Source organism: Alnus glutinosa, chromosome 9 (genome assembly GCF_958979055.1).
Source record: "Alnus glutinosa chromosome 9, dhAlnGlut1.1, whole genome shotgun sequence".
NCBI lineage: Eukaryota > Viridiplantae > Streptophyta > Magnoliopsida > Fagales > Betulaceae > Alnus > Alnus glutinosa.
Window position 1 is genome coordinate 2,444,486 of NC_084894.1, and position 287,562 is coordinate 2,732,047.

Genomic DNA, 287,562 nt, shown 5'->3' on the forward strand with positions numbered 1-287,562 from the left:
TGGATCACATTTTTGTTTTTCATTTTTGATTTGCCTTCTTCACGTGTTTCAAACCATTGATGATCATGGGAAACTTAGAAAATTGAAATTAAAAAAATAATTCAACAACGAAATTAATGGTATCTAAATCTTTATTTTAATTCTTAATTACTTATAGTTGCAAATGCTTATTTGTTCAGATTCATTCCCACTAAAAGCATTTCCAGCAAGAGTAGCTAAAATAATTATCAAAAAAGTATAAATTTCTATTTTAGCTTCTCATTTTCTATACACACTTTAATAGATTCTCTATTATACTCTCTATTTTCTTTAAATATTATTTTGTGTGGAAAAAAATGCAAAAAAAATAAAAAGAAAGAAGAAAATGGAGAGAAAAAATAATAAAAAACTCTTTGTAGTGTGACTAGTAAATAGACAAAAAAACTATTTATTATTCACACTAGAAGGAAGAAGAAAAAAATTATATATTCTACCTGAGATAAGAAATGGCTCATAATAGTTAAATTTGACTGTTATGAGCCATTTGTTTATTCTGATAGATTTGCTTTAAGAAGAACAAAAGAATATAATAATTTGGATCTAATAATTTTTTAAAAAAATTAGTTTAAAGAAGATGAGGAATAGTAGTGAATATATAAGACCAGTTGTGTATTTACTTAAATTAATGTACTGTAATTTCTAAAATTCTATAAATTCAACATCGACAGGAATATGACAACAACAAAAAAGACGGTATAAATATGTTCCATACATCTCCCGAGCATCATTTTGGATGTGTAAAGGCGTCTCATCTCCAGATTGCAGAAATATTTGCATTCAACCTACAAAAAGCCGCAGAGATGTGAGGCATAATGCATGCCCACCCAAATAAACACAAAAGAAGATAACATGCTTCAAGAGAACTTCTATCAACGTTATAGCATTGGCAAGTGCTTTATATATATATATATATATATATATATATATCAACCTACAAAAACATTGATTCATTCAAGGCACATTTAAAGGGTATGAAAATACATAACTTCAATCTGTTAAAAAGACTGCATATTGGTTTGGATGTCAGAATTGGAGACTCCAAACTCAGAAATTCAAAGGTTTTCGCTTTTAAGAATTAAGTTGAAATTTTTGAACCAGTTCTGACTACATTGAAAGATTTGTCATTTCGAAATTCCAGATCAGTCACAAAAGATAACAAATTAAATGCTGAAATCAAATTTGAAAGCTTGTTGTAGTGGCATCATTAAGAACAATTCCAGAAAAATTGCTTGTCACTTACTAAATCCATCTCTTTTGAGGAGTTGCATCCTTGGATCCAGTTAGATGTCGCCTTCTACTCTTTCTTGAAGAATCTCCAACAATTAACTGCTTTTGCCTCGAAGAAGAAATTGAATCGGATTTCCGATTTGTAGATATTTCTTTAAGTGGACTTCCTGATCGAGATTTTGAGCTCCAATCTGTTGGTCTCACAAAAGAACCTGGCGGTTTTGCTGGCGCTGACATCTGGTTTCTTGTAGAAGTAGAGTAGTTATTCTCAACAGAAATTTCCTCCATTTTAGCAACAGGAGCATGTGGTTGATTCGAAGGGGAAGAGTCTGAATCAGAAGATGAAGGACTGGTAGTACTATCCATATCATATAGGAGATTTTCTGTCATGTGTGGACGCTGCTCACTGTTTAAGTTTGAGTCTGAGAGAGGGAAGGAGGATCTCCGAAGCCTAGTGAAGTGCACCACCTGCTTTTAATTATACTATTAGTAACAAAATTCTGAACATGACGACCAAATTCTTTTAGACACAACATTAATTACATGGACATTCTTCAAGTAAACATAAGCACATGCTTCTTTTTTCTAAAATGCAAAGTTTTTCCACATTGAATTTCAGATGTGTAGAAGGAATTCATATCCTTTAATAAGTCCATTAGAATTGATGGACCTTTTTACATTATAAGCAGTCATTCCATCATTTCATGTGAAAGGCCGATGCATAATATGACTAAATCATTATACACAACAAAAGCCTAGAAATGGAACAGTTAAGAAGGGAATGGAGGGAGATTGCAAATACTGCTTTTACTTTCTTCAATGAACTCCCCAAACTCTACAACCACTAGATTCCTGCCACGTGCTTCTTACCTTTTGTTCTAGGACAACCATGTCCTTCTTTAGTCTTGTAATTATCGTGTTTTTCCTACGTATAATGTCTTCCAACTCTGCAATCCTCTGTTATAAGGGATACTGATTAATCAAAGGAAAAAATGTGGTTAAGGACGAAATTCAAAGGGAAAATAACAAGAACATTACCTTTGAACCAGCAAAATCAGATGAGTGGAGTAGAGTGGTTAACTCCTTTATAGTGGCATCTTTCTCCTCATTGTCCTTCTTGAAGTTGTAAATGTCTTGTTCAATTGCAGAGGTGTTCATCTGATAAAAATGCACCATGACAATCCAATATACAAAATGTATATAGTTACACCTCAATTATCTTTTTAACCAGCTCTTGTTGGTTGACCATCACCACAATGAAGCTTGATAATTGAGGCATGTTGGCAGAACCCTTCCGAGTAAATGAAATGCATGAACAAGAAACGCAAGAATGCATGCAATTACTACCATTTACAAACCCGATCGACATGTAATATGAGATTATATTGTAAAATGGAAATCCAGAATTAGTAATAATGCTCTTGAACCTCCCATTACCTGGATGTCAGCAGAAGATGTGACACTTGAAGCCCAATCTGACAAATCAGACATGCGGCGCTCCTCTGGTTCTGCTTCGTTTGAGATAGCAAATTTATATTGGAGCATCTCGTCCCCACTGGAGGCTTTCCTAACAGAGCTGCCCTGCAACCAAACTTAAAAGATTCAATAAGGAAAATTCAAGCAATTTAGCAAGGACATTCACTAACTGCAATTTAATAGTACATTCACAAATTGTTAGAAATAAATTATTACCGGCAACCCATTATACAGGACACGATGTTGATCACAAAACCAACAACCACAATCAACGAATGTGACATTATCAGAACCAAAAGCGTCATTACATGATGACTCCAAATTCTTGGTGAATGCCATCTCGCCCCTACCACTCGAGTAATCCCTAACATAATTCACCTGCTGGAACAGACTGTCAAGCTTCTGTTGCATGCTTGACAGCACCTGATCCTGAAGCAAAATTCGCAAACCAGAGCTTAAACCACATAACCCATTGCAACTTTCTTAACACACTGACAGATGAAAAGAATTGAGGTATCACAGGATTAGAAAAATTAGGCAAATTTTCTATCAATTTGGATTGAAAAAGAAAAAAAAATAAAAAAAAATAATAAAAAATAATAAAAAAAAAAAGCATTAAATAGAATTTAATATTCTCAAAAGAACACAAATATATTACAGAATACAGATAGATGCAAAGGGGAAAAAAATAATTTAATGATAATAAGTTTGTTGCTTATTATTATAATAATAAATAAATAAATAAATAATTTTTTTTAAAAAGAAAGAAGAGAATGAGAATCAATGGTTTAGATTATATATATATTGCTGCCCTTGAACTGGTAATTACTGCGATATCTAATTAGCCCTAAAAACTCTATAAATCATGCATTAAACCAACAATTAACATAACTACACGGCAAACTACAGCGTACACAATTTAATGCCTTGAATTAATCCTTATGAGTGATTAAAAACTCTAATTACTAACCCTAAGCTCCACAGATTTCGTGAGCCGCAAAATGAGTCGGTTTTTCTTCGACTCCGCTGCGGCAACGCCGATCACCGCCACGATGAGGAACCTCTGGACCGGGCTGAATAGCTCCCAAGCTATAGCCTCGTCGCGGCTCAAGCCGCCACCGACAGACCTAACCGAGCTCGCCTCTTCGGCGTTGATGAGCCGCCCCTGTAGGGACACCCAGGCCATCCGCTTTGGTGGCACGGGGGCGGGGTAGCTCGCCTGCGCGAAGCCGCCGGTTGAGAGCCGGCGCGGGGACGGCGAAGAGAACGGCGCGAGAGATACCAGAGCTGGAGGCAAAGCCGCGTGAGCCCCGCAATCTAAGCCGAGATACTGGTCGGCGGCTTCCTCCATGAATGAAGCGAGTGAGAAAGAGAGAGAGAGATCAGGAGGAGCGTGATTAAAGCGACCGTTTCATTGAATTTCAAAGCTCGTTTTTGGGGATTAGTGTTTTGCGCTGTGCTTTCAAGTTTTTTGAACTGAGATTTGAGAGGGAAAGCACAGAACATGGAAGGTGAACGTTGGCTACTTCAACACGTGTCAGTATTCTATTTTTATTTAATTCTTTATATAAAAATTAACACTCTAAAAAGTATTCCATCACAGAGAATTACTCTGTATTTTTTTATTTTTTTTTTTTGGGGGGGGGAATTACTCTGTAAAATACAGAGTATCTCTTCCTTATTTGAAATTTTGAATGTATCTCTTTGCTAACATTGTAATTTGGCAAGTCTATTAATGCCGGCATATTATGAATAGAAAGTTGGTTTGAATTCCAACTCGGATGGACTAATAAATGCAATAAACCTTTATTAAGGTTATTGAATTTTTTTAAACAAAATCATAAAATAGTATTAGAACTTAAATTCATGTTTTTTTGCTTGATGGTTAAACATTGCATTTGCCATGTTTAAACCATCACGCGGGGTGGTCGGACTACTCAATCTAGTAGTAGCAGCCACCAAATCCGAGTTATATGGTGGTTGCAACCACCAAATAAAAATAACAAATGGTTTTTTAGAATATTATTTTTAGAGCTATTTCATTTTTGAGGTAATTTTTATCCCTAATATTTTTAGAAGAATAATTATTCTTCATTTTAGGGAAATAGTTATTTCTAGTAATGGTAACACAACTAATACTCCGTTTGTTTTGGCGTAAAATGTTTTTGTCGTAAAATATTTTCAACGAAATTCTTTTTAAAAAAAAAAATGATTTTCCTGAAAATATTTTTCAACGTTTAGCTCGTACGAAAAAATCACCAACAACGAAAAATTACTGGTGATGAGATTTCGTATTGGCCGATAGGATTTCGGCTACTGTTGCCGAATTCCGGTGATGGAGGCCAAAATTCGGCAGCAATGGCCAGATTCTAGCCACCTTCGCCGGAATCCGACACAAATGGCCTAATTCCGGTCAATTTAGGCGGAATTTAGCCACCGTCATCGAATTCTCGACGCAAATTGCTAGAGTTCGTTTCAAAAAATTAAAGAAGCTTGTATGATCAAACTGAAAATAATTTCCGTTGACTATCATTTTTAGTTGCACTAAACACCATAAACTACAAAAAATATTTTTCATAAAATATTTTATGCCCAAACAAACGGAACATAAATAATGAACTAGTTATTCTATAAGAATATCTATTCGATTCTTGAGTCTATTCATCTGTACCAAATGTGGCTTCATTGTTCTCATGAGATAGCTCAATCGATTATGGACCACACATCATGAAGCGGATGTCATTAGTTTGAATCCTCCCTCTTGTGTGGACATGTCAAACAAAAAAAAACAAAAATATGGCTTCATTTCTCCACCTTTGTTGAGAGAGGTTTTAGATCTTGGTAGGGCTTAATTTGGGATATGGGCATTCCATTGGGCCAACTAAGTATGAGATAAGTTTAATGGCTTAACTTTTTGCCTTCCGTCAACTCTAAAGCTTTTGGCATATTGCTTAAGCACCTAAAATTAGTATTTAAGCAAGCACCACATCACATATTCAAACCTCGAAGAGGCAACTTCTGAAAAATGTTATCTAGTGCCTGAGTAAAACCGCCACAAAAGTAGAAAGAGGAATGCTAGGCATCCAAACACTTGTTTCCAGAATTTAGTTCCAAACTGATGCGTCACAATCACATGAGATCCATCATTTTGGAAAATGTGTCACAAACTCATAGGATTGTGACACATCAGTTTGGAACCAAATTTTGAAAAAAAGTGCTGGGATGTCTAGCATTTCTCAAGTAGAAAATGCTACTAGATTCATAGTGAAAAACCGACATAAAGTAGGTCGCGTGGACGTCAACACGGAAGCATAGTGAATTGTTTTGTTTTGATCCTAGCGGATCCCAATTTAAATATAAGCGTTGAACTTAATATGAAATAAATTTAAAAGCCTAACTATTCACTTTCAATTAACTCTAAAACTTTTGAGTTAATTGGTAGATGCCTAACATTATCCAGGATCATAACATAATTGCTTTAATGCTTTTACCGAAGGTTAAAAACAAAATTTGGTCGATTTTTGGTACTTTTTTGCGGACACTTTTCGCAGTGACACACCCCAGACATGTTTTGGGCCTATGCTCCGTTTTCCTTATGGGCCTTTTCAGAATGGCGGGCCACAGCCCAAGCAACAAGGCTTCCAGCTCAAGTCCAATCTTTTCTGATACACTTCACTTGAGCAAAGCAAATGCTTTCTTTCGGCCTAGCTCAAATGCTCAATCCATAAAAAGTCCAGATCAGTAAAAAAAAAAAATAATAGATAAATAAAAAACCCAATGACTACGTGACAATCTCAATCTATAGGAATAAAAAATGCTACACGCTTTCACTTCCACTCTTAAATTAAAAATCACCATTAGATTTCAGATAGATTATTATTAGATTTTGAATATAATGATGATTTTCAGTGTCATGTCAGAGAGTTTATTTAAGTGTGTAAGTGGAAATGTGTGTAACATTTCTCATTCGAAAGAGATCTGCTGCTATATGTACATTTTCGATACATTTTTTTTTAAAAAAAATAAAAAATAAATAATTATTGAATTTGTATGACCCACATATGACATATGAGTAGTCGTCAAGACAAAAAAATAAAAAATAAAAATTTTCTAAATACAAAACGCTAGGTAAAAACACAAAAATAGTTACAATATTCAATTTTCAAACAAAACAGGTTAACTACCATAGCTAATCTTTTTCCTTGGACTCATTTAAAAGAAGGATAATGACGACAGCTATCACATGGTATTTATTTCCATTAATAAATTAGGCTAATAGTAACAGGGATAGTGACTTGTCATTTGCAGCCACATATCCCCACCCCATGTCCCCATCTACCTTCACCAACACATTTCTTAGTAGAACCACCTCAATATTTCTGTCTTTTTGCTTTCACTTTTCCCTTTCTAAAACTTATCAAGCCTACTTTGCAACAAAAACATGTAACCTAGGAACATCAATGACTAAGATGGAGTGGTTCTTTTAGGCCACTAACCATGGCAATAACCAATTTTGATAAACAAGCCAACCCCGTTAAAAAAGGGTATAGAAAAATTATGTGAACGAGCATAATGCGAGTCACATCACATTAGACCTATAAAAATTCTTTGCAAGTACTATAATTTTTATTGCAACTTTTTTACAAATTCAAGTGGGTGTCCGTTCTTCATAGCATGTGCAAATTAATTATTGAGAAAGTAGGTGCCTTCATTGTCGATGTACGTTGTAGGAGAATAGTACAATGTTGAGTGTGGGAGAAGTTTGGTAATCTCCACCCTGATTCATAAAATGATGATTATGGAATTCAATAAGTCAGCGGCCATTTAAATATAGGGTGAAAGTACGAACTTCCTCAAGTGTTTACAAATGGACTTAAAACAAATAGAATGGCTATAGTAGTCCATCTAAAATGAATAAATACAATAATAGACTATACGTGCCATGCGAACTATTAGGTGACAGTTCACATTTTAGTAACCGATCTATTAAGTGTCATGTGAACTGTCACACTAATTTATAAGACACTTGCAGTAAAAGTTGTAGTACTCTTAACGAAACTAATTAATATCGCTCAAAACCATTCCGAGAATATAAAAGGCATATAAAACGCATCGTATTAAGTCCCAAAAGGGAAACAAAAAAAATGACATTTTAACCAGGTTGAGCTTCGGTGTTGGTTCATTCATCACTCCTGCCAAATATGTCAAAAAAAGGCGAAACACCCACGTTTCCCATGCTAGATAGCCATTGATGGCATCCCTCTTTACTTTCAAGAAAGGAGAATGTCCTTTGGAGTTAAATCCTTATCTCTCTCTCTCTCTCTCTCTCGCTAGAAGAGAATTTTTATTGTTTGGTTGAGCTCTGCAACTAAAAACACATTGCGTGCACTAGAAAATTAACTGTACAGATTTGCTCTCTATAATGGCATCAATAGGTTTGGATCTTTTACAGTTAACTATCAGCAGCCTTTTTACCCTTTACACCCACACAATCTCATAGTTAACTACAATGCTACTTTTTCAGTGCAAAACAGAACCGGAGAACCCAGCTAAGCTTAACTTTCTATCTTCTTTACACATTCTCATGGTTTGTTGTGTACAAAAGCAAGTCAGACACACGGACAGACAGGCCTTTTGTGTTATTGCTGCTGCTTGTTTGAACACATACACCTTGCACGGCTATCGGAAAGTGTCTGACAAGATATCAACAAAATAAAAAGAAACAATTAGTTTAACATAAGATTAAATTTTGAGAGGATTCAGTTCATATTCATGCAAGAGTTTTTGTAGTCTACCTGGACATGTTTTTGAAGGTCTTTAATGTACTCAACCGCTAAATCTAGCATGTCTGATGTGTTTGTTTGCTGCAAAGAAGGAAGCGAAATATATGAGCCCCCACAAAAAGGAATCTACAAGGGACAAATGCAAGAGAAGCTTCTACCTTGTCCATGTTGGGCACAAGATCTTGTAGCTTCCTCATCCTTTCACTGATTCGGGTTCTTCTAACCTGAAAATTTTGACAAGAAAATGAATATGTAAAGGGTTGAACCATTGATGATCAACAAGTTCAGTCAATGGCCAAACAATAAAGAGATGAAAGTGATGGGACCACACCTAAGTGCACTCACATTTGGCTAGCCGGGTAACAAAAAAATTCTCAAAAAAGCTCTACATCCGATCCGGTTAGCCAAAATAGTTAAGGATTTGTTGAACTTCTACAATGCTCATCAAATTTGCCGAGCATTGTTGATATATTTTAGAATCGTGAAATTAAATAAAAAATAATAATAATATTTTAAATGGAATAGCGAAAGTTTTGATCGCTAAAATGTTGAGAATGCTTTGAAAAAATGGGTAGTTAATATAGAAAACGTGTTCTTCAGCTAAATTTTAACTAAACATTTACTGAGCTGGATGTGAATGCTCTTACCCTCTCGGCAATGCTTCGTGGGTGAGTGGCACAGCCCCGCTTAGCTCGAATCTTACAAGGTACAGAATCTTGGAGCTGCAAAAACTTTTCAATGGCAGCCATCTCTGCTGCAGTTTTTGGCAAACTCATGTGATGAGACAAAACAGTAGGAGGGCGAGTTCCAGAGTCCATATTCTGATTAACAGCAAAAGCTCTGATCAGATAATAGGATTTTAGAAAGCAAAACACAATGGATCACATATATACTACCTGAGTTTCGGACACGTTTATGTTGGAAAATGGCTTTTCATCATCATCATCTACAAGGGTTTTAAGACCAGCGATATTGTCTGAAATCATTGCAGTGTCATCCCAAGAACCGATTGGGAAACCTGTGACATAGTTGTCATCACGGCCTTCACCAAATCCTCCAGTGTCTGGATGGTTTGCTGCCATGTTTTTGTCCTCGATTTCCGCTATTGGACTCATTACCCCTGCTGAAGAAGGAGGTCCTGCTGAGTAATTCTTCATCCTGCTTGCAGAAGAAAAAGATGCTTCTTCCTTGGTGCTCTTACCGGCTCCAAAATTTCCCATGCCTCTCATTGCAGCATAGCCTGCCATTTGCTAAGAATTGTTTAGCATCATTCCAAATTTGTAACCATTAGTAAAATAAAATCAAGAACCAAAACTGCTCATTTTTGCATCTAATATCGTAGCTTAAGCAACTTTATATATTACTCAATTAATTCACACGAAACGTTTAGAAGTTAGAACCAAAATCTATCTAAATCTTTTCAAGAAACCCAAAAGCAAAATCCGCACTAAATTGTGTTCTGCAGCTGAAAAATAAAAAGGAGGAGGAAAATACAATAGGCACGTACTGTTTTCAACATTGATGTGGGAGAACAATCCGGCGGGCGAGCTACTATGCCGAATAAGGCTGGAACTATTACCACCTCCGCCGGTCTTCATCTGCGTCAATGGATCCATCCCCATTGAATTCAAGCCCTGATTCGGCAAAGGTAGTCTCGATGGGCTTTGGTAAAAACTCTGAGAAGTAGAGCCATAGTTGCTCTGCTGCTGAAGAACCACCCTTGCTGCTTCGTCATTTATTGATTGCATAAACTGCGTTTGCTGGATATTACCCTCTTTAGTACCCACTTCTGATGCATCGTCTGTGCCTCCACCACCACCAGCACCGCCGCTGCCGCCACCGGACATAAACCGAGCGAAGATTTGTTCTGTTTCGGGGCTCGAAGGCCGGCTGAAGAATTGTTCGCTGAATTCTCTGTCAAGGATTGTTGAAAAGTACGAACTTGGGGCCGACCGGTACCGCGTCAAGCCGGAGTTCATCTGGTTTTGCTGATGTTGGGCTTGATGGTCGTTGAAATTATGATGATGTCGTTGAAGATCTGACTCCATTTCCTTTTCTCTGCTTTTCTTCAATTATCTTCCATAAAAGCTTTAAGTGTTGAAGAACGAAGATTGCTTTTAGAATATTTCCTTTTAAGCCTTTTGATGAAATCAAACTCAAAGGCTTAGGAAATCAGAAAAGCTCTCGGAAACCGCCAACAAGAACAGAGTTTGTCTTTGCTTTCTTTCTAAGATAAAGTAGTTCCCAAAAAAGAAAATTATGGAGAAGTTTCAGCTGATTCATGTGGATCTAACGCTAAATACTAGACCCAATTTTTTTCTACTTGGACTGAGAATACACAGCAATTAAAAAAGTCTTAGAAGCAGAGGAAACAGAGGAAGACAGGGACTCAGAATACAGAGTTGTTTTTTGGGCTAAGTACAGAATAACAAAGTTACCACAACTTTTTCCTCATGAACACAAATAACCATCAAGTCTGTTGACAAAAACCCAGTTCCCCACTTGTGAATCTGAACCACCCAGCTGAAGAAGATAACAACAACAAAATGAGTGAAACAATAATTGAAAAAAAAATAAATAAAGAATATCAGACTGGAAACTCAGAACAAGAAGAAAAGCCAAGTCTCTCTCTAAAATCTGTCTCTGTCTCTCCCTCTATTAGTGCTGCAGGGAGTGGAGGAGGAGGTGGTGGTGGTGATGCCAGTGAGTGAAGAGAGAGAAAGTGAAACCCACATAAAACATTTTTCTTTCCTCTTCCATGATTCAGCCAATGAGAAGTGAACAGAGGACAGAAATCTAGGTCTCTCAGATTTTGTTATTCTTTTACAATAATGTCCTTTGTAGTTGAATATTTTCTCTGAATACCCATTGTTTTGGAGAAGCGCCTGGGTAATTCACACCTCAGCTTTCATCTGAATTGATTGCGTGCTTGAACATTAGATTAATCCTATTTTTAGAAGTAAAGTTAGGTTTGGTGAGAATGACCAAAACATCCTTGTTGCCTGTTGGACCACATATGTGAATTATTTTCCGACAAGAACAGACATTTGTATACATTGTTTTTTTTTTGTTTTTTTTTTTTAATTTAATTTATTAAATTGATATTTGTCTTTAAAACGTGTGATTCATACATACATTTTTAATAGCATTAACGAAGCATGTGAAAATCGTATGCTCTAAGAACAGATGTCAACAATTTTCTCTGACATAATTTAGATAAAAACTTTTGCCTTTTTTTGCACCCGTTTGTTTTTTTTTTGTTGGTGCATTGATTATTTTCAATTTGGCCCCATGAGTACCTATACAAGAAATTGCATGTGTCTCAATGATAGAAAGAAATTCAAAAGGGTTTGAAGCCCAATATAAGAAAAGGTAGGCAATGGATCTTGTTAGTGCAAAAGGGTTCTCTATAAGTTTTGGATTCTCCTAGCCAGTGATTAGAAAAAGCAATAGACACAAAAAGTACTTGGTCAATACCAAAATAATTCACCTTCACTAATGGTTCCTCCTGATGATTATGGCCGAAAAACAAAGAAGCAAAAAGGAGGACAGTAGTACAATCAAAATTTGTTTACTATTGTTCAATCAAAATTCCTACCCAAAGGATTTTGTTTCTCCAAAAATCTTTTACAATATGCATATAGAGATGGGGGGGGGAGTGTGGGGGCAACTGAGGATTTGGTGCTGATGGAATCAGAAGAGTTCTGAATGCAACTGCCACTTCTGAAGCAAGAGGAATAGAGCTAGCTGAAGTGATGTTTAAACTGTGACATCCTTTTGAGATATGAATAATGTCGTCCTTGTGCAGGACCATGCTAACGAGAGTTACCGTACGTTTAAAATTGCGATTTCATAAACAAAAATTATGATTTTAAACTAAATTATAAAAAATGAATTGTTTAAAAATTGCGTTTTTGAAAAATTACGATTTGAAAATGCATAAAATTATCGCAGGTAATTGGGTGCTTTTTTGAAATCGCAAAATTTTAAAGACTAAACTGTGATTTTATCAAACGATTAACTACATTTTTTAAAAATCACTTTTTCAAATCGCACATTTTATAATCACTGTTTTTAAATCGTACATTTTAAAATCGCAAACCCAAACGGACCCTTAGGCGCCATTAGCCACGGAAGACCGTCATAGCAAATTCGCACTAATTATATGATTAACGTTAATGAGCATGAGTTTATATACTAAAAATGATGAACAATGTTGCTATTAGTTTATACAGTTTCTTTATATTAATAATGGTGTACAAAGTGGAACTGTGATTTTCAGTAATGGGGCAAAACTTAAATAATAAAAAAAAAAAAAAAAAAAAAAAAAAAAAATTTAAAAGGGTAAAATGTTAATTTTAAAAGAGTTATCCCATAAAAATATATAACGTTTTGGGGATTTTAATTTTTAATTTTTTTTATTGGAAAGGGGCCTACCACCCCCAAGGTTTGTGATAGTTTCATCCCCTCGGAAGCAGGGATCTCCAGCCCATTTGGTTAGCCTAAACAGACCCATTTCTGATAAGTCCTATGGATCGATCGAATCCAGCCAGGCTAAGATGGACGGACGCACAAATAATAGAGAGTTTGTATGCACAATATCCAGACCACTGTCATCTGAACTATTCTCAAGGGTTGAGAAACATTTGCATAAGAGAATGGGGGGGCACATAATCAAACTATTTATTCCATAGATCCCCTCCCTAACCAATGAAACGCGGGGAAAAAAACTCCATAATGAAAGGGAAAATGGATCACTAAGAAGGTATGCACCATTCTAGCCAAACACTATTCTTCTACAATTTCCTTTAGCTTATTACCTTATCCAATAAATTCTGAGTTAAGCATTGAAGTGTCCAATAGAACACTTTGTGTTTATTCTTCCTTCTCTATGCATATCCTCTGGATTCAAAACTTGGTGAGCAATTCTTCAAAAAATAATAATTCATAATGTCTTTTTTCTTTTTAACCAAATAAGAAAACAAGAGGGACTAGGAGATGAGGAGGATCATGACCTTTGGAAAAGGGGGAAAGGTAGAGGGAAATGATCAGGAGGGGAATAGGAATGCTTCTATAATTATTCCTAAAGGCATCCCATTTAGTCAGACTGTGCCCTCATTGAGGAGCTACCACTGTTGTGGATTTTAGCTTTGTAGAGGAAATTGAAAGGCAAATGTCAAAGATGCAGAATTGCTTGGATGATTTCAGGCGACTCTCTTTCAATACCAAAGAAGAAGCTTATTTGGTTGCAACTTATAGACAATACATGAATTATTTTCATTAAAATGAGATATAAATTTTGGGAACAATGTTTGAATTAAGAATTTTTGTTATAATATCACGTTAAATTACTATTAATTCTAAAAATTTAAATTAATAAAAAAAATGATGAATTTAACCATTTAAACTATATTTACCACTAATAATGATGGACTGTCCTTCCAAAAAATAAAAATAAAAACATTGCTATAACCAAACTCAACCAAAGATCTGAGGGAGGGGGAGTCAAGGACTATGCTTCTAGAGAAAGGAATAGAAGTTACCCCATTTCGATAAAAATTTTTATTCTAGTGTGAATAGAAGAAGAGCTTATTCACTATTCACACTCCAAACCGTTTTTTATCTCTCTATTCCTTTCCTTCTTTTACTCTCTCTCTCTCTCTCTCTCTCTCTTCTACACTCTCTTATACACAAAATAATATTTAAAGAAAATTAAAAGTAGAATAAAGAATTTGCTGGAAAGTATAGAAAAAACAGTAACTAAAGTAGAGAGTTGAACTTTTTTAATAGTTACTTTAACTATTATTGTTGTAGATGCTCTTAGAGTTGGCCATTGTCTAAGTACAACCGTAACCGAGTTTGTATTAACTTTTGTACACCCACCTTCCATTGTAAACTGATTTTTAGAAAAAGTACTACCTGAAGTTTGTACGAGACCGAATAAAAAAATAATAATAATAATTAAAAAAAATAAAAAATTAAGAGCTTCTTATAAAAAAAGATTATATGCTAAGATTTGGAAAGTCTTGATTATTACACTTGAAAGACAGATAGACGTGGAAGATGAATTGTATATGAACTACAACATACTTTGGCTTTAACTTTAAGCATCATCAAATAAATCAAACAATAATTAATACGTGGGATAAAGTGGACTTTCATCACCCTTCCTCCCCCCCCCCCCCCCCAAAAAAAAAAAAAAAAAGTCTCCATCACTTTTGGAGATAGATAGAGGACAAAAATAATAATATATTTTATTGGATTTATAACTTTTGAGAAATTATTTTTTGCTCCAATTACAAAGTGCTACATGTGGTAGGGATTTAAGACATTGTTTATTTTGCCACCTAGTGAGGGGACCTTTTGGTGCACGCGGCGGTTGATAAGCATTAATTTCTGCATTACTATATCTTTTTGGGCCCCTAGGCATTGAAAATTATGATAATAAAGTGGACACACACCTCTGCTAAAGACCAAAAACTACCCCTTTCTTAATTATTATTATTAATTATGTAATGTTAAGGGTCAATTTGTTTTGTTGTTATCAATAATTTATGCATTATATCATATTATAAGAAAAAAAGAAAAGCCCATAACTTCTCCACCAACAAAAGTATGTTGGGTAAGTGTATAAGGCATTTTAATAAATTATTGCCGCATAAATATAGATACGTACAATAATTTTCTCTAAATTGAGAGAGAGAAATTTCCTCTAATCGAGTTTAGAGGAAAGTTTTGTCATTAAGTTCATATCTCTTAAAATATTATACTGAAGAACAAGTCCTGCCATAGAGAATATTAATCTAAACAACCCAACTCAATGCAATCATTTGTCTTTTGTAATATTGTTATAGTAATGCAATACATACTCTTAATTGTTCACTCTATAACGTATCAATGAAAAGAGCCATTGGATTCTACAAGTACTTCTCGTATTATTAATTTTAAGAATACATTTACTTGTTTTGATTTATTTTATTGTTTAATTTAGCATATCAAAATATAAGAAAATTGACCCTTTTTTTTTTTTTTTTTTTTTTAACTATCTTATTCTCACAAAGTAAAATAATTGTCTACAAATTAACAAATATAAATTACTAATCTACCTTTTTTTTAGGACAGTTGTTGCCCATTTGATTTAGCGGCTTCAAAATGTATATTTGAAAAAAATAGTGCTTTCAAAATACAATTAATGAGATACGAGATTCTTTTTTTATTTATTTTTTAACGAAATATCTGATTATTTCATTGATCAAAGATCACGAGTATAAAGCTCATGTGACTATGATTTTACATAGTTATAAATATAAACAAAACTCTTACAATAAAGTATTATCTATGGCTTTCATCTTCCGCCAACCCATGTACAAAATAGTTAAAGAGCAAATCTGCTCCGAACAGAATAGATATAAGACAAAGGTAATCAAATATCCTAAAAATTTACTTAAACCTGCCATGAGAGATAACCTCTCACACCAAACTATCTAGGTCTTGAGAAACAATCTTTCACTACTAACTAACATCAATCTCATAAATCGCTAATGAGGGCAGATGTAAAGAAAATAAAACTCTTATTTAAAACAAAAACACAACCAGCAAACAGTAGTAGCGGTCAAAGAGGAGATGAATGGCATAACACAGAAATATGTGAACGGATACATAACGAAGATGCCAAAATTGCTAATCTGATCGGAGAACATCTACAACCAAAAGAAAAAACCAAAATGAGAGGGGGAGGGTAAGAGTGGGGAGTAGAAAGGAAAATGGTGAGGAGGAGGGAACAATACAATTTACGATTTCTAAAAATCCAATTAAGTAAAAATACGGTTCAACCTTTAAAACTACGTTTTATTAAAAATACATTGCTTTGCCTGTTACGCAAAAACATAAATTTTTTTAGGTTCTCAAAACTACTATTTCTTTTTCTTTTTCAAATGTACTCATAAACGGAACAAACGGTCACGTTTTTATTTTTAAATGCACGTTTGACATGCAAAATCGCAAAACCAAATAGACTATCAAACCTAAGTTTCTAATTAACCATTGCTTTGCATATATTTTATAGACCGACACAGAAAAAAATTTATTTATATATAGCTAAATGACAATATGCATGTGGGTTTAAGGACAAGGAAATGATGGAAACGTAGGCCGAATGAAAGTGGTACTCAAATCAATGTACTTTTCCCAAAATCTTCACTTGGAGCTTCCTTAAAAGTTATTTTTAGCTTAACACGTTAATGCACGTGTTATCACATTTAATTATGGCTTAAGTTGACCGTAAAATAGATCGAATGCCAGAAAACCAAACCAATTAGGATCTCCAAATGTGATTGGCACCTTAATCTACTGTGTTTTAGATCTTTGATTATTAATCAAATCACTAATTGACAAAGAACCCCATTGAGTGAAGGTTAAGCACCTTTTTCTCTCCATATATAAAAATTATTAGAGATTATGTCGTCTAATCAGGAGAGATTTGATTACTGTTGCTTACTTTATTCTTGCTGTGCCTTTCCTTGACATGTGATGAATTTGGGGCCCATTTTGGCATTTATTTTGAATAAACGTCATTGTCTTTTGCCTCTTTTGTCTACGATAATTAAATTTTCTTTGTTGGGTAAGATCGAGTTTTGGCAAAAGGTTGCAACAAAAGCAATTAGCAGTACATTTTTCTAGATTATGACTAATTAAATTTACCATTTCTTAGCCTAGTCAATGTGAACAAATTACCATGACACTAATCTAGGTAACTCTAAGGTAAGGGTACTCGACCGAAAAAATCCGAATATTTTATTCGGAAGGATTGAAGCATGTATTCATTCTTCGACTGTTTGATGTCTTTTTGTCCGATTTCTCATAAGGATTAGATATTTTTTATTTTCTTATTACCAGTCGTAGTGTTGATCGAATGATCGGTCTTAATTGTTGAAAAAGAGTTTTTGTCAGCGTAAAAGCGGGTGAAATAAAATATTAATTAAATTATTTTATTTCTCGTTATAACCCTACTTTTTTGGAGAAATAATAATTTACTAATTATTTTGTGGTTTTAGAAGCATATTGTTAATTTGAATAATATGTTACCTTTTCCCTTTGCCGCATACCCACTCCCTGAAAATGATTCCATTTGCAATTTCCGTTGTACTTTGTTCTTCAATGACTTTTTACACTTCCCCCCGTGCAATATAAGATTCTAAGACATGGATGAAAAGGAAAATTCCCACTCCAACCAAATAATAATAATAAATAATAAATTATATCAAATCACCGCGCATTTCAAATGTTTAATTAAGTGAATAAGAAATAATATATTTAATTATTTAATTAATATTTTTATACTCTTCCTTACACGTGAGCTTAAAGTCCCGCTCAACAAATGATGTCCAATATATAAAATATTTAATTAAAAATTAGATAAACTGTAAAATCAAAGTCTAATCAAACTCAACAGGATTAGCTAAGTCTAAAATATTTGCGTGAGAAGATGATAGCGCGCCAGAAATCGAAGGGAAAGAGGGAGTTGCTGAATTTGCAAAGTTCCGTTAACTATGGTGGTACTTCAGACTCCTCTAGACGCAGGAAAGGAAAGGGCCTCAAGTTGTAGGGTAGTGTTCTTTAGAGGGCTTTTGGGTTGTCTCTAGGTTTCTTTTGTGGGTTGTTTTGGGTTTTTTTTCGGGTTCTAGGGTTTTCCTTTTGGGGTTTTTGGTGGGTTTCGGGCTTGGTCCTCTTGGGGTTTTTTTTGGGTTTTTTTCTTTTTTTGTGCTGGCTTTGGCTTCTCGTGTATACCCCCGGTGTACTTAGGGGCGCCTTACGCTTTTTAATAAACTTACTTATCAAAAAAAAAAAAAACAGGATTAGCTAAGATTTCATATGTGATAACACTTCTTCTTTCTTTTTTTTCTTTTTTTAAAAAAAAATAAAAAATAAAAACATTAACAAACAATTCAAAACATAAAATATTAAAATATACTTTCACATTTACGTTGCATCAGAACAGTTGTTAATAGCAATTCCAAATATGGTAAATGGGCATCATCATCTTTATACTTAATTAATGAGACAAGAAATTTTTAAAGTTTGGGACCTAATTACCCCCCACACCATTGTTGTCAAACCCTCCACCTTTATAAAAACTAAGGCAGACTTTAGGGTTGAAGCATTCGAACTGTCCATTGTCTGATTGGGATTGACATGAAAGTGATGGAGGGTGGCCCTACGTGTATAATTATGTTAATTATAAACCACATATTTCTGAAATGTGAAGATTCAAGCTTTTAAAATGATGGCATATAGTTTTCAAAGAAAGATGCCTTCTTCTGAAGGTCATCACAGTAATTATGGCGAAAGTTTATCCAATTTTCTTGCCGCAATAAACAGCTATCTTATCCCATAAAAGTAGATGATATTGACATAGAGAAGATTTTCTCTTTGTTGGCTATCTGTATTGACTTTTGTGCGTGATTAGAAAGACCATTTAGGGGCTCAAAATAAAAATAAAAATAAAAAAGAAAGACCAGAAAGTGATGTAACTGATTTGGTTGTTTAAAGAATCAATAAGATAAATGTTATTTAGGGTGCGTTTTGAAAACGCACAATTTTAAAGGTTAAATTATGATTTTATTAAACGTTTAATTGCGTTTTTAAAAATTACGTTTTCAAATCGAACATTTTAAAATTACTATTTTTAAATCGCACCTTTTGAAATTGCATACACAAACGGACCTTAAGAGACAGTGAAAATCCTTAAAGACTGATATATATGCGACTGTCATGAAACATGAATTCACTGCCATATCATCACAGTTGTATGATTATTTAGATTTGATATTGAAATTTTTGGGTCCAAATAGTTAATTAATCGAAGGATGCAGCCAAGCAAATTAAAACATACTTTGATTCTACATTTCTTAGTATTTTTTTTTTTTTTTAATAAAAAAAAAAAAAGAAAGGATCGAATAAGAAAGATATGAGAAAAACGAATAGAATCAACTAAAAATAAAGTTATAACAAAAAGAAAAATCAATGCCTTACCATTTAATAATGATTCTTTCAATAACAAAGAAAAAACAATCGAAACAATCGTGTGTAACAGGTTTCTTGATTTAAAGAGTTTCCATATTATTTACATGAGAATTTGTAAGAATTCATTAACAAGAAATTAAAAAGAGAAAAACATATTTGTTTGAGGAATATGGAAGTTGAACTTCTAATCATTATTTTTAAATAAAATGACTGAAATTTTACCATCTAAATATTTACTGCATTTATTTATCTATTATTTTATCATATAGGATAATAATAAATGGACCAAGTTTTCTTTTTTAATTGGGTTGGAAGAATCTCTTCAACCTAGTTAGTATATTAAACTGACCCATGCCCTTAGAGCATACAATTTTTACATGAATTTTTAATATTAACTAATATTTGTCCTAAAAAAATGCATGTTTGAATCATTAACTTTAAGGACAAATATCAACTTTTTTTCTTTTTCTTTTCTTCTAATAGGACAAATATCAACTTAATAGACTATATTGAATGAACTTTCTCCAATTCTGTTTGGAGGATAAATTTTTCCATAATAAAATTAAGAAATTTTTTTTTTTTTTTTAAAAAAAAAAGTATTAAGATAGCAAAAAACTTGATTTATTAAAACGTGGCTGAGATTTAATTCTAATGAGAGAAGGTCTGGCTTTGGTCAAGCGAATCAGTTAGTTTTATGGGACACGTGTTCCAATAATTTCAACGGGTCTAATTCTAACTGGAACTGAACCCAAATTGAAGCTGAAAATGACCGTGCATCCTCATAAACAAGGAAACTAGGGACGGAAGCGTTAAATCCGCGTCCATTTTGGCCGGTAAGAGAATTTAGAATATACCATAAAATCTAGTGATAATATATACTATATATGCCTGTATCACCAGCCCTTTGCAAAGATAAGAGTGAGATTTAGTAGCCTTTCTTTTTATCACTAGTTCTCTGTGTGTTCAAAAAATGTAGGCCGGAACGAGGATTTTGTGCCAAGAGAAATGATTCGGAGGCCTCTGGTTTGCACATGTTGGGAGAGAATATATATATTCTAGTATTTTGTACAAAATAATATGAGAAAAAAAAAAAAAAAAAAAAGTACCCTTTTGAGTGTGTTCTATTCTGCCTTCCACGTCACCACCTTCCTCTCAAAACAAATCCAACCCCATGATTCCATTTTACCCATACCTTTCTGCCCACAGTTGCTCCATTTCCATCCATCCATGCACCACACCTTTTACTTCACGGACTTCTACGCAAAATTAGGGTTTTTGTCACGGGCCTCTCTCTGCCACTTTCATCTTTTCCTGATTGATTGGTTTTTCTTTACTATTTATATGCTTGTTGCCTTTCAACAATCTATATTTTATTGTCGTTTCTTTATGGAGAATTAGTATATAATTAATGTTAGGACATTTTTTTGGGTAAGATGGAGGAACGTATGGGGGGTATTCTTCACTTGGGCTACTTTTGGACGTTTTGGAGAACCGCTCAGAGGAGGTGTCCTTCACCTTTGAGATGTTAAACTTTTACGGGATTTCTCGGCTTGAGAGCAGTGTTCCTAAAAAATAAAGGAACGGTCGGAAAGTTTCTGGCCGGAACCAAAAGACACTTCGATGCCTAAGTTAGCATGTTTTAGGTTTGGAATGAAGAGATAAATATATACATAGTGTATGGTTTAGATGAACCTGATAAATAGTGGAAGAGACGGTGAGAGATAGAGAGACCAAGAAAGGAATAGAGAACCCCTTCCCTCTGCCTCATCCTCTCTTTTTATAGTGCCCCCCACTTAACATATCAAATCTTAAATATGTAGGCAAGAAGGTCTTAACCTTTTAGCGAGCAAACTTTTATGTTAATTTATATATATTAAATTTACCCTATGATAAAAATTATATATATTAAGACAAATGATTTGGGTGAGGGTGGTCGGCCACTCCCCTAATCAATAGAGGAGGTGAGAGGTGACCAAACCACTACCATGACCATAAGAGTGGTTTGGCCACCCGCTCTGGCCCGAATCATCCTCTTACGAATAAATTTGTAATTTCACAGTGACCTTGCCGGAAAAATAGCCGAAATTTGTATGGAAGGATTTATTTGCTACACAAACATCCTACGGGGAGTTATATTCATTTTTAAACCCCACAAAGTTATTTGTCACAAAGTTAAACCGTAGTATCCAATTTAACCATTTTGCCTAATCTATAATACAAAAGCAACCATATGAACAAAATATGCACACGAGATGCACAAGTAACATTTACTATTATTTACACCACTATATATTGAGAGTAACCTGTTATGGTCTCATCTTTTTAAATTATCCAAAACAACCCAATAAGTATAAGGAGAGAATATGTAGAGTATATACATGGGCACTAAAATAAAATACTTCAATTCCAAAAGATGTGTAAAAGAAGTGTACCCTACCCCCCCACCCAATCGAGGGGGGACCTTCATCTTATTCAATCTTAAGCAAATGAGTGATGTACAAGCGAGAGAGAGGATCTTTTCCAGTGTGGAACCAGAGATCCAGAAGAGAGAGAATCTATGAGACTAAGCAGAAATATGGAAACTCAAGCTAAGGAGTGCATTTTATTCTTCAAGGATGGAAATTCTTGGTAACAAAAGTCACATCTATTCATTTATCCTGTACAAACTTTAATCTAAACAACAGCAATACTAATTATTTCAATTTTCTATGGAAAAGGCCAAAAGCATTCACAACATGTATTGATCATTATAGATCATGGCAGAAAACTGATTGGTACTTGGGAAACTGTTCATTTTAATTGGGAGAATTTGACTGAAAGTTCTGTCATCAGTATTGAAAATAATACTCAACCAAAGAAAAAGGCATTGCAAATAAGCGCAGACAGAATATTCAACACTACCAAAAGCCTACTCTGCAAGATTATAGGTCATCAGAATTTTCATCATTATACCTTAGTGTCAGGACATTTCCTTGTAGATCGCTTACATAGTCTCTATACCAACTCTACTACACCTTTCCTAGTCAGTCAATGAATGACAGGCTTGAGAGGATGAGCTCTCAGCTTCGATAAATCAAGACTAGAATCAAGCTCTTCATCCAGCTCCCCCACAATGCTTCTGCAAGAATCAAGGGATATAGATTATATTACAGCACATAGTATGAAAATGTCAAATGAAGTCCTCACTTCCTCCCATCAGGAAGAGAGAAAAAAATTAAATAAATAAATAAATAAAAACCCTAGAAGGTATTACATGTTGTCGCCCCTTATTATGTACAAACCCAACACAAGTTGTTGAACACCTTCCTGCGAGTCAGAAGAAGCCAGAAGTCAAGTTATTGAAGGGAAAAAGGCCAAATTCAGTTAACTACACATAGTAATCTCAAGTTCAGCACAGAATCCGAAGCAAGATAACAAATAATGGGAAACTGCATTTACCCTCTTTAATTACCATCATTTTTGTAATGTCCCCCCAATCTACCATTAGGGTTGCAAAGTCCCCCTTTCGTGATCCAAAATGACAAAAATGCCCTCCATAAGATGAAAAAAATTCATAAAAAGGTTCTAAATTTTTTTTTTTATCTAATGAAGGATATTTTTGTCATTTTATTTTTTGGGAAAGGGGGTAAATGAACAAGCAATTGAATGGTTGTCAAGGTAAGGATACAAACCTTTGTGGAGTAGACACGTTCATGAGATTCATCAAGGATAATATTTGTAGCCTGGTCAAATCCTTTTAGGACTCCCTAAATGGAAAACCAAAACTGTTAATACTATCAATACCTCATTACTAAGATCTAGTTGGTGCATTGGACTAACAACAGGTAACATACCACTATATTGCGTCCATCATTTGTGATAACTGATATAGTTTCTGCACAAAGTGGAAATGACTTAAGAATAAAGTTAAAAGAGAGGGAAAAAAATAAGGCCCAAACCAACTAAGCCGAAAGTGCAACGCAGAAGGAACACTAAGAACTACACCCTGGAGTTAAAAACTACATTTTCCCCATCTTACACATAAAACGAAAGGCAAATAAAAATGAAAAACATAAAAACAGGGTTTTGAAAAGTTTCTAATGCTTGCTTTGAAACTCTCCTAAAGGGGAAAAGAGGGATTCATAAGACGCCTTGGGCCTTAGAAGTTTATATATGAGTCTCATTAGACATCACTTCCACAAGCCAAGGTACAGCAACTGTTATACCTTATATGCCTCGACTCTTGAGGCACACGCTAGCTGTAAGATTGTTAATCATGTTTCTTTTTGTTTCCTTCATATTTATCCCTTTTTTAACCAACTTTACTTGATTGTTTGTTTTGAATACTCTACTACATCTTTGAACTATCTCCATGTGATTTAAGTACTTTCATAACAAATCTAGTATGGTGCTATAATGCTTAGTCGCATTACTACAATTTAAACCAGACGTAATGATTTCTAATCAAGTATGTTTATATTTCTTCTGTTTAACTAATGTTCTTTTTTAATTAATAGCCAAGTTAATTGAACGATGTATGTTCTAAAAATCTGGTACATTTTTTTAGCAATCTCCATGTGATTTAAGTAGGGGTTGTCTTTGTTTTTCACATTACATCTTCTATCAGAGTAAAATGTTTAAATATCTTAACACAATTTAGAATTATACTCTTCTAATTTTCTCACCTCAACAAATTCTTACAAAAACAAATTCTGGATTTTATTTTTTTTGTTTAATCTATAATGTATACAGGTAAGGTATGCATATTGAAAACTCAGACTGCTCTATGCATCTTTTTTTCCAGGAGCTATTCTGACAAATTTTCTATGATATAGAGAAGTATATTTTTCAAACATAAATATTCACTGATTTAAAAGCTTACAACTCAACACACCCAGATTCATGCCTTCGCTAAAAGAAATCAAACGCCTTGCCTATAGGTTAACATATACATTAAACACATAAGAAATAAAAGGGTTTGTCAAAAATTTGCATACGATCTACAAGTGATTCAAGTCCAGGGCCAGTTGACATCTTGGAGCTTCCAAAATGGATATACAAGAGACCCTATGAAAGATTGGTTATGAACCAAATTTTCTGCCCAAAAAAAAAGAAAAAGAAAAGAAGACATGAGTTCTTCAAGAGACAATTTACATAAAGCGACAGAAAGAAGATATATGGTAAACATTATAGATATTTCCATCTTTATAACACCTTTAGGGACCGGGCGAGAGTAGGGATGAGATTCAAAAGGACATGATATTATCAAATTGGTTATAGATAAAAAAGCTTAAGATGTCATCAATCCATTGAAGCTATAACTCATGACATACTAAAATGGAGGAATATAATTTGTTAATTAGAAATTGTCAATGATTCTGAAGGTCATTACTAGCTGATGATTGTACAAGCTGAACGTAGCATCAGAAAATAAATTCACAAAAAGCCGAATGACACATGCTAAGAAAGAAATAGAGTGCCTAGCCATCCCTGAAGAAGGCTGATGCAATCAAATAATAAAAAGAAACAAAAGAAAATGATATGGGCTACTTCGAGAGAGCCGTAATCTCCAATGGCTACTTCAAGAGAGCCTTGATCTCCAAAACAATTCAAAAGGTCTAAGTTTTCATAATATTCAGCATGTTTATTCAATGAGTAGGATTACACTTAAATAGATGACGGCTAGGTCATAAGACATAACCATTAGGTCTAGCCGTCATAATACAATGCAGGAAAATAAACTAAGGAGGAAATAACTAATGGAAAATACATTCCTTATTAAACTAAATACTTAAGGAAATAAAATATGGAGAATTAAACTCCTTATTCTAGCCGGCTTGGGGTTGCTTGGTGGCTACGGTAGTGCCACCTAGTCCTAGGAAAATCTGAACGTATCAAAGGCTGTTCAGTTCAAGCACTTATCTGACATATACCGCAACTTAAAAGAGTGTGTGCAGAGATCAACCTACACCAATAATTCCTATGAGAAATGGCATAAAAGTGATGGAAACTTAGCCAGATCTTTACCAGTATAGCTAAATCATAGTAAAAACATGCGCGTGCACATCTTATTTTATTTTATATTTATATAAGTAATTCAATCTCAAAAAGCGCAGAGCGGTACAACCCAAGTATACAAGAAATATACAAGGGATGCCTAAAGAAGATCTTCCCTGATGTTGTCGTTCACACAAAAAACACAACTCTCGATGGAGCCCTAACCCTCCGAATGCTCTTCCAGGAAAATGGAGAGCCAATTGGAGTGTAGAGAGCATGATAGAAGGATATAACCTCGAACTTTTGCCTTTCGGAAGGGACCAATACATTTCATCCTCGCCACCTCGTCTTAATTTAAGAGTACAAAAGATCAAAGAACAAAGTGACCAAATCCACCTCCCAATCATGCATGGATCTGATAAAAGAAATATTCCACTGAAGGTGAACATGATCTGCCACCAAAGCCTCTCGATGGAGCCCTAACCCTCCGAATGCTCTTCCAGGAAAATGGAGAGCCGACTGGAGTGTAGAGAGCATGATAGAAGGATATAACCTTGAACTTTTGCCTTTCGGAAGGGACCAATACATTTCATCCTCGCCACCTCGTCTTAATTTAAGAGTACAAAAGATCAAAGAACAAAGTGACCAAATCCACCTCCCAATCATGCATGGATCTGATAAAAGAAATATTCCACTGAAGGTGCACATGATCTGCCACCAAAGCCTCTTCACAGCGGGCAACACTAAACAATTATGGAAAATAGGCCTTCAGGGAATGATCCCCACACCACAAATCAAGCCAAAACTTTATCTTGGATCCATCTCCCACCTCATATCTGACAAATCTATAAAACACCCCCACCCCCTCCTAATGTTTTCCCACACCCCCACCTTGAAAGGACCAACAACCTCCTTGAACACCATCCTCCCCTCATACTATCATATTTGGTTTCCATAACCGATCTCCACAACACTTCTCTTTCTATGGCAAAACATCATAACCACTTCCCCAAGAGAGCAAATTGAATTAGATTTCTAACCCTCAAACCACCAGAGCAAACTGGAGAACAAATTTTGGACCAACTTATTAGACATAACTTAAACTTGTCACCAACTCCACCCCACAGAAAATCCCTTCGAAGTTTTTCAATCCAATTGGCAACTCCTACAGGTATGTAAAAAAGGGATAGATAATGGGTTGGCAAATTGGAGATAGTGCTTTTAATCAAAGCCAGCCTACCACCATTCGATAAATAGAGCCTCTTCCAACATGCCAAACAACATTCCATTTTCTCAAGAATGCCATCCCAAATCAATTTAGCCTTATAAGAAGCCCCAGAGGAAGACTCAAATACTTCATAGGCAAAGAGGACACCCTACAACCAAAGATAAGAGCCAAACCTCCAAAATCATCTACTATGCCAACAACAACTAACTCTAATTTTTTTTTTGATAAGTAATGATAGTTTTATTAAAAGTGTAAGGCGCCCCTACGTACACTAGAAGTATACAACAGAAAACACCTAACTAGAAAGCGAAAAAGAAGCAAGAAATTCAACAAAGCTGATAGATAAAGGGTACAAATAAGCCATCGACCAGACATACAAGGTATGGAGAAACAACTCTAACACCTCTTCTAGGGAGCTCTCTAGATTCTCAAAACACCTAAGGTTTCTTTCTCTCCAAATACACCAAAAAAAGCACATAGGCACCATCTTCCAAGAAGTAGCGCTCCCAGATCTCCCAGACTTCCACCAACAAGCAACTAAGTCAAGCACACTCCTAGGCATGACCCACGAAAAACCAAAGCGGGAGAAAATGTTGTTCCATAGAGCTGAGGCCAGATCACAATGCAGAAGAATATGGTCCACTGATTCCCCATCCCGCTTGCAAAGACAGCATCTATCCACAATAAATTCAATAATTATGTTCCTCTTCCTAAGATTGTCCAAGGTAAGAATTCTGCCTAGAGCTGCTGACCAAGTGAAGAAAGCTGCCCTCGGGGGAGCCTGAGACCGTCACACACACTTCCATGGGAACCGAGTACCTCCAGCACACATCATAGAACCAAAATATGACTTCACCCTAAACACACCTTTCTTGGACGGGACCCATTTAAGACAATCTGCCCTCTCAAAATTCACCTTGGTAGAGCCCAGCACCTGGAAGAAAGAGGCAAAAACATCGACTTCCCAATCATGAGCCTCTCTAATAAAGCTCACGTTCCATTGAATGGACTCGCCCAAACTCTCCAAATTATCAGCCACTGACGCATCCTTCACCCGAGCAATGCCAAAGAGATCAGGAAACACTTCTTTCAGAATCGAATCTCCACACCACAAGTCATGCCAAAATCTAATCCTGCTCCCATCCCCCACCTCAAATCTAAGGAATTTGGAGAAATTCTCCCAACCTTTCCTTATAAACTTCCACAACCCTACTCCAAACGCCCCAGCAACCTCTCGGGAGCACCACCCACCCCACAAACTTCCATACTTGGAGTCCACCGCGACTCTCCACCAAGCATCTCTATCCATGCCAAATCGCCATAACCATTTACCTAGCAATGCGCGATTGAACTGAACCAACTTCCTAATGCCAAGCCCCCCATTCGAAATTGGAGTACAAACCTTCTCCCAATTCACCAAATGGAATTTAAAATCTTCACCCATTCCACCCCAAAGAAAATCGCGTTGCAACTTCTCAATGCGAGAAGCAACACTCACCGGTATAGGGAACAGAGACATGTAGTACGTAGGTAAGTTAGAGAGCGTACCCTTGATAAGGGTCACTCTCCCTCCCTTAGAGAGGTATAACCTTTTCCAACTAGCCAACCGTGTTTCAACCTTCTCAATAACTCCATCCCAAATACGAGTAGACTTGTAAGGAGCCCCCAATGGAAGACCCAGATACATCACAGGCAAATAAGCAACTTCACACTCTAAAAAGTCAGCTAACCTTCCCACATTAGCGACATTCCCCACTGGAATAATGCTGGATTTGGCCAAGTTAACCTTAAGACCCGATACAGCCTCAAATAAGAGCAAGAGACTTCGCAAAGACCAAATCTTGGAGGAGCTAGCATCACAGAAAATCAATGTGTCATCAGCGAACAAAAGGTGGGAAAAAGAAGCATCACCCACTTTGAAACCATCCAACACACCCCCACTCACTGCTGCAGTAATCATACGACTCAGCGCCTCCATAACAAACACAAACAAAAGGGGAGACAAAGGGTCTCCTTGCCTTAGGCCTCGAGAGCTGCTGAAAAAGCCGTATGGTGAGCCATTAACTAGCACCGAAAACTTTGCAGAAGAAATGCACCGAGCTATCCACGAACACCATTTTCCTCCAAAGCCGCATCTCCTCAACATATACAACAGAAACTCCCAATTAACGTGATCATAAGCTTTTTCTAAATCCATTTTGCAAACGACTCCCGGCTCCCTTGATTTAATACGACTATCAAGGCATTCATTCGCAATAAGGATTGGATCAAGAATCTGCCTCCCTTTAATGAAAGCACTCTGGGATTTGGAGATAACCTTGTCCATAACCGTCTTCAATCTGTTGGCCAAGACTTTAGCAATAATCTTATAGATACCTCCTACAAGGCTTATGGGCCGGAAATCTTTGAGAGACAAAGCTCCTGGAGTCTTAGGAATAAGAGAAATAAAAGAAGCGTTCAAACTTTTCTCAAAAACTTCTCTAGCATGAAACTCAGAAAAACCTCCATAATGTCCAAGCGCACCACCTCCCAACAAGCTTGGAAAAAAGCCATAGTGAAGCCATCCGGACCCGGCGCTTTGTCGCCATTAAAAGCAAACACTGCCTTTCTAACTTCCTCCTCCTCAAAGGCTCTCTCCAACCACCTTGCTTCTGACTCTAAAATGGCATCAAAGTAAAGATCATCCAACCAAGGCCTCCAACTGTGCTTCTCAGAGAAGAGATCTTGATAGAACTAAACCACATGCTCCCCTATCTCTGCCGGATTAGAAGAAATGGAATCTCCGATCAATAAGGAATCAATAGAGTTATACCTTCTGTTTGAATTGGCTATAGAATGGAAGAATTTTGTGCATTTATCTCCTTCTTTCAACCACGTCACCCTGGACTTTTGCCTCCAGCAGACCTCCTCCAACAGTGAGCATCTCTCTAACTCACTGACAACCTCCAGCTTCTTTTGAATTTCCCCCTCAACCAAAGCCCTACTGCCTTCCACTGTATCAATCGCCTGAAGCTCCTCAAGAAGCTTTCTCTTGTTCCTCTCCACATTACCAAAGGCCTCTACATTCCATGTCTTCAAATTAGATTTGAGGGCCTTTAGTTTACATGCAAGCACAAAGCTAGGAGAGCCATGAAAAGAGAATGAGTCCCACCAATGTTTCACCAACCCCACAAAACCATCCACCTTGAGCCACATATTCTCAAACTTGAACGGCCTACTTCTTGCAGAAGAGTGAGCACAATCGAGGAGAATAGGAAAGTGGTCAGAGAAAAGGCGGGGAAGCCTCTTCTGAGACGCCTCATGAAACCTTTCTTCCCAATCAGGAGAGACAAGAAAACGATCAATTCTGGACCAAACAGGAGGATCACAGGAGATCGACCACGTATAGGAACCTCCAACGAGTGGAAAATCCATAAGACCCTGGTCAGAGATAAAATCACAAAAGTCCCTCATTGCGGACACACTACCATCTCCAGATCTTTCGCTAGGGAACCTAGTAATATTGAAATCTCCCCCTATACACCAAGGCAAACTCCACCAACTCATAATCCCAGCCAGCTCATCCCAAAGACCCCTCCGATCAACCCTGCAATTCAGACCATACACGCCCACAAAACCCCACTCAACGTGATCATCAACATTCCTGAAAGAAACTGCAAGTGTGAAACTCCCCACGCACACATCTACCTTTTCCACCACCCTCTTATCCCACAATATAAGGATACCCCCTGAGGCCCCACAAGCATCCAAACAACACCAATCCACATAATTACACCCCCAAAGACTACGCACAAATTTCCTAGAAGGATCCTTAACTTTTGTTTCTTGGAGGCAAATAAGATCCACCTTCCAATCTCTGAGCAAATTGCAAATCCTTAAGCGTTTACGCCTATTATTCAGCCCCCTTACGTTCCAAGAAAGAATCTTCGGCTTCATGGCACTACTACTAGCCCCCTTGCCCTCCTCTTACCGCTACTCAATCCGGAACCTTTGGCATCATAGTTAATAGAGCTCTCCAAATTCTTAATCTCCCTCTTACCCTTCGTGCGTCCTTTACCCAAGCGACGCTCCTCTTTTCTCTCCTCTTCTATACAAGTCAGAAAAGCTAACAATTGCAATTTATGCCCCACGAACGTCATCCCAACAATGGGATAAATCTCGTTAGCACTCTGCATCACCCAGTCCGAGTACCCCATGCCACCCAAGTCTAGAGAGTAGGCATTGAGAGGAGAACCCACATCAACAGCCCCTCCCCCCTCCTTGAACTCTACCAAACCAGCAACCTCGGGAGCAATGCTTCTTGAGGCCTCACCCAACAATCCAACCTGTAGACCAGAGGACACTGAGTCCACCACTGGCCCCCCCATCCACTCACAACCTTCCCCTCCAGCACTGCCAAAGCATGGAACAATCTCCATATCCACCGTTTGATGCCCAAACACATTCCCTGTCAACTCCCGAGGCACACTCAGCATATCCACACTTCTCAACTGCGAAAGCGCCGAGTCCTTCACCCTCACTAGACCACCCTCTAAACACAAGACAGGGATATCACTACAATTCAACTGCTCCTGCTTCGAAAATAACTTATACCCTGCTGCACCGGACCCAACTATCAGCTCCCCCTCCCTCTGCTGACCCGGTTCCTCCATCTGCACCGCCTCTACCTCCACCTGCACCTCAGAGCTACAAAGGGGCGAGAAGCATCAACCCACGAGCCTGGACTGTCCTTGGAGCTGCCCAGCACCTACACCCGGAGATGGAGTCGAAGTCGGAGAGTCGGTGACTAGGCTCTGAGAACTGTTCTGAGAACCATTCCCCCGTGCGGCTGGATCTGTGCCTACCGAAACCAGCACAGATGACTCCCTCACCAGCGAACGAAGCTGGCCGTCGAGAGATGAGGAGGCGGCTACATGTCCCAGAGCCGGAGCCCACGTAGAGGAAGAGGCACCAGGCGTGAAGTTCCCGGCGTCCAAGCCCGGAGTCGAAACAGCCCCATGAAAATGCACCGAACTCGCTGGATCCACCTTAGTATCTTATGCATAAAAATTTTGCATCAATAAATTCCCTCGATGCCCTAGATCGGCGACTGCTCAATTTGGCAGTGCCAAACCCCACAGACTTCGCATATTCTTTGTAAAACATATATGCGGCTTCATGAGAATCAAATTCCATGTCATCACGAGGCTCTATAATTGTATTGTCCATGATGACATTAGAATCCATGATTGTTGTGGGAATATTCAGATCCACTTCACATCCACCTTGAGATCCATCTCCAAAACTGCTCAGAATTGGTCTAAAGTCATTCATACGATATTCCAGAAATATTGTACAGAATCACCTCCCATGGAAAGAATATAAATTTCCATCTCACTGATCCCATTATCAAGGCACTTGAAACAAAGGAACGACGTTCTTAGCAATTAGAATCAATGCAAAGAACAATTTACACTTTTATAAGCACATTATCATCCCAAACACACACATGCTGGTTTAAAATGCCTCCAAGAGCTCCATATATGAGGTTCAAATGTGCTTCTTTTCCCTGAACATCTACCCCGTTACCTTCTTAATTCGAATCACACACACACACAAAACACACGCACACACATACGCGCGCGAATACCCAAACATCCACAAAACACCACTCCCGGCCAACCATGTGAAAATATACCTCAAGGCACCATGAAACCAAATACTCGAGCCATACAACACCCCATCACCACTATCACCAACCCCCCCCCCCCCAAAAAAAAAAAAAACATATAACCCCCAAAGCGAAAGCCAAAAAAACCAATACACACAAAATCACTCCCACCCACCCACCATCTCATAGCCATAGGCTAAACACACCACACCAAAGACCACCACGCTCACAGCCTTAGCAAACCAAACCACACCCACGCCGTTGCCGGCCATCCGCCGGGTTCCAAACACAACCATCACACGCACACCGCACAACTCGGCTCAAATACCGTTCCAAACCCACAAACACACCCCACACAGAGCCAATCGGCTGCTACACAATTACAAATGAAGCGAAACTTGAAAACAGAAAAATGAAGGAAAAATTCAAAATTCAAAATTCCTCACCTTGGTACTGTCGGAGAGAAACAGAGCAAGAGGGCGACCACTAAACGGCGACAAACGGAGAGTTCGAAAACGGAGCAAGACTCGGCGGCGAAGGAGAATGAAAAACCCAAATGGTGGGGATGCCACCGTTTGCTTAGATTAAGGCCTGGGCGTGCTGCACAGCCTGTGCCAGGCCCACTACATTTCGTACTTTAATATGGACCCAATCCTTTTCTTTTTTTTTTTTTTTTAAAAAAATAATAATAATAAAAGAAAGAAAGATAAACTTTCCTTTAAAGGGTCCGAAGAATTTTCTCCAACTGAATTTATAAAAATGTCACGTATTTAATTGCATATGAGAAATACATAATTTTTTTAGAGAAAATTGTACCGTTAGTTCCTGACATTATTTTTCACTCTCCGTGGTTCAAATAGTTCATAAGAGGTCCTAATAATAGGCAATATTATAATTTATTTCACCTTTGTCTTTGCAATAAAACAAACATGTAATTCTCACGTGTAATATGTAAATTGGGTTGGAGAAAGTTCATCTAACACAATTTGAAGCAAATTTTTGTTAAAAAAAAAAAAAACCTCTATAGTGTCTATGTATTGAATTTAGGGGTTCCAAAAACAATGTCTAATTAGAGTATTAGCAGCAAATACCCAATCATTTTTCCTAAATTTATGAAACAAAATTACTTTTTGCTTCCTTATAAAAAAACATTTCACAATAAATTCTCTTATATTTTTCTATATTAATTAAATACTATTTCTTTATTCTTATTTTATTCTTTTTTTTACTTTCCTACTTTTTGTCATTTTTATCATTATATAATTCATTTGGTAGATACAATACTATCCAATGTATTGTATAATCAAACTTCCTCATCATTATATAATCAAACTTCCTTCAACCCAGAATCTCAACAAACTTCAACCAAACAATTTCAATTTATAGGATTTACCCAATTTCAGTTAAACCAACTAATGGCTATAACAAAAACAACAAATCATCAATTTAATCTCAATTCATTTCAGAACTCATTTGACCATTTGGGGCCAATTCGAGATGTACACAAAAAAAAAAAAAAAAAAATTGGTTCCCACCACGCACCACCATACCAAAAATTTTGTTCATCAATTAGGTATACTCATAGAAATCCCAAACTCGCAATAGCAAAACAGAAACCCAACCCTCTTTCAATGGGTTTATCATACGAACCATAAATTCCATGGGTAGTAATATAAATTGAAAATCAAGCAACTCTGTTATCACTTATTGATTTTTGAAGTATAAACATAGGAAGAAAATTTGAGAGAGAGAGAGAGAGAGTGTGACGAGAAAGGGATAGGTCGGCATATCCGTGAGAGAGAGAGAGAGAGAGAGAGAGACAAATACCTCAAATTTTTTCTGCTAATCGATCGTTATGCAAAAGGGGAGAGAGACGTGAGAGCTGAAGAATTTTTGGTTTCGAAATAACTTCTTAATGTGTGATGATGGGATACCAAGTTCAATTGAAAGTGCGCTCCCCACTTTTCTTAAACGGCATCAAATCAAAAGCCTTTAATGTCTAGTTGTTCAATTTTCTTCGAGTTTAAAACGGTGATGTTTAGGTTAATAAGATATTAAAACAATTATAACCATTCATCAAATTATAGAACTGACTTCAGAAAAAAAGAAAAAAGAAAAAATCAAATTACTGAACTTGTGTTGTACTTTTAAAGTACAGCACTGAGGCCGAATCCATAATTTGAATATGTTACAATGTTTTATGCCCAGAAATTTGCAACAAAATGTAAGTCTTTTGTGCAACATCTTGTGTTAACTACAAGTCACACAAATAATGATAAATTTCCATCATTTTATTTTGATCAAAAAATGTTTTCATAATTTTCTGAAGAACAAAAAAAAAGTGTTTGGAATTAGAAGTCTCTTATTTCCAATCAACTTGATTAAGTTATAAATCTTGTTTTACAAATCAATAAATTGTTTGATATGTTTTGTTACATGTTATTGTGATTGATTTTTCAAATAGAAAAAAGAGAAGCTTGATTTTAGAATATTCAAGGGTCAATGATCTTGAGCTTTAAGACTTGAGTTTTAACTTCTAACACTTAGAAATAATTAGCAATCTAGGTTCAAAAAAATAATGTCTAGGATTAAATTTAAATAATTTTAGAGCACTTGTAGCAGATACCTTATAGGTAGTTCCCTTCCTTAAATATATAAATTTTTTGAAAAAAGTCACAAAAAATACCAACATCAGTTTTCCTATATTTTTCCTAAACTCTTGAATAGTTACAGTGCTACCAAATACATTGGATAGTATTGTATCTACCAAATGAATTATATAATGATAAAAATGACAAAAAGTAGGAAAGTAAGAAAAAGAATAAAATAAGAATAAAGAAATAGTATTTAATTGATATAGAAAAATATAAGAGAATTTATTGTAAAATATTTGTTTATAAGGAAGCAAAAAGTAATTTTGTTTCATAAATTTAGGAAAAATGATTGGGTATTTGCTGCTAATACTTTAATTAGACATTGTTTTTGGAACCCCTAAATTCAATACATAGACACTATAGAGGTTTTTTTCTTTTTTTTTTTAAACAAAAATTTGCTTCAAATTGTGTTAGATGAACTTTCTCCAACCCAATTTACATATTACACGTGAGAATTACATGTTTGTTTTATTGCAGAGACAAAGGTGAAATAAATTATAATATTGCCTATTATTAGGACCTCTCATGAACTATTTGAACCACGGAGAGTGAAAAATAATGTCAGAAACTAACGGTACAATTTTCTCTAAAAAAATATGTATTTTTCACATGCAAATAAATACGTGACATTTTTATAAACTCAGTTGGAGAAAATTCTTCGGACCCTTTAAAGGAAACTTTATCTTTCTTTCTTTTATTTAAAAAAAAAAAAAAAAAATGGATTGGGTCCATATTAAAGTACGAAATGTAGTGGGCCTGGCACAGGCTGTGCAGCACGCCCAGGCCTTAATCTAAGCAAACGGTGGCATCCCCACCATTTGGGTTTTTCATTCTACTTCGCCGAGTCTTGCTCCGTTTTCGAACTCTCCGTTTGTCGCCGTTTAGTGGTCGCCCTCTTGCTCTGTTTCTCTCCGACAGTACCAAGGTGAGGAATTTTGAATTTTTCCTTCATTTTTCTGTTTTCAAGTTTCGCTTCATTTGTAATTGTGTAGCAGCCGATTGGCTCTGTGTGGGGTGTGTTTGTGGGTTTGGAACGGTATTTGAGCCGAGTTGTGCGGTGTGCGTGTGATGGCTGTGTTTGGAACCCGGCGGATGGCTGGCAACGGCGTGGGTGTGGTTTGGTTTGCTAAGGCTGTGAGCGTGGTGGTCATTGGTGTGGTTTGTTTAGCCTATGGCTATGAGATGGTGGGTGGGTGGGAGTGATTTTGTGTGTATTGGTTTTTTTGGCTTTCGCTTTGGGGGTTATATGCTTTTTTTTTTTTGGGGGGGGGGGGGGGGGTTTGGTGATAGTGGTGATGGGGTGTTGTATGGCTCGAGTATTTGGTTTCATGGTGCCTTGAGGTATATTTTCACATGGTTGGCCGGGAGTGGTGTTTTGTGGATGTTTGGGTATTCGCGCGCGTATGTGTGTGCGTGTGTTTTGTGTGTGTGTGTGATTCGAATTAAGAAGGTAACGGGGTAGATGTTCAGGGAAAAGAAGCACATTTGAACCTCATATATGGAGCTCTTGGAGGCATTTTAAACCAGCATGTGTGTGTTTGGGATGATAATGTGCTTATAAAAGTGTAAATTGTTCTTTGCATTGATTCTAATTGCTAATAACGTCGTTCCTTTGTTTCAAGTGCCTTGATAATGGGATCAGTGAGATGGAAATTTATATTCTTTCCATGGGAGGTGATTCTGTACAATATTTCTGGAATATCGTATGAATGACTTTAGACCAATTCTGAGCAGTTTTGGAGCTGGATCTCAAGGTGGATGTGAAGTGGATCTGAATATTCCCACAACAATCATGGATTCTAATGTCATCATGGACAATACAATTATAGAGCCTCGTGATGACATGGAATTTGATTCTCATGAAGCCGCATATATGTTTTACAAAGAATATGCGAAGTCTGTGGGGTTTGGCACTGCCAAATTGAGCAGTCGCCGGTCTAGGGCATCGAGGGAATTTATTGATGCAAAATTTTCATGCATAAGATACGGGAATAAGCAACAGTCTGATGATGCCATCAATCCACGACCTTCTCCGAAAATTGGTTGTAAAGCAAGCATGCATGTAAAAAGAAGACAAAATGGAAAGTGGTATATATATAGTTTTGTGAAGGAGCATAATCATGAGCTCTTGCCTTCTCAGGTGCATTTCTTTCGGAGTCACCGAAATGTTGATCCACTCAAGAGTGATGTCCGAGTACGAAGACGGAAGAATTTAGGTGCAGGGTCAAAGCTGTTCAGTGCCTATCAGAATGTTGATTGTTTAGAGAGTTATATGAGAAATCAGAATGATAAAGGACGGAGTTTGGTTTTAGAACCCGGGGATGCTCAAATACTACTGGAACATTTTATGCATATGCAGGAAGAGAATCCAAAATTCTTCTATGCAGTTGATTTAAATGAAGAGCATCGACTGAGAAATGTGTTTTGGGTGGATGCCAAAGGCATGGAAGATTATACAACCTTTTGTGATGTGGTTTCTTTTGACACCACATATTTCACAAACAAGTATAAAATGCCATTGGTTTTTTTTATTGGAGTCAACCATCATATTCAACCCACATTGCTTGGTTGTGCGCTGATTGCAGACGAGACATTTTATACTTTTGTTTGGTTAATGCAAACATGGTTTATAGCAATGGAGGAACGGGCTCCAAGGGTAATACTCACTGACCAAAACAATGCCATAAAAGCAGCTATTAAAGCAGTCTTTCCAGGTACACGTCATTGTTACTGTTTGTGGCATGTATTGGAAAAGATCCCTAGACAGCTTGAGTTTTTGTGCATGTGGAACAATAATTTTATGCTGAAATTTAATAAATGTATCAGTAAGTCATGGACAGAGGAAGAATTTGAAAAGAGATGGTGGAAATTGCTCGACAGATTCAATCTTAGAGAGATTGAATGGGTTCAAACCTTGTATGAGGATCGCAAACATTGGGTCCCTACTTTTATGAAAGACATCTCTTTTGCTGGGTTGGTTACAAATTTGCGCTCAGAAAGCTTAAGCTCTTGGTTTGACAAATATGTCCAAGGGGAGACTTCGTTGAGAGAGTTTATAGAACGATACAGGGTAATTCTTGAAGATAGGTTTGAAGAGGAAGCCAAAGTAAATTTTGATGCATGGCATGAAACGCCTGAGTTGAAGTCTCCATCACCCTTTGAAAAACAGATGTCACTAGTGTATACACATGAAATTTTCAAGAAATTCCAAGTTGAGGTTTTGGGAGTAGCTGCTTGTCATCTTAAGAAAGAAAATGAAGATGAGACAAAGACAACATATACTGTTAAAGACTTTGAAGATAATCAGAATTATATGGTGGAATGGAATGAATCAAAATCAGATATATATTGTTCATGCCGCTCATTTGAATATAAAGGTTATCTCTGCAGACATACTATTGTAGTTCTCCAAATGTCTGGTGTTTTCAGCATCCCGTCTAAATATGTATTGCAGAGATGGACTAATACTGCAAGAAGCAGGCATGCCATTGGCGAAAGATTGGATGAGGTGCAGTCTAAGGTCCGTCGTTACAATGATTTATGTCGACGAGCCATAATATTGGGTGAAGAAGGTTCACTGTCTCAAGAGAGTTACAATCTTGCTCTTTGTGCCATAAAAGAAGCTTTGAAGCAATGCACAACTGTGAATAACTCAGTAGAAAACGATTCGAGAACTATGACCTCAGCAACTCATCCTGTTTGTGGTGTTGAAGCGAATCAATCCAGCAATGTGACTACTGAGGTGGTGCCTGATCCTAAAGTGATCAATGCAAACAAGGCTCCTAGGAGAGCTGGAGCTGGGAAGGAAGTGGCAAGTAACAGAAATAGTTCAAGCAATAAAGGAAAGGTTAGTGAATGTGATGATTGATTTTTAACTTTTTAAATGTTTTGCCACTGGAAACTGTTTGAAAAGAAAATAAAAAATAAAAAATAAAAACTGATGTTTGCTTCATGTCTATAACAGTTACCCCAGACAGAAGCTGCGAGTCTGGGAATACAAGATGGCTTTCACCAAATGGTATGCAAATGCTCTCATCATTATACTAATTCAGCAAAACAGACATCATACTAATTCAGCAAAAAAGAAGAAAAAAAAGGACTATTTCTGTTTCAATTTCAATTAACGTTGTTCTCTATCAAATTTGATAAAGAATTTGCTCTATCTGAACATTTTTCGTATTTTAAGGGTTTGGGTTGAAACTTCTGACATGTTTAAATAAATGGGCTGGGAAAGATTCAGCTTTGCGATCCTTGATAAATGGACCAGGTCTGAGGTGCCTTCTTCAACTTTTACAACCCTTGTGTTTAACTTTTGTATATGGCCAGGGACATTGATCACACTGGGTTGCAGGGTAGTATTTTGATGCAAAATTAAATAATAAAATCACCCCCTAGGTCCGTTTCATCAGATGCCCCCATAGAATTTTTGGGTACACAAGAAACCACAAAAGCCCATGAAATTTGGCAGACTCTTTTTATGGTGTTCTCGTATTTGAAAGCACAAAGTTTTCCTTCAAACTAATATATTAAATTGGGTCAGAAGAATTTCGTCTAACCTAGTCTATTAAATTGATGTGTCCAAAATGCATATGAGTTAATTTTCACTTTGCATATTTGATACAGTATGTGATTTTTACATGTATTTTGGACATATGTCGGTTTAATAGATTGGATTGGGAGGAGGGGGAAAGCACAAAGTTTTCCTTCAAACCAGTCTATTAAATTGGGTCGAAGGAATTTTCTTTAACCTAGTCTGTCTAAAATGCATACAATTCTCACATGCATTTTTAATTTTCACTTACATTTTTATAGAGTATGTGATTCTCACATGTATTTTGAATATACGTTGGTTTAATAGACTGGATTAGAGGAAATTATTTTTCTAATCGAATTTGGAGAAAAACTTTGTCCAAGATGAAGATGGTCACCATAAACTGGTTATAGCTGTGACAAGTAGAATGTCTTTGTAAGATGTGTTCAGCTACATAGTTTTTACTTGGTTTTTGATGTTACCATATGTACTTGTGGCAGGAAATGCCTAACACGAGGCCCACACAGTTACATGGTCCGGTGCCAACGCCATTTCAAATCATGGTGCCAACAATGTTTCAAAATGTCACGTCAACACAGTTCAATAATGTTGCTGCAACAAATTTGCATGAGAATCATCTCCCTCGGTAGCTCCATTTTTACCTTCTGTTGTAAAGATTACCTATACATTAACTGCTTAAGGACTGTAACAAAAAGCACCTTTTTTCTTTCTTTCTTTCTTCTTCTTCTTTTTTTTCTTTTCTTTTCTTTCTTTCTTTTTTTTTTTTTTTTTTGCTGTTCCCAACCATGAAAAGTGTCTGTTTTCTGTTGTCCAATTGTTGTAAAGATTACGTACACATTAACTGCTCGATTTCTCTTATAATAAAACTACTAATACAAGGCAAGCCTTTGTCATGAATTATACATTTTGTTGGCTTGTTATATGCTATGCTTAGCTTAGATTCGATTTGATTTATTTATATTTATTCTCTTGTTTTAAGTTTGGTATTCATCCTTTTCAATAGGATTCTCTGGTAGACCTGGAAATCCTCCTCGGAACAGGATCTCCATTCTTAATGAAATAAAGAGAAGTCATTTTCATAGTTAGGATTTGATGTTGTTATATTTAATGGTATATTTAAATGATGTGGCAATTACTTACATTTAGATACAACAACATTAAGAGTAATGCTACACATCATCCCCTTGTCCTCCTTTTGTCCTCCCAAATGTGATGTGGCTCGTAAAATCACCATTGAATTTATGATAGATCATTATTGAATTTTGATCCAATGGTGATTTAAGAGCCACATCAATTTTGGGAGGATAAAAGGTGGACAAGAGGATGATGTGTAGCATTACTCCAACATTAAATCTTGACCATAAAATGGCTTCTTTCCATTTTAAGTGAAATTGAGATGTTCTTTGTTTATCCTCTTATACCTCTTGATTTTATTATGTTATAAGCAGATAAAGCTGCCAAAAATTCCTTTTTCTCCTTATTGTAATCACCCTCCCTCTCCTTGTTTTGGAGCTAGTGAGAACCAAACAAAAGTTTGGTATTGGACTTGCCTAGTTTTTCAACACTCAGCTGAAAGTGATAGCTGAAAAGAAAAGGCTAGAAAACCCCCTACATCATCATCAATTTGTGAGAGAGAGTGTTCAGGATAAAGTTTTCTGGCCATTGGTTTTTTTTTTTTTTTTTTTTTTTTGGGGTCAAAAGGGCTTGGGAGAGCTTGTGGGGACACAGTATAATTATTTTTAGCTACTGTTTTTATCTTAGAGAAATACTATTTTTCTATCTCCTTTCATCTTTTTTTCAAATCAATCATTGAATGTGAGTGATAGAGAAATAACATGTCTTTCTTATTGCTTGCTGTGAGAGGAAAATTAAATACTCAAGATAGATAGTTATTATGGCTTTCTTGGAGAGATGAGATTTTTTTCTGTGGAGAATATTGGCCACAAAACATGGCATTTCCTGAAGCTGTTGGCTATTGTAGATCTTTTCCTCATCAAAGCAAACACCCTTTTTAATCTACCACAAAAAACTTGTTTGATTACATGTTAATTAAAGACAAGGAAATGACAAAAAATTACTGAACCCCTTTTAAGACCCAACTGTTGGGAGCCTAGGTGATCTCAGCACATGTACTTGGATGGATGCTTAATCCCAACCATTTTGCTAAACAAAAAGCATGATAACAGTCTAGTCAATCACAATTATAAAATTAATCATTTCTCTCTGTATAGCCATTGCGACCATTTTAGGATTTTTATTTATTTTTAATCATTCCTTATTTTCACTCTCAATGTCACTATTTTTTTTTTAGTTTCACTTGCTGATTTTGTGATTGTAATTTCATTCATTATAGGTGCCATAATTTTACATGCCAACTCGTTGTCAGTTTTTGTGCAAATTTTAAGGAGAAATAAACAATTCATTTAGAAAAAGAAAAAAGAAAAAAGAAAAGAATAATCTAGATAAGGTTCTCGATCGATTAGAATTCTTTGAAAATTTTTGTTTAGATTTTACAGAATTTGAGCAGAGAATGAAGAAGTGAGATGCATGGCCGAGTGTTCCATGTAGGTGGGCTTTACATCCCAAATTGTCCGGAGGCACTTGAGATCGATCCTACCTCATTTTTTTTTTTTTTTTGTTTGCTTGAATTCTATGAAATTCGGATAAGAAATTTCACGAGCTTCCCCTCCTAAGGTCCTACTTTTTTTTTTTGGTAATGTGGTTATTGCAACATCAACTTGTGCGTACTGATTTGTCGGACATTTAATCTTTGATTAAATGAAAATTTGTGATTTTTTTGTCCAATAAATACTATTTTTATTTGGGTTTTGTTACCAACTTGCTTATCAAATGACATCCTTTTGCATGTTCCATGAGAATATGAGATCGTCAACTGACAAGTGCTGGATATATTCTTTTCCAAGTGTTTATCATTACAATAAAATCTCAATAATTCAATTGGAAAATAATAATTGGATTTTGATGAATTGTAAGTGTTAGAATAACATAGGAATTGAATTATAGAGAATTTTGATCGGGATTATTGTTCAAGTCCAAAAGTTTTTAGTATATATTACCCAACAACTGATATCTTTTATCGTATCATTATAATAAAGAAAAAGCAAAAAGCTCCAATCATATCATTGATCGTTCTAATAAAGAATGAAAAAGCAAGAAGCTTCAGTCTTATCATCATAAAGGGTAATGATTGGGCGACAATTTTACTGTTTTTCACAGTTTTCCTCAACGTGGGAAGATCTTGTTCATGATTTCTTATGCCCAGCAGGAGACTTTTTCGAACTACATTTTCAAAACAAATTAAAAAAAATAAAAATAAAAATTGATAACATATTTTTTTTCATTAAATTATACATTAACCCAAGAAAAATGTCCAAATTTTCTTGGGACAAAATTTTTCTCCAAATCTAATCTATTAATTTGATATCGGTCCTTAGAGAATGGGATGTGCACGTGAGAATCACATACTTTAAATACAAATATTAATTTATATTAAAAATACATATGAAAATTAAATGTTTTAAATATATATATATCAATTTAATAGACTAATAACTTCAAAGAGTTTACTCCAACTCAATTTGAAAAAAATAATAATTATCCATAGCTTGTTTTAACATGATTTTGATTAGCACAGATTTAGGATCCCTAATCCCTTTCACTTTCTACTCCCCGCTACTACCCTCTCCTTCTCATTCTGTTTTTTCTTCTGTTTGTATGTGTTCTTTGACCAGATAAGTATTTTTGGCCTCTCCGCTATGCATTTATCCATCAGCATCCGTGCCGTGCTGTGCCGTTCATCTTCTCCCTGTCCGCTGATGTTGTTTGTTGGTTGTGTTTTTCCTTTGAATAAGAATTTTCTTCTCTTTAAATCCGTCATCATAGGCGATATATGAGATGAAGGTTAGTTAGGTGTGATGAGTTATCTTTCACGACCTAGATAGTTCGGTGTGAAGGGTTATCTCTCACGGCCGATTTAAATAAATTTTTCTATGATATTTGGCCACCATTGTCTTAGATCTAGTATGCTCGGAGCATAACTGCTCTTAACTGTTTTTGTACATGGGTTAGCGGAAGATGAAAGTCATGGATAGTACTTTATTGTAAGAATTTTATTTGTATCTATGACTATGTAACCTTATACCATGTGTCTATAACTTTGCAAAGCTTTATATTAGTGATTTTTTATCAATGAAATACTCAGATCTTTCGTTGAAAAAAAAAAAAAAAAAGATTCAGGATCTCAAGAACTTATTCTCATGGATTCATAGACTTAGGGTGCGTTTGTGATTACGATTTCGTAAACAAAAAGTGCGATTTTAAACCAAATCGCAGAAAATGAACCGTTTGAGAATTACGTTTTTAAGGAATTGCGATTTAAAAATGCAGAAAACTGCATTTTCAAATAGCAGGTAATGAAGTGTTTTTTTGAAAATGTATAATTTTAAAGGCTAACCTGTGATTTTAAATGGCAAACTGCGATTTTGCTAAACGCTTAATTGCGTTTTTAAAAATCACTTTTCAAATCGCTATTTTAAATCACACTTTTTGAAATCATAAACCTAAACGGACCCTTAGTAGAAAAGCTATGAATTTTTTGAAATCATAAACCTAAACGGACCCTTAGTAGAAAAGCTATGAATAAGCAAAAATGCAAAAAAGACATTAATTAAAACAACATGCCAAAATTTGGTGCCATCTTTATTGGTCTTAGGGGATGAATAACACAAACTCTAGTGTTTGTCGCATCCATGGTGTTTGCTATAGAGCCATGTTTCCAAACGGATTACCACTCAAAAGTTCATTCCATTTGTTAATGTTTTTTAGGGGGTATTTTTTATTTTTTGTTTGAAAAAATATTTTTATATGACATAAATATGAAAATTGTTAAATCACTACTTATCTCAAAAGCTCAAGTTGATAGGAAGAGATAAATTTAATCATTTAATCTATATTCTAACATTCCTCCTCATAATGGATTCAAATTTTCCCTTAAGAGCATCCTCAATGGACTCTCTCTACTTCAAAAATTTCACCATTTTTTTATTTTTTATTTTTTTTAATATCCAAAGGCCTCCTTTTCTAAGAAACAAGAGGAGGAATATCAAAACTATTTCTCTAAAGTAAACCACCATGCCCAAGCTACCTCATCAGTGGGTCAGAAATCTCTTTTCTTTGGGACATGCACATGCAGCAGCAGCACAAGTTTCATTTCTCAGCCCCCCCAAAAAAAGGAAAAAAAAGAAGAAGAAGAAGCTCAAAGTGTCTTCAAATCTACTAGTCAATCTACAAAACATGGGTCCACGTGTCAAGCTTCATGGAATTTTCGTTATGTTCTTTGTCGCATTAGATCATTGCAGAACAGGAATTTCTTTTTTAGTAAAAAAGGACATTCCAGCATATGTTCTTTTCTTTGCCAATGTGCAAAATGAAAACACGTTGGGACTTACCCAAAAAAAAAAAAAAAAAAACACAAATTAAAACAAAACACGTTGGGGGCCAAAATCGTCAGAAAAAAAAAAAAAATGCTTGACGTGTGTGTATAGTATATATCAACGCACGCAGTCAGTTCCCATGCCCATGCTTGATCACAGTAGTACTCCATAGTCCCTTAACGTACTCGATCAGTTAAAAGAGCGAGAAAATCAAAATGATTGCGGTTTGGTACTTAATGCTGACACTACTTGCCGTTTGTTCGGCAGTTATTGAGGGCTGCTTTCCGTCAGACCGGGCGGCACTACTCGCTTTCAGGGCCGCCCTTCACGAGCCCTATATCGGCATCTTTAACTCGTGGACGGGTAGCGACTGTTGCCACAACTGGTACGGCGTAAACTGCGATCCAAACACCCAGCGAGTGGTTGATATCAACCTTTGGGGAGAGTCTGACGACCTGATGTTTAGGCAGGCTCACCGCTCCGGTTACATGGCCGGGAACCTCTCGCGCGCCATCTGCAGGCTCACGTACCTCTCCTCTATCACCATCACTGATTGGAAGGGGATCTCTGGCGAGATTCCCCGATGCATCTCATTCCTTCCTTTTCTCCGAATCTTGGATCTTACCGGAAACCGAATCTCGGGCGAGATTCCAGGCCATATCGGACGGCTCGGTTGGCTCACCGCTCTCAGCCTTGCCGATAACTTTATCTACGGGAGAATTCCACCGTCCATAACGAAGCTGACAAACTTGATGCACCTAGACCTCCGAAACAACCAACTCTCCGGTAGGATTCCTCGCAGTTTAGGGAGACTGAAGATGCTAAGTCGGGCTTTGCTTAGTCACAACCAGCTCTCCGGGTGGATCCCTCATTCGATATCCCAAATTTACCGGCTGGCGGATTTGGATCTTTCTTCGAACCAAATCTCGGGTGCAATCCCGGATTGGCTCGGTAGAATGGCAGTTCTCTCAACATTAAATCTGGACGGTAACAAAATAACAGGTACGATTCCAGCTAGTTTGTTGAACTCTAAGATTATTAGCTTAAACTTGAGCCGGAACGCGCTGAACGGTAACATACCGGATTCATTTGGGCGGAGTTCGTATTTCATAATGCTTGATTTATCGTACAATAATTTGGAGGGCTGGATACCAAAATCGTTGTCTTCGGCTTGGTATGTCGGAAACTTGGATTTGAGTCACAACCACATACGAGGGCATATATCGCCATTCGATCAACTCGAAGCATAGTCATAATTCTCATTAATTAATTAATTAATTTGCTTTTATAATTAATGATTGTCTTTGTGGCCGGGAAGCCGCTAAAATATGATGTAGTTTGTACGGAATATTGGTTACTCAAAATAAGATGTTGTTTTTGTCGGGATTGGTTAAACAATTCTTTCTACGTACGTACTCTGCAATTTGTTGGTGAAAGGCAACGATAAATATATAGAAAAGCATGTATCGATCGGGTGAATGAGGGATTAATCCCCTCATTTTCTCTTCATTGTTTGTGCTTTCCTTATCAATATATAATATATGTCATCTTTTTCCTCATGTTATATATGTGTACGGGCGGGTTATTAAAGCAGATGGGATATGGAGTCTTTGGATTTTTCTTTTCTTGTTGCAGAGATTCTTAGCACTTATTCACATGCAGTTGTCTAGCAAGCTAGTTCATAAATGGCTATGCCACGCACCAACACTGACTTAAGGACCAAACAACACAGATGAATGTTTGGCTCGTTTTCGTTTCTTTTTTTTAACACAATTTTCTAACACATGCAACACACCTATATGCTAGTCCCTTAAGAATCAAAATATTCAAACGTACAGTAAAAGCTAATATAAGATAAAGTAAAAAGAATGTGACAATAACAGTGCTTCATTACAAGGCAAGATGAAGCTTTTGAATGTGCGCATGATCCATGCACCCTTCATAAATGGTCGATATATGAAGTATATATTCAAAAGCTCGATTGATTGAACATTGATTAAAAAAAGAGAGAAAAAAGATCGATCGATTGATTGATTTTAATCCATTGATTTAATCTGGTATAAAATTGAATCAATTTGGTAAAAATATTTGCAAGTAAAAAAGAATAATTGGAAAAAATAATACATACTCAATCATCTCCTTAATTCGTTAATGAACTTGGTGCCCGGCCAATCCCTAGCTTCCACCAAACCTTCTGGCAGAATCTCAGTGACAGTGACTAGCTATAGAGCTCCTCCTCTGCAGCTTCCTCGATCACCAAATTGCAGCATTCAAAAGTTTTTTAAGTATTTTCCGATCGAAACCAAGCTAGCCCAACACCCGAATAATTCTCTTGCAGCTTAAAACTCAACCTTGATCTTAAACACACCTCTTAAATTAAACGAAAGGTTAGAAATTTATACGGCTTCATATCGAGTGTACTACAGACTAAGTAATTTAAGAGGAAGATAAAGACTAAAAATGGAACAAAAAAGTTCTCCAAATTAATGGAATTCAAAGCATCGAGGAGCGTATATATACAGTATACTCTCTGGTGACAAACCTCCTCTTTTCTTCCTATCCTCTGCTCGCCTTCTCCACCATGTTGCAGGCTTTGAAGCTCCGTCGCCGAAATAAACCCTAAACCCTAGTTAATGGAATTAAAACCCCTAGCTGACACTCCAATGAAGCCAAATATATGTAGTGGTCCAGTTGTGTCTAAAATGCTCTTAGGAACAGAGGATCCCTGCAATAGCCCCCTACCTAAATTTGTTGTGTAATTGTTTAATTATCATGGACTTCCCTCCTAGTCCCTGACCTACATTATTGAACTTGAATGTTGACGTAAATTAGGGGCCTGGGTGCCAATTTATAAGGTTCATGGGTTGAATTCGTGTCGTTTGATAGATATACAACTATCTAGGTTGACACGAACATAACCAATTTAATTAATTATGCTAAACTTCTTCCCATGACAATATTGCTTATTTAACTAAAGGGGTGACGTCACAACATTACTCATTTAATAAACATATCGTGTTAGATTGACACTAACACGACCCAGGCCATTTCAATTTGTTTACTATAAATGGGTTGAGTCAATAAAAATACTTAATCTGAATTGATTAATACAATTTCATATTTTACAAGCTTAAATAATGTCAATTATACACATTCACAACAAAATTAATGCCAAAATCAATTTGATAATCGTGTAATTTAATTAAATGATTTCATAAAATGTGGTTATATACTTAATGATTTTAAGGATAAAAAATGTGATTTATGGATTATATGGGTTAAGTACTGGCTTGATACGAATTTGAACCGGTTATTAATAGTGTCAAACCGGATCAACCCGTTTTGACCCGAATTTGTCATGTTAATTTATTCAAGTCTCTTCAACTTATGATGCGTAAAGGAGAAACCAACCGAATTTTTCCATATGAAATGATTCCATGTTTATGGGGGAAAGAAGAAAAAAAAAAACGAGGGAATTAATTTTTCCATTAGTTTCCCAAAACGGTGTCTCCAAATCTTGATCATACACGTAAGTTAAAATAAGGCCTGTTTTATGAATCTCTTCCCCAATTTTCTCAAGTCGGTCGCGGAATATGTTCCCAAAGTCGGTCATGTCACTCGCAAAATTCTTCCACAATTTCATCGAAGCTAGCTGGTCACAGAAGAGGCCAAACATTAATATTTCTCATCAAGATTAAGAAAAGAACAAGATCGAGACATGTACAACAACGTTAATTAACATAGCGTGATTTAAGGTTCGCCCAATTATTTGTAGCAATATTATATAAGAGAAAATTAATTAAAGAGATAATTAATGGTCCTTCTTCCGTGCCACGTCGCACGCACTGCACATGCATGCATTATCCTCTACCGATCGAGTTTCTGCAAAAAGAAAAACATGGGAAAAAAGAAAAAAAAGGAGGTTTTGACTCTTAGGCAATGTCAAATCGGTTGTGACATTATTTGATTAATAATTGTACTTTGGTTTGAATGACCAAATTATTGAACCCTTAATTTTCAAGGGAAAGACCCATCTGCTGGGATCCTCGGAGATGTACACCACATGCTTAATCCCAATCATCTTGCCACAGAAAAAGCACTAATAATAGTTTCTTCAATCAAAATTCAAAAAATCTTTTCCTCTTTAATCTTTATATATGTATGCCATATAGTCATTGCCAGCCACGATCATACACCAAGCAAACCCATTTTACATTTTACAATCATTATATTCCCTATTTTCGATAACAATTTTACTTTGTATATATATTAAATTGCGATTTTATTAAACGTTTAACGAAATTTTTAAAATTAAAAATTGATTTGTTGAGATTGTGACACGTATTTTAATCCCAACGAGTTCAATTTTAATTGAAACTTAATTAATCCAAACTGTATCCAGAATTTAACTTGAATTCAGTTTCAATTGAAACACATGCGTGCTCCAATCCTAATGGGTCCAGTCCCAATTGGAACTGATGAATCTTGAAGAAAGTCTTCAAATCTAGCTACATAATTTTTGAAAAGATATTGCATGATCGATTGTCCTGATCAATTGTTCAACTTTGCAAATTAATGGCCCACTTACATGATCTTCATACTGGCCTGGTGGGTCAGCTTTTAACAGCTATATATGATAGAGAAGTTAGATCAACCATGCAGATAATTCTTTTGGATAGATCTAGCATTAATTATTAGCACAAACAAGAAAAAATATATATGCAATTTTTTGCTCAATGAATTCTAATTTCTTTTTTTAACAAAAGATTTTATTATTTTATTGATAAAAAATTACGAGTATAAAACTCTTACATTACAAAGTATAAAGTTCTGCAAAATCATAGTCATATGCTATGAGGTTACATAGTTATAGACACAAACAAAATTCTTACGATAAAACGCTATCTATAACTTTCATCTTCCACTAACCCATGTACAAAAATAGTTAAAGAGCATATCTGCTCCGAATATACTAAATATAAAACAATGGTAGCCAAATATACTAGAAAAATTTATTTAAACCAGCCGTAAAGATAACCCTTCACATCTAACTAACATTTATCCCATTGATCGCCCATGATTGCAAATTTAAAGAGAAGAAGACTCTTATTCAAAGCAAAAACACAATCAGAAGAGTAGAAAAAGAAAATGAGAGCAGATCTATTTTCTGATGGGCAATTCCACACCTTCTTCAATGAATTATAATTACTAACCTATTTTGCAATTGAATTGCTTTTCTTTTGATTAAATTATCATATTATTAGACAATTGGAGATGATCATTGGGCGTTGAGAAATACACAATCGATCAATAATCTTGAGAAGGAGAAATGCTTATGCAACAATTTTGATATATATAGCTAAACTGCATATGCATATAAATATATGCACACGAATCGCAGATTTTGTTTTAAATTGTAAAATCAGTACTTTCACGAGATCGTGCAGTACTATTTAAAAGCTTTGGTAGATATATTTATGGCACTGCATGTTAGATCTTCAAACTGTAAAATTCATGTGAGAACCCCTGTGGGATAAAGGCCTTTCATGATTAAGACTAGTTCATCTTTTTTTTTTCTTTTTTTCTTTTTTTTTTTTTAAGGTAAATTAAAGATTGTTAAAAAAATAATACACTTGATCTATATGGTGTACGCTCTTTATTGAGACAAAAATTACAAGAACTCAATAGACAAGAGTTGCAAGATAGTTGTTTTTAATGTAAAAATATAAGAGCCTCAACGATTCCTGCAGTTTGTCTATCCGAATTACACGTCCTTTATTTGTGAGCAATTCGAACAACAAATTATAAAGAATTTTCATCCGAAAACAAGTATTTCCCTAGCAATTTTTTATTTTTTATTTTCCCAAAACAAAAGCTCTTATCGATCGCTAGGATGTCATGAAAGCACCTGAACAGTTGAAGATCTGCTTTAGGGACTGGATTCTTTTTTTTTTTATTGTTTTTGATATGCTGCCTTGAATTCAATCTTGATGCTCATCCCCACAAGATCAATGGCCAGAAGATGATGAGGGTCAGCTTCTACAGCGTGCTGATAGCTGGCTAAACTGGGCCATTCAGATTACTCGATCGTATCATGATCGCACCCCATTAGCAAATGGACAAATTGCCTTGATTGTGCAATAATTAAAAATAGACTAGTTCCGGAAGATCAATCGAGTGATACCGCTCAGGGAGACAAAGATTCAGGCACCGGTGGTGGTGGAGCCGAGAGAAAAATTGTACAATGACGTTTATTTTCTGGACCCAGTATATATAGCCGCCTAGGCTGCCTAGCCGGCCAGTACGTTTTGAGGTTATCATTCATGCATTTACTTTTACTCGAATATCCCTCGTTTGGTACAATTTTGCAATGGAGCCTACGGAGGTGTAGATCTTTCAAAAATGAAGACGATTGGGTGAAAAGCTTTTCTTTTTTTCTTTCTATTTTTTTCTTTTTTTTTTTTATTTAAATATTTTTTCTTTTATTTTATTTTCAAAGTTAAGATTTTCTTGTGGTCTTTATCCTCTTCTTTTCTAACAAATATTTTGGCATGATCACTTAAAGCCTTAATTGTATTAACCGTGGGTCAAACTCTCTTTCAATAAGCAAGATCCTAAGGCATGAAATATTAAATTAAAATAAAAAATAAATTCAAGAAACAAGGTTCTAATTCACTCAAAAAATTTGCTCCAATATATACCATAACCCCACTTATTTCAAAATTTAAGTTAATAAAAATAAATAAATTTAATATTTTAACACTTAAAAAAAACAATTCCCAATAGACCCACGAGCTATTCAGGACAGCTCATGAAAAAAATCAAAAAAATCAAAAAAATCAAAGGATATAAAACTGCCACGTGTGCAACACCCATGCCTCTCACCTAGCTTCTTCAAACTTCCCTCCCCAAAAGCTTATCCAGTACTACTCCACATGTTGAGCTGTTCTTCCTCAATTATTATTTTCTCTGACTCTCTCCCATATTCATTATCCATTATCCCTTTTAATTTAATTTTTGTTTCAACTAAAAATAGGATAATGTTCAAAGAAGCCTATACCGACATTTTGGGTTTTTATGGTGCGTTTGGGTATCGAATATTTCGAATATGAATAATATTCTGAATCTGATCACGGATTTCAAGGTAATGAAAATGTGTTTGGATGTTGAATATAATTTTAGATTCTTTTGAATATGTGTTTGGGTGTTGAATTTGAAAGATTGGAAAAAAGTGTTTTATAATAGTATAAAGTAATTGAAAATGATTGGATTGTATGAAAAGTTGTGTATAATGATTGGTATGGTAAAAAATTATAATAAAAAATATATGATGGGTTTTAAAAAAAGTGTTTTATAATAATATAAAATGATTGGAAATGATTGGATTGTATGAAAAATTGTGTATAATGATTGGTATGGTAAAGAATAATAATAAAAAATATATGATGGGTTTATTCAAACTATTCAAACTTTATTCAAGTGACCCATGGGTTTTATTCAACTTGGATCCGGGTATGAGTTTTTGAATAAAAACCCGGTTCAAATATTGAACAATGTTACGAACCAAACGCACTATAAAATATTCTGTCCAATTCGATTTACCATGTATAACAATTGCAGAAAATGTCTTAATCACTAGTCACTCATGTTACATCCATTGTAATTTAAGAAAAAAAAAATTCTAATTTCGTACAATAATTGATGTGGAAAATGAAACATATTTGTAGGCAATTTCTATGAAAAGCAACTTCTTTATAAACTAACGTGATTAGTATTTCCCATTTTAATAGCTTACGTAATAAATATTACGTAAATTATTATTTTAATATATAAATGTAGTAAATGTTATATACATAAGTATGTAACTGTGTGGACTATCACATTAAAAAAAATGAAAAATTAATTAATGTAGTTGACCTAAATTATAAATCGCTTTATGTTGTATCGAAGTAAATTTAGAGGTCCCTAAGATATGCCAAAAAAATAATTTAGTCACTGTAGTCAAATTCCGTTAACATTCTTAACAGATTTCGTTAAGTATCACGTCAACGTTAATAAAAGGACAACACATATCACTTTTAATAAAAAAATAAAATAAAATATTAAATATATACAACTAAAAAAATTATTTAAAAAAAATTGAAAAAAATAAAAGGGGTGGCTGTCAGTGGGTCGTTTTATTAGTGCTAATGTGACACCAAACAAAATTCGTTAAATATTTTAACAGAATTTAACTCTAAGGACTAAATTATTTTTTTTGGCCTATCCTAGTTAGGGGTGTGCAAAACCCGCAATCCCTGCAGCATCAGCCTCGCCTCGCAGAGGACCGGGTTTTCAGGTTTTTTGCGGGTTAGGGTCTTAATTTGAGAAATTTATGCGGGGCGGGGCGGGTTTAGCCTTTTAAAAAATGCGGGTCCCTGCCCCGCATCGCACAAAGGAGAAAAAAAGAAGAAAAGAAAAAATCATGTTTCTTAGAATTTTATCTATAATTAATAGAATTTTTAGTTTAGTTTACAAGGCTAATTCCATAGAAAATGTTCTTGTATGGAAATAGGAACGATTGAAAGATATGTGTCAACATGTCGAAGGACTAAATTTAAGGAGCTTTGAAGTTATAATTTTTTTCTTTAATGAAACAGAGTTGATTTCCTAAAAATTTGACTTTGCATTCATAAGATTCTGTGAAAAATTAATATTAATTTAATTTTTTTTATTAAAAAAACCAGTATTTTTTTTGAATTTTTATTTTTTACAAAATAAAAATAAAAATTACATAAATGTCACTCAAAATACCTGCCCCGCCCCGCGCGAACCCGCCCTACAGTGATCCGCCCCGCCGGTTAGTCTTTATCAAGTGTGGTTTGCGGGTTGGAAATTTCCAACCCGCAAAGGTGCGGGGCGGGGCCAAAAAAGGCGGAAACCCACACCGCCCCGCCCCATGCACACCCCTAATCCTAGTGACCTATGAATTCATTTTAATACAATAAAGAGCGATTTGTAATTTAGATTAATTACATAAACTGATTTTGCATTATTCTCTTAAAAAAGTATTGAAAATTAAACCAAAAGAAAAAAAAAAAAAAAAAAAAAATCCTTATCCAATTTACTTAACAGATTTTGTCGTGTACCGAGTTTTCCAACGATTCGACGAGGCAAAGAAAGTAGAAACATACTGAAAATTGAAAAAGGAAGCATGACACATGATCGTCAGAAAACCACGTTAGGGGCAAAATCGTCAGAAACATTACTTGACTTCTCTTTATATATAAACGTGTAGTTAGTCCACATGCCCATGCTTCACTCCCCAACGTAATCACTGCAAAAGTTCAAAGCTTTAAAAATGAGCATGGTTTGGTACTTAACGCTGACACTGCTTGCTGTTAGTCCGGCGGTTATTGAGGGATGCCCGCCCTCAGACCGGGCAGCGCTGCTGGCCTTCAAGGCTGCGCTCCACGAGCCCTACTTGGGCGTCTTCACCTCGTGGACGGGCAACGACTGTTGCCACAACTGGTACGGCGTTAGCTGCGACCCGGAGACCCACCGCGTCGCCGACATCACCCTCCGAGGAGAGTCCGAGGACCCGATATTCGAGCGGGCTCACCGCACCGGTTACATGACCGGATACATCTCACGCGCCATCTGCAGTCTCACGCGCCTCTCCTCGATCATTATCGCTGATTGGAAGGGCATCTCGGGCGAGATCCCCACGTGTGTCACCTCGCTTCCCTTTCTTCGAATCTTGGATCTGATTGGGAATAAGATCTCGGGCGAGATTCCGCACGATATCGGCCGGCTCCAGCGGCTCACCGTCCTCAACTTCGCCGATAATCTCATCTCCGGGAGTATCCCACCGTCCATCACGAACCTCACCAGCTTGATGCACCTGGACCTCCGAAACAACCGTCTCTCAGGCGGGCTTCCCCGAAATTTCGGTAGACTCGGGATGCTGAGTCGAGCTTTGCTGAGTCGCAACCAACTCTCCGGGCCGATCCCAGCTTCGCTTTCCCAAATTTACCGTCTCTCGGATCTGGATCTCTCTTTGAACCGGATCTCGGGTCCGATCCCGGACTCACTCGGCAGAATGGCGGTTCTCGCAACGTTAAATGTCGACGGCAATAGAATAACGGGTAAAATACCGGCTAGTCTGTTTAGCTCCGGGATTGGTAACTTAAATTTGAGCCAAAACGCACTTGACGGTTACATACCGGACGTTTTCGGGCCGAGATCGTACTTTACCGTGCTCGATTTAGCGTATAATAATTTGAAGGGTCCGATACCGAAATCTTTGTCTTCAGCTTCGTATATCGGACACATGGATTTGAGCCACAACCACCTATGTGGTAGAATACCGGCCGGTTCGCCGTTCGACCATCTCGAAGCGTCGTCGTTTGTTTACAACGATTGTCTTTGTGGGAAGCCGCTAAAAGCTTGCTAGACCAATGTTTCGGCCGAGATAGGATGGGGTTTGTCGGGGTTAGTAAACCGAAATATATATGATGAATATGTTTGTATTATGTGAGAGTAAATTAGTAGTCGTATAATTAAGTTTCTAATTAGTTCATTACATTTTGTGTTTTAAGTTACGTTGTAATGGAGATTAAGATTTCATGCACGTGATTTGCATGGATGGGATTTGGGAGTGGAAAATTAGTCATGGCCACGCACGCAAATGTGTTCATACTGAGATGACTCAAAAAGTGTATTAATATGATTTTGAAATAAAATACTTCATTATCTATAAAAAAAAATAAAATAAAAATAAAATTCTTCATTTTCTAATATTGTATTGGATATTAATTTAGTTTTATCTTCCTTTCGAAACTGGAATGCTTCAAAAGTAACTCATAGTGCATATTTTTTTAGCTAAATAGACCGTTTTCAATCATGTTTTTGGAAGCCAAGAACGGAGCCAAAAGCTCTTATGGGTAGAGGCCAGTGACTAAAAAAATTTATTGGCAGGAGCCAATAGGCTAAATTTTTAGTTTTTTACCTTCTATATTTTTTTTTTTTTTTTTTTTAAGAAATTATGGGAGAAAGTCTGTCTAGGTTCACTTGCTGTAACAGGTGAGTGGACTGTTCGAGATCTGTTCGGGCATATAAAAACTCTAATATTTATTATCCAAATTATTAGCAATTTAGAAAGCAAAATTGTTAGATCTCTATCCCTCAAGAAATTGGTGTAATCCATCAAAACAAGATATAGTAAGAACATAATTAAGTGGACTTTGTGTTGCAACAACTAATAAAAGTTCCTTCAAATGGAAGGAAAATGAAAATGTACAACTAAATTTAATTATTTAATAATTAATTAATGTGATAAACATTATGGAGATGGTCATATCAATTAGTAAGAAATTTACAATAAAAATTATAGTAATCTTTGAAAGAATTGGAAGAGATCGAAAATAGTATAGCTTGTCTTGTAATTAAGGGATGGGATGGATCGAGTATATGAATCGGAAGAGCTGAAACAGATCATCGTGAAAAGACCAAGGACGGTTGGTGGGGGACAAGGCCGTTAATCATATATGATGGAGGTGATAAGATTCCTCTGCCACATGATGAGATAATCATCGTCGGCGTTGCCGGAAGAGCAAAATCCCAGTGTCAACCTTTTCTCTGAAAGTCCACTTGAACCAACCAACAAAAGATACGCGGTTTAGATTTGGGATCGCTGTCTCTCAACAACAGCTAGCAGGACACAGCACACGTGAAGCTACGTAATACATTAAAGAAGAGGGGTCCAACGGTGGAGATCAAAGTTGCAACGGTGGATCCGGTTACGAAGATCCTCGCCACGTGCGGAAAATAACCATGTACGAAGTTTGAAAGCGCCGCTGTGAAACTAATAATGCTGTTTTGAGGAAGCAGGATAGCTCAACCCAACCCACCAAGCCCTCATTTCAATGTCATATTTATTTGACCTTTTGCTTTCTGTTTTTAAAATAAATACATTAACAAAAAAAATTATAAACACGAAACACTAATCAAAACTTTTTTTTTTTTTTTTCTTCTGTCAGATTAATTTTTTTTTTCTTTTAAATACCAAGCAATTTGCAATATTCTCAACTTTCAATTGTTGCAATGTCCTACGAAATAACCATTGAGCGCAATAAATAACAAAAATGATAAAAAATTTAGAAAAAAAAAAATCATTTTTCTAGAATTTGCTTCTTCTTTTTTTTTTTTTCCTGAAATTTTTGTTTTGTTTTGTTTTTTCTATTTCTAAATGATGTGGTCAAGAAACAATCAGAGAATAGGACCAAAAAAAAAGTACATTGGCTTACAATCCATTACATAAACTCACTGTTGCTCAAGTGTTAATCATCTAGAGTCCCAGACAATCCCGAAACATATCGAAAACTGGAAGTAAAACAGAAATGGAATAAATAAGTCACCAAATATCAGGCTACTATTCAATCATCTTCTTCGATCACCTTGGTGCTCAATCCCTTCAAACCTTCTGGTGGAATCTCAGTGACAGTGACTAGTGAATAGAGCTCCTCCTTTGCATCTTCCTCATCATTTCTTTTCCTGGCAATGCGTACTCGAATCCTCCTAGGCACACTTCGGATCCCACGGCTCCATATGAGCTTGTTCAGCTTCACATCCACCCTGACATCAGTTGTTCCCATAGCCTTCTGGGCAAACTTCCTAATCTCCTTTATGGCCTTTGGAGCCTTCTTTTTGAATGTGCTACAAACAAAAGAAATACACACACCACCTGTACTTCAATTTCTAACGTAATATTACAATCTCATGACATCAAATGAAAGCAAAAACACAAATGTAGTTGGAGAATTGCTGTCTCAATTCAGAGACAATGAGAAGGAGCTCACGGTTATGTATAATCCAAATCAAAGTATGAAAAACATCAGAACTTGAAATCACATAAAGTTATCAAAATGCCCGCAAGTAACATCATAAACAGCACTTGATGTCACAGAATGAAAAAACCTGGCGATTCTTCTCTCATTGTATTCAGTTAGAACGAATATCGCCATAGGATACATGAGGTAAGTATTAACACAAGGTCTATCATTAATTAATGTTGTACACTCCGACATCACAAGCTAAATCCATTTCAACAACACACAAGGGCACTCCAAATTTTTTTACAAAATCAAGGACATTCCTTCCATGTGTTTAGACGGAATTCAACCTATGATATTTGAAATTGTTATAAAAAAACATAGAATAAATTGGACAGCAATTAGAGAAGAGAAAATGAAATAAATTACAAACAGGAGATACAAAATTTGTGTGACTTGACACAAAAGCCTGCATCCAGGAGTGGAGACAATTAGAGAGAACTTTCAACAGCAAAAAAGCATCAGTATGATGATGGTGTGAAAACTCAAAAGCTGGTATCTAATACACCAAAAATCTCACTTCCTCACACATGACAAAAGAGAATTTTTTTTTCTTGCTCTAATCCTCCAGCTATAGCACTATTTCACGGATCTATAAACATATCCCTTGGAGAGGGAAATAAAAGCTCACCACTCGACATAGAAAAGTCAGTTGAAAAAGTTGACCAACTTGAAGAACACTTTTGATCTTTTGTGACAAAATTCAAGCCACATCAAGCCAAGATGGATAGTTGATCATGTCACTTGAACTCTGTCATGTGGATAACAGAAGGTGAGAAACACTCAAATGCTAACCCCTAATACACCAAAAATCTCACTCCCTCACACATGACAGAGAATGTTCTTGTTCTAATACTCCGTATATATAAATCTCACTAACAGACGTGGATACGCGATCACCAAGTTTTTGCAATGCATTTCAAATGCTTTGCATATAGCCACCATCAAGCACTATAGACACACAATGAAATTGAAATGCTCCATTTACGATAAAATAGAACTTAGAAAGCACAAATCCATCATTTAAAGGCCATTAAACAGAACTGCCGTGGTCAAACAATTTACTGTAACGGCCCCATTTACAACATAATGGGTTCCTTCAATTTTGATTTGGCTAATCTTCTCCAATATACAAGAACTAAATTGTAAAATGCAATTAAAAAAAATGAAAGATAGTTATACAACAACCAATACTCAGGATTTGACTTGAAAACATTGCCACATACAATCTTCGATAACCAACCAAATAAAAACAATCGGCCTAAACAAACCCATAAGCTGAAGTGTCAGCATAATTGCAGCATTGAAAACACCCAGCATATATACTACATACAACCATGAACATAGGCGAATTTGTTTAAGCAACCTAAGGTTTTTAGCTCAATACCGATCCCAAAGGTTTCGTTTTGGTCTCTGAAAAGCAAGAGATGGGAGAAATTTAAAACGCTTCAAAAAAAAATCATTTTAAGAACTTTCTGAGATCCAAACCAAGCCCAAATGAATCATTCTCTTGTAGCTTAAAATTCAACCTCAATCTTAAACCCGCCTCGTAAATTAAATGAAAGGTTCGAAATTTATACGGTTTCAAATGTGTTACAGATCCAAGTAATTTAAGAGGAAGATAAAGAGTAAAAATGGAGACAAAAGAATTCCAGAAGAAATTCAAAGCGTTGAGGAGCCTATGTACCATCCATGAAGGCGCTTGTGGAGATTGATGGTGTACTCTCTGGTGACAACCTCCTCCTTTCTTCCTCCGCTCGTCTTCTCCACCATTTTTGCAGGCTCTGAAACTCCGCCGCCGAAACAAACCCTAAACCCTAATTGATGGAATTACAAAGCCTAGCTGACACTGCAATGAAGCAAAATATAAATATAGCGATTGTGTTGTGTCTAAAATGCCCTTCAAGGAGAGAACCTTGGGTGAGCAATATGGGCTCGAGTTCAGTGGGCCGGTGCGATTGGGTCGGGCATGACTGTAGCCACAATATGGGAATTAGAAAGTTTGGTGCCAAGTTGCACAAATCCCAACATAGTTTCATATTTGGAAAAACTATACCTATCTTCCAATTTTATTTTATTTATTATTTATTTTTTTTAAATGACAAGGAACCCGTCCAAAGTAAGGCCACTTCGTGTACTCACCCTTGTCAGGTAAATCTCGAATTTGTGTAAAGCGCTCCCTTCACACGGATCGGGTAATACTTCAACTTCGTCAGTAAGCTCGCCCTAAGAAATTGTTTGCACCCAAAGAGATTCGAACCTTATATCTCATGGGACTACCACAATGACCAATGTCCTTTTGACACTCGATTTTTGTTCACCTATTAAATTTTAAGAAGTGACAATCTACTTCTTTATAAAATAATAATAATAATAATAATTATAGTCTTGATGAAACTATGTTTAAATCTCCTAAGTTCTTGTTAGTTTATGTTGTGAACTTGTGATGTGTTATGAGTTGCATGAGCCTATGATTTCATGGTGATTTCATACATATAAACATAATAAAGCTACTGATTTATTTGTTCATGATTTTGAATCATACGAACATGTTTTAAATTATACTCTACCGATAGTCATGCATAAACTAGAAGTGTTTTATAAAAAATTAGGAATAAATGCAAAATTAATCCCTATAGCTGGCCTAAATCACAATCCTTAAATTGCGTAGATGTTGTGTAAACTCTCTAATCTTAAAAAAGAATTTTAGAAACTGATTTTTTGGAACATTTCGGGAGTATATGGTATCATAAGGTTCATTAGTTAGGATGTTGCATATTATCTTCAACTTACGATTTTTTATTTATTTATTTTAATAAGGACGGATCCAAGGACCGATTAAAACTGTCATATCATTATTGTGAAATAGTTTTTGGATCAAAATTACTCGGAGGGAAAAACGTCATTCCGAGAATTATGACTGCTTCACCCAGAAAAATGGCTACTCTTGGTACACCCAGGAACCAAGTAGTAACAGAAGTCTCTCTTCTTATTAGCCGTTTTCTCTTTCGTAGCAAAAGATTACTACAAGTTTGGGACAGTCATGAATCCCATGAGGAACCATTGGCTATGATGAACATCTTCTCATAAACCCTATTGTTAAATCAACATTAGCTTAGGCCCATCTGTGTAGCTCAAAAGTCATTAAGAAATTTGAAGTACCAACTCTTGAGAGATCGAGGCAACAAGAAGACGAAATTTATTGGTGATAAATTTACATGTGGACTCCCCAGTCCCGTACATAAATTATTAATCATTAATTTTGAAATAAACGGTATAAGATTCATCCTTGAAGCTCAGTAATGGTGCAAGAAGGAAATTCCTCTTCACCCCTTTGGCTACAAAGCTGATAGGATGATACTCACTAATCCCCTTGTTCAACACAAAGCTAGCAGCCTGACTAAAATCATCATCTGATGCGTCTGATTTGCAGCTCAGCTTTATGCTTTTGCCTGAATTATAGTTCACACCACTATACACAAAGCAATCCTTGTCGCTTTCCGACTCCAACGATACTGTTTCAGCCTTTCCGTCCAATCCTGCAACCAACCGGAAAGAGGAAGAGCCAACACCACCAGGAGAGTCTGCAACTCCAAGGTTTTCATCCTTTCCTTGGTGTACTACAACCATTCCAGGAATATCGAATGGTTCTAGCATGACTGATTTGCCAATGGCATCTTTTATTGTTGAAAATTTTTCGGAAGATGAGTCATTTAAGATGAGTCTGAAAGTGGCATGAACAGAAGAATTGGTGCCAGATTCTGGAAACTTTTCCATTGTGATCGATTGGTTTGAGTTAGTTAAGGCAAAAGTTGAATCTCCAGACTCTTGGGACAAGGAAACCAGATAAGTATTATAAGCAGCAGGTATTGGACTTATCCAGTCTGAAAGAGAGTTGGCTGACCCACTTTTGATGTCCCAGTCACCACTGGTATGACCCGCTAGCAGATATGGGCCATGAAGTATTGCATGAATAGAAGCATACTCTGGCCGGTCATCTGAAGTTCATTAGGAAGACATTGTCAATAATATATCATCCATACCAATTCTTTTCCTGATCATTGAAATTATGCAGGGGTTCAGCATATGTACAAACTGCTAAAGTGGATTATCCCATGAAAATACCTTGAATGGCTTCTGTTCTCAAACCAATGGGCAGCTGAAGAGTTAATTTGTCACCAGATCTCCAGCTTCTAGGGACTGACAGGAAGTTACCTGCATCAGGATATGATTAATCAAGAAACTCTTATCTCTCTCTCTTAAGTAAATAACTACAGTTCCTTTTCAAGAAGCTCAATGGTTTGCACCAAAAGTGCCAGAGTAAGAGCCAAACGGCCTTTCAAAAGAGACTCAATACCATTGACCAATTGTGTGAAAACAAAAAAGGAAATACATGATGAAGGTGAAAAGGATCAAAATAGTTAAAAGATAAATACAATTCCCAAAAAAAAAAAGGGGGCTAAAATATGCTGGGTCCCTTTTTTCATCTTTTCAAGAAAAGCTAACATATAGTCTATAGAGAGAGGAAATTCACACCTGGAGCCGGTATTGGCAAACTCTGGCCATTTAGTAATGCCTTCGCACCGTCTGCAGACGTCCAACTTGGTATCCGCAAGTTCAAGTTAGATAATCGGCTTGCTCCCTGCATATCAGATACAGTATAAAAGCTATTCATACCCATGCTGAAACCAAATCAATACAGTGAGCACTAGCAGAAAGAGAAGCACACTAATACTAACAGTACTTGGACCAATGACCCCTCTCAACTGGAGATAAGACAAGAAACAGCACGTGCATATGCGTTGGGATATATGGCTGTGTGTTTGTAAGGGAGGGAGGGGGGGAAGAGACTATGAGCCAAAGTTGTTTAAGTACCAAGAAAAAATTATTCATAGGCAGCAGTTCTTTAAATGTCAAATCATGCAAAAGGAGTTTCATGGATATTATTATGACTGATACCAGCACGCTATCTTAAGGAAGTTTTAACATAATACAAAAAGTACGAGATGTGAACATTGAACACAAAGCCTATTTCCCAGACAGCACCCTCCAATTAGTAGGATCCATGTTTCCCTGAACTGCCTTCAGATCCATGTTTTACTTCCACTAAATCGAAGCTTTATCAATAGAGGGTAATTCCAAACTAGAAAAGTATTAGTATAGTGCAATATAAAGGGATCTGTGTACAATCATGATAATTAGCAATTATGTGTTCCTTGTCCAACTGACGTCACAGGGTAAATATTTTCAGCAGTGATTTCTTGGTTACTATAATCAAAGAGCAAAATTAACTTCTATGTGGCTTTTAAGAGAAATGTAATTTTAACCAGTACCTCCTTAGAAGAAAATGTCAATGTCACTTGAAGGAAAGGATCCCATGAACCAATAGGATCAACTTTCTGATTGAGCAAACTTTGTCCGGATTTCCAATCAAGCGAGCTTGATATATACTGGATGATGTAAAGACCAGGAACTTCTCCTTCCTCTTCAAAATAAATGGAATCTCCTAACTTTGAGAATGATTCAATTCCTACAGAAGTAGCATGAAAAAACACTTATCAGATGGATGGAGTGCTAAAGAGATGCAACATCAATGGTTACCACTCAGCATTTATAACAGAGATAACACTTAGAAAATTACATTAAATTGTTCAATCAAAACAACTATAACGTGAAAAGCAAATCTTCATATTCCATGAAATTAAGATTATGGTGAAATCAAAAAGAAAAAAAGCTCTGAACTTCCATTCTGTTAAATTATTAAATTCATCATTTCTTATCAGCTTATGCTCTTGGGATAAGCGGTGATTTAATATAGTATCAGAGCAGAGGTCTTAAGTTTGAACCCTGACTTCACAGTTGAGGGGGAGTTTGAACCCCCACACGTGAAGATGAATGTTAAAATATTAATTAAATAATTAAATTCACAATTTCCTATTAGCTTAACACATTCTAAAGCAATAAATTTGAAATTGACAATCAATTCACACCTGTGCCATAGCAACACCAAAATGACTGATCTGTTGTTCCCCATCCATGGAAGCTTGTGGCCTTGGAAACTCCACGACCTTGTGGGAGCATGTAAATCATCACTCCAGGATCCGTTCCTCTTTGAATGCTTAGCACACCATTTGTCAAGGCGCGCTCATAGTAATCCGCATATGCCATTTCCTTGGTCCATGTAAACAGGCGGCGAGAGACCTACAAAATCAGTGAGACATGGTAATATACTAAATTTCGAGTTGCCATAGTAATGTATCTTCAAAGAAAAGGAAGAAAGAAAGAAAAGAAAAAGGTCATACACACAAATCCGTGATATCCAACATATGACGCAATTATTTAGTTATGTTGATAACTATAAATCAATTTCCAACAAAAGGATCAATCGAAAACTCCATCATCACTATAGAGGGGAAAAGGAGAAGGCATACCTTCAGCATGTTATAAGTTGTACAAGATTCTTCATTCTCTGTCTGTAGAGTGCTTGCCAATCGCTTGGGGTCTGACCTGCCAGGTGCAAGGGGAGCAAAATGATACACATCAGAAAAGAGTGTGAAAGAAACTAACAAAAATCATATAAAAACTAAAATGCACATAGGATTTGAAATAACTGTTCTTATTCACTCAGTGTAGCATATAGAGATTCACATAAGAGTAAATGAATTGAAATATGAATTACTAATATTACCAGAACTCACTGACTGATGTGCCTCCTGTTGCATAGCTATGAGAAGAATTAACAATTTCCATGAAGAACATCCCCATTGCCTGGCACACCATAATCGAATGAACATTATAAACTATTGGAGATAAGTTCATGACCATATTTTTATCGCATGGACCTTCAGAAGAACAAAAACTAACCCTAAACGGCAATTAAAAGATCAAGTTCTTTTAACAACAAAGGTGCAAGACCAAATGAATAGGAAGAGCAATCTCAATAACAACTCATGGATATGGAGGGTAAAAAAGCATATCATAATTACACACGAGCACTAGAAGTGATGCCAGGCTTTGCTGGATATTGTTGTTCAGATGATCTATAATTTGTATAAAGCAATTTACCTTATAAAGTGGATCACCAGTGACTTCATACCGCATTTGAGATCCTATAACAATTGGGATATGTGTATTGGCGTGAAAACCAGATATGTCATCAGCCTACAAGTAAAAGAAAGAAAATTTTGTTAAATAATAGCAAGTATAAAAATCAGAATTTGCAGTAACTTGGAAACTTCAATATGAATCAATCCGGAAAAAGAGCTTGAAAACTGCATATGTACAGGTGATGTAACTTATAGAGAGAAGCATAAAATCAATGTGGTGTTCTGAGAGAAGAATAATGTGTCCAATAATTCATCAGTGAATTTACTACCATCATTTTGCATTTTAATTTATAGTAAGATATTAAAGATTACTACTTACATTCCTTGATAAGTTGAAGACACAAAATTGGACATTCTATGTGCTACTGATGTTGGTTATTAATTGGCTCCAGAAGTGAAATAAATGATAGGCCGGAAATTACAGAATATTTTCCACTGGTTAAGCTGGATTAGCCAGAGAGGGCTGATTCAATTTCTTTATGAAATAAAGTAGACAGGAAACCAACATGGACGACGCCTTGATCATATGAATTAGATGTCTAGAGTATCAATAAAATTGATTTTTCCTTCTTTTTTTCCCTATTTTTTTTAAACCATTAGTAAGCTATTGAGAAGATTTCAAGTAGAGGCCCTCTCTTTTTATAAATAAGGGTTGATAACTTCAAGAAACATGCTTTAAGTTAAAAGAGTACCTAGAACAAAAGGCGAAGAAACAGTACCATTGGACCACAAGGCCACTGATTATCACTCTAAATCTGAATCCTATATCCAATTCTTGCATTATGTGCATAATATTTGCAGCAGATTAGAGACCAGAATTGATTATATGCCAAAAGGTAGTAAGAAAAGAATCCACTAATTATAAATTCGAAGTTCAGAGTGTTCCTAATAGTGTTTCAGTACTAAAGTAACAGTTAGAGAGGTTTGGAACATTACTTCGTTTTCTCCAAAGGAGAACAGATTACTTGTTATTGTTTACTGTTTGCCAGAAGATCATTGAAAATCCAAAAAATCAACCGAGCATTAATGAACAGAAAATAATGGTTACCTGTACCGCAAGTAATCCTAGAAAGCATGGTTTGTCAAACAGGTGAGCCAACAATAAATGCTTCGGAACTTGCTGCACATACGGAGATGAAGGCTCATATCATAACCCAAATATACAATGATACGAGGACTTTGCAAACCTACAGTAACAACATGCTAAAAGGAACTTACTAAAGAAAATCTAATCAACCATAACAAGTCACAACTTACCCCCATTCACCACCGTTCACGACAGTTTTCATTTTCTTTATGACTAGCTATTAGATCTTTAAATTGACCAACTATTGGAGCATAACGTGAGGTTATTTTCATTCAATGCAGCAGTTACTGCAGGGTGCTATCATACCACAGATATCCAAACTTTCCATAATAATTGCAGATTCAAATAGTTTCTAAGATACATTTTCCAAAGTCCGGAAGAAACGCATGGCATGTGGTATGTGTGATTAAACAAGATTTCTGGAATAGCATTCTTAATAAAAGTTCGCAATGGCTTATCAATCTGGCCATTTCTGCATATACATATACCAACCAAATTCAAGAGACGGTTAATATCATGCAATTAAAGTGGAGTATCAGCCAGAGGATTTAACAGAACCATCTAGATAAGTTTACTTACCGATATGCTGTATAACTTGTAAAGGACATCATTCATGCCACCAGTTTCTTCATTAAGTGATAGATAGTGCCTTTCTACACTGTGCTTTGATATCACATTCTGAACACGGTTGTAAAAATACTCAACCATCCATGTCATCATTTTTAAAGCTTGAGCATTACCAGCAAATGTATATTGATCCAGTAGGCCTGCCAAGATCTGTCAAAATATACAAGTTGGAAGCTAATTGCATAACGTTTTTAAAGCCAAATAAATCAAATCCATCTTGTTAAAGAATTGAAATAGAATCTACCTTGTGAATGGTATAATACGGAGCCCAAACAGGTTTTATAGCTTCAAAACGATCAAATAGCTCGGGTGGAAAGGCAGAAAGGTATCCCGTGCCTATTTTCTTCTGACAGTCATATAAAGCAGATACTAGAGCTGACATTTTCTGTTTGAGAGTATCATTGTGAGTGCTAGCCCACATTAGTGCTGAAGCACTCAAGTAATGCCCTTCAAGATAACAAAAGCCAGCTATTCATTATAAAGCATAAATATTTAAATTTCAAGTACTAAAATTGCACTAAAACATCCTTTCCCTTTGTTGAAAGTAAAGGACTTGCCAACAGTGTCAGGCTAGAATATAGAGGAACTAAGCAAAAAGAAAAAGAAAAAGAAAAAACAAATATGGTCTAAATTTTTTAATGAAATTAATTCATATGTCAGATTCTCCCAACAAAAAGCAAAAATGAAACTAAATAGGGCGGCCTGAGCACTGTATGTGGAATTATTCCACTTCTTGAAGATTTTTTGGTTTCTTTCTTCAATTTCCTAGCACTTAGGTAGGCTAATGATTTTTCTCTACAGGAAAGAAATAGAATCTAAAAAAATACAATAAATTTGCATAGACATTGAGCAAAACAATAGATATAGTAGAAAAGCCATGATTAAGAAGATTTACAAGATAAACTAACCAACAAAATGACCCCGAAGCTCAATATTCGGGGCCTCCCAGCCCCCATATGCTTTGCCAGGTGTTGGCAAACCAGCCGTCTTCCTAAAGCTCCAAACCAACCTATCGACATCCAACAACAATAGATACTCCAAATTTGTTTGCTGCGCTCGCCCATGCAGTGAACTCAAATCCAATCTCACATCATGCAAAGACACCTCCTTAAGAAAATCTCCGGATAGTTTAAGCCCGCCCTTATTTTTCATTTGCCGATACATCATTTGCCAACTGTACTCATCTTCTTCCTTCAATACCTTTCTTGGTAGCAAATTCGCCCAAGCAGATTCATCAGTTGGTATTAAATGATAGTGTGAAAACATCTCTTCCTTCCACGTTTCATTTTTCGATGATAGGAGCTCGTATCGAAGAGAATGTGATGAGAGCTCAGTAGGAATGTTTGTACACTCCTTACCCATGGCACAACCACATAACACAAAGACTAAAAGCACGACCAACATTTGAAAGAACACAAACCCCTTCATCCTTATAAAATAAAAAATAAAAAATCTTCAGATTAAAATTGCCCCAAGAGCGAAGATCAAATAGACAATCTGAGTTCAAATTCAATTAAAGAGAATCCAACATACATTTTACCAAAAGTCAGAAAGCAAAAACATCAAACTTGGATGAATCCTATTGGAAACAAAGATGAAAACAGTAAAAACCAGGGCATTATGAGTTCAAAATCAACAAAAAGAAATCACGACATTCACTTTCAAACAAAAACCAGAACACAGAATTTTTAAATTCAGTGAACCCAGCGAGGAACAGACACACTTTGTGACTTCAAAGTTCAACTAAAATAGAATGAAAGCAGCCAGTGTATGAAAAACCCAGAACAGAAAACCTTTAAATTCAATGAACTAACAGAGTCCAAAACAAACCCACACCCCAAGATCGAATTCAATCCAAAAAGGATAAAGAATCACAGGCGAAGCTTGAACAGTGTAAAGCGCAATCGCATGTGAGGCTCTATATATAGCCCCGCGAAGCTATCAGGTCAGCTAGAGTCCAAGAATTCCAGCCATATCCCAAAAACATCTCGTGAAAGGTAAGGTGTCGTTTTCTGCGGATGTGGCTTTGACCGAAAGAGTCGCTTGCATAGTTGATGTTTCGAAGGCATCTATTTCTGAAAAAAGATAGCTTTTTTTTTTGAATTTGAACTGAGAGGCGTTTGTGAGAGCGAGAATTCTGAAGAAATCGCCATTTTCTCGCACCCGGATTGTTGGCTCTACCTGTCAGGACTACTATAAGCTTATCTCATCCCAACTTTAAACATTTGAGATAACGATTACCATAACCTGGAGCAGTGGAGCTCATCTAACTCTAAGTTTAGCACCCCCCGTACACATTTAGCAAAAACGCATGAACATCACTATAAATGAAATCGGGACAGCGATTTCTTCCGGTGATGAAAACCAAAAACGTCTTTCACAGCGGTAATTATTGTTTTTAGATTTTTTTTTTTTTTTTTTTTAATACGCGTATATGAAAGAAATTCTGTGGTTCTGGTCCTCCGGTGAGCTATCTTCGTCCGCTCTGTGTACGTTCTTCGCTTTATTAAAGGGGGTTACGACTTATGTGTAGTTTTCCGTAAATAACTTGTTCCAATTTAGTTCTCATTACAAAATTCAAATTATATATATTTATATATATATATATATATATAGATATATATTTATTTATTTATTTTACAGGAACATACCATGCAAAGCTATTCCTATAAGTTGGGGTGGCTTCAAGAAATTGTTTGCACTAAAAAAGGCAAACATTAGATCTGATATTTAATGAGGCACCAAGACCTAGTGATTTATCACTCGAGCCGACTCATTGTGGTTAATACTATTAAAAATGAAGTTATACGAGCTTATATGAATCGAATTGAGTTTATACGAATATGACTCGTTTAAAAATCGAGTTTAATTTTGTGTACGTGATTGGATCATTTATTAAATGAAACGAGACCGAGTCAAGCTTATCCGAGCCGAATTCAAGCATATTCGTGAGCAGCTTTGTTTGTTTACTGAAGTTGGACCTATTTGCTTAAGTTGCTTACCACATGGATGTGTCCTAGCAACTTTTTATGGGGAGGGAGCTATTTGTAAAATAATTATATGGACTAATTTTGAATTAATTTTTTTTTTTTTAAAAAAAAAAGAGTACTGTGGTGCCCAAAGAAGAAGAAAAAAGAAAAAGAAATAGAGCGTGGAAGCCCTATTTTGTTTTCTATCTTTTATGGTACGGAATTCAGAATGTAATTGGATGCCTTCTAAACCAGAAAATGACATACAAGTCCCTTTTTTTTTTGGGAGAAAGGACTCACTGAGACCTTTGTTTTGTTATTTGTTGTTTTTTGTTTTATCTCTAATTAAAGAAGTGGCCCTGATCAGTGATCATCACATGGTGATGGACTGATGGTGGAGTCTTTTGCTCAGCATGCACTCCTGATAAAGTGATCAGAAAAGTTCTCACTATACCCACCTCTCTTGTTTTTATGTGTTCTGTAAAAGTTTTAGTTCTTTATTGATATGATTATTAGCCCTAAATTGGGGTTAGGGGGTGTGACACATGGTCTTCTCCTTTGTATTCATGGTTATGGTTGCCATTTGTCTTGGTCAACATTTTGATAATTTAAAACTCCTTTTTAAACTCAATAAAATAGAGGAAGGGATATGATAGATAAATGTACCAAGCTAGTCAAAAGAAAAAAATGTGATTTGAATTTTGTTTTCTCTTTTCAAAACAAAAACATTGACAAACAATCCGCCAAATTAAACACAAAATTTTCAAAATTATTTTCACTTTTATGTTACATCTTATTTACCATGTACGAGGATCCCCGCTAAGCATTCATGGCTGAATGGACGACTTTGGACATGGCTAGCTCCCATAGTGTAAGGGGCGGTCATGTGTACAAGGCCTGAGAACGAATCTACCGCCGTATGTACATTTTTTCAAGCAAAAAATACAACCTAAAATGCATTAACAAGGTAGATTGTAAAACATGCTTGCTAGTCATTGGTGTAGATCTCTCTCTCTCTCTCACATATATACTTACCTTTACTCTTCAACTTTACTTGTATTGAAGTTAAGAAAGGAGACCTTACCAATTACCAACCCAAAAAGCATATTTATGTGCCAAACAACATCCAATTTATGACCCCACAAAATTTTCATCAGCTTTTTTCTAAAAGTTATATTCCAAGTTAAAGCGCATGCTGCTTAACCATATGAATTTCTTCCAGCTTGATATCTTTGCCTAGTTGAACAAAAGAAAGCTAGCTGCCAACAATTATGAACAAATTATTGACTTGGTTTGTCCACTGGTGGTTCAACACTCGGCCATACATATAGCCATAGGGTCCAACGCATAAAAGTGACAGCACCCCGCGACAATTTGATGGATCTGGATCTCTAGTAATTTGCTGTTCAGATTACTAGTAATACGGGTAGTAAATACGAGAGAATTCTTGTAAGGCCCAGGTAGGGATGTAATCAAGCCGAGTCCAGTTTTAAGATTTCAAGACTGGCTCGTTTATGAGTCAAACTTAAATAGTCGAGCTCAAATTCGAGCCGAGCTATAAAATGCGTGTTCAAGTTCGGCTAATTTAAAACTCGGGTGATCTCGAGCTCGTTGAAAATGACATTTGAGCCGAGCTAAGTTACTCGACAAGCTCGGCTAAACTAGAGCTCGAGGTAAGTTAGTTAATTACATTTACTTAGTATATGTTAATTAACTAGATAATATGTTAGTTTATGAACTAACTGGTTAGTATGTTAACTAATACACACACATATAAATACTAAGTAACATATATAACATATATTACTTAATTACTAATATACATGCTTAAATTTATATAACTCATTTTTACTAATATATATATATATATATAACTCATTTTTACTAACGAGCCGGTCAAGCTTAGTTTTGTCGAGAGAGTCAGGTATGTATCACTTATTAACCGAGCGGGTTTCTACAGTAACAAGCGAGTTATTACAGTATCAAGCTCGAGTTCGAATCGAACTAAACCGAACGGATTGTCGAACAAATTGATTTATTTACATTCCTAGGTTTTTGAACTCACATGGTGATGGAGGAGTCTTTTGCTCAGCATGCACTCCTAATAAAGTGATCAGAAAAGTTCTCACTATACCCACCTCTTTTGTTTTTATGTGTTCTGTAAAAGTTTTAGTACTTTATTGATATGATTATTAGCCCTAAATTGGGGTTAGGGCGTGTGGCACATGGTCTTCTCCTTTGTATTCATGGTTATGGTTGCCATTTGTCTTGGTCAATATTTTGATAATTTAAAACTCCTTTTTAAACTCAATAAAATAGAGGAAGGGATTCGATAGATGAATGCACTAAGTCAAAAGGAAAAAAGGTGATTTGAATTTTGTTTCCTCTTTTCAAAACAAAAACATTGACAAATAATTCAAATTAAATACAAAATTTTTAAAACTACTTTCACTTTTATGTCACATCTTATTCATCATGTACGAGGATCCCCGCTAAGCATCCATAGCTGAATGGACGACTTCGGGCATGGCCAACTCCCATAGTGTAATGGGCAATGATGTGTACTAGGCCTGAGAATGAATTCACCGCCGTATGTACATTTTTTCAAGCAAAAAATACAACCTAAAATGCATTAACAAGGTAGATTGTAAAACATGCTTGCTAGTCATTGGTGTAGATGTCTCTCTCTCTCTCACACACAGATATATATATATATATACCTTTACTCTTCAACTTTAGTTGTATTGAAGTTAAGAAAGGAGACCTTACCAATTACCAACCCAAAAAGCAAATTCATGTGCCATACAACATCCAATTTATGACCCCACAAAATTTTCGTCAGCTTTTTTCTAAAAGTTATATTCCAAGTTAAAGCGCATTCTGCTTAACCATCTGAATTTCTTCCAGTTTGATATCGTTGCCTGGTTGAACAAAAGAAAGCTAGCTGCCAACAATTATGAACAAATTATTGACCTAGTTTGTCCACTGGTGGTTCAACACTCGGCCATACATATAGCCATAGGGTCCAACGTGTCAGGCCAGCTCAACCATAAGGCGAGTTAGGCGGTTGCCTAAGGCTTTCAATGGAATAAAGCCCCAAAGACAAATTCTAAAAAAAAAAAAAAAAAGGCTCAAAACAAGTTTGTTTGAAATTTTTTTTTTAAAAAAAGTGAAACACATGAAAGTGACAGCACCCAGGAACAATTTGATGGATCTGGATCCTCAGTAATTTCTTGATCGGATTACTAATAATACAAGCAGCAAATATGAAACAATTCTTAGGAGGCCCGAGTGTCCGAGTAGAAGGGTGGACTGTTTGAGTCTTGGCCTCATATGACTGAATGGAAAATGCTATTTTTACAACACTAACACAAGATAGGCACAACAGTGGGCCTCACCCCATGTGAGGAGCTGTTGTGTCCATGTTATGAGGGTATAGTACAGCAATCGACTGGATTATTAACAAAATTGTCAAGATCTCTATTCCAATTTAATCCGCATTTTCTTCTCCAAATAGATCATTGCTGATTTTGCTGAAAATGACAGCTGAATTTCATGGTACCTTCTTCTTCCCTGCCCTCGTGGTGGGACAGTGTGTTGAAATTTTCTTTCTTCGTACTGGGGACAACTAGTGTGGAGCATTGTGTAGTGGCATCCAGACTGTGTGACCTTTCAATTAATGGAAATTGAAAGACAAGTTGCATCATAAAAATCTGTCATCTCAGAGAGAAAGAAAAGCTGTAAACTCAGCTAGGTATGGATAATACTTGCTTTAGGCTTGGCTACTGAGAAAATGATATGCAACTCAAAAGAAGAAAATGGGAGATAAAGAGTGGTATGCCTCAATTAAGATCAATTAGGAGTTAAACCTTTCAAATTTACCTTATTTTTGTGCTGGTAAAAGAGCAGAACCTAAACGAGGAAACAGTAAGCGGGTCTAAATGGCGGTTTTTGAAACCGATTCGGCTAGAGTCTAGTTTCAGTTGGAATTGAGACGTATGTCCTATATCTCAATCTCAACGATTCCAGTTCCGGTTCTGGTTCCGGTTCCGACTAAGGGCACAAATAAGGAAGAGAAATTTTATTCTTCTATTGCTTTGGTTGTCTTCATTGATGATTTTTAACCTGTATCACACAATGAGAAGGTTCACTTTTAAATGGAACAAGCAATAGAAGAATAAAATTTGTATCATCTGTTACATCTATCCATCCCATGATTCAGAATCAATGGACCCTATTTACTGAGACACATCAACTCTTTTTTTTATCAAGAAATAGTAGAAATAATTGTATCAAAATCAAATCCATTTCATACTTTGGAACCAACAACGACCAACTAACACTTTGTCTTTACTTCTACTCATTAGATTCAATAATTAATTGCACATAATTTATCGAATGAGAAGAAAAAAAAAGTATCACGGCTTTAAAGAAACTTTTTTGCTTTTTAGCAAAAAAACAAAAAACCGATAAAAAACAATTTCAAACACAACAAAATTATTTTTATATTTATATCAAATCAGAATATTCTTTCAACTAAAAAACAAAAGTATTATTTAAAAAGTTTTATCAAATGAGCTCATAGGCATTCCTTGTGGTTAAGGTAGATGGAAGAGAAAAGGCTCCTTAAACTTGTACTCATCTCATTTTATCTGATCCAAAGGAATAATACATTTTCTGGTAAACAATAATGCTAAAAACATATTTTTATCTCATAAAAAAAAAAAAAAAAAAAAATTAGATTAATTTGATTTGACTTTTCACTTTTTCCTGTCCCTCTGTCCCTACTCCCACCTAAAACTGATAGAAACTATTTTCTAAATTTCTTTTTTCTTTTGTCAACTATTTTAAGGAACCAAAAGAATACCAATTAATAATATACTTTCGTTCATCTTCTTCATGCCCTTTTCAACTTTTTTATATGGATTAGTTAAAGAACCTTTTTGAACCTTTTACTCATTCCTTGCTCACAAGAAACAGGGCTGCTGAGTCTTTTCCAAATCCTTTACTATTATTTTAGTTTTCTTATGTGCAAGTAAACATGGTTATGAAAGATACCATAGATTGTTATTAAATTTCAAAAATTATAAAATTTGCAATCAACTTCTTAAATAAATTTAAACCTCACGTTCTAAATCATTATGTCAATTGGATTGATAGAAATTGATTACGCATTTAGTTAACACTCGTTGATAATGCAGTTGATTGCACCGTCAGAGACACAAGGAACGGACACCTACAAAAGAGGCACTCTAAGAAAGAGAGCGCAAGGTTGTGTACAAGATTGGTCGTGCAACTGTATCTCAATGAGATAGAGAAATATATGCCCAATCTCATTCAATAATTGGCAATTGCCCCTTTGTTGGGCATTGATGGTTGTGACAATTATTGGTCCTACTCCTGTCCATCAAGGTGCATATTCCACCGTCCAGATTAAAGAAGAGAGGTTGATCAATTTCAGTAACTGCTAGTGACCACCAATATCATATGATAATGATGAGATTAGGACACCTTTAGAAAGATCTTCAACTTCCTGTTCAAATAAGGAATGAAATAATTGAAAACTTGATAAGAACAGGGAGAGATAATTTGGGTTGGTTTCTTTTTAGTTTTCACACGCATAAATAAGGGACCATGACCTTACGTGCAAGTGGGAATTCATGGCTGAGTCTGGGCAAATAGACAACACTTGCATAACAAAAGGGGAAAGCTGTCTTCCAAGACAGGTTAGATATGCTGAAAGTGATCAAACAAACTGCTCTGTTTTTCAAGTTTTAGCTTTCACTCCAAAATACATACAGTGGCCTACCATTCTTTTTGTCTTTATGTTTATGAACAAAGTAGCCATAATGGTGACATAAGAACATTGATAGAGATTATTATACAGTTGGAAGATGATGTATGGTTCAAATAGATGTGTTGGTCTTATATGAACGTCGGATGATGCTTTAGCATTAATGCAGGAAGAGTGGAAAGGTTGAAGTGGTACGCCAATACTACCGTGTAGAAGAGAACAGTCATCATCATCCTGTCATTTTCCTTCATTATTGTTCCGGCAAACTGAAAACAAACAGGACATCAGCCTCGGATTTGGATTCCCTCGGTTCCTTATCTAAAGTGGGCTGTGAGAGACGGCATCCTACCCGAACAAAAGCTCCTTTGTCCGAACTTTGTTCGGGCAAAATGGCCCCTTAAGGAGTTGGAGTTCCGCCCTGACCCGACATTGTATTTTATTTATTTATTTATTGATTGCTTAATTAAAATGGTGTCGTTTTAATCAGTAAAAAAAACATCGTTTTAGGTGCATATATATGCCTCGCATTCTCAACCCTAGTTCATTTTCATCATTTCATACTTTCACTTTCATGAAACCCTCATTCACATATTCTTATTCTCACTCACGCACGTCCTCAGTGGCTCAACCCTCTTTGACTCTCACTCTCAGAGTCTCACTCACAATGCCTTCACACTGCCGTTGTCCTACTTCTCCACGGTGGGCAGGGCAGTAGGAAAAAAATGCCTTTACCTACCCTGAGTTATCTGACTCCCACCCTTACAACTACAAGCAAGCATGCCCCCTGTTCGAACAAGAAGCTCCCTCTTACAAGCCTCTGGCTGAAGAAAATGGGATATGAGTAATAACAAGGAAATCCCGGTCCATCGGCCTGTATATGGTGGACAAAGATCCATCTTTTAACTTCAGTAATGTCAAAAGTGTAATTGTGTGGAAGAATCTTACTTTCAAATAGTAGGTGAAAGCTGGACCTGATAGTTCTCTGTTAAACAATTTGTTTCAAAACTAACTAGGTACTTTCTTATACATAGTAAACTATATCCCCTATAGGAAAGAACAATCCGAAAATCTGAATGCAATAATATTTTGGTGAGCAAAGGGAACAATCGACTAAACTACAGAAGATAAGGAAATGTTTTTGCTAATTTCATTTAAGCTGTCAACAAATCCTTATAATGCAGCTCCAAATAACACATTATGGGAAATTTTTAATGTTAAATTAAATAAAACAAATCTGAGTTGCTTTATGATTACAAGATGGCTGGCAAATTAGCCTTGTACAAAACAATAAAATGTAGTAGTCTGCAAAAGCAATTTATCCTGCTCAAATCGAATCCATAAACACCAGATAAAGTAATCCCATGGGCTAGCAGGAACCTCACTAAGGCATGATACCTGGTTCTTAACTGCATTACCCTATCACTGAAGTCCAGAAAGTCGAAGGTTTAAGAAAAATGAACAAATGCCATCATCTCAAACAGCAGAATGGAACCGTCAAAAATATACTTTATAAAAGACATTCTACCTCTATTTCAGCATTTCAGCTCAACTTAAAAAGTAACAGCAACCTTTTTGCATATTAAAATAGGGGAATTTGTAGAGAACTGGACAGTAAAACTACCGTGAATAAAATATTCAAGAGACGCGCGAAAATTGACAGTGCTCGAATGACATGATTATACAAATACCCCAAACACAAGTTTACAGTGGTGTTGTCTCTGGTGCAGCATAACACTCTTTTATTCTTTCCTCTTCCGCTTCCTACGTCTGTCATCCCTTTCACTCTCATCTGAACTTGATAAATCTGATTCAGTCTCAGAACTAGCTGTGTCTGTGTCCGAACTATCAGACTCATCATCTGATTCAGAGCCTGACACTGCTTGCTCTTGTTGCATAATTAGGCGTGGCATATTCTTCAAGTACTCACGTAAGTTTTCAGTGATGCCACCAAGCCCAATGGATGTGAAAAAGTTAATCGCAAACCGTGTGTTCTTGGGATTATCCCTCGGGAAGATAGATTCAAAGGAGTCCTGCATTGTGGGATCAGTAAGACGTTCATTCAACAGACGGATGCCCAGATGCTCCGACAATTCCTGCACCAGAGACAACACTACAGTAAACTTAACAGCTTCCAGAAAAAAATGGCAGCATACATTATTAACTCCCACAAATGATTTAAAATATCCAAAATCATAAATTTTTGACAAATGAGGAACTAGAGGTGAATTTATATTAGTTCAAGGACAGAGTGAGCAATAAACAGATGTGAACTGTAATAACCAGGATAAATCCCACTGGGTTACAATTTTAACAGAAAATATAGAACGGAATAACACAAAATAAGAGAACAGGTATGCATCTAACTTGCAGGTCATATATAAAGTCACAAGAAAATAACAAGGACTACATAAGCCAACATCACTCCATGAACCTGGACTCATAATCCTGATGATTGAGTTGTCATGAAACCATTAATCCCACTCATAAGCAAACTTCCCGGTTATCCTAATTTCCCTACACAACACCATTAGAATTTGCTTATCCTTAGTTTTGTTGTTCTTAAACTGCGTAGCACATGGATTGGTTCTCAGACCAATTGATGCCAACATGACCACAGGACGTTTTAAAACAGCACCTACTGGAAACAGAACTTCTCTTCTAAGATGACGATAATTATTTAAACCATCTCAATTTAGGCAAATGTTCGCGCTCTTCTTCAAATTGGTTTAGATTTCCATGTTTCAGAAGGGAAATAAGATTAGCAACATACTATAACAGGATGCCTAGGAAAAAAAACAGACTAGAGGGTGTAAAATATTGAAATATGTCTCTTTAGTTACCTGAAATAGAATCTTAATAAATATACGAGAAGAAGATGTGGTATCCTCCTCTGTTAAGCGTATATAGGCTAAGACAGGCCAAGGCAGAGCATCTGTGCCGAGTAAATGTGCAAAAAACTTTGCCACATTGCGCAGCTTATTCGTTTCAAGCCGGTGAATCATGGAATACTGCTGGACGAAGCACTTCTCAAAATTTTCCTGGTGTACTTTGTTGATCATGCAGAATCGCTGCCCCAAAAGACCGTAATACCGGAGGTATGTTCTCTCCTGACTGCAGCATTCCAAGAGCATAATGCACAACTCCATCTGAATAAGTCATCAAGACAATTATAACTCTGGAAGTATAGAACTAGGTCCTAAATTTTATTTTTTATTTTTTTTTTTTAAAAAAAAAAACTCAACTAGGAACTTAATTTACTTCTTGTACATTAAAGAGCAAATTATAGGTTAACATATAAGGCATTTCATAAAGGTAGATCACTCGACTCCAATTCAAGAGATTGATGATTTGCATGTTCTAACCTAGCAATAAAAGCGGGTCAGTCAGAGCTCATACTTTTGGATGAAGTTTATTTTAAGATACTTTAGTCCAAAGTTTTTAACAAAGATCATGAAAGATGGGACTTGTGTGGGTTTAATAAGCTAGAGCCACTCCCAAGCCTACTGACCACCATGCAAACCAAGCTTGAGCATCTCCTAATGTTCACATTGAAAATGAGCTGGTTTCAAGCCCTTGTAAGTGTCAATGAGCCAAGCCCAAGTCAAGCTGAGCCCAAGCAGCAATTAAGTACCCAAACACCAAATCAATTCAATTGGTTGAGGGGGCAGGGGTTACAAAATGAAAGCCAAGAATGATTACTTAATCATGATATGTAAAATATTTAGCAATTAGAAATGTTTGAAAAGCAAGTAAAGTGAATGTAATACATCTTGGTTAGTCATTCGTTATTCATTTATTCATTTGATCTGCAAGGGGGTGAAGGAAGGTGTTCAAACTGAAAAGGAAGACTCAAACCCAGCTCTTAATTTCTTCAACTTAATTGTGATTATTTTTGTCTAACTAGCCAAGTACTTCACTTGCAGAAATTCATCAATTGTAAACAAACATTCACTCTACATCTATTCTTTCCCTAACCATCATAAATAATGTGACTTTGTATATACAACAGGAAAATCTTGTACCACTTACCTCTTGACCTGGCTCCAGTTTAATTTTAAGCAGCTTATGTCCAGCCTCCTCGAAATCTACACTAGACATAATAGTGAGGTAGATGGTCCTCCGAAGATTGATAAGGTTCGTCTCGGTTTCATCCTTTATCTTCATCTCCTCCTCATCCTCTTCCTCGGATCCATCATCATCCTCCTCCTCCTCCTCCTCATCATCTGATGCTGCATCTGAAGCGTCTTCATCCTCAGACTCCTCACCTAAAAGCGTTTTCCTGAGCTCTTCGTATCTCTTCTCATTCTCAGGGAAGTTTGGATCCGCCTTGAATATATCTGAACAAGGAGGAAGGAAAAAACAAATAAAGTAATAGATTAGTATATAGGTAGACCAATCAAGATGCAAAAGACAACAGATAGCACAAGGCATACCAAGGGTAATCTCTGGATTTATTTCCTCTTGGAGAGAGATCTCATGGGTTAACTGATCTTCCTGCTCTACAAGATCCAGTTCTGGTCGAACAGCTGGGTACCCCTGCAAACAAATACATCACAAAGTGCGTCTTTATCCTGGCTACCCTTGGAACTAATATGTCATACCAAAACTCCAGAAACAAAAATAGTAACAATAATGATAACAACATAAAATAAAAAATACTTTACCTGAAACTTTGCTTTTCTTATTGCAAATAGCCCTTCAATCAGAAATTGAACCCGTTTGTCTATCTCCCCTTCATGAAGAATTCCACGAAAACGCTCAAATATTCCTGTTAAATTACAAACTGTGAGAACAGTAACTAAAACAATTCCCAGGAAACAAACAAAATAAAGAGGATAGGAACATTAGGATATCAAACCAGCGGCACTTGCTCATGCAAACATTGTTAAGCCATATAACATTAATGAGCCAACAGTTTGAGATAGCAGGTCGCTTAAATAAACCACAGAAACTCTCTAGTTGACTTTTGTATAGAAAAATTAGATGAGAACAAAAATATAAGGTACTCAGCAATATACTCACACTCTGCACCATATAATACCAGACCACCATCCAAAGTTAGATATATGCCACAGCCATGAGTGGCACTATTCCTGGAAGTACAAAATAATATCATGACATTGTTTCTTGATCTTCAGGACCATTGTTAACTTGGTATTGTCATGGATAACAAGGAATGGCAACTTCTCAGTCCAACCAAAGACACATGATCCCAGCCAATATTGATATTAAAATCATAGACAGGGATCAGACAAAGACAGATCTTTTTCTTATTAATAAACTATACACACGCACAAAAAATTTTGAACCCAAGACCCCAACTTCCACCACTTTTTTTTTTTTTTTTATGACGAGAAACCCCTCTAAGGAAAGGCCACTTTGTATACCCACCCCTGTCAGGTAAACCTTGGATCCGTGTAAAGCGTCCCCTCCACACGGATCGGGTAATACTCCAGCTTCACCGGCGGGCTGGCCTCAATGAATTGTTTGCACCCAAGGAAATTCGAACCTTAGACCTCATGGGACTACCACAAAGACCAATGCCCTTACCACTTGAGCCAACCCCTTGGAGTTAACTTCCACCCCATTCTTACAATAGAAGGAGATGCCATTTGAGCATTGACCAGACGTAGATTCAAAATTTAGGATAATAACATATCTCTGATACAAAATTCAATTTTTACACCTATTCTCATCTGTGCTTGCAAAGAATACTCCAATAAAAAGTAGGTTCATAGAAAATTTAGACATGATGACCCCATTTATGACCTGGAATTACTTTTTCTACCCACTATTACTAACATGACCTGACATATAAGATAAACTGACGGCAAAGAATTAGGGGCATTCCAATTGATTTTTTTTTTCCTTTTTCTCGCCCTGGTAAGCAATAACACAGCTCCTCCCACAATGCCATTTTATTGGAGAATACCATTGATCAATAAAGATAAATAAAGCTTTATAAAAAAATATACAGTTCATAATTCCAACAGCATACCCACCATGCAGGCCTTTGGGTGAGAGATCTTGCAAAATTGATCCACACTCTGTGACAAATCCAACAGCTACCTCAACACTGTCATCAGTTGGATTCTCAAGTAGCACAGTGAGCAACTCTAATGCAATAATTTCATGAGCCACTTGCTGATTCACGAGATGTGCAACAAATTTAACAGCAGCTAGTAATTGCGGCTGAACAGAAAGCAAATCAATAGAAAAAGACAATTAGGATGAAATCAAAGTGGAAAAAGCTCTGCATCAAGCAACTGTTAATCAAAATAAAAATTGCTGATACGCACCTTGTCGTTACGCTTATATGCTCTCTTGAGCTGCAAAATAATCCTTCTCAATAGAAGATCGCCCACCTCAGGAAACTTGGTGTTGACAACAGCAACCAGTGCAGCAAACACATCTGTGAAGCCTGGAGATGCCATCTGCGACTTCATACATGACCGGCAGAAAAGACCCCTTCCTCGGATTAGATTCTCTGAGAAGAGCTCGGGAATTATATTCTTTATATTAGCACCGTTGACTTTGTTCACAAGTCCATTTATACTCTTTCGAAGGGCATCCCATGTCAACCGCTGATATTCAATACTACTTTTGTCTTCAACCTCTTGCATCATTCGAGCCAACTTAAATGGGGGAATGTAAACTCCACCACTCTTTCCCAAATTCGATGAATCAGCAGTTACATTTCCTTCTTGCAATTTTGGCTGTCTCTGAGGTTTTGAACCATCAAGTACCTTGCCATCTCTATCCCTGTTCTTCCCAAAACTCTGGCCATCTTTTCGTTGTTCATTCACCTCCTTATCTATCCTATGCCGGTCCTTTTTTCTATCACCATCCTCACTGTCCCGCTGCCTATGCCCATGCCGATGTGATCTCTCTCTTTCTCGCTTGTCTCTCCCTCCTCGCCTATCATCTTCATCAGAACTTTGATGAGACTCTTTCACCTTATCAACATCCCCAGTTTCACGACGTCTATGCCTATCCTCATGTCGATGGGTTCTCTCCCTTTCTCTCTCTACCAATTCACCATCTTCTTCAGAACTTTGCCGAGATTCCCTTCGCTCAAGATGTTCGCTTCGCCTCCTTCCATCTCTATCCCTAACATCCTTCTCATTTGCTCTATCCCTGCCCTTATCATCACCACTAGGCTCATCTCGTCTCTCATGCCGCTTTCTGCTTCTTTTATCAGAGTCCAACAAATCCTTATCATGGTCTCTTTCTCTATCTCTACCATCACCAATAGGCTCATCTCGTCTCTCATGCTGCTTTCTACGTCTTTTATCAGAGTCCAACAAATCATTACCATTGCCTCTTTCTCTATCTCTATCATCACGTATACGCTCAATTCGCCGCTCATCACGTTTATGTCTAGTTCTTTTCTCAGAATCCGAGGAATCACTCTCATCACTACTGTACCTTCTAGCCATACCAATCTAAAATCTAATCCACTTCCCAATGCACACACTAATACTCCAACCTATATGTCTGCAATGCAAAAGAAAGAATACATTACACTGCCACAAATTAAACTGGATAGCAACCAAAGCCCTAAAACTAAAAACCCCACCAAAATTTCGTCAAAATTTATAACAATAATGAACCTAGAAACAGCCCAAACGAATTAGAAACGAGTACAGATTCGAATACGTCAAAAACACAAACCCTAGTTCATAATCTCATCAAGATCATCGACAATACTCCTAATCAAGCTAAACCCAAGATGAAAATTGAATCTTCAGGTTAGATTACATACCTCGAGCTAGGGTTCGTGAGGCCCCAAGTTGACACAAATCCAATTAGAGGGGAGAGAAAATGGTGCTTCGGCTTTGAGCGGAAACAAAAGGTATTTCTCCGATTCGACCCGAGAAGCAGCTCAGACTGGCCGAAGAGGTGGTTTCCGGTGAGGGTTGGCGACTATGACCAAAACCCACTAGAACTTCCTTTCTGCGCTGAATGCGTTGGTTCCGGTTAGGGATTTCGAAGATATTTCCTATAAACTTTGTCGGTTTCCCTCTATTTTATGATTTTTAACCCATATTTCGTTTAAAGCTTAATTTACAAAAAAAAAAAAACGTTTTACTTTATGCATACTTCTATTAAAAGTGTTGTTGACTGTCCATTTTGTTTAATTGTTTGGTTTTAAAAAATAGTTATTTTTTATCTCAAAAAAAAAAAGTTATTTTCAAATTGTAGTTAATAAAAATATAATTAAACATTTAGTAAAATTAACAGTTTGAAAAAATAATGTCTTAGGGCTTGTTTGGTAAGTAATTGTATTGTGGAATATTTGTGTGTTGTGTAGTAAGAAGTGATTGATGTGATATAAAATTTGAGAATGTTTTATAGAAAAGTGAAAAAATTTTGTTTTGTAGTGGGTTTTTTTATTTGAATAATAATAAAAAAATGATTGATGTGATATAAAAAGTGTAAAAAAGTTAGAATGTTTTTTTTGAGAGAAGTGAAAAAAAAATAGAGGGAGAGTTTGAGTGGTTTGCCAAACTAACCATTAAACTATATTTGAAATCATGCGTTTCTAAAAACGTACTCAATGTTTGTAGCTAATTTTTTATGGCTCTCAACAACAAACTTAAAACAAGAATCCAATGTTGGAAATTGGCCAAAAAATAGCATGGTTTTCTCGATCTTGGCCTAAAAAAGACCAATAAATGGCACCACGTAGCGGTGTTTGAAGTTGCTAAGAAATTGACTCGCTTGAAATTTACAACAATCATCGAAAGGAAGCTGTTGAAGAAGAGGCACTATCATTTTCTAATCACGAGCCATTGAAAAGGATGAACAGGTTCCAGTTGTATAAGTCTCCACAATTAAATCAAATCACAAAAGCTAAGAGCCACGCACAAGAGTGTGAGATCTATACATATGCGCGAGTAATTCATTCAATTATTCTAGCATGCGAAAGCAACTATTTTTCTTTATTGAATTCAATATTTATTTATAAAGTACGGCTTCTTCCTTAAAAGAATTATCTCGCTACATTTTATTTCTTTGGACACAATTATTGGCTTGGCTGTCGAAGGCTCCTTGTTAGCCCGAAGTCGACTCTATTTCAATAGGTCGCCTTTTGTTTTGCAATTTCGCAGTTAAGCGTTTGGCAAAATCGCAGTTTAGTTTTTAAAATCACAAGTTCGCCTTTTAAAATTATGCGTTTTCAAAAAAGTACCACATTACCCGCGATTTGAAAAAGCAGTTTTCTACGTTTTCGGGTTCGTTTGGGTTTGCGATTTCAAAAAGTGTGATTTAAAAATAACGATTTTAAAATGTGCGATTTGAAAAAATGATTTTTAAAAATGCAGTTTGGCCTTTAAAATCGCAGATTAGTTTTTTAAAATTCTGCGTTTTCAAAAAAGCACCACATTACCTACGATTTGAAAAATCAGTTTTTTGGGTTTTCAACTCGCAATCTTTTTAAAATGCAATTCTCAAACGGTTCATTGTCTGCGATTTGATTTAAAATTGCACTTTTTGTCTACGAAAATACAATTTGAAACGCACCCTAATCTGAAACAAAAACGTATTTTCCTGTTTTTATATCAATAAAATAGTTCAAAATAATTTATTTTTATTTTTGTATCAAAAATAATTTTTTAAAAACAACAAAATAAAAACATTTTACAACGAAGCCCCAAATAGTTTAAGTAGAAAGAAAAAAAAAAAAAAAAAACTCGGTTGTATTTTGAAAAAGCAATTTTTTTTAAAGAGTATGTTTAAAAAAAAAAAAAAAAAACTAAAAACCAAAAGAAAACATGTTATTTCAAAATAGTTGATTTTAAGAAAATTATTGCACCATCCTTTTTTTTTATTATTATTTTTTTATTTTTAATTTAAAACATTTTTGTTTTTGATACCTAGGAACTTTTCATAACAACTTTTCAAGACCTTCCTTCGCTCTTCTGAAGAAACGAAGGCGACGCAACAGTTTCCACTGACTACATTAAGGTATTTCTGTTATTCTCATGTGTGTGTTCCGTTTGGTTGCTGGGAAAACGAGGTAAAATGAAAGAAAATTAAAAACTTAAGGTTAATGTTGTTCCAATTTCCCAAAATGGGTATAATTCTAAACAGATTTTGTGTGGAAATCCAATGGCTTTTGGTAATGGTTACGCTATATTATGTTGTGTTAACGCTCAAATCAAGCCCTGTTTTTGTTTCGATGGGAACTTAACTTGGCATATAAGTCTCTGTTTCTTGGAAGTTGCGGTTTAATATTTAACATTCGAAGCTTCGGTATATTTGTTTATGGTAGATGAATAGTAAATAAAGAAACTATGAACCAATATCTTTAAGCTTAAAGAAAAGTTTTCACTGATATATTTTGCCTTTGAAAAAGAAATTATTCTTTTGATTTCATTTTTTTAATTTTTTTAACGGTAATGACTCTTTGAAAGGTTTTCTGTGAAAAATATGGAAGAAGATTTTCATTGGGAAGTTTGTACTTGATAAATGATTTATGGAAAATAATATGAACTTGAGTGATTCGTATATGAATTCAAGCTCAGTTCTGACTTTTAGTTAGAAATATCTAACTATGGATTTGAGTGCTTTGTTAGGTGCTTGGTGCTTGAGGATCGATGCGTTTTCAGTAAATTGTCTTATTACTTGGTCTTTTGTTGGTGGCTATTTGATTCGAGTCTTTTGCTTTGGAATCAATGGCTAGTGTCTGATTACTTGTTTTTGGTCACCTCATTGGACCGAAAGAGAGGGAAAAAAGGTTCCAGACTCTTACTATGTGTCTTTAAAAGTATGCTCCAATACCAATAGTGAAATTTTTTCCTACACCAACTCTGTGTTCTATCTCTATCAGTTACTAAATAGACTGAGGTGAATGTATTTTTTCGATGAAAAAAGAAAACACTGTAAAGAAAGTCATAAGACAAGTATTACTATGTCTTTGTAACATCCTACCAATCGTTGCAAATTAATCTGTTTTGATTTTGGTTCTTGCAGTCATAAAGTCATCCTTATTCTTAACTATGAAGTATTTCATTTATGTTGGTCATGCTTATTTCAAAACGGATTTGTGGTTACAGGTTTTGGACTGACTACTCTTGTCTTTAGCATTCAGCTCAACCAATTTTAGTCTCATTTACTGGAAGAATTAAGCGGAATTACTCAAAGAACATAGTATGGTAAGTTTTTATTTCAATGCCCTTCACTATTATCTTGTTAAACATGCTCATTTAGTCTGTGTGTGAAGTTTGAAAGTTTGAATCTATCCTTATGATTAAGATATTAATTGTGGTCAAGCATTAAGTTTAGACCCTTCTTCTGTATTATTAGATGGAGGGTGTAGGTGGGTGGTTCTCGGTATGTTTCTATCCTGGGATAGGTCTGAATCCACTATCATCTGCTATGTTGTGATCACTGCATGTCATCTGGGTTTGACCAATGGTGATAGGAGAGTTTGAAATTGAAAGCATAATGCATGTTCTTCAGTATTTTGTTGACATCAAGACCTGTAACAGATGATGTTAGTCTATAGCTTAGAAAGCAGTTGAGTGTTGTTCAAACAACTGATCCAGTTAGCAGCGGTGAAGAAAGCATGAAAGTTAATAATCACTTGAGCATAAAATGACAAAGCTTGTGAGTCATGATTCAATATCCAATGTGCAAATTTTAGACATTCTATGGTTATAAAGATCAGGCTAACAGAGGGTTGTTGCACTTTTGCCACTGGGCTCTAGTTCAAATGGGATCTCCTCCTCCTAAGAACAAAATGAAGGTGAAGTCGTGGGTTCAACACCTATTAGGTTCATGTATAAGATACCATTTTTTTTCAAAAGAAAAAAGTGTGAAGTTGCATTTCTTCCATGATTATGATAGATCCAGCACAGGATGAAAATTACATATTTGAACACGTCTGATTTTAGATTGGCAGATTGGAGCGATTAAGTGTTAAGATAGCATTGCTTAAGAGTGGGCTGGATTCAAAAATTTATACCAGGCTCTGGCATTGCTTACTGTTGTCCATTTGTAGATATCATAAATTTGAATATGACATTGAAACTCTAGAGATCACACAAACAGTCTAATAGTCATCCAAGCTGCAAACAATTATAGATATACTAATGTAGAGCTGAGCTTGTTTCGGTCTAAGACGTGCTCATCTATCTAAGCTTTAGCCTAGTCAATTCCTTAATGAGGCCCTTAAATCACTTCCATCTTGCCTTGTGAACCTATAAAGTGTGTTAAAAATTTGTACCTGTTTTTAATTGTATAAAAATTTATATCAGAATCCAGCCTACCTTATGGTACCTAACAGCTACCTATCCAAATAGTTATATATATGCTAATTAAAGGGTTGTTTTGGCTCATATGTGCTCATGTGTCTAAACTTCAGTAACCAAATTCTTTAATAAGGTCTTTAGATCATTACCATCTTCCCTTGGGACCCTGTAAAGTGGTTTCACAGTCAAGTTTTAAGCTATGTGTGTTTCAGTAGCTAATTTACCAGGAGAATCATTGCTAGCTCTACCATATGCACAAATTGAAAGTGGAAAGTGATGGTTTCTTCCATAGTGGCAGTGGCTGACGATGAAATGATAGAATTGAAACTTCACTGCAAATTGTGTTCACTTATTGCCTATCCTGTTGTTCTGAAAAACATGCTATATCTTTTTATTGCAGTCAGGACGCAAAGAAACGGTTTTGGATCTTGCCAAATTTGTTGATAAGGGTGTCCAAGTCAAGCTTACTGGTGGACGACAAGGTTAACTGTAATCTCTTTAGTTTATTACATTTAGATCTTCCAATTTGAGTTATTTTATTATGTTTTTTTACTAATTATTGGAAATGAGATTGAGGCTGAAATATTTTGTATGTTGTATTTTTTCATAGTATCTGGTTCAATGAATTTTCCTTCCAACTTGGAATCCCAAATTCTGCTATATTTTAATGCTCGTCAGGATTACAACTTCAGAATGTTAGAGAAGAAACTACTTGACTGGCCATGCATTCACTGACCCCCAAGGCTTGGTTGAGTTCCTGAAAATCAATATGAGCCTTATGAAATATAGATTCCAATGCCAGTAAAACTTAGAAGTTTTGTGTTCGAGTTGATGTTGGTATAAGCGAAATTGCAATTGACTCTGTGTTTGGAAAAATTATCATCAAAGTGTTGACTCCAGAATGTTCTGTGATATTGGAATTTATTGCAAACAAATACTATTCAGGTATACCACATATCCTCATGATGTATTCAACAGAAAAATTGACATTTGCATTTATGAGTTGTAGACTGTGCATATTACTGGGTTTTACTTAGAAAGCCAAAGTAGGGGCCCCTCATGAGCTCATTATCTGTTTTCAAGGTAAAGTGCTCCTCTTTAGATGGTTCCAACTAATGGTGCTCTGCCAAAGCATGGAATGGAAACTGGGGCAAGAAGAGGAAGAAGTTGAGGGAAATAATAAGTCTATCAATTGCTATTTAACAAATAGCAAACTTTTGTGCTATTGGGTGAGGTCTGAGATGGCGCGAGATATGAAATTTGAATTCCTCAGATAACCTAAATGATTACTATGGAATGTTTCTCGTAAGGATTTTAAATGAGAACACTTATCAAAAAAAGGATTTTAAATGAGAACTAGAATGAGGTCAAAGATTGAAAAATGGTTTTCCATTTTAAACTACTTGCTACTAATGGCTGTACACTTCTTTGTGATTCTTCATTTTATGTTAGACTGATTAAACTTTTATTAGATACAGTGAAAGTATTGGGCACAATTTTGTATGATGCTTCTGTTTCCAGCTCCACTCCTGTGTAATATGCTTCTAGGGGTTTGATTTGATAGGCTTAACTGGATATCACAGTTTCCTTCTTTCTGCTTTGGGATACACTTATAAAACTTTAAGATGGAAATATGCTCTGTTAACGTTGGAGCTTTAATCAAACTTTTATCTCTGTTTTTTTGTTTGGTATGTCTAAACCCTTCTGTGTGGAATAACTGTTATTTGTTTGTTTCAACTTATTATTTTTCTTCTTTTTTTTCTTTAATTTCACAAGCATCAATAACCCACTTTGCACGTATACATGTAAACAATTTTTCCTCACTGGTTTTCAAAATGAGATTGAATTTTTGTCCTCAAGTTTGTGAAGCTGGCTTCAAGCATTTATGCTACATATTTAATCTTTATTCCTGAAATATTTTTCCTACTTGACTTGTTTTGGGTGATATAGTCCCTGGGAAAATTGTCAAAAAGACTTTTTGTGAATGTTAATTGTTTCAGCAGATATACTCCATAAAGCTTGAGGAAAATATCTTTGTATCTTCAATTAGTTTTGGGGAAAAACATCTCTTCAACCCCCTCTTCCCCCCCTTTTTTTTTAAAAAAAAAAAGAAAAGAAAAAGAAATAAAAATCTGGAGACAAGCAGATTATCTTTCTGTTCCCTATATATGCTTCAAGTCTTCAATAATGTTATTTGCCCAGTGATGCAACAAGTTGTAGAGAAAAACTTTTTTTATCGTATTTTTGTTTAAAAAGTTGACATCTTTTAATCTGTTATATATTTTCGTGGACTTTTCTAGTAGTTATATGGTAATTATGTTCTTTTGGGTTCTCAATTTGACTATGTCTTCAAAATTATTTACCTGATTGAGCTATTTATATTTTCTTACAGTCACAGGGACCTTGAAAGGTTATGACCAGTTGCTGAACCTCGTCCTTGATGAAGCCATAGAATTCTTGAGAGGTATAAATTTCTTTCCACATTATTTCCAGTGGGTTTGCCTTCTGGCACATACAGCATACACTCCATTATCTACATTCAAATCTGCCATGCTGAAATTAAGTAATAGCACATAAAATTTTCAATTAAATATTGCAACTACATACTATGTATCAAAGAGGCCAAAAAGGGATGACAAAGTACAAAGAGCATCTACTTTCTAGGAAAATAGGTTATTTAGAGCCCATTTGTTATCACGTTTTTGCATTAAAAAGGCACACTTTTACCATGGATATATATTTGGGTCATATCCATGCCATATGTGTGTCGCATGAATAGTACTAGCGTTGTATCTGTTATGAAAATTAATTTTCTAATTTACAATTACTCATTTGATAACTATCCCATTGTTTATCCCAGCATTCTCATATTGAATATGTGTCAGATCCGGGTAGAACAACTATTTTAAAAGTATCCACGCTTCCTAGCTTATATTGTACTGGGCCTTGTATTCCATAAGAATAGGTGGCTTATTTTAAGATAAAAATACCTTGTAGTTTGTTTAATTCACAAGACATAATTGGATAGAGAAACTTTATGCACTTCAAGAAATGCGCAGAAAAGTTTAATATTTTTTCAATTCACAACAGCTTAGATATTGATGGTGGAAGTAATACTGATGTTGCATATTATGCAGCCTTGTTCTGGACGCAAAATAACTAAAAATTAATTATGAAACAGTATAAAAAAATAAAAATTGAAACTGATGTTATAGGATTGTTTAGTGACTAGAGGGCCTAACCCATTTCGATTCAAGTTCATCTATGTATTACTGTTTCTAAAGTTGTGAAAATGTAAATATTTCTTGAGCCTATTATTGGCAGTGGAATTATCTGTTATAATTACCACCATTTCCTAGAATTTAAATTCTCAGATGATTATGTTGCTACAACCATTATTGCACTTCTGTTGAGCTACTTGATAATGTTACTGTGTATATTACTGCAGATCCGGATGACCCTCTGAAGACGACCGATCAGACTAGACGCCTTGGCCTAATAGTATGTTTGCTTTTAACTTATTGTTCTCAAACAAATTTTGCAGAAACTTTTAATTACCTCCGAAGTTTTTAATAAAACAACTGTAACCACATTCAACTACAGCACTCCCTTTGATCCCTTTGTGGTCCTTGTTCTTTTGAAAGCGAATGTAGATAGGAACAACAAGTTTATGTACAAGAAATTACTTATTGATCTTGGGGAGGATGTCATTTTTTTTTTTTTTTTTTTTGCATGTTCTGCTATTGCAGGTATGCCGGGGTACTGCTGTGATGCTTGTTTCCCCAACTGATGGTACTGATGAGATTGCAAACCCCTTCCTTCAGGCAGATGGGGTGTAGTTAATGCCATTGTTATCTCTCAAAGTGATTGCTATATAAATGGATAATTCTATTTGGACTGCTTGCCTTTGAAACAGAAAATGCTCATCTCTCACATTTGTTTTTGGACTATACCTTTGTGTTCACGGGCAGCATGTGAAGACCATGAGAAAAATTCACTGTTGAATCTTTTACTATATCATGTAGTATGCAAAGAGTTGTCTATTTCTTAGAAGAGACATGCTAGTTTCCAATGCATGAATCTATTTTGTACACCTACTAAATGCTTGTCTGTGTCTGTTTTGGAGAGCATCGCCCTGCCCCATGCTTCCAAAACCTATATTCGGTAGTATTTGAACTTCCAATAAACCAAGACTAGCAGCTATGGATCTATACATGATTACAAACAATCCCACCATTCAAGGTCACAAGATATTTTTTTTTTTCTCTGTTTACTTTTTCTTGAGGTGAGCGCCATGAAAGCAGGTTCAACTGCTTTCTTGTCTGTCGCGGCATGTCCTGGTAAGGGCCTGCTTTCCAATGAGATGCAGATCAAAACCTGTACTCATATCTTTGGCAAATTTACATTAACCTTGACTACAAACTTTTACCTTCTCTTTTTAAGGTCGGAAAAGTCCTCGATGTCCCCTAGTCTCTGTTCTTGTCCTGATTATGCTAGGCATTGATTGTGAGTAATTACTAATGCATGTGGGTCGTTGTGTCTGCTTTTTTTAGTTAAAAAAGATGGACATTTAGAGGTTGGAAGAAATGCATTCCAATTAGCTAGTTTCCCCAAACTATAAATGTTATGGTTATGCCTTTGCAACCTCGAGCATCTTCAATGGCTTATCTAATATATATATATATTTAATCTAAAATAGGTACTTTTCAAAAACATCAAACATCCGCTTATCTAAATTCATTCTCTATTTTATTAAAATAATATTTTTAATAATAGGGCGAGAGAGAGAGAGTGTGTGTGTGAATAAAGAACGACAAGGAGAGAGAAATTAATTAAAAACTTATCCATAGAGCTACGGCGCTTCCTTCCCTACACTTGGGGAAAGCACCGTAGATGATATGCAAAATGTATGTATTTGGTTTAGAGAATCGGTTGGAGAATTTTTTAGGGGTTTGGTTAGCCATTTCACATAGATATCCAAAATGCATAACCCATTGTGGGTATTCTTATAAACTAGTTAACATGGCATTTTATGTAGCACTGTCACGTCAGTCACAATCAAATTTAATTATTTGGTTAGTGATTGACGTGATAAGTGTCACGTAGACTTACAAACTGATGTGACAATTTACGTGATACTGCTACATTTGTCACAATCGAATTTAATGATTTAGTGAATGATACGACAAGTGTCACGTTGACCGTGATCACATCGATTTTGTATGAGATTTATATGGTAAAAATTATAATAGCTTTAGTATTACTCAAATAGAAAAGGCCTACACTGAGAGAAATAAAGTAAACCTGAACAAATATATTTAATCTATAATATATATGATGAATGGGTCAAAACAATTATGGTGGCCAATATTGGAAGGTATCTTCAAAAGTTGCTTCAAACCCCGTCCACGTTTGGAACACCAAAGGGATATAATATATGATGATGGATTAGGTTTATAATTCATTAAAGCCTAATTTCCGCAGAGATAGCTCCTTTGACCATTAATGTCGTTAGACCATAAAACAGTGAAGAAAAGCCTAAGCTTCTTCATCGGTAAAGAAAAGATGCCACGTTGAACGTCCGTCGACCGTCAAAAATTGAAACAATTAAAACGGCATAATTATTAATTGCAAAGAAAAGAGAGGATTCCAATGCTCGGTCATGGTCAGAAGGAGGGACATATTCATCCTCAAAACCCGTCTTTCCTCTGTGATTTTGCTTAATGTGTAGTCCTGTCATGGAACGACCCCCCGTCAAAGGATATTATTGTCATTTTCAAAAATGACAAAGTTTTCCTCCTAGATAAATTGGGCGGAAAGGAATTCCACCAACACAGCCTATTAAACTAACATATGTGATTCGTACATGCATTTTTAATACGACTAACATCGGTTAAATTAGTATGGACAGAGTTTTCTCCAAACTAGGTCGGAGGAAAAGTCTACCAATTCAATCTATTAAACTGACATATGTATTAGAATATATTATGAGATTTGATTTCAGAAAGTTGTTTTAATTTATTGTAATATCCTATAATCAAATATTTGATGGTAACTTATCTATCCGGGCCAATACTTCTATAAATAGGAGTGTCATGTATTGTAAAAATAGCAAGTGAATAAGAGCAACTATACAGTCTTTTTAGGGCTTTATTCTGTGGACGTAGATCATAAACAGAACCACGTAAAATCTCCATGTTTATTTTATTAATTATCCTTTATATCTCTTTATTTCGCTTTTTTTTTTTTTTTTTTTTTATATATATTTTAAATTTTTCGTAACATTATATTTTCTTTCAATATGTACGTTCTTGGAGTAAGTGATTCCAAATGTATGTAAAAGTTGCATATTTTAAGGACACTCAATTTAATAGACTATATATATTAGAAATTTTTTCTCAACATATATAATTTAAAAAGAAAACCTTATCCTACTCAAAGTTGGATCGTTCTCAAATCGATCACCCATTCTAAGAAGACACCCCATTGAAGTTGAAACTTGAAACATAACGTAAAATTAAGTTGCATGCAAGGCATGCACTCGGCATTTGCACGTGCCCACAGCTTTCAAGGCATGCATCGCAACTTTACTCTCATTATCTGATCTCTTTTAGGGCATTTTGTTTGAACAAATTAAAGCTATATATCCAAATGGCCGGCCGGCTCGAGAGAGACCGACGTAAAGCGACCGACCCACATAGAGCACTTTTGGTCACTGCTGTAGTTTTGGGACACACAGATCATAAGGTAGTGAGTTTAGGGTTTCTTAGCGTGGAAGACTACAATAGATGTATAGCACATGCATGGTCGATCGTCATGGAACGTCCTTTTGTTGTTTCTTTAAGAAAGGGATGGAACTTGGAAGTAAGTGTCGGCCTCTCGATCGATCGCTTCCTATCTATCGTTCCAAACTCCAAAAGCAGACCAAGTTGATGATTCTCGATCTGTGAAGGGGGGCCCTAGTGTGCTTGTGAACTGCAATAAGCCAAGGCGTAGAGGAAGGAGACAAAGGTTGCACTTGGCTTATCCTAATCAGGCTGTCACGGGAAAAACATCGAACATGTACCTGGCCTTCAATTCCCCGACAAGTGGCATAATTAATCTGTTCATCTTATTGCCTGCTAGGGAACCATTTCCGTCTTCCCTAGCTTATTTTGAGCACCTGATTCCATCTGCACACTGGATTACTGGAACGTATGCAAGCTAGTGCATGCAATATATATATATATATATATATACATTAATTAATATTGTTGCCATGCATTAATATATACTTTATTAAAAAAAAACTCACAAGTCATAAAATATTAAAATGAATTATCTCAATTTTTTTTTTCCCATCAAAAGTCATGAAAGAGCCAATAATTTATTTTCTTTTGACAAGAAGTCATTATTGTTCATTAGGTAGAATTGCTTTAAGGATTTCTTTCTTCAAAAGGTACTTCAACACGTAATTAATCATGTCAATTAAAGTAACCTATAGACTGATACAGGCCAGGAGGATACCCTCTAGCTAGCATGATGCTTACTGATCATCAGCATAATCTTCTGTAATTCAATTCTGTTGAAAACAACTAAAAAAGTAAAACAACACAAACAATATATTAAGTATAATCTTAATTTGTTTCCTTTAATTATTCTTTTCTTTTTTCCTAATCTTGCTATATATCCTTGATTAAAGTAGGTCTTATTGCATGTTAGATTATTAATCAAATAATTAAATTTGTTATTATAGTTTTTTTTAAAAAAAAAAAAAAAAAGTGTTTCTGACCATACATGCAATATGGAGAAAAATGCAAGGCTTGCATGAATAATGTCATCATTCATGGATTTTATGTCGTTTGCAACCACTGTTTAAGACCTTTAGGTAAAAAATTATGAGGATTAAGATATTTTCAAATTCACTACTTCAATTATCATAAAGGGGAAGTGCGGGGCTTCCTTATTTAGGATATATGGTCTGAGATGCAGAATTCACTTCTTTGAAACAGATGAATCTCGTATTTGTTTTTTTTTTTTGTAAATACTGTCCGAATTACGTGTAATTCAAACAGTAAATTTAAAGGAATTTTGATCCCCACTATGAGGAGGATAACAAATGAAAAAAAATATTACCAAAAATAATTAAAACCAGAAGAAAATTAAACATCCGTGTTTATCCAAGTATTTGAAAGGTTTATGCATGTCTTTCTATCCACTTTGCCGTACGTAAAAGGTAATTAGTTGCCAAGGTTGATAATCTTTATGTCAAATCGTCTCAACCACGTGTTGATGCATGCTTCAACTTTCTCCTAATTAAATTCTCAAATTCTAATCAGTTGTATATATCCTTAATTTCAAGATTTTATTATTTTAAAATATTTAGATAAAGAAAAAAAAAATAGCTATATATATATAATTCTTGCTTCTTTTTAAGACAAAAACAAAGCATTGATTGATAAATGAAAAATAATTTTGCATCATGAAATTCGGGAAAAAGTTAATTAAGGTGGGCTTCCGAGCAGCTAGGGTGGTCCATAGAGGATCATGGTTTTGTGGCACTGAATATCATGATTAAAAATGAGGTTAATATACACCTTGACCTACCCGATATTTTCTCTTAATTAATTACATTAAAAGTTGAGCAAATTAGCAATTGTTATTTATGTGGCCGGAAAGCTGTACGTCATAATTTCGATCTGTGGCCGGAAAGATGAAAGTTATATGAATCGTTTTAGTAAATTAAAGTTGATAAATTAATTGGACCAATAACCTTCCATCATACCCCGTAATTTAAGAACACTTTGTCCCGTAATCATAAGAAGCTTATCTTTTTGTATCGAAATCTGTAATTAGTGAGACCATCAATGCTAATCTTTCAAAATTAATCTCCGACTGCCTTTCTCTCTTTCTTTCTTTTTTTTCTTTTTTATTTTAATGTTATGAAAAAAAATTAGTAGGAATCTGTCGTAGTTATTTGAACGGTTCACATAAAATTTGGGCATTTTAAACAAAACAGTATCGTGGGTAAAACGATTTTTTTTTTTTAAAAAAAATCTTGCTCATCTGTTTCTCTTCGATCTAATTTATTTTCTCTCTTCCTTTATCTCGGTTGTTCAAACAAAAACGAACCCCATTTCAAAACAGAAATTGAAAAAAAAAAAAAAAAATCAACCTATTTTATGGGATTTACTCCAAAATAATGCCGGCCCAAAAAAATTATTTGTCGCTATCTAATTAGAAAAACATACTTTAAGGATATATGTCCATTTAATAAGATTCGTAACTCAAAACCTCGTCAAATTAGAAGTTTTTGTTTAATTAAAATACATATAAATTATAAACTTCAGACAACTTGACAATTTCCAGCACATGTTTTGTCAAATCGTATAATTTTTTTTTTAAAATTTTTGGGCCGGCTACCTTTTCGATCTCCAAAATGAATAGACAATTAATTAAAGCTTAAAACTAGCAAGGGCACGTGTCATAGGACCACCAACTTTACCTTGTAATCACTTTAGTTAATAGCTAATTGATGTATTACCACTCTTCACGGATCAAGCAGTGTTATTATTAAGTATTATTATTATTATTATTATTATTATCTTTTACTGAGTAAATTAATTATTATTATTATCTTTTACCGACTAAAATGATGTTGAGTTTAAATTCTTGACCCTACCAATACCTTTTTCCTCAATGAAGATGTCTCTACCATGGCAGCCAACGCATCAAAGTCTACTTATATTATACCCAACAAATAAAAAGACATACCTACCAAAAAAACAAACAAAGTTTCCCCTGAATTGGTCTAAGGAAATTATTTTAATTCAGTGTATTAAAATTCTCTTTTATTAAAAAAAAATAAAAATTAAAGATCGATTTTTATTGTCACGTTATTTCAGTTGTATGACAGTTTACTAAATAATATTGCTCTTTTTAAAACCATATATGATTCTCACGTACTTTTTTTTTTACACATAACAGTTTAATAGACTGAGTTTGAATAAATTTCCGGAAATTTCTCCAAAAACAAAGTGATTACATTTTCTTTTCAACCAAGCAAGGATTTATTCAGTTAATTCTACAATAAATTGCATTGCAAGAAATGTAAGAATTCAATTAAGTCGTTGTAAACTCCAAGAAATATGCACAAATCCAAAGAGGCATAATTTTGTGTCCCAAGGAAAAGAAAAAATTGTATATCTCCTACGTACATTTCCTTGCAATTTCTATTCCAGCCAATAGCGGGGCGTAAAAGATACGCGCCAAACACGCGAAGAAACTCAGAAAGGTGTAACCGTATGAACAACTGTATAATACAACTCTAGCTAAATCATAGCTTAGCGCCAACTAATCTTCACTAACGCCGTCTTCCACGTTCTACCGTTATTTTATATATATACACAAAAATACAGAGCCGAAACGGAAAATTTAACTCTTACACGTGCGAGTCCCCACACGTGGGCGTACTAGAACTCTGATAAGGACACCGTCCTATGACGCTCGGATGACGGTGACGGCGGGATCGACGGCGGAGATCTCAATTTTTGGAAGTACTCCCTGATGTCGACCCCTCCGGTGGAAGCCGTTACGTTGTCAGTCGAGTCCTCGTCCTCGTCCTCCTCTCTGGACGGAATAAACGGCGGCCGTAAGACCTCCGTCAGTAGGTCCCACCTGACCCCGCGGAAGAACACGTGGTCCTTGATCTCGCTCGCGCCCCCGAGGTAGCCCAATCGCCTGGTGGGGTCCTTCTCCAGCAACCGTCCGATCAGGCCAGTGAGGGCTGTGCGCTCACCGATGAACTCGGGCGCTTTGAACAACACGTTCCGAAACGTCTCCTTGCGGTTCTTGCCCTTAAACGGCGTCGTCCCGTAGAGCATCTCGTAGGTGAGCACCCCCAGAGCCCACCAATCAACGGCGAACTCGTGGCCGTCCCCTCGAACCACCTCGGGCGCCACGTACTCCTCGGTCCCCACGAACGAGTGGGACCGCTCGCCGTTGGAGAAACTTGGTCTGCGTCGACTCACCGGGCTGACACGTGCTGACTTGGCCTTCTTCAACCCCTTCTTGTTATTATTCTTGTTGTTGTGCTTACTCTCGGGGACGATGGAAATCCAGCGTGGCAGGTGGCTCCGGTGTTTGCGTCGGAGCTCCGGGGGATCCTCAACCGCCTCGGGGGTGGAAATGACGGTTTTGACTGTGGAGGGGGCGAGGCTACGAGAGAGGTCGAAGTCCGTGAGGGTCACGTGGCCGGAGTGTTGGATGAGGACGTTCTCGGGCTTGAGGTCGCGGTAGGCGATGCCCATGCGGTGGAGATGGTCGAGAGCGCAGACGATCTCGGCCAAGTAGAAACGGATAACGGCGGGGGAGAAAACGCGGTCGTTTTGACGGTACCGGAGGACGTTGAGGTCGCCGCCGGGGCAGTAAGGGACGGCCCAGGCGAGGAATTCCGGAGAGTCGGAGGAGCCGAGTAGGGAGGGGAGGAAGGGATGGGCCGGGTCAGATAGTCTGGACAGGACCCTGATTTCCCACCGGGCCCGTCGCTCCGCGTCAAGCTTGGTGTGGAACGAGGCCTTCTCGACAACCTTCAGAGCGAAGGGGCAGCGGGCAGCGGGATCCGCTGTCCGATCGTGCACGAGGAAGACCGTGCCCATGGCGCCTTTACCCAGAACTTTGAGGGCTCTAAGGTTGTCCAGGTCTAGCTCCGGCGAAGGCTGTGCTGGTGGTAAATCCATTCCTAGAAAGGAAGAGATCGAACAATGACAGAGACAAGAGGTTTCAGATATAGAGAGGTGGTTTAGAGCGTTGGTTTTTGGTTTTTATAGGCCGCTTTCTCGTCTCTCTCACTCTTTGTTGTTGGTTTTTTTTTCGCGCAGTATGTGCGTTTTAAGTGTGACTGATTCTGATTGTTTTTGTCTTTTGTTTTTTCTTTTTAACACCTGGGATATTTGTGGTCGTTTTGATGAAAGTAGAAGGGTAATTTTGAAGATTCAAGTTTTATTTTTTTCCCTCGCTTGACTTGTTCCTTTCTTTCTTATATCTTCCTTTCTGTTCCTCTTTTCTTTTTCTTTTTGCCCTTTTTAGTTTTTGTTTTACTTTTCCAACTTGTCGGTTCAACCAACCCCAAAAAAATAGCAATTTTTAACTATTTTCTTCTCTGTTTTTATAAGCAGACAGTGGTCAAGAGATAATATTAGCACATAATTTTTATGTTTGAATTATGTGAGAAGCTGTCAACCTGACCGGAGTATTTGAATCAAGAAATGCTACACTTTTCTTTTCTAAAATGATAGATCACACGAGATTGTTATATATTATTTAAAAACCAAATTTTAGAGGAAATTTTTTAAAATTTGTAGCATTTCCCATTTGAATCATGCTTGATTATTATCCTTTAAAGTTGTAATTTCATTTCAATTTTGATTATAAGCCTATATAAGGATAATTTTTAACTAGTAGGCATAGGGACAAAGAAAAAAAAAAAAAAAAAAAAGAAGAAGAAGAAAAAAGAAAAGAAAAAGAGAGTGAATTTGTTCGAGTATTTGCTTTAATAATTGCAAGACTATGAAAAGAAACATAGAACTAGAAGAAATAAAGTCAAAAAGGTAAGGAAAAATCGAATAGAATTTGGGATATCACAATATATATTATCTAACAATGTCCAGTGCAAATCAATTAAGTAGGCCAATTGGACAATAACACTACCTGTGTCAGCAATGCAATTGTCCCTTGTGCCTGTACCATGACAAGCATGATTGAATTAGTCTATTTAGAGGTAGTGCCACCCATTTGGAGGTTGAAGTGTAATGATTCGGCTAAAGAATACCCTATTTTTCTACAAATGAAATAATGGCGATTCTTGTTCCCGTTATATCACCCATAACTCGATTCATTTAATTAATTGAGTCACATTCTTTAACCGTAACACATTAATTTTGTGTTTAGTTCGTTTCGGGTTCATTAATCATGTCAAAAATTATCATTCTTAAATGTTGCATTTTATATTCGGATAATGTAGAAGCATTAGTTTAAAATTATATAAGTCAATCTTAACCTGACCCATTTAATCAAACCAATCAAACCCTTTAACCTTAACACGTTAATTTCACGATTAATTTATTAAAAAAAAAATATTGGACATCAGTACTTATAACTCTTGTACCTTCATTTTGCTTAAAAGAAAAGAAAAAAATAATAGTGCACACGTGTAGGAGATAAAGAAAAGATAGCTTAGAGCCAAACAAAATGACAAATACAATTTCCTTGTACGGTTCATCACATGGGGGCTCCCATAATCTAAGGAGAATGCGAACGTGCACCTAGGGTTTGTTGTTGGAATGTTGCCAAATTTAATTCAATATATATAATATAACCAAACTTGATTTATTACATTAATTTTTTAAAATAAATTAATTTATATCTTTCAATTTTTAAAGTCTTCATGTGTAATGCACTTGTAACTAAAATAATATGTATATCAAAAAAATAAAATAATATGGTTTTGACTTTTAGTTAGCCCACTATAATCAATGATTAGTTTGCTTTAAGCAAGTTGATGAAATTCAGGGAAGTGTTTGGTTGAATTAGGTTTTGCATCATGGATTAAGGAACCAGCTTAATGCACCCAATATTATTTGCTAATATTTCTAATATATGAATTGCATTAAACAAATTGGGTCGGGCTTAGGTCAAGTTTTATTTGAAATTTGATTCGTTCTGATTAGCACATGTGTCCCATAACAAGACACAAAGAAATCCAAACAATTTAATTGTGAATTCATTGATACATGGAATACTAGTCTTAGATGTTCATGAAAATTGGTAAATTGCTTGATTGCTAGCATAATTTGGATTTAATTTCAGTTGGAACTGGACTCGTTAAGATTAAGAAAATAGTTATTAATTGCTAGAGTAATAGCATGCATATTTAACATGGAATTCTGCCAAAGTACCAAGTAATCATGATTTCAAAAATAATATAATGGTACCATATGGTAGTAATAATTTTTTTTTTAATGGGTAATCTCAATTATTATATATCATTGGAAATTGACTCTTGTTCTGCACATAGTACCGTTGCCGAAATATAACTTGGGTGTGACTCAAGCTAGATCGATCTGGTTGAAACGCTGAGAGACAGTCATTCTCGCAAGCTTATGCGTAGTTCCGTTTTCTTATCTGTTTACAAAAATGACGGCCGATGACGAAAATGATGCTAAGAAATTGCGGGCATATGCAATTAGACTTCACCATATGGTAGTAATTAGGGGATTCAATAATACACTAGTTTTTGTAGCATAGTCTTGCCTTTTTTACCTTTTGAAAGTTGAACTAATGAGTGTTGGGTATTGTTAAGAATTATTAGGATTTTACCATAAATATAAGCAGTTCAAGAAATTTTTAACCGTCCAAAATTGAGTACTTTTAACCATAATTTTTTTTTTTTCAGAAAAAAGTAAACGAGTAATCTTATGACACGTGTAGCAGACATAATAATTATTGTTTCCTCACCACATCAATTTAAGAAACAAATCTGGATTTCCAAATCTCCCACTTAAAATAATGACTTAAAGTGAAAATAGTAACGTGAAATTATTAGTCCTTAAAGTTTGACTATTTCCAAATATATTCAATTACTTGCACCTTGTAATAAGAGCTTGTTAATAACCAAACGTTATTTGTAGAAAATATTTATAAATAATATTGCTTTAAATTTATTTCTAAATCTAATTTTTGTATGCCACATAGGTGTCATGTTGACAAAACCCTTTCTTTCTTTCTTTCTTTCTTTTTTTTTTTTTTTTTTTTTTTTTTTTTTTTTTTTCTTCTTTTTTTTTTTTCTGTTGATTTTTATCTTTAAAAATGATTTAAATGATAACTAGGAATCTGATAAATAAAGTAAAAATGAAAAGAGATTAGATAGAAGAAGAAAAAGGAGATGGGAAAAAAAAGGGAAAGAAAACAATTTATTAGTTTGATTTTAAGGGTTTATTTGAATTTGTGATTTTAAAAAGTAACTTTTAAAAACGCAGTTAAGCGTTTGACAAAATTACAGTTTGACATTTAAAATCGTAAGTTAGCTTTTAAAATTTTGTTTTCATTTTTTTTTTTTTTTTTTTTTTTTTTAATAAAAAAAAAATATATCATTGATTGTGATTTGAAAAGGCAATTTTCTACGTTTTCAAATCGTAATTTTTTAAAAGCGCAATTCTCAAACAATTTATTTTTTACAATTTGATTTAAAATCGTATATTTTGTCTATGAAATCGCAATTTTAAACACACCTTAAATATTAAATCAGAAAAATAATTTCCACCTTTTTTTTTTTTTTTTTTTACTCTTCTATTCATAGAAAAAGAGAAGAATGATAAATTTCCTTAACAAACTGGGGCATCAATCCATTAGCGGTGAAATAATTAATTTAATTATGAAAAATGCTGAGAGTACGTACTTCAGAAATCATAGAAATTTACTGTTAAAGCGACTGGAGTTGACAACTAGGCGACTTTCCCCCAAAAAGGCATTTTGAGGTAATAAAGTTCTTATTAAGGCGTTATTTTTCGTTGCAATAGACGTTTGGGTAACGGTTCTGAAATACATTATTATGAAATTTTGAATTAATTAATTTTTTTTTGAAATGATTTTTTTTTAAAAAAAACTTTTCATCATTTTTTCCTTGACTGTCTCACGTGGCACAAAATGTGACCTAAGGGGGGGGGGGGGGGGGGGGGGGGGGGGGGGGGGGGTGTCCTTAGTTTTAGAAGAAGAAAAATATTATTTGCAAATAGGATTAGGTTAAGAAGAAAGAATTATAATAAATATTGGTGGATCGGATGCATGTTAGGTGGTGCTGGTGGATCAAACCGTTGGTAACTTTAGCTAAAGAAAAGGAATATATACATGGATGCCGATGCTCCACGCTATTCCTCGAGAGTATCTTATTCTTTTAATGCTTGTCCAATCTTTTCCTCTATTTTTTTTTTTTTTTTTTTTTTAAGTTTTATCAGATTCCTATTTTAGAGGACACCAAATCCAGTTTTTTAATTAGTTGCATCCATCTTTACAGATTTTCCACCAATTCTTAATTCAACAAAGTTTTCTTAGAAATTAGATTTTTGGGTACTGTTTTGTTTTTTTTTTTTTTGTTTTTTTTTTTTTTTGATTATGTTTGATTCGATTTTTTAAATTTAAATTCTACTCTGATTTTGTACAACGTGGTTTTAACCCGACTCAAAAAAATTCAATCCAAGTAAAAAAAAAAAATAAATAACCCAAGGCCTAGTGTGGTGGCTGAACCACTCCCAAGTGTCTGGAGGAGCCACCCCGAAAACCACCCCATTTTTTTTTTTTTTTCAATTTTCAATTTAATTCTTTTTTCACCCCCCCCCCCCCCCCCTCCGCCCAATTTATTCAATTCAATTCACATTTCCAAACAATTTTTTTCAATTTTGTTTCAGATTCTCTAAACCATCCAAACTTAATTTCAAATCAATTTTTTTCAGTATTCACAATTTTTAATATAGTAAATAATAATAGAATATAATATAAAAAATCACATACCCAAATGTACCCAATAATACACTAGTTTTTGTAGCACAGTCTTATATATATTACCAATGGGTGTTGGGTATTGTTAAGAATTATTAGGATTTTACCATAAATATAAGCAGCCCAAAAAAATTTTAACCATCCAAAAACTGAATACTTATAATTTTGAAAGAGATTTTAAAATTTTCGGAAGTTAGAGTGCAGTTCCGACCTTGGAGCAGGGGTTCTAAATTTAAATATTGACTCTACAATTTACTTCACATTTCAGTTAAATATTCTTCGTATTGATTAAACCTTACTTGTTGAGATCGATCGAGAGATCGAGTTTCACTATTTTATATAATCTCGAGCTTTTGGAATATTAATTAATGATTTAACAATTCCATAATAATTGGTTTTTAAAATCATATATCTCTCTGGAATGGGCAGATATATATATATAACTCAGATTTCTATATCACATGTAGCATTCAAGTGTTGATTGTTACCGTTCGCAAAGCATGGATGAAACTGTGGTCCTACTTGCAGAGCGGTTGTCGAATGATTCAAATGGCAATCGATCTTCAATCAATTCCAGAGTTTAATTAGTAGGATTACACAACAAATACACGAATCCGCACGGCATTCATGTGATTTGTCACGTGAGTTTGTAAGAAAATTATTATTTGATTGTGAAAGGAGCGTTTTATACGTACGGGTCTGCAATTTGTCCGATAAGATTGAATACACGAAATCATCTTATCTTAAAGGAATTTTTCTTTTCTTTTTTTTTTCTTTTTTTTTTTAAAAAAAAGGTTTGTTTGAGGTAAAAATGAATCTTCGTGATGAATGAGGGACTAATGGATATTGTTTGTTATAATTAAAATAAAATATAAACATTTGAATCTTCCGTTAACTTTACGTATAAAGATTTACTATTTACTATAAAAATACTCTCAGAAAACAAGAAGCTGTGACTTCTTAAACAAGTTTTTAAAATATTTATTTAAATAATTAAATATATTATTTTATATCAGTTTATTTAGCTTTTAGAACAATTCATAATTTAATATAGTATTAAAGTAAATGTCTCGATCGAGTTCAATTATTGTTTCCGCAATTCACCTTTCATTTTTAATTTATTGAATATTCAACGTGTTAGATTTCGGTCTCATCCATTGAAGAGAATATTAATTAAGCTTTAATAATTAATTTTTAATCGGGGTTAAAAATCGAGCTAGTGCTTCACAGCTCTTGGAAGAGACATCATACACGCTTGTTCATAGAATCTCTTGTGGTTGCATATTCTCTAATTAGCTTTTAAACTTTCCGCATGTGTAATTAAGGATGCTTATTGGATGGATTAAAGTGGAACAGGTAATTTCATGTTTGTTTAGAAGAAAGCCACCCAAATAGTCATGTGTGCTATACATAGACCATGTCATGGAAAACATAGTCATGGTACCACCATATATATATATATATATGTATGTTGTTTCACTTGTGTGTTAGGCCAGCCTCACCTAATATATACAAAGGATTCTTTGGAAAAGGATCCACCTACCTAAAACCCCATATAATCCAACTTTAGGTTACACAAAATCTTGCACACTATTTTCTTTTTGGCAATCTTTTGAGAGGCTATGTTGGGGACATGAAAACCCCACCAAGGATTTTTTTGAAAAACCCTTAATATTACTTTTGAAGTTTCATAAAATGTGTTCCTGTCGGCCATCATTAGGTGGGAGAAAAATGTAAGCTTCCACCTAAGATATCAAAGTAAAAGGAAAGGAGAAAAAACTACTAATTATATTCCTCCACCCATGTCAAAGTTTGGAACATATGTACTTTAAAGAAAAAGCTATGTATACTTTGATGATGCCCTTGTCGGCCATGATGCCACCCTCTAAAAGAAATCCTCTATTTCTACAAGGGGAACACTATTTCTATAAGAATAAGGAAAAGAGGAAAAGAGGGTCACTAGCTATGGGTGTGTCTATAGTGTAAATAGCTCTTAAAATTCATTATCTTGATCACATCTCCATAAAGAACTAATTAAAAAGATGCAGAAAAGATATCAATCTTAATGTTGGAATTTTTCAAAGATAGTTCAATTAATGCCATTATTGTAACACCTTGTAGTTCCATGTTGAAAATATAATTAACCCATATAAATTGAGTGCATTATAAAAGAGCTTATGTGTGCTAGGTCTTACATTATTTTTTATTATGTGAGATTATGCTATAAACGCTTTTAGGAATTAAGCTCTAGTTGTAACTTAACTAGTTTTTTGGAACTGATAGCGTATATGTGGCCAGTTAGCGCTTTTTCTGGATCATTACAAAAAGTATCGAAATAACTTAGTAACCCATGTGGTACTAGAGCACTACATAATGTGGCTGTGACGAGAACGTCAGGGATTTGATGAAAGATTATAACAATCCATGTCCCACATTGAGAAGATGATTAGCTCACACAGAGTAGGTTCATTATAAAGAAACTCATAGGTGTTAAGTTCCACATTTGTTTCTAATTATTACAAGATACTTGCTTTATAAGCGATTATAGCTAGAGAGCTCAAATTACAACTTGACTGACAATTTTTGAGTGATAGCACATATGTGGTTAGCACTTTCAATGAGTCGTTATAATTATAGTTTTGAATTTTACATCAAAATATCAGCTACAATATCAACTTAAAGATTTAGTCGATCACAATTAACTAAGTTGGGATGGGGATCGGGTGCAATGAACTGTCTATATTATATGTAATACAAACAATTTATGTGAGAAGGCACTCGGATCCTATCTAGTCGGGCAAACGGGTAAGCGTCTTCTCACATAAGCTGGATGTATTAATTGTATGTACGTAATACAAGTAGTTCATTGCACCCGACCCAATCAAGTTCATTGAATCCAATCTTGATAAACTATTACCTCCACATGCCTCCCAACCAATCAGGCATGCAATCACCAAGTAGACGCAACAGGCACATTCACCTCTTTGATTCAAAGCAACAATATTGGAGGCATTCTTGGTCAGAAAATTGAAGTGGGTGCCACCGTGCGTCATTTGGTGATTGTGCGGTAGAAAGAAAAGATAGATGGTGGAAACCAAAGGGAATTAAGCACAATCGTGCAGCTTTTACGTGTATACTCAAGATCAATCGCGCGCTCACACACACACACGCATGCAGAGATGGATGAATAATAACATGAACCCTAGCTAGCTCCCACCCATCCTTTCCTTAATTTGTCTTTAATGATCAAAAATAAATTGCAAATACATTCATCCATCATAGGGAAAAATTATTTTTCTATAATAACTTCTTTTGGATTACTTGGAGGCTCCTCCAATGATGGTTAAAGTAGGCATCACGCATTTACATTACTTTTTCTTTGTGCTCAAATTGGTGCACCATTTTTGTCAGCAGCACCAAGGGACCTACCACATACCTGTAAAATTCCCACTTACCTGCTTATTTGTAAGAAAATCATAACATATATTATTATTCATCATGTCTTTTTGGTTATAGGATAAAGTTTGGGGTGTCAATTCGTTTACGTGTAACGGGTTTGAATTGTGTCGAAGTACCGGTATAAGACTACATAAATCAGCCATAACTTGACGTACCCTTCAACCATAACCTGCTAATTTTTTATTGGGTCATATAAAAAATTGACAGCCTTAAATGTTGCGTGTCGAAGCATAGGTATAAGACTATATTGGTCAACCATAACCCAACCCATTTAATTAAACGGGTCAAACTACTTAATTGTAACTCGCTAATTTCATGTTATGTTCTGTCAGGTTCGCAGCTCGTGTCAAAAATTGCCGGCCTTAGATAAAGTTTTCCTCAAAATTAGCTAGATTTCAAGAAATTTGTTTGAAGTGACATGTTCTTAGAGCATGTGAGAAGTAAAAATGTATAAGAGAAACACATGCTCTAAGGATATGTGTCACTTTAATATACTGAATTGTCGGAATTCGCCTTGGTGTTATTTTTGGGAATTTTTTTTTTTTTGGTTCTTTCAAATTTAATTTCCTTTTTTATCTTTTGATGTTTTTATCATTGGCATCCTTTTATGGAGCCTTTTGAATTTTGATCACATTCTGGCTACTATCGGGGCCCGTTCTTGATGGATCACCAAAAATACTGACCTTAATAAAGGTTCTACATTTGTATCCACTACGGGAAAAGGGGGGTGGAATTTTTGCTTTTACTTTTATTTTATTTTATTTTCTTTTCAATTATTATTGTTGTTGTTTTGGGCATTGATTGCCCAAACGAATTCAAGTATAATATGATTACCAAGATTGCCAGTGGTTATGCATATAATGAGGCCATATGTATTCCTGTGATGGTATAATTACTATTACTTTAAATTCTATTATACCAACATAAAGCTATGATATTATTATTGTTGTTATTATTATTATCATCAAGAGATATGGGTTTTTTTGACATAATCTTGGAAGGCGATATCATGCAAATAGTCTCAACGATTTCTACGAATCTTCCCAACTGAAGCAGATTTAGACATTTCATAGAGGGAATCCAAGAACAATCACTTTTACTCTGGTTTTTTAGAGTATCTAACGTGAGAAGGGAAGCAAATTCGGCAGCACACATGCATGCTAAAGCCGCCTCCAGTACTCAAAGTGAGAGATACAGTTTGACACCTGTCTTTTTCCCAAATCCCATAAAATTCTCGCACGCTTCCTTTCTTTTGGATTTATCTGTGACTCAAATCCATGACTTGATAATATTTCACTTTTAATTAGTAGATGCATATGTGCATGTCAATTAACACTGCTTCCACTTTATGAATGTCATGGTAACTTCAAATTTTGTTAAGTTCTTTGTCAAGATTTACAATACTCGCTAAATTTGGAGTGCTTTTTAGAGCATCTCCAGCAAACTAAGTTAAACGTCCTTAATAGCTAAATTTAGCTAATATTGCCAATCTTTCACCTACAACAGATTAGCTAGATGCTAGCTAAAATACATTTGGTGTTACAATAAATAGTGATCTTTCGCTATTTAGTGTAGCACACTAGATATTTAAAATATATATATATATATATATATATATATATATATATATATATATATATATATTTTCTCTCTCCCTCTCCGAGAGAGAATATAATAAAAAAAAATATTTAAAGGAAAGTAGAGAAGAAACTAAATAATATGTTGGAGTTTGCATTGAAAAAAGAATATGTAAAATAAAAAAGAGTGCTTTTTGATTTGGTATTTTATATCTTATTGTTGGAGATGCCCTTATGTGCAAATACAATTAGATGTTAAATGGGCTAACAACAAGGCACATAAACTTCTTCAATGAGCTTCTACCTATAATGGAAAATGTTAGATTTACAACACCAATACAACAACTGTACAACAATCCCTCACATGAAGGTGGGTCCCACATGCTAGGGCCCACCCTCATGTGAGGAATTGTTGTACAGTTGTTGTATTAGTGTTGTACAAGAATCAAATCCCACATATAATTGATGTGGCTCCATCCCTACTTTTCCTTGATCCCTCGATTGTATATTTGGATGGTGAAAACCATGTTACCCTCTTATGTGTTAGAATATATAATTTGATTCCACATTAGTTTTATATGCTTTATCTTCTCACCATACGAATTTTGATTTGATTTGATTTTGAAATAAGAGCATAATGTACTAGTGCTATTGAACTCTTTTCTAAGGGTAGATGTAGATGCCTAACATCGAATCACCCGAGAATCTATCTCTATTTTCTCTTTCCTCTATCTTCTGCATTTTTATTTAATTTCCATTTCATTACGAGTTTCTTCATACTATCAAAGCCATCGGCTGATGCCAATCTTGGGCTCGAGGACTTCAAGTTTTGTTGCCTTCCATTTCATTACAAATTTCTTCATTATGCCCCAATATTTGTGTGAAAGAGAATTGGGGTTTGGTCAACGATAGCTCCATTTCATCTTACCATCTCAAGGGCTCATCCCAAAACCCCAATCAGCCAGGATAGACAGGACTTGATACTTCTTGTCAAAAGCTACATTCGGCCCCAAAAAAGAAGGCTTCCAAAGCACCTGATTATATATATACAATAGAAGAAAGTGGCCAAGCAAAAATGAATGAGGCTAAACTTGAAGCCCACCCAAGTTTGATCGGGTCAATAGGTCATGACCCTATTCTGTCTCTCTAAAAGTAATCTATATAAATTTAACGGTAAGTTTTAAAAGTTGCATCAATCTATTAAGGGTGGCAATAAGTTATTAACATAGGATCTCAACTCCTAAGACACAAACCAAACTGGGGTGTTGGTCGGTTTGATTTTTGATCCTTTGGTACTCAGAAATGTGTAAAATCTTGTTTAAGTTAAGCCATCAGCCCAAAAAAAGATCCTGACTAAATTTCACAGGAAACAACACAAGAAAGACTCTGGGCTCTAGGGTCTTGGGTATGGGCATATTAATCGATCATGCTCTTTCTTTGACTCAATTCCATACAAGAGGAGAGAAAACAAGGACTTGTGCTATGTTAGTGAGCTTATATAGGTGCTCTTGAACCAACCTCTTGCACTAGTTCAACCAGCATTTTAGTTTTGCTGAGTAAAGGTGCTTTTCCATATTCTCCTTAAAGTTTTGTCCTTCAAACTGTCAATCTAAATAATAATAAATTGACAGTTTGAATGGCCAAATTATGACACATGTCAATTTGTGGTGCTTTATGAAAAATGACCGTTAATTGATGGGGTTAAATAATTTTTAATCTCAAATTTTAATAAACGCTCAACTTTTTTGAAAATCATGTTTTCATTAATTACGCTTTAAAATATATATATATATATATTATTTTTTTCAAACCGCGCATTTTAAAACTGGTAAAACCAAACAAACACTTTGTTGAAATATACAAACAATGTATTATACATATTTGTAAAACTCACAGATTACATTTCGAATTGAAAATAATTCTTATGAAGCTTGATAGTGTTGCGAGGGGATTGGAAGTAATATATATAATCTACAATTTTTTCTTTTTCTTTTTTCCGCTCATAACAAAAAAATAAATAAAATGTTAACTACATTTATCTTCTCTACTTATCATTCTCTTAATGTTCTCAAATGTTTCAAATAAATCAATGTCTCTCTTCCGAGACTCAAAATGATAAATAAGAAATGTTTAATTTTCATTTTTTGTTTGGAGATGAATAATTTCACCATTAATTTTGTATTCAATGATAAATTTATAAAAATAATAAACAAAAGATGGGTAATAAATGAATACGTAGCTGCTCCCATTACAAAAATATTATGTATAAGAGAAATTAAAGGGAAAAAGGTTAATTGTCTGTTTGAATGCAAGTAGAAAACGTTTTTTACTTGCTACAATGTTTGTAAAAAAATAAATCATATTTTATTTAACTTTTTAAAAAATAAATTATATTTTATTTAACTTTTTTTAAACAAATCAGATTTAATTTAATTTTTTATAATTTTATCTCATAAGTCACAAAGTCAAACTTTAAAATTTACACACTAAATAAAAATTAAATTATAATTTCAAAAATCGAACACACCATTAATAATTACTAATTTTTAGTTGGGACAGATATATTTTAGCCCTCCAAACTACCACCCTTTCTTCGGATGGCCCCCCAAACTACCAATACTTAGATTCTGACCCCCAAACTACAACTTTATGATTTTTTAGCCCCATCCATCTATTTATGTTGTCAATTCTAAACAGAAATTCGAAAATACCCCTCCTACACTTTAAAATTTCCACGGTTAAGGGAAATGTATTTTCGGATTTTTAGCCAATTTCTGTTAGAATTGACGGCATAAGTAGACGGATGGGGTTAAAAAATTAGAAAGTGGTAGTTTGAGGGGTCATAATCTAAGTATTGGTAGTTTGTGGAGCTATTCAGAGAAAATGTGGTAGTTTGGGGGCTAAAATATATTTAACCCTTTTTAGTTTATATATGTGCAAAGTCCTCCTTTGACCTAATGTTCTCTGCCCCTCTTTACCATTCACACTTACTTTTCTCCTCAGCTCACTTGGCCCGCCACCAACGGAAGCCGCCTCTGCCGAAGGCCAAAACTGACCAGAAAAATCAACGGTTTCCTCTCTGGGTTCAGTTACTCTAAGAAAAAAGGTAAAAGTACTTTTATTTTTTCCCGATTTGAAGCTCGGATTCCATTATTATCATATTATTTGAGGTTTATAGATGAATTTGATCGAGTTATATTGATGTTTAAGGGCTGTTTATTGTGGGTTTTTTGTGTGTGTGGGGTTTGATGAAACCATTCAAGTTTTACTTTACCCTAGTGATCAATGTGTTAAAGGTGATATTTGACTCTTCATGCTTATCTTGTTTCCAATTTTTGGTTTTGGGTGCAAAGTTAGTGCGCATGATGGTTTACACTTGATCTCTGAACTTCAGGTAAGTTCATGTTGACAAGCACATCTACTGATGCTCTGTCTTTGCACATTTTTTTGTTTTTGTTTTGTTTAATACTTCTATGTTGATGTGTATGTATGTATGTATGTCTAAACATATGTATATGTTTATGTATTTATATATCTATATTCGTATGTATATGCATGTGTGTTCTATGGATAGAAGTGAAAACAAGATAAGAAAAATGGAGAAGGGAGGATAGAGATCATTTGTTTGAAGTCAGGAGTTTGGGTAATTTCTTTACATGTGCAGAGATTAGTAGAAAAGTGAACGATTCCTCATATATATTTTTTTTGTCTGGGTTAATTGTAGCAATCTACCCTAAGCCATAAGGTCATTTGCATTCAACACCATTGATTTGTAATGTCCACCCACCATCCGTATAAGTGAAAAAAATAACAAATTAATGTTGTGGATGGGGTGGACATTGATATTTAATATGCACTACTTCCTCCTACTCATCATCGCCCCCTCCCCTCTGGCATCAACCTTCCCCCTCCTGAGTTGTCACCTACTCTTGAGAAAAAGGATCTAAAGGGAAGAGACTTGAGGAAAAGCAGAGAGGGATTGGGAGATGAACTGAGACTCGGCGAGTAAGATAGTGGGTGAGTGGTGATGAGGATGACACAGCAGTGGTGATGGATGAGCACTACGACAAGTCTAAGGAAGGGTGTCAAATGGCCCATGTCAGCACTGGGGAGGAGAGCTACGTTAGGGTGCAGGGCATCAGAAATTGACATGGTTAGAGGAGCTTCTAGAACGATGAATTACCTCGAGCCTCGTGCTTGTTTGACTACTGTCCTCGAGCATTGACCTTTTGTTTGAAGAGAGAGAGAGAGAGAGACAAAAAGAGTCTCGAACAACGCAGGGAAGAGTCTTGAACGGTACAGTGGAGTAATTTAGGGTTTAAGGGGGGTTATATGGTTTAGGAGAAAGAGACAGTCTCAAACAGTGCAGGGAAGAGGGAGAGTTTTGAACGGCGCATGGGATAATTTAGGGTCTACAGGGGGTGTTTATAGGGTTTAAAAAACAACATTGTCCTTAAAAAAAATAAAATATTACTAAACATAAAACAACGTTTACTAAAAATATTAAAAAAATGAAGAGGAGTCGGAGTTAGAATTCCGTTGGACACAGAAATGAACCTCTGTCCCCGCTTCCGACTTTCATTGGAAACTAAAACTGGACTCTGCCTCCACCTTCGCTTGCCGTTAGAAGCTGACCACGCCGGTCGGAACCGGATCGGCTGTTAGAATCTCCTCCTCCTGCACAGCCCTGTTTTTATCTTATGCCAAATTCACCTGTGATAAAGAAGGCCATTAGAATAATAGAGAAAATTTTAGAGCTATCATCATGATGTTAAAAAAAATGTGAAGTAAGATTTCCAGTTTTTCCTAAATATCTTGCCTTCTTTTGGTCTCAGAGACTGCATTTCAGTTTACTTGTTGAGGTATTACAAACAAAAATTTTGTGGAATTTGTGGCTTGTGAAATATTTTTTTGATAGGTAATAAAAGAAATAGCATTAAAAAAGTGTAAAGGCGCCCCTAAGCATACAAGAAGGACACTAAAACAAAAGAACAACAGAAAACAAAGGAAGAACACCCGAAAAAACCCAAAAGATAGAAGAAAGGCTACATTAAACCCCCAACCTCTTGCCTCTAACCTGGCTAGAACCTACACCCCTAGCATCGAAATTGATCGAGCATATTCGTGGTTTGTGAAATATTATGATGTATATGTACCTTGTTCTTTTAATACACCAATTGTGGAAATATTTGGAGAGAAAAGGAAGTGAAATCCTGCGAAGGTACTATTGGTGAGACAAGTACATATAACATCTCTTTGTTTCATTCTAATTGGCTAACCAAATAGAAGAATGTGAGTTTCCCTCCATTTCTATTCTGTTATCTGAACACTTCCCTTAAAACGTTTTCTCTTTGATTACCTTTTCATCAAGCAATAATAATCTGTTTGATCAGAAGCCTTGTCTTGTGACAAACAACCGTTATTTATCTTCTGTTTGTTTTACCAAGCAGATAATAGAAATGCGTAAAAAGAAAAAGACCGATATATGTGGATAAAAGGGACATAGTAAAGTGGACAGAACGGTGGGAACGGCTTGTTTGGATTATCTTATGATAAACGACTATTGTTTATCTTCTATTCGTTTTAACATGCAGGTAATAGAAATGGGTAACAAAAAAAAGACCTGTGTGGATAAAAGGGACATAGTAAAGTGGACAGAACGTTGGGATGACTTGTTTGTTGATGCACTTGTGCGCCAACAAGCATGGGAAATAGAATAGATAAGGTTTTCACAACAAAAGCATACGATAATATTGTGAAGGAACTGCGTGAAAAGATTGGCAAGCCATTTGAAAGACATCGATCACTTAAAAGAATCGCATGAAAACTCTTAAACATAATTTCAAGGAATGTTACGAGCTTTTTCAAGGACATGAATGGTTTTACATGGAGTTGTGTGTGATTCTAGAGTTTGTTGGTATTAGAAATGCATTGTGTGCAGATCTACAGTATCTGTCTCTCTGGCAATTTTTGTTCCTGGGTATAATTTTTTCTCCTCTTTGATTCTTGTGGCTTATTTTGCTTTTTGGAATTAATCTTCAATATTTTGCAAATATGAGGCTATGATGATAAATTACATTTCTCGATTCTGAGATATGTTGTTCGATAGTGGACCAAGAGCAACTGCACGCACGCGTGCTGCTCTCTGATGACTGCGTTTGTGCGTGTCTGAGCCTTTTTGTGTGTATTTATTTGTTGGTATTAGAAATGCATTGTGTGCAGATCTACAATATGTCTCTCTGGCAATTTTTGTTCTTGGGTATAATTTTTTCTCCTCTTTGATTCTCGTGGCTTATTTTGCTTTTTGGAATTAATCTTTAATATTTTGACAAATACGAGGCTATGATGACAAATTACATTTCTCGATTCTGAGTTATGTTGTTCGATAGTGGACCAAGAGCAATTGCACGCACGCACGCGTGCTGCTCTCTGATGACTGCGTTTGTGCGTGTCTGAGCCTTTTTGAGTTTTGGTTACCTATCAAAAAAAGAAATGCATTGTGTTGAATTGATGTAATATTTAGCAGTATTGTAAGGGTAGTTATGTGTATATTTATTTGTTGTTAAATGTAGCTTGGTGCATTCTTAAGAGCTAACAATAGGCCACTCTCATTAGTTACTAATATCATTTGAGTTTTTCAATGAATTTTACATTATCTAGTATTATATATAGTGCTAACTCTGTTGGTATGGAGGGGGATGATGATGACGGCAGATTTTGATTGGAAAAAAATTATTTGTCATGGTTTTATCCCACTTCAAAACCTTTTTTTTTTTTTTTTTTTTGATTAGTCCCACTTCAAAACCTTTACTTCTCATTCATTATATATAAGAATAAAAACAGCCCCATTAACACTCCCTTTTCGCTTTTCAGGTATAGATATATGTGTGAAGTTCATTAATACATGTTTGTTTATTTATTAACTAGCATATAATTTTCTCTTAAATGTATCATAATGTGATGAATTTTGTTTTTAATGTAATTATTTGACTAAGGCAGATGTTGAAATGCTGCTGGCAGTTCGGCTTAGACAGAATATGAAAGTTGTATGCTATTCATGTTGAATTATGGACCACATGTTTTTTTTTTTTTTTTTTTGTTGGTAGGAGACTATAAATGAACTCCCTTATTTCTGTATTTTGAATTTCGCTACAAGTCATAACTATTTTGGTACAACATTTATAATAGACCACTTATTGTGATTGATCTTTGTGTATATGGATACGTCCTGAATATGGTTTGTGCATGGTTATAATTTTTTTGTAAGCAATTTTGTCCTTAAAATGCATAATATATATCAGGGTCTTAGATTTGGGTATATTGATAAATTGATTCCCCCAAATTTTAATTTTTGAAATGACAAATATAAAGAATAACATGAAAAAAAATTAATGTAGTTTAAGCACTTGAAGAGCACAGTTTTAATCCCAGATTAAGGTTCTGTTTCGTTTGCGGAATAGACTCTTGGAATGAAATGGTTATTCCTATATTCTTTAGTTTGGTAGGGGTCTATTCCATGGAATAACTATTCCCATTGGAATAGCTATTCTCTTACAAAGAGGACTACATATTCCTCAAAAACAATGAGAGGAATAGCTATTTCTTGGGGTAAAGACTGACATTTTTCCAAAAAAAAGGCTCATTTTTTATTTTCTTTCAATTCTTTTTTTTTTTTTTTTAAAAAGAAAAGAAAAAGAGAAGTAAAACTAAACCCCGAAGGATGGTCGACCAACCATTGTGGAGGGTTGCACCACCCCCGGAATGCCTTGGGGAGACCACTAAGGCGTTCCGGGGGTGGTCGCAGCAACTGGGGGTGGCTCAGTTCTCTTCCGATGAGCTTCGGGGATGGCCACGGCCATAACAGTTTATTTTAATTTATTTTTTTTTTTTGGTTTTTTTAGTTTGATATATTTTTTTTTTTTTTTAAAAAGTTAATAATGTAGGGTTTTTTAGTAGTTCTTTTTGAGTTTCGATTAAAATGTGTGAGTTATTACCAAACAAAAGAATAAAAATAGCTATTTAATTCCATCACTTTTTATTCTCAAGAATAGCTATTTATTTTTTTAATGAAATGGCTATTCTGCGAACTAAACGAGGCCTAAATGCCTTATTTAAGCTACTTTTATAGCGTCAGATATTGTGAACAAAATCTCATTCCTTAAAAAAGGATGTAATTTTGTTCAAGTCGTTTCTCAAACGAGTTGTTGCGTGTAGCTATATAGCAAAGGACGGAGTGTAGATCGATTGATTGGTTGGGGTTACCATCTTCCAGTTGAGAGCTCTTGGTTCAAGTTTTCACAGTAAGAAATCACGCGACTTACTTGATATTTAAGAGTAAAGAGCTGGAGTTCCCAAGGGGTAGCTTAATCGGCTGAGAACCACGCCTTATGAAGTGGATGTTACTAGCTCGAATCCCTCCTCCCCCATTTGTGTGGGCATGTCAAAAAAAAAAGAAAAAAAAGAAAAGAAAAAAGTAAAGAGCTGGAGTAATGCTACATATTACTCTTGTATTCGGTCATTTTGTTCTTTCAAAATTGATATAATTTTTAAAATCACTATTAAATTTATGACTGATGCAGGCATCCGGAGTTTACATCCGGTTGGTAAGCCATGCATATGACGTTCACCTCGTTATCAAAAGAAAAAAAAAAAAGTGCATTCAAAGTCTGAGAGTTAAGAGTAATTGTTTTAAAATTTGTGTAATAGATGCAAAACGGAAGGTTATATATATAATCATTTTCTCGCCCCTATTGGGTTTTAATGATTGTGGTCACTCGTTTGTATTATAAACAAATTATTTAGAAAAAAAAAAAAAAAAAGGATCAGAAGAAATCCTAGTGAATCAATCAATGAACAAAGTCAAATTTGAGAAAGATTTTTTGCTCCCTCCAATCTAGGATCCTTGGATGTCAATACCATTTCTAATGCATATATACTTCTTATTTTATGTTATATGCTTTGCAGAAAACAAGACAATGCCATGCACATGCCCTAAAGCTTTAATATCCTATTCTTTTAATAATAACACATATAATCGATCATTCATGTTCATTTTCTGTGAATCGAAATTGAGAAGCTCAATCCCCTTATCGATAGAGTTTCCAAGTGGCCGGTTGTCTAGATGAACACATTTTTCTTTCTTCTTCTTCTTCTCTCTCTCAAATCATAATAAATAATAATATTATTTATTATATATATATAATACCACTTGGTGTATAGTGGCAGACATTTTTTCTTCTTCTAGCTTCTTTATTAATGAAGGTATGGAGACGTGGCACCCAACATTAAGCACCAACAGGCCACATGCCTATCGACAATATTGTTGTTTGGAACTTTGGATGCTCTTGAACTAATATTCTTGATGGTTAGTTTTGGCCACCTGAATCAAAAACTCATTTAATTATTTACAAATTTAATTGAGTAATCATCGCAACATTTGTATCGAGATGAAAGCACCTATCGTTGTTGGTAATCATGAATTAAAGCTCACATCTAGATGAACTGCATGTACTTTGGATATAGACTTTTTATCTTATATATTATATTGTTGTATATATATATATATATCAATTATCTCTTTAATTTGTGGCCACTTGATATGAATTAAGTTATTTCATTACATTTGAGCAATGTATTAATTTGTGTATTTTAAGATCATGTTAAGTTGTTCTTCAAGCGATCGATTTGTTTGTTGCTTCATTTTTCATTTACTTTAAAGATTAATTGGGAAACTACACTTATTTCCTTCAATTTACCACCCAATTTATAATGTCTCTTACAATGTTTTAATTTTTGCAACGTATTCTACCAATTTATCACTCGATTTGCAATATTCCCCCTCCGGCCATTAGAATTCATTGAAATTACCAATTGGGTGCTAGATTGAAGAGAATTTTCCGAATCTCCTTAAAGATTTTACACTATGCATATGAAGGAGGTAAGAATATATATATATGATTTACTGTACGTCTTAGTGTCTTTAGAAATAATTAGTTTTAGTATATATCCCTACCAAAGGGGTCAATAATATGCATCGATCATTACAAGCCAGCGCTATTCATTCTCCTATCAAGCCAGCAAAACAAAAGGATGCAGTCTCCCTTCTCTTGCGCGCATGTATATATATATACTCGGTTTCTGTTTATTAAATACAAGTGTAATTAAAAAAGGGTAATTGGCAGCCTGTTGGGCTTCAAGATATATATATATATATATATATATATATATATATATATATATATATATATATATATATATATATATATATATATATATATATATATAGTTGAGGAGGTTCTTAGAATAAGAATGTCTAGATTCTAGTGATTTAGGGCAGTGCATGAATGGTTTTGAAGCTACCCGCCGGCAGTCTTGGCTATCTAAATGATCGATCAGTTGCAAGTTTTATTTATGAAGCGCAAACGATAGTGATTAGTGACATTAATTACCATATTGGGGTAGCCTCGTTTCAAGATGAGAGAATATATTGTGGAAAACATGAAACTTAATTATGACATTATTTATTTTCCTTAATTCATGTACGTATGTGAAGAATATATATATGGTTGGCAGATGGAAAAACGCGGTTTGGTTACTACCTGTTTTAAATTTTTGTTAACCAAAAATCCCTACAGTTAGAGGGAATTAAAAGAGATTGAAATATCGACCACCCACTTTGCAACGACTTTGTTTTGATAGTTTGAGTACGACATTACAAAAGTCATGACAGTTCTAGAGCCGGGTGGAAAGTGAAGTTTTTCCGATTTGTTACTTTCATCTCTTGGTTGGCTTTGGCTAGCAGGTGATCATAGTAGCTATATTTGAATGTCCAGTGCTTGGGTTCCTGTCCGTCTACATGCCTAGCTTTCAAAATGGTTAGCCTATGTTTGATGAACTGCTATACATTTGGCATAAGCTATACGATGGCATTGAAGATGAGCAATTTTCATCCCGGATGCTTCAAAAGCCACCCTGATAAACCAGCAACCTGTCAACGTACTTGTTGGGGGAAATCCTACTCCCCGACTCTCTGACTTAGGGAATAGAGCTCCTAATCGGAAAGTGGGTTGACCGGCCATGACGGATCATTAGGGCCGGGACACGTGGAAAAGCAACAAGTTAGACAAGTTAGTTCGAACGTCCTTGGGAACCCGTGGAATTTGGAACCTTGGATGTCAAGTCCGGGGTTAGAGGTTCGAGATTGCTGGTAAGGATGAGGAAGGGATAAAAGGAAAGGACATTAAATGCTCACGATTCCCCTTATTTATTAGTATCATAAGTATTTATTGTACTCTGTCCTTGATTAGTCAAAATAAGCTGTTGCACGGGAGAAATGTCTACCTCCCACGCTGACTTATCTCCTTTGAACCATGTCAAGGCTTAATAAGTACTATCTAGTCGCCGCCTTCATGATAATCAGCGCGTGCTAGCATTTAATAAAAAGATCCCACATATCTTGAGGCCTAGGAGAGACAGCACAACAGGGGGTATACCATATATAAAGAAAGCATTAACTCAAGTAAACTAACGTTTGCAATTTCATTTACTCCTCCATACCATTAAGATTCTTGCTGACTTGATTGTCGGAGGAGGCGCCACCGGCCAACCCTTGGCGATCCTTTGCTGTTTTGCAAATCGAGTTTTCCTCAATTAAAGACCCAATCAATGAACAACATGTTAGCACATCTGAAAACTTTCATCAACAATACTGTTACGTTGGTCCCGAGTGATCGATCACTCAACCGTACCAAACCATATTTATCCATACACCACTAAGGCACCAAGGGTGGTGCCGGCCGGCTGGTTCAGGTCCTTAGGCTTGTCCGATCCCCATGTAGTTTTGGCATGCAGGCACTAGCTAATTAAGACTTGTGTTCGATCAACTCATGGCACGCTCATGGTTTATTGGTGAAACACGGACTAATCAAGTCCTAATAATGTCTTGGTGGGACTGGGTCCAGTGGTAGAGACGGGAAGATGGATGAATTTGTAAGGTAATATGTAGGCTTGAGCACAAAGAGAAACAAAAATATAAAAAAAAAAAAAAATCTAAAATTGCAATCTATGTTATTTTAGAGAACTAAAATCATCGCATATCAAATATAAATTAAACTTCTCAGTAACTTTTCTTTTAAATATTTTGAATGAGGATAAATATGTTAAACTTGAAAAAAAGAAGAAGAAGAAGAAGAAGAAAAAAACATGAAGAGGTGATGCAATTAAGTATGTGAATTTCCAAATCGTCAAAGCCAATTCCACATACGACAAAGAAAAACTGCAAAATGGAAGCCAATGGTATTTCATTGCAAACGTGTCAAAAATAGTCTCTCTCTCTCTCTCTCTCTCTCTCTCTCTCTCTCTCTCTATATATATATATATATATATATATTGTGTGTGTGTATGTATAGATTCATTAGAAATATGTATTAAAGAAAAGTTCCTTTGGATTTGTATGCGATTTTAAAATGTGCGATTTGAAAACATAAGTTTTAAAAACGAAGTTAAATATTTGACAAAATTGTAATTTGACTTTTAAAATTGTAATTTCGCCTTTAAAAACATTCACTTGCCTGTGATTTTTTTGAAAACACAGATTTTTCTATGTTTTCAAATCGTAATTTTTAAAAAAAATGCAATTTCAAACGATCTATTTTACGCGATTTGGTTTAAAATCATACTTTTGGTATGCGAATTCGTAATGCAAAACACACTAGGCACTCATCTTACTTACAACCCTTAATTACCTTCTATATCATCACACATAATTATTTATTTATTTTTTATTTTGTATTTTTTTTTTTTTTTTTTGTGGAGGTCATGGCCCCATTGGTTCCTGTGGCTTTTTCATTGGTCGGATATCAAGTTATGACTCACCTTAATTCGTTTAGATATATTATACATTTACAACTTCTATACGTCTGGACAATTTCAACAATCTTTTTAAAATCAACAATTAGATATATAGGACCTACATGTAAAAAAAAGAGATCAAATAGTTAGTTTGAAAAAAAAGTTGTTAAAATTTTTAGGGTTAAATACTTCATTGGTACCTGAGTTTTAAGTGTTTTTAAATTTAATACCTCAGTTTTGTTTTGTATCATATGTGGTATCTAAATTATGGGTAAAAACTCATTTGGTACCTCTGTTAGATTTTATGTCCAAATTTTAACGGTTCGAGGTTGACATGAGGCACTATATATATATATAAAATCTATAAAAAATAATTAAAAATTGAAAAAAAATAAAAAAGAGAAAGAACAGCCACCATGGGGGTGGTTGAACCACCACCCATGGCAAAAAAAAAGAAAAAGGTTTTGGGCCCTTAGGGGTGGTTCAGCCACCTCTATGGGCAAACCCTCAAATTTTTTTAATGGGTTTTGGCCATTTGAGGTGGCCGAACCACTCCCGTAGCTCATGTGGGTGGTTCGTCCACTTCCAATGGTCAAAACCCATATATATATATATATATATTTATTCCTGTCATGGGGTGGCCGAACCACCACCCATCCACCCCCATGGTGGCCAAGGGGGTGGCTTAGCTTGGCCACCACTCTCTTTTTTTCTTTTTCTTTTTAATTTTTTTTTAATTTTTTTAATTTTTTTTAGATAGTGCCACATGTCAAACTCAGCCGTTCACACGTGGCAAGCTATTAAAATTTGGACGAAAAATCTAATAGAGATACCAAATGAGTTTTTATCCCTAATTCAGGTACTATCTATGATACAAAACAAAACTAAGGTGCTAAATTAAAAAATGCTTAAAACTCAAGTACCAATAGAGTATTTATTTTAAATTTTTATGCAAAATTTTTATAAAAGTTGTAAACTTATCGTTTCTAATTGGTTTAAGAGAGTATGGGAATTGGGATCTCCTGCTTTTGCAAGCTGTTTAAACCTCTCTGGTTAGAGTTTTAGCGAGTAAATATTACTATAATCTTCTTTTCGAAGTAGAGAAACAACTCTAATCACCCTTTTTACTAGAAAAGAAAAAGAAAAGAAAAGAAAAAGTAATCTGTCCGTACATATACTGATCAATAGTAGATAAATTCCAATTGAGATATGTTACATGCACATCATTTGTACATCTTTTGTAAATCACTTTTTTAAATCAACCATTGGATCTGTAGGACCAACATGTGCATCCTTGTAAGTCCTACGAATCCAATGATTAATTTAAAAACGTGATGTACAAAAGATGTACAATTAATGTGCAAAAATCATTTCTCATTCCAATTATATAGGATTAAAAAAAACTAAATAATATTATATATGCTGGCAATATTGTCTCTTTCTTAAAAAAAAAAAAAAAAAACAAAACAAAAAAAAAGGATTGTCTCTTCCTTGTTCGTATATATACAGAGGTTTTAGGTAGGCATTTATTTTTAGGGAAATGCTAAACCCACAAGGCCACAACCCTTTTCCTTATTTTTAACGTCTATCCACTAAATTAGCGTGTAGTATCCGGAATCCGTCAATGTCAATATTGCTGGCAGCTGATCCATAATGAACAAAAGTCAAGAGTGCCAGACAATGTTCCAATCTTTTTTACTGTATGTTTCCAAACAACCCTAAACTCTACTCAGACTACTCTAAACCATAACCCTAACCCTAACCCTAACCCTAGCTAACTAGGGTTTGTAGAAGAAAACAAGGGCTTCGCAGAAATACATTTTCCTTAATTTGCCTTTTCAAGTCCTTCATTTCGAGGCGACACGAGCACTTTCCCGGCGGTTCCTCCCACCTCCTGGAAACCCTCAATTTTTCTCTAGATTCTCGTGAACTCCTTTGCCCTAAAATACCCTCATTTCTTCATTGCATTTACACAATGACTTTCTCTCCTACTCTTCTTATATATCGTCGTTTCCTTTTTCCTTTTTTCTTCTGGACAAGTTGATCTGATGATGTTACATATATGTATAGTAGCCAAACAATAGCTAGGAAGGAAACATGGAATATTGGACGATACGATTAATTGTTGAAGTCTTATATATATGTTTATCAATATTCATATATGATATTCTAAATGAAAAATAGTTGAGGTATTATACGGTCGATCTATTACAATTTTCTTACGAGTTTACGGAATTTCTAGATGGGTGTCACATGGATGGTCATGTGCCTGGTTGATATGATATATGTCATGCACGTAAACTGACACAATCAATTTATAAATGTTACAAATGTCACAAAGACTATCTCATGATGGTTAACATAATACACGCCATATAAACTATCACGTTAATTTGTAATTAACAACTTGTAGCAAAACTTATAATACCGCTAACAACACTGAATCTAAATTCATGGTCTTTATCTTGATTAAAGACTGTCTTCTTTGTACAATATATCTTCTTCACTCCAGAAACAACCTAATTACCAAAGGCAATATCAGTAAATAAGGGTTTTTGTGTGGTTTTTTTTTTTTTTAATAAGAGTTTAATTAAGGAGACAGAGGGCAATATACTAATAAGACTTAATACCATTAATTAATTGGCTTCATGGTCATAGTATGGTCAAAGTTCATTTCTTGGTTGTGTTTCTTTGTGGAAGCATGCAAACCGGATAATTGGTCCGCCTGGCAGCAGCTTTCAAGCCAAAAGCCGGAAAGGAACTGACACGTGTCAGTCACATTCCTCCGAATTTGGTCTCTGAACCTGAAACGACGTGAGTTCTCTTATTAAATGATCTCTTACCGCAAATGGCCGGTGGCGAATCCCCACGCACAACCCCTGCAAATGCATTTTCGTCTTTCAAGAACAAAATTTTGTGTGTGTGAGAGAGACTGAGAGAGAGATCCATGGTTTCTCGGTACAGATTTTTTTTTTCTTATTCTTTTTTCGTAACTGCTAGGGTTTGCACAGTCAAATATTATATTTTGTTTTAACTTCTTTATCAGTTTTTGTTACTTGCAGTGTTTGTAATTTTTTATTTATTTATTTATTTCGTTTTCGACAAGTTATGGGGTTTCTGCTTCTTCTTCTTCTTCTTCTTCTTCTTCTTCTTCTTCTTATTTGTGTATAGTTCTTCTAGGGTTCTGATTGTTTAGAGGTTTTGCAGTTGAAAAGGTTAAAGAAAGCGAGAGACGTGGGTTGTGCCTCCTTAATGTGGTGCAGTTTAGTCAACGTAGCCTTTTATTAATGTTCAAGAATTTGGCGGGAACTATGCCATGCATATATTTATATAATGACACAGGTGATTTGATTTGTTTCTTTTGTTTCTTTTTTTGTAATTAACTGTTTTGTTTATTCATTTGTGTTCAGATTCTTAGTTTTGGTTCCCTAGTAAGTACATATATAGTCTGAAAACCCTGACGAGTTCATTTTGAAAATGATGAAACAAAGATCCATTGCCCGAAAAGAAAAAGAAAAAGAAAAAAAAAAATTGATCTGAGTCATGTGTAAAATTCACAAATCCAAAACCCCTGAAAAAGAATAAATTCTTTTGCGGCAGCCTTACTCCCCCTCTCTCTCTGATCACCAGTAGAAGAAAGAAATTTTAAAGTAGTATCATGGATGCATGCGGGTGGTATTATTTTGTATTTGCTACTGCTTTATATATATATATATATATATATATCTCTGTGTGTGTGTGTGTGATGAGACAATTGTGGGTGTTTATTATATACATATATAACACACATGCCAATAAAGACACATGCAACTGAGATATATACTTTCTGTAGAGCAAACAAAAGTTTCAGATGAATGAAAGCAGCAATTTTATGAGAATTGGATCAATAGATCGAGTATTTAATTGCTAGAAATGATCTAGACTAAGATCATTTCAACGATATGCTCTTGTCTATATCAAAATATGCGTAATTAGCAAGCAATAGTTGATTATATATGTAAATTGACTTGTATAATTTCTCTGGGATAGACTATAAGACATGCCATTGTACATGTAAAAGGTGTATGTGCATGGCTAGTGAAAGTTGGATAGTATACTAGCCACATAAACTAGTGAAAGTTAGATAGTATATATATTCATCCAAAAAAAAAAAGTTGGATAGTATAGCAGGATAACTTTTTTAATGGTGGGTTAAGTTGGAGTCATTTTTGTTGGTTAGGTTTTTCAATATTTTCAGGCTTGTTGGACTAACTGGATGACAGAAAGCATTATACAAGTTTCTAGTGTAATGGACAGGAGATATAAAACATTATTTTTATAGATGAATAAGTTATACAGGCATTTTTTAAATTAATTTTAATTTGCTTTCACCTTTTGACGGGTGCGAAAATCGATTAGCTGGTCAACAGATTTCTACTTGGGGGAACCAAACGAAATCCTTCAATCTTTCTTAATCTCTTTTCGTATTCTTTTTTTATATTGGACAGAGTTGGTGTTATTTGAACAGGAGTCGTTCTTACTCTTTCTCCAGTACTTTAATTATTTAATATGTCGGATTTTTCGTATATAATATTGCATGTCCGTACACATTCATCTTTAACACATGCAGGACTCGGGGATCCACAAATTGGGTTCTTTGGTGAGCACCCATTTGAGAGATCTTCTGTGGTTAGTGGGTTTGATCGTCTGCTACCATCTAGCTGCTCTGAACTTGAAGATAAGATAGAGAAATTAAGAAAGAAAGAGGTCGGTAACTTTACGTAGAGTGTCAATATTTGAGCCTGAGATGATTTGCAGAGTGTGGGAATGCTGGGCATTGGGGGGTCATTTATTGCAGAGAACGAGGACGAGGGTTCCAATAAACCAAGTGGGTAGAGAGAGAGAGAGGGGTGGGGTTGGATTTTTCCAGTTGGAATTGTGGGTCTGTCTCAGTACAAAGACTGAAGAAAGTTCAACTTATAGTTTAGTATGACACTCGTGTACTTCATATTATTGTTTGAATAATAATATTTACAACCAGTAATATTACTGCTATAAGATTGAGATGGTATAATAATATGTAAAAACTGGTTTTTAAATTTTTTGTTATCTTTTTTACAAATGCTTATCAGGCTAATAATATTTTTATTTTCACTATTATATCAATAATCATATATAAATCGTTTAACAATTTGCTAAATTACATTTATTTCTTCACAATTATCCTAATAGAATATGACATTGTTTGAAGCGTTGGGATATAGTGAAGAGAGTTAGACCGCCCAAAAGAGACCTTTGCAAAAGGGGTTAGAAAGGAGCAGCTAACCCATTTGGGCAATTTAAGTACTATGTACCTTACTCAAGGTTTTCTCTTTTCAGCCTCCTCTTCTCCTCCTTTCTCTTAAGCATAGAGTTGAGAGAGAGTGAGAGAGAGAGGGTCTTGAGCACTGCTGCAAACCCTAGTCTTGGTCAGACGCATAAGAGTTCTTCCTCTTACTGCTGTCTTTCTTTTCCCCAAGTATTTATTGCTCCATGTCTATTCTAATTCTATTTTGTTACTTGCAGGAGATTCTTGATTTGCTGAATTAAGAACAAACATAGTGATCAAAGAATATGGGATCCATGAATTCAAACAACTGGCTTTCCTTTCCTCTTTCGCCCACTCACTCTTCCTTACCTCCACATCTCCAAACAACTCAGTCTCATCAATTTTCTCTAGGGTTAGTGAATGATCATAATATGGTCAACCCATTCCATAGCCAAGGTACGTTTCTCTTTCCTCTTCTCTCTCTCTCTCTCTCTCTCTCTCTCTCTCTCTCTCTCTCTCTCTCTCTCTCTCTCTCTCTCTCTTATTTTGTAAATATGCAGAGTGGAATCTGATCAATACCCACGGCAGCAGTGAAGTTCCGAAGGTGGCTGATTTTCTAGGCGTGAGCAAATCTGAGAATCAGTCAGATCTTGTTGCCCTCAATGAAATTCAGGCAAATGATTCTGATTATCTATTCCAAAACAACAGTCTAGTGCCAGTGGAAAACACTCTGGTAGCCACCTCTAATAATTATGAATTTCAAGAGAATGCGAATAATTTGCAGTCGTTGACATTGTCTATGGGGAGTGGTAAAGGGTCGAGTACTTGTGAAACAAGTGGCGATAATAGTGCAAATACTGTTGAAGCAGCCCCTAGAAGAACTTTGGATACATTTGGGCAAAGAACTTCAATATATCGTGGTGTAACAAGGTTGGCAGTTTCACTTGCATCTCCTCCTCATATTTCAATGTTTCTTGAATAATACGATCTACTAAATAGATTGTTATATGACTGTATTTACTGGTGACGGTAAAAATTATTCCTTAGTTTTTCTTTTTTATAAGAGCTGATTACAAGTTTTAACTATGCATGGTTATTTTGGGCAAATTAATATAGGCATAGATGGACGGGAAGGTATGAAGCTCATCTTTGGGATAATAGTTGTAGAAGGGAAGGGCAATCAAGGAAAGGTCGCCAAGGTAAACCTTAAAATTTATTTGGGTATATTGTTTTTCTTTTTCCTTTTCTGCCTCATCCAATCAAGATTTCGAGCGTCACTAATTTCATGATGTTCTCTTTGTTTGCATCTTCTCTTGCAGTTTATTTGGGTGAGTACGGTTCTCTCGATCTCTTCACTTCTTTAATTTGATACTTTCTTTGTATTTGAAAAGAAAAAACATTTATCTATAAATAAAAAAAGAAAAAAGAAAAAAAACATTTGCTGAACATATAGGTTTTTTTTTTTTTTTTTTGTGTGTGTGTAGGAGGGTATGACAAAGAAGAGAAAGCAGCTAGGGCCTATGATCTTGCTGCACTGAAGTACTGGGGAACATCCACCACTACCAATTTTCCAGTAAGTTTATATATGCTGCCATGTCTATATATGTTAATTAATGACACAAAACTCTTGGATACTGATTTCAATGGCGCTGTTGCAGATCAGTAACTATGAGAAGGAATTGGAGGACATGAAGCACATGACAAGACAGGAATTTGTGGCCTCGATTCGAAGGTAAGAGATGGAATTTATTAGCTCATAGCAGCACAGATTTACTAATTTACTACATTTTTGGTGTTTAGAACAACCATGCAAAGTAGAACAACTAAGTTCTTTATTTTCTTCTGTTGGTGATATATTTCAGAAAGAGTAGTGGCTTCTCTAGGGGCGCATCCATGTATCGCGGTGTTACAAGGTACTAAAATCTCTCTCTCTCTCTCTCTTTCTCTCCCCGATTTCTCATGGCAACATGTTTAAGCAGGCATCACCAACATGGAAGATGGCAAGCGAGGATTGGCAGAGTTGCAGGAAACAAAGATCTTTATCTAGGAACTTTCAGTAAGTCATTTCATCTCCATGTACTCATTGGAACTTTAAAAACAAATATAAGTATAAAAATTAGTTTTTATGCCTCAACCCGAAGAACTTGTAGTTACATCTGATAATATATAAGTACTCAATGAAAAATGTTATTTTGTAGATTACTATACAAATAAGATGAGGTGATAATAAAAATGAATACTTAAATTTTCTTTTTTGAGCGCCATTGTTAATGAAAATACTAAATTTTACTGACCTTATTCTAATTATATAATTGTCTATTAAATAGCTTTACTCATATATGATAAGAAAGCTCATATAAGTTGATTCCCTTAATTAAAAATATTGAAGAATAAAAAAAGTTGAACCAAAGATTTCACTACAAATTATTTTGAATATAATATAGGTACCGAGGAGGAAGCGGCAGAAGCATATGACATTGCGGCAATAAAGTTTAGAGGGTTAAATGCAGTCACAAACTTTGACATGAATCGTTACGACGTGAAGAGCATTCTCGAAAGCAACACTCTCCCCATTGGCGGAGGAGCTGCCAAAAGGTTAAAGGAGGCTCAAGCCATCGAGTCTTCAAGAAAACGGGAAGAAATGATCGCCCTTGGCTCGGCCGGCTTTCAATACGGCAGTTCAAGCGGCGGCTCTAGCAGATTACAAGCATTCCCTCTAATGCAGCAACAACAGCCGTTTGATCCTCAACCACAACAACCTTTACTTACCCTACAAAACCCAGAGATTTCTCACCAGTACACGCAAGACCCTTCATACCAAAGTTACATCCAAACACAGCTCCATTTACACCAGCAATCTGCGAGTTCTAATTATCTTCACCAGAACTCCCAGTTTTACAACGGTTACCTTCAGAACCATCCAGCTTTGCTTCAGGGTTTGATGAACATGGGTCCTTCGTCATCTGTGATGGAGAATAGTGGAGGATATCTGGGGAATGGGCTCTCCATGGCTCCTAATTCAACACCGGGAAATGCAGTGGGATCGGCCGATGAACTTGCACTCGTGAAGGTTGACTACGATATGCCTTCCGCGAGTTATGGGGGATGGTCGGGGGACTCTGCTCAGGGATCGAATCCTAATGTTTTCTCAATGTGGAATGACTGAGATGTTTGGAAGAAAGATGGTAGGGAACAATTTGCTGCATGTGCTTCTTTGTTTTTTCTTTTTTTTTTTTCTTTTTTTCGTTTTGAATGTTTTAAGTGATAGGAGTTGAGTTTCACTGCAGCAAACCCCAAGGAGCAAGGCTTTGAGTTTTATTTTGTTCAAGCAATTCGCTCGATCATTGTTGTTGAGGGTTTTTGCTATTGACTTTACTGAAAAACTGACTCTAATCACCTGGGCCAAATCCGATCCAGAGGGTCCTCTTTTTCTACCATGTCATGACTTTATGATGATGATGAGTTGAAGTATGATGACCCAAATTTTGTATGCAGAAGAGTACCCATATTGCTAAATTTTTGGATCATGGATAGGAGTACTATATATGAATTTCTACTTTAAGTGACTGTATTGACATTTTTATCATTTTTATATTTCGAGTTTTACCCTTCATAAAGGATTCATTTTTTCGTTCTCTAAGTTCCTTTTGGGGATGATTATATGTCATAGGATTATTTCTCATCAAAACGCAGTCTTGTTGGCTAGTTGTAGAGATTCAATTTTAGTAATTGCATTTTGGTGTTCTACTTTTGCGTTGATTTTGTTTTTGCGTTGGATAAATTACACTTCTCTCCTAAGAGCATCTATACTGAGCTCTCTTACTTCAAAATTTTCACTAAAATTTGGTGAAAAAAATCAAAAAAGTTAACTTCAACAAACTCTATAATTTCTCTATTTCAGCTATTGTCAGAATTTCACTTCAAATTTAGCTGACAAATTTCGTGAGCTATTGAATATTTAATCATTTCTCTCTCTTTTCACTTTTATTCCCTCCTCATTTGTAAGAAGTAATATATAGTTGAAATAGAGAAATATTTGGAGAGTTTGATGTATGAAATTTGTTAAAATTAAGTAGTACTTCAAATAACAAAAGTTTTTTTATATTTTAAGCTAAATTTTGGAAAAAATTTGAATAACCCACTATGGATGCTTTTAAGTAGCAACCTTATTATTTATGTATTGCGTATATATTGTTCTTTGTCACGTAAGACAAATGACAGATTCTGTCCACTTCAATGTTATAATCTGACTCAGGTTGCAACTCTAAACAAAATGATACTTTTCGTAAGGGCGAGTTACAATATTATATATATTACGTCAAAATTAGAAGTTTTAAGAATATTGTTATATATTACTGGCCTTTAACTCGCATTATGCGCCGAATCCTTCATGATAATTTAATTGTAAAACTTAAAGACATATTCATTGCACTTTTAGTATAGGCCGGTTAAAGGTTATACACCAATACATTGCTTAACATAGTGACACAAATATTCAAATTATTGTTTCCATAGGTGTATAAGTAGCTTAAAATGAAAAGAAGTATATAAAAATGAAAATAAAATAAAATGAAAAGAAGTATATAAAAAAAATATTATATTCAAAGCTTCTGTTTGTGTAGCCACATGCCGCCAAGCTCGGCCAATTGCCTTAGTGGTGCATGGCGCCTTTCGACAAATCTTACGACGGCCGTCCCAGAACAAAAGAGATCACTGCCATCTGAGCACCCACACGCCCCCACAAGCATCCAAAAGTTTCTGCTGGTGCTCCCACGTGCCGAGCGCTGCCATGTGCCGACAATCTTCCAGCGTGTCAGATACACATGCTATACATGCCAACGCGCTCATGCGCGTCATTCAAGGATCCAATTCATCCGATTTGTCAGCTTGGCCCAACGATTTTTAGGCCATGGACGAAACCAATGTTGCTTTTCAAAATCGATCATATATCTTTATTTTTTATTTTTTATTAAGTTATATACATAGATGCTTAAAAGTAGGGCTTAACTCCTTATTCATACTTTGACACACACACATATATATAGAGGAAAGTTAGAGTTCTTTCTAGTGTCATTTTTGGATCTTTCTATACTGACATGACATCCTATTTTTAATAAAGAAAAACTACAGCTTCATTTTTTTTCTCATGTTTTTATTAAAAAATATAGAATGCTATGTTAACATAGAAATACTTTAGAAAGACACAAGAATGAGTTATAGCATTTCTCGATAAAATATCCTGATTCCATTCCTTAATTTGTGAGATAAGGTATGCATTCCATGCCCACCAATTCTCTTTTCAGGGTCACGATTCTTTTTTTTTTTTTTTTGAACAGTTTGAAACATCACCTTCATTAGAAGAGAACAGCCCCAAAAGGGGATTACAATGATCTAAAGGACATCACAAATACAAGATTAAAAACAGAAAATGAATTTATCGTCCGAAGGCGAAAGCACAGCTCAAAGGCCATCACAGTGACCAGAGATGAAGAATCTCCACCCACTAAGTCAGGATAAAACTTGATTTAAAGCAGCTATCAAATACAATAGACTAATAAGACATGAACTTACATTTGGGCTTCCAAAAAACAAACCCATCTAAAGATAAGAGGCATGGTCTAGCAAAAAGCCACCTAAAAGCCCATACAAAATCAGTCTATTGCAATGATACACTATGAAAAGAAAGAATGTACAAAAACCAAACAAAAAAACATCCACTGCCATCGTCGGAAAAAGAGCCAACCATCGCCTGAGTCGGCACGGACAATGCACGTAGGGGTGGGCAAATACCTGTGGATCCGCACCGACCCGCACCAACCGCCCCATGATTTTTGGTTTTCATGTTGTTTTGTGAGGTCACGGTTTGAGTTTTCCTCAAACCGTGCGGGGAGGGGCGGGTCTCGGGTCGCATGATGAAAAATCCCCGGGTCCCCGCCCCACCCTGCATCTTATACTTATACAACAAATTTGAACAAAAAACCCTAACCCCTCCCCCCCATTGCGCCGCAGCAAGGAGAAAAAAAAAAAAACAAAACAAAAACGCAGTCTTCTTCATTCTTCTCTACGCCGCAGCCTCCAAAGTCTTCTTTGTTCTTCTCTTCTTTGCTCTTCTCTTCACTCTTCGTTGAGTTTGTTCAGCTTATGTTCTGATCTTCTCTTCGTTATCTAACTTTGAGGAAGAAGACGACTAAAGAAATGAAAAGAGAAGGGCTTGCAGAGAAAATTATAGAAGGCTCTAGAACTAGAAAGAAGGGTACGTGGCAGTCTCTGGTCAAAATAGCCTACAGCTAGAAGCCATGCGTTGGTTACAGGAAAGTGGCTTACAGCTGTTTTGAACAAATACCCATGCGACTTGGCAGACTTGCGTTGCAGTGTGGGTTTATTTACATAAGTTCTTAAAACAAAACAAAAAAAAAAATATAGTTGTAAGGAGAAAAATGATAAAAGTGTGAAAAGTGTGAAGTAAAATAGGAAGGCCGGAAGGATCTAGAACCAAAAGTCCACGTGCCTTCTTCTTCATTTATTGGCTTCATTTATGAAATTGCCCCATATCCTTCTTCTTCTTCAGTTATTGTCTTTCATTTAGTTTACTGCCCCATATCCTTCTTTTTCTTCATTTACTGGTCTTTTTCTTTTTCTTCTTCTCCTCCTCCACTAATCACTTCTAATCTCCTAGATCGACTCAGATCTCCTCCGCCTTTCTAACTAAGATCGATCTCCCTCCAAAATCCGCAAAACCCGTAAAACCCGCACCCGTAGAAACCTCCTTGCATCCCCCCGCGAACCTGCGGCTTCAGTAAACCCAGTTGCGGCTACGGGTGCGATTTTCGCAACCCGCAGTGATGCGGGGCGGGGTAAAAAAGGGCGGAAATCGGCCCCGCCTCGCCCTGTGCACACCCTTAAATGCACGAGCCCTCTCCCAAGACTCCTAGCAGCACCCAACCACCACCAACAATCACAAACCAGGCCTGAGAAGTGAGGCATGACCCTCACGCGCTGATCCGGGAAGCAAGTTCCCCAGCGCGTGCAAGCCATGTGCCGGTCAGGAAATAGCGACACGGCCGCAGCTGGAGACAGTCGGATCGGAATGCGGTGTCAAAGACAGCTAGGCAGCGCATGATAGGAGATCTCCGATAAAAACGCATAGATCTAACTCATAAATAAAACTTTACCAATCACTACTAGATAAGGCGAAATACATTGGGGACTCGAAGAACAACCGGTTCCAAAACCAACAAAGCCACTAGAGATTTCTTGCCAAAGAAAAGAAAAAACAAACAAAAAACAAAAGAAACACTACACAACCCCAAAAGGATCAGGAGAACACTAGCCACCACCTGAACTGGCCCGGGTGGAACAAAACACCCTACCCTAGTGGTAGGGACAAAAAAATCATTCACTGATAAAGCCAAAGAGGGACAAAATCTCCAAGCTTAGGAGCATGGAGAACGAAAGACCGGAAGGAGGGAGGCGTGAGACCTCCCTCCCCTAGCAAGCAAATCTCTAAAGGAATAACGTAAAGCCGAGTTTAGGATTCTACTCTATAGTAAACAACGTAACAAATTGGACCCAACCTCATCTATTGCTAACCTTTTCTTTTTTCCTTCCTTTATTTTTTTAATCAAATACCAACATAAAAATGGGCTTGGGCTGCTAGGAGCCCTGAAGTACGTACCCAAAACTCTCTTAATTCACGAAGCACTATTAGCAATTTTCTTTATTATTTTAAAAAATTAAATCAAACTATTTTTTCTTCTTTATTCAAAGACAAATTATACACCTTATAATACCTTTCTTTATCTTTTCTGAATATCATTAAATTATTCTTTCAAATCAATGCTAGGTAAAGAGAGAGAAAGCATTTTTTTTTTTTTGAATAAAACTAGGATAAGAAAGCTAAGAGTATTCACATTGAACTCTTTAAAATTTTTTAAATCTGACTCTAAAAATCTACTTTAGTTGATTTAACTAGCCATTTTTTTTAAAATCACTAAATATCAAACTCTCTATATATTTGTGTACTTCAACTAAATATTCTATTTCATTTATGAAACCAACTTTTTGAATCTTTGCATTAAAAATTTACTTTAATTGAGAGGAAATAAGAAAAAATATGAAAGAGAAAGAACATTAAAAAATATTTAGCTTTAACTTTTGGACTCTTTACATTTAGAGAGCATTGCTTACAAAAGTTAAATTTAACATTGACTAGAGAGTTTGTAAAATGGTGTATTTTGTGAGTTTTTTATTTTTTATTTTTAAAAAAATTAGAGAATAGCTAGAAGTAAAGAATTCATTGTGAAGGCTCTAAAGTGCTTCCCTAAACTTTTGATAACACGTCAGCTTTCTCTTAGTATAGGAAAGGAAAAAGAATTTGTATTGGTACCTCTCTACCATTTAGTCATTGCATCAAACTATGTCAGTACATATTTGACTTCAGTCTCTTTTTGGTGGTTGTTGCTGTATCTAAGCGGGAGTTTATATAGACTCGCCTTAATCTGTACTCATTTTTCTTATGTAATCGCCTTGTGTAGTCTCTTGAGAAGACCATGTCACTTGTTTGACTTATTTTCTAACATTTGTTTATATTTCCGCATTGTTGTATTTCATTTTGGGTCTGTTGTTAGGGAATCCAACCATTTTCCGTTTATAGGATTGTTCACTCGATCTATCTTCCTTTCGAATCAGGAGTGAGAACAATCATTCCTTGTAACCTTTTCCTTAAAAAAAAAAAAAGAAAAAAAGAGAAAAGAAAAAGAAGAAGAAGAAGAAGAAGATTGGGCTTGGTCTGGACCTTTCATTTTCTTGGTGCTATTTGCTAGCCAGCCCATGGTCAATTTCAACCTGGTCCAAGAGCCATACTTTAAAAAAAAAGAAAGAAAATAGAATAAAGAATACCCATGGGCTGGCTATACCCATCTAAACATCTTGTACTTTTAGGACAGCCAAAGTCCTTTAATCTGATTCTAAACGGTACTCGCAGTAGAACAGAAACATCGTTTGGGATTATCAAAAAACACCTCTCCTTTGTTGCTCTGCGATCCCTGGACTTTTCGTTCGTTGTCTGCGGCATCTGATTACCGCTAAACTCTCTGAGGTACTCTCTGATTTATAACTATCTTCTTCGTTTCCTCTCTCTCTCTCTCTCTCTCAGTTTTTTTTTTTTTGGTATAAACTGTTATTTAGTTAAAGAAGATCGAAAGCAAACATTTGTATCTTCTATGAATTACAATATTGATGGGTTTTTTTCTTAGATAACTTGGGCTTTTCAAGTTGTTGACTTTCTCTGTTCTGTTTTATTTTTTATTTTTATATTGTTTTTGCTTTTTGGGAATTTTATTTATGGGTTCTTGGGTATCTGTAAGACCAAAGTGCAGATTCAAAACGCATTTGAAGCTAGGTGATTGCCTTTATAATCTCTGTTGAGATGGGTGAAATAAATAGATGACGGGTTTCTGATGTTTTTCTGAGATCCATTTGGGTTATGATTTTTGGCCATAATTTTGTTTGTTTAGGCCCTCAGTATAGAGGAAGGTCTCTACCGTCTGCTTCTACTGATAAAATATAAACTAAATTAAATGATTAAATTCATCTCTTCTTATCCGATTAAACTTTTAGGATAAATGGGGTAGAGTTCATGAGTTCAAATTTTATCTCCATAATTTACCTTCCATTTTAATTAAGTGTTCAATGTGTTGTGGTGTTAAAATATAAATTAAATGATTAAAATTATTCTTTCCTATCGGCTTAAGTTTTTGGGATATACGGTGATTTAGCAGCTTCTTGTTCTGTACCTGAAACAATTGAATCTGATAAACTATCCTGCCCAAAACAATAAAGGAGAATGAAGTAGAAATTGGTTATGGTTAGCTTTCTTACTGATTAATAGATTTATTGTTGGGTACCAAATACAAATCACGTAGAGTTGTTTGATGTTTCTTGATTTAGAAGCTTTTTATTATTATTATTATTTTAATTTTTTAATTAAACGAAGAAAATGGGAAAAGAAAGATATTTACTGTCTAATATCCAACCATAATAGTAATGTAGTTTTCAGCCCGAAAGTTCAAGAGATCTCCTCTTGCTACCCAGCTTTTGGAAATGTGGATGTTATAATCCTGCTGTTTTGTTTGCTTGGTTTTCAATTTTCTCCTGTTATTCAAGTTGAAGCATTGAGCTTGTTGTGAAGTGTTCCCTGTTTTTGGGGTGTATCTAGTTTCTGGAGAGATGTAATGTTTGATTTTGGTTATAAAAGTTTTGATTCATCCAAAAAAAAAAAAGTGTTCAGCCGGAAAAAAGGAAAAAGGAAACTGTAATACTATCCTAATGACCAAGTAGTTCTATGTATCTTCGGACAACGGCTTTTGATTCCCCTTTTGTGCATAATTTTCACGATTTTTTTTTTCTCCATCTAGCTAGGTGCTTTTTCTTCCTGTGTACCTGGGGTAGCTTGCGCTTTTTATATACATCTCGATTACTTATTAAAAACAAAAGAACTTTAAAGTAGTGGCTCATGATCAGATTGTATTTGTTGATTGACATGTTTTTGAATTCGTGTTTAGAATGATGGTTACTGTTCTGTCATTTTATGTGTGTATTCTGGATACTCCAAAGCGAAAGTGTGGCTTTCCTCCGAAGCCATCACTGATAGGAATTGATCAAAGATAATCACAGTTGTGCAAGTGCCTCTGGTTTGATAAGCTGTATAATCTGTATCTACCAGCTCTTCTGTGTTTATTGGGTGGTTTTGTTGTTTCAAGGTTTTTTGTTTTAGTACTTTTTGAGTACCAAAAGATTTGAAATCGCAGAACCGAATGGGTTGATTTCTGGGCTTTGATTTATAGAACACATGCGAGGGAAAGGGTTTTCCTGGTCTTGTAGGGTCCTCTTTCTTTGACAAAAGTGTTTTGGCATTCATTTGGTTTTTTTTTTGTTTTTTTTTTTTTTCAACTAGAAACCAAACTATCCCTTAACATTTGCTCTTAGGTTTTCATTAGTTGGCTAACTTTTTGTTTCTTTATCTAGGTTTCATTTGTTTTCTTTTTATCTGGGTGAAGAGTGACAAAGAAGAAGGTAATGGTTAAAGCGTACGCTCAAGAATACGTTTACAAGCACCCGTGGGAGCGGGTTACTTCTGCATCTTGGCGCAAGTTTGCTGACCCCGAGAACAAGCGTACATTGTCCCATATACTTGAAGTTGACACATTGAACCGAAAGCTTGATCCTCAATCTGGGAAGCTTTACACTACTCGAGCAATCACCGTCCATGCCCCAGGACCATGGTTCGTTCGCAAAATCATCGGCCAAGATATCTGCCATTGTGTTGAATCAACGGTTGTGGATGCCCAGTCTCGATCAATGCAACTTTCTACACGCAATATCAGTCTCCAGAAGTTCATAGAAGTGGTGGAGAAGATTCGGTACGAACCTCACCCAGATAACCCTGATCGGTGGACTATTTGCCGGCAGGAGACTAGCATTCAGATTAAGCCATTGTCAGCACTGGCATCAATGGCAGAAAAGGTGGAGCAACGATGTGCTGAAAAATTTGTGCAGAATAGTGCCAAGGGTAGAGAGGTTATGGAGAGGATCTGCAAGTATCTGGAAGCTGAATCTGGTGGGATTGCTCTCTAGATCTAGCTTCTTCACTGCAATTTTGGACTTTTCTGGTTCTGGCTCTAAGGGTTGTATGCTCTTTCACAGTATAAAATAACTAAAGAATGTAAGAGTGTAGCACTATGGAGGGTCAGCCTTGATCTCCCCCTCTGGAATTGGTTGAAATTTTTTATACCGCTTAAATGTGACTTAGTTTTAGAACTATCTGATGGCGTGTACTGGGAAAATTGGTTTATGATTAGTTAATCTGTACGCTTTCATACAGCAAATTGTGCCACTTGAAAGATTAGCCAGAGGCTATATATATTTAATGCTTTCTTCCTATGACTTTATTGGAAGCTATCTCCTTCGTTAGAAACTTCATGAATTCTCTGATAATCAAACAAAGCTATGTGGTGGCATCCCCTACAGCAGCAACAACTTGACCAATTAGACTTCATTTAATCTATTGTCAATATGGCATATGCCCTGTTCTTAGGTTGTTTTCAAGCCTGCTTAGTTCACCCTGACTTAAGTGCCTATTTGCTTTGCTTTGTTTTTTTGTTTTCTTGTTCTTAAAGGATCAACAAAGAAAGCAATGACAAATCTCACAGCCGCTGCATTCCTATCTTGAAGCAACTTTGAACTGTTAAGACTGAATTGAAATCCATTAATGGGAATTATGCTGTGATTAACCATAGCAGCAACTCAATGGGTAGTTCCACTTCTGCCCTCGAAATAATGGGGTACAAACTACAAACTACAAAAGTTGGCTATGGGCCAAGCTCGGAGCATGAATTAGACCTTCCATTGAGTCGGTTATATTTTTTGTATCAAGGACTTGGATTATCCAACAAAACTTGTTGAAGCATACAAAAATGACCAAATATAATGGGTACACTTAATCCTGTTCAAAAGAAAGTTACAATTTTCTTTTTATTTTTCCTCGTTGTCCTATTTCCCCTTCCTTGGTGGGAGTTTGGGAAAGGTTCTGACATTTGATGTCCTAACACTCCATGATCTTTCTTCAAGAGGTTGTTGCTCTTTTATAGAAGAACAACATACAAAAATGTTAAATAAGAAAGTATCATTATTTTTTGTAAAGAAACCTTCGCATGCTTGCTTTTATTTAAAGTAACTTAAATTATTGTTGCCAAAACTACGGAATTTTTGTTTTTTTATAATAGGGTCCACTACACTTCACGTTTGCTATATCTCATCTTTTCATTTGGTTGATAAAGTTGGGATATTCTTTGACTTTTATTCACGTCTACTTCAACTTATCATTCTATTTAGTTGATAAGATTAAGATATTCTGTTTTCTATTAGAGGTGAAGAGATAGAGCTTTGACTGTTCTCAATATCGGCAATTTAAGATTTTTTCTCGTTGCGATTAAGTAAATTATTTACTCTGTTATATGCCCTATTAAAGTCATTAAACGTTCTAGTTTCGCTAAACTTTTTTACTACAAGTAGTTGCCTTTCGCTTACTGCTTATTGTCTTTATAACACTTTGTTTAAAGAAAATAATAAAAAAAATGTTTCTCAAAGAAGCTTGTTTCCTCTGTATTTCACACGTTTACAAATCCTGCAACTCTAGCTTTATGTGCTTGTACCTTAGGACTTCCCGAGTCCTTGACCTTGTACAAAAGAGCAATTTCGTCTGACACTGACATCCCATTTTTGCAATAAACTTCATGAGAGGCAGGGAATTAGTGTATATTCTTTGCTACTCATTTTATTTATGCTGACATGCTGAGCATATTCTTTAACATTCGCTCTTCTTTTTCTCCTACTTTATATGAGATCTAAGGGGACTGCCATTCACTCTTTGCAAATTGCAACAGCAGGAGCTTATGAATATTGTGAGGTATGATGCTCTGTTTTCATTAATGCATTTCGTTAATTGCTTCTCTGCTCTTCTGGGTCATCATTATATTCTCTGTAGTTCCTGTATTTTCTGGTTTGCTCCAATTGGGCTGTACGTACTTAGATTTTGTAGAAGATCAAACGCAAGTGTGTCAGTTTGTGTGTGTGCGTGTTGCTGGATGTGTGTAGGCAGGAAGTGTTGGTCTTGGTCTTCAAAATAAGTGTGGAAATCATCGTGCAAAGAACTCAGAATTTGTTGTCACAGAAACAAACTGTGATGACTTTGATCCTACCCCATTCTTCACCTTCTTAATTCATAACATAAGAAAGGATATATATTATATATATAAAATAAAATAAAATAAAATGACGGGTCTTTACATAGCTTGAATACATTTAAAATTTTGAAGCGGTAGCCTTTGTTTATTTGCGGCAAACTACTCCTGAAACATTTAGGGGTGACCAATCTAATTATTGAAAGTGGTTCGGCCACCCTGAATCATATAGAGATGGTCCAACCACTACCTCTAGGTATTGGGGTAGTTCGGCTACCCATAAGGTTTTTTTTTTCAAAAAGAAAATTTTAATTTTGAGGGTATTATGTAAAATTAGTTTCTAAACTTATATGATATTTTTCGTCTTTTTTTTTTTCACAATTTTGACTAACATATGGACTTCTTGCTAACGAATGGTAGTTTAATACGACTGAATATGACATGCAATAACTCATAGGGATAATTTATAAATGAATAATAGTTTGAGGGGTAAAGATATTTAACCCTTGATTTTTAGTAATTGTAGAAATGCTTTTCACAATAAAGGCTTGATATAAAGAATATAATATTAATGATGGATTTCAAGTTCCTGGATGACTCATTCTGTTCCCTCCCTTTCTTTATCTAATGCATAGGCGTGCTTTTAGGTTTGTGTAAAGGCTCATATTAGACTTCGACTGCTTGTTAAACGGAATTTCTTTTGAGTTCCCTTTAAGACCCATTTATATTGTGAATTTTGGTCATCTCACTAATTCTTGGAGATACAGAAGAAGGTTTCTGTCATAATCTCAAGTGTTCCACACGACTTAAATGAAATATTAACCATGTGTATATAAACTCTTAACATCATTTTTCTAAAAGTCAGTTTTCAGGGTAAATGAGAGACCCTGAACATGTGGTCTTGACTCTTTCAGTTTGCAATCTAAGATTCTAAATTAGTGTTTCTTTATCAGGGAGAGGGCAAAAAAAAGAAGAAAAAAACATCATGGTTAAAGCATACACACAAGAGTACATTTACAAGCACCCATGGGAGCGGGTAACCTCTGCATCTTGGCGCAAGTTTACTGACCATGAAAACAGGCGCATACTAAACCATATCCTTGAAGTTGACACACTGAGCTGCAAGCTCGACCATATATCTCAGCAGCTTTACACCACTCGTGCAGTCACTGTCCATTTCCCCGGACCATGGTTCATACGGAAAATGGTCGGTCAGGACATCTGCCACTGTGTTGAATCAACGACTGTGGACGCCCAATCACGGTCAATGCAACTCACTTCCAGAAATGTTAGTCTTGAGAATTTCATACAAGTGGAGGAGAAGATCCGGTACGACCCCCACCCAGATAATCCAAATGGGTGGACGATTTGCAGGCAGGAGACGAGTATACATATAAAGCCATTATCTGCGCTGGCATCAATTGCAGAAATGGTGGAGCAACGATGTGGGGAGAAAGTTGTGAAGAATAGTGCTACGGGAAGAGAGGTTATGGAGAGGATCTGTAAATATTTGGAAGCTGAATCTAGAGAGATTGCTCTGGAATCCTGACAACAGTTTTTAGCTGAAAACCTGTCTCTACCATTTCATTTTTAATGTTAGTTCCATAAATTTAATGGTGGATTTAAAATTTAGTTGTATTGAGATGAGTAAGAGATGTATGTGTATCATTTTTTAAAAATAAAATACTACTATGAAAGAGTAATATCTGAAGGCAAAATTTGCATACGCAGCAGACAAGAATGGATTCAATGGCTAGTAGAGTCGCCCAAATCAACTGGCATAGTATGTTTTAAGCGATTGACATAGAAATTCACTTCTATGTCAGTCAATATGAATCATATGATAAATAAGTTTAAAAAGTAGCATTACACCTTTTCAAAGCAGCATTCTTAGCACAAAACCAAAAATGAAAAAAGAAAAGAAAAGAGGCAGAGATGAAATGAGATCCATTGCCTACAAGATACAAAAAATGTGAATAGAAAAATGTTTTATACCATACTTTTATTCCACTTTGTATAATACTGCCAATCATACCGCTAATCATACACCTTTTCAAAGCAGCATTCTTAGCACAAAACCAAAAATGAGAAGAGAAAAGAAAAGAGAGATGAAATGAGATCGATTGCCTACAAGATACAAAAAATGTGAATAGAAAAATGTTATATACCATACTTTTATTCCACTTTGTATAATATTGCTAATCAACTCTTAGAATTTTTTTTTATTATTATTAACAGACTAATAAAATGATTGTTTACTAACGTCACATCAACAAAGTGAAATAAAAGTAAATAAAAGTATGACGTATAGCATTACTCTAAGAATATATTTTTCACAACTAATGGCTTTAAAAGAACTTCAGGGGAAGCTCTAGCAATCACACAATTCACACAATTTTATACATCACAATATGGGTTCCCCAGTGAAATTCATAACTAAGAGAATGCAATGGATAATTTACAATGCTGCCACAGGAATGTTGACGGATGTTGTCCAAATCGTCTGAGAATTGCACAAACCATTCTGACACGTACTACAAGAGAGATGCCATAAGGAAATTAGAATAGACAAATTACAAAGCTAACCATGACAATGTCCATCAAACCAGCATAGATTAAACTTTAGACACTGGAGCCAACACATAAATTCTCGCCAATCACTAGAAATATAGAGTTCTTCAAAGTGCAGAGATGTCCTAATGCCATGCCTCCACCAGCAAATATAACAATATAAAAGGACACCAATAAGATATGCAGCAAACTTGAAGTCACCTCACGGATAAAGATGAGAATCACTTTTCAAACACATGGTAACTCCACCCCATCAGATTTAGATTTTATCAAGTTTCTCTGCCTTGACAACGGGGTTGGCTTTAGCTATAGCATCACGAGCAGCAGTGCGATAATCAAAGGGGCAGTCATGTTTGTCCGAATAGCGATGTACTGCACAGAAAAGGTTACCACACCGACAATTGAATCCTGTTAAACCAACCCGCTTGTTACAGCTGGTGCAGCGATTTGGACCTTCCTTCGGCTTTGCCTCACCACTCTCCCCTGAGCCAAAACCAAAACTAAAGGATGGTCCCACAGAGATGGCCTTTGGCTCCACTGAGTTGACTTGGACCTCCACAGTAGCAACAACAGATTCATTTTCATTGCTGCTTGATGATCCATTCACAATACTTCCAATCGATGAAGCAGCAAGCTTAGCTTGGTCCTGTTTTAACATAATATCCTTGTGGCACTTGGAACACATGTTCATAGTAGCTGCGCTTCCAAAGAAGCCACAGTTGTTAATGCACAAAATGGGACCTTCAGGGGCAGCTTGGCATCCTGTCTCATCGTGGTCCATCTTTTCAACTCTCCTGCACCAAAAATCACTTGAAAATCTAACAACAATAACAAATTAATAAGGGGAAGAGTACATCTGGCTACATCCTCTATACGCATAAATATGCATAATGAACACAAAGACAAAAGCATTTTAAATCTAATTCGCTTTTACATACATTTTGAATCACAAAAATGACACACGTTTTCATTAAACAAACTAAACATAAAAATATTCTTAAGGAAATTTTTTACCACCTGATTCTATTTTAGTACCTGGATTTTCAATTTTTCTTAGCTATACCCAGTTCTTTCAGACTGTTCTAATCAAATCCTTCCTTCCTGTTGCTTTTCTTTCACTAACAGAAAATTTGTTCTATGCAATATACTCTCCCAACTAAATTCGTCTTTTCTCTCTTCTCCCCACAACCTCTCTCTTCTCTTTGTCCCTTCACTCTCCCCTCAAGCTCTCTCTACCACTTTCTCTCCTCTCTCAACCCACTGCCACCCATTACAAATCAAAAACCCAAAAACAGTTCCATAGGATTGGGGCTAGAATCATCAACGAGCAACAGAAACGGCCACAATAACAAAGTCCCCCAAGCCTAAAGTATGGAGATTGGCATGTGCTCAGTAAGGAGAGATGGTTGGATGCAATGAAGCCCTACCTAATTATCTTCTAAACAACTAAATACCCTGGACCCATTCTCCCACAATCCAACGCCCTATGTCATCAACCTAATAAAAGAACTACTTGAGGTTTAAGTTTCTCTCTAAGGATGATTATGGGGGTTTGAAGAGTCATTAAACACTGGGTTTAAAATTACAAAATGCGTTGTTCACTCTTTAAAATTCTCATAATTAGTCACCCAACAAAATGGATTGTTCACTCTTTAAAACTCTCATAATTAGTCACTCAAGCAATCAATCAAGAGAGCTACCAATCTGTTTTCAAGAAATTAGTTAGACTTTCAGTCTTTCAAGTGCAAACCTAGAAATGGAGCCTTCACAGGGATGAATCCAGGCGCAGGGGAACCTCCCCAACATTGACCACTTTTTCCTTTAAAAGAGCATTTGGAGGTCCGAGGCTCCTTTGAGGGTGGCATTCTTCACGTGGACAATATCCTTGGGGAAAATCCTCACTATGTATAACCTTCGTAAGTCACATCACAGTGATAGATTAGTGTTGTATGTGCAAAAGAAACGGGGAAACTCCTTATCGCCTCTTTCTTCATTGTGATATTACAAGAGACTTGTGGAATGTGGTTTCTAAGATGTTTGGAGTAGAGTGACTTATGCCTATATGGCTGGTGGGTCTCCTAGTGTGTTGGAAAACAAGGTTTAGTCAGAATGATCTTAATGTTATTTGGAATGCAATCCCTTCTAGTTTAATGTGGTGCATTTAGAGAGAAAGGAATGTTCGAAGTTTCAATGATTGTGAGAAGATGAGCTTCAATCTACAGCTTGGTTTTCTTAAATCCCACTTTGGGTGTATGTATGTTAACGTCCTTCTCAATATCTAACTTCGTAGATTTTTGTGCTATTTTTCCTTGTTCTTGATATTGCTTGAGTTGCGCCCTTGGAACTTTTTAATAAATTTACTTTACTTATACCTTCTTCTTCCTTATCACCCCCTCCCCCACCCCGCCCCATAACTATAAGTTCAAGGTTTCCCTTAAATAATCGCTTTAAGATATAGAGTCATGATTGATAAAAAGGTAGGCAGTCCCACACTAATCACTATCCCCATTATTTGACCCAAAATATGTATAATCAATTTACTTCTATAAATCAAAACCTAGCCCTACTGGTACAGATACCATATTCACATTTCTTCACTACTTAGAAACTGTTCAAGTTATAATCTAATGAAGGTGGCAAAAAAAAATAGCATCTTTATCTGTTGGTATCAAACATAGCAATGTGCCCATACATGAATAACTATTAAATACACATGCATCACATTTAAGTCACAAATCTCTCAGTGAAACGCAAGTTTTCCAGCAGCACACGAGTGGCAGGCTATCTAAGAACCCAACTTCCAAAGGTTTTCCTATATCTTCCTCAGTGTACCCAAGACTGTATGTGCATATCCCACATAAAACCTTTAAATTTTGACAAAAAATAAACAAAAACTTCCCCCACAATACTCGAAACAAACAAGCCCGTAAATTCTATACGAACATATACATCCTATATTTACGCATATATGTACAGAAATACTGGAGGATATAAGCACTTCATTAGAAGACTGAAAATCAAGACCTTTTGAACCCAAAACGCACTTAGTTTATGGAATTAGCATCGTCACTAACGACCCAGTTGAGATAGCGATTTGAATTTTCTCTTCTGTGCCAAATTACGAACAAAAAAGTCTCAATTTTTCTCTCCAAAAAGCAAGTAGATTTGCATTTAAAAAATTCAAACTTTTGATAAATAAAAATAAAAGAAGTTTGATTTTTTTAAATGCAAATCTACTTGCTTTTAACCACAACACTTCAAAATTTTAACAATTCCACAATCAAAATTACATGTTTTACTAAAACCTTAAAAATAATCGCCATGACTTACAAAAATAATAATAATAATCGCCAACGAGAAGCTATACAAGCAAATATACACACATACACAAACAAAAAACCCCAACCTGCTCGCGAGGTGGGCACGAAAATCCTCAGAAACGAAACCTCCAAGACCGATCTCTCACCTCACGGTCGCATCGGAAACGAAACCTGCGTTCAAAATAATAATAATAAAAAAAAAAATCAACGATTCGAATCGTTAACGAAAAGAAGCAACAGATCCAAGCGATAATCAGAACTCGAAATCGGATCGAAAACCCAAACCCTACCGGATTTGGGATCGCCGAGGAGAGAGAAAGCAAAGCCGAGGGGAGAGAGAGAGAGAGAGATGAGTTTTGTTTGTGTGCCTCTGTGTTTTTGTAGTTTAAAATGGCTTTTCGTTCTCTGCCAACGAACGCTCTTTACTGATTAGGGGAGACGTGGAGGGCTCCCATTGGCTGAGCGTGTTTCCCTGACATTCCCGGTTTGTCCCTTTTGGAAGTGCTAATAACGGTTCTGCCTAGGTTTGGGCAGTGGTAAACTCACACGAAATGACAAGCGTGCGGAGGACGGGCCAATGGGCGTCGAGGTCCGTGATCATGTCGCGAGGAGATTGGGTGTGGTGGTCGGTCATTCAGAGTGTAAACGTTGATTATTAATTTTTCTTTTCTTCTAATCATTTGGTTTCTGGTAATCTAGTCTTGTTTGTTAAGTTTTTTATTTTTTCATAATATTTTTATAATTTTTTTCCCCTAAAAACTATATATATAATCTTTTTTAAGAAAGAGTTTTGACCTTTTGTGGCTGCGGGGGGTAGTTTAGGCTAATTGGAAGGTTGGGACAAAGCTGGTGAGTGAGGCCCAGCCCAGGTGAAAATTTGGACTCCCGTCTCATCATGAGCGCATGGTCGGCCCTTAACTAGTCTCTTCACTCTCTTTGCAGGCAAACGAGTCGCCATTGTGACCTTTTTCCTATTTAATTAAAAAAAAAAAAGAAAAAAAAAAGAAAAAAAGAAAAAAAGAAGCTCTCCAAATCATACCGACCGCGAGACGAATCGTTGTTTTTTTCATCTCTTTTCATCGGACTGTGTCAACAAGTTATCGGGATGAACCAGCTTATTCTCCGACTAGATGATCGACTCTAATGCTTAAATCATAATATATCTAAAGAATAATTTAAAATAAAAATAATGATAAGAGTTTTGGAAAACTGGTTGTGGGTTGCCTTTTTGTAATGGCCTACTTAATTATTAAAATTAACACATATTTGGAAATTGTTTCCTCTCTCACCCATTTGATCGGTTTCCATTATTTAAATAAATGGGTAATTACTTTTTTTCCCTATTAACTACCAGTCATTGTCAACATGGCTCCATGAATTGACACTTCGACAAAAAAAGAGCATCCAACTACCAGTTTTACATACTTTGTCCCCTTCCGTCAGTTTAATTCGTAAAAAGGCTGAAATACCCTAACTCAAATTTAAAAATGACATAAATGCCTTCAACTTTTTTAAACATATTAATTTTAATATTTTTTTTTTTATTAATTACTGTTGGAGGACATTTTGGTCTTTAAACTAAAATTAATGCCCAAAAATGAAATATTCCGTTCAAATTAACGGGATTCCCTGACGGAGGGGAACAAAGTATGTAAAGTTAGTAGTTAGATGCTCTCTTTTGGTCGATGTGTCAGTTCATAGAGGCATGTTGACAATGGCTGGTACTTGATGAGGAGAAAAGGTAATTACCCTTTAAAAAAAAGTGAGTTAATAATTACAACAAATGCATGAAATGAAAAACCACCTACCTTACCACTAAGGTACATAAAAGCAGGAAATGAAGAGCCGCCACGTTACCATCTTTAAGACGTGTTTGAGAAAAAATCCATAGCTTGTATTGTATTTTTTTTTTTTTTAAGAAATCATTCACGCATTCCATTTATTAACGAGAATAAACATGATCTCAACGTTTAGCATTTATAATATCTTTAACATATTGGGATGGTGTTGGGGCCCGTTGTGTATCTAGATATTTACGTATGGATCCACTTACTGCTGAGGCAATGGCAGCGTTGTTTGCAGTGCAATTTAGTCTCAAAGTGGGTTTCTTTGATGTGGCTTTCGAGGGTGATACACAAACGGTAATCAAGGAAATCGACTCACAACCTCCACACCTATCCAGAATTAGGCATTTTATAGAAAGTATTGCTTTTGTAAGGCAACAGTGCAGGAATTCCAGTTTTGTTTATGTCCATAGAAGTAACAATGGAGCTGTCTATGTTTTAGCATGTGAAGCAGCTTTTAGTAATGTAAATGAGACATGGTTAGAGGATACTCCAAAGAGTATTGCTCATATTGTAACTAAGGAATCAATCCTTAGATCCTAACTTTGTTCGGGATGATTTTTTATGATTAATAGATTAATGGTCCGGTTAAAAAAAACATATTGAAGGGCATTTTCTATGTGAACCATTTCTTCTTCTGCAGAGTGCAAGCTTTGTAAGCATATGAGTAGGTCCATTTGCCTCCCGCCTTATATGGGACATCTCTCATTGTTAAAAGAATTTTAGCACGATGTGGGCATCGTCAATTAACTGACCATAATGACACCAATTTTTACAATTCTATCTTAATGTTTGCACCACATGTAGCGCATATCTTTCCACTTTCACTTCTACATTTTGCCACCCCATTTCTTTAGAAAAAAGAACTGTCCTTAAAGAAACAAGAGATTTTGCGATAACATCAACAATATGGGAAAATGCTTCATGGGGGACACTCATCCGTCCCCCATCATCCATTTATAATAAAATAATAATTTTTTATTAAAAAATAGGCTTTGATGTGACATTAAAACTTATTTTTTAATAAAAAATTATTATTATATTATAAAAGTCTCACAGGGGACAGTCATCCGTCCCATGTGTAGCAAGACTCCAACAATATTACCCCTTGGAGATTGTAAATTTGTAATGTAGCCAACACCTCCCCGAGGCTTTACACATACAAATTGAAGACCATAGTTTCATGTAACTGATACATAATTAAAACTTTAATGCCAACTTTTTTTTTGAATTATGCATGCTACACAAATATGGTATCTAAGAGTTTATTTTCAGGAGTATTGAATGGAATAAATTTATTCTTAATACAATATATAATAACGACTCCATTGATGAAATTTGGCTAAGGAAGTGGTTGCTGGCACTATGGAGTAAGGACCTGAGAGGTTTGGACCGGGTGAATCAGATCGAACCTAGGTGGGCCGAATCGGAGCAGTCGGTTGGACAGTGAACTATGACAGAGTGGGCTTGGACCTGTTGATGGGCTTCTTTAAAGGAATTGCCTGTTGTATGGTTGAAGAGTTGGGCCGGGTCTAGCAGGGAAAACAAAAAAAAACTGAAGATCTTTCCCGTGCGAATGTGCGATGATAGAAAGGGCTCCACAGAGAGCTCGACCGTGGCGGCGATTGGCGAGCAACTGAAGTGCCGGAGCACAGAGTGACTGGGCGCGAAGCTAGCGAAGCATAGTGACTGGGTCTGCTGCGGGGACGAGGCAGACGGTGGCTGGAATTGAACCTCCGCGGCAGTAACGCTTGGGCGATACAACCGGCTGCCGCAGTACCAATGTTTCACTAGCTGAGCGCGGAGCGGATGAGGCAGAGCATCTGGGAGTGCGAAGGTGACGATACAGACGGTGGGCCTCTGACCAACGAGGACCAATGTGACGGGTGGATAACAGCCCGCACGTTTTCTGGCCGGAGAAAACGTGTGTGATTAGCACCCCAAAAAAAATCCGGCGAAGATATTGTCGAGGCACCGTGCTAATTCGGGAAAGAAGGTTAACAACAATGTGGACTTTGTAGTGATTTTTTTTTTTTTTTTGAAATAGACTTTGTAGTGATTAGTGCATAGTTTTAAAGAAGAATTATACCCTTTTGTTAAATATTTTCACAGATTTGCAATTAGCTTAAAAAAAAAATTATAAAAAATAAAATAAAATTGGGCAACCTTATTTAAAAAAAAATAAAAAATAAATATAAAGTACATCATAAACAAATTACAAACAATAGAAAAATAACAAAAACAAATACAAGTTTAACAACTGAGAAATCCAATTTAAACATATTACTAACACCTCAATACGTTGGAAGGAAACCAAGAAGGTGAAAGTCACTTAAGAATGCAGCCAATGAAAGCTGCGGCCCACTAGGATGGGTAAAACCATCACGAGTTTGAAAATCCCTACAAACTTGGATCTAGATCAGTTTCCAAGAAAACGGAACAGAACAAGGATGAAAAGAACAACGGAAACGGAATTTCCAACACCGACAAAGCATTGTTACACAAGCATACCATATAAAGTTAATTTTTTTTGAGGAACATATAAAGTTAATTATCACTTTTAAAATCTCAAGGAATTATTTGTCCCAAGCAAAAACCTGGGGACCAGTGTTGCAATTTTTGAAAAGTTTTGTACAGATCAACAATTCTATGGAGTAGAGAGAACAACATACTTTGTCCCCCTTGTACTTATTTTAACTAAATTGCTAATGTTGTTTTTTATAACCTTGATATTTAATTATATTTGTTTCACATAACAAGCAATGCCACAAAATAATTTATAATACAAATCCTTGTAGGATATTCTCTGCTTGATCTGCGGCTCCATTCATTGATCTTGTTGGATTTTTCGTGGACCCTGATAAACTTAGCTACTGTCCCATGAAATGGTTGAAGCAATGACAAGCTACTCCAAATGTACACCAATAATCATTTTAACACAAAAAGCTAACATTATAGGAGTGGACTTTGGCCAATTTGGACCAACATTCTATGTTATTCCAACATTCTATATTATTCCAAATAGATCTCTAGTGGTTGAAAAGTCAAAAATCAATGAAATTTTTTCAGTTATGAGACAATGACATGCCAACCACACTGTAGTAATGATTTCCCTGAAATCTCAAGATGAATGCAATGTTTGCTTTTCAATTTCATACAGTGGTTTGCATGCCTGTCATTGGACCCTGTTCTTTCTTTTCCCCATCACTTTTGCCTAAAATTTTCTTTCAAGTTCAAATTTTAAATCACATTTATGTTTGGTTGTTTTCCTTCAATCCACCTCTTCCATCCCAACAATCACAGTTTTCTCGAGCTTCCACAATCCCAATAATTCTTTTGGCAGATTTTTGTGTAGGCGATCTTTAAATAGTGTTGTCTGGTGTGTAAATGCAGAGTTCAATGCTCTTATGTTTTTCATGGCTGTTGCATGTTTCCTTTTTATGGCCTCCGTACACTCAAACTTTTACTGTGACTTCTTTTGCTGCAAAGAGTTGAGATTTCTGAATTGGTATTAAATTCAATTTAATGACATGGTGGCCTTGGTACACATTTATATGCTGTCATGCTGTGCGTGCTTTGGACTACCCACTGAACAAGGATCTACTGATAGCCATTTCCTGACTCCTGCTACTTTCTTGAGCTTTAAAGGTGCTCATGGAGATTAAGGACAAGGAAAAAATATCAACGATGGATGATTATGAAGTGATAGAGCAGATAGGCAGAGGAACATTCGGAGCTGCATTTCTCGTTCTTCACAAATTTGAGAGGAAGAAGTAAGAAAAATCACTTTCTAAAGTTATCTTCCTTATGCTCATTATGGTTAGGCCAGACATCTATCGTTTTCATCTATACTTTTCTCATAATACAGATCGAACATGTTTTCATCTCAAACATGTTTACTAGCTTACACTACTAGTTCTAATACTGTAGTTTAACTTCACTTTTGGTTTTTATGTACTGTCTTATTATTATTATTGCATTGGTAATTTTAGGTATGTATTAAAGAAGATTCGATTGTCTAAACAAACAGAGAAATTCAAGCGTGCAGCACATCAAGAGGTTATCCTTCTAAATACTTTGTATGCCAGTTTAAATTTTTGGCAGTGCAGAATGAAATTCTCTTACATTTTAGCATGTTTATGCTTATGCTTTCTCTGATATCTTCTTCCAATCAAATTTCAGTGACTGAAATAGTTTACTTTATAGGTGTAGTTAAGGTTTTAGCAAGAAGACATAATACAAAAGTAAAGGTGTAATTGCTTCTTGATCTTTTAAGTCTGGCTATGAAGAACTATTCTTTAAGGACCCCCGTTCTGTAGCACTAGTCCAGGCACTGGGCAAAAAGAAAAGGGTACAATCAGGCAGGAAATTTTCATGTTGACTATTGTGTCAATCATTTTAGTGAAAAAAGTTTTCTTGGTTTGGAAAGGAATGAATTTATTCATTTTTATGGTCATGAAGACCTGAGGTATGAGCTTATAAAACAAATCATGTTCAAGTAAGGTCAGATTCAATCATTTCAATCTGACAAGAAAACCAGATTGTTTTTGTTTCGATTTTGAGAAACATCTGCTTGCTTACTTAAATCCAAGACTATTTTGGTAAGCTACATAAATCCAAGACATTTTTTTGTTAAGTTACTTAAATCCAGATCCATACAGGAAAAGCAATGTAACTTCTAACATTTGCTCCTGCTGCAGATGAAAATAATAGCACAGCTAAATAACCCGTATATTGTGGAGTACAAAGATGCATGGGTGGAAAAGGTAGTCTATTAGCAAGATGTTACTTCAGTAATTTTACCCCACAATCAGAATCAGATTAAATTTGTCCATTTTATTTGCTTGAATGTAAGAAAACGTTATAATTTGAAAATCATGTCCTGAAAGCCCTGAACCTTATTATAAGGTTGGTTTTGATTCATGTATTACAGGAATGCTGTGTGTGCATTGTGACAAGTTACTGTGAGGGAGGAGATATGTAAGTCAGCACTACTTACAACCTTGAACTTGGTATATTAAGTATCTAAATTGCTGGATTCTAAGCAAGTTGAGGGCCATTGCTCATTGGTGATAGAACTTTGACATGGAATTATCATTCATCCCAGTATTTCTTTTACTCTTGCCTTGTCTTCTGAACTCATTTTTTTGGTAATCTAAAGCAAAGCTAATGCTGGAACTAGAAATTATTTTTTGAACTGTCTACTCATAGAAAAGCCTGTATATATATGAGACTTTCTAATATATTCATACAGGGCCATGGTGATAAAGCAAGCTAAAGGAACATTTCTTCCGGAAGAGGTAGGGAACATAAAATAACTAGATGAAATAAGAGTCCCTACATGGAATTACATTTGACAACTTGTACCTGATACATACAATCTTTTAACTTTTAATCCAGAAGCTCTGCAAATGGCTGACCCAGCTGTTGCTAGCGGTTGACTATCTCCACTCCAACCGTGTTCTTCACAGAGATTTAAAGGTACATACCTCTAGCTGCTATCAGTTCTGAGCAGAATATATTGCTTCTGTAATTAACTTTTTTATCAACTAATTTCAGTGCTCCAACATATTCCTTACAAAAAGCAATGACATCAGGCTAGGTGAGAAGGCATTTACAGGAATTTTTATACATCAGATTTGATTTCATTTGTCTTTGAACAATGTTTATCTCACATTACATTTACAGGTGATTTCGGACTTGCAAAACTACTCAACAAAGATGACCTTGCTTCCTCGGTAATGGTTGAATTTCGTCTATGCCCCAATGGTGTTAGAGCATTGGTTGCAATCTTTGATATTAAAGTAGCAGTTAAAATGATAATTGCTGCAATCTTTGATACTTGTCTGACAGGAGATCAAAATAAAAAGATGAAATGATTTAGCCAAAACGGATCAAGGCTTTGACCTACTCCTTCCTCTCATTTGAGAGCTTACACCAAGCTAGATCATGGATATTGAAAATTCTGCATTTAGACCCCAAATTGTTAAACACACAATTACCAAGCTAATTATTAAGCTAATTTCCACAGTGATCAAAACCAAAATCTAAAAAAGCAGTAAAACAATCAACATAAAGATTTTATTAACGAAGTGAAAACTTTTTGAATAATTGTTCAAAAGTGAAACCACTCCGGGGGCTAGGTAACCCCAAAGATATCACATTATACAATACTTTGTTATGGATTGTTCTACTTACAAGACTTTTGTAACTCTGAAGACCCAATCTTGTAATTCCGGTAAAAGGAACAGTTGTCAAATGTGGAAAAGCACCACATTCCAAAGCTTCTTTGAGAGGTGTTTTTGGCTATATTAAGCAGACCTTGTCATTGTCTTTACTAATGATTCTCTTCATACCCTAAGAGCTGTTTTCAATAGTTAATTTTTCCTACAATTAAAGTTCTTGGTCAAATCTGACTGCTCATATTAACACATTTATTGTAATCCATACACAATGTAGGTTGTTGGCACTCCCATCTACATGTGCCCAGAGCTTCTGGCAGATTTACCATATGGATACAAATCGGATATATGGTCATTAGGTTATAAATATCTGGCGACATTATAAACTAGTCATATCTAGAAACCCAGTGGTATTACAACTCCAGAAGTAACATTTGCTAATGTGACAGGTTGCTGCATGTTTGAAATAGCTGCACATCAACCTGCATTTAGAGCTCCTGTAAGTGTTGGCTTGACCTACAACTATCACATTTTTTTACGCGATCGAGTTGAGTATTGAACTATTTATTTCAATTCCTGGCTAACAAGTAAATCAGATTATTGACAAATTAATATAACAGGATTTGGCAGGACTTGTTAACAAAATAAACCGATCATACATGTCACCACTTCCAATTGTGTACTCTTCTGCATTGTAAGTGAATGTTATGATTTTTTCTGTAAGAAGTCTACAAAAGCAAATATACAGGAAGGAATTATACAACTAAGATTGGATGTAATTTGGAATGCAGGAAACAATTAATCAAGAGCATGTTAAGAAAGAACCCAGACCACAGGCCAACAGTGAGTTCAAATGACCAAACTCTGTCATTCTTTCTGAAAGCAATGATTTGTTGTCCTGAAACTTTCACCACATTTTAGGCTGCAGAGCTGTTGAGGCATCCCCATTTACAACCATACCTTGGTCAATTCTCCAATATATCACCTGTTTTTATTCCAGTGAAGTCTGAATGCAGCAGCAAAATTAGACCAAAAGGAACCCAACTGTCTAACAAAGTTAGTGTTGGAAAAGACACCAGAGGTGGAAAGGCAAGGTCTTCAAAGAATTTGGGAAGTGATCAGGTAGGAAAAGCACATGCATTCAGTAACGCACTGGCAATGGAAACCAACATCTCTGGTTTTGTTGAAATTGAAGTTGAGACAACATCTAAAGCAGCAAAGGGTTCTAGAGTTATCTCCAATTCTGTTGAAAACATTAGAAATGCCTACTCAGAAACTGCCTTGGTGGATATGTTGTCAGTACATGAAGATAGGAAACAAGGGTGTGCCTCTAAGCACTCTCAGATGCAAGAGGTTCAGTCTCTTGTCAGAGAAGCTCACATAAAGGGTGGGAGTGCCAATGAGAAAGGTCATAAGATAGTGGCAACTTCATGTGCAAATTGCACCAGTTGTGATGGCCTTTCTGGTAACCAAATGGCATCAGAAAATGCCTTATTAGCAAGTAAAGTCACACTTCCATGTGAAAATGAATTCAATGGAAGAGAAGAAAGTCTTATCTCTTGTAAGAAAACAGGGAAAGAAGATATTCACGAATTGAATGGAGCTTCTAGTGACATCTCATCAATGAGTACGCTGACCTTGGTTCATGGTGATGAAACAAGGATTGAATGGGACCCCCAAACTCAGCAAAGAGCAGAAGGTCTGGAGTCACTACTAGAGATCTGTTCAGATTTACTAAAACAGGAAAGGCTCGAGGAACTTGCAGGGGTGTTAAGACCTTTTGGTGAAGAAGCTGTGTCATCAAGAGAAACAGCAATTTGGCTGACGCAGAGCCTAATGAATATTCGTAAAACTGGCAGTGCAGCCTAGCAGAATGGAATTTGAATGGTTCTTCACTTGTAATGTCATTAAGAATATATATATATATATATATATATTTTTTTATTAAGAGTGACACGTGTTACCGTTCTATTGATGATGATGTGGCACACTAATGGAATTCGTTTAGTGTTTTGATGAAATTTAACTGCATGACTAAGTTGTTATTTTGGCGTGCCCCGAGGGCTTCTAAATTATTTTTTATAACACATGGAGTGATTTGTAATTTAAATCAACAATAGAAACTGATTTTGCATTTATCCCCTCTTTTTATTTTGCATCCAACAGCTTAAGTTCTGTATGTTATGCCCTAATCCCCAATTGCACATTTTCCACAACTGGATGAATCGAAATGACTCTAAAATTCAGCGAGGGAGGCTATGCCACACATAAAAATATCGAGAGGCTGTCACAATTGACCAAATAAGTTGTGGTTTTTCACCACGGACAAACAGTGAATGGCATAACAAACAAAGTAACCAAGATTAATTAATTTTCTCTACAATGGGGATCACATTGATTGCAAATTGAAAATATGAAAACTAACAAAACCTTTGATTACTAGAATTGAAACTTGAGAAATCAAACTGATTGGCAGACTCTTAATTAAGAACCAAATTGATAACAGACTCTAAAGCGACCAATGTGCAATTTTAAAAATGAAGATTATAAACCTATCTTTTACGCTGTCCATGAATTGAAAATATGCAACTCTCCACTTATAACTAATAACCAATGGACCACAAACTCCCCAAAAACCTGTAATGAAGCCAAGAATCACAGTAATATGAAACCATGGGATTCTATGCCCATTGTCGTCATCATGAAAGTCTTTATTGTTGCTAACAATATGGGCACACTCATGTGGAAGTGGCGGGCCACAAAGTTCAGGGTTGCCCTCATATGTAGAGGCATCAAAGCTCTGAAGCTGAGTTCTTGATGGTATTGGTCCATGCAAATTGTTGTTTGCAACGCTAAAGTTAGACAAGAAATGTAGACTACTCAATGATGATGGTATTTGGCCAAACAACCGATTTGCAGAGAGGTCTAAACCTTCCAAGTTTGTGAGCTCAGACACTTGGTTTGGGATGTTGCCTGATAAATTGTTATGACTAAGATCCAGCCAAGAAAGCATCTTCAAACGGCCGATCTCAACTGGGATGTTGCCGCTAAGATTGTTGTTTGCAAAATGTATTCCTGATCTGAAGTTTGAGAGAAAATTGAACTGTGTAGTAATTGTTGAGCCAAATATTGGTAAATCTAATTTAAAGTTGTCAACTAGAGCCTTTCGTGACACTATTCCTGGCAATTCGCAAAGTTCCTTTGGAAATTCACCTGAAATGAGGTTATTAGATAAGTCTAAACGGAAAAGCATTGGAAGATTTGACAACCAACTAGGAATTGAACCCCTGATACGATTGGAATTCAGACTTAGATATTCTAGCTTCTTAAGCTTAGATAGCCATATAGGCAATTCACCACTCAGTTGGCAGGCGCCAAGATGCAAATATCGAAGATTTTCAAATCCATTGGAACCAGCTATAGTGTCATCACCTGGCATGGCCTCGTGTAGAAAATTATTTCCAAGGAGGACTATACCGAGTGTCTTGCAACACATCAGAATCTTGATTGCGCATGTGATATTGGTTAGCCTGTTGTAAGAAACTGAAAGGAAAGCTAAGAATTTCAATTGAACTATCTCAGGCGAGATTTGTCCATCTAGTCGGTTTTTGCTAAGTCGAATTGCTGTTAGGGACGTGCATGAGTAAAGGCTAACTGGCAAGTTACCAGAGAAGTTGTCAAGCCCCAAATCAATTATAGTAAGTTGATGAAGACCGGAGAAATTAAAAAAAGAGATGTCTCCTTCAAGGAAATTGTCTCGTAAAATCAGTTGTGTGAGATTTGTGCAATTCACCAAAGATGGGGGTAAAGAACCTGATAAGGAGTTCTCATCAAGGAGTAGGTATTTTAATTTAGAGAACTTCCCAATATCTACAGGGAGCTTGCCGCTCAATTCATTTCTATATAACTCAAGACTGGTGAGTTTTGTAAGGTTCACGATGTCACTACTAATGGGTCCTGAAAGATCATTTGAAGGTAAGGAAATTTCTTTTAACCCCGTCACATTGTATAAATCATCAGGAAGCGGTCCTGAGAGAGAGTTAAAACCTGCCCGGAAAACTTTTAGTTTGGAACATGCCCCAAGTCCACTAGGAATATGGCCACTGTGATGATTATGGGAGAAATCGAGGAGGCTGACCAAAGAAGAATTGATGCAAGGAAAGGAAGGAATAGGGCCCATGAAACTATTATTGCTGACATTGAGCTCGGTCAACCTCCATGCTCTTTGAAGGGATGAAGACCGGATTATCTCGTTGAATTGATTGCTAGATATGTCAACAACTTGAATGGAGGCAGGCCAAGCAGATATATCTCCAAATAGACAGTTGTAGCTCAAATCAAGGACCTTGAGTTGATTCAAGGACGAAAACAATCCCTTAGGGAGAGGACCCGAAAGTGAATTGTGAGAGAGATTAAGGTGGGAGAGACATGTGAGGTTTCCAAGAGAAGGAGATATACTCCCAGTGAGGCCTTTAGAAGGTAACCAAATATGGGTGACTTGACGCTTGTGATCGCAAGAAATACCTTCCCACTGACAACAATCAATGGAAGACCAATTTAGTGGAGGAAAAGAAGTATGGTTGAAGGCTAAGGACAAGAGAGAGTGGCGGTCTATTTGGTTGCAGGCATGATTTGCAGAGAAAATGCCAAAGAGAAACAACAAGGTGAAGAGGAGATGATAAGGCATAAAATCTAGCATGGTTTTGGTTTGATTTGTTACAAAAACCGGAAGAAAGATGGTTATATGAATTACGTTGCCCAAATGGTAAGTATATATAGTCATGTCAACTGAGTGTTCTGTACAAGTCAACTTTGCTGGTTTGCCTAATTTGCAAGTCTAGTGGGATCAAGATCCACGGCATTTTCTAAAAAATTAATTTTTTGATGGCAATTTCTAACAAATATAATAAATAAATGTAAGCCGATATAAAATTCCACCAATCCACTGAGGGCCCATTATGGCCTACTAGGCCCAATGGCCATCGGGCACATTATGCATGTTTCTCGTTTGTATTTGTAAATGTGTTCGGCTGAATTACGATGATGCGGTCAACTGGACCAACACTGCTAATACTTTTAAGCCTCTTTTGGCGCGTGAACCACCGGCGGTTCAACGTCCATAAACATCACTTTTACTCTGTTTTGTTCAATATTTAGTTGCTTTAATTAAGACATATATTTCTAGAATCAAGTTTAGTCTTCGATTGGTAATTGATTTCTCTGTCTGACTATCACATTGTGTGGCCTTTTATAAGTCAGCGGCAACTTCCAAAGATGTTTTTTGAATTGATATATTAAATTATTCAAGAAAATACCATTTTATTTCAGTTTATATGTATTAATCGCCATGGCTTGATTTTCTTGCTCTGCACCTTGGATTTACCAAAAAGACCTTTACATTGGTACTAATGCTTTCCTATTCCTACTCTCTTAATATTCTTAATTTTGCCTTTGATCTTTGTACCAATAGAGGGGGCGAAATATCATCATTTTCTTTTTTGATTTTGTTATTCTATCATTGTTTTGCTTGTCCAAAGGGAAGAGCAGAACAAAACATCAGAGGAGCCGAAACAGGGTTGTTGCCTTTCTTTTCTTTTTTTTTTTTTTTCTTTTTTTTTTTTCTTTTTTTTTTGGGTTAAATACGTTTTTCTCCCTGTGGTAACTCCTATATTTTTTATCTCTTATAATTTATTTCGTATCACAGATAGTATATTGGTTTTGGCGAAAGATAGAGATAATACTTCTGTCTAAAAATTAACATTAGTCCACGTCAGTGCCACTAAACACTCTTTAAAAGTCGACACCTGTCTCAGATATTACATAAGTTTGCCCTCTCAGCTGCAGGTATGAATTGTACATTCCACATCAATGCCATGTCACTGCCATTTTTTTTAATAAAAAAAAAAAATTGAAAAGAACAAAAGGAGGGCCTCAGCCACCCCCATGGCCAGTTTGGAGGTGTCCGAACCACACTTATGGCCCTTGGGGGTGATTCGACCACCCCAAACTGTGTGGTCGAACCACCATCATGAGCCACGGGAGTGGTTTGGCCACCCCCCAAGGGGCAAACCCCCTAACCCCCCCCTCCCCCCCTTTTTTTTTTGCTCTTTGGCCTTGTAGGGATGGCTGAATCACCCCCGAAGGCCATGGGGGTGGTTCGACCACCCCTAGACCGGCCAAAAGGGTGGCTCAATCACCCCGTCTTTAACAATATTAATATCGTAACTGTTGTCAGTTACATGAAATGAAAAGTTATGACTTTTTACATGTGCTCTTTCAACATTTATAAATATAACATTCTTCCACCAATTTTAATATTCAGTTTTTCATTCTCAATTTTAGAAGTTCATAAATAAAATTATAGGAATTATCCAAAATTACTATCTGTAGAATTTATAAGCTTTTTTGTATCCTGAGAGAATTTTTCTAGCAATCTATTAGCAAACTCATTCCGGGGCATTTGAAGAGAGAGAGAGGGCAAGGCTCCCGCATTCCAGATTATCCAAATGCTTACGCTGAATGGAATGCCCCTAGCAATGTTGGCTCTTATATACTCTTAGTTGGGATTCGTTGTTTCTTCGTGGTAGTAAAAAGCACTTCAAGAAGTGGAAATAAAAAAAGATGTGCTCCAAGTCCTTGGGCTGTTGAACAGAATCCAACCACACCGGAATGGATGGTACAAAGTCCTCCAGCTTTTCATACTTTTGGAGAACTTCCAGCTATTCCGAGTGGGGGCAAGTATCATCTTAAAGATAGTGATTTATCGTCCCTCAAAGCTATCTTTTTGTTTCAGAATTTTTTTTTTTTCATATAATATTTTCCTAACAATTTAAGTGTTTTGTTTTGATTGTTCTTCTTATAACCTTATATTCCTAACACCAGCCGCATATTCTTCCCTGCAATCCTTGAGATTAAAATTCTTGCTTTTAATTATGGTGTTTTGAACTTGGTGCAAAAGATAACAAATAAATATGACTTGGAACTCTAGAGTCTGAAAGAAATCATGACGAAGTGAAAATTGAGAGGAAAATGACCAAGAACTAAAGACTTGGAAGGCATAGAAAATGACCAATGCGGAGTCAGTCAAGCTAAGAAAAATGAAAAGCAGAATGGGAAGTGGAAGGCTTCAGCGACCGTACCCTCGTAGAATTTTCAAGGTAATTTCACTGGCCATTGTTAGTGCGAGGGATGTAGAATTCCAAAGAACGAATAAGTCTCATGCTCCATCATTCATTGATGTTTTGAAAAGGTGTAAGTGGGATTGGAAATTATAGAAACCAAAAAATCAGGAAAGAAGTAGGGAAGAATAGCGAATTTATTTATTTGAAGTGCTCTCCACTTTCCATTTTTCTTAGCTTGACTTTAGATTATAGATACTTCTTTGTCAGATTCTCTTTGTATGGATAACTTTAGATTTTTTTCTTTTGTTTTTTTATTTCGTAACTCTTTCTTGGGTTTGGTTGGGTTTGAGTACTTTAATTTGATTAACTCTTTCCACAAGAAGAAAAAGAAGGAAGAAGTTGCTTTATATATATACGCGCGCGCGCAATGGAAGAACAATTATGCAAATCTTACATAAAACTTGAAATTCATGAAAAATAAAGATAATAGCGAAAATAAATTAAGACGAGATTTTACGTTATGCAATTGGTCTATGACTTATGTTCATATGATAAAGTTTTAAGGGCTATATTGTGCTCTTATTCAGTTGATGAATTTACAATTCAGATGGTTTGTATTTATAACGAAGTGGAGAGAATATGAAAGATCAAATCAAATCAGATTTAATTATATTCAATTCTAATTTAATTGATTACAATTAATTATAATTAATGCTGAAATCAAATCTCATAATCTCATATTTGTCGAGAATGATAATGCATATAAGTGAAATTGCATTCTTGAGTATTGTCGTTTTGTTATGTTTCCACATTTCTTGAAGAATTTTATGTTCTCTCCGTCCAATCCCCAACTGCCCATTTTCCGTAACTTGATGAATCAACTTGATTAATTAACTTTCTCCACAACAGTCATCACATTGAACGTAAATTGAAAATACGAAAACTAACAAAACCTTAAATTATTCAATCGAAGATTGAGAAACCAATTAAATTGATGACAAACTCTATAGTGACTGACTAATTGATAGCAGACTCTAAAGCGACCAATGTGCAATTTTAAAGAAGAAGATTATAAACCTATCTTTTACACGGTCCATGAATTGAAAATATGCAACTCTCCACTTATAACTAATAACCAATGGACCACAACCTCTCCAAAAACTTGTAATGAAGCCAAGAACCACAATAATTGAAAACCATGGGATCCTATGTCCATTGTCCCTAACAATACGAGGACACTCATGTAGAAGTGGTGTGACGACATTTTTTTTTTTTTTTTTTTTTTTTTTTTTTTTTTTTTTATATACAAACATAAAACAAGTCGTCACAGTGGCACGACTATTTGTTGCTCAGCCAACATATGGCACATGCCCCATAACATGTACCTGATAATTAGAGTTATATCTAATAGCGGAAAACATAATGACACCATCATAATTTCAGCGGAATAGCACATCTAAAACTTAACCTGTTAATTATACAAAAGAACCATACACATGTCTATCTGTTTAAGGCTTAACATCATTACATCATATAACAAAAGAATGGCTTATACAAAAGAATAGGTGGCACCCACGTCACAAGCCATATACAAAATATACCAAAAGAGAGGACACTATAGTCCATCCCATTACAATTGTCGCTGCGGGCTTCTGTTGTAATATCCCAAATAATATGCTATTGGATCGTCATCTAACTTTGGTGTACTTGCAGCCAAATGAGCATCTATACGGTTGTGGGGGTTTGCCATATCCGTATAGGTGGAATTATGAGCCCACCATCTTAGCATAAATAAATACATTAAGACCTCAGAGGTATACTATTCACTGAGTTTTCGCAAAGAACCAACTTTTCTTTTCTAGTCATGCGTACACTATAACAGCCACAAATTTTATAAACTTTTGTTTGAAAACTCCTATAGCTGATATAGCAAACACCGACTAATAGAAAACATTTAAAACATACTACGCAGCTGAGCATTTATGTAGAAGTTCCATTTTTGGAAACAACTACATTCATCCTCCCCTACTATAATACTTTTGATGCAGTGGGACGTAGAAAATAATAGAATTTAAATCATGCAACCATCCGACAGAAATATACATAAGTTCTTTTCCATTGAGACTCTTATGCATACTAATACGTCTAGCATAAAACTACTATATATCATAACGTGAAAATAATTCAATTATCATAAAACAAATGCTATGCATGCTTGTCATTCGTTTGCCTAAGGGAATTGAAACCCGGTCTTGTTCGATGCCTAAGAAAATTAAGCCCCGGTCTTATTCGTTTGCTTAAGGGAATTGAACCCTGGTCCTGTTCGATGCCTAAGGGAATTGAACCCCAGTCTTATTTGCTTGCTTAAGGGAAATGAACCCTGGTCTTGTTCAATGCCTAAGGGAATTGAACCCCGGTCTTATTCGCTTGCTTAAGGGAATTGAACCCTGTCTTGTTCGTATCGTGCTCAATGCTCATGCTCAAATACTATACATTTAATTTCATGGACATGACTTTAACACATCCTTTCTTCATAAAACATAAATAGTTCAACATGTCATTTTCTCAAACAATTTGCATAACTTAACTTTCCAACCGCAGTAGATTATAAAACAATTCAAATCATATCTCAATATGTCAAACATATTTCATACTCATATCTCAAATCATCTTAAATCACATAAACATTATTGTCATATTTCAACATAATTAAAGCTACTCAAAACATCAAAAACATATAATTAACATATTGTTGGTTCAATATAAAAACACATTATTTGCATTCCTATAAAATACATAAAAAGTAACTTTTCTCAGTGAGTAGAATACTCACCTTGGATTGCTCGTACTCCTAATTCCAACAATCCTAGGTTTGACCCGCAACGTGCCGCTAAAATTACAATACAATGCACCATTTAGCTATTTAATCAACAATTATAACAATTAGCACTTTGAATCACTCAAAGGTTACGACACGAATTTCCCGCTAATTAACTAAACCTATACATGAAAATATTCCTAAATTTGCAATTAAAATTTTTCAATTTATACAAATTATTATTTTTAGGACCTAATCCCATAAATGCTTATTTTTCATGGAACTCAAACATGATTTGAAATTACTTAACACTGCCAATGCAATTAATCCATTAATTCACAATCTATGTTTTAAATACTTCAAAACTCCCAAATTAATTTTACCCATCAAATTACGATTTCTCAAACTTAACCCATAATTATAAAACACTACCTTAATCATAATATCATTAACCCATAACATTTACTAAGGGTTAATCCCCTAAAATACAACTAAAATCAAATAACTAAAAGTTAAGGTTCGGGAAAAACTCACCACAAGATCACCAAACCAAAACCTAAGGTTTGGATAGCTGCAAGCAATTTTCGACAAGCTCAAATACCTAAAGAACATAGAGGATTAAACTCATTTATAGGATTTTACCCAAAAATTACAAAACCATGAGTTTAGTGTTTTACCTCAAAGCGAACGATAGTAACGTAGATCCGAGTGCAAGGATCTCATATCCGAAGACAGATCGAAGATCGGATCGTTTAATCTTCAAAAATCACGATTTTTGTATATGAAAAATCTCTCTATCTCCCCCCTTTTCTCTTCTCTCGGCTTACAGAAATGAGGCATTGCCTCTTTCCTTTCTTTTCTTTTTTTCTTAAGTGAGGCGCATGTGCGCCTCACACTTTTCATTTTTTTTTTTTTTTTTTTTTTTTTTTTTTTTAATTTTTTAATTTTTTTTTAAAAAAAGAAGGGCAATTAAGCCTTTCAGTTACAAATGGCTGCGTGGCCACTTTTGTTTTGGTTTTTTGTTTTTTGTTTTTTTTTTTTGTTTTTTTTTTTGTTTCTTTGTGTGTGAAGGGCATTGCCCTTCACACCTTTTCTTTGAAAGTGGGGCGACTTGATCGCCCCACATGTGTATATATTAGTTTATTAATTTATTAGTTTTATTTATTATATTTTCAAATTCTTTTCTTTTCCTATTATTCCAAAATTTTCTTTTATTTATTATTATTATTTTTAACATAAAAATATCACTTATTCTTTCTTGGACATTACAAGTGAAGGGCCACAAAGTCCAGAGTTTCCCTCATATGCAGAGGCATCAAAGCTCTGGAGCTGAGTGCCTGATGGTATTGGTGCATGTAAATTGTTGTTTGCAACACTAAACTTTGCCAAGATATGTAGACTACTTAGTGATGCTGGTATTTCGCTGGACAATTGATTTGCAGAGAGATTCAATCTTTCCAAGTTTGTGAGCTTAGACATTTGGTTTGGGATATTGTCTTATAAATTGTTATGACTAAGATCCAACCAAGAAAGCATCTTCAAATGGCCAATGTCAATTGGGATATTACCGCTAAGATTGTTGTTTGCAACACATATTGCTGATCCCACATTCGAGAGAAAATTGTACTGTGTAGCAACTGTTGGGCCAAATATTGGTAAATCCAATTTAATGTTGTCAACTAGAGCCATTGGTGACACTATTGCTAGCAATGCGCAAAGTTCATTTGGAAATTCACCTGAAATGAGGTTATTAAATAAGTTTAAACGAAAAAGCATTGGAAGATTTGACAACCAACCAGGAATTGAACCCCTTATACGATTGGATTTTAGATTTAGATATTCTAGCTTCTTAAGCTTAGATAGCCATATTGACAATTCACCAGTCAATTGGGATCTAGTAAGAGTCAAAACTCGAAGCTTTATAAATCCATCAGAACCAACTATAGTGTCATCACCTGGCATTGCCTCGTGTTGAAAATTACCTCCAAGGAGGACTATAGTGAGTGTCTTGCAACACATTAGAATCTTGATTGCGCATGTAATATTGGTTAGCCTATTGAAAGAAATTGAAAGGAAAGATAAGAATTTCAATTGAACTACCTCAGGCGAGATTTGTCCCTCTAGTTGGTTTCCGGCTAGTCGAATTGCAATCAAGGACTTGCATGAGTAAAGGCTTACTGGCAAGTTATCGGAGAAGTTTTTAAACCCCAAGTCAATTATAGTAAGTTGATGAAGACTGGAGAAATTAAAGAAAGAGGTGTCTCCTTTAAGGAAATTGTCTCGTAAAATCAGTTGTGTGAGATTTGTGCAATTCACCAAAGATAGGGGCAAAGAACCTGTTAAGGAGTTCCCATCAAGGAGTAGGTATTTTAGTTTGGAGAGCTTCCCGATATCCACAGGGAGATTGCTGCTCAATTCATTTATATATAACTCAAGACTGGTGAGTTTTGTAAGGTTCACGATGTCACTACTAATGGGTCTTGAAAGATCATTTGAAGGTAAGGAAATTTCTTCTAACCCCGTCACATTGTACAAATCATTGGAAGTGGTCTTGAGAGAGAGTTAAAACCTGTCCGGAAAACTTTTAGTTTGGAACATGCCCCAAGTCCACTAGGAATATGGCCACTATGATGATTATGGGAGAAATCGAGGAGGCTGACCAAAGAAGAATTGATGCAAGGAAATGAAGGAATAGGGCCCATGAAACTATTATTGCTGACATTGAGCTCAGTCAACCTGCATGCTCTTTGAACGGATGAAGACTGTCGTTGAATTGATTGCTAGATATGTAAACAATTTGAATGGAGGCAGGCTAAGCAGATATATCTCCAAATAGACGGTTGTAGCTCAAATCAAGGACCTTGAGTTGATTCAAGGACGAAAACAATCCCTTAGAGAGAGGACCTGAAAGTGAATTGTGAGAGAGATTGAGGTGGGAGAGACATGGTAGGTTTCCAAGAGAAGGGGATATACTCCCAGTGAGGCCCTTAGAAGTTAACCAAATACGTGCGGGTGACTTGACGCTTATGATCACAAGAAATACCTTGCCACTGACAACAATCAATGGAAGACCAATTTAGTGGAGGAGAAGTACGGTTGAAGGCTAAGGATGAGAGAGAGTGGCGGTCTATTTGGCTGCAGGCATGATTGGTGGAGAAAATACCAAAAAGAAACGACAAGGTGAAGAGGAGATGATAAGGCTTTAAATATGGCATGCTTCTTGTTTGATATGCCAAACGAGAAGAAAGTGGTTATATGAAGTACTTTGCCCAGATGCATGGTAAGTATATATAGTCATGTCAACTGAGTGTTCTGTACGTACAAGTCAACTTAATTTGCTAGTTTGCCTAATTTGCAAGTCCAGTGTGATGAAGATCAATTTCTAATTAAGAAATCGATTTTTTGATGACATCAATTATATATGATTTACCTTGACTTTTTTTGCGAAGATAAAACGGCACGTACCACTTCTTAATTACTAATAATTTTTAGAGATGTGTTATTCCTATATCACATTATTCTACATCAATTCCACATTAAGATACATTGAGTGTGAGACTTATGTATATAGGACTCACATATATGGAGGATTGATGTAAGGTAATATAGTGTAGAAAAATCATTTCTCCAATTTTTATCATGTTTTACATATGAGAAGAAAAATGTTTGTCTTTTTTGGTTTCCTTTTCAAAATTCTTAAGGCAAAGGATTATTTTAAGAGCTCCTGATTTCGTGAGCAAAAAAATAGAATATTTAGTAAGCATATCATCGAAGAAGATGGTAGTGTAACTTCCAAACAATTAATTTATGATTAATTAATGGTGTACATATGTTTGTCACGTGATTTAAATTTTTTTAATAACAATATATATATATATATATATATATATATACGCCGTTCGTTCATCTTTCTTCCACACAGTTCTTGTTCTTCAAGCTATTCGTAGAAGGAATATCTTTAGAAATAAATATAAAACTATTAAAAGGAATATTTTAATATCGCATTTCAAGTGTCATCCAAAACAAAAAGCAATATAATTGTATCGTTATGAAGCACCTTAGAAGCGATAGGGTGTGCTTGTGAAATGTAAATGCTTTAAATGTTATTGTGATTTATATCGATGAGCAGGTCAAAACCTTGATTCATTTAATTAAATGGGTCGAATTTAGGTTGATGTATATAAATTGTAACGATTTTCTTCGTGCCCTAAGAGATGTTTTCAATAGTTAATTTTTCCTACAATTGAAGTTCTTGGTGAAATATAATCTGACCGCTCATATTAACACATTTATTGTAATCCATACATAATGTAGGTTGTTGGCACTCCCATCTACATGTGCCCAGAGCTTCTGGCAGATTTACCATCTGGATACAAATCGGATATATGGTCATTAGGTTATAAATATCTGCCGACATTATTAACTAGTCATGTCTAGCAACCCAGTGGTATTACAACTCCAGAAGTAACATTTGCTACTGTGACAGGTTGCTGCATGTTTGAAATAGCTGCACATCAACCTGCATTTAGAGCTCCTGTAAGTGTTGGCTTGACCTATAACTATCACATTTTTTTACACGATCGAGTTGAGTGTTGAACTATATATTTCAATTCCTGGCTAACAGTAAATCAGATTATTGACAAATTAATGTAACAGGATTTGGCAGGACTTGTTAACAAAATAAACCGATCATACATGTCACCACTTCCAATTGTGTACTCTTCTGCATTGTAAGTGAATGTTATGATTTTTTCTGTAAGGAAGTCTACGAAGGCAAATATACAGGAAGGAATTATACAACTAAGATTGGATGTAATTTGGAATGCAGGAAACAATTAATCAAGAGCATGTTAAGAAAGAACCCAGACAACTGACCAACAGTGAGTTCAAATGACCAAACTCTGTCATATCTTTCTGAAAGCAATGATTTGTTGTCCTGAAACTTTCGCCACATTTTAGGCTGCAGAGCTGTTAAGGCATCCCCATTTACAACCCTGCGACTGATATGCAATTTTAAAGAAGAGGATTATACATCTATCTTTTATGCTGCCCAGAAATTCAAAATATGCAACTCTCCACTTATAGCTAAAAAGTAATGGACCACAAACTCCCCAAAAGCCTGTAATGAAGCCAAGAACCACAACAACATGAAACCATGGGATTCTATGCCCATTGTTGTCATCATGAAAGTCGTTGTTGTTGCTAACAATATGGGCACACTCATGTGGAAGTGGCGGGCCACAAAGTCCAGGGTTGTTCTCATATGCTAAGGCAATAAAGCTCTGAAGTTGAGTTCCTAATGGTATTGGTCCATGCAAATTGTTGTTTGCAACATTAAACTTAGACAAGAAACTTAGACTACTCAATGATAAAGGTATTTGGCCAAACAACCAATTTGCAGAGAGGTCTAATGCTTCCAAGTTTGTGAGCTCAGACATTTGTTTGGGGATGCTGCCTGAGAAATTGTTATGACTAAGATCCAAAGCATGAAGCATCTTCAAATGACCGATCTCAATGGGGGTATTGCCACTAAGATTGTTTCTTCCAACAAGTATTGATGGTCGCATGTTTGAAAGAAAATTGTATTGGTGTGTATTTGATACACATGATGTGTTTTTTTCTAAAATTGGTAAATCCAAATAACCGTTGTTTACTAGAGCCTTTGATGACACTAATGCTGGCAATGCACAAAGTTCCTTTGGAAATTCACCTGAAATGAGGTTATTAGATAAGTCTAAATGAAAGAGCTTTGGAAGAGTCGACAACCAACCAGGAATTGAACCTGTGATATGATTGGAGCTTAGATCCAAAAGTTCTAGCTTCTTAAGCTTTGATAGCCATATAGGAAACTGACCAGTTAGTTGGCATCGACAAACACTAAAAATTCGGAGATTTTCAAATCCATCAAAACCTAAAACATTGTCATCACCTGGCACTACCTCATGTGGAAAATTTCCTCCAAGGAAGACAATGCTAAGCGTTTGGCAACGCATCAAAATCTTGATTGTGCCTGTGATATTGGTTAGCTTATTGTAAGAAAGTGAAAGGAAAGATAAGAATTTCAATTGAAGCACCTCGGAGAGGATTTGTCCCTCTAGTCGGTTTCCAGCTAGTCGAATTGCAATCAAGGACTTGCATGAGTAAAGGTATACTGGCAAGTTACTGGAGAAGTTATTAAACCCCAAGTCAATCATAGTAAGTTGATGAAGACTCGAGAAATTAAAGATAGAAATGTCTCCTTCAAGAAAATTGAACCGTAAAATCAATTTAGTGAGATTTGTACAATTCACCAAAGATGAGGGCAAAGAACCTGTTAAGGAGTTTGTATGAAGGATTAAGTACTTTAACTTAGAGAGCTTTCCAATGTTCATAGGAAGCATGCCGCTCAAGTTATTGCCAGATAACTCAAGGTTGCAGAGTTTAGCAAGGTTCATAATGTCACTACTAATGAAACCTGAAATATTATTGAAAGGTAGGGAGATTTCTTGTAACCTTGTCGCATTGTATATATCATAAGGGAGGAGTCCCGAGAGAGAATTGAAACCTGCCCGAAAAACTTTTAGTTTGGAACATGCCCCTAATCCATTGGGAATATGGCCACTGTGATGATTACGGGAGAAATCGAGGAGCCTAACCAAGGAAGAATTGCTACAAGGAAATGAAGGAATGGGGCCCATGAAACTATTGTTGCTAACATTGAGCTCGGTCAACTGCCATGCTCTTTGAAAGAAAGAAGATTGGATTGTCTCGCTGAATTGATTGCTAGATATGTCAAAAATTTGAATGGAGGCAGGCCAAGCAGATATATCTCCAAATAGACGGTTGTAGCTCAAATCAAGGAGCTTGAGTTGATTCAAGGACGAAAGCAATCCTTTAGGGAGAGGACCCGAAAGTGAATTGTGGGAGAGATTGAGGTGTGAGAGTTGTATGAGGTTTCCAAGAGAGGGAGATAGACTCCCACTAAGGCCTCTAGAAGGTAACCAAATACGGGTGACTTGATGTTTATGATCACAAGAAATGCCTTCCCAGTGGCAACAATCAATGGAAGACTAATTTAGTGGAGAAGAAGACGTATTGGTGAAGGCCAAGGACAAGAGAGAGTCGCAGTCTATTTGGTTGCAGGCATGATTCTTGGAGAAAATACAAAAGAGAAACAAGGTGAAGAGGAGATGATATGGCATGGTTCTTGTTTGATATGCCAAACTAGAAGAAAAAAGGTAATGAACTAGTCTTTAATGTACACCTTGTATATATAGCACAGTACACGTCAAGTTTGCCCAAATTGCAAGTTTGGTGGGAAAATAATTTCATGGAAAAGTAACGCTAACTCCATTTGTTTAAAGTTGGAAAGTCGTACATGCTTTCAAACCATGTTGTCTTGAACATTGAACCCTCCCCCATACCCATTTGCGCTAATATGCTTAGTGCGTCCAAAGGATTTTCTATGTCATTGTTGGAAGTGACTAAACAGCTTTAATGCGCTACTGTATATAAAACCAAACTTTCTGCCCTCCTTTTTATTTATCATCTTATTTGCATTGTCTCTCCTATTATTTTAAAATTTTCAGTGTTTCTCCTAATTTACTATTGAAGTTGTATTCTCTTCTTTCCGCGCCAAAAATAACACAATACCTTTTTTTAAGCTTTTGCTTTTTTCATTTTTTTTAAAAAGCTTGTCCTTTTTTTTTTTTTTTTTTTTTTTTGGTTTTCTAATTTTTTTTTATGCAAAATATTTTTGTAGAAATTTTAGTTAAAAAGAATGTGTCTCTTTCAACTTTATCCTTGTGTTAATTTTCTTTAAAATAAAAATTAATAAAATCCTTGTGTTAATTTTGTGTTTGTGATGTTTGTGTGTTTTATGGTTCAATAGTTTTATTTTAACTACAAAAATTTGGCTGTTTAGCGTCGTTTGAAAATGACATGAACAGTAGAATTAGCAACGACTAAGAAATTTTTTTTGAAGTACAAAGAAGTAAAGACTTTGCTAGATGGCATAGCAACTGACTAATGCATACTTCATTTTCTTTTCTCAATCGAATTAGGAGGTTAGATGTTTGAGTTGAGCAGATATTATTGTGTTATGGAGAGAGTAGCTATCAAAGACTCAAACGCCTTCTATCAGTCGACTTCAAGGGAGCCATGGTTACAAGTGTATGATCAATGGGGAGGGCAATCAAGGGTGGAGCAAGCTTTTGTAAATTGGGAGGGGTCAAATTGAAAAAAAAAATAAAAATTGGAGAGGCCAAAACTAAAAAATAAAAAAATTTAAGGGGTAAAATTTTAATTTTAATTTTTTTTTTGGAAACACCTTGGGTCTTTGGGGCTAAGGTGGCTCCGCCCGAGGGCAATGCATGGCAAAAGGGTTGATTGTTATGTTAATGAGTCGGGACAGTAGTTTCATAGGAAAGATAAAGGTGGAAAAAGACGTGTGGAATATTATTATGTTCATGACTAGAATACTGCATCTGCATGCATGCATGTTGAGCTTTATCAAGGCACGCGGAAAGACAGTTGTGTTCTTTCTTTGGCCATTCTAACTAACGTAAAGATCGACATTCAATTATGTTAAAAGACATTTTGGAAATCGCTTGCACAATTTCTCTAACTAGCGAACTTGCTGCGAAGTACAAAAATCATTTTAGTCGTCCACTGACTTCCTTCGTGGCCCTGATCTGCGCTTTGATTGTTTATCATCCTTTTCTCACTTCATGACAGCAAGTAGAAAGCCACCGACAAGAGAAAAGATGTCCATGAAAATCTCGAGAGACTTTGAAAATGAACAAATAAGTTGTGGATTTTCACTGTGGACCAACGGTAAATGGCTTAACAAAGTAATCAAGCTTAATTAATTTTTCCTTCGATGGGGATCACATTGAACCCAAATTGAAAATATGAAAACTAACAAAGCCTTAAAAATTATTGAAATCGAAACTTGAGAAACCAAATTGATGATAGAGTCTAAAGCGACCAATATGCGAGAGGTTTTCAAGAGAGGGAGATATATTCCCACGGAGGCCTTTAGAAGGTAACTAAATGTTGTTACCGTGCCCAATAACGATGAATAATACAGAATCAAAAAGAGAGAGTAAGAGAAAATCGAGACACAAATTTACGTGTTTCGGCAATGTACTTACGTACACCAAAGAGTGGGGCTATATTTCACTACTCAATAATTTAGGGTAACAATATAACATACTTATATGAAAACTCTAATTGTACTAACGTATTTTGGAAAATCTTAAAATACTTTGAAGACATCGGGCACAATATGCATGTTTCTTGTTTGTATTTGTAAATGTCTTCGGCTGAATTACGGTGATACGGTCAACTGTATAAACACTCTTAATACTATTAAGACTTTTTGTGCGTGAACCAAACAAAGTGGTAGAAAAGAAGGGTCAGTGGCGGATCATGAACGGTACTACTCCTCTTTCTTGTCGTTGTCGCCTTGTCGGTGACAACGAGTGGAAGAGTAGGGTGTTTGTGATGAAAATGTATGGCCAGCAATTTTTAGACTCACAGCGGACTTAGATTGATCCTTGGCCTGGCGGTCTTGTGTGTAACTCCATCTTATTGGATGAACCACCGGTCGGTTTAAAATATCACCAATCCACGGAGGGCCCATTACGGCCTACAAGTCCCAATGGCCATTGGGCAATTAAATTATGTATGTTTCTTGTTTGTATTTGTAAATGTCTTCCGCTGAAGTACGGTGATGCGGTCAACTTTATGAACACTCTTAATACTTTTAAGACTTTTTGGGCGTGAACTAAGCATAGTCGTAGAAAAGAAGGGTCAGTGACGAATCATGAATGGTATTGCACCTCTTTCTTCTTGTTGTCGGTGACAACGAGTGGAAGAGTAGGGTGTTTGTGACAAAAATGTATGTCCAACAATTTTTAGACTAACGATGAGCTTAGATTGATCCTCGGCTTGGCGGTCTTGTGTGTAACTCCATCTTAATTATTGGATGAACCTCCAGCCGGTTCAACTTCCATAAACATCACTTTGACTTTATTTTCTTCAATCTTTTGTTGCTTCAGTTAAGACATTTATTTCTAAAATCAAGTTTTAGCCTATCCTTGTTCTAGTCTACTGTTGTTAATTGACTGTCTCTATTGTCTTTTTCTTCCTTTTTTTTTTTTTTTTTTTTTTTTTTTTTTTTTTTTTCCTTTTATATATAGATATATATATATATGTCGGCTACAACTTACTCCTATTATTTAAATCTGGCTGACAGAAAAATTTGACCGGGAAGTTTTGCCATATGGAGTGATTAGTGACTTAATTTTCGGAGTCTGATATCAACTTTGCATATATATATATATATATATATATATATATATATATATATATATATATATCCAAGTGTTATCACATGATGACATGATGCGATATCTTAAATTATGTCCCAAAGGATTTTCCATATTCGTGGTTGCCCAGAATTAATTTATCATTAAATATGTCAAATTTTACAATTAGTTGTTTAGACTCTCAATAATCAATCGGTTGTCAAATCATCTATGATTTAAGGGAAAAGCTACAAAAAAACCACTTATTACTTGTACACTTTATGCACACGAGAAGGTGGGTATGTATGAAGTGTATAAGGGATGTTTTTGTAACACCTCTCATGATTTAATATCCACGCCAACAATTTTTCCTCCACTATTGGCTATTTCAGCTATTGGGTTTACTTTTCAGTTTTCAGTCCCTTCTGGACTCCTCTTAGTAAACTATCCTTGTTCTGAAGTGCTTATGAGAAACTTGCTCCCAAGGCCTTCATTGCACCACCTCTTCTTCTATCGAAGTTTTTTGTAATGATATCTAATGATGAAGGAGTATATTAGGATAAAGAAGAGGAAGACGAAGGCGTGGAGTTTGGATGAGAAGATGATACGAAAAAGAGGAAGAAGAGTTTCATTGAGGAAACAAAGAACAGGGTTGAGATGAGAATTGAATTAGTTGAAGAGAAAGTTGAGAAAATCAATGAAGAGGATAAGCCAGAAACGTTGAATGTCCATCACTGATCGTTCCAAGTATTCAAATGTTCCGCAAAACAGAAAATTCTTAAAAAAAAGTTCAAGATCTCACACGTTACCAACTGACAACCAACCTTGCACTGTTGCTTGTATTACATATAGACTTGCTTGTACTGTTGCACAGAGAGAGAGAAGAAAAAAAAAAAAAAGATTTTGCACCTCCCATCTACCCTGTTTTTTGCTCTGTTTTATGTAAAACAAAATTGCAAAAAATGTATTTTGTTTCATAAGAATTTATTTACTTTATAATTATTTTTTTCAGTCTTAGTTGAACTTAATGAGTAATTCTACATGTATATTAAGTGTCCATAAAAAAATAGGGTGGCTTAATGTACATGTAGAATTACTTGAACTTAATATATATCCAACAAACAATGAGAACTAAATTATTCAAATGGAAACTTGAGAAACCAAATTGATGACAACCTTTAGAGGGACCAATATGTAACTGTAAAGGAAGAAGATTATACACTCATAACCTTCTGTGTAATCTGGCCAACAACACTACTAGTTTGACGTAGAACCTATCTTTTACATTGTCGAAAAATTGGAAATATGCAACTCTCCACTTATAGCTAAAAATTAAAGGACCACAAACGCCCCAAAATCCTGTAATGAAGCCGAGAACCACACAAATTGGAAACCATGGCAATCCAAGCCTATCTTCCTCATTTTGAATGTCCTTGCCTCCATTACTGCTAACAATATGGGCACACTCTAGAAGTGGGACACCACAAAGTCCAGGATTGCCCTCATATGCAGAGGCATCAAAGCTCTGGAGCTGAGTGCCTGATGGTATTGGTCCATGCAAATTGTTGTATGCAACATTAAAATGAGACAGGAAATGCAAACTAGTTAGTGATGCTGGTATTTCACCCGACAACCGATTTGCAGAGAGGTCCAATCTTTCCAGGTTTGTAAGCTCAGACATTTGGTATGGGATGCTGCTTGAAAAATTGTTATCACTAAGATCCAGTTCACGAAGCAACTTTAAACGATTGATCTCAATGGGGATGTTGCCACTAAGATTGTTGCTTCGAACTAATATTGACGGTCCCATGTACGAGAGAGTATTGTATTGGATACCTATTGCTGTAGTAAATAGTGGTAAATCCAAACAATTATTGTCAAATTGAGCCTTTGGTGACACTAATGCTGGCAATTCACAAAGCTCCTTTGGGAATTCACCTGAAATGAGGTTATCAGACAACTCTAAATACAAGAGCCTTGGAAGAGTCGACAACCAAACAGGAATTGAACCTGTGATACGATTGGAATTAAGTTCTAGGATTTCTAGCTTCTTAAGCTTAGATAGCCATATAGGTAGTTGACCACTCAGTTGGCACTCTCTAAAACTCAAAACTTGAACATTTTCAAATCCATAAGAACCCAAAACATTGTCATCACCTGGCATTGCCTCATGTAGAAAATTTTTTCCAAGGAGGACTATGGTGAGTGGCTTGCAACGCATCAAAGTCTTGATTGCATCTGTGATATTGATTAGCCTATTATTAGGAAGTGAAAGGAAGGATAAGAATTTCAATTGAACCACCTCAGGCGGGATTTGTCCCTTTAGTTGGTTTTCAGCTAGTCGAATTGCGATCAAGAACTTGCATGAGTAGAGGCTTAATGGCATGTTACCGGAGAACCCATTAAACCCCAAGTCAATTCGAGTAAGTTGATGAAGATGGGAGAAATTGAAGGAGGAGATGTCACCTTCAAAGAAATTGTACCGTAAAATCAGGTTTGTGAGATTTGTACAATTCACCAAAGATGGGGGCAAAGAACCTGTTAAGGAGTTTGTATGAAGGATTAAGTTCTTTAACTTGGAGAGCTTTCCAATATTCATGGGAAGCTTGCCACTCAATTTATTGCTAGATAACTCAAGGTTGGTGAGTTTAGCAAGGTTCATAATGTCACTACTAATGAATCCTGAAATATTATTGACAGGTAAGAAGATTTCTTCTAACCTTGTCGCATTGTATATATCAGGAGGGAGCAGTCCCGAGAGAGAATTAAAACCTGCCCGAAAAACCTTTAGTTTGGAACACGCGCCTAATCCACTGGGAATATGGCCACTATGATGATTACGGGAGAAATCGAGTAGCCTAACCAAGGAAGAATTGCTGCATGGAAACGAAGGAATGGGACCCGTGAAACTATTGTTGCTGACATTGAGCTCGGTCAACCTCCATGCTCTTTGAAGGAAAGAAGATTGGATTGTCTCGCTGAAGTGATTGCTAGATATATCAACAATTTGAATGGAGGCAGGCCAACCAGATATATCTCCAAATAGACGGTTGTAGCTCAAATCAATGACCTTGAGTTGATTCAAGGACGAAAACAATCCTGTAAAGAGAGGACCCGAAAGTGAATTGTGGGAAAGATTGAGGTGTGAGAGCTGTGTGAGGTTTCCAATAGAGAGAGATATACTTCCACCGATGCCTTTAGAAGGTAACCAAATATGGGTGACATGACGTTTATGATCACAAGAAATACCTTCCCACTGGCAACAATTAATGGAAGACCAATTTAGTGGAGGAGAAGACAACCAGTTGGAGGCTAAGGACGAGAGAGAGTCGCGGTCTATTTGGGTGCAGGCATGATTCGTGGAGAAAATACAAAAGAGAAACAAGGTGAAGAGGAGATGATATGGCATGGTTCTTGTTTGATATGCCAAACCAGAAGAAAAAAGGTTATGAGCTAGTCCTTAATGTACACCTTGTATATATAGCACAGTACACGTCAAGTTTGCCCAAATTGCAAGTTCGGTGGGAAAATAATTTCATGGAAAAGTAGCGCTAACTCCATATGTTTGAAGTTGGAAAGTCATACATGCTTCCAATTAAACCATGTTGTCTTGAACGTTGAACCCTCCCCCATACCCATTTGCGCTAATATGCTTAGCACGTCCAAAGGATTTTCTATGTCATTGTTGAAAGTGACTAAGCTTTAATGCGCTACTGTATATAAAACCAAACTTTCTGCCCTCCTTTTTATTTATCATCTTATTTGCATTGTCTCTCCTATTATTTTAAAATTTTCAGTATTTCTCCTAATTTACTATTGAAGTTGTATTCTCTTCTTTCCGCGCCAAAAATAACACAATACCTTTTTTTAAGCTTTTGCTTTTTTCATTTTTTTTAAAAAGCTTGTCCTTTTTTTTTTTTTTTTTTTTTTGGTTTTCTAATTTTTTTTTATGCAAAATATTTTTGTAGAAATTTTAGTTAAAAAGAATGTGTCTCTTTCAACTTTATCCTTGTGTTAATTTTCTTTAAAATAAAAATTAATAAAATCCTTGTGTTAATTTTGTGTTTGTGATGTTTGTGTGTTTTATGGTTCAATAGTTTTATTTTAACTACAAAAATTTGGCTGTTTAGCGTCGTTTGAAAATGACATGAACAGTAGAATTAGCAACGACTAAGAAATTTTTTTTGAAGTACAAAGAAGTAAAGACTTTGCTAGATGGCATAGCAACTGACTAATGCATACTTCATTTTCTTTTCTCAATCGAATTAGGAGGTTAGATGTTTGAGTTGAGCAGATATTATTGTGTTATGGAGAGAGTAGCTATCAAAGACTCAAACGCCTTCTATCAGTCGACTTCAAGGGAGCCATGGTTACAAGTGTATGATCAATGGGGAGGGCAATCAAGGGTGGAGCAAGCTTTTGTAAATTGGGAGGGGTCAAATTGAAAAAAAAAATAAAAATTGGAGAGGCCAAAACTAAAAAATAAAAAAATTTAAGGGGTAAAATTTTAATTTTAATTTTTTTTTTGGAAACACCTTGGGTCTTTGGGGCTAAGGTGGCTCCGCCCGAGGGCAATGCATGGCAAAAGGGTTGATTGTTATGTTAATGAGTCGGGACAGTAGTTTCATAGGAAAGATAAAGGTGGAAAAAGACGTGTGGAATATTATTATGTTCATGACTAGAATACTGCATCTGCATGCATGCATGTTGAGCTTTATCAAGGCACGCGGAAAGACAGTTGTGTTCTTTCTTTGGCCATTCTAACTAACGTAAAGATCGACATTCAATTATGTTAAAAGACATTTTGGAAATCGCTTGCACAATTTCTCTAACTAGCGAACTTGCTGCGAAGTACAAAAATCATTTTAGTCGTCCACTGACTTCCTTCGTGGCCCTGATCTGCGCTTTGATTGTTTATCATCCTTTTCTCACTTCATGACAGCAAGTAGAAAGCCACCGACAAGAGAAAAGATGTCCATGAAAATCTCGAGAGACTTTGAAAATGAACAAATAAGTTGTGGATTTTCACTGTGGACCAACGGTAAATGGCTTAACAAAGTAATCAAGCTTAATTAATTTTTCCTTCGATGGGGATCACATTGAACCCAAATTGAAAATATGAAAACTAACAAAGCCTTAAAAATTATTGAAATCGAAACTTGAGAAACCAAATTGATGATAGATTCTAAAGCGACCAATATGCGAGAGGTTTTCAAGAGAGGGAGATATATTCCCACGGAGGCCTTTAGAAGGTAACTAAATGTTGTTACCGTGCCCAATAACGATGAATAATACAGAATCAAAAAGAGAGAGTAAGAGAAAATCGAGACACAAATTTACGTGTTTCGGCAATGTACTTACGTACACCAAAGAGTGGGGCTATATTTCACTACTCAATAATTTAGGGTAACAATATAACATACTTATATGAAAACTCTAATTGTACTAACGTATTTTGGAAAACCCTAAAATACCTTGTACCTTACCACTGTTGCCCCACACTCGCACAACCTAGCTATTCGTCTCCAGGCCAACATAAACGAACGCTCCGTTCACTCCTCTCCGACAACTTGCCAACTATACTAATATTTCAATATTACTCTTCATGATGTCAGAGAGAATATTCGAGTGCACTAAGCGTTATTATTATGAATGTAAGTTGGCATTTGAGAAGGGTAGTTGTTCCATGCTAAAACAAATTTCTCATCCCTTATAGAATGATGGCGGTGACATTTGGCAAGCAAACATTTCATCTTCGAATCATTTCTTCGTTTATGTTCACAAATTCCTTCTCTTGTAACCGACTAGCCTTTCTTCTCGTTCATATCTCTAATCAGTTCCATCATATTCTTCCATTGAAGGAATAATCTTCTTGACTCTCTCCACTAAATTTGCTTAGAAGCTCTGAAAAACTTCCAAGTTTGATTAAAAAAGCCAAGTCGCATAACTGGCAAGATTCAAATTTGAAGTTGGAATCACCCTGCCATGCATGATATGAATAAAAGAATTCCAAAATCAAAACAAAAAATAAGGATTGCTTGGAAACCAAAGATGACTTAGAAAAGCAGGCAGTGAGTTCCAGGGCGGCTGGAGCCTTAGGCGGATTAGGCGACCGCCTAAGGCCCCCAATTTAATAAGGCCCCTAATTTAAAAATATTAATAGAGATTTATTTTAAAAATAAAAAATAAAAATTGAGGCCTTAAATATGATCAATACACTTAAATAAGGCCACAAATCTTGGTAAAAATAAAATTAAAAAAGACAATAATATAATGCAGGGCCCAATTTAATAAGGCCCCAATTAATGAAGATTTATTTTAAGAAAAAAAGTGCTTACAAAAAGACGAATCATCAAAACATTGTTTTCGGTAATGCCCCCAGTCAATGCCTTAAAATATGCTGCCCAGGGGCCTTCTCCCGTAAAAAAACTGCAGGTTAAAAAAAAAAAAATAAAAAAAATTCAGGCCTTAATTAATTACCAACTATTTGTGAGATATGAAAAGTCTAAATTAAAGGCCTTTAATTTTTTGTACGTCTAATTACCAACGACTTGTGACTTATGAGATATGGAAGTCTCTACATTAAAGGCCTTCAATTTCTTTGAATGTTGACGTTCAAAATAGAATTAATGAGATATGAAAGCTTCTCGTCTAATTACCAACGACTTGTGACTTATGAGATATGGAAAGTCTCTGCATTAAAGGCCTTCAATTTCTTTGAACGTTGACGTTCAAAATAGAATTAATGAGATATGAAAGCTTCTCGTCTAATTACCAACGACTTGTGACTTATGAGATATGGAAAGTCTCTGCATTAAAGGTCTTCAATTTCTTTGAACGTTGATGTTCAAAATAGAATTAATGAGATATGAAAGCTTCTCGTCTAATTACCAACGACTTGTGACTTATGAGATATGGAAAGTCTTTGCATTAAAGGTCTTCAATTTCTTTGAACGTTGATGTTCAAAATAGAATTAATGAGATATGAAAGCTTCTCGTCTAATTACCAACGACTTGTGACTTATGAGATATGGAAAGTCTCTGCATTAAAGGCCTTCAATTTCTTTGAACGTTGACGTTCAAAATAGAATTAATGAGATATGAAAGCTTCTAAATTGAAGGTCTTAATTACTCACATTAAAAATTGAAGGCTTTATGTTCAATGTTCAAAAAATTGAAGGTGTTAAGTCCAACGTTCAAGAATCAAAATAAAATGAAAAAATAAAAAATAAATGCTAAGAAGATGAAAAGTATCTAAATTTCCATTTTAAATCCTATTCTTTATAAGTTTTTTTTTTTTTTTTTTTTTTTTTTTTTTTTTTTTTTTTTTTTTTTTATCTCAATTTCCCTATTCAAGTCTTATTTGAATTTGAATTTCTCTCTTCTCAATTTTCATTATTTCCCAATAGCTTATCATTCAAGTCCTTAAAATCATTCCATATCTGATTAGTGATTAAAAAAAAAATTAATCACCAAAACTCAATTAATCAATTGCATTAATTTTTTTTATTCGGTTTTAGGAAACATTCTAACACTAATTTGCCTTTCCTTTGACAAATAAAGTTTTACCATTCTATTTTTTAAATTAATTAATATTTATTTTTTATTTTTCAAAATGTCTCATTTAAACTTTTCGCCTAAGGCCCCAAAATGTATCGAGCCGGCCCTAGTGACTTCATAGTACTCTCTGGTGTCGTTAGTAGATTGAGAGAGAGAGAGATAGAGAGAGAGAGAGAGAGTGAGAGTCTGATTTTGCTACAACCATCTCCCCTGTTTTTCTACTCTGTTTTGTACAGAAAAGTGCAGCAACGTATTTTGTGTCACAAGAACTGATTTGCTTTAGTTTTGCTAGCTGCCCTTGTGTGCTATGATTAATAGAATATCCTGCCAATGATTAATATAACTAAATTAGGTTCATCTTTTGGGATGACTTTCCAGTCCAATCTTCTTCCCTACAATCCTTGAGATTAATTTTTTTTCTTTCTTTCTTTTAATGATGGTGTTTTGAACTTGGTGCAAAAGATAACCTATTAATATGACTTGGAACTCTAGAGATAGAAATAAATCATGATGAAGTGAAAAATGGGTTGGCAAATGATCAAGAACCAAAGATTTGGAAGCCATAGAAAATGACCAATGAAAGTTTTTTTATTACGGCGATGCGTCAACTGTATAAAATATCATTACAGTTTGACGATATAAAATATTATTAGATTGTATTTTTACACGTGTTAGTTATTTTTCTGTTTCCTTAGTTATGTAGGTTAGTTGAGAGCTTACTCTGTTTTTACTTCTTTGTAATTCAGTATAAATACTAAAAACAGATAGTTGTAATCTTAGCTTGATCAATATAGAATTACTGAATATATGATTTCCACACTTTCTCTTTCGCACAGTTCATACTTCTATTCTTCATTGATCACTCAATATCAGAAATCCAATATGGTATCAGAGCAATTCTCAATTGTTTTCTGATTCTTGTTTTTCTTTTCACAATCAAAATTGTTTCTTTTCTATAATTCTCAATTGTCTCTCCTCTATTGAATTCTTCGATGGAAAACCGCGGTCTAGGTTCTTCTTCTCTGACAATGGATTGTTCGAATCCATTGTTCCTTCACAATGGTGACAATCCAGGAAATCCTTTGGTTTCTCAGTTGTTAACTGGCGAGAATTATTACACATGGAGTCGATCCATGCTGATGGCACTGACTGCGAAGAACAAAGTTCTCTTCATCAATGGAGGTTTGCCCAAATCTGATCCTGCCAGCCCAGAATATTTGCCATGGACGCGATGCAACAATATGGTACTTTCTTGGATTATTAATTCTGTTTCCAAAGAAATTTCTATTAGTATCATATGTGTTGATACCGCTGAGGCAATGTGGAATGATCTTAAAGATCGTTTTTCACAACAAAATGGTCCTAGAATTTTTCAAATTCAAAAGTCTATTTCAGACTTAAGACAAGAAAATTTATCAGTGAGTAGTTATTTCACTGTTTTAAAGGGGTTGTGGGATGAATTGATTCACTATAAACCCTTACCACCGTGCACATGTGGTACTATGAAAGTTCATAATGAATATCTGCAACAAGAGCATGTCATGCAATTCTTGATGGGCTTGAATGAGTCTTATGCCCATACTCGAGGTCAAATTTTGATGCTCAATCCTCTTCCACCAATCAACACAGTATTTTCTCTAGTTATTCAAGAAGAAAGGCAGAAAGAAGTTTATACTGCTATTGGTTCTAGTAACCATAATTCTGCTGCTTTGTTCACAAAATCTGTTGCTTCTGATGCTTCTGCAACGCCAAGAAATCGTCCTGTCAAGAATAATTCATTCCGCAAAGACCGTCCTGTTTGTAGTCATTGCGGGGTATCTGGTCACACCATGGAGAAGTGCTATAGATTGCATGGCTTTCCTCCTGGTTTCAAATTTAATAAAGGGAAAAATGCTGCTGAATCCTCTGCTAATCAAGTTTCAGATTTTTTTGAAACTTCCGGAAATCAAATCTCATCTTCACTGCCATTTACTCAAGAGCAATGTCAGAAACTCATGGCTCTCATCACACCTTCTTCTGAAGTCAGTTCTGCCAATCAACTTGTTGCCAACATGTCAGGTAACTCTTTTATGCCCAATACTGCTCCTAATTTTCTTCATTCTGTTTTCTCCTCCATAACTTCTTTCAAAAAGGCTTTAATATCAAATTCTTGTTCTTGGATCATAGATACAGGAGCTACAGATCATATGATTTGTTCTTTCTCATTGTTTACTACTGTTATTGCTTCTGTTTCCAAACTGGTTAAACTGCCAAATGGAAATTTTGTTCCAGTTACACATATTGGTACCGTGAGATTATCTTCTACACTCATTCTCACAAATGTTCTATATGTTCCATCTTTCTCTTTTAATCTCATATCTGTTAGCCAACTCACCAAGAATGTTTCCTGTTGTTTGTTGTTTTTTGCTAACACTTGTTATATACAGCATCTGCATCCTTGGAAGACGATTGGAGTGGGTAGAGAATCTGGAGGTCTTTTCCACTTACAGTGCACACCTGATTTTTCCATTCCTTGTCTTCCATCTACCACTCACAGCTTTTCTGTCACTACTTCAGTTCCCTCCAGTACATGGCATTGCCGGTTGGAACATCTTTCGGATGCTCGCATGAAACTCCTCAGTTTACAACATTCTCAAATATCTTTTCAGTCAAATAAATGTTGTAATGTTTGCCCTTTGGCAAAACAACATAGAGTAGCTTTTCCCATTAGTCATTCCATTTCTGCTAATCCTTTTGATTTAGTACATTGTGACATTTGGGGTCCATATTCTACTGCATCTCTTACAGGTGCAAAGTACTTTCTCACAATTGTAGATGATTGTACTTGTTATACTTGGGTCCATTTAATGAATAATAAAGCTCAAGTTCGTTCTCTTTTGCGTTCATTTTTTCAATTGGTTGTTACTCAATTTCAATGTAAGATTAAGTGCATTCGTAGTGATAATGGTGTGGAATTTCAAATGACAGAATTTTTTCAATCTCAAGGAGTTATCCATCAATTGAGTTGTGTTGAAACACCTCAACAAAATTTTGTTGTTGAAAGGAAGCATCAACATCTTTTGAATGTTGCTAGATCTTTACGTTTTCAAGCTCATTTACCTCTAATTTTTTGGGGTGAATGTGTACTCACTGCTGCCTATATAATCAACCGTATTCCCACCCCTATTTTGTCCAACATTTCTCCTTTTGAGAAGCTTTTTCATACCCCTCCTTCTTTTTCTCATTTTCGAGTTTTTGGATGTCTTTGTTTTGTTTCTACCTTAGCTCATCATCGTACTAAATTTGCTCCTCGTGCCAAGTCTTGTATTTTTATTGGTTATCCTTTTGGCATCAAAGGTTATAAGGTTTTTGATATTCAAACCAACTCAATTATTGTTTCCCGTGATGTTATCTTTCATGAATCCGTTTTTCCTTACAAGACATCTCATTTTCCTCCTTCTGATGATTTTGTTTCCTCATCTGTTTTGCCTATTTCAGTTCCTGCTGATGATTTTGGTTTTCCTAATAATTCAGTTTCTCCTCATACCAATCATATTTCAGATTCTGTTCCTATTTCTCTCACTGATAATGTTTCAGATTCTATTGATAATGTGATTTCTTCCAATTCCAATGATACTTCTCTTGCTGTTCCTATTCGCCAGTCTTCTCGAATTAGACAGAAACCCAATTACTTACATGATTATCACTGTCAACTGGTGACTTCTTCCTCTACTTCACTGCAGCCATCTTCCAATCTTGCAGATCAGTCTATACAAGGTACATCTCATGCTCTTTCTTCTGTTTTATCATATGACCGATTGTCTCCATCTCATAAACATTTTGCTCTCTCCATTTCTACTTCTTTTGAACCTCAATTTTTTCACCAAGCTGTCAAACATGCTTGTTGGCGTGAAGCTATGCAGTCTGAGATAGATGCCTTAGAATCCAATCATACTTGGACTCTTACTCATCTTCCTTCCGGAAAAACACCCATTGGTTGTAAATGGGTGTATAAGATCAAACATCGAGCTGATGGTTCTGTTGAAAGGTATAAAGCCCGTTTAGTAGCTAAGGGTTTTACTCAATGCGAAGGTTTGGATTATTTTGAAACCTTTTCTCCTGTTGCCAAGATGACAACTGTTCGATGTCTTCTTGCCTTAGCTGCTGTTCACAACTGGAAGCTTCACCAACTTGATGTGAATAATGCATTCTTGCATGGAGACTTGGATGAAGATGTCTTTATGCAATTACCTCTTGGATTTGCTAGTAAGGGGGAGACTCGGGTATGCAAACTCAACAAGTCTCTTTATGGTTTAAAACAGGCATCGAGACAATGGTTTTCTAAATTTTCAAATACCCTACTTCTTCATGGCTTTACTCAGTCCAAGGCCGACTATTCATTGTTCACTAAAACCATTGGTTCTTCTTTCATTGCCTTATTAGTCTATGTCGATGACATAGTTTTGGCCAGCAATGATTCCAAGATTATTGATGAGCTTATTGTGTTCCTAAACACTCAGTTCAAGCTTAAGGCCTTAGGTCCTCTCAAATTCTTTCTTGGTCTTGAGGTAGCCCGCAGCAGCAAAGGCATTGCAATTTGTCAACGCAAATTTGCACTTGAAATTCTCAATGATGCAGGTCAATTGGCAGCTAACCTGCTAAGTTTCCTATGGAACCAAATGTTCATTTTTCTGCTACTGAGGGTGCTTTACTTGAGGATCCTACTGTTTACAGAAGGTTAATTGGTAGACTATTATTCCTTACTACAACTCGGCCAGATTTGACGTACTCTGTACACACTCTCAGTCAATTTATGCAGTCTCCTAGGCAGCCTCATATGCAAGCTGCTCTTCGGGTCCTTAGATACATCAAATCTGCTCCTGGCCAGGGATTATTTTTTCCTTCTTCTTCATCTTGTCATCTTAAAGCCTTTTGTGACTCTGATTGGGCTGCTTGCCCGGATACTAGAAGATCAATTACTGGTTTTTGTGTGTTTCTTAGTTCCTCTTTGATCTCATGGAAGTCTAAAAAGCAACACACGGTCTCAAGATCTTCAACTGAGGCTGAGTACCGTTCAATGGCTGCTGTCACTTGTGAACTCACATGGCTCTTCCAGCTACTCACGGATCTTCATGTCATTCATTCTTCCGCTGCTCTTCTTTTTTGTGACAGTAAGGCTGCTCTTCACATTGCAGCCAACCCTGTCTACCACTAACGCACAAAGCATATAGAGATCGATTGCCATATTGTGCGTGAGAAGATTCAACAAGGCTTAATCCGGACTTTGCATGTTTCCTCTGCAAACCAGCTTGCTGACATTTTTACAAAGTCTCTTGGTTCTGTTCTTTTCCATTCTTTATTATTCAAGATGAACGTTATGGATATACATTGTCCATCTTGAGGGGGAGTATTAGATTGTATTTTTACACGTGTTAGTTATTTTTCTGTTTCCTTAGTTATGTAGGTTAGTTGAGAGCTTACTCTGTTTTTACTTCTTTGTAATTCAGTATAAATACTAAAAACAGATAGTTGTAATCTTAGCTTGATCAATACAGAATTACTGAATATATGATTTCCACACTTTCTCTTTCGCACAGTTCATACTTCTATTCTTCATTGATCACTCAATATCAGAAATCCAATAAATATCACCAATCCATTGAGGGCCCATTACGGCCTACCAGGCCCGAATGACATCGGGCACAATATGCGTGTTTCTTGTTTGTATTTGTAAATGTTTTCGGCTGAATTACGGTGATACGGTCAACAGTATGAACACTCTTAATACTATTAAGACTTTTTGCGTGTGAACCAAACAAAATGGTAGAAAAGAAGGGTCAGTGTAGTACTCCTCTTTCTTGTCGTTGTCATCGAGTAGGGTGTTTGTGATGGGACAAAAATGTATGACCAACAATTTTTAGACTGACGATGGGCTTAAATTTATCCTCGGCTTGGCGGTCTTGTGTGTAACTCCATCTTATTGGATGAACCACCAGCCGGTTTAAAATATCACCAATCCACGGAGGGCCCATTACGGCCTACAAGTCCCAATGGCCATTGGGCAAATTATGTATGTTTCTTGTTTGTATTTGTAAATGTCTTCGGCTGAAGTACGGTGATGCGGTCAACTTTATGAACACTCTTAATACTTTTAAGACTTTTTGGGCGTGCACCAAACATAGTGGTAGAAAAGAAGGGTCAGTGATGAATCATGAATGTTATTGCTCCTCTTTCTTCTTCTTGTCGGTGACAACAATGTTTATCTCACATTACATTTACAGGTGATTTCGGACTTTGATATTAAAGTAGCAGTACAATGATAATTACTGCAATCTTTGATACTTGTCTGACAGGAGATCAAAATAAAAAGTAGAAATGATTTAGCCAAAACAGATCAAGGCTTTGACCTACTCCTTTCTCTCATTTGAGAGCTTACACCAAGATAGATCATGGATATTGAAAATTCCAGATTTAGACCCCAAGTTGTTAAACACACAATTACCAAGTCAATTATTAAGCTAATTTCTACAGTGATCAAAACCAAAATCTAAGAAAGCAGTAAAACAATCAACACAAAGATTTATAACAAAGAGAACTTTCTGAATAACTCTGTTATAGATTATTCTACTTACAAAACCTTTGTAACTCTAAAGACCCAATCTTATAACCCCGGTAAAAGGAACAGTTGTCAAATGTGGAAAAGCACCACATTCCAGAGATTCTTTGAGAGGTGTTTTCGGCTATATTAAGCACACCTTGTCATTGTCTTTACTAATGATTCTCTTCATACCCTAAGAGCTGTTTTCAATAGTTAATTTTTCCTACAATTAAAGTTCTTGGTGAAATCTGACTGCTCATATTAACACATTTATTGTAATCCATACACAATGTAGGTTGTTGGCACTCCCATCTACAATGTGCCCAGAGCTTCTGGCTGATTTACTGTTACGTGCCCGGGATTTGGAATGTGTATTGGGCTGTTGAACAGGGAAGGCAGCAGGATCCGATCTCCTTGGCTTGCCTATGGTTGCAGTAGAACGTGATAGTGCTAGGTAATTCGAGGAACCTAGAGACCTCCCAAACAACTCAAGAGTTGAAATTGATATTAATTGATACCTCTTTATTCATCAGCTTCTCCTCTTTATAGAGTTTACAAGATAAGGCTGACTAAGTAGATAAATCACATTAGACTTCTACTAGAAAAGATTAATAAACTTCTATCTCTACTTCTACTAGGACTCTACTACGAGAACACTGCATCTCTTTGAGACCTAGTACAACTTAACTACTTGAGGATATATCCTCTTATTAACACCTCTATCTTATCTAACTACTCCCCGCTGTTCTTGATAGTCTTGGTCTCTAATTCTTCTCCTGCACGTATCATTCCTCCCCCCTTAAAATTGCCCTTGTCCTCAAGGGAGAATGTTGGGAAACGAAGCATAAATTCTGGTAGGAGCTCCCACGTAGCATCAGCAGGAGAACGATTCACCCAATGCACCAAAACTTTAGACCTTCCTTGCTGAACCCGTTGTTCCAACACAGCTTGTGGAAGTAGAGCTGTTTCATCATCTCTTGGCATGGGCAGAGCAACAGATACAGGCACTCCATCTCCTACCCATTTCTTCAATAAAGATACATGAAAGACATTGTGAATACGGGACCCAGGAGGTAGTTCCAATTTATAAGCCACTGGTCCTATTTTTGCCACAATACGGTATGGCCCATAGAACTTAGGGGCGAGCTTCTGTGACACTCGTTTCACCATAGATTGTTGTCGATACCCTTGTAACTTTAAGTATACCCATTCTCCTGGAAGAAAGTGACGTTCTTGATGGCCCTTATCATAAACTTGTTTCATCCGGTTCTGTGCTAGTTGGAGTTGTTGCCTGACTTCGCGAATTACAACATCTCGGTCCAGCAACAAGTTCTCTACTGCAGCCACTCTCGCAGTACCGGCTACATAACATAAAAGAGTAGGTGGAGGCCTACCATAAACAACTTCAAATGGACTTTTTTTGTGGCAGAGTGAACACTTGTATTGTAACAAAACTCCACCCATGGCAGCCATGTAACCCACTTCTTTGGATTGGAACTAGTAAAACACCGCAAATACATCTCCAGTGTACGGTTTACCACCTCAGTTTGTCCGTCCGTTTGTGGATGATAGGAAGAACTAAAGTTAAATTTAGTCCCATTAAGCTGAAAAAGCTCACGCCAAAACAAACTAGTAAATGCCGGATCTCTGTCACACACAATTGATGTAGGCATGCCATGCAACCGGAAGATTTGCTCAAAAAATGTTTGAGCAATTTGAGTGGCTGTGTACGGATGTTTGATGGCTGTGAAATGCCCATACTTAGAAAGGCGATCCACTACAACAAAAATGGTGGTCTTTCCCAGCGACACGGGTAATCCATCTATGAAATCCATGGATAAATCTGACCAAATCTGAGCTGGGATGGGCAGAGGTTGTAACAGCCCTGCTGGTTGTGTGTGTTCAGCTTTGTGTCTTTGACAAACTTCACATTGCCGAATGTAATCTCTTAATTGTGACTTCATACCTTGCCAGTAGAATACCGCTCGAACTCGTTGTAGGCTCTTATGATACCCTTCATGCGTACTGTCATGTATTTCAGCAAGTATAGCTGCAATTAAGGGTGAGGTAGAAAGGATAAATATTCTATCCTTGAAGTAAATCAATCCAGCCCTGGCCCTCCAAGGTCCTACCGCCTCTCCTTTGTGGATTCGTTGTAATATCTCTTGCAATTGTGGTTCCTGCAGTACCTCTTCTTTAATTGGCTCCACCCAATGAGGGACCGGTTGCGATAAAGCCGCCAACCCACTTTCCATCTTTCTTGAGAGTGCATCAGCTACTGAGTTCTCACTCCCTTTCTTGTATTCTATCAAAAAATCATAGCCCACCAACTTTATCAACCATCGTTGTTGTGCCTCTGTTGTAATTGTTTGTTCCCAAAGATATTTGAGACTGCGGTGGTCAGTACGAACCACAAACTGTTGACCCAACAGGTAAGGTCGCCATTTTTGGACTGCAGCCACTAGTGCCAGCATCTCCTTTTCGTATGTTGATAGGTTCAAATTCCTGCCATGGAGAGCTTTACTGAAATATGCAATCGGCTGCTTTTCTTGCATTAGTACCGCGCCAATTCCCACACCTGAGGCATCACATTCAATGATAAATTTTTTTGAAAAATCAGGGAGAGCCAATACCGGAGCCTGTGTCATTGCTTCTTTGAGTTGTAGGAATGCTACTTCAGCTTCACTGCACCATTGGAATGAATCCTTCTTGAGAAGTTGAGTAAGTGCTCGCGCGATGGATCCATATTGGCGGATGAATTTTCTGTAATAGCCGGTGAGTCCTAAGAATCCTCGTAGGGCCTTGATGTTTCTTGGAATTGGCCAGTCCCGCATAGCTGACACCTTTTCAGGGTCCATTCGCACTCCTTGTCTACTAATGATGTGGCCAAGATAGATAACCTCTTCTTGCGCAAAGCTACACTTGTCACGTCTTACATTTAGGCGGTTAGCCCTTAAAATCTTAAAAACAATTGATAAGTGCTGCAAATGCTCATCCCATGTCTTGCTATAAATTAGAATGTCGTCAAAGAAAACAAGAACAAACTTACGGGTAACCTTGTTGAAGATTTCATTCATCAGCGATTGGAATGTTGAGGGGGCGTTGGTAAGGCCAAATGGCATGACCAAGAATTCAAAGTGTCCATGATGAGTACGGAATGCTGTTTTCTCCACATCTTCCTCATGCATTCTGATTTGGTGATACCCAGAACAGAGGTCCAACTTCGAGAAATATAGTGATCCATGCAACTCGTCTAATAATTCATCCACCACCGGAATGGGAAATTTGTCTTTGATCGTAATACGGTTGAGAGCTCGGTAGTCCACGCACAGCCGCCATGATCCATCATGCTTTTTCACCAATAGAACCGGGGATGAATAGGGACTGTTGCTCTGCCTAATCACTCCATTACTCAACAAGCCCATAACTATTTTTTCTATTTCATTTTTTTGATAGTGTGGGTACCTGTATGGCCTTACATTCACTGCTCCTGCTCCATGCTGCAATGGGATCTTGTGGTCCTGAACATGGTTAGGTGGTAATCCGTGTGGTTCTTCAAAAATCTGGTTGTACTCCTCCAACAGTTTCCTCAAGCTTGAGTTCTCAGTGGTTAAGAAGTCCTGCTCCACTCCCAATTGTATACTGAAAAGGCGAATGATGATTCCTCCTTGTTGCTTTTTGATAGCCTTTAGTATGGGTTGGGCTTCTACCATTCTGTCCTTGGGCGAGGCTATACCCCTCAACTGCACCCATTTATCTTTGTACCAGAAGCTCATGAGGAGCTTAGAGAAATCCCACATAATAGGTCCTAGTGTCCTTAGCCACTGTGCTCCTACGACAACATCATATCCCACCAAGGGTAATAAATAGAATTCTAGAGTGAATAAGGTACCCTGCATCCATACCTGCACCTTGCGACATTGCCCCTTGCTGTTTATCTTCTCCCCGTTGGCCACCACCACCGTAAATGAGGTATTTTTCTCAGGAGTTAATCCCACCTTCTCGGCTAAATCAGTGCTGAGAAAATTATGAGTGCTCCCTGTGTCTACCAAGAGCGTGACCCCTGTTTTTTGAATGCTAGCTTTGAGCCGCATAGTTTGAGGAGCTTGTAGCCCTGCCATGGCGTGTAAGGAAATTTCTGGAATTCCTTCTTCTACGTACGCCAGTGGGTCTTCCTTTTCTTCTCCTTCCGTCAAGTCTTCCTCCTCGTAAATAGCTTCTATTGTAAACAACTTCTTACATCGATGCCCAGGGGAGAACTTGTCATCACAGTTAAAGCAAAGACCCTTGGATCGTCTTTCTGCTAACTCCGCCGGATTCAAGCGCTTTATTGCTGGATTGCGACTACGGTATAAATTTCTGGATGGCTGGGGTGGATATCCAGTTGATTGGGTACTTCGTCTTTCTTCTGAGAATGCTGGAGCACGCCTCTGTGTATTGTGCTTGTCTTCATATAAACGTGCTAAGCCTACTGCTGATGTTAAGGACTGAGGTCGACATGCTTGGACATCTGCTCTAAGCCCATCCTTCAATCCACTAATAAATCCTCCCATCTGCTGCATCACCGTTAGCTTTCCAGCCTTGCTCAGCAGTCTCTCGTACTGGCTTTGGTATTCCCTTACACTGCCGATCTGCCTTAGCTTTGTTAGATCACCAAAATAATCCTCAAATTGTGTAGGGCCATAGCGGGCATGCATACCTTCCTTCAGCGTCTCCCACGTCAGAGCCTCGTCACTCTCCCGGAATAATTGGTACCATAGTTGTGCTTCTTCTTCTAAGTGATAGGCGGCAAGAGGCACCTTTTCTTCCTCAGCAATATTCTGGAACTCAAAGAACTGCTCTGCTCGGCACACCCAGCTGGTAGGGTCGAGTGATCCGTCGTACTTTGGGAATTGTAGTTTGGTTAACTTTGGCACAAACGAGTTTCTGTTTTCAGATTTTTCTCCCCATCTCCCATTTTGGTTCTTGGAAGATGTCTCTTCTCCAGAATTGTCTCCAACGCTCGCCTTGATGTCAGCACACATGTCCTGCATCTGCTTCATCTGCTTCATCATGCGCTCTTGTCCTTCCAACATTTGTTTCCGTATGTCTTGTTGCCCAGCGCTTAGAGAACTCACATCCTTCTCCAAACGTTCCAGCCGTTGATCCGCCATGTCACAACCTGGCTCTGATACCAATTTGTTACGTGTCTAATTACTCAAACACGTAACGGATAGATAAGGGTAGTTCGAGGAACCCTAATGCCTCCCAAATCAACTAACAAGAGCTGAATATTAATAATCTTTGCTTCCTTTATTATTTCATCATCAACTCTTTAAATAGAAAATACAACTGGACTCATAACTGAACAATAATACTTAAAGATAACTATCCTAAGTGATCACAATATCACTTATTCTACCAACAAATCCTACCTTCAAATAAGTAATCTAATTTGTTACGTGTCTAATTACTCAAACACGTAACGGATAGATAAGGGTAGTTCGAGGAACCCTAATGCCTCCCAAATCAACTAACAAGAGCTGAATATTAATAATCTTTGCTTCCTTTATTATTTCATCATCAACTCTTTAAATAGAAAATACAACTGGACTCATAACTGAACAATAATACTTAAAGATAACTATCCTAAGTGATCACAATATCACTTATTCTACCAACAAATCCTACCTTCAAATAAGTAATCCAATCAACGTACAGTTTGAATTAAAGGATAGAGTTATCTAGCAACCCAACCCCATCAAACGTGAACTACTTAAATAAAAGGACTCTACTCATAACACACTACTAACAACCTACACAAATAGATAGATAATGATTGACTTGGCATGAATTCTAATCTTGTGGGTGTCGTATCATTCCTCCCCCCTTCAAAGTGTCCTTGTCCTCAAGGACAAAGCCAAAAAATTGCACTTCATTCGTTTCCTAGGTGGCCGATCTGTTTGTCGGTGTGGCCTGAAGAGACTGCTATGTAGGTTGGCACCATGGCTGGTGGCGCATTTGTGCTGCCTCTGGTAATGTCTGGGGTGGTCAGTGCAAGGTGGTGGTTGTTGGACAGAACTACAACTGCGTCTAACAACAATTTGGTGATGTTGGTGGCGCGATTTGAGGAGACAGGGACATGGGATGGAGTGGCTCTGCTCGTTGGGGTTTTGATGTCTTTGGGTGATTTTGGGTAGGTTTTCTAATGGTGATGGTAATGGTGATAGTGAGGTTACCTTTGTGGGTTGTTTTTCGGGTAGATTTTCTTAGGGTGAAGATGGGAGTGACATTACCTGTGAAGAGCTTGTGTGAGATGGGATTTCTGCACGGAATTGTTGGAATTGACTAGGGAAAGCTGCCAACATCTCATCCATGTTTTTTCTGAGCTGTTCTACCATTGTATTCACTAGTTCTTCAATGCGATCCAGTTGTTGCTTTGCCATGTCGTAACCTGGCTCTGATACCAAGATGTTACGTGCCCGGGATTTGGAACGTGTATTGGGCTGTTGAACAGGGAAGGCAGCAGGATCCGATCTCCTTGGCTTGCCTATGGTTGCAGTAGAACGTGATAGTGCTAGGTAATTCGAGGAACCTAGAGACCTCCCAAACAACTCAAGAGTTGAAATTGATATTAATTGATACCTCTTTATTCATCAGCTTCTCCTCTTTATAGAGTTTACAAGATAAGGCTGACTAAGTAGATAAATCACATTAGACTTCTACTAGAAAAGATTAATAAACTTCTATCTTTACTTCTACTAGGACTCTACTACGAGAACACTGCATCTCTTTGAGACCTAGTACAACTTAACTACTTGAGGATATATCCTCTTATTAACACCTCTATCTTATCTAACTACTCCCCGCTGTTCTTGATAGTCTTGGTCTCTAATTCTTCTCCTGCACGTATCATTTACCATATGGATACCAATCGGATATATGGTCATTAGGTTATAAATATCTGCCGACATTATTAACTAGTCATGTCTAGCAACCCAGTGGTATTACAACTCCAGAAATAACATTTGCTAATGTGACAGGTTGCTGTATGTTTGAAATAGCTGCACATCAACCTGCATTTAGAGCTCCTGTAAGTGTTGGCTTGACCTATAACTATCACATTTTTTTACGCGATTGAGTTGAGTATTGAACTATATATTTCAATTGCTGGCTAACAAGTAAATCAGATTATTGACAAATTAATGTAACAGGATTTGGCAGGACTTGTTAACAAAATAAACCGATCATACATGTCACCACTTCCAATTGTGTACTCTTCTGCATTGTAAGTGAATGTTATGATTTTTTTCTGTAAGGAAGTCTACAAAAGCAAATATACAGGAAGGAATTGAAAGAATTGATGGAAGAACTGGTTTGGTTAACTTACCAAAGCCAGATAATTGTCTTTTATTTATAGAGCAACTCAAGGTAAATCAGTACAAGGTTTACAGAAACAGAAAAATCACAGAATGCAGAAAAGGGAAATGCTATGACTAGAGTGTGTGCTGTGTTAATGAGCAGAAAGTGATCCGGGAAACATGGAGCTTCAGCTTGTAGCGGGAATCCAGGTGACTAGGCTGCTGCATGCTTCTGTTGTCAGCTGCTGTGAGAGAGCAAGTCAGGAAAGAGGAAAGAGGCTTGTGCTGAGTTTGAGGAGCAGATCCGGAAGACATGGAGCAGGAATCCAGGGGAAGGGAGGCTGCAGGCTGTTGGTCTGACAAGTAGCTGTTGCTGTAAGAAGGCTCTCCTTTGCTGATTTTCAAGCTAGTGTTGAGGTGCTGATTTTATCCTCTAACACCCCCTCGCAAACTGATGGGAGAAACTTCCATCGGTTTGATTTTGATTCTCATCATCATCATCAATTTTTTTTTTTTTTTTTTTTGGATTGGCTTGGGTCTTTAAACTGTGCCTCAAAAGCCAAATGTAGGGCCAACTATAGGCCAAGAAAAGAGCCATTAAAGGGCTAAAAAGAAAGGCCCGGGCATATTAACCGTACCACAAGGCCGAAGATTGAGTCAAAAGAAATTAAAATAGGCTTGTGTTTTTGAACAGTACCACAAAGCCAAAAATGGAAAGGAAAGGCCTGGATATTTTAACTGTACCACAAGACCAAGATTGGTCCAACTTTGGGCCAAAAGAAAAGAGCCACTAAAGGGCTAAAAAGAAAGAAAAGCCTAGGTATTTTAACTGTACCACAAGGCTAAGGTTGGGCCAACTATGGGCCAAAAGAAATTAAAAATGGGCTTGGTTTTTTTTTTTTTTTTTTTTGAACAGTACCTCAATCAAGAAATTTGGGCCAAAGAGAAAAATAGCCAATAAAGGGCTTAAATGAGCTTAGACCTTTGAACATTTGCCATTTTGCCTTAAGCTTGAAATTTGACCAACAATGGGCCAAAGAGACAATAAAGAGCTTAAAAGAGCTTAGGCCTTTGAATATTTGCCTTAAGCTTGAAATTGGGCCAACAATGGGCCAAGGAGAAGAGGGCCAACTATGGGCAAGAGAATTTTTTTTTTTTTTTTCTTTTTTTTGTAAATAAAAGGCTTGGGTTTTGGAACAATACCTCAAAGCCAAAATATAGAAAAGAAAGGCCTGGGCATTTTAACGGTACCACAAGGCCAAGATTGGGCCAACTATGGGCCAAAATAAAAATAAGCTTGAGTTTTTGAACATTACCTCAAGCAAGAAATTTGGGCCAACAATGGGCCAGCTAGATGCCTCTTTGATTGTTTTTTTTTTTTCAATAAAAGATAAAAGGAGAAGAAATTAAAAGAAAACAGCAAAATCAGCCAAATGGCTTTTAAAAATAAGCTTGGGTCTTAGAACATGACCACAAAGTCAGAAATTGGGCCAAAAGAAAATAGCTAACAAATGGCTTAAAAAGGGCTTGGGTTTTTCAACATTACCTCAAGCAAGAAATTTGGGCCAACAATGGGGAACTAGATACCTCAAGTAATTTCTTGATTTTTTTTTTGATAAACTTCTAGCATCTTCTGATGCTTCTGGACCAAAACAAAAATGAAGAAAAGTCTAGCATCTTCTAGACACGTAGATCAAAACAAAGCAAATAAAAAGTCTGCATCTTCAAGGATACAGACGGTAGACCAATGTGAAAAATAAAGAGATAAAGAGTACTTTATACCATGAAAGAATAAAGAGAAGGAGAAGAGAAAGCGCAACACTCTGAGTTGACATGGCCGCCGGAGTTTTTGGCACCGACGGAGACGGCGACGAAGAGGCTGAAAAAGTGCTCCAGGGATTCTGCCAGTAAGCAATTTTTTTTTTTTTTTTTTTTTTTTTTTTTTGAGTTGAAGAGGAGAGATTTTGGGAGAATTTTGGAGAAAGTGGCTCAAGAGAGGGCAGAGAAGGTGAAAGAGAGGTTATTTGGGGAAAGATCCTGAGATGAAGCTCTGTTTTTGAGGTGAAACAGAGGTGAAGGAGGAGCACGTGGGAGTAGAGAGGCCGAACCAGGTGATGGTTCCTCAAGGCACAGCAACGGATAAGCAGGAGAACAGAAACAGAGGTGTTTGATAGAATGCCTCAAAGAGAGTAAAGAGTAAGGAAAACTCTTGTAGAGCTTCCTCAAGGCACTGCCCGTGTGAGCTGTGTGAGCATGGCTCACACGGGCTGTGCTACAGCCAAAGGAAGAGGAACAACAGGATCAGGGCGTTAGCCAAAGGGCTCTGATACCATGAAAGAATTGATGGAAGAACTGGTTTGGTTAACTTACCAAAGCCAGATAATTTTCTTTTATTTATAGAGCAACTCAAGGTAAATCAGTACAAGGTTTACAGAAACAGAAAAATCACAGAATGCAGAAAAGGGAAATGCTATGACTAGAGTGTGTGCTGTGTTAATGAGCAGAAAGTGATCCGGGAAACATGGAGCTTCAGCTTGTAGCGGGAATCCAGGTGACTAGGCTGCTGCATGCTTCTGTTGTCAGCTGCTGTGAGAGAGCAAGTCAGGAAAGAGGAAAGAGGCTTGTGCTGAGTTTGAGGAGCAGATCCGGAAGACATGGAGCAGGAATCCAGGGGAAGGGAGGCTGCAGGCTATTGGTCTGACAAGTAGCTGTTGCTGTAAGAAGGCTCTCCTTTGCTGATTTTCAAGCTAGTGTTGAGGTTCTGATTTTATCCTCTAACAGGAATTATACAACTAAGATTGGATGTAATTTAGAATGCAGGAAACAATTAATCAAGAGCATGTTAAGAAAGAACCCAGACCACAGACCAACAGTGAGTTCAAATGACCAAACTCTATCATATCTTTTTGAAAGCAATGATTTGTTGGTCTGAAACCTTTACCACATTTTAGGCTGCAGAGCTGCTGAGGCATCCCCATTTACAACCATAACTTGCTCAATTGTCCAATATATCAACTGTTTTTATTCCAGTGAAGTCTGAATGCAGCAGCAAAATTAGACCAAAACGAACCCAACTGTCTAACAAAGTTAGTGTTGGAAAAGACACCAGAGGTGGAAAGGCAAGGTCTTCAAAGAATTTGGGAAGTGATCAGGTAGTAAAAGCACATGCATTCAGTAATGCCCCGGCAAAGGAAACCAACATCTATGGTTTTGTTGAAATTGAAGTTGAGACAACATCTAAAGCGGCAAAGGGTTCTAGAGCTATCTCCAATTCTGTTGAAAACATTGGAAATGCCAACTCAGAAACTACCTTGGTGGATATTTTGTCAGCACATGAAGATAGGAAACAAGGGTGTGCCTCTAAGAACTCTCAGATGCAAGAGGAACAGCCTCTTGTCAGAGAAGCTCAGATAAAGGGTGGGAGTGCCAATGAGAAACGTCATAAGATAGTGGCAACTTCATGTGCAAATTGCACCAGTCGTGATGGCCTTTCAGGTTACCAAATGGCATCAGAAAATGCATTATTAGCAAGTAAAGTCGCACCTCCATGTGAAAATGAATTCAATGGAAGAGAAGATAGTCTTATCTCTTGTAAGAAAAAGGGGAAAGAAGATATTCACGAATTGAATGGAGCTTCTAGTGACATCTCATCAATGAGTACGCTGTCCTTGGTTCTTGGTGATGAAACAAGGATTGAATGGGACCCCCAAACTCAGCAAAGAGCAGAAAGTCTGGAGTCACTACTAGAGATCTGTTCAGATTTACTAAAACAGGAAAGACTTGAGGAACTTGCAGGGGTGTTAAGACCTTTTGGTGAAGAAGCTGTTTCATCAAGAGAAACAGCAATTTGGCTGACACAGAGCCTAATGAATACTCGCAAAACTGGCAGTGTAGCCTAGCAGAATGGAATTTGAATGGTTCTTCACTTGTAATATCTATATTTATATTTTTATTGTTAAGAGTGACATGTGTCACCGTTCTATTGTTTAGTTTTCACATTTCTTGAAGAAATTTTTACAATCTCTTAAGTTCTATTTGTTATGCCCTCAATTGCACAACTGGATGAATCAAAATCACTCTAAAATTCAGTGAGGGAGGCCATGCCACACATGAAAATCTTGAGAGACTGTCAAAATGACCAAAGTAATCAAGATTAATTAATTTTCTGCACAATGGGGATCACATTGACCATACATTGAAAATATGAAAACTAACAAAACCATAAATTAGTCGAATAGAAACTTGAAAAACCAAATTGATGACAGACTCTAAATAGACCAAATTGGTAATAGACTCTAAAGTGACCAATATGCAATTTTAAAGAAGAAGAATATACGCCTATCTTTTACTTAGGTCCATGAATTGAAAATATGCAACTCTCCACTTATAGCTAAAAAGTAATGGACCACAAACTCCCCAAAAACCTGTAATAAAGCCAAGAATCACAGCAATTGAAAACCATGGGATTCTAGGCCCATTGTCCTCATCCCGAATGTCTTCCTTGTTGCTAACAATATGGGCACACTCATGTGGAAGTGGGGGGCCACAAAGTCCAGGGTTGCCCTCATATGCAGAGGTATCAAAGCTCTGGAGTTGAGTGCCTGATGGTATTGGTCCATGCAAATTGTTGTTTGCAACACTAAATCTATGCAAGAAATGTAGACCACTTAGTGATGCTGGTATTTCGCCGGACAACCGATTTTCAACGAGGTCCAATTCTTCCAAGTTTGTGAGCTCAGACAGTTGGTCAGGAATGTTTCCTGAGAAGTTGTTATGACTGAGATCAAGAGCATGGAGCAACTTCAAACGGCCGATCTCAACGGGAATGTTGCCACTAAGACTATTGTTTCCAACAGATATTGAAGGGTACATGTTCGAGAGAAAATTGTATTGGATAGTACTTCTTTTGGAAACAACTATTGGTAAATCCAAACGACTAGCAGCTACTAGAGCCTTTGGTGACATTAATGCTGGCAATGAACAAAGTTCCTTTGGGAATTCACCTGAAATGAGGTTTTCAGATAATTCTAAAATGAAGAGCCTTGGAAGAGTTGACAACCAACTAGGAATTGAACCTGTGATACGATTCGAAGATAGAGCTAGAAATTCTAGCTTCTTAAGCTTAGATAGCCATGAAGGCAATTGACCAGTAAGTTGGCTTCCAGAAAGAGCCAAAGCTCGGACATTTTCAAATCCATCAGAACCCAAAACATTGTCATCACCTGGCATTGCCTCGTGTAGAAAATTTCCTCCAATGAGGACTATGGTGAGTGGCTTGCAACGCATCAAAATCTTGATTGTATTTGTGATATTGATTAGCCTAATGTCAACAAGTGAAAGGAAGGACAAGAATTTCAATTGAACCACCTCAGGCGGGATTGGTCCCTCTAGTTGGTTTTCGCTGAGTCGAACTGCTATTAAGGACTTGCATGAGAAAAGGCTAACCGGAATATTACCGGAAAAGTAATTAGTCCCCAAATCAACTACGGTAAGTTGATGAAGACTAGAGAAATTAAAGGTAGAGATGTCTCCTTCAAGAAAATTGAACCGTAAAATCAATTGTATGAGATTTGTGCAATTCATCAAAGATGGAGGCAGAGAACCTGTTAAGGAGTTTGTATGAAGGATTAGGTGCTTTAATTTGGAGAGCTTTCCAATATTCTGAGGGAGCTTGCCACTCAATTTATTGCCATATAACTCAAGGTTAGTGAGTTTGGTAAGGTTCATAATGTCAATACTAATGGGTCCTGAAAGATTATTGAAAGGTAAGGAGATTTCTTCTAACCCTGTCACATTGTATATATCATGAGGAAGCAGTCCTACGAGAGAATTAAAACCTGCTCGAAAAACCTTTAGTTTGGAACATGCCCCTAGCCCACTAGGAATTTGGCCACTATGATAATTATGGGAGAAATCAAGGAACCTGACCAAAGAAGAATTAATGCAAGGAAAGGAAGGAATAGGGCCTATGAAATAATTGTTGCTGACATTGAGCTCGGTCAACCTCCATGCTCGTTGAAGGAATGAAGATTGGATTATCTCGTTGAAGTAATTGCTGGATATATCAACAATTCGAAGAGAGGAAGGCCAGCTAGATAGATTTCCAAAGAGATGGTTGTAGCTCAAATCAAGGACTTTGAGTTGATTCAAGGACACAAACAATCCTTTGGGGAGAGGACCCGAAAGTGAATTGTGGGAGAGATTGAGGTGGGAGAGCTGTGTGAGGTTTCCAAGAGAGGGAGATATACTCCCAATGAGGCCTTTAGAAGGTAACCAAATATGGGTGACTTGACGTTTATGATCACAAGAAATGCCTTCCCAGTGGCAACAATCAATTGAAGACCAATTTAGTGGAGGAGAAGACGTATTGTTGAAGGCCAAGGACAACAGAGAGTGGCGGTCTATTTGGTTGCAGGCATGATTCGTGGAGAAAATACAAAAGAGAAACAAGGTGAAGGGGAGATGATAAGGCTTTGAATATGGCATGGTTCTTGGTTGATATGCCAAACCAGAAGAAAAATGGTTATGAAGTAGGCCTAAACGAACGTACACCTTGCTTGTATATATAGCTCTCATCTGCAACTTTGCCCACGTAATTTTATAATCGTTCTGTACACGTAAAGTTTGCCCAAATTCCAAGTCCAGTGGGGAAATTATTTCATGGAAAATTAATGGAGTTTATTAACGTGAAGTACTCCACTTGTTTAAAGTCGGAAAGTCATACATGCTTCCAAACCATATGCCGTTGTTGGAAGTGACTAAACAGCTTTCACACTCCACTGTATATAAAACCGACTTTCTGCCCTCCATTTTAATTATCATCTTTTTTGCATTGTCTCTCCTATTATTTTAAATTTTTCAATATTTCTCCTAATTTACTATTAAAGTTGTATTCTCTTCCTTTTGCACCAAAAATAACACAATACCATTTTTAAGCTTTTGCTTTTTTTAATTTTTTAAAAAAATCTTGTATTTTTTTTCCTCTTTTTTTTTTTTATATATAATTTTTATAATTTTTTTTTATACAAAATATTTTTGTGGAAATTTTATTTAAAAAGAATGTGTCTCTTTCAACTTTATTTTTGTTATTTAAAAAATATGTATTTGTCACATGTAAGCGGACACATGACATTTATATAGACTGGGTTGAAGAAAATTTTGGTCGGATTAGGATCGCTTACAATTATCTACATGAAGTGTAGACAATTCGGGTAGGTGATTGTGAGAGACTACTTATTAAGACCCACCTGATTAGGTAAGTGGTTGGGCAGTCCAATTTTTATTTGGTCGGGCGAGTCACACAAGTGATCTCTTACAATCACTTATATGAATCATTTACAATTCAGACAGATAATTGTAGACGATCTTGATCCATCTTTATCGAGAAGGAAAAAAGGAGAGTGGAAATAGGGATTGCCAAATAACATTTTTTCTGCCCTTTCTTTGTCTCAATAAATTCTGCAAATTAACAAGTCTTCTTATAACTCCAAAAATCATTTTGGGACTTGAAATCCACGGCAACTGACTACTGTTGAAGTCCAATTAACAAGTCTTCTTATAACTCCAAAAATCATTTTGGGACTTGAAATCCATGGCAACTGACTACTGTTGAAGTCCAATTAACAAGTCTTCTTATAACTCCAAGAATCATTTTGGGACTTGAAATCCACGGCTACTGACTACTGTTGAAGTCCAATTAACAAGTCTTCTTATGAATCATAGAAAAGTTGTATGCAATTTATTTATTCTGCCAACCACAAACCAACGGACTCTTTTGTTGTAATTCTGCGGGTGGAATTAGATACCCTACGGGTTTATTTATTTATTTATTTTTATGATCTGGTTATAATTTTGTTTATGATCGTGTTCAATTTTGGAACATTTGTATATTCTTAAATTACAAAATTTAAGTCATTTTTAGACATCAAAACGCTTCGAAAATGCTACATATTAAAAATGTGGCATGTTATAGTTGAGAATTAAGTATATTTTCATGAGGTTCTTACTTTCCATTTTACTATCTTTAGTTTTCTGAAAAGAAAAAAAGAAGAAAGAAAAAAGAAAAAAAAAAGCTTCTTTGCAAAAGTGAAAAAAGAAACATTTTGGGAGGAAAAATCTTTGTTGGATTAAGATCGCTTACAATTATCTACATGAAGTATAGACAATTCAGGCAGGTGATTATAAGAGACTACTTATTATGACCCACCTAACTGTGTAAGTGGTTGGGCAGTCCAATTTTTATTTGGTCAGTCGGGTCACACAAGTGATCTCTCACAATCACTTATATGAATCATTTACAATTCAGACAGATAATTGTAGACGATCTTAATCTATCTTTATCAAGAATGAAAAAAGGAGAGTGGAAATAGGGATTGCCAAACAACATTTTTTCAGCCCTTTCTTTGTCTGAATAAATTATGCCTTGAAGTCCAATTAACAAGTCTTCTTATAACTCCAAAAATCATTTTCGGACTTGAAATCCACGGCTACTGACTATTGTTGTGGTCCTTACTCCTTATACACTCCACCTCACATTATATACCTCTTTCGTTTTTGGTAGTGGGATTGCTTGGAGCCATTCGATTTGGGTTTTGTGGAGTTTTGTTGTTGAAAATTAGTATGAATCATAGAAAAGTTGTTTGCAATTTATTTATTCTGACAACTACAAACCAACGGACTCTTTTGTTGTAATTCTGCGGTTGGAATTAGATAGCCTAAGGGTTTTTTTTATTTATGACCTGGTCATCATTTTGTTTATGACTAGGTTATATTTTGGAACATTTGTATATTCTTAAATTACAAAATTTAGGTCATTTTTAGGCATCGAAACGCTTCGAAAATGCCCCATTTTTAATATGAGGTTCTTGCTCCCCATTTTACTATCTTTAGTTTTCTGAAAAAAAAAAAAAAAAAAAAGCCGTCTTTGTAAAAGTGAAAAAAGAAATATTTTGGTAGGAAAACTCTTTTTGGTTGTCTCGATAATATGCCCCACATTTTTAACATGCAGCATTTTTCAAGTGTTTCGATGCCTAGAAATGGACTAAATTTCATTATTTGAAAATTTACATTTTCTTTAAAATTTTAGGGGATCCTAATCCATTATTGAGCACTGCCTTTTTGTTCTGTTTTCATATTTATGGAAGAACTTTTTGTTCTCTCTTTTCATTATGCATCGAAAATCTGCACAAGATATAAAAGTTTAAGCACCGCTCGTTATGCCCTGTTAAAGGATAGAAATCATTTGCGATAACTGTTGAATTGTATTTTCTAAATTAATGTTCTGTTTGTTTCGACGTAAAATATTTTCCGTCGTAAAATATTTGAACGAAATCATTTTTTAGAAAAAAAAATTATTTTGCTGAAAATATTTTCCGGTGTTTACCTCATATGAAAAAATCACCAACGGTGTAAAACAAAATCCGACAACCACAGCAGAAATTTGGCATGTCCGGCCGTCGTCGCCGGATTCTAGTGAACAAGATTCTAGCCAATTTCGTTGGAATTTGGCCTAGTTTGGCTGGAATCCAGCTGAAATTTATAAATTCTGGCAATCGGATACCAAAATTCAGGGATTTTCGGCGGTAGAGTCGGGTTACTAACAAACTCCATTGCTCGGCGGTGGCAGATTCCCACAAACGTGCGTGCAATAATGGAGAGTTTAAATCTAGAAAAACGATTTATGTTTTTCAAAACCATAAATTGTTTTCCAAAAATTAAAGAGGCTTTTATGGTCAAATTGAAAATAATTTTCGTTGATCATTATTTTTTCGCTTTCACCAAACGCCGAAAAATGTTAAAAATATTTCTCAGAAAACATTTTACTCCGAAATAAACAGAGCATACGGGATGTGGATGATTTGATTATTGTAGATTAAGGGATATATTAACTCTAATTTAAGAGATATATTTGTGTTACAATATTGATTAAATAATTAAATTTACATTTTCCTATTAGCTTAAACTTTTGGCATAAGTAGTAATTTAACCGTTTGTATTTGAAATTACTCAAATGACATGTAAAGCTTTGTAAATAGAGCTTTGTACTCAAATCAAATATGAAAGAAACATGTAGCCTATGAGACTTTAACGTGTGGATGTAGGTTATAGGTTGAACCACCTTAATCTCAGTATCTTTCTCCTTTTAGATTATTATTTTTTTATTATTTTCTTTTTTGTAAGTCCCTTTAGATTATTATTAGTTTCTATATGCCCCCTTCCCAACAGCACATTTTCCGCAACCGGATGTATCAAAATGAGTCTAAAATTTAGTGAAGGAGGCTATGGTGTCCATGAAAAGAGACTTTCAAAATGACCAAATAAGTTGTGGATTTTCACCGCGGACCAACAGTAAATGGCTTAACAAAGTAATCAAGCTTAATTAATTTTTCCCTCAATGGGATCACATTGAACCCAAATTGAAAATATAAAAACTAACAAAGCCTTAAAAATTATTGAAAGCGAAACTTGAGAAACCAAATTGATGATAGAGTCTAAAGCGACCAATATGTGAGAGGCTTCCAAGAGAGGGAGATATATTCCCATGGAGGCCTTTAGAAGGTAACTAAACGTTGTTACCGTGCACAATAATGATGAATAATATGGAATTGAAAAGAGAGAGCAAGAAAAAATCGAGACACAAATTTATATGTTTCGACAATGTGCTTACATACACCAAAGAGTGGGGCTATATTTCACTATTCAATAATTTAGGGTAACAACGTATTTTGTAAAACTCTAAAATACTCCGTATCGTACCACTGTTGCCTCCACACCCGCACAACCTAGCTATTCGTCTTCAGGCCAACATAAACTAACGCTCCGTTCACTCCGTTCCGACAACTTGCCAACTATACTAATATTTCAGTATTACTCTTCATGCCTGAGAGAATATTCGAGTGCACTAAGCGTTATTATTATGAATGTAAGTTGGCAGTTGAGAAGGGTAGTTGTTCCATACTAAAACAAATTTCTCATCCCTTATAGAATGATGGCGGTGACATTTGGCAAGCAAACATTTTATCTTCGAATCATTTCTTCGTTTATGTTCACAAATTCCTTTTCTTGTAACCAACTAGCCTTTCTTCTCGTTCATATCTCTAATCAGTTCCATCATATTCTTCCATTGAAGGAATAATCTTCTTGACTCTCTCCACTAAATTTGCTTAGAAGCTCTTAAAAACTTCCAAGTTTGATTAAAAAAGCCAGGTCGCATAACTGGCAAGATTCAAATTTGAAGTTGGAATCACCCTGCCATGCATGATATGAATAAAAGAACAAAACCATTCCAAAATCAAAACGAAAAATAAGGGTTGCTTGGAAACCAAAGATGACTTAGAAAAGCAGGCAGTGACTTCATAGTACTCTCTGGTGTCGTTAGTAGATTGAGAGAGAGAGAGAGAGAGTGAGTCTGATTTTGCTACAACCATCTCCCCTGTTTTTCTACTCTGTTTTGTACAGAAAAGTGCAGCGACGTATTTTGTGTCACAAGAACTGATTTGCTTTAGTTTTGCTAGCTGCCCTTGTGTGCTATGATTAATAGAATATCCTGCCAATGATTAATATAACTAAATTAGGTTCATCTTTTGGGATGACTTTCCAGTCCAATCTTCTTCCCTACAATCCTTGAGATTAATTTTTTATTTTTATTTTAATGATGGTGTTTTGAACTTGGTGCAAAAGAGAACCTATTAATATGACTTGGAACTCTAGAGATAGAAATAAATCATGATGAAGTGAAAAATGGGTTGGCAAATGATCAAGAACCAAAGATTTGGAAGCCATAGAAAATGACCAATGAAAGTTTTTTTATTACGGCGATGCGTCAACTGTATAAAATATCATTACAGTTGGACGATATAAAATATCACCAATCCATTGAGGGCCCATTACGGCCTACCAGGCCCGAAGGACATCGGGCACAATATGCGTGTTTCTTGTTTGTATTTGTGAATGTCTTCGGCTGAATTATGGTGATACGGTCAACAGTATGAACACTCTTAATACTATTAAGACTTCTAGTGCGTGAACCAAACAAAGTGGTAGAAAAGAAGGGTCATTGGCGGATCATGAACGGTACTACTCCTCTTTCTTGTCGTTGTCGTGGAAGAGAAGGGTGTGTGTGATGAAAATGTATGGCCAACAATTATAGACTCACGGCGGACTTAGATTGATCCTTGGCTTGGCGGTCTTGTGTGTAACTCCATCTTATTGGATGAACCACCGGTCGGTTTAAAATATCACCAATCCACGGAGGGCCCATTACGGCCTACAAGTCCCAATGGCCAATGGGCAATTAAATTATGTATGTTTCTTGTTTGTATTTGTAAATGTCTTCGGCTGAAGTACGGTGATGCGGTCAACTTTATGAACACTCTTAATACTTTTAAGACTTTTGGGCGTGAACTAAACATAGTCGTAGAAAAGAAGGGTCAGTGACGAATCATGAATGGTATTGCTCCTCTTTCTTGTTGTTGTCGGTGACAACGAGTGGAAGAGTAGGGTGTTTGTGACAAAAATGTATGACCAACAATTTTTAGACTAACGATGGGCTTATAGATTGATCCTCGGCTTGGCGGTCTTGTGTGTAACTCCATCTTAATTATTGGATGAACCACCAGCCGGTTCAACTTCCATAAACATCACTTTGACTTTATTTTCTTCAATCTTTTGTTGCTTTAGTTAAGACATTTATTTCTAAAATGAAGTTGTAGCCTATCCTTGTTCTAGTCTACGGTTGTTAATTGATCGTCTCTATTGTCTTTTTCTTCCTTTTTTTTTCTTTCTTTTATATATAGATATATATATATATATGTCGGCTACAACTTACTCCTATTAATTAAATCTGGCTGACCGAAAAATTTGACCGGGAAGTTTTGCCATATGGAGTGATTAGTGACTTAATTTTCGGAGTCTGATATCAACTTTGCATATATATATCCAAGTGTTATCACATGATGACATGATGCGATATCTTAAATTATGTCCCAAAGGATTTTCCATATTCGTGGTTGCCCAGAATTCATTTATCATTAAATATGTCAAATTTTACAATTAGTTGTTTAGACTCTCAATAATCAATCGGTTGTCAAATCATCTATGATTTAAGGGAAAAACTAAAAAAACACCACTTGCACACTCTATACACACATACCCTTTTACATAGGGTGGAACGCACTACATGTGGGCCCTACTCCATGTGATAAGATGGGTGTGTATGGAGTGTGTAAGGGGTGCTTTTGTAACGGTATCCATACCAACCGTTTTTCCCCCACTATTGGCTATTTCAGCTATTGGGTTTACTTTTCAATCCCTTCTGGACTCCTCTTAGTAAACTATGCTTGTTCTGAAATGCTTATGAGAAACTTGCTCCCAAGGCCTTCATTGCACCACCTCTTCTTCTATCGAAGTTTGTAATGATATCTAATGATGAAGGAGTATATTAGGATAAAGAAGAGGAAGAGGAAGGCGTGGAGTTTGGATGAGAAGATGATACGAAAAAGAGGAAGAAGAGTTTCATTGAGGAAACAAAGAACAGGGTTGAGATGAGGATTGAATTAGTTGAAGAGAAGGTTGAGAAAATCAATGAAGAGGATAAGCCAGAAACGTTGAATGTCCATCACCCATTGTTCGAAGCATTCAAACGTTCGGCAAAATAGAAATTTTTTAAAAAAGTCCAAAATCTCACACTTTACCAACTGACAACCAACTTTAATATCTTTAAGTTATAACTAGAGCATATTTAACCCTAATTAATATGCATGGTATTACATATAGACTTGCTTGGACTATTGCATAGAGAGAGAGAGAGAAAGAGAGAGAGAAAGATTTTGCACCTCCCATCTACCCTGTTTTTTGCTCTGTTTTATGTAAAACAAAATTGCAAAAAATGTATTTTGTTTCATAAGAATTTATTTACTTTATAATTTTTTTTTTCAGTCTTAGTTGAACTTAATGAGTAATTCTACATGTATATTAAGTGTCCATAAAAAAATAAGGTGGCTTAATGTACATGTAGAATTACTTGAACTTAATATATATCCAACAAACAATGAGAACTAAATTATTCAAATGGAAACTTGAGAAACCAAATTGATGACAACCTTTAGAGGGACCAATATGTAACTGTAAAGGAAGAAGATTATACACTCATAACCTTCTGTGTAATCTGGCCAACAACACTACTAGTTTGACGTAGAACCTATCTTTTACATTGTCGAAAAATTGGAAATATGCAACTCTCCAGTTATAGCTAAAAATTAAAGGACCACAAACGCCCCAAAATCCTGTAATGAAGCCGAGAACCACACAAATTGGAAACCATGGCAATCCAAGCCTATCTTCCTCATTTTGAATGTCCTTGCCTCCATTACTGCTAACAATATGGGCACACTCTAGAAGTGGGAGACCACAAAGTCCAGGATTGCCCTCATATGCAGAGGCACCAAAGCTCTGGAGCTGAGTGCCTTGTGGTATTGGTCCATGTAGATTATTGTATGCAACACTAAAATGAGACAGGAAATGCAAACTAGTTAGTGATGCTGGTATTTCACCCGACAACTGATTTGCAGAGAGGTCCAATCTTTCCAGGTTTGTAAGCTCAGATATTTGACCTGGAATATTGCTTGAGAAACTGTTATGACTAAAATCCAGTTGATTAAGCAGCTTCAAACGACCAATTTCAACGGGAATGTTGCCGTGGAGACTGTTGTTTGCAACAAATATTGTTGGTTGCACATTCGACAGAACATTGAACTGAGCAAAGCTTCCATTATTTCTTCCTAAAATTGGTAAATTCAAAGCAGTATTTTCTCCCGAAGCCTCTACTGATACTAATGCTGGCATTGAACAAAGTTCTTTGGGAAATTCACCTGAAATGAGGTTATGAGACAAATGTAAATAGAAGAGTCTTGGAAGAGTTGCCAACCAAGTAGGAATTGAGCCTGTGATACGGTTAGAAACTAGATGTAGAGTTTCTAGTTTCTTAAGTTTAGATAGCCATATAGGCAATTGACCTGTCAGTTGGCACTCACCAAGACCTAGAACTCTGATATTTTCAAATCCATTGGAACCAACTATACTGTCATCACCTGGCATTGCCTCGTGTAGAAAATTTCCTCCAAGCATGACTATACTGAGATTCTTGCAACGCATCAGAATCTTGATTGCCCCTGTGATGTTGGTTAGCCTATTGTAAGAAAGTGAAAGGAAAGACAAGAATTTCAACTGAACCACCTCAGGTACGATTTGTCCTTCCAGTCTGTTTCTGGCAAGTCGAATTGCTACTAGGGACTTGCATGAGTAAAGGCTTACTGGCAAATTACCGGAGAAGCGATTAATCCCCAAGTCAATTATAGTAAGTTGGGGAAGACTAGAGAAATTAAAGGTGGAGATATCTCCTTCCAGGAAATTGTCTCGTAAAATCAATTTTTTAAGATTTGTGCAATTCACCAAAGATGGGGGTAGAGAACCTGATAAGGAGTTCAAATCAAGGAGCAAGTACTTTAATTTTGAGAGCTTTCCAATATTCATAGGAACCTTTCCACTCAATTTATTGCCATACAAATCAATGCTAGTGATTTTGGTAAGGTTCACAATGTCATTGCTAATAAGTCCGGAAAGATGATTAGAAGGTAATGAGATTTCTTCTAACCTTGTAGCACTGTATATGTCATGAGGAAGTAGCCCAGAGAGAGAGTTAAAACCTGCCCGAAAAACCTTCAGTTTGGAACATGCCCCTAGTCCCCAAGGAATTTGGCCACTATGATCATTATAAGAGAAATCGAGGAGCTTGACAAAAGAAGAATTGATGCAAGGAGAGGGAAGAATAGGGCCCGTGAAACTATTGTTGCTGACATTGAGCTCTACCAACCTCCATGCTCTTTGAAGAAATGAAGATTGCACCATCCCATTGAAGTGATTGCTAGATATGTCAACTATTTGAATGGAGTCAGGCAAGCCAGATGCATCTCCAAACAGATGGTTGTAGCTCAAATCAAGGACCTTGAGTTGATTCAAGGACGAAAAGAATCCCTTTGGGAGAGGACCTGAAAGTGAATTGTGGGAGAGATTGAGGTGGGAGAGATATGTGAGGTTCCCAAGAGAGGGAGACATACTCCCTTTGAGGCCTTTGTAAGGTAACCAAATATGGGTGACCTGACCTTTATCATCACAAGCAGGGACGGAGCCAGAAGTTCTTATGGGCAGGGGCCAAGGGCCGAAATTTTTTTTGGGTAGGGGCCAAGTAAGCTAAATTTTCTTTTTTACCTTAAATTTTTTAATTTTTTTTTTAATTTTTTTTTCTCACCTTTAAATTTTTTTTTTTAGGAAATTTGGGGGGGGGCCATGGCCCCTGCCAGCCCCCCCCTCCCTCCGTCTCTGATCACAAGAAATACCTTCCCAGCGGCAACAATCAACAGAAGACCAATTTAAAGGAGGAGAAGACGTATTGAAGGGTAAGGACAACAAAGAGTTGTGTTCTTTTAGGTAGCAGGCATGACTTGCAGAGAAAATGCCGAAGAAGAACAAGGTGAAGAGGAGATGACGAGGCATCGAGTCTTGCATGGTTCTTGTTTGATAACTCACACCAGAAAGAAGCGTAATAAATTAGTACCTGTTTTTTGGGCCAAGGAATGAAAGGCGATGTTTCAGACGAAGCAAGAGAAAAATGGTTCTATAAGTTTGCCCAAATAGCATGTATATATAAGAAAAAAAATACATGAGTAATGCTACATATATCCCCTTCAAACTACCATTTAATTGTCAATATCTCCCTAAAGTACCAATTGTGTCAATATCCCCTTAAGACTAACAAAAAGGCAAAAATGACCCTACAATTTTTTCAATAAGACAAAAATGTCCTTATAAATTCGAAAAAAAAAATAAATAATATTTTTTTAAAAACAAACTAAAAAAAAAAAAGAATTAAAAAAAAAAGACGAAAAAACAACTGAAAATTATAAAAAAAAAAAAAATTAAAAATGAAAAACCAGTTTTTATATTTAGTTTTTTTTATTATTTTAGATTATTTTAATTTTTTTTTTTTAAAAAAATAATTTTATCAAGGGTATTTTGTCATTAGGGAGGACATTGACATTTTTTAGTAGTTTAGGGGGGACATTAACACAATTGATAGTATAGGAAAACATTGACAATGAGGTAGTAGTTTGAGAGAACTTTGAATAGTTTTCTCTATATATAATGAGGAATGTTATGGTTAAAGAGTTATCGATGAGATGTCAACTTTTTATTTTATTTTATTTTTTTCTTCATGGTATCCTAGTTCACCTATAGCCAAACAGTATTTTGGGATATACCGATTGGCCCACACAAGGTGATAGTCAAACCATTACCGAGCATAGAGGCCCAGCCTGCAGGATTTGCAGACTAATATCCCTAGTCCAACCCCCAACACTACTCCAGAGATTGGACTTTTAAACACGAGTTATGCTCGGGTGACTGGCCCTAAGAGGAGGTAGCACTCATATATATTAATGACTTGGAACTCTAGGCCTTGTTTGATAAGTATGGGTACAGGACAGGATAGTGCTTGGCACTATTCACTGTACTTTTTTTCACTTTTTTATTTTTTCCAACAACAATTCACATCAAAACATTCTTACTTTTTTCATTTTTTATATCACATCAATAATTTTTTATTACCATTCAAATAAAAAAATTCACTACAATACAAAATTTTTTCACTTTTTTATATAAATTCTTTTTATTTTATATCACATCATTACTTTTTACTAATTTCAAAACTAACAACCCACTACCCTGTAATGTTATGTTCTTTGCCAAACAACTCCCTAGAGTCTGAAAGAAATCTTGATGAAGTGAAAAATGGGTTGGAAAATGAAACAAGAACCAAATATTTGGAAGCCAAAGAAAATGACCAATGCCAACATTTTTTTGCTTTCCTATTTAATTTGTTACAGGATGCTTGACTTCAGGAGTCAGCAGATTGATGGTGTTCTAGAGAGTACGTACTAATGACTATTATGTATGTTTGGAACAATGTGTACAAAAGAAAGTATTTCTATATTTGAGCTTCATACTAAAGAAAGTATGACTATTATTATCAAGTTCTTATACTTTATGTCGTATAAAATTTTTGAACAAAAAATTATGTTTTAGTTTTGTAAATAAGAAGTGTCTCATCAAAATTAAAGAAAAAGCCTTTTCGAATGATTTTTGTTTTTTGGGTTGCCTCGATAACATGTCATATCTTTAATATGTAGGATTTTTCATGTTGTTCGATGTAAAAAAGACGGCTTGAATTCACATAATTTGAAAATCTAAAATTTCTTTGAAATTGTAGGGGATCCCCATCCAATAAACTATTCCTTTATTCTTTCAACAAATGAGAGAAATATACTACATTTTTCAAAAAAAAAAAAAAAACCACTAATATTATTTTTGTATTTTCTGTCAAATAAATAAATAAATAAGAACAAACCAACATAGGGTGGTCGGCCAGCCATAGGTGGAGCCGGGGGCGGTCGTCGCCGTGACCAATTAAAGTAGATGCGTTGTTACAAAACTAAATAATATAAATAATTATTTCATTTCGCTTTCTCTCATTCTCAATAATATTTATTTATTTTTCTAATAAAATACTTATTTCACAAATCAAAGAAAGTGAGACTGGGATAAAGAAAAAAGAAGGGTAAGTGGACAAGTCATGAACGGAACTGCTACGTGTGGAAAAGTTGACAAAAAAGTATGACCAACAATTTTTAGACTCATGATAGGCTTAGATTGATCCTCGGCTTGGCGGTCTTGTGTGTTAGTTCATCATATTGGATGAACCACCAGCCGGTTCAACGTCCATAAACATCACTTTTACTCTATTTTCTTCAATCTTTTGTTTCTTCAATTAAGACATTTATTTCTAAAATCAAGTTTTAGTCTTCGATTGGTAATTGATTTCACTGTCGACTATCACATTGTGTGGCCTTATAAGTCAGCGCGCCACAACTTCCAAAGATGTGTTTTGAATTGATATATTAAATTATTCAAGAAAATACCATTTTATTTCAGTTTATATATAATAATCGCTATGTCTTGATTTTCTTGCTCTACACCTGGGATATGATTTGCCAAAATGACCTTTACTTTGGTACGTACTAATATTGCTTTCCTATTCCTACTCTCTTCAGTTTATATATATACTAATTGATATATGATTTGCCAAAAAGACCTTTACTTTGGTACGTACTAATATATGTCTTCAGTTTATATATATTAATGTTCTTTATTTTGCCTTTGATCTTTGTACCAAAAGAGGGGCGAAATATCGTCATTTTCTTTTTTGATTTTGTTATTCTATCATTGTTTTGCTTTTCCAAAGGGAAGAGCTACTGAATAAAACCAAGAGAGGAGCCGAAACTGGGTTGTTGCCTTTTTTTTTTTTTTTTTTTTTTTCAAATCAACCATTAAATAATTTGGATCTGTTTTCCTACATGTGGAACGTCTTATATATATATATTCAATGGCTGAAAATATGAAAACTAACAAAACTTTAAAGTATTTCAAATTAAAAGTTGAGAAAGAAAATTCACAAGAGACACTAAAGCGACCAATATGCAAAATTTTAAAGAAGAAGATTATACGCCTATTTTTTAGGTCGTCGAGGAATTGGAAATATGAAACTCTCTACTTAGAGCTAAAAATTAATGGACCACAAACTTCCCAAAAAACTGTAATGAAGCCAGAAACCATAGTAATTGAAAATCATAGGATCCTAGACTCATCGTCCTCATTGTGAATGTCTCTGTTATTGCTAACAATATGGGCACACTCGTGTAGAAGTGGGCGGCCACAAAGTCCGGGCTTGCCCTCGTATGTAGAAGTTGTAAAGACCTAGAAATTAAATAGGGAGTTTAGCAATTAATAAATTACATTTATTAATAGATGAGACTAACAATTGTATTCTAGGTGGTAATATTTATATTATGAAGATATATTATAATGGTGGTAAAATAGAATAATGATAATAATGAGTTTATATGGATTAAATAAAAATAAGTTTATATAGTGTGGTAAACTAAAATAAATTGTTTTATTTTTATTTTATGAACTTGTAAATAATTGCCATAAGAAAAGAAAAAAATAAAATAAAATAAAATAACTGTAAGAGAATATTTTAGGTTCAAAGAAAAGAAGTTATAAAATAAAATTTAAAATAAAATAGAAGAAAGCAAAAGAGGGAGTTTTTTTGTCGAGAAATTGTGATCTACGAAGATCTAACGGTCCGATCTTCGATCCGACTTCGGAAACGTGATCCTTGCACTTGAATCTATGTTTCCACCGATCGTTTTAAGGTAAAACACTAAACTCATGATTTCGTAATTTTGGGTTAAAATATTGAAATGTGAGTTTAATCTAATATTTTCTTTAGGTAATGGCTTACTTGGAACTTGCTTAAGACTACCCAAACCATGGGTTTTGGTTTGGTGAATTTTGGTGAGTTTCCTTAAACCCTAACTTTTGGGTTATGTATTTTAATTGCGATTTCTTGTGTCTAATCCTAAGTAAATCTTATGGGTTAGTGTTATTAGTGTTTAAATAGCAATATTATGTATGGGTTAAAAGACTTTATGTAGGTATTCTCACTTATGAGAGAGGTTGGCCTTGATATGTAAATGGGAATTTTAAGGGTAAGTTGGAATTTGATATCGGTTAGGTGTTTTGATATTTGTTATGGGTTTTGATTCTTGATTTTTGACAACCTATGAATGATGCTTTGTGGTGAGTGCTTGATGTTGGAATGGAAAGTGATTATGAAGGGTATTTTGGTGAAAATCGAGATCTGGTCGGTGGTTGTAAATTGGGGATAATTGTGCTAATTGACGGTTATTGCTCCATTATGTTGATGGTAGAATGTTTGATTGAATTGGGTTTAGTTTTGGAAGAAATTTGGTAGATGATAGTGGCTATGATTATTGGAATTTTGGTGAGTTGATGTGAGGGAAAACCTTGCTATATTTGATGTTGTGTTTTAATGGATTCAAATATGGATTTTTGGATTGGTAATTTGATGATGTTAGTTTATGATTAATTGTTGAGGATTAAGGTTAATGCTTGTGATGGATTTATGGATTTAGTTTTATGTGGCGTCTAATGTTTGTGGTTGATCCTTGGTAGTCCTTAATGGCTATGACTCATTGTATGTAAAAGAGGGGTTTTGATTGATCTTGATGTAAGGCTATGGATATTGAAGGTTTGGTGGTAGGAGATTGATCTTATTATGTAAATGGGTTGAAATTTGACATGGGTTTGGATGTTTGGTTGTTATGGGCCGAGTATGTATGTGTCAATGTGAAATGGTATTTTAGTGAGGACATCTTGGTTATGGTTTGTTGAATAAGGCTAAAATATGTTCTATGTTATATTTATGAGTTGGATATTCTAGGTGTTGATGAAGTTGAATTGATTAAGGTTGATTACGATAAATAATTGAATTCTTTGCTATAGTTTATTTAGGTGTATAGGTTATGTAATAATAAGATTTTAGATGATGTCCTTTGTAGAGTTGGGTTGTTTTGATTAGTCTCATGTTATAGTCCTAATAAGATTCTCGGGTAGTGATGGTAGTTATAAGTGAGATGAATAGATCATAATCTTGGTACTTGGTGAAAATGAGGAATGTAAATGAAAGCGTATAGGAGATGGATGGAATACACAAAGATTATAAAATGTTAAATAAGGTTAAGTCCTAAACCTAAACTACTTGGATGATAGTAAATGATAAAGATTAAGTACTAAAGTCAAATAGTATCGGAACCTTATGATAAATGTGACTCAATAATAGTAAGTATACAACTATAAGATTTATAGTTAATAACAATAAAAGATAAACTAATGCATATAGTAAATACATCTTTGTATTAATAATCAAAGATATCATTAGAACCTAAACCTAAATGATAACCTAATAATAGTTTAGGATACCTAACTAGCCTTAGAAGCAGATTACGCGACGTGTGAGCACATGGGTAGTGTACGTGTCATAGAGTATAGAGTTCAATAACATAGTCTAATGTTATTAATGTTTGCAGGATAGTGTCCGGATTGGAGTCTTTAATGGGTTCTCCAATGTAGAGTTCGAGTCATAGTCCAATGCAGCCAAGGTGAGTATTCTACTCACTGAGAAAAGATATTTTTATGTATTTTATAGAAATGCAAATGATATATGATTTTCTTACTGAACCAACGATATGTTAACATGTATGATTTGGATGAGTTAAGTAGTTTCAATTATGTTGAAATATCAATGATGTTATGAAATGATACATGAATGAAAGGTTTTGAATTGATTGAAGTATTTGAAAGTGTGTTGTAGTTGGGAATTTAATTATGCAAAGAAGAATGATGAAATTTCATGTTGATTGGTTCATGGTATTTGAAGAAAGCATGATTTGCAAAGAATAGGAGTATAGAGTTTGAATTGTAAAGCATAAAGCATGAGGCCCATAATAAAGAAGAGAGCGTGAGGCTCATAATAAAGAAGAGAGCGTGAGGCTCATAATAATGAAGAGAGCGTGAGGCTCATAATGAACAAAAAGACTATCATGAGCATGCATAGCATTGTTTAAATTGTGTAATGTTTTCATGATAAGTATATTGTAGTTTTGCTAGACGTATTAGTATGCATAAGAGTCTTGATAGAAAAAGAACTTATGTATATTGGTATCGGATTGTGTGATGTTTTTATGAAAGTATATTGTTGTTTTGCTAGACGTATTAGTATGCATAAAAGTCTTGATAGAAAAAGAATTTATGTATATTGGTATCGGATGGTTGCATGATTTAAATGTCATTGTGTTCTATAACGAATCTTTTTCGTATAATACTAGCTGCCCACAGTATTTAAATGTTTTTTATTAGTCGGTGTTTGCTATATCAGCTATGGGGGTTTTTCAAACAAAAGTTTATGAAATTGGTAGCTGTTATAGTGTTCGCACGACTAAAAATGAAAAGTTGGTTCTTTGCGAAAACTCAGTGAATAGTATACTTCTGAGGTCTTAGTGTATTTATGTATGCTAAGGCGGTGGGCTCATAATTCCACCTATACGGATGTGGCAAACCCCCACAACCGTATAGATGATGTTCTTTTGGCTGCAGGTATTCCGGTCGTAGTTGATAGCATTGTAGAAGGGTATTTTGGATGTTATGACTGAAGCACGTCGCAACGGTCGTAATTGGTGGACCACGGGTTGTTCACTTGTTTATAGGTTTGGTTTATGGCTTGTGACGTTTGTGTCACTTGTTATTGTACAAAACCATTTATGTCACTTATTTAATTCGTGGAAAGATTTAATCATATAGATATTTAATGGCTCTTTGTTGTAATTATTTGTGATAGATGTATAAGATGTGATTTCCGCTATTAGGTTATGTTTTCCGCTGCATAGTTGATAGATGTTATACTCTGATTTGCCAGGTACATATTATGGGGTATGTACATATGTTGGCTTTGCGACATATCGTCGTGCCACTGTGAAGATCCGTTTATATTTTAAGGGATTAATGACTATGTGGATGTTTTGTATAAAAAAAAAAAAAACGGGTCGTCACAGAAGTATCCAAAGACTAGGTTAGAAGGGTGTAGTTGCAAAATGCTTGACTTCAGCAGATTTCATTGTATTGTGGAGAGAGTAGCTTTCAAAGACTCAAATATATATATATATATGCTCTTCAACAGACTTCGTGGTCACTGATCATGATCACTCACTTGACTCTCACAGCAACAAATTTGAAAATTTTCTCCATCTTTTCGAAGTGTAATGTACATTGACTCCCACATTACATTGAACGCAAATTGAAAATATGAAAACTAACAATACATTAAATTATTCGAATCTAACCTTGAGAAATCAAATTGATGATAGACTCTAGAGCTACCAATATGCTATTTTAAAGAATAAGATTATACACCTATCTTTTATGTGGTCCATGAATCGAAAATATGCAACTCTCCACTTATGACTAATAACCAATGGACCACAAACTCCCCAAAAACTTGTAATGAAGCCAAGAACCACAGTAATTGGAAACCTTAGGATTCTATGCCCATCGTCCTCATCCCGAATGTCTCTGTTGTTGGTAACAATATGGGCACACTCATGTGGAAGTGGGGGGCCACAAAGTCCAGGGTTGCCCTCATATGTAGAGGTTTCAAAGCTCTGGAGTGTTAGAACAGTTTTATGTCTGGTGACGTGTGGATCTTTGATTCTTCGTGTTCTTCGTAATCTGCAAGGAAGAGCAAACAGATGCGTCAGAGGGGGCGTCTCCTGACGTCCTCTCTCCGATGCCTAAATCAGTGGGCCATTTTGGAGAGTATTGAGAGTCGAGAGTTTAGTATATTTTCAGCACATATTCAGAGAGTCTTTTGTACCTGGGGTAGCAGCTTATTTATAAGCACATAATTCTCAACTGCATTGTTCCACCTTCATGTCATGGCTGAGTGGAACCCTTAGTGGGATGAGATAGAGATTGAGTGGGAGAGTGGGACACTTGCTCCTCATGGGATAATGTATTTATTCCATGTGTTCCAAACATACCCTTCAATGTGTTATAAGACTTTTTTAAGCCTTAGTGACTGAGCGGGTCAAGTTGGGCCAGCAATATCAATTGGGCCTTGGTTCGGGTATAGGCCCATTTGCCTAGGGGATGATAATTTTCCTAACAGATACCCCCCGATTGCCATTGGCTGATTTGTCCAACTGGTCGAGCATTGGGAATCTTCTTTTGTACTTGCAGATGGGGCTATTTTTGTTTGTTGATAATGAGGATTCAATGTTGATGGTCAGATGCTTGTGGAGACCATGGTTGTCGGAGTGTCTAGTAAGCGGCATAGCTCTACCCCCTTGTGCTTGTGACTTTTTGCATGTGATAGTAATTTTGAATGCTCGAAGCTGTTTGTAGTTGAAGCCTTTTACTTGCCGTTGACAAATCAGAGGATTTCCTAGCTGCGTCAATATGGCAATCTTTTTCATTTGACAGTGTTCTATTTGGGATACACGGGCTATCTCGGCCTCAGGATATTTTTGTCTCGGAATTTTATTTTCTTCCCGGGAAAGTTCCTGTTTTGTCTCAGAGTTTTGCTTAGATTTGGAAAAAAATTTGTCTCGGAGACTTTTTCAAACTTGGAAAACTTTTTGTCTCGAAAACCTTTTTAGTCTTGGAAATTTTTTTTTGTCTAAGAGACTTTTTCAAACTTAGAAAACTTTTCGTCTCACAAATTTTTTTTTGTCTCGGAGACTTTTTTAGTCTCGGAAATTTTTTTTGTGTCGGAGACATTTTCAGACTAGGAAAATTTCTTGTCTCGGAGACATTTTCAGACTTGGAAAATTTTTCATCTCGAAGACTTTTTAAGTCTCGGAAAATTTTTTATCTCGGAGACTTTTTTAGTCTCAAAATTTTTTTGTCTCAGAGACATTTTCAGACTAGGAAAATTTTTTGTCTCAGAGACTTTTTCAAACTTGGAAAATTTTTTCGTCTCAAAGACTTCTTTAGTCTCGGAAAATATTTTGTTTGGGAGACTTTTTTAGTCTTGGAAAATTTTTCATCTTGGAGACTTTTTTAGTCTCGGAGACATTTTCAGACTTGGAAAATTTTTCATCTCGGAGACATTTTTAGTCTCGGAAAATTTTTATCTCGTAGACATTTTCAGCCTTGGAAAATTTTTCATCTCGGAGACTTTTTTAGTCTCAGAAAACTTTTTGTCTCGGAGACATTTTCTTTTGTAGGGGTTGTCTCCCTGTTTGGTTTGTTTTGATGACTTTTGCCGAAGCAGGATCCCTAAAATCTATTAGAACAGATGTATATATGTATCGAATAATGATTAGTTTGCATACCTAAGTTGATAGGCTGATTTCCAAGCAACTGTGGTTGTTGGCGTTTGATGATGTTTGGAGCCTTGTCTGAGGCTTTGGATGCTCAGACTGGTGTCGAGGCTTTAGTGGTCTGAGGCTTACAGTGGCTCGGGGCTTATGGTGGCCCGAGGCTTATGGGGGCTCAGCTTGTGCCGAGGCCTTTTTGTGCTCAAATCGTGCCGAGTAATCTCGAGGCAGGTTGAGGTTGTAGTGCTCGAATCCCCTCAACGTGATTCGAGTCATATAAGTTTCTCCAACTTGAATCCCCTCAACGTGATTCAAGTCTCGGCTCGAATCCACTCAACGTGATTCAAGTTATATAAGTTTCTCCAACTTGAATCCCCTCAACGTGATTCAAGTCTCAGCTGGCTCGAATCCCCTCAACGTGATTCGAGTTATATAAGTTTCTCCGACTTGAATCCCTTCAACGTTATTCAAGTCTCGGCTCGAATCCCCTCAACGTGATTCGAGTTATATAAGTTTCTCCGACTTGAATCCCCTCAACTTGATTCAAGTCTCGGCTCAAATCCCCTCAACGTGACTCGAGTTATATAAGTTTGTTGTGATGGCTTTTTGCGTTTTAGTATGCAACACAGGGTCTTCTGGAAGCCACCTGTCTTCCAAAGAATATTCTTTAGTTGGTTACCATCAAAATTCTCTCGACGGGCCCTCTTGACGTGCTCTTGACTTCTGTAGCCAAGGAAGACCTACGTAGGAGAAGCTTGACCAAGCATGGGTATTTTTTTAGAATTTTTCGATCTCGCTAGATAGAGACCTCTGGTATGAAATATTAGCCTTGCCTGTGTCTAAAAGGCACATAGGTATGCATATATGCAGTAGAATCTAGCAATTAACAATTTATTATTGCAAAGTATGCAAAATTGCACTAAGATTCAATCATGCGACTTGATATAGTCTTTTGTTTCAATTTTCTATTCACCGGGTTGGTACCCCACAACTTTTATCCTTAGCTGATTTTTAGCTAAGTATGAAAGTTTAGGATATTTGTTTTGTACTACCGGAGGAAAAGTTTGTTGGTACCCCTCAATTTTTAGACTTAATGTGTAATCATTTTTATATGTTGCGGTGAAAAGTTCATTTTAAACTTCACCGATCAATGCATGAGATATATTTGACTGTCTAAAAATTTATGAGTAGGCTAGCATAAATGAAAATGCAAAGAGTGAACTTATCTCAGTATTCTGATGAAGTTGTGCATTGAGCCTCGATCGGAATGCTCCCTTGACTCGGAATGTTTCCACAGCTCTGAATTTATCTACGATTCGGATTTTTATCCTTGGCTCAGAATTTATCCTCGCCTCGGAGTTTATCCTCGGCTCAGATTTTATCCTTGGTCAAATTGGACCCTCAGTCGGATTGGATCCTTGGCTCGGATTTCACTCTCCGGAAAATTGGAGCCTCGGTCGAATTTATCCTTGGTTCGGATTTTCACGGCTTCGGAATTTTTTATCCTCGGCTCGGATTTTCCCTTGGGTTGGGATTTATCCTTGGCTCGGAATGATCCTTGACTCAGATTGGATCCTCGGCTCGGATTTCACCCTCGAAAAAATTGGACCCTCGGTCGGATTGGAACCTTAGTGGAATTTATCCTTAGCTTGAATTTTCACGGCTTCGGATTTTTTATCCTCGGCTTGGATTTTCCCTTGGGTCGGGATTTATCCTTGGCTCGGAATGATCCTTGACTCGGATTGGATCCTCAGCTCGGATTTCTCCCTCGGGAAAATTGGACCCTCAGTCGGATTAGAGCCTTGGTCGAATTTGAACCTTCGGGAAATTGGACCTTCCGAAAAGTTGGACCCTTGGTTGGATTTGAACCTCGGTCGAATTGGACCCACGGCTCGGATTTGAGCCTTTAGGAAAATTGCTCCTTCGACTCAAAAGTTATCTTTAGCTCGAAAAACGTTGAAGGGATTCAAGTCAGAGAAACTTATATAACTCGAATCAAGTTGAAGGGATTTGAGCCGAGACTTGAATCACGTTGAGGGGATTCAAGTCGGAGAAACTTATATAACTCGAATCACGTTGAGGGGATTCGAGCCAGCTGAGACTTGAATCACGTTGAGGGGATTCAAGTCGGAGAAACTTATATAACTCGAATCACGTTGAGTGGATTTGAGACGAGACTTGAATCACGTTGAGGGGATTCAAGTTAGAGAAACTTATATGACTCGAATCACGTTGAGGGGATTCGAGCACTACAACCTCATCTTGCCTCGAGATTACTCGGCACGATTTGAGCACAAAAAGGCCTTGGCACAAGCTGAGCCCCCATAAGCCTCGGGCCACCATAAGCCCCGAGCTGCTGTAAGCCTCAGACCATTAAAGCCTCGACACCAGTTCGAGCATCCAAAGCCTCAGACAAGGCTCCGAACATCATCAAACGCCAGCAACCACAGTTGCTTGGAAATCAGCCTATCAACTTAGGTATGCAAACTAATCATTATTTGATACATATATACATCTGTTCTAATAGATTTCAGGGATCCTGCTTCGGCAAAAGTCATCAAAACAAACCAAACAGGGAGACAACCCCTACAAAAGAAAATGTCTTCGAGACAAAAAAATTTCCGAGACTAAAAAATTCTACGAGATGAAAAATTTTCCAAGGCTGAAAATGTCTTGGAGACAAAAAATTTTCCTAGACTAAAAAAGTCTCCGAGATGAAAAATTTTCCAAGTCTGAAAATGTCTCCGAGACAAAAAAAATTTCCGAGACTAAAAAAGTCTCCGAGATGAAAAATTTTCCAAGACTAAAAAAGTCTCCGAGACAAAAAATTTTCCGAGACTAAAGAAGTCTCCGAGACGAAAAATTTTCCAAGTTTGAAAAAGTCTCCGAGACAAAAAATTTCCCTAGTCTGAAAATGTCTCCGAGACAAAAAAAATTTGAGACTAAAAAAATCTTCGAGATAAAAAATTTTCCGAGACTAAAAAAGTCTTCGAGATGAAAAATTTTCCAAGTCTGAAAATGTCTCCGAGACAAAAAATTTTCGAAACTGAAAAAGCCTCCAAGATAAAAAATTTTCCGAGACATTTTTTTTTTCGAGACTAAAGAAGTCTCCGAGACAAAAAAATTTTCCGAGACTAAAAAAGTCCCTGAGACAAAAAAAATTTGCGAGACAAAAAATTTTCCAAGTTTGAAAAAGTCTCCTAGACAAAAAAAATTTCTGAGACTTAAAAGGTTTTCGAGACAAAAAGTTTTCCAAGTTTGAAAAAGTCTCCGGGACAAATTTTTTTCCAAATCTAAGCAAACCTCTGAGACAAAACAGGAACTTTCCCGGGACGGAAATAAAATTTTGAGACAAAAATATCCTGAGGCCGAGATAGCCCGTGTATCTCGAATAGAACATTGTCAAATGAAAAAGATTGCCATATTGACGCAGCTAGGAAATCCTCCGATTTGTCAAAGGCGAGTGAAAGGCTTCAACTGTGAACAACTTCGAGCATTCAAAATTACTATCACATGTAAAAAGTCACAAGCACAAGGGGGTAAAGCTATGCCACTTACTAGACACTCCCACAACCATGGTCTCCACAAGCATCTGACCATCAACATTGAATCCTCATTATCAACAAACAAAAATAGCCCCATCTGCAAGTACAAAAGAAGATTCCTAATGCCCGACCAATTGGACAAATCAGCCAATGGGAATCGGGGGGTATCTGTTAGGAAAATTATCATCCCTTAGGCAAATGGGCCTATACCCGAACCAAGGCCCAATTGATATTGATGGCCCAACTTGACCCGCTCAGTCACTAAGGCTTAATAGAGTCTTATAACACATTGAAGGCTATGTTTGGAACACATGGAATAAATACATTATCCCATGAAGGGTAAGTGTCCCACTCTCCCACTCTCCCACTCAACCTCTATCTCATCCCACTAAGGGTTCCACTCAGCCATGACATGAAGGTGGAACAATGCAGTTGAGAATTATGTGCTTATAAATAGGCTGCTACCCTAGGTACAAAAGACTCTCTGAATATGTGCTGAAAATATACTAAATTCTCGACTCTCAATACTCTCCAAAATGGCCCACTGATTTAGGCATCGGAGAGGGGACGTCAGGAGACCCCCCCTCTGACGCATCTGTTTGCTCTTCCTTGCAGATTACAAAGAACACGGCGAATCAAAGTTCCACACGTCACCAGACATAAAACTGTTCTAACATGGAGCTAAATGCCTGATGGTATTGGTCCATGCAAATTGTTGTTTGCAACACTAAAGTCATGCAAGAAATGTAGACTACTTAGTGATGCCGGTATTTTGCTGGACAACCGATTTTCAAAGAGGTCCAATTCTTCCAAGTTTGTGAGCTCAGACAGTTGGTCAAGAATGTTTTCTAAGAAGTTGTTATGACTGAGATCCAGAGCATGGAGCAACTTCAAACAACCGATCTCAACGGGGATGTTGCCACTAAGACTATTACTTCCAACAAATATTGAAGGGTACACATTTGAGAGAAAATTATATTGGTTAGTGTGTCTTAGGGATAGAAATATTGGTAAATCCAAATGACTGGTGTCTACTAAAGCCTTTTGGTGACACTAATGCTGGCAATGAACAAAGTCCCTTTGGAAATTCACCTGAAATGAGGTTATCAGATAAGTCTAAAATGAAGAGCCTTTGAAGAGTTGACAATCAAGTAGGAATTGAACCTGTGATACGATTCGTAGCTAGAGCTAGATATTCTAGCTTCTTAAGCTTCGATAGCCTTGTAGGCAATTAACCAATCAATTGGCAATTACCAAGATCCAAAGCTTGGAGATTTTCAAATGCATCAGAACCTGCTATAGTGTCATCACCTGGCATTGCCTCGTGTAGAAAATTTCCTCCAATGAGGACTATGGTGAGTGGCTTGCAACGCATCAAAATCTTGATTGCATCTATGATATTGATTAGCCTATTGTCAGCAAGTGCATGGAAGGATAAGAATTTGAATTGAACCACCTCAACCAGAATTTGTCCCTCTAGTCTGCTATTAAGGACTTGCATGATAAAAAGCTAACTGGAAAGTTATCGGAAAAGTAATTCATCCCCAAACCAATTACAACAAGTAGATGAAGAGTTGAGAAATTGAAGGTAGAGACGTCTCCTTCAAGAAAATTGAACCGTAAAATCAATTGTATGAGATTTGTGAAATTCATCAAAGATGGGGGCAAAGAACCTATTATGGAGTTCGCATCAAGGAGCAGGTGCTTTAATTTGGAGAGCTCCCCAATATCCATAGGGAGCTCACCATTCAATTTATTGCCATATAACTCAAGGTTGGTGAGTTAGACAAGGTTCACAATGTCACTGTTAATAGGTCTTGAAAGATCATTGAAAGGTAGGGAGATTTCTTCTAACCCTGTCGCATTGTATAGATCATTAGGAACTGGTCCTAAGAGAGAGTTAAAACCTACCCTGAAAACCTTTAGTCAAAGAACATGCCCCAAGTCCACTATGAATACGGCCACTATGATGATTATAGGAGAAATCAAGGAGCTTGACCAAGGAAGAATTTTGCAAGGAAATGAAGAAATTAGGCCTATGAAACTATTGTTACTGACATTGAGCTCGGTCAACCACCATGCTCTTTGAAAGAAAAAAGATTGGATTGTCTCATCGAATTGATTGCTAGATATGTCAACAATTTGAATGGAGGCAGGCCAAGCAGATATATGATCTCCAAAGAGATGGTTGTAGCTCAAATGAAGTACCTTGTATTGAGTTGATTCAAGGATGAAAACAATCCTTTAGGGAGAGGATCCAAAAGTGAATTGTGGGAGAGATTGTGGTGGGAAACTGTGTGAGATTTCCAAGAGAGGGAGATGTACTCCCAATGAGGCCTCTAGAAGGTAACCAAATACGGGTGACTTGATATTTATGATCACAAGAAATGCCTTCCTAGTGAGAACAATCCATGGAAGACCAATTTAGTGGAGGATAGCAGGGGTGGAGGCACGTTATGGGTTCCCCCCCGACCCCCCCCCCCCCCCCCCCCCTCCCCAAAAAAAAAAAAAAATTCAGACTTAGACATCTATGGCCCCAGCAAAAATAGGATCCAACCTCCCCTCCCCCTAAGAAATTTTTTTTGATATGAAGCCCAAGAAGTTACTGCTAACTAGTAATATAATTTTTTTTCTTTAAAAAAATAAAAAATAAAAACCCAACGACACGTAGCAGCTAGATATGGAAACTTTAAAAATTAAAAAAAAAAAAATCCAGACACAGCAGATAAAAATAAATAAATAAATAAATAAAATAGCAGTCTAGCCGTTTCCAACACGGCAACCCAGTGTGACAAATGACAATGTCAATAAAAAAATCACACTGTATAAGAAAAAAGGGGGCAAAAATTCCCTTTAGAACAACTCTCAAATGAATCAAATTTCCTTCAAAGCCCCCAAGGCTCAATCTCACCCACTCATTGAACCCCAAGAAAAAAGAAAAATACCGAAATTACCGAGAGCCAAGAGATCTAGCTATGCAAGTGCATCCACCATCGGCCAGCCGTCCACCGATTCACCACCAACAGCAGTCAATACTCATCACCGTGAGTTATCTACTCTTAATTCTCCGTAGGCTTTAAATAGCTAATATGATTTTGTTTTGAAATTTGAAACTTTTCTAAGAGAAATATTTGTAGGTGTAGTATGTGTTTGATTCTGTGATTTATTTGATATGACGTGAGGTTGAAGAGCAAAGATAATGAAGATTGAAGAGAGAACTAAGACCTGCGTTACAACATAGAGGGAGGGGAGGCGTGAGGAATGGTTGAAGAGAGAAATTAGAATAGGAAAAGTCTGATTGAGTGATTGGTCTCAAGAAGATAAGGACAGAACAGCTTTTTTTAAAAGAAAAATAAAAATGAAAAGCTAAGGGGCCGTCAAGTGTGGGAGAGGTGGGTCCAGGTGTGTCCAGATGAGACCATATGTCTTCGTTGAGAGTTGAGAATCTTGAGATTCTAAAATTGAGATCCTTCGAGAAGACCTGAAGTGAAGATGGAATTGAGAATTTTTTATATTTGTGTTAATATATTTTTTTTATTGATAGATTTTTTTTTTTTAAAACATATTTGTCTAGATATATTTGTCTTTGATTTGTCTAATTAATCAAATATGTATTGTTATATTTGTTTTGATTGATAGAAATTTTTTTTATTTGTCTTCATTATTTAGTTTTTCTGTCCGTATTTAATTTGGATAAAATTTTCAAGAAGCTTACAAAATAAATACACAAAAAAAGAAAAGAAATTAGTATGTCTTTTTCAGCAAAAGTACTAATTAAAATGCAACACTTTGATTTTAAATGGAAAAACTCATCCAAATTATATTAGACATCTTTTTTTACTTATTCTATTAAATTAATATTTGTCTTTAAAATAAGTAATCAATTTAGGAAACAATTTGAAAGATAACTCTTTCTTTCTTTTTTTAAAAAAATTTTGTTCCGTCATTTCTTCTTCTGATTTATTATTTGTTTTTATTGGTTTGCAACATTTAGCTAGCACATTATTGTCATTGGTTTATTTTTAAGAAATCCCTCAAGCTCAAGATAACGTTGATTCATTGAAATGTACTCATTTTTCTTTGACCATATTAATTGTGCATAATTTATTTGTCAAGTAGTTTACATTGTTCTGTGTTTACTATTTTGGCTAGATTAAGATTTTGAATAAAACCTTTCTTTGATTTTTTTTTTTTTTTTTTTTTTTTCTAATTTGATGGGTTTGATTTGGTTAATTATTCATTGCTTTTTCGCTTATTAATGCTAATAAAAACTGTTATAAGTTTAAAACTTGTTTTCTTTTATTTTACAAGCAGGCTCACATAAAGAGGGACTACGCCTCATAAAGCGGAGGTCACTAATTCGAATCTCCCCTCTCCCTCTTGTGTGGACATGTCAAAATATATATTCAAGTTTGGCCCCCCTCCAAGAATTTCCTGACTTTGCCCCTAAAGGAGAGGACGTATTGTTGAAGGCTAAGGACAAGAGAAAGTGGTAGTCTATTTGGTTGCAGGCATGATTCGTGGAGAAAATAGAAATGAGAAACAACAAGGGGAAGAGGAGATGATATGGCATAGTTCTTGTTTGCAGGCATGATTCGTGGAGAAAATGCAAAAGAGAAACAACAAGGCAAAGAGGAGATGATATGGCATAGTTCTTGTTTGATATGCCAAACCAGAAGAAAAAAATGTTATGAACTAGTCCTTAACGTACTCCTTGTATATATAGCACTGTACACATCTAGTTTCCCTAAATTGCAAGTCCGGTGGGAAAATAATTTCATGGAAAAGTAACGATAACTCCACTTATTGTTTAAAGTTGGAAAGCCATACATGCTTCCAAACCATGTACGGCTTTCCCCTCCCCCATTCGCGCTAAATATGCTAACTGTGTCCAAAGGATTTTCTATGTGTCATTGTTAATTTGTTGGAAGTGACTAATTAACGGCTTTAATGCTCCACTCTATAAAAATCTGCAAACTTTCTGCCTTACTTTTTAATTACCTTCCGCACCAAAAATAACACAATACCCTTTTTTTAAGCTTTTGCTTTTTTTATTTTATTTTATTTTTATTTTGGTTTTCTAAATTTTGGTTTTTTTTTTTTTTTTTTTTTTTAATTTTTTTATACAAAATATTTTTTATAGAAATTTTATTTAAAAAGAATATGTCTCTAGCTTTCAACTTTATCCTTGTTATTTAAAAAATATGTACTTGTGACATGTAAGTGGATACATGACATTTTTATAGATCGGGTTGAAGAGAATATTTGTCGGATTAGGATCACTTACAATTATGTGCCTGAAGTGTAGACGATCCGGGCAAGTGATTATGAGAGACCACTTATGGAAACACACCTGATTGGGTAAGAAGTTGGACATCTCGATTTTTGTTTGGTCAGATGGGTCACACAAGTGATCTATCACAATTACCAACCTAGATTGTTTACAATTCAGACAAATAATTGTAGACAATCTTGATCCATCTTTATTACAAAGGAAAAAAGTCGAGTAGAAATAGGGATTGCCAAACAACATTTTTTTTTTTCTGCTCTTTCTTTGTCTTATTAAAGTCCGCCTTGAAGTACAATTAACAAGTCTTCTTATAACTCCAAAAATCATTTTTGGACTTGAAATCCACGGCTACTGACTACTTTTGTGGTCCTTACACAGTCCACCTCACAATCTAGAAAGGCTATCTGCATCTCCGTGTAAAAATGTCATCTATATTATTATCATTTTATTATTATTATTATTATTATTATTATTATTATTTATTTTTAAGTAGTCACATAGATTATTAGGAATGAAAGATGGTAGAATGAAATACTAGTTATTCATACTCCTTAGTTTGGTGGCAACAAATATACTTTAGTTGAAATCGAATCAAAATTACTAAAAAATTTGCATTATTTCTCTTTTTTAAAATAAAAGAAAAAAATAAAAAAACTAAACACGAATACCGGTAGGTGGTCGGCCACCCCAAAGCCCATCAGTGGTGGACAAGCCACCCTCGATGAGAAGCGGGGTCCACCACAAGGTGTTCTAAGAGTGGTGCGACCACCCACAGCTCCTACTGTATTCACGTGGGCTTTCTAATTATTATTTTTTTTCAAAAGTTTAAGGGAAAATAAAAAATAATGTAATTATTATTATTATTATTATTTTTTTTTGGAAAATGTAGCTTATTCTTTGATGAATGAAATATATATTCCTCTTCGTAAGAGAGTATTTGTTTCAATAAATAAAACTATTCTAAAGCATAGATCCCTATCAAATAAAAAAAAAATGACTATCCATAAAAATAATCATTACATTTCAAGTATCTATTTTACGAACCAAGCGATGCCTTATTTATTTGTTTTTGATTAAATTCATTATTTTTTATCCACTTAAAATTTTGTAATAAACTAAAGACTAATCAACAAGGTATTAGGCCGACGTCTTTATGTGTAAGATAATATATAACCAGTGAGAGTCTACATAATTTTCCCCGTAATAGTTTTGTTTTACCAACGGTGGGAACCATGGGATCACATTGAACTAAAATTGAAAATATGAAAATTAACAAAACCTTAAATCATTTTAAATTAAAATTTGAGAAAGCAAATTCATGACATACTCTAATGCGACCAATATGCAATTTTAGAGAATAAGATTATACACCTATCTTTTAGGTGGTTCATGAATTGGAAATATGCTACTCTCCACTTATAGATATAAAGTAATGGACCACAAACTCCTGAAAAACCTGTAATGAAACCAAGAACCACGGTAATTGGAAACCATGGGATTCTAGGCCCATCGTCCTCATCCCGAATGTCTTCATTGTTGTTAACAATATGGGTTTTTCACCGGACAAAAGGTATTGGTCCATACAAATTGTTGTTTGCAACACTAAACTCAGACAAGAAATGTAGACTACTTTAGTGATGTTGGTATTTCACCAGACAACCAATTTTTAGAGACATCTAATCTTTCCAAGTTTGTGAGCTCTAATAGCTGGTTTCGAATATTGCCTGAGAAGTTGTTATGACTGAGATCCAGACCATTAAGCAACTTCAAGCCGCCAATCTCAACAGGAATGTTACCACTAAGACTGTTGTTTGCAACAAAAATTAATAGTCCCAAGTTTGAGAGACAATTGTATTGGGTAGTAATTGCTGTGGCAAAAATTGGTAAATCCAATTTATTGTTGTCTACTAGAGCCTTTGGTGACATTAATGCCTACAATGCACAAAGTTCAGTTAGGAATTAACCTAAAATAAGGTTATTAGATAAGTCTAAACGGAAGAGCCTTGGAAGAGTCGACAACCAATCAAGGATTGAACCCGTGATATGATTTGAATATAGATGTAGACATTCTAGTTTCATAATGTAACGACCAAGAAAATAAATAGGAGGTTTAGCAATTAATAAATGATGTTTATAAATAGATGAGATTAATAATTAGATTCTAAGTGATATTTATGTTATTTAAATTAAATAAGTCTAGGATAAATAATAGAAATGGAATAATAATGGATCCAAAGGATCAATTAAATAAGTGTATGGATAGGGAGTAATTAGATTAAATATGGGATTGAATATTGATTGATAAAAGATGGAAATAAAATTAGATGGGGTCCCACTATGATTAATAGTAGTAAGGGGGTTTTAAATAAAAGGAAATTTCCCCACCCACTCACAACTTGCCACATGTCCCTTATCCCTTTCACTTTTCCTTTTCTTTTCTTTCTTTTCATTTTTTCTCTTTTCTCTCTTCGGTGGACAGTAGTCCATGACTTCTTCTTTCTTCTTTTTCTTCTATTCTTCTTCCTTCTTCTCTGTTCTACCCGAACACAGAGAGAGAGACGAGAGAGTGAGATCGACAGATTGAGAGGGAGATCAGAGAGAGAGTTGAGAGCAGAGAGATGAGACCGAGAGAGAGCCGAGAGATTGAGAGTGAGATCTAGAGAGTTGAGGGAGATAGAGCCCGATCCTCCGGTGGGTGACACCGACGAGACCAGAGAATGCCGGTGACGCGATCTTCAGTGAGCCTGTGAACCAGAGATGACCCGGGAGAGAGAACCCGTAACCCGAAACTAGTGCAACCCGTGACCCGCGACCCAAGACTCGTGAAACCCGACCCTCTAGGAACGGTTTTGGCGAGTTCTCCGAGGAACCAGAGCTGATTTTTGGTGATTTCTTTAGTGGATTTTCTAGGAAAATTTTCAAAGTGAGTAAATCCTATAATCTAGTTTGATTTGGTTTGTTCTTGTTGGGGCTAAATTAGGTCTTTGATTTGTGATTCCTTATTATGGGTTATTATTGATAGATTTTATCTTGGAAACTTAGATTGAACTTGGTGTTTTGTGGATATTTTAGTTGCTGTTGTCGACTAACTCGTGTAGCCCGATCCTTTGATTTTAAGTTGTGATTCTTTGATAGAGATTGATCATTAATGGGAATACTTGTTGGAGTTGGTCTCTTTGATGGAGTGGGTGCAGCTTTTGAGAAAAGAGTTGTTGGACATGTGGTGTTTATTGTTGGTAGTCTTCAATGGCTATGGCCGATTGTATGTAAATGATGGGTTTAGATTTATTTTGATGAATGGCCATTGATATTGAAGGTCTAGTGATAAGAGAATCTTGGCTTCTTGTTAGATTGGAAATTATAATGACTATGATTTATACTTTATAAATCTTAAGGGACTGTTTTGATAAGTTAAACGATTAAGAATAATCTTCATTTTAGAATCTAATTTGATGGGTAGCTATGGTAAATGGTTGGATTCTTTGCAACAGATTATTTGGATATTCATCTAAGTTTTGGATATTCATCTAAGTTTTGATTCTTTGGCTTAGCTTAATTATTATGTAGAGTTGATGATGTTGGGCTTAGGGGTTCACTTGGAGCCCTGGAATAAGGTTATGGCTCTATAATCTAATCCCTTAAGTATTTATATAACAAAATAATAAATAGTTGAAGATGGAGATGTCAAGGGATTTGTAATTTAATCCCATTAAGTCCTAAACCTAAACTACTTGGATGGTTAGAAACTAATATGAGTAAAAGTATTAAGTGTAACGGTTAAGACTATAAGAACAAGAGTTGTAAAATATCTTAATAATCTTAAGTCAATAAGTATATATATATATATATATATATATATATATATATATAAATAAGTAATGGAAATACATAAATAGGCTCCGAATTCATTGAGTAATATAATTAGATAATTAGTGTTTGTCTATGTATTATAAAATACTTAAGTGTGTTATAAGGCTATGCTTAGCTTGACAAGCATTGTACGTATATGTGTGTATACATAAACATACATATGCATGTATATGTGTTAAGTATATATGGTTAACAATGACAATAGGATATAATAATAATAAATATAACCAATGTCTAATCTAATAATAGCTAAGGTGTTTAGCTAGCTTTAGCAGCGAGTGATGCGACATGTGAGCAAACGAGTAGCTTTTGTGTCAAAGTATAGAATTCAATAGTGTAGCCTAACAATACCAATGTTTGCAGGATAGTGTCCGGATTGGAGACTTCAATTGGTTCTCTAATGTAGAGTTCGAGTCAAGAGTCCAATGCAGCTAAGGTGAGTATTCTACTCACTAAGAAATTATATTTTTAGGTATTATGGATTTGTAAAATGTATATTGTTTTATGAATCTGAACCAACCATATGATGAAATGTATGTTTTGGATAATTTGATTAGTTTCGATTATGTTTAAACTATATCAATGATGTTTAAGAAATAGTGCAAGAGTGAAAAGTATTGAATTGATTTAAAATGTTAAGTTCTGCGGTTGGGATTTAAATTATACAAATCGTTGAGAACATGTCATGTTGAAACTATTTATGTTTTATGAAACTATGTTTTGAGTTTGAGAACATGTCATGTTGAAATTGTTTAGATTTTATGAAGAAACTAAGTTTTGAATGATTTCAAAGTGTTGGATAAAATGTTGGATTTGTTTAGTTTTAAGAGAACGTGATTTAGCAAATGCATGATTTCAGCATGATACAGTAGTGAAATATATATTGGTCAAGCACAGAATATAGAGCTTGTAGTATAGAGCATACATACCAGCAGTATCAGTATCAGCAGCATAATAGTATCAGTAGCATATCAGTATCAGCAGCATATCAATATCAGCAGTATATCAACATCAGCAGCTTATCAATATCAATAGCCCCTGTTCATGCATATCATATATAACATTGTTTTATGAGTGATGTTTTTATGTTATGAGTAGCTTTTACTAGACGTGTTGGTATGCGTAAGTGTCATAAATGAAAAGTGCTTATGTATATTTCTATCAGATGGTTGCACGAGTTAAATGCTATAACTTGAAAGTACATGGATTCATGACTGCCCAGGTGCAAGTAATGGCATGCCTATGAGTAAGAAGGTCGATTGTTATTGTTCTTCAGGAAAGACGTGTTAGCATGATTGAGTTCAAATCTAGTGCTCACATGATCTACTGACGTTCAAGGCATAAAACTGAAATACGATTAGAGATGGTGTTGCGAATATTTTGTTGAAAAGGATGATATCTTAGTATGGATGATGAAGATGTCATGTTTTATTGCTTAAGACTTATGTGCTGACGTGATATCTGTGATGGAGTAATCGTGTGCACATATGTCTAAGCCACCATTGACAAGTATTATTATAGAGGGGTCTATATGTAGAAACTTCCAAGCGGTAGATTGGAACTTCTACAAATGTTCACAGTTATATAGTATGTTTTAAATGTTTTCTGGTAGTCGGTGTTTGCTGCATTAGCTATTGGTAAATTGTGGCTAATAGAGTGCTCTCATGACTAAAAATAAAAGAAATGTTGGTTCTTTGTGAAAACTCAGTTAGTTTTATATCACTGAGGTCTTAGTATGTTTTATACTAAGACGGTGAACTCATTATTTCACCTATTCGGATGTGGATACTACCACAACCGGGTAGATGAAGTTTCTTTGGTTGCAGGTACTAGCAGTGTACTTGGGATATTATGACTGAAGCTTGCCGTGATGGTTGTAATTGTCGGACCACGGGTTGTCCACTATTTTATAGGTCTGGTATGGCTTGTGACGCTTGTGTCACTTATTCTTTGTTAAGCCATTATTGTTATATAATTATTGTGTTAATAAGACTCAAACTGATAGATATTAAATGGCTCTTTATTGTAATTAATTTGTGATAAATATATAAGTTGTAATTTTCGCTATTCAGGTTTATGTTTTTCGCTGCATAGTTAAATAGACAGGGGCAAAGAATTTTTTAAGGAGTTCCCATCAAGGAGTAAGTACTTTAATTTGGAGAGCTTCACGATATCCACAGGGAGCTTGCCACTTAATTCATTGCCAAATAACTCAAGGTTGGTGAGTTTAACAAGGTTCAAAATCTCACTACTAATGAACCCTGAATTATTATTGAAAGGTAAGTAGATTTCTTTTAACCTTTTCGCTTTGTATATATCATGAGAGAGTGGTCCTCAGAGAGAATTAAAACCTGCCTAAAAAACTTTTAGTTTGGAACATGCCCCTAATCCACTGGGAATATGGCCACTATGATGATTATAGGAGAAATCGAGGAGCCTAACCAAGGAAGAATTGCTGGAATGAAATGAAGGAATGGCGCCCATGAATCTATTGTTGTTGAATGTGATGTCTCAAATATTATTTGTCATTTTAAGAATAAATTTAATGGGATAAATGACTAAAATTAATTTGACGACTGGAAAATGCAATGGGACGCATAGAGAATGTTTTATAGTCCAAAGAAATAAGTTATATAAGAGAAAAATAAGAGAAAATGAATTCAAAGGAAAAAAAAAATTAATGCATAATTATATATATGGCAATCCGGACGCTGGGTTGTGGGCACACGTCCGCAAGTGGACGCTCGTCCAGATAGGAGACAATGCCCATTCGGACGGTATCTATTCTGAGTGAGACAGACGCCTCCTTTTGCGCGAGTCCGGACGGCTTGTGATGCTTGTCTGGACGGGGTCCGATTTAAAGAGGGCAGAATGCCCTTTTCTTCTTGGCAGCTCCGAATTTCTCTCATTTTTCTATACAGTTTTTCACTTGAAAAATTGTGATATCTTGAAATCTAGCTGTCCAATCTTAGATCCGACTTCGATATCGTAATCCTCAAAGCCTGATCTACGTTTTGATAGAATGTTTTGAGGTTAATCGCTAAAATCGTATTTTTGGATATTTTTGATAAATCTTTTAGAAATGAGTTTAACTTAATGTTTTCTCTAGATTTTGTGTGGTTTGGAGTTGATAGGAGCTTCCCGAGCATTTGGTCTTGGCATGGCGAATTTTTGGTAAGTTTTTCATAGACCCTCGTTGTTGGGTATTTTGTTAAAGTGTTATTTTATTGTGATTAACCCTAAGTAATGCTTTTGGGTTGGCAATATTGGGTTTATTAAAGTAATTAGAAACTATGGATAAATATTTAGGATTTCTAGGGTTTTATGGGTAAATTAGCGATGTGGCTTTCGAGCGATTCAAAATCCTACCTAGTTGATGATTGGTTAGAATACTAAATAATGCAATGTGTTATATTTTTAGTGACACTTTGCGGTTGAGCTTAGAGTCATTTGGAATTGGGAGTACAAGCAATCTGAGGTGAGTATTCTACTCACTGAGAAAATATATTTTTATATATTATGGATTTGTAAAATATATATTGTTTTATAATTCCGAACTGACCATATGATGAAATATATGTTTTTGGATGATTTGAATAGTTTCGATTATGTTCAATTATATCAATAATGTTTAAGAAATGATGGATGAGTGAAAAATGTTGAATTGATTTAAAGTGTTTGAATGTGTGCAGCAGTTGGGATTTAAATTATGCAAATTGTTTAAGAACATGTCATGTTGAAACTTTTTATGTTTTATGAAGAAACTATGTTTTGAATGATTTTAAAGTGTTTGATGAAATGTTGGATTTGTTTAGTCTTAAGGGAATATGATTTAGTAACAACATGATTTTATAGTATGATACAGTAGTGAAACATATACTGGTCAAGTATAGAGTATAAAGCATGTAATATAGAGCATACATACAACAACAGAACAACAGTAACAAAACACAATAAAATAGCAGTAAACACAGTTAAACAACAGTTATCAGCATCGTAGGGGACCCAAGCCCCAGTAAACCTAGTTTCATGCATATCATTTATCGCATTGTTTCATGAGTGATGTTTTTATGTTATGAGTAGCTTTTACTAGACATGTTGGTATGCATAAATGTCTTAAAAGAAAAAGCACTTATGTATATTTTCTATCGGATAGTCATATGTGTTAAGAAATGTTGAACTTGAATGTACATAGATTCATGACTGCCCAGGTGCGAGTAATGGCATGTCTATGAGTAAGAAGGTTGACTATTATTGTTCTTCAAGAAAGACGTGTTAGCATAATTGAGTTTAACTCTAATGCTCACATGATCTACCGATGTTCAAGGCATGAAGCTGAAATACGAGTAGAGATGGTGTTGCGAGTATTATGTTGAAGGATGATATCCTAGTATGGAAGAGTAAGATGCCATGTTTTATTGCTTAAGACTTATGTGTAGACGTGATATCTATAATGCAGTGATCGTGTGCACAAATGTCTAAGCCATCGTTGGAAAGTATTATTATAGAGGGGTTTATATGTAGAATCTTCCGAGCAGTAGACTGGAACTTCTACATATGTTCACTACTATATAGTATTTCTTAAATGTTTTCTGAAAAGTAGGTGTTTACTGTATTAGCTATTGGTAAATTGTAGCTGATATAGTGCTCGCATCATGACTAAAAATAGAATAAATGTTGGTTCTTTGTGAAAACTCAGTTAGTTTAATATTACTGAGGTCTTAGTATGTTTTATACTGAGACAATGAACTTATTTTTTCACCTATGCGGATGTGGATACCACAACAACCGTGTAGATGATATTCCTATGATTGCAGGTACTCCTGAGGCGAATGATGATCTGGTAGCGTTTTATTTGGGTTACTATGATTGAAGCCTATAGCAACAATCCTAGTGGGATGGACTATGGTGTCCTTATTTTGAGTACTTTTGTATATGGCTTGTGATGCATGTGTCACATATTATTTTGTATAAGCCATTCTTTTGTAATAGTTATATGTAGTTAAACCTTAAACAGATAGACTTGTGTTATAGCTCAATTTTGTATAGATAACAGGTTTATTTATAATTATGCTTTTCTGCTATGTTTGATGGTATCATGATGTATTCTACTGTAGATGTAACTCTGAATATCATATACATATTATGGGGCATGTGCCATATGTTGGCTGAGCGACACATAGACTGACATTTAGCTTGGTCAACCTCCATGCTCTTTGAAGGGATGAACACTGGATTGTCTCGTTGAATTAATTGCTAGATATGTCAATAATTTGAATGGAGGCGGGCCAAGCAGATATATCTGCAAATAGACCGTTGTAGATCAAATCAATGACCTTGAGTTGATTCATGGACAAAAACAATCCTTTAAAGAGGGGACCCAGAAGTGAATTGTTGGAAAGATTGAGGTGTGAGAGCTGTGTGAGATTTCCAAGAGGGGGAGATATACTTGATGTTTATAATCACAACCAATGCCTCTAGAAGGTAACCAAATATGGGTAACTTGATGTTTATAATCACAAGAAATGCCTTCCCACTGACAACAATCAATGGAAGACCAATTTAGTGGAGAAGAAGACGACCAGTTGGAGGCTAAGGACAAGAGAGAGTCACGGTCTATTTGGGTGCAGGCATGATTCGTGGAGAAAATACCAAAGAGAAACAAAGTAAAGAGGAGATGAGGAGGCATCAAGTCGGGCAAGGTTCTTGTTTGATAACTCATACCAAAGGAAGTAGGATAAATTGATACCTATTTTTTGGGCCAAAATCAGAAGGCAAATTTGCAGAAGAAGCAAAAGAAGCTGATGCACATAAGTTTGACCTAATTGCAAGTATATATAACGAAGAATTGTTTTGGTTAGAGATGAGATGTTACCTCTTTCGTTTTTGCTAGTGGGATTGCTTGGAGCCATTTGATTTGGGTTTTGCCGAGTCTTCTTGTTGAAAAGTTGTATGCAATTTATTTATTCTGACAACGACAAACCAACGACGGACTCTTTTGTTGTAATTCTGTGGGTGGGATTAGATAGCCTAAGGTTTTTTTATTTTTTATTTTTATTTTTGGAATAAAATTACTTAACAAGAATAGTTTTGTTAGAATAGATTCCGGTTTGTATTTGCTGAAACGGAAGAGCATGTCTTCAATATCCTGTAAAAGAGAAAATTGCATCAGGGGAACCCATCAATCCCACTCCGATACTAAAATCAATATTATCTCAAGCATAATCTCTTTTCTTTATCACTGAGAGCAATCCCTTTTTACCTGTGTGGTTATGAGGTATTTATAGACAAAGTGTTGATGGTAGTCCAGTGGCTTTACTGGGCCACGTGTCGGGTCTGGAGCATTTCTTGACCTTCTAGATCATGGGATCATGGTACTTGTACCACGATCATTGTGGGGTCGGTCTTCAACCGCTCAGATCATGGGATTGTGGCATATGCATTATGATGATCGTGGAGTTGGTCTTCGACTGACTCTAGATCGTAAGGCACCTTTCGCAATAGTAGCTATCGTGCAGATCATGGAGTCGATCTCCATGATCACCGTGGGGGGCAATTTTTAGCCGGCCTGGGACGCATGCTCATACAGTATTTTACCGACTCTAGGTAAGATGTCCTCGGTAAAATACTATCATGACGAGTCACTAATAAACTTATTGGGACTTTTCGTTGATGAGCCCAATAAGTTTGATTTCAGTGATCTGTGGTTGGGCTTTGGTGGACTGAAACTTTGGCCCATTCGGCAGAGTTGGGATTATTTCCCAACAAGTTCCCCTCGGCAAATCCAAGTCAAGTCACTAATAAATCATATTTTCAAGTCAAAGCATTTAATATTCATGAAACTATTTTCAGGTTATTAGGAAGAAATCACTTTCAACGTTAACACTGGCCTGTCCCATTCTTCTTTTACTCGCTGATTTGAGCTGCCTCGTCAATAGTAAATAGTACCAAACAACAGGAAATTTTGAAGTATTCCATTTGAAAACCATATTTGAGACTATGGGTGAAAATGTGGTTGCACGTTAAAACTGCTAGTGTTGGTCTTCTAGTTCTGATAGAATCGTAAAGAAATCGAGTTTGTTGCAAACTGAATTGATTTCGAGACTATCTCATATTTTATCAGTCACGTATTGTCACAAGAATATAAAGAGAGAAGGGCTGTCTTAGTTTGAACTAAGATGAAGATATGTGAAAAATGAAGCATCAATAGTGATAGTGAAATGATTGAGATCCCCTCAGATTTTCCAAAATCTGAATCCACCATTACATCAAAGGACCGCTTTTAAAAGTGGTTAGGGGTTATTGTTATTAAATTTATTAATACCGTATATTACGGTACTCTCCATATATTGGAGGATTTGATTTAATCCTCATTAATTATCATTGATTATAATCAAATCAGATTTGAATACATTCAATTCTGATTTGATTATATTCTCTCTACATACCATTTTGTATTCTCTCTATATCCCTATAATTAAGGATCATTTATATTGTAAATAAATCAAGGAATAAGAGCAACAATGTAGCTCTTTGGACTTTACCCTGTGGACGTAGATCATAGACCGAATCACGTAAAAATCTCTCTATTCATTTTATTTTATTCTGCTTTATTTTCTTTTAGCCTTATATTTTCTTTCATGGTATCAGAGCTATAGGCTAAAACCAGTGTTCGATCCAATGGTCGTGTGATATTTTGTTTCATTTACTTGAATTTCATTTTTCTTTATAGTCAATACTCTTGCAAATCTCATTACCATAGATATTGCAGTGTATCTGACCAAAAAAAAATTTCCCGTGCGTTTTCATAGTGGTTCTCGGTGGGTGTTTGTCTCGACCTTTTTGGCCGCCTCCGACTAGTCCTGGTGGCTTTGTAGCCGTTCACAGCCACGTTTTGTGATCTCTGGTATACGTCGCTGGAGTCGTGGTCGTGGGAGAGTCTGCTCGCTGGTGTTGTTTGTAGCATGGATGGTTGTTCGTTGGCCCATCGGAGGGGCTGATTTCCTCCGAGATCCGATCTTCGTCGGCAGGATCCAGGCAAGCTGTTAGAGACGAAGGTCTCCGTTTGGTTGTAGGTATATTCTTTGGCTCTCAAACCATTCGGTTCGGTGTGTTTGGTTCCAAAAAAAAAAAAAAGGCTTGGTTGTTTATGGTGCATGACTTGAATGAGTGTAGCACCGTGCAGATGCAATGAAAAAAAAAAAAAAAAAAAGGGAGCAAAGAAATCAAAGAAAATTCAGTGGAAGAAAAAAAAAAATCGGTTGAAATATATAATCAAGAGGCTAAGTTGCCCATATTATTTTAACCCACAGTTGGCGCCTTTTCTATGGTTCATAGATGGCTACCTTTCTTTTGGCATTTGAGGTACTCCTTAAAACCCATGCCCATTTCAACCCACAATTTGGCTCATTTTCTTTGACCCATAGATGACCCTACTTTTTTTTTTGGCATTTGAAGTATTCTTTAAAACCCATGCCCATTTTAGCCCATAGTTGGCTCATTTTCTTTGGCCCATAGATGGCCCCACATTTCTTTTCTTTTGGCATTTGAGGTATTCTCTAAAACCTATGCCCATTTCAGCCCATAATTGGCTCATTTTCTTTGGCCCATAGATGGCCCATTATGTGTTTAGCCTTTAAGGTATTACCCGAAACCTTGCTACCCAGGCTCATTTAGCCCACAATTGGCTCAAAGAAGAAGAAAAAGATGAAGACGAAGAAGAAGAAGGAAGACGAAGAAGAAGAAAATAGCTGTTCTCCAAACTGAGTTACATCCAACCCAACATAAAAAATAAATAAAAAAGAATAACAAAAAAAAAACTTCAAGATTTCAGAATCTTCCACTTTGAGTTTGCAGGGAGATGTAAGAGAATATATTGATACCGTATATTACGGTACTCTCCATATATTGGAGGATTTGATTTAATCCTTATTAATTGTCATTGATTATAATCAAATCATATTTGAATACATTCAATTCTGATTTGATTATATTCTCTCTACATACCATTTTGTATTCTCTCTATATCCTTATAAGTATGGATCATTTGTATTGTAAATAAATCAAAGAATAAGAGCAATTTAACCCTTTGGACTTTACCCTGTGGGCGTAGATCATAGACCGAACCACGTAAAAACCTCTCTCTTTATTTTATTTTATTCCGCTTTATTTTCTTTTAGCCTTATGTTTTCTTTCAGTTATAAGTGATTAGCGTTTTGCGAGCAGTATTAATACCGTCTGCTTTTTCAGACCTTTATGATTTTTTCTTTTGTCAAACTCTTTTTATTTACATTAATAGGACATTTATGATTAGCGTTTAGAGAGTGGTGGTCTATTTTGTTGCAGGCATGATTCATGGAGAAAAGGCCAAAGAGAAACGCCTTATCATCTCCTCTTCACCTTGTTTAATATGTCAAAACAGAAGAAAAATGGATATTAAGTAGTCTTAAAATTCCACCTTGTAGTTATAGCTGTGATCTGTAACTTTGCCCAAATGATAAGTTACGGAGATGACAACTTTGCCCAAACTTCAAGTTTATCGTTGATTTTCATGAAAAAAGTGTTCAAGTTCACCATCTTTAATTTAGTTTTTGGCTACAGATCGATTAAGATTATTGCGTGTAGTTTCATCTTGTAGGGTTTGGAAGCATGGATGACTTTTTCCTTTCCCCTATGCTTCAGAACCGTCCACCATTTGCACTATGGATCAGGGTGGTGCGGCCAACTGAATCACCAGTACTCTTAATACCATAACAATCGCGTGTACCAAGCGAAGTGATAGGAAAGGATGGTCAGTGGCTGATCATGAATCTCTGTCGACTATCACGTACACTGTGTGGCCTAGCTAATAAGCCAGCGACAACTAATGAGCAAAACAAAAACAAAAAAATGTCAGCGACAACTTTCAAAGTGCCTGCTTTAATTTCAACGTTGCACCTGACTTCCGAGGTACATAGTGCCTGGCTACAACTTCACTCATATCATATAAATGTAGCCGACCGAAAAATTTGACCCGAAGGTTTTGCCAATGTAACCACTAGGTTTGTGGAAAGCGATGAAACCAGAATTCAAAGTAACGTACATTTACCTTTCAAATCAAGATTCTTGCGTCTGGTTTCCTCTTTGGTATGGTCCTTCACTTGACTCTCACAGCTGAAAATAAATAAATAAACACGTATAAAAAATAAAGACAAAAGCAAAAATAATAAAATGAAGACAAGATAATTTTACATGGTTTAGTCTATGACCTATATTTACAGGGTAAAGCCCAAAGGGCTACATTTGTAACGCCCCCAAAGCGCTAAGGGTTAGGTTCGTCCATTTTTTTTTTATACAAACCGCAAAGATTCATAAGGCTTGCCAGATAACTTAACTAATATGTTGAATTTAATGAATTTATAGGAAATAATTTTCAAACTCAGAGCTTCAATAAATGCGGAAAAATTATGTTTGATTCAGTAATTGAAAATCTAAAGAAAACTAAATTATGGTGCAAGTGCACTTATTAAGGTAACGGAAATGCAATATCCTAGTGCCAGCCTGGATCCTATTCTGGCCTCCTAGGTCCCTCTGTTCATAACCTGAAAACAAAACAAAATAAGAGGTGAGCGAGAAATGCTCAGTAAGATAACCCTCAACCATAAAACGGTTGAGTTAAATTCATTTTCTTCAAAATGGGTATTAAAAACATACTTGGAATTAGAAATTTCCATAATATAAAAATATAAATTTGGCATTTTTCGTAAAGCATAAAATTACTGGTTGGTAAATAAACTTCTCATATTTAGGACCCATGTACACTATTACGCCCTGTGGACTAGGGTTGTGCGGTCTACTGCAACCTCAAGCAGGTAAACTGTGGCCACAGGCCTGCCCCGTCAACTAATTAATTGAAGTACACTTAGCATGACATAGGGATGGATTACCGCATTCTCTAAGTCCTTCAGCGGTTGCACCTCCATCAAAGCAACGGTACCGAGCTTAAACTCTGTAAATCTCTGTAAATATCTCTAGGGCCAAAATAATAGTCTCCTCCACACACATGCCTCATTTATAAAAATCTCATTATCATAAATTATTCTTATTCCTTTGATAACTCTGGAGGCAACGTGTGGGAGGGTTTTTGCTCTCCTTTTCTCATTAATTTCAAAAAGTTGTAACTTCCTGTCTCGAGAACCAACTAAACAATTTACCAATAATTAGAAAATCCTTTATAACTAAAGCTTCTCTTAAAACTGTGATTTCAAGAATAACATTTATATCGACAACTTTCATCTCAAAACTATTTTTAAAACAGTCATTCATGCATCAATATAATTTGAAATACATAACAAGGACAATTAATTGCAAATATGCTAATAAAATGATAAAGTAATATGACATAAAACAATTAGAGAAGGGGTAGAGGATCCCTTACCTCTCCGAATGCAACTAAGGCAAATTCCTTGTCAGCTAGCTAATTACCTGAGTACAGGTTTCAAAAAATTAATACTACATACTCATCACTAGAAAATATCCAGACACTACTACAGTTCGTCTTGCTAGCCTATTGAGAATAAATTCCCGAGGTACGTTCGACGACATTAACCGTATAATAATTAAACTATTAAATAGGAAATAACATATTTTTATTATTAGAAATAGGATTCAATAAAGATAAATATCATAAGAAATATTTTCTATTGGAGTCATATAATTTAATGAAGTTTTATGTTAATAAAATAAGAAAAGAGGTTGCATGTGCTGTGAAGACCGACCTCATTATATATACACATATAAATTACCAAAATATAATAGATTGTTAAAGTAACTCCATAAAATATATATTAGGACTAATCACCACGAGTCCCTTTACTGATCTTTGTATACACGTGTCAACTTATATTAAAATATAGCATTGACACATGCTAATAATTGTAATTTTGATAAACTTAAGTATCAAAATTATACATATACTCAAAATAAATTATTAAAAGCACACTGTGGCCATCACGGCCAGAAAAGAAAAGGAAGAAAAATTTATTAAGGGCAGTACCCCTCATCCACGGATGGTAGCAGAAGAGAAAATAGAAGCAAGTTGTTATGATGCTAAGGCAAAACAAGAAGAGAAAAAGAAGACAACATCCAATTAATGAAAGGTTGCAAGACTTGCTACTGTACAGTAATGAAAAGGAAGAGAAAATAAACAAAATAAATGAGAGAACTTAAAGGCTACCCAATCTGTGAGGCTACGGTAATAATAAAAAAAAAAGGAAACAGAAAAAGAATTAGTAAAAGAAATAAAAGGGAAAAAGGGTGAAGGGACAAGTTGGTTTGTACCAAACAAAAAAAATGGAGCAACTTCAAATGGCCGATCTCAACGGGAATGTTGCCACAAAGACAATTGCTTCCAACAAATATTGAAGGGTACAGGTTTGAGAGAAAATTGGATTCGGGCTTACTTGTGGAAAGAAATATTGGTAAATCCAAACGACGGCTGGCTACTAGAGCCTTTGGTGACAATAATGCTGGCAATGAACAAAGTTCCTTTGGAAATTCACCTGAAATGAGGTTATCAAATAAGTCTAAATGGAAGAGCCTTGGAAGTGTTGACAACCAACTAGGAATTAAACCTGTGATACGATTCGTTGATAGAGCTAGATATTCTAGCTTCTTAAGCTTAGATAGCCATGTAGGCAATTGACCAGTCAATTGGCAATCACCAAGATCCAAAAGCTTCGAGATTTTCAAATGCATCAGAACCAGTGATAGTGTCATCACCTGGAATTGCCTCATGTAAAAAGTTTCTTCCAAGCAAGACTATGCTCAACATCTTGCAATGCATCAAAATCTTGATTGCATCTGTGATAGTGGTTAGCCCATTGTCAACAAGTGAAAGGAAAGATAAGAATTTCAATTGAACAACCTGAAGTGGGATTTGTCCCTTTAGTTGGTTTTTGCTGAGTCGGATTGCTTTTAAAGACTTGCATGAGAAAAGGCTAACCAGAAAGTTACCGGAAAAGTAATTAATCCCCAAATCAAATACGGTAAGTTGATGAAGAGTTGAGAAATTGAAGGTAGAGATGTCTCCTTCAAGAAAATTGAACTGTAAAATCAATCGTATGAGATTTGTGAAATTCATCAAAGATTGGGGCAGAGAACCTGGTAAGAAGTTTGCACCAAGGAATAGGTGCTCCAATTTGGAGAGCTTCCCGATATCCACGGGGAGCTTGCCACTAAAATTATTGCCATATAACTTAAGGATGGTGAGTTTGACAAGGTTCACTATATCACTGTTAATGGGCCCTAAAAAATTTTTGAAAGGTATGGAGATTTCTTCTAACCTCGTCACATTGTATATATCATCAGGAATGGGTCCTAAGAGAGAGTTAAAACGTTCCCGGAAAACCTTTAGTTTGGAACATGCCCTAAGTCCACTAGGAATACGGCCCCTGTAATGATTATGGGAGAAGTCGAGGAGCTTGACCAACGAGGAATTGTTGCAAGGAAAGGAAGGAATAAGGCCCATGAAACTATTGTTTCTAACATTGAGCTCAGTCAACTGCCATGCTCTTTGAAAGAAAGAAGATTGGATTGTCTCTTTGAATTGATTGCTAGATATGTTAACAATTTGAATGGAGGCGGGCCAAGCATATATATCTGCAAATAGATGGTTGTAGCTCAAATCAAGGACTTTGAGCTGATTTAAGGATGAAAACAATCCTCTAGGGAGGGACCCGAAAGTGAATTGTGGGAGAGATTGAGGTGGGAGAGATGTGTGAGGTTTCCAAGAGAGGGAGATATACTCCCAATGAGGCCTTTAGAAGGTAACCAAATATGGGTGACTTGACGTTTATGATCACAAGAAATGCCTTCCCATTGGCAACAGTCAATGGAAGACCAATTTAGTGGAGGAGAAGATGTATTGTTGAAGGCTAAGGACAAGAGAGAGTGGCAGTCTATTTGGTTGCAGGCATGTTTCGTGGAGAAAATACAAAAGAGAAACAAGGTGAAGAGAAGGTGATATGGCATGGTTCTTGGTTCTTGGTTGATATGCCAAACCAGAAGAAAATTAATGGTTATGGAGTAGGCCTAAACAAACGTACACCTAGCTTGTATATATAGCTCTCATATGCAACTTTGCCCACGTAATTTTATAATCGCTCTCTACACGTCAAGTGTAATTTGCCTAAATTGTGAGTCTGGTGGGGAAATAATTTGATGGAAAAGTAATGGAGTTTGTTAAAGCTAACTCCACTTGTTTAAAGTCGGAAAGTCATACATGCTTCCAAACGTATGACTTTCCGGCACAAAAACTGTTTTGGAATTGACAAAATGTTTTGTTTCACTTTCCCCTATGGACTGTGGTTCCCATTTGTGCTAATATGCGTACCGTGTCAAAACGATTTTCCATGTGTCATTGTTGGAATTGAGTAAACAGCTTAATGCTCCATTGCATATAAGACCAAACTTTCTGCCTTCCTTTTTAATTACCATCTGAATCCTTCGTTTATTTCGACATAAAATAGTTTTCTTTATAAAATACTTTCAACGAAATTATTTTTCAAAAAAAAAAAATACACTAAGACCTCAGAGGTATACTATTCACTGGGTTTTCACAAAGAACCAACTTTCCTTTTTAGTCATGTGTACACTATAACAACTACCAATTTTATAAACGTTTGTTTGAAAAACCCCCATAGCTGATACAACAAACGCCGACTATTAGAAAGCATTTAAACATACTAGGCAGCTAAGATTATTGGTAGAAAATTCGTTATAGAAAACATTGGCATTTAAATCATGCAACCATCCGATAGAAATATACATAAGTTCTTTTCCATTGAGACTCTTATACAGACTAATACGTCTAGCAAAACTACAATATACTTATCATGAAAACATCACACAATTTAAACAATGCTATGGATGCTCATGATAGTCTTTTTATTCATTGTGAGGCTTACCCTCTCTTTCATTATTATGAGGCTTACCCTCTCTTTCATTATTATGAGGCTTACCCTCTCTTTCGTTATTATATGGCTTACCCTCTCTTTCATTAATGTGTTCATGCTTTATGCTTTACAATTCTAACTCTATACTCATTTTCTTTGCAAATCATGCTTTCTTAAAATACGATAAACCAATCAACATGTAATTTTATCATTCTATTTTTTGCATAATTTAAATCCCAACTGCAGCACATATTCAGACCCTTTAAATCAATTCAACACCTTTTATTCATGCATCATTTCATAACACCATTGATATTTCAACATAATTGAAACTACTTAAAACAACCAAAACATATATGTTAACATATCGTCGATTCAATAAGAAAATCATATATCATTTGCATTTCTATAAGATACATAAAAATATATTTTCCCAGTGAGTAGAATACTCACCTTGGCTCCATTGAACTCATGACTCGAACTCTACATTGGAGAACCCATTGAAGTTTTCAATCCGGACACTATCCTGCAAACATTGGTATTGTTAGAGTACGCTATCAAACTCTACGCTCTATGACACATAGACATCCCGCGTGTTCACAAGTCGCGCTACCCGCTTCTAAGACTAGATATGTACTTTTGGCTATTATTAGGTTAATCATTGGTTCAATGTTCGTATTTATTTGTTTATTATTAATAAGATATATTTACTATTTTCATTTGCTTATCTATTATTATTGTATCACATAATTATTGTTAACCTTTTTATAACTTGTCATTTATTTGCTAAGTAGACAATATATATTTAACTCATATATATGCATGTGTGTGTGTGTGTGTGTGTGTGTGTGTGTGTATACATATATACATATATATACATACGACACTTAAACCTAATCCAATGGTACTCATAAATACTATGTATACATAGATAGGTTAACTAGATACCAAGTCATCCAATTACTAATTGACTTTAGAGTCTATTTAGGTATTTCCATAATATCACTATCTTATATTGTTGTGTATATATATATATATATATATATTCATGAATTTATTTAGCTATTTACTATTTACGCACTTGCTACCCATCTTAAACCTTTATGTAGTTGCCTTGTCTCCAATCACCCAAATAGTACAAGACTTAGACCTTAGCATCCACCACCATAACCTAATACAATCTCAAAACATTTCATTCTCTATTTCAATCACATTAGCCATTTACACCAAAGGATTTAAACACATTTGCTTCACACTCTTCTATTCCTCTCTAACAAACCAACCTACACATAAGTAATATTCAACAATTCATCACCATCATACTCACTCCAACTCCCATCCATAAGCATAATTCTCAATTTAGAATTCCCAAATCCAAATTTGAATCCCATCAAAACTCATCAATTTTCTTCCCATAATCTCATAACAATAATCATCCTCAAATAACACTTGGAAAACCATTAAACCATTAATATTCCATATTCAACACTTAAAAGGAACACAACTAAAATTAACTATAATTTCGGATTTCATCAGGAATCCAATTTATAATCTCAACCAACATTATCAACCAAATTATGTTCCTTAAAGCTACAACTCCCCAAGGAAACAACCAAGCAATAACACATTTTAAAATCACCAATTTAAGCCCAAAAACCCTATAAATCCATCCCATAAAACTGCAACAAAAATCCCAATGCCTAGTTCCAATTTCGGTTAACATCAACCTTAAACTTACAAATCCAAACAATAAACCAATTGGTTACCTCAACAAAACTAAACAAAATCAGATTTGGATCTATATCAAAATACCCTTAAAATCACCATCTAAGACAACCATTGAAAGCTCAAACACACCAAGAGAAACCACTCAATCGGCCAAGGCCCATAGATTTCAGGAATTACATGTTTAAAAGCCAAAACAATTGAAATCCATCTTCAAGGCTAAGTATCATTTCAAAGTCAACAACTCATTTTGTGAACCGAAACAAACATCAAATAATTCCAGAATTTCATATAACTGAACAAGGTACACAACTATGACAATGGAATCTGTCCAACATCCAAGAACTCAGTGATTCAGTCAAGAATCGATGATCTAACAAACCAAATCAGTTTTAGCTTCAAAAATCCAAGATTCTCAACCAGTTTTACCCAACAACACCCATAAAAATTACTCCTCAATCGGTAGCCACGAGGATCCAAAAAGGGCAAACCCATTCGGCCAAACCACAACCACAATCACCAAAAACTAACCCATAAATTCCGAACCACAAAGAAACCAATCAATTCAACATAAAATCAAAGGAAATACAAGTAAATTGAAGACGAGGGAAAAAGGACCTCATCGAAACAGAGTCGGAATCCATGCCCTAGTTGCTGCCTCCCAAGACCCGACGGTGGCCCAGCCACCAAGCTCAAAAAATCGCTCCTCCAACGGCCAAAAATCCACCTTCCACACACTCAGATTCACACTCAACCTAGCTCTCACTCGATCACTCACACGGTATCACTATCTCGGGTGTGCGAGTGATATAGGGAGAGGAAGAAATTGAAGAAGGGACGCAACCTGTGGAGGAGAAGAAAACAAGGAGAAAGGAAAAAGGAAAAGGGAAAAGAGAAGAAATGGGGAGGGAGAGCTGCAGGTTTGGGTGTGATCAGAGGAAGAAAAAGAGAGAAGATGTGACGACCTGTTTTTGTTTTTTTTTATACAAACATAAACGAGTCATCGCAGTGGCACGACTATGTGTCGCTCAGCCAACATATGGCACATGTCCCATAACATGCATCTGATATACAGATTTACATCTGCAGCGGAATACATTATGATACCAATACACATAGTGGAAAAGCATAACTATAAATGAACCTGTTATCTATACATAGGTGAGCCATAACACAAATCTATCTTTTAAAGTTTAACTACACATTATTATTACAAAAGAATGGCTTATACAAAATAATATTTGACACACACGTCACAAGCCATATACAAAAGTACCCAAAATGAAGACTCCACAGTCCTAACCCACTACGACTGTCGCTACGAGCTTCAATCGTAGTATCCCAAATAGTGAGCTACAGGATCATCATCCGCCTCAGGAGTACCAGCAATCACAGGAATATCATCTACATGATTGTGGTCGTTTCCACATTCGCATAGGTGAAATGATGAGTTCACTGCCTTAGCATGAAATACACTAAGACCTCAGTGGTATAAGACTAACTGAGTTTTCACAAAGAACCAACCTTTATTTTATTTCTAGTTGTCCGAGCACTATATTAGCCACAATTTACCAATAGCTAATGCAGCAAACACCAACTATTCAGAAATCATTTAAAACATATTATATAGTTGTGAACATATGTAGAAGTTCCAATTTACCGCTTGAAAGATTCTACATATAGTGTGACGTACCATATCGCCTGGGAATGAGGATGTGCTCATATGTATAAATGCACCATTTATGACACAACGCGTTTTAAAATCGTGATGGTCATGAACCTATCAGAACTCCGCAGTTAAGCGTGCTTCTGCGAAAGCAATCCTAGGAAGGGTGACCTCCTGGGAAGTCTGGTATGGGAAGCCAACAGAGGACAATATTGTTTCATTGGGGGTAGGTCGTTACAAATGGTATAAGAGTCATAGCCCAGCCTGAGATGGGGGGAGCGTGCACAAGCCAATGAGGGACGCTAGCGGGGACGTTGGATCCAAAGAGAGGGTGATTGTGACGTCCCACATCGCCTGGGAATGGAGAGGTGCTTATATGTATAAATGCACCTCTTATGACACAATGCGTTTTAAAGCCATGATGGTCATGAACCTATCAGAACTCCACAGTTAAGTGTGCTTTTGCGAGAGTAATCTCGCGATGGATGACATCCTGGGAAGTCTAGTTTGGGGAGCCAAAAGCGGACAATATTGTGTCATTGGGGGTGGGTCGTTACAAATAGTATCAGAGCCATTGCCCAGCCTGAGATGGTGGGAACGTGCACAAGCCAATGAGGGATGCCAGTAGGGACGCTAGGTCCAAAGAGGGGGTGATTGTGACGTCCCACATCGCCTGGGAATGAGGATGTGCTTATATGTATGAATGCACCATTTATGACACAACGCGTTTTAAAACTGTGATGGTCATAAACCTATCAGAACTCCACAGTTAAGCGTGCTTCTGCGAAAGCAATCCCAGGATGGGTGACCTCCTAGGAAGTCTAGTATGGGAAGTCAAAAGCGGATAATATTGTGTTATTGGGGGTGGGTCGTTACAATAGACCCCTCTATAATAATACTTTTCATCGGTCACTTAGACATATGTGCGCATGATCACTCTATCACAAATATCATGCATACACATAAGTTTTAAGCAAGGAACATGGCATCTTACTCTTCCATACTAAGATAACATCTGTCAACAAAATACTCGCAACACCATCTCTAATCGTATTTCAGCTTCGTGCCTTGAACGTCAGTAGATCGTAAGAGCACTAGAGCTAAACTCAATCATGCTAACACGTCTTTCCTGAAGAACAAGAACAGTCAACCTTCTTACTCATAGACATGCCATTACTCGCACCTGGGCAATCATGTATCCATGTACTTTCAAGTTCAATGTATGATCTTAACACATGACTATCCGATAGAAATATACATAAGCTATTTTCTATTAAAACTCTTATGCATACTAATACGTCTAGCAAAACTATTCATAGCATAAAAACATCACTCATAAAACAATGCTATATATGATATGCATGAACTGGGGCTAATAATGCTGCTGATACTGATATGCTGCTGATATTGTTATGCTGCTGATACTGATATGCTATTGATATACTGATACTGCTGGTATGTATGCTCTATACTACATGCTTAATGTTCTGTGCTTGACCAGTATATATTTCACTACTGTATCACGCTGAAATCATGCAGTAGCTAAATCACGTCCTCTTAAAACTAAACAAATCCAACATTTTATCCAACACTTTGAAATCATTCAAAACATATTTTCTTCATAAAATCTAAACATTTTCAACATGACATGTTCTCAAACAATTTTGCATAATTTAAATCCCAACCGCAGAACTTAACACTTTAAATCTATTCAATACTTTTCACTCTTGCACTATCTCTTAAACATCATTGATATAGTTTAAACATAATCGAAACTAATCAAATTATCTCAAAGCATATACATTTCATCATATGGTCGGTTCGGTTTAATAAATAGTATATATATTTTTATCAATCTAATACATATAAAAAATATATATTTTCTCAATGAGTAGAATACCCACCTTGGCTGCATTGGACTCCAACTCGAACACTCCTTTGGACTCTAGTCACTTGGACTCTACATTGGAGAACCAATTAAAGTCTCCAATTCGAACACGATCCTGCAAACATTGGTATCGTTAGACTACACTATTGAATCACATACTCTGACATCCTAACTACCTGCGTGCTTACACGTCGCATCACTCGCTTCTAAGTCTAGTTGGGTACCTTGGTCACTATTATTAGGTTTACCATTGGTTCTTGGTTCCTATTGTATCTTGTTTATTAACATAAAATGCATTTACTCTTTTTACTAGCTTATTTATTATTATTGCACCTCATCATCTATGTTAACCCTTTTTATAGCGTGTTGCTTATTTACTAAGTTCACAATATATATATATATATATATTCAACTCATATATATGCATATGTATCTATACATATATAGCTTTAACACTTAAACCTAATCCGATAATTCACTAAAATACTTAGTGTACATGGATAGGTGAATTAGGTATCAAGTTACCTTATTCTCATTTTTAACTACAACTCTTATAATTGTTTAGGAGCTAAGTGTATTCGGTCCATATACATATATATATATATATATATATATATATATATATATATATATATATATATATATATATATATATATATAGATACATACATACATACATACATACATACATACATACATATACATATATATATATATATATATATATATATAGATACATACATACATACATACATACATACATACATATACATATATATATATATATATATATATAGAATGCTTATTAAGCTAAGCACAACCTCCTAACGCACTTAGGTATTTTATAATACTCATGTAGGCGCATTAATACTAAGTTACATTAATTTACAACTCTTATTACCTTCTAATCTTGACCATTGCATTTAATACTTTACTCTTTATTAAACCTATAGGCATAAATGGGTTTTAGAATTTATTTTAGTTATCTTCTATTTATTCACTTGTTATCCACATCAAGCCCTATACTTAGATACTTTGTCTCATTCCTCCATTAGTGCCAAGATTAAAACCAAACTACTTACAACCACAATCTAATACAATCTCATAGTCAACATACCTATAACACCATAAGGAGGAATTTAACCATTAATTAACAACACATCCCTAATTAATCAACTTCATCAACACCTAAAATATTTAACATCATAAGCATATATATCATGGAATACATATTGGCCCTCATCAACCAACTACACATCAAAAACCCATACCAAATATCAATTCCACTATATTCCTACAATTCATCCCATCATCATAATCACTCCAAATCCCATCAAAACTCGTTAATTTTTCTCCCCATAATCTTATAACAATAATCATCCTCTAATAACACAAGTCCAAATAATAACCAAACATTACCTAAACAGAAAATCCACAATCAAAACCCTAGATTTCTCAACAACACCCAAACTCCAAACAATCATCTATAAACATTAATATCAACCCTTAAAATTAATCATTAGCCAATTATCGCTAAACTATCAATCCAACCAGATTTGGTTCTACCAAAACATCCATCAAATTAAAATGTCAAACCACTCCAAAACTCAACTTCAAGAACACTAACAACCCACATGGTTCAACCTTCATGAAACCAAATGGAAATTCCATCACCACCAATGCAAAATGCCCATCCAAAATGATAACCCATAACCAACAAACCCCATAAAAATCAAAGCCAAACGGATGCTAAAAAGGACCCAAAACAGATTCCAAAATAATCAATCCAAGAAGAAATTCTAGAATTTCCCACAAAATAAATCCCTATGAAAACCCTAGAATATTATTTCAAGTAAAACCCATTCCAAACCCATAAAATTATTCACCTAAATCAGTGGCTTTAAAAACCCTAGGATTTCAACCTAAACCAAACTCAAAGAGAATCTGATTTTGCAACATAAAATCAATGGGCAAAAGTGAAGATACAAGGAAGCTAGGGATTTTTTACCTCATCGGACGTCCATGGCCAAAACCCCATCTTTTCTTCTTCTACCCATGGCCAGACAGCATCCATATCAGAATCTCTCTCTCATGATCCATTCTCCCTCTCATGGGTTACTATGTGTGCGTGAGTACGTGATAGATACGAAGAAATGAAGAAAATGGAAGAGAAGGAAAAAGGGAGGGAATCGGGTGCTGGAACAGAAGAGGAGCTGCTATCCATCGAAAGAGAGGAGAACAAAAAAAAAAAAAAAAAAAAAGAAGAAGAAGGGAGAGTGTGTGCATTGGGGAGAAACCGGAAGTGGAGAAATAAGGGAAGAAAAGAAAAGAAAGAGGAATGGGGAGAGGGGTATCGTGTGTGGTTGAGAAGGGAGAAAATAGGATAATGTTATCCTATCCCGCCCAATCGTAAATCAACACGTGGCAAGGGGTTATTGTCTTTTTTTTTAAAGCCCAACATTTTATTATTTACATCGGGACCCCATCAATTTAAAGATCCTATCTTTCGACAGCTAATGTTTGACCCTACATTTAATCTAACCATATTTCATCAAAACAATTAATTATTTATTATTTCCTAAAGGCCCATTAGTAGTATTTTATTATTATAATTTCCATTATTTTATATTAGACTCATTTTTATTTCAATCATATAAGTTTATCTGCTTAGAACTTATTACTAGCCCCATCTTATTTAATAAATATCATTTATTAAATTCCAAATGCCCTATTTAATTTCTCGGTCTTTACAGAAGAGAGGGAGAGATGAGAAGGCGTCAGGTGAGAAAGAAAAAGAAAGAAAAGAAGAAAATGAAATGAGAGGCGTGAGAGGGAGGGATATCCGGATAAGGGGGAAAAAAGGATAATGTAGCTATGTGTCACCTTGGGGTTGGTTGAGAGAAGATAATGTAATCTTCTCCTAACCAATTCAGTGGTGACATGTGGCAAGCTAAGATTTCTTTTTATTTTAATGCTCAGACTACCATAAATTATACTAGGACCCCATAATATTAAAATCATATCTTTTAATAATTAATATGTAACCCCACATTTGATTCGATTTTATTTTATCCATACAATTAATTGTTTATTCCATTAAGACCCATTATTATTATAATTCTAATTCAATTATTTTATCTTAAATTTATTTTATTTCAATTATACGAGTATCATCACCTAGAACATAATTATTAGTCTCATCTATTTAATAAATACATTTTATTAATTGCTAAATGTCTAATTTATTTTCTTGGTCTTTATAGCTAATAAGTCCGAAAAGATGATTAGAAGGTAATGAGATTTCTTCTAACCTTGTAGCATTTTTATTATTATTATTTTAGATTATTTTGATAATTTTTTTTTTAAAAAAAATTAATAGTTTTATGAAGGGTATTTTGTCATTAGTGGGGACATTAACATTTTTAAGTATTTTAGGGGGACATTGACAATGAGGTAGTAGTTTGATGTCAACTCTTTTGTCTTTTTTTTTTTTTTTTTTTTTTTTTTTTTTTTTTTATCAGGGTATCTTGGTTCATCTATAGCCGAACATAACTTCGGGATATCCCAACTGGCCCACACAAGGTGGTAGTCGAACCGTTACCGAGCGTAGAAGCCCAGCCAGGATCCACAGACTAATCCCTGGTCCAACCCCCAATGCCACTCTAGAGACTGAACTTTTAAACATGGGCTATGCCCGAGTGGCTGGTCCCAAGAGAAGGTAGCACTCATCAAGATTCGGACCTAGGATCAGAAAGGAGAAAAGCCCTATCATCCCAGGTCCTAACCATTTGAGCCACCCCTTGAGGTTAACTCTTTTGTCTGGCTGAAACTTACTAGGAACATGTAAGAGGAATATGTAATTATTTTATTGAAATTCTTACTTTTAATGATGGTGATTTGAACTTGGTGCAATAGATATCATATTAATGACTTGGAACTCTAGAGTCCGAAAAAAATCATGATGAAGTGGAAAATGGGTTGGAAAATGAAACAAGAACCAAAGATTTGGAAGCCATAGAAAATGACAAATGCCAACATATTTTGCTTTTCTATTTAATTTGTTGCAAGATGCTTGACTTCAGAAGTCAGTAGATTGATGGTGTTGTAGAGAGTACTAATGACTATTATGTATGTTTGGAACAATGTGTACAAAAGAAAGTATTACTATCTATGAGCTTCTTCCAAAATCACTTGGCTGGATGGGCACGATCGATCAGCTGCTCAAGGAGGTTGTTACTGGCACAAACTTTTGTCAAACGCTCGTTTAGGGCACCCTGCCCATTTTCAAGCACCATGTTGCGAATGTGCCTGCATTAATTGCATTCCCCAGTCGCCAGTCGGTCCTTGTTTTGTTTCTAATGGGAATAACTATGGATTAGGATCCCAACAACTTTTTTAAATTAAAATTGTAGATTCTCAAATTATGTGAATTAATTTATGTCGTTTAATACATTGAACAACATAAAAAATGGTACAAATTAAAAATATGACATGTTAACAATGAGAATTGAGTGTATTGTTTTCAGGTTCTTATTTTTTATATCGTATAAAAGCTTTGAGCAAAAAACTCTTTTTTTTAGTAAATAAGAAGCATCTTTTCAAGAGTGAAGAAAAAATATTTTAAAATGACTTTTGGTTCTCGGGTTGCCTCGATAACATATCATATCTTTAATATGTAGCATTTTTCATGTTGTTCGATGTAAAAAACGGCTTGAATTCACATAATTTGATAATCTAATTTTTTAAAAAAAATTGTAGATCGAGGATCCTCATCCAATAAATTATTCCTTTATTCTTTCCACAAATGAGAGGAATTAATCATATTATTTTTGTATTTTCTCTCAAATTAAAAAAAAAAAAATAGAATAAACCAACATGGGGGTACGGTGGTCAGCCAGTCACAAATGGAGTCGGCGGTGGTCGCACCACCCCGAAACATTGTGGGCATAGCCGTGACCAATTAAAGTATATGCGTTATCACAAAACTAAAAAATAAGAATAATTATTTCATTTCACTTTCTTTCATTCTCAATAATATTTATTTATTTTTTAATAGAATATTTATTTCACAAACCAAATAAGGTTTAATACCCTTTTCACGCGTGAACCAAAGAAAGTGATACTGTGATAGAAAGAGAAGGGTCGGTGGCTAATCATGAGCGGTACTGCTCTCATTGTTTTACTTGTCCAAAGGGAAGAGCTAGCAGAACAAAACAAGAGAGGAGACGAAACTGGTTGTTGCCTTTTTTCTTTTTCCTTTTTTGGGTGGAAGGCTCAAATGTTGTTGTTTCTTTTGGTTATAAACTTTTAAGGAGACTTGTTACTTCACCGAGTGTTGTCTAACTCTCATCCAACTTTTTTTTCAAATTAACTATTGGATAATTTGGATCTATTTTCCTACATGTGGATCCTACATATTCAATGGTTGAAAATATGAAAACTACAAAAACCTTAAATATTTCAAATTAAAAGTTGAGGAACCAATTCATTAGAGAAACTAAAGCGACCAATATGCAAATTTAAAGAAGAAAATTATACACCTATTTTTTCGGTTGTCGAGGAATTGGAAATATGAAACTCTCCACTTAGAGCTAAAAATTAATGGACCACAAACTCTCAAAAAAACTGTAATGAAGTCAAAAACCACGGTAATTGAAAACCATGGGATTCTAGACTCATCGTCCTCATTATGAATGTCTCTGTTATTGTTAACAATATGGGCACACTTGGTAGAAGTGGGCGGCCACAAAGTCCAGGGTTGCCCTCATATGTAAAAGTATCCAAGTTTTGGAGCTGAGTGCCTGACGGTATTGGTCCATACAAATTGTTGCGTGCACGCAAAACTAAACTCAGACAAGAAATGTGGACTAATTAGTGATGCTAGTATTTCACTGAACAACTGATTTTTAGAAATGCGTAATATTTCTAAGTTTGTGAGCTCAGATAATTGGTTTGGAATGTTACCTCAGATATTTTGTAAATTTTATATTATACAAAATATTTTTGTAGAAATTTTTTTTAAAAGAATGTGTCTCTTTCAACTTTATCAATTTTATTTAAAAAGCATGTACTTGTCACATGTAACTTGACACATGACATTTTTATAGATTGGGTCGAAGAAAATCTTTGTTGGATTAGGCTCGCTTACAATTATCTGTCTGAAGTGTAGACGATTCGGGCAGGTGATTGTGAGAGATTACTTATGAGGATCCACTTGACTAGGTAAATGGTTGGGCAGCCCAATTTTTATTTGGTCAGAATATTCTGAATATATTCAGATAATTGTACCGAATATATTCAGAATATTCATAATATATTCTAGCATTTACCATATTTTCTTGATTTAGCATATTTGATTTATTCTGTAGATTAATTTCCTGATTTACATTTCATACTCTAGGTCAATTTAGGTTTACTTGTATATGTTAACTTATTCAACTATAAATGATCCCTCTTTTACATTGTTTAGACACACAAAAATATAACATTCAGTTCATTCGTATATTCTATAGTCATTTTAACATACATAATGATGAATTGTTTTAGTTAGAGATGAGAGGTTAACTATTTTTTATTTACTAGCTAGTGGATTTGCTTTGAGCCATTTGATTTGAGTGTTGCTAAGTCTACGTACTAGTTGAAACTACTATGAATCGTAGAAGAGTAATATGTTATTTATTTATTATGATAATGATAACCAATGGCCCCTCTTTTTGTAATTCTAGTATCTGTTTTGGAATAAAATTACTGAAAAAGAAAAGGCCTCGGCCGTTTAGAGAGATTAGCTAAAGCTAAGATGCCAAATCCGTAAGTCTTTGGAGTCTTTTTTGCCATGATTTCAGAGAAAATTGAGAGACAAATGACCAAGAATTCAGGACAGAAAATTGACCAAAGAGAAGGTTAGAAGGGTGTAGTAGCAAAATGCTTGACTTCAGAAGACACTACAAGAATTTGGCTCATTAGCGGCCATATTATTATCGGCGAACTCAAAGTGGCCATATTTAAATGTGGCCGCTAATAATATATTATTAGCAGCGACACAAATTTTGCCGCTAATAATTTATTATTAGCGGCGAGCTTGAAGTGGCCGCTAATATTGGAAGCTAATAATTTTTTACAATGCGTGGGCTATTGTGGGAATATATTAGCGGTGAATAAATACATTAGCGGCGTGCCAAAGTTGCCGCTAATAATATACTATTAGCGGCCAACTCGAACAGTGGCCGCTAATAATATACTATTAGCGGCCAACTTGAAAAGTGGCCACTAATAGGATACTATTAGCTGCCACATTTCGTGTCACTATTAATAGTTATTGAAGAAAAAAATTAATAATGAAAGTAGTATTGGCTTTTGTGTAAACTCATTAGCGGCCACATCGAAAAGTGGCCGCTAATAAGATACTATTAGCAGCCACATTTTGTGTCGCCGCTAATAGTTATTGAAAAAAAAAATTAATAATAAAAGTAATTGGCTTTTGTGTGAACCCATTAGCAGCCACCTCCAAAAGTGGCCACTAATAATATACTATTAGCGGCCACCACGAAAAGTGGCCGCTAAAAAGATACTGTTAGTGGCCGCATTTCATGTCGCTGCTAATAGTTATTAAAAAAAATAATAATAATAAAAGTAAAATTGCCTTTTTGTATGAAGCTATTAGAGGCGACCGAAAGCTCGCCGCTAATAATATCACATTAGCGACCACCTTTGAAAGTGTCCACTGATAATACACTATTAGCGGATGATTTATCGATCCTATGGATTTATCATAATCGACCGGATGATCTATCAATCCTATCGATCTATCATGATCGATCGGATGATCTATCGATCCTATTGATCTATCATGATCGATCGGATGATCTACCATGGTTGATCGGATGATCTATCAATCATATTGATCTATCACAATTAATCGGATGATCTATCGATCCTATTGATCTATCATGATCGATCGGATGATCTATCGATCCAATGGATCTATCCTAATTGATCAGATGATCTATCAATCCTATTGATATTTCATGATCGATCGGATGATCTATCGATCCTATTGATCTATCATGATCAATCGGATGATCTACCATGATTGATCGAATGATCTATTGATCCTATGGATCTATCATGATCGATCGATCCTATTGATCTTTTATGATCGATCTGATGATCTATCGATCCTATTGATATATTATGATCATTCGGATGATCAATAATGATCTTGGATGATCTATAATGATCGATCGGATGATCTATCATGATTGATCGGATGATCTACCTTGATCGATCGGATGATCTACAATGATTGATTGGATGATCTATCTGTCCTATTGATCTATCGATCCTATTGATCTCTCATGATCGATCCGATGATCTATCGATCCTATTGATCTATCATGATCGATTGGATGATCTATAGATCCTATTGATCTATTATGATCAATCAAACGATCTATCATGATTGATCGAATGATCTATCGATCCTATAGATCTACCATGATCAATCGGATGATCTATCGATCTTATTGATCTATCATGATCAATTGAAAGATCTATCATGATTGATCGGATGATCTATCTTGATTGATCAGATGATTTATCGATCCTATTGATCTATCATGATCAATTGGATGATCTATCGATCCTATTGATCCATCTTGATCGATCAGATGATCTACCATGATTGATCGGATGATCTATCAATCGTATTGATCTATCATGATTAATCGGTTGATCTATCGATCCTATGGACCTATCATGATCGATCGGATGGTCTATCATGATCGATCGGATGATCTACCATGATTAATCAAATGATATATCGATCCTATTGATCTATTATGATCGATTGGATGATCTATCGATCCTGTGGATCTATCACGATTGATCAAATGATCTACCATGATTGATCAGATGATCTACCATGATTGATCGGATGATCTATTGATCATATTGATCTATCATGATGGATTGGATGATCTATTGATCTTGTGGATCCATCATGATCGATCGAATGATCTATCGATCCTATTAATTTATTATGATCGATCAGATCTTCTACCATGATTGATAGGATGATTTATCGATCCTATTAATCTACCATGATCGATCGGATGATGATCTATCGTTCATATTGATCTATCATGACCGATCGGATGATCTATTGATCATATTGATCTATCATGATCGATCAGATGATCTATTGATCCTATGGATTTATCATGATCGATCGGATGATCTATCGATCCTATTGATTTATCATGATCGATCGGATGATCTACCATGATTGATCGGATGATCTATCGATCCTATGGATTTATCATGATTAATCGGATGATCTATCGATCCTATTGATCTATCATGATCGATCTAATGATCTACCATGATTGATCGGATGATCTATCGATTGTATTGATCTATCATGATTGATCAGATGATCTATCGATCATATTGATCTATCATGATTGATTGAATGATCTATCGATCCTATTGATCTATCATGATTGATCAAATCTTCTACCATAATTGATCGGATGATTTATCGATCCTATTGATCTACCATGATTGATCGATCCTATTGATCTATCATGATCGATCAGATGATCTATCGATCATATTGATCTATCATGGCCAGGGGTGGGTCTTTGATATTTTTTTTTTGTTTAAAAAATAAGTTTATTTATTTATTTTTTAATAAATTTATATTTTTCTATTTAGATGGACACGTGTCGCCATCTTATTCGTACGACGTGGCACTTAACATAATTTGTCAAATTTTTTAACAGAATTTGACTTTAGGAATTGATTTGTAATTAATTCTTACCATGAGGACTTCCCATGAACTTTTTGAACTATAGAAAGTGAAAAATAATTATGGCAAACCACAGGGACCAACAGTATATTTATCCCTAAAAATAAATTGAAATTAAATTATTTAGTGATGTGCAAATTTAGTTAATTAATAATATAAAATTATATTAAATAAAAATTATTTAGTAACATGCCAAAATTTGCCAAGTTTTTTTTTACAAACAAATTAAAAAAAAATTAAAGAAAAAAGAAAAAAAAAATTAAAAAGTGAAAAGGAATTTATTTTTTATTTTTTTTTTTTAAAAAAAAAACTGAAAAATTATGAAAACAATCTTTCTTAAAAGAAAAAAAAAACAAATGAACAAGAAAAAATTAAAAAAAAAAACCAATATTTTATATATATATATATATATGGGATAAATATATTTTAGCCCCCCAAACTACCACCCTTTCTCCGGATGGCCCCCCAAACTACCAATACTTAGATTCTGGCCCCTCAAACTACCACTTTCTGATTTTGTGGCCCCATCCGTCCATTTATGCCGTCAATTTTAAACAAAAATCCGAAAATACCCTCCTACACTTTGAAATTCTCACGGTTAAGGGAGGGGTATTTTCGAGTTTTTGACCAATTTCTGTTAGAATTGATAGTATAAATAGACGGATGGGGCTAAAAAATTAGAAAGTGGTAGTTTGGGGGGCCAGAATCTAAGCATTGGTAGTTTGGGGGGCCATCCGGAGAAAGGGTGGTAATTTGGGGGGCTAAAATATATTTAACCCTATATATATATATATATAAAACTAATTAAAAAGTAAAAAGGCTCATCTTTTTTTTTTCTTTTTTTCTTTTTTCTTTTTTTTTTTTCTTTTTTTTTTTTTTTAATTTTTTAAGAAAACTCATACTGAGCCTTTGGGGGAGGGGGGTGAACGTGCACGCGGGACACGAAAATTTTGTGTTCCATGCACACCACCCCCCTAAAAGTTCAAAAAAAAATTGTATTTTTTTTTTCCAGCCTTTTTGGGTCTTTTAAAACACCTTTTTTCAGACATTTTTTCTCCCCATGTGTTTCGAGCTTCCTTGCTTTCTCCCACTAGGTACTCTCTCTCTCTCTATCTCTCTCTCTCTCTCTCTCCCTCCCTTGGTTTTCCCTTTTGGCTTTCTTCTCTCGTTATTTCTCTGGCCTTTTTTTCTCTTTTCTTTTTGTTCTAATTTTTAACAATTATTCACAAAACTGTTTTTGTGATGGGTAACAGATCTGATGGGTTCATAACTGCTTTTGTTTCTTTATTTTTGAATATCAACAAGTAAGTCTTCCATTTCTTCTTTTTCTTCCTTTAGCTATATATATTGGGTTTTCTCTTTTTGTTATGGTGTTGAGATATATTTGTGATATTTGTAATATTTGTGAAACAATGTCAGGAATACAAAATGAATTCAAGAGGAGTTCAACTCTTTACTTGCAGATGGTTGCCTTTTTCTTCTCCAAAAGCTCTTGTTTTCCTCTGCCATAGTATCTCTCTCTCTGTTCCTCTCTGTGTCTATGTGGTGTGTTTGTTCTAATGGGTGAGAGTATTTAATTCATATTTGTTAGTTTTTGTGTTGGCTGCATTTTGTTGGACAAAATCACTTCTATGTAATGTTGCTGCTTTCACAGGGATGTTGCTTTATCAAGAGTCTGCTCTTCAGCTATGTTCTTAAAGAAGATTCTGTGAAGTTTTCAAGGAAGTTTATTTCGGTTCCCTGTCAGCCGTCTGAACGATGTGGTATTCTGTCCGGACGCTCATTAGTCAACAACATCCGTTCGGACGATGAGATCTTTCCGTCTGGACGCCCATCAGTGTCTAGAAACTTCGAACAGTTCAAGTTTGCATCTGTCCGAACGTAATGACAAATCGTCCGGATGCTCTTCAGAGTTAGAGAAGATCCCAGTGTTCCAGTGAATCCGTCCGGACGACGTGGCTATACCGTCCGGACGTCATTCAGTGTTTGACAAGCATTAAGGTTTCTACCTCAAGACACAATTATGGGAAGACAGCTGAAACCGTTGGGACGATGTGTGATCCCGTTCGGACGATGTCCTCTATAAGGCAAGACCAGCATACCAAGTTCAACCGTCCGGACGTCAGTCTTCATGGTCCGGACGATCAAGCATCATATATAGAAATTGTGTGCATAGTTCAACCGTCCGGACTTCAGTTTCAAGGTCCGGACGCTCAAAGCCTTATTATCGTAATTACGTGTAGTCGAAGTGCAATCGTTTGGATGCTAGGGCAACACCATCCGAACGTGGCCTTGTTATGGAAGCTTTCAGCCCTATTTTTGGAAAGGCGGTTGCAGTTGACCGTCCGGACGCTAGGTCAAGCCGTCCTGACACCCTCTGATATTTTGATCATAACGTTTTACTCAAATATCAGATTGGGACGAAATCGGCGTCGTTGGAAAGCTAACAAAAAATGATATAAATTGATGGTTTGGATGGAAAGTATTGTCTTGCGTATGGCACCCGTCCGGATGGAAACATCAAGCGTCCGGACGGCCCTACGAAAATTCGAGAATTGCTTTTCGGGCAAGGAAAAAGTTGCCCATCTAGATACCCAAGGCTGCCGTCCGGACGCTCGTGCCAGAAACTCCGTTTTTGACTCGATTTAGGTCTTCTAAAGCCTATAAATAAGGGGTTCTAGGCATGCATTCGATATAGAATTCGGTGGTGAATTCCTTACAGCTTAGAGAGGGTGTTTAGGGAGATATTGAAGATCTGCTAACTCTCTAGCTTTTGCCAGTCTGTGATTTGATCAACTGTGAAGTCTATCTTAGGGGTTGGCCCTAAGGTAAAGGATTCCATTGAAGACCCCTTCAGGTAGGAGACCTGGTTGGGAGGCGTTCGCGTTGGGTTGCACGTTAGAGTTCAAGGTACAACCACTGCATCAGGGGTATGTGAGTGCTACTACTTTGTAACTAGCTTTGTCTTCTGCATAGTGGATTTCCTAGGTTTGGCTGCTCCAGAGTGGTTTTTCTCTTAATTCAGTTTCCACTTTGTTAATAAAATATTTGTCTCCTTTAATTTTCGCATTTAATATTTTGTTGCACACTGTTCACACACACTTGCCTTTTATTAGAAGTCAATTTTCATTTTTCAATATTGATTGGGGTTTGCAAAATATGGCATGGAGTGTAGTGGTTTCATGAGAGGTAATTAATGAATATTCTTTAATGACTTTATAATTTTCTTTTGTTTCCTCACCATTCCAATGTTGTCTATGTGCATTGCTTGAAGCCATGAAAAAATGGCCGGATCTGAGCTGGAGGGAGAGATGAAGCCTTGTGCGTTGGGGTTAACATTTATTTTTTTATTTTTTAACATAATGTTAGTAAGCCGCCGCTAATAATTTTTTTTTTTTTTTTGCCGCTATTGGTCAATAGCAGCGGGATGTGGCCGCTAATGGTTCGTTGCTGATAGTCACACCCAAATGACTATTACCAATAGCGGCGGCAAATGGGGCTGCTAATATTCAAGTATTAGCGGCGACACTAGTAGGTGGCTGCTAATGCCGATAATACTTAACTATTAGCGGCCATATACGTGTTACCACTAATAGTTTAGTATTAGCAGTGACTCTTGGACTCAGTTAACAAAAAATTGCGGCGGGTAAAATTATTTTGAGCGGCCCCCATTTCGCTGCTATAAAACAATTATTAGGGGCGAGTCAAAAATGTGGCCGCTAACAGTCTTTTACATCGGGCTATTAACGGCCACTTTTTAGCTGCTAGGTTTGGCTGCTGTTGATCAATAGCGGCCAAATATTTGTATCGGCCAAATTTATTGGCCGCTAATAAGCAAATTTTTTGTAATGAGATTTCATTGTATTGTGGAGAGTGTATCTGTCAAAGACTCATATACATACATACATACATATATATATATATATATATATATATATATATATATATATATATATATATATATATATATTGCTCTTATATATATATATATATATATATATATATATATTGCTCTTCAGTAGACTTCGTGGTCATTGATCATGATCACTCACTCGACTGTCGATCACAACAACAAATATGAAAATCTTCTCCATTTTTTCTAAGTGTAATGTACATTGACTCCCACATCACATTGAACGTAAATTGAAAATATATGTGAAAACTAACAAAACATTAAATTATTCAAATCTAAACTTGAGAAACCAAATTGATGATAGACTTTAGAGTGACCAATATGCAATTTTAAAGAATAGGATTATACACCTATCTTTTACGTGGTCCATGAATCGAAAATATGCAACTCTCCACTTATAAGTAATAACCAATGGATCACGAACACCCCAAAAACCTGTAATGAAGCTAAAAACCACAGTAATTGGAAACCATGGGATTCTATGCCCATTATCCTCATCCCGAATGTCTGTGTTGTTGTTAACAATATGGGCACACTCATTTGGAAGTGGGGGGCCACAAAGTTCAGGGTTGCCCTCATATGCTTAGGTATCAAAGCTTTGGAGCTGAGTGCCTGATGGTATTGGTCCATGTAAATTGTTGTTTGCAACACTGACGTGATGCGAGAAATGTAGACTACTTAGTGATGCTGGTATTTTGCCAGACAACTGATTTTGAAAGAGGTATAATTCTTCCATGTTTGTGAGTTCAGACATTTGGTCAGGAATATTTCCTGAGAAGTTGTTATGACTGAGATCCAGAGCATGGAGCAACATCAAATGGCCGATCTCAACGGGGATGTTGCCACTAAGACTATTGCTTCCAACAAATATTGAAGGGTACACGTTTGAGAGAAAATTGTATTGGCCGGTAGTACTTCTTGTGGAAAGAAAAATTGGTAAATCCAAATGATTGCTGGCTACTAGAGCCTTTGGTGACACTAATGCTGGCACTGAACAAAGTTCCTTTGGGAATTCACCTGAAATGAGGTAATTAGTTAAGTCTAAAATGAAGAGCCTTGGAAGAGTTGACAACCAACTAGGAATTGAACCTCTGATACGATTCGAAGATAGAGCTAAAAATTCTAGCTTCTTAAGCTTAGATAGACATGAAGGCAATTGACCAGTAAGTTGGCTTCCAGAAAGACCCAAAACTCGGACATTTTCAAATCCATCAGAACCCAAAACATTGTCATCACTTGGCATTGCCTCGTGTAGAAAATTTCCTCCAATGAGGACTATGGTGAGTGGCTTGCAACGCATCAAAATCTTGATTGCATCTGTTATATTGATTAGCCTATTGTCAACAAGCACAAGGAAGGACAAGAATTTCAATTGAACCACCTCAGGTGGGATTTGTCCCTTTATTCAGTTTTTGCTAAGTCGAACTGCTATTAAGGACTTGCATGAGAAAAGGCTAACCGAAAAATTACCGGAAAAGTAATTAATCCCCAAATCAACTACGATAAGTTGATGAAAACTGGAGAAATTAAAGGTAGAGATGTCTTCTTCAAGAAAATTGAACCGTAAAATCAATTGTATGAGATTTGTGCAATTCATCAAAGATGGGGGCAGAGAACCTATTAAGGAGTTTGTATTGGAGCTCGCCACTCAATTTATTGCCATATAACTCAAGGTTAGTGAGTTTGGTAAGGTTCACAACGTCACTACTAATGGGTCCTGAAAGATTATTGAAAGGTAAGGAGATTTCTTCTAACCCTATCACATTGTATATATCATGAGAAAGCAGTCCTACGAGAGAATTAAAACCTGCTCAAAAAACCATTAGTTTGGAACATGCCCCTAGTCCACTAGGAATTTGGCCACTATGATAATTATGGGAGAAATCGAAGAAACTGACCAAAGAAGAATTGATGCATGAAAAGGAAGGAATAGGGCCTATGAAATAATGTTGCTGACATTGGGCTCGGTCAACCTCCATGATTGTTGAAGGAATGAAGATTGGATTATCTCACTGAAGTGATTGCTGGATATATCAACAATTTGAAGAGAGGAAGGCTAGCCAGATAGATCTCCAAATAGATGGTTGTAGCTCAAATCAAGGACTTTGAGTTGATTCAAGGACACAAACAATCATTTGGGGAGAGGACCTAAAAGTGAATTGTGGGAGTGATTGAGGTGGGAGAGCCGTGTGAGGTTTCCAAGAGAGGGAGATATACTCCCAATGAGGCCTTTAGAAGGTAACCAAATATGGGTCACTTGATGTTCATGATCACAAGAAATGCCATCCCAGTGGCAACAATCAATGGAAGACCAATTTAGTGGAGGAAAAGACGTATTGTTGAAGGCTAAGGGCAAGAGAGAGTGGCGGTCTATTTGGTTGCAGGCATGATTGTGTAGAAAATACAAAAGAGAAACAAGGTGAAGAGGGGATGATATGGCATGGTTCTTGGTTGATATGCCGAACCAAAAGAAAAATGGTTATGAAGTAGGCCTAAACGAACGTACACCTAGCTTGTATATATAGCTCTCATCTGCAACTTTGCCCACATAATTTTATAATCATTCTGTACATGTCAAGTTTGCCCAAATTGCTAGTCCAGTGGGAAAATAATTTCATGGAAAAGTAACACTAACTCCACTTGTTTAAAGTCGGAAAGTCATACATGCTTCCAAACCATGTATGACTTTTCGGCACGAATTTTTTTTTTTGGAATTGACAAAATGTTTCGTTTCACTTTTCCCTGTGGACTGTGCATGGTTGTCTTGAATGTTGAACCCTCCCCCATACCCATTTGCGCTAGGAAAATGCTAAAATTACAACCCCCACTCAACTCTTGCATAACCCAAGGCACATTGGGGTAGGACCCATTGTGTGAGCCCCACCCCAATGTGCCTTGGGGTTGTGCAAGAGTTGGGGTGGGATTGTATATGAATCAAGGCCCTTTGCGCTAATATGCTTAGTGTGTCCAAAGGATTCTCTACTATATATGTCATTAATGTTGGAAGTGGCTAAATAGCTTTTATGTGCTACTGTATATAAAACCAAACTTTCTGCCTTCCTTTTTATTTATCATCTTATTTACATTGTCTCTCCTATTATTTTAAATTTTTCAATATTTCTCCTAATTTACTATTAAAGTTGTATATTCTCTTCCTTCCGCACAAAAAAAATAACATAATACCTTTGTTTAAGCTTTTGCTTTTTTCATTTTTTTAAAAAAATCTTGTCCTTTTTTTTTTTTTGTTTTCTATTTTTTTTTTCATTTTTATTTTATACAAAATATTTTGGTAGAAATTTTAGTGTCTCTTTCAACTTTATGGCTTTATCATTGTGTTAATTTTCTATAAAATAAAAATTAATAAAATCCTTGTGTTAATTTTGTGTTTGTAATGTTTGTGTGTTTAATGGTTCAATAATTTTATTTTAAATACAAAAATTTGGCTGTTTAGCGTCGTTTGAAAATGACATGAACACTAAAATAAGCAACTACATAGAATTTTTATTTTTTATTTTATTATTATTATTTTTTAAAGTACAAAGAAGTAACGACTTAGCTAGATGGCATAGAAATGACTAATGCATGCTTCTTTTTCTTTTCCCAACTCGAAGGAGGTTAGATGTTTGAGTTGAGCAGATATTATTGTGTTATGGAGAGAGTAGTGTGCTGTCAAAGACTCAAAAGCCTTCTATCAGTCGACTTTGAGGGAGCCATGGTTACAAGTGTATGATTGATGATGAGGACAATTAGGGGTGAAGCCAGCTTTTGTAAATTGGGGAGGTCAAATTGAATAAAAAATAAATAAAAATGCATGGTAGGGGGGCAAAACTAATAAATAAATAAATATATGGGGTAAAATTTTAATTTTTTTTTTTTTGGGAACACTTGGGTCTTGGAGGGGCTAAGGTGGCTCCGCCCCTGAGGGCAATGCATGGCAAAAAGGTTGATTGTTTTGTTCATTAGTCGGGACAGTAGTTTAATAGGGAAGATAGAGGGGGCATGCAGACGTGTGGAATATTAGTATGTCCGTGACTAGAATACTGCATGCATGCATGTTGAGCTTTTTCAAGGCACCCGGAAAGACAATTGTGTTCTTTCTTTGGCCATTCTAACTAACGTAAAGATCGACATTCAATTATGTTAAAGACATTTTTTGGAAATCGCTTTCACAATTTCTCTAACTAGCGAACCTGCTGCGAAGTACAAAAATCATTTTAGTCGTCCACTGACTTCTTTCGTGGCCCTGATCTGCGCTTTGAATGTTTATCATCCTTTTCTCACTTCATGACAGCAAGTAGAAGCCGCCAACAAGAGAAAAGAGTGAGGCGGCTCTGACCAAGGACCCAACTGTTAGAATATGCCAACCATAGGCAAAGCCATGGCCAAACCATGCACCGGGGCTTTCTTGCATGTGTTAGAAAATTTATCCTATTTTTCAAGACACGTGATATGTGAGAAATAAAAAGACACCCAATTTAAATCAGTTATAACAAACATTAAAATTTAAGTGGTTCCATCAATATGAGGCACGTTCACTGGTGGAGACAACCACAAAAAAATTCACTATGAAGATGGTTCCTGGCTGAAAATTACTCAAAATTCAAAACCTAAATCTCACTCTCATACAAAAGAGAATAACAAAAGAAAACTCTGTTTTTTTCTCTAAGTGCTTTAGCACAAAAAGCTATAAGAGAACAAAGAAATCCCTTTGCCTTAATTTGGTTTATCTAACAATATGTTGGGCATCACTCTTTTTATAAGGAGCAAAACCAACTCCTAATCCAACTTGGACTTGGAGAATAAGTCAAAATTCAAGTCCTTATACCACTCTTACAAAGAAAATGATTCCAAAAGCAACTAGGACTACATCACATGAGTCATCAATAGAAAATGTCTTGATCTTCTAATGTTGGTGGGTCCCACCATATGACTTGAGAAATACAAGTCATACTATAACACCTTGGAGGTCAAAGTAAGTGGTTAGAAACTACAACTCACCACTCTTATTTAGGGTGTCAATTTGTAATTACGTGTCGAGTTCAAATTGTGCCGAATCAAGGGGTATAAAGCTACATAGACCAACCTAAATTCGATCTATTTAATTAAATGAATCAAGGCTTTGACCTGCTCCTTCCTCTCCTTAGCTCTGAGAGCTCACACCAAGATAGATCATCAATATAAACCACAGTAACATTTAAAGCATTTACTTTTTACAAGCACACCCTACATCGATCGCTTGTGAGATACTGCATGACGATATGTACAATTATATTGCTTTCCGTATTGGATGACACTTGAAATGCGATATCCTATTCTTTCAAGAAGTTCAATAGCACAAGGAGAAATTATTAGGTTCAATTGAGAAATAAAATGATTGATTATCGAGTTTTAATGGTCAACAATAACAGTAAACATACTACTCAATGGTGGCTAGACGTTTACAATTAGTTCTTGAAGTATTTCAAAGAAAAATGGGCTTTGATCGTCCATAGACAACGTTCAAGCTGTTACAGTTTTCAAATGTGGACAAGCACCACATTCCAGAGCTTCTTTGAGAGGTGTTTTTGGCTATATTAAGCAGAACAACCCTGTCACTGTGTTTACTAATGATTTTGTTCATACCCTAAGAGCTGTTTTCAATAGTTAATTTTTCCTACAATTAAAGTTCTTGGTGAAATCTGATTGCTCATATTAACACATTTATTGTAATCCATACACAATGTATTATGTAGGTTGTTGGCACTCCCATCTACATGTGCCCAAAGCTTCTGGCAGATTTACCATATGGATACAAATCGGATATTATGGATACAAATCGGATATATGGTCATTAGGTTATAAATATCTGCCGATATTATTAACTAGTCGTGTCTAGCAACCCATTGGTATTACAACTCCAGAAATAACATTTGCTAATGTGACAGGTTGCTGCATATTTGAAAATATAGCATCAACCGACATTTAGAGCTCCTGTAAGTGTTGGCTTGACCTTTAACTATCAGATTTTTTGACGCGATTGAGTTGACTATTGAACTATATATTACGATTCCTGGCTAACAAGTAAATCAGATTATTGACAAATTAATGTAACAGGATTTGGCAGGACTTGTTAACAAAATAAACCGATCAACATATCATCACTTCCAATTGTGTACTCTTCTGCATTGTAAGTGAATGTCATGATTTTTTCTGTAAGGAAGTGTACAAAAGCAAATATACAGAAAGGAATTATACAACTGAGATTGGATGGAATTTGGAATGTAGGAAGCAATTAATCAAGAGCATGTTAAGAAAGAACCCAGACCACAGACCAACAGTGAGTTCAAAGGACCAAGCTCTGTCATATCTTTCTGAAAGCAATGACTTGTTGTGAATCGATATTCCGTCCATTTTAACAGATTGGGCTAACCGAAGGACTTTTTTACCCACGATTGGTTGTTTAAGGGCTTGTTTATGAGTGCAATATGGTCAATCTCAAATTTAATGGTGATTTTAAAAATCACATCAAAATGATGGTCTTATCATTACTCTTATTTCTTTTGGTTGGAAATTTTAAATTATTTTTTCTCGAAAAGGTTTTGGCTTTAACCGCCCCTGATTAACGGCCAGGAGAACAAGGGATCACATTGAAGCAAATGGCCGGAAAAGTAACAAAGCCTTACAAATTATTCAAATTGAAACTTGAGAAACCAAAATGATGATAGACTGTAAAGTGACCAATTGATAATAGACTCTAAAGCGACCAATATGCAATTTTAAAGAAAAGGATTATACATCTATCTTTTATGCTGCCCAGAAATTCAAAATATGCAACTCTCCACTTATAGCTAAAAAGTAATGGACCACAAACTCCCCAAAAGCCTGTAGCGAAGCCAAGAACCTCAGCAACATGAAACCATGGGATTCTATGCCCATTGTTGTCATCATGAAAGTCGTTGTTGCTAACAATATGGGCACACTCATGTGGAAGTGGTAGGCCACAAAGGCCAGGGTTGTTCTCATATGCTAAGGCATTAAAGCTCTGAAGTTGAGTTCCTAATGGTATTGGTCCATGCAAATTGTTGTTTGCAACATTAAACTTAGACAAGAAACTTAGCCTACTCAATGATAAAGGTATTTGGCCAAACAACCAATTTGCAGAGAGGTCTAATGCTTCCAAGTTTGTGAGCTCGGACACTTGGTCGGGGATGCTGCCTGAGAAATTGTTATGACTAAGATCCAGAGCATGAAGCATCTTCAAATGGCCGATCTCAATGGGGATGTTGCCACTAAGATTGTTTCTTCCAACAAGTATTGATGATCGCATGTTTGAGAGAAAATTGTATTGTTGTGCACTTGATACACCTGATGCTTTTCTTTCAAAAATTGGTAAATCCAAATAACCGTTGTTTACTAGAGCCTTTGATGACACTAATGCTGGCAATGCACAAAGTTCCTTTGGAAATTCACCTGAAATGAGGTTATCAGATAAGTCTAAACGAAAGAGCTTTGGAAGAGTCGACAACCAACCAGGAATTGAACCTGTGATACGATTGGAACTTAGATCCAAAAGTTCTAGCTTCTTAAGCTTTGATAGCCATATCGGAAACTGGCCAGTTAGTTGGCATTGACAAACACTAAAAACTTGGAGATTTTTAAATCCATCAGAACCTAAAACATTGTCATCACTTGGAACTACCTCATGTTGAAAATTTTCTCCAAGGAAGACAATGCGAAGCGTTTGGCAATGCATCAAAATCTTGATTGCGCCTGTGATATTGGTTAGCTTATTGTAAGAAAGTGAAAGGAAATATAAGAATTTCAATTGAAGCACCTCGGAGAGGATTTGTCCCTCAAGTCGGTTTCCGGCTAGTCGAATTGCAATCAAGGACTTGCATGAGTAAAGGTATATTGGCAAGTTACCGGAGAAGTTATTAAACCCCAAGTCAATTGTAGTAAGTTGATGAAGACTAGAGAAATTAAAGATAGAAATGTCTCCTTCAAGAAAATTGAACCGTAAAATCAATTTAGTGAGATTTGTACAATTCACCAAAGATGGGGGCAAAAAACCTGTTAAGGAGTTTGTATGAAGGATTAAGTACTTTAACTTGGAGAGCTTTCCAATATTCATAGGAAGCATGCCGCTCAATTTATTGCCAGATAACTCAAGGTTGCAGAGTTTAGCAAGGTTCATAATGTCACTACTAATGAATCCTGAAATATTATTGAAAGGTAGGGAGATTTCTTCTAACCTTGTCGCATTGTATATATCATGAGGGACGAGTCCTGAGAGAGAATTAAAACCTGCCCTAAAAACCTTTAGTTTGGAACATGCCCCTAATCCACTTGGAATATGGCCACTGTGATGATTATGGGAGAAATCGAGGAGCCTAACCAAGGAAGAATTGCTGCAAGGAAACGAAGGAATGGGGCCCATGAAACTATTGTTGCTGACATTGAGCTCGGTCAACTGCCATGCACTTTGAAAGAAAGAAGATTGGATTGTCTCACTAAATTGATTGCTAGATATGTCAACAATTTGAATGGAGGCAGGCAAAGCAGATATATCTCCAAATAGATGATTGTAGCTCAAATCAAGGAGCTTGAGTTGATTTAAGGACGAAAAAAATCCTTTAGGGAGAGGAGCTGAAAGTGAATTGTGGGAGAGATTGAGGTGTGAGAGTTGTGTGAGGTTTCCAAGAGAGGTACATAGACTCCCACTGAGACCTCTAGAAGGTAACCAAATACGGGTGACTCGATGTTTATGATCACAAGAAATGCCTTCCCAGTGGCAACAATCAATGGAAGACCAATTTAGTGGAGAAGAAGATGTACTGTTGAAGGCTAAGGACAAGAGAGAGTCGAGGTCTATTTGGTTGCAGGCATGATTCGTGGAGAAAATACAAAAGAGAAACAAGGTGAAGAGGAGATGATATGGCATGGTTCTTGTTTGATATGCCAAACCAGATCGAAGAAAAAAGGTTATGAACTAGTCCTAAACGTACACCTTGTATATATAGCATTGTACACGTCAAGTTTGCCCAATTTGCAAGTCCAGTGGAAAAATAATTTCATGGAAAAGTAATGCTAACTCCACTTGCTTAAAGTCGGAAAGTCATACATGCTTCCAAACCATGTATGACTTTCCGACACGAAAATTGTTTTGGAATTGACAAAATGTTTCGTTTCACTTTCCCCTGTGGACTGTGCATGGTTGTCTTGAACGTTGAACCCTCCCCCATACCCATTTGCGCTAAATATGCTTGGCGTGTCCAGAGGATTTTCTATGTCATTGTTGGAAGTGACTAAATAGCTTTAACGCGCTAGTGTATATAAAACCAGACTTTCTGTCCTGGCCTCCGTTTTATTTATCATCTTATTTGCATTGTCTCTCCTATTATTTTAAATTTTTCAATATTTCTCCTAACTTACTATTAAAGTTGTATTCTCTTCCTTCCACACCAAAAATAACACAATACCTTTTTTTTAAGCTTTTGCTTTTTTCATTTTTTAAAAAAACCTTGTCCTTTTTTTTTCTTTTTTTTTTTTTTTGCTTTCTAATTTTTTTATTCAAAATATTTTTGTAGAAATTTTAGTTAAAAAGAATGTGTCTCTTTCAACTTTACCCTTGTGTTAATTTTCTATAAAATAAAAATTAATAAAATCCTTGTGTTAATTTTGTGTTTGTGATGTTTGAGTGTTTTATGGTTCAATAATTTTATTTTAACTACAAAAATTTGGCTGTTCAGCGTCGTTTGAAAACGACATGAACATTAGAATAAGCAACGACTTAGATTTTTTTTTTTTTTTTTTTTTTGTAAGTACAAAGAAGTAAAGACTTAGCTAGATGGCATAGCAAATGACTAATGCATGCTTCTTTTTCTTTTCCCAACTCGAAGGAGGTTAGATGTTTGAGTTGATCGAGCAGATATTATTGTGTTATGGAGAGAGTAGTGTGCTGTCAAAGACTCAAAAGCCTTCTATCAGTCGACTTTGAGGGAGCCATGGTTACAAGTGTATGATTGATGATGAGGACAATTAGGGGTGAAGCCAGCTTTTGTAAATTGGGGAGGTCAAATTGAATAAAAAATAAATAAAAATGCATGGTAGGGGGGCAAAACTAAAAAATAAATAAATATATGGGGTAAAATTTTAATTTTTTTTTTTTTGGGAACACTTGGGTCTTGGAGGGTCTAAGGTGGCTCCGCCCCTGAGGGCAATGCATGGCAAAAAGGTTGATTGTTTTGTTCATTAGTCGGGACAGTAGTTTAATAGGGAAGATAGAGGGGGCATGCAGACGTGTGGAATATTAGTATGTCCGTGACTAGAATACTGCATGCATGCATGTTGAGCTTTTTCAAGGCACCCGGAAAGACAATTGTGTTCTTTCTTTGGCCATTCTAACTAACGTAAAGATCGACATTCAATTATGTTAAAGACATTTTTTGGAAATCGCTTTCACAATTTCTCTAACTAGCGAACCTGCTGCGAAGTACAAAAATCATTTTAGTCGTCCACTGACTTCTTTCGTGGCCCTGATCTGCGCTTTGAATGTTTATCATCCTTTTCTCACTTCATGACAGCAAGTAGAAGCCGCCGACAAGAGAAATGATGGTGTCCACGAAAATCTCGAGAGACTTTGAAAATGACCAAATAAGTTGTGGATTTTCACTGCGGACCAACGGTAAATGGCTTAACAAAGTAATCAAGCATAATTAATTTTTCCCTCGATGGGGATCACATTGAACCCAAATTGAAAATATGAAAACTAACAAAGCCTTCAAAATTATTGAAATCGAAACTTGAGAAACCAAATTACGGTGATACGGTCAACTGTATGAACACTATTAATACTATTAAGACTTTTTGCGTGTGAACCAAACAAAGTGGTAGAAAAGAAGGGTCAGTGGCGGATCATGAACGGTACTGCTCCTCTTTCTTGTCGTTGTCATCGAGTAGGGTGTTTCTGATGGGACAAAAATGTATGACCAACAATTTTTAGACTGACGATGGGCTTAAATTGATCCTCGGCTTGGCGGTCTTGTGTGTAACTCCATCTTATTGGATGAACCACCAGCCGGTTTAAAATATCACCAATCCACGGAGGGCCCATTACGGCCTACAAGTCCCAATGGCCATTGGGCAAATTATGTATGTTTCTTGTTTGTATTTGTGAATGTCTTCGGCTGAATTACGGTGATGTGGTCAACTGTATGAACACTCTTAATACTTTTAAGACCTTTTGCCCGTGAACCAAACAAAGCGGTAGAAAAGAAGGGTCAATGGTGGATCATGAACGGTATTGCTCCTTTTTCTTGTCGTTGTTGGTGACGACGAGTGGAAGAGTAGGGTGTTTGTGATGAAAATGTATGGCCAACAATTTTTAGTCTCACAGCGGACTTAGATTGATCCTCGGCTTGGCGGTCTTGTGTGTAACTCCATCTTATTGGATGAACCACCGGTCGGTTTAAAATATCACCAATCCACGGAGGGCCCATTACGGAGGACCATAAAAGTAGTGTTGGCTCAAACTATCTATCACTTACTCTTCATGGGATAATGTATTTATTCCATGTGTTCTAAACATAGCCTTTAAGGTGTTATAAGACTCTGTTAAGCCTTAGTGACTGAGCGGGTCAAGTTGGGCCAGCAATATCAACTGGGCCTTGGTTCGGTATAGGCCCATTTGCCTAAGGGATGATAATTTCCGTAACAGTTACTTCACCGAGTGTTGTCATATATACTCTCATCCAACTTTTTTTTCAAATCAACTATTGAATAATTTGGATATGTTTTTCTACATATGAGATGTCTTACATATGTATTCAATGGCTGAAAATATAAAACTAACAAAACCTTAAATTATTTCAAATTAAAAGTTGAGAAAGAAAATTCATGAGAGACACACTAAAGTGACATATGCAAAATTTTAAAGAAGAAGATTATACGCCTTTTTTTTAGGTCGTCAAGGAATTGGAAATATGAAAGTCTCCACTTAGAGCAAAAAATTAATGGATCACAAACTCTCCAAAAAATTGCAATGAAGCCAGGAACCATGGTAATTGAAAACCATGGGATTCTAGACTCATTGTCTTCATTGTGAATGTCTCTGTTGTTGCTGGCAATATGGGTACACTCGTGTAGAAGTGGGCATCCACAAAGTTCGGGGTTGCCTTCATATGTAGAAGTATCCAAGTTCTGGAGCTGAGTGTCTGACAGTATTGGTCCATACAAATTGTTGTGTGCAACACTAAACTCAGACTAGAAATATTGTAGATTACTTAGAGAGGTCTAATATTTCCAACTCCGGTTATGCTAGTATACCGGACAACCGGTTTTTAGAGAGGTCTAATATTTCCAAGTTTGTGAGCTCAAATAATTGGTTCGGAATGTTACCTCAAATATTTTATATATTTTATATTATACAAAATATTTTTGGAGAAATTTTATTTAAAAAGAATGTGTCTCTTTCAACTTTATCTTTGTTATTTAAAAAGTATGTACTTGTCACATGTAAGTTGAAATATGACATTTTTATAGATTGGGTCGAAGAAATAATTTGTCGGATTAGGATCGCTTACAATTATCTGCCCGAAGTGTAGATGATTCAGGCAAGTGATTGTGATAGACCACTTATGAGGACTCACCTGAACTGAGTAAATAGTTGGACAGTCCAAATTTTATTTGGTCACAATATTATGAATATATTTAGATAATTGTACCTAATATATTCAGAATATTCATAGTATATTATGGCATTTACCATATTTGCTTGATTTACTGTATTTGATTTATTTTATACATTAATTTCCTGATTTATATTTCATAGTTTAGGTCAATTTATGTTTCCTTATATAAGTTAATTTAGGTTTACTTGTATAAGTTAAATGATTCCTCTTTTATTCAACTATAACTGATCCCTCTTTTACATAGTTTAGACACACAGAAATATAGTATTTAGTTCATTCGTATATTCTCTAGTTATTTTAACATACATACATAACGATGAATTGTTTTAGTTAGAGATGAGATGTTAACTATTCTTTATTTACTAGCTAGTGGATTTGCTTTGAGCCATTTGATTTGAGTGTTGCTAAGTCTACGTACCAGTTGAAACTACTATGAATCGTAGAAGAGTAATATGTTATTTATTTATTATGATAATGATAACCAACAGCCCCTTCTTTTGTAATTCTAGTATCTCTTTCGGAATAAAATTGCTGAAAAAGAAAAGGTCCCCGTTTAGAGAGCTTGGCTAAAGCTAAGATGCCAAATCCGCAAGTCTTTGGAGTCCTTTTTGCCAAGATTTCAGGGAAAATTGAGAGAAAAGTGACCAAGAATTCAAGACAGAAAATTGACCAAAGAGAAGGTTAGAAGGGTGTAGCTGCAAAATGCATGACTTCAGCAGATTTCATTGTATTATATATATATATATATATATATATATATATATATATATATATATATATATATATATATATATATATATATGCTCTTCAGCAGACTTCGTGGTAACCGATCATGATCACTCACTTGACTCTCACAGCAACAAATTTGAAAATCTTCTCCATCTTTTTGAAGAGTAATGTACATTGACTCCCGCATCACATTGAACGCAAATTGAAAATATGAAAACTAACAATACATTAAATTATTCAAATCTAAACTTGAGAAACCAAATTGATGATAGACTCTAGAACGACCAATATGCAATTTTAAAGAATAAGATTATACACCTATCTTTTAGGTGGTCCATGAATCGAAAATATGCAACTCTCCACTTATAACTAATAACCAATGGACCACAAACCCCCCAAAAACCTGTAATGAAGCCAAGAACCACAGTAATAGGAAACCATGGGATTCTATGCCCATTGTCCTCATCTTGAATGTCTTTGTTGTTGTTAACAATATGGGCACACTCATGTGGAAGTGGGGGGCCACAAAGTCCAGGGTTACCCTCATATGCAGAGGCATCAAAGCTCTGGAGCTGAGTGCCTGATGGTATTGGTCCATGCAAATTGTTGTTTGCAACACTAAAGTGATGCAAGAAATGTAGACTACTTAGTGATGCTGGTATTTCGCCGGACAACCGATTTTCAAAGAGTTTTAATTCTTCCAAGTTTGTGAGCTCAGACAGTTGTTCAGGAATGTTTCCTGAGAAGTTGTTCTGACTGAGATCCAAAGCATGGAGCAACTTCAAATGGCCGATCTCAACGGGGATGTTGCCACTAAGACTATTGCTTCCAACAAATATTGAAGGGTACAAGTTCGAGAGAAAATTGTATTGGGAATTACCTCTTGTGGAAAGAAATATTGGTAAATCCAAATGACTGCTGGCTACTAGAGCCTTTGGTGACACTAATGCTGGCAATGAACAAAGTTCCTTTGGGAATTCACCTGAAATGAGGTTATCAGATAAGTTTAAATGGAAGAGCCTTGGAAGAGTTGACAACCAACTAGGAATTGAACCTGTGATACGATTCGAAGCTAGACCTAGATATTCTAGCTTCTTAAGCTTAGATAGCCATGAAGGCAATTGACCAGTAAGCTGGCTTCCAGAAAGACCCAAAGCTCGGACATTTTCAAATCCATCAGAACCCAAAACATTGTCATCACCTGGCAGTGCCTCGTGTTGAAAATTTTGTCCAATGAGGACTATGGTGAGTGGCTTGCAACGCATCAAAATCTTGATTGCATCTGTGATATTAATTAGCCTAATGTCAACAAGTGCAAGGAAGGATAAGAATTTCAATTGAACCACCTCAGGAGGGATTTGTCCCTCTAGTTGGTTTTTGCTGAGTCGAATTGCTATTAAAGACTTGCACGAGAAAAGGCTAACCGGAAAATTACCGGAAAAGTAATTAATCCCCAAATCAACTATGGTAAGTTGATGAAGACAGGAGAAATTAAAGGTAGAGATGTCTCCTTCAAGAAAATTCAACCGTAAAATCAATTGTATGAGATTTGTGCAATTCATCAAAGATTGGGGTAGAGAACCTGTTAAGGAGTTTGTATGAAGGATTAGGTGCTTTAATTTGGAGAGCTTTCCAATATTCTCAGGGATCTTGCCACTCAATGTATTGCCATATAACTCAAGGTTATTGAGTTTGGTAAGGTTCACAATGTCACTACAAATGGGTCCTGAAAGATTATTGAAAGGTAAGGAGATTTCTTCTAACCCTGTCACATTGTATATATCATGAGGAAGCTGTCCTACAAGAGAATTAAAACCTGCTCGAAAAACCTTTAGTTTGGAACATGCCCCCAGTCCACTAGGAATTTGGCCACTATGATAATTATGGGAGAAATCTAGGAACCTAACCAAAGAAGAATTGATGCAAGGAAAGGATGGAATAGGGCCTACAAAATAATTGTTGCTGACATTGAGCTCGGTCAACCTCCATGCTCGTTGAAGGAATGAAGATTGGATTATCCCGCAGAAATCATTGCTGGATATATCAACAATTTGAAGAGAGGAAGGCCAGCCAGATAGATCTCCAGATAGATGGTTGTAGCTCAAATCAAGGACTTTGAGTTCATTCAGGGACACAAACAATCCTTTGGGGAGAGGACCCGAAAGTGAGTTGTGGGAGAGATTGAGGTGGGAGAGATGTGTGAGGTTTCCAAGGGAGGGAGATATACTCCCACTGAGGCCTTTAGAAGGTAACCAAATCTGGGTGACTTGATGTTTATGATCACAAGAAATGCCTTCCCAGTGGCAACAATCAATGGAAGACCAATTTAGTGGAGGAGAAGATGTATTGTTAAAGGCTAAAGACAAGAGAGAGTCGCGGTCTATGTGGTTGCAGGCATGATTTGTGGAGAAAATACAAAAGAGAAACAAGGTGTAGAGGAGATGATGTGGCATGGTTCTTGGTTGATATGCCAAACTAGAAGAAAAAATGGTTATGAAGTAGTCCTAAACTAGCTTGTACATATATATATAGCTCTCATCTGCAACTTTGCCCACGTAATTTTATAATCGTTCTGCACATGTCAAGTTTGCCCAAATTACAAGTCCAGTGGTGAAATAATTCCATGGAAAAGTCACGCTAACTCCACTTGTTTAAAGTTGGAAAGTCATACATGCTTGATGCTTCCAAACCATGTACGACTTTCCGGCACGAAAATTGTTTTGGAATTGACAAAATGTTTCATTTCACTTTCCCCTGTGGACTGTGCATGGTTGTCTTGAACCTTCCCCCATTTGCTCTAATATGCTTACCGTACGTGACAATTTTTTTTTTTTTTTTTAATTTTTTTTATACAAAATATTTTTGTAAAAATTTTATTTAAAAAGAATGTTTCTCTTTCAACTTTATTCTTGTTATTTAAAAATTATGTATTTGTCACATGTTAGTGAATTTTATAAACTGGGTTGAAGAAAATCTTTGTCGGATTGGAATTGCTTACAATTATTTACTTGAAGTGTAGACGATTTAGGCAGGTAATTATGAGAGACCACTTATGGGGACCTACTTGACTTGGTAAGTGGTAAGGCAGCCCTATTTTTATTTGGTCAGGTAAGTAATCTCACTGATATGTGTGAGAAACATATGGCCCCACTGATCTAATGGTAATTTTACAAAGTGGCATGATGAGAAAATGACTATAGAAAGATATATAGCACGTTTCTGTAAATCACCTTATTAAATAATGTCCAATGGTTTAAACCGTTAAACTAGTGAAAGCTGATTTCTCTTTTTAAAGCTCATGACCATTTCCATTTGTTAAAGACAATTTAAAACCGTATCAGAACAAGATTTCATAGAAAATCCTTTTGTCATAAAAATATTAATGGCCAAATGGTCAAAATTTATTTTTTCATTCTTGAAACTCATGTAATGAAAAAATGGTAATAAACATATGAATCAATGGCCGAGTAAAAAAAACAAAAATTGTTTGTAACATTACAACAGAGAGCAGCTGTCAAAGACTCAAACGTCTTCAGCAGAGTGCTTGATCAGTCATTTGACTCTCACAACACCAAATTTGAAAATCTTCTGCCTACTTTCCAATCCTTCATGCGGCTCTTAATTGGTGTCTGCAGCTGATGATTGGCAGTGTTCAGGAGGGCGAAGACTTTTAGCAAAATTCACATTATAGAGTAATGAAAAGCAAAATGGAAAGTGGAGGGATTCAGCCACCCTCCTAGAATTTTTCGGGTAGCACTCCATAAATAGACATGATGTTGGACCGTATTCACCCATCAACATGATCTCTTGCAGTGATTTCACTGGCCATTGTTAGTGCGAGGGATGTAAAATTCTAAAGAACGAATAAGTCGCATGCTCCATCATTCATTCATGTTTTGAAAAGGTGTAAGTGGGATTGGAAATTATAGAAAGCAAAAAATCAGGAAAGAAGAAATTAAAGGAAGTAGCGCAGAATTGTAAGCGATGACAAAGAAGAATAACGAATTTATTTATTTGAAGTGCTCTCTCCACTTTCCATTTTTCTTAGCTTGACTGATCACAGTGGATACTTCTTTGTCAGATTCTCCTCGTATGGATACCATTTGAGCTCTCCAAATACTTACTTCTATTCAAAGGATTAATTCTTCTTTTACCAGATAAAAGGTTCGGTGGATTTGGCCTAATATATATGGTCTTTATACAAATTTAGCTCAATCAATAACTTTAGATTATTTTCTTTTGTTTTTTATTTCGTAAGTCTTTCTTGGGTTTGGTTGGGTTTGAGTATTTTAATTTGATTAATTCTTTCCACAAGATGAAGAAGAAGGAAGAAGTTACTTTATATATATATATATATATATATAAAACTTGAAATTCATTCCATCTCACTTGCCTGGTAGTGGATGAAAGAAAAGACAAACAAATAGAAAAATAAAGACAATAGCAAAAACAAAATCAAGACGAGATTTTTCGTGGTTCGATTGATCAATGACCTAAGTTTATAGGATAAAGTCATAAGGGCTACATTGTGCTCTTATTCAATTGATAAATTTACAATACAGATGGTTCATATTTATGAGGAGGAGGAGAGAATATGAAAGATCAAATCAAATTAGATTTAATTGTATGTTTTCGTTGTGGAGAATGATAACACATCCCACAATATATTCTAACAACGTATGTTTTGTGGTCTAGAATGATAGAGCATTAGAGCATATAAGTGACATAGCATCCTTGAGTATAGCCGTTTTGTCCTGTTTTTACATTTCTTGAAGAATTTTATGTTCTCTCCTTTTATTTCACATTCCATTCCCCAACTACCCATTTTCCACAACTCGATTA

General features: G+C 35.9%; 24 protein-coding genes, 4 long non-coding RNA genes, 3 other non-coding genes and 3 pseudogenes across 41 annotated transcripts; 14 read left to right on the forward strand and 20 right to left on the reverse strand.

Moving 5' to 3' along the window:
- Positions 1–621: 621 nt before the first annotated feature.
- LOC133878283 (uncharacterized) lies at positions 622–4,224 on the reverse strand. Of its 2 annotated transcripts, XM_062316816.1 has the most exons (7): positions 3,713–4,224; positions 2,959–3,171; positions 2,704–2,847; positions 2,305–2,424; positions 2,137–2,223; positions 1,280–1,734; positions 622–821 (listed from the first exon to the last, which is right to left on the reverse strand). In XM_062316816.1, coding segments are annotated over exons 1-7 (1,401 nt in total). In that variant the 5' UTR covers positions 4,094–4,224; the 3' UTR covers positions 622–820. The 2 variants fall into 2 exon arrangements, with proteins under 2 accessions (XP_062172800.1, XP_062172801.1); XM_062316817.1 differs by lacking the exon at positions 2,959–3,171.
- Positions 4,225–8,138: 3,914 nt separating this feature from the next.
- On the reverse strand, positions 8,139–11,351 carry LOC133877990 (transcription factor bHLH130-like). The gene is made up of 6 exons (XM_062316469.1): positions 10,033–11,351; positions 9,422–9,765; positions 9,173–9,346; positions 8,684–8,749; positions 8,538–8,606; positions 8,139–8,435 (listed from the first exon to the last, which is right to left on the reverse strand). The coding sequence occupies exons 1-6, from the start codon at positions 10,571–10,573 to the stop codon at positions 8,382–8,384; spliced, it is 1,248 nt and encodes a 415-aa protein (XP_062172453.1). The 5' UTR covers positions 10,574–11,351; the 3' UTR covers positions 8,139–8,381.
- Positions 11,352–22,325: 10,974 nt separating this feature from the next.
- LOC133877944 (sm-like protein LSM8) lies at positions 22,326–33,020 on the reverse strand. Of its 2 annotated transcripts, XM_062316402.1 has the most exons (6): positions 32,848–33,020; positions 24,524–24,623; positions 23,381–23,421; positions 23,219–23,293; positions 22,801–22,853; positions 22,326–22,665 (listed from the first exon to the last, which is right to left on the reverse strand). In XM_062316402.1, exons 2-6 carry the CDS (start codon positions 24,558–24,560, stop codon positions 22,575–22,577), a joined length of 297 nt encoding a protein of 98 aa, XP_062172386.1. In that variant the 5' UTR covers positions 24,561–24,623; positions 32,848–33,020; the 3' UTR covers positions 22,326–22,574. The 2 variants fall into 2 exon arrangements, with proteins under 2 accessions (XP_062172386.1, XP_062172385.1); XM_062316401.1 differs by lacking the exons at positions 22,326–22,665; positions 22,801–22,853; positions 23,219–23,293; positions 23,381–23,421; positions 24,524–24,623 and adding an exon at positions 26,436–32,147.
- LOC133877673 (uncharacterized) lies at positions 29,485–30,687 on the reverse strand. Its single transcript, XM_062316061.1, has 2 exons — positions 29,688–30,687; positions 29,485–29,579 (listed from the first exon to the last, which is right to left on the reverse strand). The coding sequence occupies exons 1-2, from the start codon at positions 30,685–30,687 to the stop codon at positions 29,485–29,487; spliced, it is 1,095 nt and encodes a 364-aa protein (XP_062172045.1).
- Positions 33,021–35,830: 2,810 nt separating the features above from the next.
- LOC133878202 (protein FAR1-RELATED SEQUENCE 4) lies at positions 35,831–40,507 on the forward strand. 2 transcript variants are annotated; one of them, XM_062316724.1, is made up of 4 exons: positions 35,831–35,980; positions 36,678–38,902; positions 39,020–39,073; positions 40,087–40,507. In XM_062316724.1, the coding sequence occupies exons 2-4, from the start codon at positions 36,761–36,763 to the stop codon at positions 40,234–40,236; spliced, it is 2,346 nt and encodes a 781-aa protein (XP_062172708.1). In that variant the 5' UTR covers positions 35,831–35,980; positions 36,678–36,760; the 3' UTR covers positions 40,237–40,507. The 2 variants fall into 2 exon arrangements, with proteins under 2 accessions (XP_062172708.1, XP_062172709.1); XM_062316725.1 differs by having other exon boundaries at positions 36,790–38,902.
- A 4,715-nt stretch (positions 40,508–45,222) lies between these two features.
- LOC133878554 (DNA damage-repair/toleration protein DRT100-like) lies at positions 45,223–46,644 on the forward strand. Its single transcript, XM_062317114.1, has one exon. The coding sequence runs from the start codon at positions 45,276–45,278 to the stop codon at positions 46,308–46,310; it is 1,035 nt and encodes a 344-aa protein (XP_062173098.1). The 5' UTR covers positions 45,223–45,275; the 3' UTR covers positions 46,311–46,644.
- Positions 46,645–54,338: 7,694 nt separating this feature from the next.
- On the forward strand, positions 54,339–55,672 carry LOC133876664 (DNA damage-repair/toleration protein DRT100-like). The gene has a single exon (XM_062314918.1). It carries the CDS (start codon positions 54,401–54,403, stop codon positions 55,493–55,495), a length of 1,095 nt encoding a protein of 364 aa, XP_062170902.1. The 5' UTR covers positions 54,339–54,400; the 3' UTR covers positions 55,496–55,672.
- Positions 55,673–57,317: 1,645 nt separating this feature from the next.
- LOC133878631 (large ribosomal subunit protein eL31-like) lies at positions 57,318–59,787 on the reverse strand. The gene is made up of 2 exons (XM_062317207.1): positions 59,620–59,787; positions 57,318–57,756 (listed from the first exon to the last, which is right to left on the reverse strand). The coding sequence occupies exons 1-2, from the start codon at positions 59,703–59,705 to the stop codon at positions 57,477–57,479; spliced, it is 366 nt and encodes a 121-aa protein (XP_062173191.1). The 5' UTR covers positions 59,706–59,787; the 3' UTR covers positions 57,318–57,476.
- Positions 59,788–61,108: 1,321 nt separating this feature from the next.
- LOC133877449 (uncharacterized) lies at positions 61,109–69,121 on the reverse strand. 5 transcript variants are annotated; one of them, XM_062315756.1, is made up of 14 exons: positions 68,589–69,120; positions 68,286–68,331; positions 67,661–68,181; positions 66,997–67,199; positions 66,705–66,902; positions 66,087–66,158; positions 64,998–65,093; positions 64,621–64,700; positions 64,364–64,439; positions 63,923–64,133; positions 63,266–63,462; positions 62,469–62,574; positions 62,058–62,147; positions 61,109–61,930 (listed from the first exon to the last, which is right to left on the reverse strand). In XM_062315756.1, coding segments are annotated over exons 2-14 (2,601 nt in total). In that variant the 5' UTR covers positions 68,288–68,331; positions 68,589–69,120; the 3' UTR covers positions 61,109–61,181. The 5 variants fall into 5 exon arrangements, with proteins under 5 accessions (XP_062171740.1, XP_062171739.1, XP_062171743.1 ...); XM_062315755.1 differs by having other exon boundaries at positions 68,583–69,120; XM_062315759.1 differs by lacking the exon at positions 68,286–68,331 and having other exon boundaries at positions 68,583–69,120.
- A 7,618-nt stretch (positions 69,122–76,739) lies between these two features.
- LOC133877353 (uncharacterized) lies at positions 76,740–83,515 on the reverse strand. The gene is made up of 8 exons (XM_062315619.1): positions 83,281–83,515; positions 81,815–83,012; positions 81,518–81,707; positions 80,180–80,283; positions 79,949–80,051; positions 79,545–79,852; positions 78,356–78,661; positions 76,740–77,608 (listed from the first exon to the last, which is right to left on the reverse strand). Exons 2-8 carry the CDS (start codon positions 82,952–82,954, stop codon positions 77,255–77,257), a joined length of 2,505 nt encoding a protein of 834 aa, XP_062171603.1. The 5' UTR covers positions 82,955–83,012; positions 83,281–83,515; the 3' UTR covers positions 76,740–77,254.
- Positions 83,516–85,390: 1,875 nt separating this feature from the next.
- On the forward strand, positions 85,391–92,021 carry LOC133877953 (sm-like protein LSM7). Of its 2 annotated transcripts, none has more exons than XM_062316415.1 (6): positions 85,391–85,484; positions 86,576–86,674; positions 88,173–88,254; positions 90,165–90,236; positions 91,221–91,273; positions 91,522–92,021. In XM_062316415.1, the coding sequence occupies exons 2-6, from the start codon at positions 86,672–86,674 to the stop codon at positions 91,609–91,611; spliced, it is 300 nt and encodes a 99-aa protein (XP_062172399.1). In that variant the 5' UTR covers positions 85,391–85,484; positions 86,576–86,671; the 3' UTR covers positions 91,612–92,021. The 2 variants fall into 2 exon arrangements, with proteins under 2 accessions (XP_062172399.1, XP_062172400.1); XM_062316416.1 differs by having other exon boundaries at positions 85,394–85,484; positions 86,604–86,674.
- A 5,877-nt stretch (positions 92,022–97,898) lies between these two features.
- On the reverse strand, positions 97,899–99,635 carry LOC133878123 (serine/threonine-protein kinase UCN-like). The gene has a single exon (XM_062316628.1). The coding sequence runs from the start codon at positions 99,487–99,489 to the stop codon at positions 98,224–98,226; it is 1,266 nt and encodes a 421-aa protein (XP_062172612.1). The 5' UTR covers positions 99,490–99,635; the 3' UTR covers positions 97,899–98,223.
- A 12,638-nt stretch (positions 99,636–112,273) lies between these two features.
- Positions 112,274–116,542, forward strand: LOC133877182 (uncharacterized). Its single transcript, XR_009901676.1, has 2 exons — positions 112,274–112,444; positions 116,338–116,542. It is a non-coding gene; the product is annotated as an uncharacterized LOC133877182 (long non-coding RNA).
- Positions 112,706–112,767, forward strand: LOC133878730 (small nucleolar RNA snoR101). Its single transcript, XR_009901973.1, has one exon. It is a non-coding gene; the product is annotated as a small nucleolar RNA snoR101 (small nucleolar RNA).
- Positions 115,396–115,515, forward strand: LOC133878735 (small nucleolar RNA snoR126). Its single transcript, XR_009901978.1, has one exon. It is a non-coding gene; the product is annotated as a small nucleolar RNA snoR126 (small nucleolar RNA).
- Positions 115,676–115,799, forward strand: LOC133878736 (small nucleolar RNA snoR126). Its single transcript, XR_009901979.1, has one exon. It is a non-coding gene; the product is annotated as a small nucleolar RNA snoR126 (small nucleolar RNA).
- Positions 116,543–127,427: 10,885 nt separating the features above from the next.
- LOC133877968 (AP2-like ethylene-responsive transcription factor PLT2) lies at positions 127,428–139,414 on the forward strand. 2 transcript variants are annotated; one of them, XM_062316433.1, is made up of 10 exons: positions 127,428–127,634; positions 127,732–127,930; positions 128,035–128,404; positions 128,591–128,673; positions 128,794–128,802; positions 128,959–129,047; positions 129,133–129,206; positions 129,337–129,387; positions 129,454–129,530; positions 129,919–130,964. In XM_062316433.1, exons 2-10 carry the CDS (start codon positions 127,780–127,782, stop codon positions 130,638–130,640), a joined length of 1,626 nt encoding a protein of 541 aa, XP_062172417.1. In that variant the 5' UTR covers positions 127,428–127,634; positions 127,732–127,779; the 3' UTR covers positions 130,641–130,964. The 2 variants fall into 2 exon arrangements, with proteins under 2 accessions (XP_062172417.1, XP_062172416.1); XM_062316432.1 differs by lacking the exons at positions 127,428–127,634; positions 127,732–127,930; positions 128,035–128,404; ... (5 more) ...; positions 129,454–129,530; positions 129,919–130,964 and adding exons at positions 136,408–136,571; positions 138,500–139,414.
- Positions 139,415–142,172: 2,758 nt separating this feature from the next.
- Positions 142,173–142,941, forward strand: LOC133877336 (uncharacterized). The gene has a single exon (XM_062315602.1). The coding sequence runs from the start codon at positions 142,199–142,201 to the stop codon at positions 142,760–142,762; it is 564 nt and encodes a 187-aa protein (XP_062171586.1). The 5' UTR covers positions 142,173–142,198; the 3' UTR covers positions 142,763–142,941.
- Positions 142,942–143,589: 648 nt separating this feature from the next.
- LOC133877337 (zinc finger A20 and AN1 domain-containing stress-associated protein 8) lies at positions 143,590–147,525 on the reverse strand. 2 transcript variants are annotated; one of them, XM_062315603.1, is made up of 3 exons: positions 147,395–147,525; positions 147,191–147,275; positions 143,590–144,578 (listed from the first exon to the last, which is right to left on the reverse strand). In XM_062315603.1, the coding sequence occupies exon 3, from the start codon at positions 144,563–144,565 to the stop codon at positions 144,044–144,046; it is 522 nt and encodes a 173-aa protein (XP_062171587.1). In that variant the 5' UTR covers positions 144,566–144,578; positions 147,191–147,275; positions 147,395–147,525; the 3' UTR covers positions 143,590–144,043. The 2 variants fall into 2 exon arrangements, with proteins under 2 accessions (XP_062171587.1, XP_062171588.1); XM_062315604.1 differs by having other exon boundaries at positions 143,590–144,602.
- Positions 147,526–152,223: 4,698 nt separating this feature from the next.
- On the forward strand, positions 152,224–157,036 carry LOC133877995 (serine/threonine-protein kinase Nek6-like). Its single transcript, XM_062316473.1, has 13 exons — positions 152,224–152,721; positions 152,941–153,007; positions 153,649–153,714; positions 153,882–153,928; positions 154,203–154,248; positions 154,349–154,429; positions 154,508–154,550; positions 154,637–154,686; positions 155,408–155,489; positions 155,580–155,629; positions 155,751–155,824; positions 155,922–155,973; positions 156,052–157,036. Exons 1-13 carry the CDS (start codon positions 152,603–152,605, stop codon positions 156,997–156,999), a joined length of 1,725 nt encoding a protein of 574 aa, XP_062172457.1. The 5' UTR covers positions 152,224–152,602; the 3' UTR covers positions 157,000–157,036.
- Positions 157,037–157,639: 603 nt separating this feature from the next.
- LOC133877674 (receptor-like protein 2) lies at positions 157,640–159,829 on the reverse strand. The gene has a single exon (XM_062316062.1). The coding sequence runs from the start codon at positions 159,827–159,829 to the stop codon at positions 157,640–157,642; it is 2,190 nt and encodes a 729-aa protein (XP_062172046.1).
- Positions 159,830–163,748: 3,919 nt separating this feature from the next.
- Positions 163,749–165,895, reverse strand: LOC133877997 (uncharacterized). Its single transcript, XR_009901811.1, has 3 exons — positions 165,747–165,895; positions 165,604–165,670; positions 163,749–165,141 (listed from the first exon to the last, which is right to left on the reverse strand). It is a non-coding gene; the product is annotated as an uncharacterized LOC133877997 (long non-coding RNA).
- A 422-nt stretch (positions 165,896–166,317) lies between these two features.
- Positions 166,318–168,284, reverse strand: LOC133877676 (receptor-like protein 2; annotated as a pseudogene).
- A 1,145-nt stretch (positions 168,285–169,429) lies between these two features.
- Positions 169,430–170,041, forward strand: LOC133877996 (uncharacterized). The gene is made up of 4 exons (XR_009901810.1): positions 169,430–169,465; positions 169,556–169,605; positions 169,726–169,799; positions 169,898–170,041. It is a non-coding gene; the product is annotated as an uncharacterized LOC133877996 (long non-coding RNA).
- Positions 170,042–170,060: 19 nt separating this feature from the next.
- Positions 170,061–172,250, reverse strand: LOC133877677 (receptor-like protein 2; annotated as a pseudogene).
- Positions 172,251–176,559: 4,309 nt separating this feature from the next.
- Positions 176,560–178,778, reverse strand: LOC133877994 (receptor-like protein 3). The gene has a single exon (XM_062316472.1). It carries the CDS (start codon positions 178,768–178,770, stop codon positions 176,584–176,586), a length of 2,187 nt encoding a protein of 728 aa, XP_062172456.1. The 5' UTR covers positions 178,771–178,778; the 3' UTR covers positions 176,560–176,583.
- A 19,893-nt stretch (positions 178,779–198,671) lies between these two features.
- Positions 198,672–200,737, forward strand: LOC133877679 (uncharacterized). The gene is made up of 4 exons (XM_062316064.1): positions 198,672–198,745; positions 198,909–198,949; positions 199,343–199,426; positions 199,869–200,737. Exons 1-4 carry the CDS (start codon positions 198,672–198,674, stop codon positions 200,735–200,737), a joined length of 1,068 nt encoding a protein of 355 aa, XP_062172048.1.
- Positions 200,738–201,176: 439 nt separating this feature from the next.
- LOC133877680 (receptor-like protein 3) lies at positions 201,177–203,354 on the reverse strand. Its single transcript, XM_062316065.1, has one exon. The coding sequence runs from the start codon at positions 203,322–203,324 to the stop codon at positions 201,177–201,179; it is 2,148 nt and encodes a 715-aa protein (XP_062172049.1). The 5' UTR covers positions 203,325–203,354.
- Positions 203,355–210,918: 7,564 nt separating this feature from the next.
- On the reverse strand, positions 210,919–213,004 carry LOC133878575 (receptor-like protein 3). The gene is made up of 2 exons (XM_062317142.1): positions 211,868–213,004; positions 210,919–211,705 (listed from the first exon to the last, which is right to left on the reverse strand). The coding sequence occupies exons 1-2, from the start codon at positions 212,946–212,948 to the stop codon at positions 210,984–210,986; spliced, it is 1,803 nt and encodes a 600-aa protein (XP_062173126.1). The 5' UTR covers positions 212,949–213,004; the 3' UTR covers positions 210,919–210,983.
- A 4,022-nt stretch (positions 213,005–217,026) lies between these two features.
- Positions 217,027–220,230, forward strand: LOC133878336 (uncharacterized). Its single transcript, XR_009901880.1, has 4 exons — positions 217,027–217,162; positions 217,240–217,304; positions 218,900–218,971; positions 219,945–220,230. It is a non-coding gene; the product is annotated as an uncharacterized LOC133878336 (long non-coding RNA).
- Positions 220,231–248,087: 27,857 nt separating this feature from the next.
- On the reverse strand, positions 248,088–248,897 carry LOC133877681 (receptor-like protein 3). The gene has a single exon (XM_062316067.1). It carries the CDS (start codon positions 248,895–248,897, stop codon positions 248,088–248,090), a length of 810 nt encoding a protein of 269 aa, XP_062172051.1.
- Positions 248,898–269,630: 20,733 nt separating this feature from the next.
- Positions 269,631–272,002, reverse strand: LOC133877683 (receptor-like protein 3; annotated as a pseudogene).
- A 3,969-nt stretch (positions 272,003–275,971) lies between these two features.
- Positions 275,972–278,254, reverse strand: LOC133878584 (receptor-like protein 2). Its single transcript, XM_062317154.1, has one exon. The coding sequence runs from the start codon at positions 278,241–278,243 to the stop codon at positions 276,057–276,059; it is 2,187 nt and encodes a 728-aa protein (XP_062173138.1). The 5' UTR covers positions 278,244–278,254; the 3' UTR covers positions 275,972–276,056.
- Positions 278,255–282,899: 4,645 nt separating this feature from the next.
- LOC133878477 (receptor-like protein 3) lies at positions 282,900–285,186 on the reverse strand. Its single transcript, XM_062317032.1, has one exon. It carries the CDS (start codon positions 285,171–285,173, stop codon positions 282,996–282,998), a length of 2,178 nt encoding a protein of 725 aa, XP_062173016.1. The 5' UTR covers positions 285,174–285,186; the 3' UTR covers positions 282,900–282,995.
- Positions 285,187–287,562: the final 2,376 nt, after the last annotated feature.

Excerpts from the sequence above, each read along its gene's own strand:
- LOC133877679 (XM_062316064.1), top strand. The coding sequence starts at position 198,672 with ATGGCCGCCGGAGTTTTTGGCACCGACGGAGACGGCGACGAAGAGGCT. Across the intron at positions 198,746-198,908 it reads GTGCTCCAGGGATTCTGCCA|AGGTGAAGGAGGAGCACGTG; the intron begins GTAAGCAATTTT and ends GAGGTGAAACAG. Across the intron at positions 198,950-199,342 it reads GAGTAGAGAGGCCGAACCAG|AAAGTGATCCGGGAAACATG; the intron begins GTGATGGTTCCT and ends GTTAATGAGCAG.
- LOC133878123 (XM_062316628.1), bottom strand. The coding sequence starts at position 99,489 with ATGGATTTACCACCAGCACAGCCTTCGCCGGAGCTAGACCTGGACAAC.
- LOC133877336 (XM_062315602.1), top strand. The coding sequence starts at position 142,199 with ATGGTTAAAGCATACACACAAGAGTACATTTACAAGCACCCATGGGAG.
- LOC133877673 (XM_062316061.1), bottom strand. The coding sequence starts at position 30,687 with ATGAAGCCGAAGATTCTTTCTTGGAACGTAAGGGGGCTGAATAATAGG. Across the intron at positions 29,580-29,687 it reads AAAGAAGCTGGAGGTTGTCA|CCAATTCAAACAGAAGGTAT; the intron begins GTGAGTTAGAGA and ends TCCATTCTATAG.
- LOC133877968 (XM_062316433.1), top strand. The coding sequence starts at position 127,780 with ATGGGATCCATGAATTCAAACAACTGGCTTTCCTTTCCTCTTTCGCCC. Across the intron at positions 129,207-129,336 it reads TTTGTGGCCTCGATTCGAAG|AAAGAGTAGTGGCTTCTCTA; the intron begins GTAAGAGATGGA and ends GATATATTTCAG. Across the intron at positions 129,531-129,918 it reads TCTTTATCTAGGAACTTTCA|GTACCGAGGAGGAAGCGGCA; the intron begins GTAAGTCATTTC and ends AATATAATATAG.
- LOC133878554 (XM_062317114.1), top strand. The coding sequence starts at position 45,276 with ATGATTGCGGTTTGGTACTTAATGCTGACACTACTTGCCGTTTGTTCG.
- LOC133878575 (XM_062317142.1), bottom strand. The coding sequence starts at position 212,948 with ATGTCTCCCTCTCTTGGGAACCTCACATATCTCTCCCACCTCAATCTC. Across the intron at positions 211,706-211,867 it reads TATCAGAGTTCTAGGTCTTG|GTGAATTTCCCAAAGAACTT; the intron begins GTGAGTGCCAAC and ends ACCTCATTTCAG.
- LOC133877944 (XM_062316401.1), bottom strand. The coding sequence starts at position 29,077 with ATGGACAAGGTTATCTCCAAATCCCAGAGTGCTTTCATTAAAGGGAGG.
- LOC133877994 (XM_062316472.1), bottom strand. The coding sequence starts at position 178,770 with ATGCCATATCATCTCCTCTTCACCTTGTTTCTCTTTTGTATTTTCTCC.
- LOC133878477 (XM_062317032.1), bottom strand. The coding sequence starts at position 285,173 with ATGCCACATCATCTCCTCTACACCTTGTTTCTCTTTTGTATTTTCTCC.
- LOC133877680 (XM_062316065.1), bottom strand. The coding sequence starts at position 203,324 with ATGCCATATTCAAAGCCTTATCATCTCCCCTTCACCTTGTTTCTCTTT.
- LOC133878202 (XM_062316724.1), top strand. The coding sequence starts at position 36,761 with ATGAATGACTTTAGACCAATTCTGAGCAGTTTTGGAGCTGGATCTCAA. Across the intron at positions 38,903-39,019 it reads GTTCAAGCAATAAAGGAAAG|TTACCCCAGACAGAAGCTGC; the intron begins GTTAGTGAATGT and ends TGTCTATAACAG. Across the intron at positions 39,074-40,086 it reads AAGATGGCTTTCACCAAATG|GAAATGCCTAACACGAGGCC; the intron begins GTATGCAAATGC and ends TACTTGTGGCAG.
- LOC133878631 (XM_062317207.1), bottom strand. The coding sequence starts at position 59,705 with ATGGTGGAGAAGACGAGCGGAGGAAGAAAGGAGGAGGTTGTCACCAGA. Across the intron at positions 57,757-59,619 it reads CACAAGCGCCTTCATGGATG|CACATTCAAAAAGAAGGCTC; the intron begins GTACATAGGCTC and ends TTTTGTTTGTAG.
- LOC133877953 (XM_062316415.1), top strand. Across the intron at positions 90,237-91,220 it reads AGCCATAGAATTCTTGAGAG|ATCCGGATGACCCTCTGAAG; the intron begins GTATAAATTTCT and ends ATATTACTGCAG. Across the intron at positions 91,274-91,521 it reads CTAGACGCCTTGGCCTAATA|GTATGCCGGGGTACTGCTGT; the intron begins GTATGTTTGCTT and ends CTGCTATTGCAG.
- LOC133877990 (XM_062316469.1), bottom strand. The coding sequence starts at position 10,573 with ATGGAGTCAGATCTTCAACGACATCATCATAATTTCAACGACCATCAA. Across the intron at positions 9,347-9,421 it reads TAAACGTGTCCGAAACTCAG|AATATGGACTCTGGAACTCG; the intron begins GTAGTATATATG and ends GCTGTTAATCAG. Across the intron at positions 8,436-8,537 it reads ACCTTCAAAAACATGTCCAG|ACACTTTCCGATAGCCGTGC; the intron begins GTAGACTACAAA and ends ATATCTTGTCAG.
- LOC133876664 (XM_062314918.1), top strand. The coding sequence starts at position 54,401 with ATGAGCATGGTTTGGTACTTAACGCTGACACTGCTTGCTGTTAGTCCG.
- LOC133877353 (XM_062315619.1), bottom strand. The coding sequence starts at position 82,954 with ATGGCTAGAAGGTACAGTAGTGATGAGAGTGATTCCTCGGATTCTGAG. Across the intron at positions 80,284-81,517 it reads CTCACCCAAAGGCCTGCATG|GAATATTTGAGCGTTTTCGT; the intron begins GTGGGTATGCTG and ends GTAATTTAACAG. Across the intron at positions 79,853-79,948 it reads AAATCCAGAGATTACCCTTG|ATATATTCAAGGCGGATCCA; the intron begins GTATGCCTTGTG and ends CTCCTTGTTCAG.
- LOC133878283 (XM_062316816.1), bottom strand. The coding sequence starts at position 4,093 with ATGGAGGAAGCCGCCGACCAGTATCTCGGCTTAGATTGCGGGGCTCAC. Across the intron at positions 2,425-2,703 it reads CATCTTCTGCTGACATCCAG|ATGAACACCTCTGCAATTGA; the intron begins GTAATGGGAGGT and ends CATTTTTATCAG. Across the intron at positions 2,224-2,304 it reads CTGATTTTGCTGGTTCAAAG|AGGATTGCAGAGTTGGAAGA; the intron begins GTAATGTTCTTG and ends CCCTTATAACAG.
- LOC133877995 (XM_062316473.1), top strand. The coding sequence starts at position 152,603 with ATGGAGATTAAGGACAAGGAAAAAATATCAACGATGGATGATTATGAA. Across the intron at positions 152,722-152,940 it reads CACAAATTTGAGAGGAAGAA|GTATGTATTAAAGAAGATTC; the intron begins GTAAGAAAAATC and ends TGGTAATTTTAG. Across the intron at positions 154,430-154,507 it reads TTCTTCACAGAGATTTAAAG|TGCTCCAACATATTCCTTAC; the intron begins GTACATACCTCT and ends AACTAATTTCAG.
- LOC133877681 (XM_062316067.1), bottom strand. The coding sequence starts at position 248,897 with ATGGGCCTTATTCCTTCCTTTCCTTGCAACAATTCCTCGTTGGTCAAG.
- LOC133877674 (XM_062316062.1), bottom strand. The coding sequence starts at position 159,829 with ATGCTAGATTTTATGCCTTATCATCTCCTCTTCACCTTGTTGTTTCTC.
- LOC133878584 (XM_062317154.1), bottom strand. The coding sequence starts at position 278,243 with ATGCCATATCATCTCCTCTTCACCTTGTTTCTCTTTTGTATTTTCTCC.
- LOC133877449 (XM_062315756.1), bottom strand. Across the intron at positions 65,094-66,086 it reads TAGGATTACTTGCGGTACAG|GCTGATGACATATCTGGTTT; the intron begins GTAACCATTATT and ends TTTTACTTGTAG. Across the intron at positions 61,931-62,057 it reads GAGAACAGAAGCCATTCAAG|ATGACCGGCCAGAGTATGCT; the intron begins GTATTTTCATGG and ends AATGAACTTCAG.
- LOC133877337 (XM_062315603.1), bottom strand. The coding sequence starts at position 144,565 with ATGGACCACGATGAGACAGGATGCCAAGCTGCCCCTGAAGGTCCCATT.